Source organism: Phaethon aethereus (genome assembly GCF_964289735.1).
Source record: "Phaethon aethereus genome assembly, chromosome: W".
In the NCBI taxonomy this organism is placed as follows: domain Eukaryota; kingdom Metazoa; phylum Chordata; class Aves; order Phaethontiformes; family Phaethontidae; genus Phaethon; species Phaethon aethereus.
Genome location: NC_138581.1, coordinates 39,085,469 through 39,373,826, shown reverse-complemented (window position 1 = coordinate 39,373,826; position 288,358 = coordinate 39,085,469). Strand labels below are relative to the sequence as shown.

At 45.5% G+C, this 288,358-nt stretch overlaps 1 protein-coding gene across 2 annotated transcripts; it reads right to left on the bottom strand.

The window, feature by feature from the left end:
- Nucleotides 1–64,524: 64,524 nt before the first annotated feature.
- Nucleotides 64,525–189,969, bottom strand: LOC309415197 (transcription factor RFX3-like; the record flags this gene model as incomplete). 2 transcript variants are annotated; one of them, XM_082012646.1, is made up of 16 exons in its annotated part: nt 64,525–64,850; nt 65,595–65,637; nt 75,755–75,908; nt 76,928–77,136; nt 80,081–80,230; nt 80,552–80,649; nt 89,376–89,530; nt 90,029–90,144; nt 90,966–91,078; nt 92,372–92,493; nt 102,517–102,636; nt 103,408–103,589; nt 128,097–128,171; nt 171,779–172,034; nt 186,284–186,381; nt 189,853–189,969. In XM_082012646.1, 16 exons carry the CDS (start codon nt 189,967–189,969, stop codon nt 64,576–64,578), a joined length of 2,283 nt encoding a protein of 760 aa, XP_081868772.1. In that variant the 3' UTR covers nt 64,525–64,575. The 2 variants fall into 2 exon arrangements, with proteins under 2 accessions (XP_081868772.1, XP_081868773.1); XM_082012647.1 differs by having other exon boundaries at nt 64,525–64,817.
- Nucleotides 189,970–288,358: the final 98,389 nt, after the last annotated feature.

Here is a 288,358-nt window from a genome sequence, read left to right as displayed (position 1 = left end):
CAGGGATGGCAGCCATTGAGAGTGAGTGAGCTGTCCCCAGCAGACTCCCCAATTTATAGTGAGCGTGACATTTGTGGTACGGAATACTTCTGTTGGCCAGCCTGGGTCAGCTGTCTTGGCCTCCGTTCCTCCTGGCTTTAGCGCCTGGCTATCTCAAGACTGCTAGAGGCCTAGATCACTATGGAAACACGCATACCATGGCTGGCCATGAACTAAAACAAAGTGTCTTATAAACTTTGCTCTCACATAGCAAAAAAAGAGATTTCTTATGTTTAAATGGAAGTTCTTGTATTTTAGCTTGTGGGCATTGTCTCTCATCCTTTCACTGGGCACCACTGAGAAGAGTTTGGCCTCATCTTTACTCCCCTCCCTCTACTGGGTATTTATATACATGGCGGGGAACAATGTCACCAAGGACGAGGACAAGGCTGAGGTACTTAATGCCGCCTTTGCCTCAGCCTTTAATAGCCAGACCAGGTATCCACAGGGTATTCAGCCCCATGAGCTGGAAGACGGGGATGGAGAGCACAATAAACCCCTCATAATCCAGCAGGAAGCAGTTAAGGACCTGCTACGTCACCTGGAAACCCACAAGCCTATGGGGCCTGATGGGATCCACCCAAGAGTACTGAGGGAGCTGGCGGAGGAGCTTGCCAAGCCACTCTCCATCATTTATCAGCAGTCCTGGTTAACAGGGGAGGTCCCAGACGACTGGAGGCTTGCCAATGTGACGCCCATCTACAAGAAGGGCCGGAAGGAGGATCCCGGGAACTACAGGCCTGTCAGCCTGACCTCTGTACTGGGGAAGATTATTGAGCGGTTCATCTTGAGGGTGCTCACAGGGCATGTGCAGGACACCAGGGGATCAGGCCCAGCCAGCACGGGTTCATGAAAGGCGGGTCCTGCTTGACCAACCTGTTCTCCTTCTATGACCAGGTGACCCGCCTAGTGGATGAGGGAAAGGCTGTGGATGTTGTCTACCTGGACTTCAGTAAAGCCTTTGACAGCGTCTCCCACAGCATTCTCCTGGAGAAACTGGTGGCTCGTGGCTTAGACGGGTGTCCTCTTCGCTGGGTAAAGAACTGGCTGGATGGCCGAGCCCAGAGAGTTGTGGTGAACGGCGTTAAATCCAGCTGGCAGCCAGTCACAAGCGGCTTTTTTCGATGATCTGCATGAGGGGATCGAGTGCTCCCTCAGTAAGTTTGCAGATGACACCAAGTTGGACGGGAGTGTTGGTCTGCTGGAGGGTAGGAGGGCTCTGCAGAGGGATCTGGACAGGCTGGATCGATGGGCTGAGGTCAGCTGTATGAGGTTTAATAAGGCCAAGTGCCGGGTCCTGCGCTTGGGTCACAACAACCCCATGCAATGCTACAGGCTTGGGGAAGAGTGGCTGGAGAGCTGCCTGGCAGAAAAGGACCTGGGGGTGCTGGTTGACAGCCAGCTGAATACGAGCCGGCAGTGTGCCCAGGTGGCCAAGAAGGCCAACAGCGTCCTGGCCTGCATCAGAAATAGTGTGGCCAGCAGGAGCAGGGAAGTGATCGTGCCCCTGTACTCGGCACTGGTGAGGCCGCACCTCGAATCCTGTGTTCACTTTTGGGCCCCTCACTACAAGAAGGATGCTGAGGTGCTAGAGCGCGTCCAAAGAAGGGCAACGAAACTGGTGAGGGGTCTGGAGAACAAGTCTTCTGATGAGCGGCTGAGGGAACTGGGCTTGTTCAGTCTGGAGAAGAGGAGGCTGAGGGGAGACCTTATCGCGCTCTACAACTACCTGAAAGGGGGTTGTGGCGACGAGGGTGTTGGTTTCTTCTCCCAAGTAACTAGTGATAGGACGAGAGGAAATGGCCTCAAGTTGCGCCAGGGGAGGTTTAGATTGGATATTAGGAACGATTTCTTCACTGAGAGAGTGGTCAAGCGTTGGAACAGTCTGCCCAGGGAGGTGGTGGAGTCACCATCTCTGGAAGTGTTCAAAAAACGTGTGGATGTGGCGCTTCGGGACATGGTTTAGGGGGCATGGTGGTGTTGGGTTGACGGTTGGACTTGATGATCTTGAAGGTCCTTTCCAACCTTAATGATCCTGTGATTCTGTGAGTGATAAGTTCCCCCCTGAGCCTTCCATTCTCCAGGCTAAACAATCCCAGCTCTCCCAGCATCTCCTCTTATGTCAAATGCTCCAGATCATCATAGTGGTCCTTCACGGGACTCACTCCTGTATGTCCATGTCTCTTGTACTGGGGATCTCAGAACTGGACACAGTACTCCACGTGTGGTCTCCGAATAGAGACTACAGGGGAACAATCACGTCCCTCAACCTCCTGTCAACATTGTTCCTAATGCAGCTCAGTATACCATTGGCCTCCTTTGCTACAAGGGCACATTACTGTCTCACGTTCAGCTTGTCCACCAGGACCCCCATATCCTTCTCTGCAAAGCTGCTTTCCAGCCGGTCAGCCCCTAGCCTGTACTGGTGCATCATGTTATTCCTCCCCAGGGGCAGGACTTGGTATTTCCCTTTGTTGGACTGCATGAGGTTCCTGTCTGCCCATTTCTCCAGCCTGTCAAGGTCCCTCTGAATGGCACAACAGCCATCTGGTCTATCAACCGCTCCTCCCAATTCTGTATCATCTGCAAACTTGCTGAGGGTGCGCTCTGTCACATTGTCCAGGTCATTAATGAAGTTGTTAAACAGTATTGACCCGAGGATCAACCCCGGGGGACACCACTAGAGGCTGGCCTCCAGATATACTTTATGCTTCTGATCATAATTGTCTGGGCCTGGCAGTTCAGCCAGTTTTCAGTCCACCTCACTGTCCACTTATCTAACCTGTACTTTGTCAGCTTGTCTATGATGATGCTATGGGAGACAGTGTCGAAAGCCTTGCTAAAGTCAAGATAAACAGCATCCGCTGCTCTCCCCTCGTCCACCAAGATAGTTGACTCATTTTTAGAAGGCTTATGATATTGATCAACCATGATTTCCCATTCCTAAATCCATGCTGATTCCTACCAAGCACCTTCTTTGGAAATGGCTTCCAGGATTATTTTCTCCATCATCTTCCCAGGAATAGAGGTGAGGCTGACCAGCCTGTAGTTTCCCAGATCCTCCTTCTTGCCCTTCTTGAAGACTGGAGTGTCATTTTCTTTCTTACGGTTCTCAGGAACCTCCCCTGATCACCGTGACCGTTCAAAGATAATTGAGAGTGGCCTCACAATGACATCAGCCAGCTCCCTCAGCACTCATGGGTGCATCCCATCAGGTCCCATGGACTTGTGCATCTCCAGTTTGTTTAAATGTTTCTCTAACTGTGTCTTCCTCTATTGAGGAGAATTCTTCCTTGCTGCAGACTTTCCCTCTGGTCTGAGAGGCCTGGGATTCCTGAAGGCAATCCTTACTAGTGAAGACTCAGGTGAAGGCGGCTTTCAGTACCTCAGTCTTCCATCAGGTCCCCCACCTGATTCAGCAGCAGGCTCATATTTTCCTTAGTATTTCTTTGAATGCTGATGTATCTGTAGAAGCCCTTCTTGTTGCCCTTCACATCCCTTGCCAGTTTCAACTCCAGGTGGGCTTTGGCTTTCATCCCCCCATCCCTGCATGCTCAGACACTCTCTACATGTTCCATCTGAATGATCTCCCCCTGCATCCATCTCTTGTATGCTTCCTTTTCATGTCTGAGTTTAGTCAGGAGCTTCTTGTTCATCCACGCAGGCCTCCTGCCACCTTTGCTTGATTTCCTGCTCATTGGGATGGACCATTCTTGAGGTTGGAGGAGGTGGCCCTTGAATATCAACCAGCTTTCCTGAACCCCTTTGCTCTTCAGGCCTGTGTTGGGATCACCCTGCATGGCTCGACCTTAAGGAGAAGGAGCTGTGGCATTGATCTGCACGGCTCGACCTTAAGGAGAAGGAGCTATGGCACTGAGAAGCTGGTAAACAGCTGGATATCTGCACGGCTCGGCCTTGAGGAGAAGGAGCTGTGATAAACAACTAAGAAGAAGCGAGGAAAACAGGAACACCTGCAAGCAGCGAATCCTGACTGTGTGAGACAGCGTGGACAGCGCGTGATATTTTGTGCACAGCCAATTGCAATAGTGTGTGTAACAAGCTGTAACCAATCATGAGTGTGTGCGCAGTGACTAAGCGAAAATTATGATATATATTGGAGTCAGACAAGACAATAAACGGCTTCGGAATATAACTCTCATAGAGTTGTGAAGTCCATCCTTCTCCCGCAACTGGTGACCCCGACGTGATACGATCTCTGGGATCTCATCGTTGAACACCGGTCGAGCGCAGAGGACGCTGCGGGAGAAGCCCGGTTGGAAGAATTGCAGTCAGCGGGACTGATGCAAGGAAAAAGAAAAAGGAATACGTTGCAACGGAGAAGCACCCAGCGAGGTGAGGTGAGCAGCCGGGGCGGCATGGGGCAGAACACATCGCATGAAGAAGGGGCGATAGTCAGACTCCTGCTGCACATGCTCTCTAAGAGAGGACTGAAATATGATGAATATACACTTAGAAGGCTTCTAATTTGGAGCCGAAAGAAAGGGTACCCCCCCGATCCGTCTGTGGCCTTTAAGGCAGAGACGTGGGAGGAGATAGGAAAAATGTTATGGGAGCATATTGAGAAAACCGCCGCAGAGTTAGTGACGGCGTGGAAGTTGATATTAACCACATTAAAAGCCTTAAAGGCAGAGAGAAAAGCTGCAGCTGATGTGGAGGAGGCTGTTAAACTGCTTTCAACCAATCCCTTCTTAACTGAGTCAGAGGGTCCAGGACCTTCATCGACTCCGAATGCACCGCCTGAGGTGCCAGATGCACCGGGTGAACTGGCCACATTAGATAAGTCAGAGAAACAGATCTACGATGATATATGTGAGGGCAAGACGGGACAAAGCTGCCCAGAACAATGTACTCAATGTTCCTCTGTGTGCCCATGTGAAAGATTGATGGGGCGGGCTTCACCACCCCCGAAACCACCCAGACTTAACCGATCGAAAGCCGTAGTTTTGAAGCCCTCAGCTGAGCCCCTGCCACCTTTACAGCCCCCGTTGCCTGATAGCAGCGACGAAGAAGAAGAGCCTGTTGTAGAGACTATAGGGAGGCAAGAGCCTAGAATGAAAGGCGACCCTAGAGAGCAGTGGAAAGACATTTTTTTAGGATCGATGAAAGGCGAGGAAACAGAGTTACCGATGGCATTTCCCGTTAGTGTACAGCCTCACGGGCCCAATCGCTGGGACCCATTTCACTGGGACTTGATTAAGAAAGTGCGGAAGGCAGTACAAAATTATGGCTTGCAATCACCTTTCACGCAAGCTCTATTAGATAACATATTCACGGGAATGATTCTTACACCATGGGATTGTCGGCAGATGATAGATATGTTGTTGACACCAACCCAAAGGTTATTGTGGGCAGACAGATGGTATAAAGTCTGTATGCAAGAAGCCCTGAGAAACCTGGAGCGTCAAGACGGCGATCCACTCCAGAACATTACTATGGAACAAATGACAGGCCAGGGACTGTTTGTGGATGTTAGATTGCAAGCTCGGCTGCCCTTAGAAGCCTTGCAATTAGTTGGGCGACTAGCATTGAGTGCGTTGCGAACAGTCCCTGAGGAGGGAAAGAGGCAACCATCTTACACTCAAATTAGACAAGGGAGAGATGAACCATATATGTCTTTTGTTGATCGTCTGAGAGACACTTTGAATAAAGTGTATACCAATGAAGAGGCAAAACTAGCAGTGTTGTTGAATTTAGCGGTAGAAAATGCCAATGTAGATTGTGAAAGAATTTTGTTAACTTTGCCAAAAGAAGCAACGTTAGTACAAATGGTCGAAGCCTGCAACAGAGTAGGCTCTGCCACACATCAGGCAGAGACACTCGCAAGTGCCTTTGCAGCAGCAATTAAGCCATTTATAAATGGAAAAGGGGAGAAAAAATGTTTTAATTGTGGAAAAACAGGCCATTTTAGAGCTCAGTGCAAGGCCACAAGGAAAGGACGTAGGCAGATTGAGACAGGTCATAAATCCTTCCGACAAGGACCCTTTCAGCAAGGAATAGGCCCAGCGGGAGCACCATGTGGTCGATGTCAAAAATTTGGTCATCAAGCCTCAGAATGTTGTTCAAAGTATCATCGGGATGGTATGAAATTGGGAAACGGGCGACCGAGCGTGAAAGCACCCCGCACGACGACACAAATGGGGAAGCACCACCAGGCTGCTTGGCAAGCCTCAGCGCCCAAACCAGAGGGAGCACCGGAATGGAGGTGGAAACAACAGTAGAAGTTACCTTATGGGACATGTCGGTTTATGATGTCCCGACTAACGCAAATGGACCATTAGGATATGGATTGAGTGCTTTGTTATTAGGACGATCTTCAGCAACAAAGTAGGGACTTTTTGTTCTCCCTGGAGTCATTGACGAAAAAGGCCATATTGTGCCAACCACTAGTCCTTGGAACACACCTGTTTTTGTGATTCCAAAGAAAAGTGGAAAATGGAGACTATTACATGACTTGGGAGAAGTCAATAAGGTATAGTGGACATGGGAGCCTTGCAACCAGGGCTACCATCTCCCTGTATGATACTGAAGTATTGGAAGCTTTTGATTATAGATCTCAAAGATTGCTTTTTTACAATCCCTCTGCATGAAGATGATGCCAAACATTTTGCATTCGCAGTCCCAAGTACAAACAAGGCGCAACCCATGCAAAGATATCATTGGACAGTATTGCCACAAGGCATGAAAAATTTGCCCACGATGTGTCAAAGTTATGTAAATTTGTCAAATTTATGTAAATTTTGGGCCTGTAGCCCATGGAATTCTTTCAAGGACATCCCTGAAAAGGTCAATGTCTGCTCTCTTCAAGTGTGGGGTAGTCATCCTGCCATTTGCCTTGTTCCCTCCTCTCAGAATCCTCCTCTTCACCATCTCAGCCAAAGTTGCCCCAACCTTCACATCCCCAACCAGTCCTTCCTTGTTTGTAAGAATAAGGTCCAGCAGACTCCCCTCATCAGCTCTTCAGTCACCTGTGTCAGGCAGTTGTCATCAATGCACTCCAGAAAACTCCTGGATTGCTTGTGTCCTGCTTTGTTGCCTTTCCAGCACATATTGAGGTGGTTCAAGTCATCCATGAGGACCAGGGTCTGTGAACATGAGCTTCTTCCTGCAGTCTGTAGGAGATACCCACCGCAGTGTCACCCATACTGGTCTGCCCTCTAATCCTTACCCATAAGCTCTCAGCTGGCACATCATCCATCCCAAAGTAGGGCTCCATGCATTCCAGCTGCCCTTTCACATAAAGGACAACTGCCCCTCCTCACCTTCCCAGCCTGTCATTCCTAGAGCCTGTGTCCATCCATATCAGCACTTCAGGCATGTGAGCTATCCCACCATATCTCTGTAATCCCAATAAGGTGGTATCCTTGCAACTGCAACCAGATCTCTAATTCCTCTTGTTTGTTCCCCATACTAGATGCCTTAGTGTACAGGTACTTCAGAGGGGCCACAGTTATGCTGATTTCCCAGAAAAGGTATGAGAGCTTCCCCTATAGTGCTATCCTATCAGCTCTTAATCTCTTCATTATTGTGTGCATATATTTGGTGTGGGGCCCCCTTCTGTCCTGTCCTTTTGGGTTTTTTTTAAACAACAGTGTATTCCGTTTGCATGGCAAGGTTGTGATAGCGGGGGGGCTGCAGGGGTGGCTTCTGTGAGAAGCTGCTAGACGCTTCCCCTATGTCCGATAGAGCCCATGCCAGCTGCCTCTAAGACGGACCCACTGCTGTCCAAGTCCGAGCCAATCAGCAACAGTGGTAGCACCTCCGTGATAACATATTTAAGAAGGGGGAAAAAACCTGCAACGGAACACCAGTAGCAGTCAGAAGGGAGGAGTGAGAATATGTGAGAGAAGCAACTCTGCAGACACCGAGGTCAATGAAGAAGGAAGGGGAGGATGTGCTCCAGGTGCCGGAGCAGAGATTCCCCTGCAGCCTGTGGTGAAGACCATGGTGAGGCAGGCTGTCCCCCTGCAGACCATGGAGGTTAACAGTGGAGCAGATATCCACCTGCAGCCTGTGGAGGACACCACACCGGAGCAGGTGGATGTGCCCAAAGGAGGCTGTGGACCTGTGGAGAGCCCGCGCTGGAACAGGCTCCTGGCAGGACCTGTGGCCCCGTGGAGAGAGAAGCCCATGCTGGAGCAGGTTTGCTGGCAGGACTTGTGACCCTGTGGGGCACCCACATTGGAGCAGTCTGTTCCTGAAGGACTGCACCCCATGGAAGGGACGCAGGCTGGAGCAGTTCTTGAAGAACTGCAGCCTGTGGGAAGGACTCATGTTGGAAAAGTTCATGGAGGACTGTCTCCCATGGGAGGGACCACACGCTGGAGCAGGGGAAGAGTGTGAGGAGTTCTCCCCCTGAGGAGGAAGGAGCAGCAGAAAACAACATGTGATGAAGTGACTGCAACCCCCATTCCCCGTCCCCCTGTGCCGCTTGGGGGGGGAGGTGGTAGAGAAATCGGGAGCAAAATTGAGCCCGGGAAGAAGGGAGGGGTGGGGGGAAGGTGTTTTAAGATTTGGTCTTATTTCTCATTATCCTACTCTTATTTTGATTGGCAATAGATTAAACTAATTTCCCCAATTTGAGTCTGTTTTGCCCGTGACGGTAATTGCTGAATGATCTCTCCTTCTCCTTATCTCGACCCATAAGCTTCTCATTATATTTTCCTCTCCCCTGTCCAGCTGAGGAGGGGGAGTGACAGAGCAGCTTTGGTGGGCACCTGGCATCCTGCCAGGGTCAACTGACCACAAACAAAAAAAATCCTTTTCTTGTCTGCACTCTTTGCTTCCCAACCCAGTCCATCACTTCCTCACTTGATCATTCCTCTCTGTCCTGGTTTCAGCCAGGATAGAGCTGGTTTTCTTCACAGAAGCTAGTGTGAGGCTGTGTTTTGGATTTGGGATGAGAAACTGTTGATAACGTGCTGATGTTTGGAGTTGTTGCTAAGTAGTCAAGGACAGTCCAGCTCCTCGTGCTGGCCTGCTAGCAAGAAGGCTGGGGGTGCACAGGAAGCTGGGAGGGGACACAGCCAGGACAGCTGACCCAGGCTGGCCAAAGAGATATTCCCTACCATACGACGTCATCCCCAGTACATAAACTGGAGTTAGCTGGGGGGCGGGAATCGCTGCTCGGGGACGGGCTATCGATCGCCGGGTGGTGAGCAATTGCTGTACTGGGCATCACTTGTTCTTGTACATTCCTTTGTGGGTATTATTACTGTTGTTATCGTTGTTTCTTTCTCTCTTGCTGTCCTATTAAACTGGTTTTATCTCAACCCCTGTCCCACTGGGGGAGGGGGGAGTGAACGAGCGGCTGCGTGGTGCTTAGTTGCCGGCTGGGGCTAAACCTCGACAGTCTCTCATCATTCCTTGTTTAAAGCTCTCCTCACCAGGTTGGCCAGCCTACTGACAAAGATGTTTTTTTGCCCTACTTCATTAGATAAATAACATCTCTTCCAAGAAATCCTTGATCCTCAAGGCAGGTCCCCATGGTCATAAAATCCAGACTCCTGTTGCCAACAGCAGCTGCATAAACAGATTTTGACCAATCTAGTCCTCTTCAAACCCTTTCCTTTCACTGGCAGAATTGAGGACACCACCACCTGGGTCCCCATGCCCCTGACCATTTCCCCCAGAGCCATGTAGTCACACTTGATATGCTCTAGATCTCCCCTGGAAGTTGGTGCCCACATGGATAAGCAGTAGGGGATCGTAGTTGGAGGGCCAGACAAACCTCAGCAGTCTCTCCACAGTGTCCTGGATCTGAGTCCATGGCAAGCAGCAAATTTCCCTAGACAGCAGGTAAAGTTGGCAGATGGGGGCTTCTGTCCCCTGCAGCAGGGAGTCAATCACTACTATCGCTTACCGCTCCTTCTCCTGATGCTCTTGAGTAGTTCAAGCTCAACTGCTTCACTGGACAGAGCTTCCAGACCCTCATCTGTGTCCTGGTTTCAGCTGACATAGAGTTAATTTTCTTCATAGAAGCTAGTGTGAGGCTATGTTTTAGATTTGGGATGAGAAAATGTTGATAACGTGCTGATGTTTTGGGTTGTTGCTAAGCGGTCAAGGACTGTCCGGCTTTTCATGCTGGCCTGCTAGTGGGAAGGCTGGGGGTGCACGGGAAGCTGGGAGGGGACACAGCCAGGACAGATGACCCAGGCCGGCCAAAGGGATACTCCATACTATATGACGTCATGCTCGGTATATAAAATTGGGACGAAGAAGAAGGAAGGGGAGAGGGGATGTTTGGAGTTATGGCGTTTGTTTTCCCAAGGAACCATTACGCGTGATGGAGCCCTGCTTCCCTGGAGATGGCTGAACACCTGCCTGCCGATGGGAAGTGGTGAATGAATTCCTTGTCTTGCTCTGCTTGCATGCATGGCTTTTGCTTTACCTATTAAACTGTCTTTATCTCAAACCATGAGTTTTCTTACTTTTACTCTTCCGATTCTCTCCCCCGTCCCACTGTGGGGGAGTGAGCGAGTGGCTGCGTGGTGCTTAGTTGCTGGCTGGGGTTAAACCATGGCATCTGCTACCAAAGCACTAAACCCATTCTACAGATGCAGATCTGCAGTTGGAGGAAGACCCTTCCTCCTGCTGGCAGAAGTCACAAACTGCGGGAGAAGGATGGACTTCACAACTCTATGAGAGTTATATTCCGAAGCCGTTTATTGTCTTGTCTGACTCCGATATATATCATAATTTTTGCTTAGTCACTGCGCACACACTCATGATTGGTTACAGCTTGTTACACACATTAATGCAATTGGCTATGTACAAAATATCACGCGCTGTCCACGCGCCTCTCACACAGTGAGGATTCGCTGCCTGCAGGTGTTCCTGCACTCCTTTGCTTCCTCTTGTTCCTCTCATGATACCGCTAATTTCAGTGTGATTTACCCATACATTTTCTTTTGGCTGAGGGGGCATCCAAATTGCGATGACACCTGATAGTGTCAAGATGTGTCCGACAATGACGATGGTGACTGTTTCGCCCATGGTTTTACCCATTTTGCGGGTACCCAACGAGTTCCAGAATCTGTAATGACACAAGCATAACCTCGTCCCCAGGTTAGCAGTTGAAAAGGTCCTTCCCACATATTCTTTTCCAAATTTTTAACTTTTACTTGCACATTTTGTGTTAACTCAGACAGACTTCCTGTCATTCCTTTTACATGTTTTATTATGGGAGGTACTGTTTCTCCTTCTGCTAGACGCAAATAATTTAACACATATAAGGCTTTATTCAAACGTTCTTGGGGTGGTGTGGTAGCCTCTCCCCCTTTTTGTTTTTGCAATAAACCCTTCAGGGAATGATTCATTCGTTCAACAATAGCTTGTCCAGTTGGGGAATGCGGTATTCCAGTAACATGCGTCACTCCCCATTGAGCAAAAAAGCGTTGGGTTGACTGGGCTACATAACAAGGACCATTATCGGTTTTAATTTGTAGGGGTATACCATGGGCTGCGAATGCAGCTCGCAAATGCTTTTGTACATGCCTACTAGTTTCTCCTGTTTGTGCAGTGGCCCAGACTACTGCAGAATAGCAATCAATTGAAACATGAACATATTTAAATCTTCCAAAGTCAGCGACATGTGTCACATCCATCTGCCATAGTTGTAGCGAATGCAATCCTCGGGGACTTACTGTAATCGCGATTCCTGGGCCTATTTGTTGACAATCAGCACAAGTCTGTATAATAGCTCTAGCGTCACCTGCACTTAGATTAAATTGTCTCGCTAAAACTTTGGCAGATTGATGGAAAAAGGCATGAGAGGCTTGTGCTTGACCTAAACGGTCTGGAGCACGTCCAGCCCATACTGCGGCAGTCAGCCGATCGGCTCTTGCATTTCCTTCCACCAATTCCCCTGGAAGGTTGGTATGGCTGCGTATATGCATAACGTAATAAGGATGTCGTCTTTTCTGCAATAAAAACCAAAGCGTTCTAAATTGTTGATATAGCTGTTCCTGCTGTACTTGTCTGAGGATTGAACCTTCCAATCTTTGGAGTACTCCAACTACATATAAAGAATCAGTAATTAGATTCACAGGTTCTTCAGACCATAATTTAAAGGCTTCAATTACTGCCTGTAGTTCTACCTTTTGAACTGATCCTGGCACGACAAGTACCCGTCCTTTCCATTCTCCGTGCTCTCGCCATACTATTGCTGCCTTGCCTGTTTTCCCACCACCATCCGTAAATACTTAGCACCTTGAACTGGATATTGACTACACTTTGATTTTTCTTCTACTTCATGTTTTGTTTTGTTTTTTTCAAAAAGGTAAACATTTTGTGTGATGGATAATGAATCTGAATGTCACCTTCAAATCCTGCTAATGCAGTTTGCAAGGGAACAGAGTGCTGCAAAGCCCAAGTCAAATATTCTTGTTGTAATGGTATTAAAATCGTTTTCGGGTCCTTTGCTGATATATCAATAATTCTGTTGCACCCTTTCATAATCAAATTTGCAAAACACTCTGCTTTCGTGGTGATGGTTTTTCTCTGCTGCTGAGGCAAAAAGACCCACTCTAAAATTCTCAATGGGTCCGCTTTTGATTCTAGCTTTGTTATCCACTGTATTATAAGCGCATAGGGATGTCGCTCGTGATTGATTACTGCCAAAGTGTTCCCTATCGAGGGGTATATCCTAGAACTAAATGCTTGAGTCACCTTTTCAGAAATGTTTGCTACTGCTTCCCGGGCTTCCTTGGTCAATTGCCGAGGAGAGTTTAACCTGCTATCCCCTCGCAAGAGCTGAACCAAGGGCTCCATATCTTGATTTGTGATCCCACAAATAGATCGAATCCAATTATCATTTCCTACCAATTTTTTTACATCATTTAATGTTTTAATCTGAATTCTTAATTCAACCTTCTGGGGGGTCACCGATGTTTCAGTGATGTTTCAGTGATCATCCTCCAAGGCGCTTCAGCTTGTATCTTTTCTGGCGCCACTTGCAGCCCACCTTGTCTTAAAAGCTCAACGAGCTCCCCGATCATTTCTTCCGGATTTAATTGATCACCGGCCAACAATATGTCATCCATATAATGATAGATGAGATATTGAGGCCACCTTTTTCTGATTGGCTGTAAAGCCCAATTTACATAAATTTGACACATCGTGGGTGAATTTTTCATGCCTTGTGGCAATACTGTCCAATGATATCTTTGCATGGGTTGCGCCTTGTTTGTACTTAGGACTGAGAATGCAAAATGTTTGGCATCATCTTCATGCAGAGGGATTGTAAAAAAGCAATCTTTGAGATCTATAATCAAAAGCTTCCAATACTTCGGTATCATACAGGGAGACGGTAGCCCTGGTTGCAAGGCTCCCATGTCCACTATACCTTATTGACTTCTCGCAAGTCATGTAATAGTCTCCATTTTCCACTTTTCTTTGGAATCACAAAAACAAGTGTGTTCCAAGGACTAGTGGTTGGCACAATATGGCCTTTTTCTAGCTGTTCTTTTGCCAAATCTTCCAGGTGGGCGATCTTTTCTGCGGTCAGCGGCCATTGATTCACCCACACTGGATCATCGGTTTTCCATTTCAGTTTGAGCACAGGTCACGTTTCAATGGCCTTTACCGAAAACCCTGCGGATTGCTAGAGTGATATATTCATTTGACTCAGTACATCCCGCCCAAGCAGACTTAATGGTAAGACGGCTTCATAGGGTCGTACTGAACACACTAGCCCGTCTGGATTTTCACAGGTTAGAGTTGTTACGCTCTGTTGTGTTGCAGAAAACCCACCAACCCCTACAAGTCCGTGAGCTGGAGACTGAGCCAGCCAGCCTGGCGGCCACTCGCTGACTGATTATGGTCACATCAGCTCCTGTATCCACTAACATATCGACGGTCCATTGTCGCGATCGCACGGTGGGGTCAGGATGCCTAAACTTCATTTTCAAAGTCGGTTTTCTTCTGCTGATATCTAATGCTAGAAAGATTTGTGGTCTTCCTGTTGAGCCAAACCCTCCATTCCCCCTCACTGATTGCGCTGCCTGAGGTACAGAAGCAGTAAAAGGCACCAATTGTGCAATACGTGTGCCTGCAGGAACCGCAACAGGAGGAGATGGAGTCCACAACATTACTTTGATGGTTCCCGTATAATGAGCGTCAATGACTCCAGGGAGAACAAAAAGTCCCTGCTTTGTTGCTGAAGATCGTCCTAATAACAAAGCACTCAATCCATATGCTAATGGTCCGTTCACGTTAGTCGGGACATCATAAACTGACACGTCCCATAAGGTAACTTCTACTGTTGTTTCCACGTCCATTCCGGCGCTCCCTCTGGTTCGGGCCCTGAGGCTTGCCAAGCAGCCTGGTGGTACTTCCTCATTTGTGTCTTCGCGCGGGGTGCCTTCGCGCTCGGTCGCCCGTTTCCCAATTTCATACCATCCCGATGATACTTTGAACAACATTCTGAGGCTTCATGACCAAATTTTTGACATCGACCACATGGTGCTCCTGCTGGGCCTGTTCCTTGCTGAAAGGGTCCTTGTTGGAAGGATTTATGACCTGTCTCAATCTGCCTACATCCTTTCCTTGTGGCCTTGCACTGAGCTCTAAAATGGCCTGGTTTTCCACAATTAAAACATTTTTTCTCCCCTTTTCCATTTATAAATGGCTTAATTGCTGCTGCAAAGGCACTTGCGAGTGTCTCTGCCTGATGTGTGGCAGAGCCTACTCTGTTGCAGGCTTCTACCACTTGTACTAACGTTGCTTCTTTTGGCAAAGCTAAGAAAATTCTTTCACAATCTACATTGGCATTTTCTACCGCTAAATTCAACAACACTGCTAGTTTTGCCTCTTCATTGGTATACACTTTATTCAAAGTGTCTCTCAGACGATCAACAAAAGACATATATGGTTCATCTCTCCCTTGTCTAATTTGAGTGTAAGATGGTTGCCCCTTTCCCTCCTCAGGGACTGTTCGCAACGCATTCAACGCTAGTCACCCAAAGAATTGCAAGGCTTCTAAGGGCAGCCGAGCTTGCAATCTAACATCCACAAACGGTCCCTGGCCTGTCATTTGTTCCATAGTAATGTTCTGGAGTGGATCGACGTCTTGACGCTCCAGGTTTCTCAGGGCTTCTTGCATACAGAGTTTATACCATCTGTCTGCCCACAATAACCTTTGAGTTGGTGTCAACAACATATCTATCATCTGCCGACAATCCCATGGTGTAAGAACCATTCCCGTGAATATGTTACCTGATAGAGCTTGCGTGAAAGGTGATTGAAAGGCATAATTTTGTACTGCCTTCCGCACTTCCTTAATCAAGTCACAATGAAATGGGTCCCAGCGATTGGGCCCGTGAGGCTGTACACTAACGGGAAATGCCATCGGCAACTCCGTTTCCTCGTCTTTCATCGCTCCTAAAAAAACGTCTTTCCACTGCTCTCTAGGGTCACCTTTCATTCTAGGCTCTTGCCTCCCTATAGTCTCTACAACAGGCTCTTCTCCTTCGTCGGTGCTATCAGGCAACGGGGACCGTAAAGGTGGCAGGGGCTCGGCTGAGGGCTTTAAAACTACGACTTTCGATCGGTTAAGTCTGGGTGGTTTCGGGGGCGGTGAAGCCCGCCCCATCGATCTTTCACACAAGCACACAGGGGAACATTGAGTACATTGTTCTGGGCAGCTTTGTCCCGTCTTGCCCTCACATACATCATTGTAGATCTGTTTCCCTGACTTATCTAATGCGGCCGGTTCACCCGGTGCATCTGGCACCTCAGGAGGTGCAGTTGGAGTCGCTGAAGGTCCTGGACCCTCTGACTCGGTTAAAAAGGGATTGGTTGAAGATGGTTTAACAACCTCCTCCAGATCAGCTGCAGCTTTTCTCTCTGCCTTTAAGGCTTTTAATGTGGTTAATATCAACTTCCACGCCGTCACTAACTCTGCAGTGGTTTTATCACCATTCCCAATATGTTCCCATAACATTTTTCCTATCTCCTCCCACGTCTCTGCCTTAAACGCCACAGACGGATCGGGGGGGTACTCTTTCTTTCGGCACCAAATTAGGAGCCTTCTAAGAGTATATTCATCATATTTCAGTCCTCTCTTAGAGAGCATATGCAGCAGGAGTCTGACTATCGCCCCTTCTTCATGCGATGCGTTCTGCCCCATGCCGCCCCGGTTGCTCACCTCACCTCGCTGGGTGCTTCTCCGTTGCAACGTATTCCTTTTTCTTTTCCCTTGCGTCAGTCCCGCTGACTGCAATTCTTCCAACCGGGCTTCTCCCGCGGCGTCCTCTGCGCTTGACCGGTGTTCAACGATGAGATCCCAGAGATCGTATCTGTCCTGGTTTCAGCTAGGGTAGAGTTAATTTTCTTCATAGAAGCTAGCATGAGGCTATGTTTTGGATTTGGGATGAGAAAATGTTGATAAGGTGCTGATGTTTTGAGTTGTTGCTAAGTAGTCAAGGACAGTCCAGCTTCTCATGCTGGCCTGCAGCGAGCAGGCTGGGGGTGCACGGGAAGCTGGGAGGGGACACAGCTGGGACAGCTGACCCAGGCTGGCCAAAGAGATATTCCATACCATATAGCGTCATGCTCAGTATATAAAGCTGGGACAAAGAAGGAGGAAGGGGTGGAGGGACGTTCGGAGTTATGGCGTCTGTCTTCCCAAGAAACCATTACGCGTGACGGAGCCCTGCTTCCCTGGAGATGGCTGAACACCTGCCTGCCCATGGGGAGTGGTGAACAAATTCCTTGGTTTGCTTTGCTTGCGTGCACGGCTTTTGCTTTACTTATTAAACTGTCTTTATCTCAAACCATGAGTTTCCTCACTTTTACTCTTCCGATTCTCTCCCCCGTGCCACCGTGGGGGAGTGAGCGAGCGGCTGCGTGGTGCGTAGTTGCTGGCTGGGGCTAAACCACGACAGTATCACGTCGGGGTCACCAGTTGCGGGAGAAGGATGGACTTCACAACTCTATGAGAGTTATATTCCGAAGCCGTTTATTGTCTTGTCTGACTCCAATATATATCATAATTTTTGCTTAGCCACTGCACACACACACTCATGATTGGGTACAGCTTGTTACACACATTATTGCAATTGGCTATGTACAAAATATCACGCGCTGTCCACGCGCCTCTCACACAGTGAGGATTCGCTGCCTGCAGGTGTTCCTGCGCTCCTTTGCTTCCTCTTAGTTGTTTACCACAGCTCCTTCTCCTCAAGGCCGAGCCGTGCAGATATCCAGCTGTTTACCAGCTTCTCAATGCCACAGCTCCTTCTCCTTAAGGTCGAGCCATGCAGCGTGATCCCAACAGCACCCCATTCCAGTGCAGTCTGGATCAATCCACGGCAAATGGTAGGGCTGTGTTTCCACCCCTGGGGCAGTCGATTCCAGGTGTACTGGACACCCCTCCACCACATGAAAGCAAACTGTGGCCTGCACTCCGCCGCCAAAGGGATCGAGAAAAACACATTGGCAATATCAGTTGAGGCATACCACTTGGCCACCTTTGACTCCAGTTCATATTGGAGTTCTAGCACGTCCGGTACGGCAGCACTCAACGGCAGCGTGACTTTGTTCAGGCCACTGTAGTCCACTGTCAGCCTCCACCCTCCGTACGACTTTCGCACTGGCCACATGGGACTATTAAAGGGTGAGCGAGTCTTGCTGATCACTCCTTGGTTCTCCAGTCAATGGCAAAAAAACTCATGAATGGGAACCAGGGAGTCTTGGTTACTGCGATATTGCTGCCAGTGCGCCGTCATGGTAGCAATCGACGCCTGCTGTTCTTTGACCCACAGCAAGCCCACAATGGAGGGATCCTCCAGGAGGCCGGGCAAGGTAGACACTTGTTTAATCTTCTCTGTACCCACGGCAGCTACACCAAAGGCCCACTGGTACCCTTTTGGGTCTTTGAAGTACCCCCTCCTGAGGTAGTCTATGCCAAGGATGCACGCAGACTCCAGGCTGGTCACAATAGGATGCTTCTTCCACTTGTCCCCTGTTAGGCTCACTTTGGCCTCCAATACAGACAACTGTTGGGATCCCCCTGTCACTCCAGAAATCCAGATGGGTTCTGCCCCCTTGTACCCTGATGGCATTAGGGTACGCTGTGCACCAGCATCCACCAGAGCCTTATACTCCCGCGGGTCCGATGTGCCAGGCCATCGAATCCATACGGGCCAATAAACCCGATTGTCCCTTTCCTCCACCTGGCCAGAGGCAGGGCCCTTCTATTCCTGGTTGGAGTATTCATTACCTGACTCCTGTAACTGCAAAACAGAAGTCCCTTCATTAGGATCAGAAGGAGGATCAACCCTTCTACTCTGCCTGGAGAATTGCTCAACAGCAACCGGAGCAGTAATCTTCCTGGATGGACCCTTTTTGGCTGCTCTTTTTCCTCGCAAGCCACTTACCCGATCTTCTAGGTTCGAGGTCGGTGCACTGTCCCACTTCCTCATGTCCTCCCTGTGGTCGCGCAGATAGAACCACAGAATGGCATGAGGTGTGCACCCACAGTATCATTTCCCTTGAGAAGAGAAAGGCAGGCCAGTCTAGCCACAGTTGGTGCCTCGATGTCTATCTAATCCATTATCACCAGGGTATTGGCATATGACGTTGGTGCACTCCGTACAAACTTCTGCCAAATGGACCACGTGCACTGGACTTCATCCAGGTCTTTGGATCCCTGGTTGTTGTCCAGGTTGCTGTAGATCACCTCCATCACTGCTTATTCCTTCAGATACCGGATACTTCCCTCAGCGGTGGTCCACTTGTCTCGGTAGTTTACAAGATCTTCCTTGAGGGGATACCTTGCCTTCATGCTCGACAGGAGCTGCCTCCAGCAGCTGTGGATTGTTGCCCCTCTTCCAATCCCTTTGTCGATACCCTGGTCCCTAGCGAAGGATCCCAGCTGCTGGGCTTCCCTTGCCCTCTAATTCCTGACTGTTGGTCCCAGTATCCCATCATCAGAGCAACCAGGTGATAATTTGCTCGCCTGGATGACGGATGAAATCTTTCTGCATATCTTGCACTTCACTCAGGGATAGGGACCGGGTGGTTTCTGACTTGTTTATGATTTCTGTCTCTTCCACCTCCTGTTTTTGTGACTGCTCTGCTGCAGAACAGGCTGCTTCTGATTCTTCCTCTCCTGCTCCCTCTTAGGAGAAGCTTCTTCCCCCCTTACTAACCGAGTTGACTTCCCTTTCCATTGTTTCTTCTTGACTATAGGAGCGACAGTTGAAGGTTGGGTCTCTAGTTTAGCCACAGTATCCGTTTGTATGTCTTCAGATCCAGAGACACTCTCGCCCCCTTGAGGGTGCTCAACAGTGGCGTGGTAGGCATAGGCCAGGCCCCAGCACAGTGCGAGAAGTTGTGCCTCTTTGGCATAGCTGGGGCATCCTTTTTTCAAGTGTTCTGTTACTTCATCAGGATTCCGCACTTGTTTGGGAGTGAAGTCCCAGGCCGCTGGAGCTGAAAACCACTCTAGCTACCTGCCCATATTCTCCCATGCACCTTGCCACCCATGATCAGACTGTGTCAGGGCACATCCCTGTGTGATATTCCTAAATAGTTGGTTAACTTTGCTTTTTCCGGAAAAGCCAGAAACACATTCTTGACTGTACTGATTTTGGATGGGATAGAGTTAATTTTCTACATAGTACCTTGTATGGGGCTATGTTTTGGATTTGTGCTGGAAACAGTGCTGATAATACAGGGATGTTTTAGTTACCACTGAGCAGTGCTTACACAGCACCAAGGCCTTTTCTGCTTCTTACACCGCCCCACCAGTGAGTAGGCTGGGGGTGGGCAAGAAGTTGGGAGGGGACACAGCCAGGACAGCTGACCCAGGCTGGCCAAAGGGATATTCCATACCATACGACGTCATGCTGAGCATATAAAGCTGGGGGAAGGAGAAGGAAGGGGGGGACGTTCAGAGTTATGGCATTTGCCTTCCCAAGTTACTGTTACACGTGATGGAGCCCTGCTTTCCTGGAGATGGCTGAACACCTGCCTGCCCATGGGAAGTAGTGAATGAATATCTTGCTTTGCTTTGCTTGCGTGCACGGCTTTTGCTTTACCTATTAAACTGTCTTTATCTCAACCCACGAGTTTTCTTACTTTTACCCTTCTGATTCTCTCCCCCATCCCACGGGAGGGGGAGCGAGCAAGTGGCTGTGTGGTGCTTAGTTGCTGGACGGGGTTAAACCATCACATTGACACGCACAAATATGAGCATTCTGATTATCCAAGGATGTTCAAGAAACTGAAGAGCCATTGTAAGAAGGCAGAAAACATCTACCCCACAGGAGAAGAAGGGGAAGGTGCCATTTTTTTGTTTCCTCCACAAATTGGCTCTCGGAGAAGAGGAAAAAGGTGTAATTGTTAATTCTCTCCACCAGATGGTTCCCGAAGTACTGGGACAGCAGCAATGCAGGGCTGATACCTGATTAGGCTCAAGGCCAGTGCTTTTATCATAACTCTGCCAGGCAAAACACAACAAAGTGATAAACAGCACAGCAAACTGCAGAAGCCAAAACCAGCCTTTAACAAGCCCTCAAATTTGATGTACAGCAAGAGAGGAAGTATGCCATGGAGCAGGTAGGGGAACAAATAAACGAGTGTCAAGAACAATTAAGTCAACATCGTGACCAGCAACAGCAAGTAACAACTTGTTAAGCAACAGCTAAACAGGTATAACAACTGTAAATTCTATCTAGCATGCTACGGTCAAATCTTTTGTTATCTCAAACCCCTCAAGCCCCATGTTGGGTGCCAAAAAGGACTGTGGTGGGTTGACCCTGGCTGGCAGGTGAGTCCCCACCCAGTTGCTTGCTCACTTCCCCCCCGCCCCCAAGAGATGGAGGAGATCATTGGAAGGGTCAAAGTGAGAAAAACTGTGGGTTGAGATAAAAATAGTTTAATAAGAGGCGGGGGGGAAAAAGTAAAAAAATAAAGTGATGCAAACGCAATCACTCGCCACCAGCAGCCCGATGCCCAGCCAGTTGCCAAGCAACGGCTAGTTTGTAAAGACTCCCTCCCCCTCCACCCCCCCACCCCCTGCTTTTTATAGTGTCATATGGTATGGAATAACTCTTTGGCCAGTTTGGGTCAGCTGTCCCGGCTGTGTCCCCTCCCAGACTCTTGCCCACCCCCAGCCTACTCCCTGGGGGGGGCCGAGTGAGAAACAGAGAAGGCCTTGACACTGTGTAAGCACTGTTCAGCAATAGCTAAAACATCGGTGTGTCATCAACACTCTTTTGGTCACAAATGTAAAGCACAGCACCATAGGGGCTGCTATGAAGAAAATTAACTCCATCCCAGCCAGACCCAGTACACGCATCAACATGTCACACTGGCACATGAAGTTTTTCCAAATCCTGTGCGATGTTTTCCCTCAAGTTAGCCATCCAAATAGGTTTTCCTTGTCTCTGCCACTTCCTCTGTTTCCTCTGTGTGAACCAGCCCCAGAGGACTTTGGCCACCATCCAGGAGTCAGTATACAGGTATAACCTAGGCTGTTTCCTCTGTAATGCTACATCGATGGCCATTCTTATGGCTTGGACTTCAGCAAACTGACTTCACCTTCATCCGTTTTTGTTACCCATTGGACAGGATTCCAAATGGCAGGTTTCTATCTTCTCTGATTGCCAATAATTTGTCAAGAGCTGTCAGTGAACAGGGCTTATTGGCACTCTTCCAGATAGCTTGTCATATCCTGAGGCTTCTTGAGCATGTGGTAACACCCTGGGTGAGACCCCAAAATCACGATTTTTCAGGCCATTCCATCAGCCCTTCTATCAGGCCCGGACGTGTCCGAGCCCACTGGGTAATCAGGACTGTCCATTTACTCCAGGTAGCACTTGCCACATGATGAGTCAAGGGCATTTCTCCTTTCAGCATCCAGTGAAATACTGGTAGCCGAGGTGCCAGCAGCAGTTGTGATTCTGTCCCCACCACTTCAGATGTTGCCCACATTCCCTCATAGGCGGCTAATATTTCTTTTTCCATCGGGATATAGTTTTTGTCAGCAGCTTGGTAGCCTCGGCTCCAGAATCCAAGGGGTCTGTCCTCTGGTCTCTCCTAGTGCTTTCTGCCATAAACTCCACTGGCTTGTTTTGTCCCCTGCTGATGTGTATAGTACGTTTTGGACATTTGGACTGGTTCTGATGGGCCTCAGGGCAACCGCATGTGCTGCTTCGTGTTTTACCTGGTCAAAGACTTGTTGCTGCTTGGTTCCCCACTCAAATGAGTTCTGTTTTCTGGTGACTTGGTACAGTAGGTTCACAAGCTGACTGTATCTGCAGATGTGCATTTGCCAAAATACTCCCAATCCAAGAAACATTTGTGTTTCCTTTTTATTGGTTGGTGGTGCCATTGCCACAATCTTGTCAATCATGTCAATAGGAATGAGATGGCACCCATCTTGCCATTTGACACCCAGAAAATGTATTTCTTGATGCAGGTCCTTATTCCTCTTGATCGCAAATCCTGCATTTAGTAAAATTTCAGTGATCTGTTTGCCTTCGCTATACGCTTCTTGGGTGGTGTTTCCCCATGCTATGACGTCATCAATGTACTGTAAGTGATCCGGGGCGTTGCCCTCTTTCAAAACTTTTGTATAAGTCCATGACAGATGGTGGGGTGTACTGGGTTTACATGGCAAGGTTTTGGTAGCAGGGGGGCTGCAGGGGTGGTCTCTGTGAGAGGAGGCAAGGGGCTGCCCTGTGCCGGACACAGCCAGTTCCAGCCAGCTTGGCAACAGACCCACTGCAGGCCAAAGCTGAGCCAGTCAGCAAAGCTGGTGGCACCTCTGTGAAAACACGTAAGAAAGGGTAAAACACCACATGGCAGTGTAAGAGTAGTGAGGAAAATAAAGTGTGAGAAACAACACTGCAAATACCAAGGTCAGTGAAGAAAAGGGGGGAGGAGGTGCTCTGGGCACCAGAGCAGCCCGTGGAAGAGACCACAGTGGAGCAGATATATCCCTCCAGCACATGGAGAAGACCACACCAGAGCAGGTGGATATTTCCCAAGGGAACTGTGGCCCATGGAGAGCCCGTGCTGGAACAGGTTTTCCTCACAGGAACTGCAGCACATGGAGGAGCCCATACAGGATCGGGTTCTCCTGGCAGGAACTGTGGCCCATGGAGAATCCATGTTGGAGCAGACTTTTTCCATGAAGGTCGGCAACCCATGGAGAGGACACATGCTAGAGCAGGGGAAAAGTGCAAGGAGGAAGGAGTGGCAGAGAGAATCACAGAATCATAGAATCATTAAGGTTAGATCACCAAGTCCATCCGTCAACCCAACACTACCATGCCCACTAAGCCATGTCCCGAAGTGCCACGTCTACATGTTTTCTGAACACCTCCAGTGATGGTGACCCCACCACCTCCCTGGGCAGCCTGTTCCAATGCTTGACCACCCTCTCAGTGAAGAAATTCTTCCTAATATCCAATCTAAACCTCCCCTGGTGCAACTTGAGGCCATTTCCTCTCGCCCTATCGCTGGTTACTTGGGAGAAGAGACCAGCGCCCTCGTCGCCACAACCCCCTTTCAGGTAGTTGTAGAGCGCGATAAGGTCTCCCCTCAGCCTCCTCTTCTCCAGACTGAACAAGCCCAGTTCCCTCAGCCGCTCCTCATAAGACTTGTGCTCCAGACCCCTCACCAGCTTCGTTGCCCTTTGTTGCATTGAGAGGCAGATGCCCAAAATCAGCGTTAGTAGTCCAGTCATGCCCAACCCCTTTCGTTGGACTCTCACGGGTCCGGATGCACTACTAACATCACACTACCTGCTCAGCCAGACACCTCCTGAACTCACACAGCCGCACTCAGAGGTACGGTCGCATTCAGGGACAACACACACACGGCTGAGTCAATCAATAGTGCGATTTATTGAAGCAACAGATGCACAAGTTCTTTGGATTGCCGGTGATAAATTCACTGTCTGCAAGCAAGTGCGCTAAATTGATTATGGTTGGGTTACACACGCGTGGGGTGATGAAACAACTCTAGAGATTCCTAAAATTCCCGCGGATCCACTCGGGATAGCCGAGTGTTCGAATCTTACCCAAAGGCGTCCCAATGGGGGGGAAGAGAGGGTCAGCCCATCGGTGGATCCTAAAAGTCAGGAGTGATGGTGTCTTCCCTGACATCCAGCTCTTTTCACACTATTTTATAGTGTTTTACTTTGCAGGTGGAGCTTGAGTGACTCTAGTCATACATACCTTTATCAGGATTGGTTCAAAATTCTCTCGCTTCGCTTTTAAAGGTACAGACTAGGAAAAATTCAGTGCGCACGCTCATTGAGGGGTGGTCACACCTTGGGAGGTGGGTAACTTTTGAGAGGGGTGTGCGTTTTAGTATTATAATGATATTATAATAAGCAAAGTTCACTCCAAGTACAGCATTTCATCAAAGTTGACAGGTCACTGACCCAGGGCATCGCATGTGCAGCTTATTAATGTACACACTGTGTACCTTTAGATTCCCTTGTTCACAGAGCGTGACCGCGACGTCTCCACTCCGCTCCACCCTCCATGCAATTTCTCCCAGAGTCAGCACACCAAGTTCCCCTGATGTTGCCAACATCTAGGGTTGCCTAGGGAATTGCCATGGTACAGACTCATTGTACACTAGCTACGTTCCACCCTGTTTCAATGCTGTTCTTAGAGTGTAAATTTCCAAATTGCCCCTCAGCGATTACTCTACACCCTTCTCTGGACACACCCCAGCAACTCAGTGTCCTTCTTGTAGTGAGGGGCCCAAAACTGAACACAGGATTCGAGGTGCGGCCTCACCAGTGCCGAGTACAGGGGCATGATCACTTCCCGTACTCCTGCTGGCCACACTATTTCTGATACAGGCCAGGATGCTGTTAGTCTTCTTGGCCACCTGGGCACACTGCTGGCTCATGTTCAGCTGGCTGTCAGTTCCTGAGTCCCAGCAAAAGTTCCCTGTTCAGGCAGGCTGTTTGCCTTCCCCGCCAGCTTGTCTTATGGCACATGGGGACTGCCTGCTCCTGCACCTTTAAGACTTGCTTCTTGAAGAATGTCCAGCCTTCCTGAACCCCTTTGCCCTTCGGGACTGACTCCCAAGGGACTCTCTCAACCAGTGTCCTGAACAGGCCGAAGTCTGCCCTCCGGAAGTCCACGGTAGTGGTTTTGCTGACCCCCCTTCCTTCCTTCCTTCCTTCCAATTGCTGCGTGCATTGGTATAGATGTACTTGAACTGGGCTGTTGATTTCACCCCCAACACTGGCATGCCACCCCGAGGCTCATCTCTACTGAGCCTGGTTTTATCCCCTTCCCCCTTCAAACCTTGTTTAAAGCCCTCTCGATGAGCCCTGCCAACTCATGAGCGAGAATCCTTTCCCCCCCTTGGAGATAGTTGAACTCCATCTGCTGCCAGCAGGCTCGGTGCCGTGTAAACCACCCGATGGTCAAAAAACCAAAAATTCCACCAAAGGCACCAGCCTCTGAGACAGGTGTTAACCAGGTTTGTTTTCCTGTTCCTTTCAGTGTTCCTCCCTGCCACTGAAGGGATCGAGGAAAACACTACCCGTGCTCCTGATCCATCAACCAGTCGCCTCAGTGCTCTGAAGCCCCTTTTGACCACTTTTGGACTTCTCTCCACAACCTCATCGCTGCCAACCTGCATAATCAATAGTGGGTAGTAATCCGTGGGCCGTACCAGGCCAGGGAGCTTCCTAGTAACATCGCTCACCCTGGCCCCAGGGAGGCAGCAGACTTCCCTGTGGGTTGGGTCTGGTCGGCATATTGTGCCCTCTGTTCCCCTCAGAAGGGAATGGCCTACGGCAGTTACTCTCTTCTTTTTTTTTTTGTAACAGAGGCAGTCGTAATGTGTGGGGCTGACTGACTCACCCTAGGCAACCCCCTGCATGGACCTTCATCTACATCCTCATTTGCCTGGCCCTCAAGTTCCAGAGCCCCATATCTGTTGTGTAAAGGGAAGCTGGGAAGGTGAGGGAGGCCGGGAGGGGATTCGCCTGGCGCCCCGAGCAGGGACCTGTTTCCATTCCCCCTCGTCTCTTAGGTCCTCTCCTTCTGCCTGGCGGCAAGAGGATAGGGGATCCCCTGCTGCTTGTGGAGCCTCCACCTGCTGCCTCTGCCTCAGGGATGGCTGGGTGTGGCTCCACCGATCTCCCTCTCACACTCCCTGATGCTCCTCAGCTTCTCCACTTGCTCTTTCAGCTCTGCCCCCAGGCTGAGCAGATCCCTCACCTGGTCACACCGCACACAGGTGTTGTCTCTGCTGCCCTCCAGCACAAGTGACAGGCTCAGGCACTCCTTGCAGCCAGAGACCTGGACAGCAGTATGCTTGTGTGGGAACTCCGTCTGGGTCACCACATTCCTTCTGGAGATGACTTTCGGTGGGAGTGGAGACCATAGCTGGAGCCTCTTCTGGCATGTTAATTAGCATTAACAAAGACAATAACCAGAAACAAACCTGGTCACTCACACTATCTTGGTGGGCTATCAAGGAACTGCAGGCAAACCCAGGACTTTGCAACTGATAAGGATGCAAACCTGTGGTCCAGGAAGGGGTCGGTGGGACTATTCCAGCTGATGAGACAATTTCCTTTGAGCCCAGAGTGCCAGTGTACTGGGTCTGGCTGGGATGGAGTTAATTTTCTTCATAGCACCCCATATGGCGCTGTGCTTTGCATTTGTGGCTAAAACAGTGTTGATGACACACTAATGTTTTGGCTATCGCTGAACAATGCTTGCACAGCATCGAGGCTGTCTCGCCAAACCACACACCCCCCCTCAAAGGCCAGTAGGCTGGAGGATGGGCAAGAGGTTGGGAGGGGACACAGCCGGGACAGCTGACCCCAACTGACCAATACCATATGACGTCATGCTCAGCAATAAAAGCTCAGGGAAAGGGGGAGGATGGGGGGTACAGTAAATCCTGTTATCCTCTGTAACATCTCCATCATCCCCTTTCCCAACCTGGCTGGGGGCAGAGCTTCCCTGTGGGAGGTTTGTCGGAGCCAGTTCTTCCAGGAGAAAGGTGTAGGAGGAGTCTTCCGCTGATGGGGCTGATGGCATGAGGCCATGCTCAGCCTGCTGTGGCTTGATGGATGTCCTTTGTTGCTGTTGGAGTTCATGTACTTGGGTGGCCAACTCCCTGGTGCTTCTGCCATGCCACCGGGCCATGTCCTTCCCTTGCTCTTACAGCCATGCCCACAAAGCTCTGTGGGTCACTCTGGGGCATCTGCTCCTTCAGTCCATCAGCAGGTGGCACCAGGCCCTGATACATTTATGTACTTTCTGGAAGGTTATTGATTACATGATTAGTTTAACTTTTAAAGATTTCTTTAGCCTAATAACTGTGTGATTATGTTTAACGGCCTACCCTCATAGTCCTTAGGCTATACTTGCCTCAAGGCTGACATTTCAGCTATGTGTAAATAGTTAATCACGAGGAAAGCATGCGTGTAGAACCAAGAGGCCTCATAAAATTAAAACAAAGAAGAGTTAAGAGCAAGGACGGAGAGATTAATGAGTACAGAGAAGATATATCAACCTTGAGAATAGAAGCATCCTAGCAGGAGTTTATCATCAAACAAGGATGATAAGAAAGAATCGCTTGGCTGTACAACAGAAGGGGCAAACATCCAAGGAGAAGAAACTATCCTCAGGAGACCCGTGACCATAAAAGGGAAAAAGGAGTAGGGGGCTAACTCCCCAAACGACCACCGACGACCACCCGAGACCCCCGCGCATGCGTAGTGTAGTTTTGCAACGCCAGCATTATGTAAATGCAGTAGATAGGCAGGGAGGCGGAGATTTCTCAGAAAATGTAATGAATATGTATAGCTTGTGTTACCAAAAAAGTCATCAAGAAACCCCTCTAACACTTAGTTTGAAGTTTTAGAAGGCAGGCATTCTTTATTGTGACGCTGGATGCACAGGGGATGGCTCCACCTAGCGTGCATACCCTGAAACAAAAGTTCATCCTTTATATATCTTAAAGACATGAATATTCACACATTTTCACACATTCACACATTCACACAGGGGGAGAAAATAAGATGAAAAACTGGTTAGCTGAGATAAAGGCGGTTTAATGAAAGAAAGCAATGGCCGCGCCCAGAAGCAAAGAATAAAAATTAAAAAAAAAAAGATTTATTCTCTACTTCCCATCAGCAGGCCATGTCCAGCCACTTCCTGGGAAGTAGGGCCTCAGTATGCTTCAGAAGAGAAGCGCCTTAATAACGAATGCCCCCCCTCCCTTTCTCTTAGCTTCTGTTGCTGAGCATGATGTCATATGGTATGGAATATCCCTTTGGTCAGTTTGGGTCAGCTGTCCCGGCTATGTCCCCTCCCAACCTCTTGCCCACCCTCCAGACTACTGGCCTTTGGGGGGTGGGGGGGGGGCGGGGTTTGGAGAGACAGCCTGGATGCTGTGCGAGCACTGCTCAGCAGTAGCCAAAACACTGGTGTGTTATCAACACCGTTCTAGCTACCAGTACAAAGCACAGCACTATGAGGGCTGCTATAGGGAAAGTTAACTCCATCCCAGCCAGACCCAATACAGTCTCAGAAATCAGCACTATGCAAAGATAATATGGTTTCACTTTCTTCCTCTTCTTCCAATGTACCCCTAGAGGTGGATGGGCCACCATCATCCCTGACACTGTCATTCCCCACCCCTGTTTGCATCAATCATTCTGTTCCCTTCCTTTTCCATTGCCTACTTTGGACTAAGGGGGCAACTTCAGCTAAGTAAGCCATTACTATGCTCTAGAGCAGCTGCTCGGCTCTCTGCTTCTCACACGTGCAGCTGGCCTTTACAGCTCCATTCTAAAAGAGGCCAGCATGCAAAGGCAAACCTCCACATCAGCGTGGTGCATTTTTCATCATTTCCTTGTACTCATGTGGTGGGTTGACCCGAGCCAGCAGCAAAGCACCCACCAGCCGCTCACTGGGTTGGGACTCAGGAAAAAAAGGTGAGTTTATCAACTTTGGAAGAAGGGGCAGGCAAGTCAAGAAGAGTACAGATATCCCGTTAGGTCATGCAGAGAGAAAATTAGAAAGGCAAAAGCCCAGCTAGAACTCAATCTGGCCACGGTCATAAGGGATAACAGAAAATGTTTTTACAACTATATTAACAACAAAAAGAGAGCCAAGGAGAATCTCCATCCTTTATTGGATGCGGGGGGCAACATTGTCACCAAGGATGAGGAAAAGGCTGAGGTACGTAATGCCTTCTTTGCCTCAGTCTTTAATAGTCAGACCAGTTATCCTCAGGGTATTCAGCCCCCTGAGCTGGGAGACAGGGACTGGAGGCTTGCCAATGTGACGCCCATCTAGAAGAAGGGCCGGAAGGAGGATCCCGGGAACTACAGGCCTGTCAGCCTGACCTCGGTACTGGGGAAGATTATGGAGCCGTTCATCTTGGGGGTGCTCACAAGGCATGTGCAGGACAGCCAGGGGGTCAGGCCCAGCCAGCACGGGTTCACGAAAAGCAGGTCCTGCTTGACCAGCCTGATCTCCTTCTATGACCAGGTGACCCACCTAGTGGATGAGGGAAAGGCTGTGGATGTTGCCTACCTGGACTTTAGTAAAAGCCTTTGAAAGCGTCTCCCACAGCATTCTCCTGGAGAAACTGGCGGCTCGTGGCTTAGACGGGTGTACTCTTCGCTGGGTAAAGAACTGGCTAGACGGCCGAGCCCAGAGAGTTGTGGTGAACGGAGTTAAAGCCAGTTGGCGGACGGCCACAAGTGATGTTTCCCAGGGCTCACTTTTGGGGCCGGTCTTGTTCAATACCTTTATCGATGATCTGGAAGAGGGGATCGAGTGCTCCCTCAGTAAGTTTGCAGATGACACCAAGTTGGGTGGGAGTGTTGATCTGCTGGAGGGTAGGAGGGCTCTGCAGAGGGATCTGGACAGGCTGGATCGATGGGAGGAGGTCAGCTGTATGAGGTTTAATAAGGCCAAGTGCCGGGTCCTGCGCTTGGGTCACAACAACCCCATGCAACGCTACAGGCTTGGGGAAGAGTGGCTGGAAAGCTGCCCGGCAGAAAAGGACCTGGGGGTGCTGGTTGACAGCCGGCTGAATATGAGCCAGCAGTGTGCCCAGGAGGTCAAGGCGGCCAACAGCGTCCTGGTCTGTATCAGAAATAGCGTGGCCAGCAGGAGTAGGGAAGTGATCGTGCCCCTGCACTCGGCGCTGGTGAGGCCGCACCTCGAACACTGCGTTCAGTTTTGGGCCCCTCACTACAAGAAGGACACTGAGTTGCTGGAGCGTGTCCGGAGAAGGGCAACGAAGCTGGTAAGGGGTCTGGAGCACAAGTCTTCTGAGGAGCGTCTGAGGGAACTGGGGTTGTTCAGTCTGGAGAAGAGGAGGCTGAGGGGAGACCTTATCGCTCTCTACAACTAGCTGAAAGGGGGTTGTGGCGAGGTGGGTGTTGGTCTCTTCTCTCAAGTAACTAGCGGTAGAATGAGAGGAAATGGCCTCAAGTTGCTCTAGGGGAGGTTTAGGCTGGATATTATGAAAAATTTCTTTACCGAAAGAGTGTTCAAGCATTGGAAGAGGCTGCCCAGGGAGGTGGTGGAGTCACCATCTCTGGAAGTATTCAAAAAACGTGTAGACGTGGCACTTCAGGACATGGTTTAGTGGGCATGGTGGTGTTGGGTTCATGGTTTGACTTGATGATCTTAGAGGTCTTTTCCAACCTTAATGGTTCTATGATTCCTCCATCCCCTCCCCACCCCCCTTGTTTTTATTGCTGAGCATTACATTATATGGCATGGAATTTCCTTTGATCAGTTTGGGTCATGTCTCTCTGCTGTGTCTCTTCCCAACCTCTTGTGCACTCCCAGCCTACTCTCGGGGTGGGGGAGGGGGCAGTGTGAGAAACAGAGAAGGCCTTGATGCTGTGCAACCGCTGTTAAGCAATAGCTAAAACATTGGTATGTTATCAACACTGTATTAGTCACACATGGACAGCACAGCACCATAAGGGCTGCTATGAAGAAAATTAACTCCAGCCCAGCCAGACCCAGTACAAGGCATTAAAGCCTTTTCCCAGTTGGGTTGCCAATTCTTTCAGGCTCTTGGTGTGCTCGGATTTCAGTTCCCAAACCACTAGAGGATGTATCCAAACCAGGCACTGAGCCAAAGGCACCCATTCCTCATCCCATCCAGGTACTGGAGGTTCAGGAGTGACTTCCCAGGTTCCCTTGCTCTTACGTTAGAACAAGTTTCAAAATGTTTGTGCTATCCTACCTCAAGTAGGAGTACTAAATGTACTTCCTGCCAGACTCTTATCCCCGAGCGCCCACCCTCAAGATCTGCAAGATTACACTCGGGCAGACGAATTTGGCAGCTGTAGGTGGTCTCTGCATTGTGGACATTTGTTGGATGCTCTACAGCTGTACAATCCTCTTTTCACCGTCCAAAGCTTCCTTCGGATCCCACTTCTATTGCTAAGCATGACTTCATATGGTATGGAATACCTCTTTGTTCAGCTTGGGTCAGCTGTCCTGGCTCTGTCCTCTCTCAAGATCTTGCCTACCCCCAGCCTACTGGTGAGGGGGGATTGTTGGAGAGACAGCCTTGATGCCATGCGAGCACTGCTCAGCAGTAGCCAAAACACTGGTGTGTTATCAACACATTTCTAGATACAAATATAATGCACAACACTATGAAGGCTGCTATGGGGAAAAATAACTCCATCCCAGCCAGACCAAATACATTAATGAGCATATATGTATACTGCTTTAAGCACAGTTTCTGGAACCTTTCTGTGTTAAATTCTGCACAAACTACTGTCTTCATTGTATTCTACGCCCAGCACTTATATATGTCCTCACTAGCACCATGCTGAAAGTGTGTTTGACCCTCCCTAATCAGGAGTCATTTAGAAACAAAAAGCACAAGGTACCCTTTGATCAAGAACAGCTGACAAAGCTTTTTAGCAGCTGCTAGAGCTTGCTTGAAGTCAGTCTCCTGTTTCACAGGACCCAGGCCCAATAACTGCCAACAAAAGTGTGGCTAAACATTTTCTTCCTTTCTTGAATTTTGTTGATAGCTCAGATTCCATCTCTTCCTCAGCTCCCTTTCTCGGTCTGTCTTCCTTTCTCCACAGCCATCTTTTAAGGCACTGATGTGACTTGATTCCCTGAAATGTATGTAAGAAGACTTCTCACATTGCACTTCTGAAATGAACATCACAGAAACCACAGAATGAGGAAAAGGGCTAAAGTACTTTTGTACTGGGTCTAGTTGGGATGGCATTAACTTTCTTCATAGCAGCCCATACAGTGCTGTGCTTTGCATTTGTGGCTAACCAATGTTTTGGCTGTTGCTGAATGCTGCTTGCACAGTGTCAGTGCTTTTTCTCTTCCCCCCTGCCTCCCCACATCGAGTAGGCTGGGGGTGGGCAAGAGGTTGGGAAGGGACATAGCAAAGACAGCTGACCCAAAATGACCAAAAGGATATCCCATACTATACCATGCTCAGTAATAAAAGCTCAGGGAAAGCAGGAGGAAGGGGGGACATTCATGGTAATGGCATTTGTCTTCCTAAGCAACCGTTATGCATGCTGAGGCCCTGCTTTCCAGGAAGTGGCTGGGCATCTGCCTGCCAATGAGAAGTAGTGAATGAATTAGTCTTTTTGCTTTGCTTGCACACACAGCTCTTGTTTTCCATATTAAACTGTCATTATCTTGATCCATGAGTCATCTTGCCTTCCTTCTGTTTTCTCCTCATCCGTCAGGAGAGGGGAGTGGGTGGAGGGTAGGGCATATCCTCTTTGAATTGCCGGAACTCCCGGGACAGTTTCTCTACAGCAGAGACACAGGCCCGTAGGGAGGAAGAGAGACTTTCTTCGTATTGCTGGAGTTGGCCAGACAATTCATCCACCGTTGGTCTCTCTCCGTCTTTCCAGGCCATTACTGCTAATGAGTTGGCATATGACGAGGGTGCACTCCGTACAAACTTCCACCACATAGGTCGCGTGCAATTGACTCCATCTGGATCTTTGGATGATTGTCCATTGCCCAAGTCACCATAAATCACCTCCAGCAGAGCTAGGTCCCTCAGGTACTGGATACCTTTCTCCATGGTGGTCCACTTGCCTGGGTGACATAGAACATCTTCCTTGAAGGGATACATTTCCTTCACACCCGACAGGAGTCGCCTCCAGAGGCTGAGGACTCGTGCACCTTTTCCAATTGCTTTGTCAATGCCCCCTTCCCTAGAAAGGGATCCCAGCTGCTTGGCTTCCCTACCCTCTAATTCCAGGCTACTGGCCCCATTATCCCAGCATCGGAGCAGCCAGGTGACAATGTGCTCACCTGGACGACGGCTGAAATCCTTTCGCATATCTCGCAATTCACTCAGGGATAGAGATCGGGTAGTTACCGTCTCTTTTATGAGTTCTTCCTCTTCCTCCTCTTCAAGCGATGACTCACTCTCTTCCCTCTTCTGTCCTTGTGATGGCCCTGCTTCAGAGCACTCTGCCTCCTCACTCTCTTCCTATGGCTCCTTCTTAGCAGAATCTTCCTCATCCCTTACTAAACGAGCTGTCTTCCGCTTCCAAGATTTCTTCTTTTGTGCAGGGGCAACTGATACCGGGATGGGCTGGTTCTCTGGTTCAGCTGCAACAGTCTGAGTAGCTACAGTGCCCGCCGTGGGGGTTGGAGTAGTCACAGTGCCTGCCACATTGCCATCAGATCCAGAGAGCCTCTCTCCCCTTTGCATAGTGTTAAATAGAGCTTGGTAGGCATGGGCCAGGCCCCAGCACATTGCAATGATTTGTGTCTCCTTGGAGCTGCCAGGCTGACAGCATACTTCTTCCAAATATTCTGCTAGTTTTTCAGGATTCTGCACTTGTTTGGGAGTGAAGTTCCAAAACACTGGAGGTGCCCACCACCCCAGGCATTTTCCCATGCTGCTCCACACACCCTACCATTCATAACTGTCCAGCCTTGGGGTAGATCTCCGGGTGATATTCTTAAATTGCTTGCCAACCTTAGACAAAACCGAAACAATGTTCCCCAGAAGTAGCAACAGAGGTATTTTAACTACCCAAGGGTGTTCAAAATACTGAAAAATTATTGTGATGAAGGAGGAAATGTTATGATAGAGGGTAGCAAAGGTACCATTCTGCATTTCCTCCATAAAAAACCTTTCAGAGGCAGAAGTATAATTGCTAATCGTCTCCACAAGACAGTAGCCAAACTACAGTAACGGCTTTAGTACAGAACTCAGATGATACCACATTAAGCTCAAGGTCAGTGCTCTAAAAACAAAACTCACAGGCGAGACATTACTAATAATTGCAGAGTACAGCAGCCCGCAGAAACCAACACCGATCCTTAACATGTACAGCAAAGACGAGAGCATGATGCAAATCAAATAAACTGATATTGTGACCTGCAACCGTTATTATCTCAAGCCTCGGGCCCCACGTTGGGCGCCAAAAAGGACTGTCGTGGTTTAGCCCCAGCCGGCAACTAAGCACCACGCAGCCGCTCGCTCACTCCCCCTCCCACAGTAGGGTGGGGGAGAGAATTAGGAAAAAAACCTTGTGGGTTGAGATAAACACAGTTTAATAGGACAGAAAGAAAGAAGGAAACAACAATGATAATACCAACAAAGGAATGTACAAGAACAAGTGATGCCCAATACAGCAATTGCTCACCACCCGGCGATCGACAGCCCGTCCCCGAGCAGCGATTTCCGCCCCCCGGCCAACTCCAGTTTATGTACTGGGCATGACGTCGTATGGTAGGGAATATCTCTTTGGCCAGTCTGGGTCAGCTGTCCCGGCTGTGTCCCCTCCCAGCTCCCCATGCACCCCCAGCCTGCTCGCTGGCAGGCCAGCACAAGAAGCTGGACTGTCCTTGACTGCTCAGCAGCAACCCAAAACATCAGCACATTATCAACAATTTCTCATCCCAAATCCAAAACACAGCCTCACACTGGCTTCTGTGAAGAAAACCAGCTCTATCCTGGCTGAAACCAGGACAGTATCCACCCCTTATTCCATACCATTTACGTCATGCCCAGGTCCTGTACTTTCAATACATTCCAATTATTCAGTATTACTCTTCCTGTCTTTTAATATATACACACAGATATCACTTTCTTAGTCCATGGGCCATCACTTTAAAATGTCTGTGTAGTTCATTCAGTTCATGACTCTGGGCTTCATCCATCATAGCAGTCTCTCAGGGCAGGGGAGATGGTATGTGGTGTTGGATTGTCATCTGGCACGGTCCATGTCCATGATCTGCAGGTCGAAGATGTCAGTCTCGAGGGAATTGTTGGGCGCAAGCTGCTGAAGCCAGTTCTGGTTCCATCACTGCTGCATGTTGCTTAGTTTCGGTGAAGCTCATTCTTCATCAGTCTGGGTGATTCTTACTGTAATACCATCGATATGGTAGATAGCAACCATAGTAGTAATGACATACTGTATTGTGTAACAATTAACATAATACAATTCAAATCATTGACTATTTTCACCCAAAATCAAGTCTCCTTGAGGTACACATCGGACTTCCCCATCCTTCCGCATTACCCACCAAGTGCACCCAGGTCCCTGGGCAAAGGCAATCCCACGAACGGGTTTGCCTTTGCCTGAGGCAGGAGTAACCCAGACTGTCTTCCCCAGCATATTTCTCACATGCACCACAGGGACTTTATCCCCTTCTACAGTACGTAAAAGTTTTGATTGGGCAGGGCCGGCTCTATTAGTAGATCCCCTAGTGTTGACTAACCAGGTGGCTTTGGCTAAATGTTTATCCCAATGTTTGAATGTCCCATCACCCATTGCTCTCAGGGTAGTCTTTAACAGTCCGTTGTATCGTTCAATTTTTCCGGAAGCTGGTGCATGATAGGGGATGTGATACACCCACTCAATGCCGTGCTCTTTGGCCCAGGTGTCTATGAGGTTGTTTCGGAAATGAGTCCCGTTGTCCGACTCAATTCTTTCGGGGGTGCCATGTCGCCATAAGACTTGCTTTTCAAGGCCCAGGATAGTGTTCCGGGCGGTGGCATGGGGCACAGGGTATGTTTCCAGCCATCCGGTGGTTGCTTCCACCATGGTAAGCACATAGCGCTTGCCTTGGCGAGTTTGTGGAAGTGTGATATAGTCAATCTGCCAGGCCTCCCCATATTTATATTTCAACCATCGTCCTTCATACCAGAGGGGCTTTAACCGCTTGGCTTGTTTGATCGCAGCACACGTTTCACATTCATGGATAACCTGTGCAATAGCGTCCATGGTCAGGTCCACCCCTCGATCCCGAGCCCATCTATATGTTGCATCTCTTCCCTGATGGCCTGAGGTGTCATGGGCCCACCGAGCTATAAATAGTTCACCCTTATGTTGCCAGTCCAGATCCACCTGAGCCACTTGAATCTTAGCAGCCTGATCCACCTGATGGTTGTTTTGATGTTCTTCGGTGGCCCGACTCTTGGGTACGTGAGCATCTACATGGCGTACTTTTATGACCAGATTCTCTAGTCGGGCAGCAATATCTTGCCACAATTCAGCAGCCCAGATGGGCTTGCCTCTGCGTTGCCAGTTGCTCTGCTACCATTGCTGTAGCCACCCCCATAGAGCATTTGCCACCATCCATGAGTCAGTATAAAGATAGAGTATTGGCCATTTTTCTCGTTCGGCAATATCTAAAGCCAGCTGGATGGCTTTCACCTCTGCAAACTGACTTGATTCACCTTGTCCTTCAGCGGCTTCTGCGACTCGTCGTATAGGGCTCCATACAGCAGCTTTCCACCTTCGATGTTTGCCTACAATACGACAGGACCCATCAGTAAACAGGGCATATTGCCTTTCATTCTCTGGCAGTTCATTATATGGTGGAGCCTCTTCAGCATGCGCCACCTCCTCTTCTGGTGATATTCCAAAATCTTTGCCTTCTGGCCATTCCATGATCACTTCCAAGATTCCCGGGCGATTAAGGTTTCCTATTCGAGCCCGCTGTGTAATAAGCGCAACCCACTTACTCCACGTAGCATCAGTCGCATGATGTGTAGAGGGGACCCTCCCTTTGAACATCCAGCCCAGCACCAGCAGTCGGGGTGCCAGGAGGAGCTGTGCTTCAGTACCAACCACTTCTGAGGCAGCTCGAACTCCTTCGTATGCTGCCAGTATCTCCTTTTCAGTTGGAGTATAGCGGGACTCAGATCCCCTATACCCTTGACTCCAAAACCCTAGAGGTCGACCTCGAGTCTCTCCTGGTGCCTTCTGCCAGAGACTCCAGGTAGGGCCATTCTCCCCGGCTGCCGTGTAGAGCACATTTTTAACATCTTGTCCTGCTCGGACTGGCCCGAGGGCTACAGCATGAACTATCTCCTGCTTAATTTGCTCGAAGGCTTGTCGTTGCTCAGGGCCCCATTTAAAATCGTTCTTCTTCCGGGTCACTTGATAAAGAGGGCTTACAATCAGACTGTAATTTGGAATATGCATTCTCCAGAAACCCACAACGCCCAGAAATGCTTGTGTTTCTTTTTTGCTAGTTGGTGGAGACATAGCTGTTATTTTGTTGATCACATCCGTTGGGATCTGTCGACGTCCATCTTGCCATTTTATTCCTAAAAACTGGATCTCTTGTGCAGGTCCTTTGACCTTACTTTGTTTTATAGCAAAACCAGCTTTCAGAAGGACTTGAATTATTTTCTTCCCTTTCTCAAAAACTTCTTCTGCTGTGTTGCCCCATACGATGATGTCGTCAATGTATTGCAGATGCTCTGGAGCTTCACCCTGTTCCAGTGCAGTTTGTATCAGCCCATGTCAAATGGTAGGGCTGTGTTTCCACCCCTGGGGAAGTCGATTCCAGGTGTATTGGACACCCCTCCAGGTGAAAGCAAACTGTGGCCTGCACTCTGCCGCCAAAGGGATCGAGAAAAACGCGTTAGCAATATCAATGGTGGCGTACCACTTGGCTGCCTTTGACTCCAGTTCATATTGAAGTTCTAGCATGTCTGGCACGGCAGCGCTCAGTGGCGGCGTGACTTCATTCAGGCCACGATAGTCTACTGTCAGTCTCCACTCTCCATTAGACTTTCGCACTGGCCATATGGGGATGTTAAAGGGTGAGCGAGTCTTGCTGATCACTCCTTGGCTCTCCAGCCGACGAATCAGCTCATGGATGGGGATCAGGGAGTCTCTGTTGGTGCGATATTGCCGCCGGTGCACTGTTGTGGTAGCGATCGGCACCTGTTGTTCTTTGACCCTGAGCAACCCCACCACAGAAGGGTCCTCTGAGAGACCAGGCAAGGTGGACAGCTGTTTAATTTCTTCCGTCTCCAAGGCAGCTATACCAAAAGCCCACCGGTACCCTTTTGGGTCCTTGAAATACCCTTGCTGAGGTAGTCTATGCCCAGGATGCATGGAGCCTCCGGGCCAGTCACAATGGGGTGCTTCTGCCACTCATTCCCAGTTAGGCTCACTTCGGCCTCCAGCACAGTCAGCTTTTGGGATCCCCCTGTCACTCCAGAAATACAGATGGGTTCTGCCCCTATATGGCTTGATGGCATTAAGGTACATTGTGCACCAGTATCCACTAAAGCCTTATATTCCTGTGGGTCTGATGTGCCAGGCCATCTAATCCACACAGTCCAATAAACCCGGTTGTCCCTCTCCTCCGCCTGGCTGGAGGCAGGGCCCCTCTAGTCCTGCTCATAGTACTCGTTACCCACTTCTTGTAAATAGGAATCAGAAGTCCCTTCAAGAGGATCAGAGGTGAGATCAGCTCTTCTATTCTTTCTGGGGAACTGCCCACTGGAAAGTGGAGCGACGATTTTTCTGGAGGAACATGAACGCCCTTTTGTAATTGTTTTCCCTTGCAGCTCACGTACTCGTACCTCTAGGGTCGAGGTAGGTTTTCCATCCCACCTCCTCATGTCCTCTCCGTAGTCACGCAATTGAAACCACAGGGTGGCTCGCGGTGTGTATCCTCTATATCCTCTCTCTTGAACAGAAGAGCGCTTTCTCCTAATGGCTGAGACACTGGTCCGTACGGGTGGAGGGTAGGGCATATCCTCTTTGAATTGCCGGAACTCCTGGGACAGTTTCTCTACAGCAGAGACGCAGGCCCGTAGGGAGGAAGAGAGACTTTCTTCGTATTGCCGGAGTTGGCCAGCCAATTCATCCACCGTTGGTCTCTCTCCATCCTTCCAGGCCATTACTGCTAATGAGTTGGCATATGATGATGGTGCACTCCGTACAAACTTCCGCCACATAGGTCGCGTGCAATTGACTTCATCTGGATCTTTGGATGATTGTCCATTGTCCAAGTCACCATAAATCACTTCCAGCACCGCTAGCTCCCTCAGGTACTGGATACCTTTCTCCATGGTGGTCCACTTGCCTGGGTGACATAGAACATCTTCCTTGAAGGGATACCTTTCCTTCACACCCGACAGGAGTCGTCTCCAGAGGCTGAGGACTCGTGCACCTTTTCCAATTGCTTTGTCAATGCCCCCTTCCCTAGAAAGGGATCCCAGCTGCTTGGCTTCCCTACCCTCTAATTCCAGGCTACTGGCCCCATTATCCCAGCATCGGAGCAGCCAGGTGACAATGTGCTCACCTGGACGATGGCTGAAATCCTTTCGCATATCTCGCAATTCACTCAGGGATAGAGATCGGGTAGTTACCGTCTCTTTTATAAGTTCTTCCTCTTCCTCCTCTTCAAGTGATGACTCGCTCTCTTCCCTCTTCCGTCCTTGTGATGGCCCTGCTTCAGAGCACTCTGCCTCCTCACTCTCTTCCTCTGGCTCCTTCTTAGCAGAATCTTCCTCCTCCCTTACTAAACGAGCTGACTTCCGCTTCCAAGATTTCTTCTTTTGTGCAGGGGCAACTGATACTGGGATGGGCTGGTTCTCTGGTTCAGCTGCAACAGTCTGAGTAGCTACAGTGCCTGTTGCAGGGGTTGGAGTAGTCACAGTGGCCGCCGCAGGGGTTTGAGTAGCTACAGTGCCTGTTGCAGGGGTTGGAGTAGTCACAGTGCCTGCCACATTGCCATCAGACCCAGAGAGCCCCTCTCCCCTTTGCACAGTGTTAAATAGAGCTCGGTAGGCATGGGCCAGGCCCCAGCACATGGCAATGATTTGTGTCTCCTTGGAGCGGCCAGGCTGACAGCATACTTCTTCCAGATATTCTGCTAGTTTATCAGGATTCTGCACTTGTTCGGGAGAGAAGTTCCAAAACACCGGAGGTGCCCACCGCCCCAGGCATTTGCCCATGCTGTTCCACACGCCCTGCCATTCATAACTATCCAGCCTTGGGGCAGATCTCCGGGTGATATTCTTAAATCGCTTGCCAACCTTAGACAAAACCGAAACAATGTTCCCCAGAAGTAGCAATAGAGGTATTATAACTACCCAAGGGTGTTCAAAATACTGAAAAATTACTGTCATGAAGGAGGAAACGTTATGATATAGGGTAGCAAAGGTATCATTCTGCATTTCCTCCATAGAAAGCCTTTCAGAGGCATAAGTATAATTGCTAATCGTCTCCACAAGACTGTAGCCAAAATACAGTAATGGCTTTAGTACAGAGTTCAGATGATACCACATTAAGCTCAAGGTCAGTGCTCTAAAAACAAAACTCGCAGGCGAGTACAGCAGCCCGCAGAGACCAACACCGATCCTTAACATGTACAACAAAGACGAGAGCATCATGCAAATCAAATAAACTGATATTGTGACCTGCAACCGTTATTATCTCAAGCCTCGTGCCCCACGTTGGGCGCCAAAAAGGACTGTCGTGGTTTAGCCCCAGCCGGCAACTAAGCACCACGCAGCCGCTCGCTCACTCCCCCTCCCACAGTAGGGTGGGGGAGAGAATTAGGAAAAAACCTTGTGGGTTGAGATAAACACAGTTTAATAGGACAGAAAGAAAGAAGGAAACAACAATGATAATACCAACAAAGGAATGTACAAGAACAAGTGATGCCCAATACAGCAATTGCTCACCACCCGGTGATCGATAGCCCATCCCCGAGCAGCAATTTCCGCCCCCCAGTCAACTCCAGTTTATGTACTGGGCATGACGTCGGATGGTAGGGAATATCTCTTTGGCCAGTCTGGGTCAGCTGTCCCGGCTGTGTCCCCTCCCAGCTTCCCGTGCACCCCCAGCCTGCTCGCTGGCAGGCCAGCACAAGAAGCTGGACTGTCCTTGACTGCTCAGCAACAACCCAAAACACCAGCACATTATCAACAATTTCTCATCCCAAATCCAAAACACAGTCTCACACTAGCTTCTGTGAAGAAAACCAGCTCTATCCTGGCTGAAACCAGGACAAAGGTTTATCCAGGTGTTAAATCATGGCCTGAAGCCTCCTGCTGAATCTTGGACCCTCAAATGTTTTCCCCCATTGTTACAACATCATAAAAACCCTTTAAATGTCATTACTTTTTTCAAAACCAGATTTGTATGTCTAAAACAAGATGATAATGTCCCTTTAAGATTAATTAATTTTGCATTATCGGGTCAGTGTTAATTTTATATGAGGAAGAGGTTATGATGACTACATCTAAGAAGAAAGTAGCTTTAAAGAAAGAATTCACGTACAACAGAGGAGGTCAGACAATATCACTAACTGAATGATCTTATACCTTTTTACGTTTGCTGTATTGTGTGAATGGAACACATTTATCATTGATGAAAGACAGACAAGAAAAATCACACTGGTTTTAACCACTTGCTGTATATTTATGCTTTATTTTTATCTTTGTAGTGTACTTTATCAAAATTCCTGGATGGGCTTTTGAAGCCTTTTCAAAATCCTGCTGTCTTTGTCACAGGCAAATTAAAATAGCAATTACAGATATTTCTTTCATCTTTTCTTTCAAATAATATTAGACAAAGCAGTTGTTCAAAATATATTTAAGATTTTCCTCTTAAGACACTTAAGGGCACTATCTTTTCTAGAAACAGTAAGGTATATAGAAAAGGGTTCTTACACACAAAAGAAAAATTATTTTCTGAGTAACAAACCTGAACAATAAATGCAAAGGGTTTTCTGAGGCCTGGAATTTGCTGTTTAGAAAGGTGTTGGCTGTCACCTACTTGTGCAAGATGGTACATTTTTAATGGTGTATTAAGAATGACTACAGAGCTCTGAGCATGAGGGTGAAGTTATAGTTATATTGAACATTGTTATACCAAAATTATATTATCATAGTTTAAAGATGTTGTGAAATATCACAGTAATTAAGTGGGTGTTTTATTTTTCTGCATGTTATAGTTCAGTATTTTGCTTCCCATCAAGTTATTTCTCTTGAGATAATAGTTCAGTGCAGTCTCTTATAGACTCCCATGTCATAAGAACCTTCATCCTGATCAGCCAGAGAGGGAAACAGGATGAATCCATTGGTGCTTGTTTGTCTTTGCATGACTGATGAGTGGTTTTGTCTGTGTTGATCTGTGTAACTGGCCATATATATATGTATATATATGTTGTATACGTGTGTTTGTGTGTGTGCCTAATGGGACTACATGCTCAGCCTTGCTACTGGTTGGACCTAGGGGCATGCAGCTGCAGCAGCCTTGCCTTCATTGGGCTACCAGATTTGGCAACCCCTAACACAAGTGACATCTTTCCCACTTGCTATGAACCTGAAACTAATTTGGTGTCATGCTGGGAACACTAGGTAAAAGTTCCTTTTCTGTGATTCTGAAACTGGTAATAAGATCCATGACTGAGATACTGGAGAGCAGGCCATGCCATTCTAGCCCTGAACACTTTTCACTGATGAAATATGGGCATCCAGTCTAGGGCTCAAACCGATTTATTCTCTCTTAGCTGGTTGTTCAATGCACCTCTTAGTTTTGGCTGTTTGATTCTCTTGGCTGAAACCTGGGGAGGAAGGGAAGTCAATACCATAAAGAAAAAAACAAATTTATTCTAAACTTCAGAAACTATGCTGAAAGTCAGATGAATTAGCTGGGCAAAGTGGTTTCTAACAATCTGAACAGATGTGGTGAAATTATATATTTTGTCATTCACATGGGTCACATAAATTCACTGCCTGTCTTGCAGCCAATAACAAAATCCACAATGTATCCCCTTCTTTGTGTCTGTCATTTGAACCAATGGGGTGTTATAGCAGCTGCTTGTGCAGACTTTCAACATCCATGAAAGGCAATACAACCTCAAATTGCATTTTCTGCAAAGAACCCCTTTTCTAAAGTGCATATGATATTCAGGTGTTCCCATTCACAATTGTTCTACTGGTAGCCCTCTCTAACTCTGCTCTAACAACTCAAGAGTTATAAAAATGCTTCTGCCACCAGTACTTCATGAAAGAAGGTAAGGAGCACATCACTCCTCTGCTTTCACTAAAGATAATTTATTTTTGATAAATAGGTGCTTGGAAATGTTAGGTACAACCCATTAGCAGATCTAGATTCTGCCTAGAGAACACATAAGCCCAAATGCTTATACAGTATTTGCGCAATCTATTTGTAAGCAGATGAGGCAGATATGAACAGAAAAAGCAGGGCTGGGATTCCCAGGAGAAACATAGAGGCACTGCCCAAGTGCACAGTGATGGAGTTAGGAAAACCACAGCTCAGCTGGAGCTGGAACTAGCAAGGGATATGATGGCCAAAAAGAAGAGCTTCTATAGGTATGATGGCAGCAAAAGGAAGGTGGGCCTGTTAGTGGGGCAGAAGACCTAGTGACCAATGGCATAGAAAAGGTTGAGGTATTCAGTGCCTCTTTTTTACCTCAATTTTCACCAGTAAGTACTGCTCTAAGACCTCTCAGTCCCCTGAGCCTCCTAGCAGTCTGTGGGAGTGAAGCATTACCCACAGCAGAGAACACTGCAGTTAGAGAACGCTTAAGCCAGTTGGACATATACAAGTCTATGGTACCAGACAGGATGCAAAAGGGGCTGAAGGAGCTGGCCGATGCTATTGTAAGGCCATGCTCTATCAGCGTTAAAAGGTCATGGTGGTCAAAGAAGTTTCGTGATGACTGGAAAAATGCAAATGTTACGCTCATCTTCAAGAAGGGCAAGGGGGAAGATCCAGGGACCTACAGGCTGGTCAGTCTCATCTCAGTCCCTGGGAATGTTATGAAACAAACCCTCCTGGAAGCCATGTCCAAGCACAGAAAGGACAAGAAGGTGTCTGGGAACAGCCAGCATGGATTTACCAAAGGCAAATTGTGCCTGACCAACCCGATTGCCTTCTATGATGAGATTGCTGACTCTGAGCACTAGGGGAGAGCATTGGATGTTGTTCACCTCGACTTCAACAAGGCCTTTGACATGGTCTTTCATAGTATCCTTATAGCCAAATCTGTGAAATATGGACTGGATAAGTGGACAATAAGGTGGGTGGAAATTTGGCTGGACCATCATGCTCACTGTTGTGATCAGTGGTACAAAGTCCAACCATTGACTGATTACCAGTGGCCTCTCAAGGACTGATACTGGGGTTGATACTGTTTAATATCTTTATTAATTACTTGGATGATGGGATGGAGTGCACACTTTGAAAGTTTCTGGACGATACCAAATTGGGGAGGAGCAATGGAGGGAAGGGTTGTTACTCAGAGGGACCTCGACAGGCTGGGGAAATGGGCTGACAGGAACCTCATTGAGTTCAACAAAGGGAAATTTCCCAGATCTGGGATGGAATGACTCCATATATCAGTACAGGCTGGGGGCTGACTGGCTAGAGAACAGCTTTGCAGAAAAGGATCTGGGGTCCTGGTGGACAACTAGTATATGAGCCAGCAGTGTGCCTTTGTGGTCAAGGCCAACTGCATCCTGGGCTGTATTAGCAGTAATGTAGCCAGAAGGTTAGGAGAAGTGATTTTTTCCCCCATCTATTCAATACTGATGAGACTACAACTGGAGCCCTGGGTCCACTTTTGGGCTCCCCAGTACGAGACAGACATTGACATACTGGAGTGAGCCCAGCAGAGGGCCACCAAGATGGTCAGGAGGCTGGAACATATGACATTGTTGTGGTTTAACCCAGCAGGTAGCCAAAACAACCACACAGCTGTTCACTCACCCTCCCCCCCGCAGCGGGATGGGGGAGAGAATCAGAAAAGAAAAAGGGTAAAACTCATGGGTTGAGATAAAGACAGTTTAACAGGACAGGAAGAAAAAAAGAATAATAATAATGATAATAATGATAAAAGAATATACAAAACAAGTGATGCACAGCACAACTGCTCACTACCCGCTGACTGATGCCCAGTTAGTTCCTAAGTGTGGAGTAATCGCTGAGGGGTACTTTGGAAATTTACCCTCTAAGAACAGCCTTGAAACCAGGTGGAACGTAGCACTCATGTACAACGGGTCTGTGACATGGAGACTCCCTGAACAGCCTTGGATGTTAGCCACATCAGGGGCGCCTGGTGTGCTGACTCTGGGAGAGATTACATGGAGGGTGGAGCGAAGTGGAGACCTCGCGGCCACGCTCTGTGAACAGGGGAGTTTAGGGATGCACAGGATGTACATTGATAAGCTGTGCTTACAATGTCCTGGGCCAAAGACCTGCCAACTTTGATGAAGTGCTGTACTTAGAGTGAACTTTGCTAATTATAATATCATTATAATACTAAAACGCACACCCGTCTCAAAAGTTACCACCCCCCCAAGGTGCGATCCCTCCTCAATGAGTGTGCGCACTGAATTTTTCCTAGTCTGTACCTTTAAACGCGAAGCGAGAGAATTCTGCACCAATCCTGATAAAGGTATGTATGACTAGAGTCACTCAAGCTCCACCTGCAAAGTAAAACACTATAAAATAATGTTTTAAGAGCTGGATGTTAGGGAAGATACCATCGTCGTGTACCACTCTAACTTCTGGGATCAGTCGACGGGCTGAGCCTCTCTTCCCCCGCATCGGGACGCCGTTGGGTAAGATTCGAACCCTTGGTCATACCAAGTGCCTCCCCGGGAAACTTAGAAATCTCTATATAGAGTCACTTTACATCTTTTAACGCGTTTATAGCCAAGTAGTGTCCCTCGTAGTTTTAGCATTTGCACGTGCTTTATAGGTAGTGAATTTATCACCGGCAATCCAAAGAACCTGTATATCTGTTGCTTCAATAAATCGCACTATTGATTGACTCAGCCGTGTGTGGTCCCTGAATGCGACCGTACCTCTGAGTGCGGCCGTGTTAGTTCAGGAGGTGTCCGGCTGAGCAGGTAGTGTGATGTTAGTAGTGCATCCGGACCCGTGATAGTCCAACAAAGGTGTTGGGCGCGGCCGGACTACTAACGCTGACTTTGGGCATCACTCAGAACCTAAGCTCAGCCGCCCCCAGTCCCTCTGATATCTGAGGATCGACTGGAAAGCAAGGGGGTTTAGTTTCTGCCAAATTGCTCTGCCTCTTAACGCAACAGAAAAAAATTGGCGTCACGGACAGGATTGCCATGGATAAATTGCTGCAAAACCACAAATGTGCCCCTTCCCAGGCTGGGAAGGAGTGGGCTCAAAAGTTTTGGAAAGATGAAAAGAAAGTGGTAGAACGTATTGAGCAGTGTCAGGCTGCGCAAAAGACTGGAGCAAAAAAGGGTAAAGATGTGATTTGTGCAGTGTTGGGAGCCTGTTTGTCTTGTGCTCAGCAAGAAGCTAAAGAAACTCCTGCTCCCAAACTAGTTTCCGATGCAGAATATACTGCCTTAAAATTGGAAAATGAGGTGTTAAAGTCATCATTAGCCTTTGAGAGGGAGACAGGAAAAAAACTGGGAATCAGAGTTGATAAACTTGTAAGTGAGAACGATCATCTAAAACAAATGCTAGAAATTAAAGAACAATTGCTGGAAAGGGTTAATCATCTGGTAGATAAAATGCAGCCTTCTGCTCCAGTTAGGCAGGTTCGTAGATTAATGCGTAGTACAAACCCTGAAAATTGGGATGGCAATATTAGGTTTGATAGTGATGATGACGAGGAGGAAGAGACCTCTGATTCTGAATCTCAATTGATTTCTTTGAGACCTTTGGTTAAAACTGAGACTGTTGTTGATGACAACGACGAAGTCCGCACTACTGTGCGAACGATCCCGTGGTCACCAGCAGAGCTGATAAAAATACAAGAGAAATTCTCGAGGCGGTCAGGAGAATCAGAAGTCGAGTATGTGTGGCGAGTTTCTCTTGAAGGAGGAGACCGAATTATGTTAAGTGAGGAAGAAGCAGGAGGCTTTTGGGGACCAGGAGTATTTTTAACTGTTAGGCCAGGAGACCATAGTTATTCCTTAACTGCACGAGCTGCATACTGGGCAGGTGGCATAGATCCCCAGGAGAGAGGAGAACCACTGGAAATTAAAACCACCAGCTATTCCGATCTGGCCACAGCAGTACAGAAAGCAGCCTGCATTCAGGCAATATATGAGAGAGATGAATTAAGGAAATCCCCAATGCTAGCCCCTATTGATCCAGCCCGATTAACCTCTCTTATTCGTGGCCTCCCTGATTGTCTCAAGATGTTTGTAGCAAATACCCAGGATCGCATACAAGCTGCTAGTATAAAGGCTAATCGCGGTCGTGGACGAAATCGGCACACCCCCATACCCACCTGGAGTGAATTTGTACAAGACATAGACAGGTACGGACGCCGAATGGGCTGGGTCGGTTCGTCCAGTACAAAGTCCTCAGATCATGCCCGGCGAGTTCGCCAAGTCCACATTCAAAACCCCAAATACCCTAAATTCAATGAGAGATTTAAATCTAGTAAAGAACGGGGTGAATTGTGGCGTAAAGCCATAGATTTGGGTGTACCCCGACAAATCTTGCGGGGCGCCTCTATAGAGGATCTCCGTACATTAGTCCAATCCCTGGGTAAGAGGAATAACCCAACAGGGGAGAAATGCCTCGCTGGGAAACCCCCAAACCATAAAGAAAGCGTACCTTCTGCACCAGTATGTAATCTAACTGACAGGGCAGAAGTCCAGCAAAAAAACTTCTATCCCCGGGGAGGGCAGTGAGCCACCCTGCTCGGCGGGTCTTAGCAATTCAATGGCTCTCTAATGAACACTCTGACCCTATAATTGCCATTCCTGTTGGACCCCGGAAGATATTGGTAAACTTCCTCATTGACACCGGGGCCCAAATGTCAGTAATCACCCATGAAACAGCACAAACCCTGGGCATAAAACCTGGACGACGCAGGGTTAAATTCACCGGAATCGATGGTGTGGAAAAGGAGGGCCCCACTGCGAGAATTTCACTCTGGCTGCCAGAGGAACGTAAATTAACTCGGGCAGAAGTACTAGTTGGTGCTGCATACACTAATATTTTAGGATTTGACATATTGCGTGGGCGGATGTGGAAACTCCCAGATGGGACTGTGTGGAGTTTTGCGAGAAATAAAAAGGATCCCGGCACTGTGAAACTGAGCCTGTTACAGACATCTATACCCTTACCCCCCTCTAAAATCACTAATGTTCGGCAATATCCTTTGCCAGCAGCAGCACTTATGGGAATTGACGGGGTGGTAACAGAATTAGAAGAAAGAGGCATTATTAAACGAACTCATTCGCCATACAATTCACCGGTGTGGCCAGTAAAGAAACCGACCGGGCAGTGGCGTTTTACGGTAGATTACCGCCAGTTAAATGCTAATACGGCACCTTTGACTGCTGCAGTTCCAAACATGGCAGAAATAGTGACATTGATACAAGGCGCTGCCCATCCTTGGATGGCTGCCTTGGATGTCAAAGATATGTTTTTCATGATCCCTCTCCTTGAACAGGACAAAGCACAGTTTTCTTTCACATGGAAAGGGATCCAATACACTTTTAACAGGCTTCCACAAGGATATAAACATTCCCCCACAATTGCCCACAATGCTTTGGCTAAAATTTTAGCAGAAATTCCTGTTTCATCTGATAGCACAGTATATCAGTACATCGATGACATTCTGATAGGGGGAAAAAGCCAAGAGAGTGTAAGAGACACCATGGAAATCATTCGGAAAACACTGCTTGATTTAGGATTAGAAATTCCAGACGCAAAGTGTCAGGGACCTGCACAGGAAGTTAAATTCCTGGGAGTCTGGTGGGTTAATGGAGCTGCTTCTATTCCTCAGGATACCCTGGAAAAAATAGAGCATGGACAAAGGCCATCTAGCGTAAAGGAATCACAACAAGTTTTGGGAACCCTAAGTTATTGGCGCAAACACATTCCAGGTTTTGCTATTATTGCGCGTCCTTTATATAGTTTGCTCAAAAAAGGAAAATCATGGGAATGGACTGAACAACATACGAGTGCATTAGAGTTGCTAATTAAGGAGCTGAGGTTATTCCAACAACTTGGTCCCATACATCCAACTGACCCTATTTATGTGGAATGGGGGTTCAGTGAACATGGCTCTCATTGTAACCTATGGCAGAAGGGGCCAGAAGGACCGGAAAGGCCACTAGAATTTACATCTCACTCTTTCAGCGATACTGAAAGGAGATATTCAGATCTTGAGAAGGGTTTACTGTTGCTAGTGCGAGCAGTGAAACAAACAGAACAAATAAGGAGAGAACAAAGTGTGATTATTCGAGGACCCTTCCGCCACCTGGACATAGTACGTAAAGGGGCAATACCACCTGCTGGTATTGCTCAGAAACCCACAGTTCGTAAATGGTATGCATACCTAGAGGGCATTAATGAAATTATGCCAATTACTGAAGGTAATATTAAAATATCTAAACTACAAAAAGACATAGATAGTACCCTGTTGTTCCAGGCTCCGCCAAACAAACCATCCCCAATTCAGGAAGCACCTCCTCTAAAGGAAGACAGTGATCTAACAGGAGTATGGTTTACTGATGCATCATCCCATAGGGAGAACAACAAGTGGAAGTACACGGCTGTAGCACTGGAAGTGGTAACAGGAGAAAAATTGATTGAAACCGGTGAAGGCAGTGCTCAAGTAGGGGAACTTAGAGCAGTTCTATTAGCTGCGCAACACGGTGCTAGCCATATCTACACTGATTCATATGCTGTTTTTAAAGGAGCCACTGAATGGGTTGGCCACTGGGCAGTCAATGATTGGCAAGTGAACAGGGTTCCAGTCTGGCAAACGGATAGTTGGAAACAACTGTTAGAAATAGGAAAACAGCGGACACTATATGTGGGCTGGGTAAAAGGACATGATCAATCAAACTCTATTACTGCTCAATTCAACCAACAGGTAGACAGCCTTACGCGGTTGCGACAAATTGATGTTGCAGATAATAACCAAGAGTGGGAACGTTTACTTGAATGGTTGCATGTTAAGCGTGGCCACACCGGACGAGCTGATTTATACCGGGAAGGTATAGCCCGAGGATGGCCCATATCAGTTAAACTATGTGAACAAGTAGTGACTGCCTGTTCACAATGTCGTTTACGGCTTAATAAAGACCATCCGAGTAAGGCGCCCCCCCTACACATTCGCGACAGGAAGACATTATGGCACTCCTGGCAGATTGATTACATCGGCCCATTGCGACCGTCATGTGGGAAAAGATACGTTCTGGTGGGAGTAGAGGTTATATCTGGTCTCACCATGGCTGCTGACTTCACGTCAGCCACCGGAGAAAACACGGTGAAGGGCCTTAAGGGATGGTTCAGCACACTTCCCCTACCAGAAGAAATTCAAAGTGATAACGGCTCACACTTTACAGCTGCCGTGGTACAAAGTTGGGCCAAAGAGGAAGGGATTCGGTGGGTATTCCACACTCCCTACTATCCTCAGGCTAACGGCATTGTCGAGCGCACCAATGCATTGGTCAAGCGTTTCGCAAAAACTCATGAATCCGGATGGCATTTACGATTGTATGATGCCATCTACCAACTGAATAATCGATGGAGCGGAGATGGCTGCCCCAAAATGAAAGCCTTCTGTGTATCTGCCGATACAATCACCCCAAAGGTTCATACTAAACCAGGAGACTATCCCACAGGATTTTACACCGGACAACCTGTGCTAGTGAAAATGCCCCAGATTGGAACAGTAGCAATGGTACTGACTACCCCCAAAAATCCCTACGCATGGGAAGCCAAAGATTGCTCAGGAAAAGTACACCGGATTAGTACCCGGTGGATCTCACCCTCTTTCTAACCTTGCCGGTTGAATACAACCGAGCACGTTTATTTATTTTTGTGTTCACAGGAATCCAGGAAAAGAAGGCTCTGAATTGAGGCAGATGTCTGCGGTTGCAAAGTGAACCACTTTGGTGAAAAATGTGGTGCTTAGTTCTGACTTTAATACAACTCCCTTTGATGTATAGCTGGAAAGATCCAGGATGGCCGTGGTCCCAAGCCTATATCGGACACACTGGAGTCATAGGAACACGTGCCGTCAACGAAAAATTAAACTTAGCTACTGTGGTTATGCATGGGGCCGAGGTGTTTTCAAGACATGAGTGGAGCTGGGATAACGGATGGCTTCCAATCCTGAAGGGAAAAGCAGGAGAAGGAATCCAGATAGGGTGTAGGATGATTAACGGATCAACCCATGAGAAAGCCACATTAATGGCAATATATGGAAACCCAGTAGCCTCAAAGTTTTGTGTCGCTGACAAATGGGATTGTTGGTATAACTTTACCCTGGTGGAACCCACTATTGTGACTTGTAAGTGGCAACAACACTGTACAGGTTTAGGGCCGTCACAACCACATTGTACGGGGTTGTTGTTTCGGCTCAAAATAGACATAATTGAACCTAACCCAGATACACCACCAGGCCTAACTCCATCCACCCTATTTGACACACTGAAATATGGAGCTAGGAACATACCCATTGTCACTATGACATCTCGTAATGACCCTTGGGACCATGCATTGTCACGATATAGTGGAAGTGTTGGAACACTACAAAACAAAAGGAACTTAAATCTCTCTACTCTAGTTATACATGGAGATGAAGTGTTTTTGAAGGATGAATGGAGTTGGAATGACTCTCTTCAGATGGCTGAACTTCAAGCCATTTCAGGACAGGCAATACAAATCAGCTGCCGAGTAACTAACGGACCTAATTACCATAGGCCAACCGAAATCAAAGCATATCATACCGACTCTACCAGACCAAAGAACTACAACACTGAGTGTTACAAAATAACCGAACCAAATTTGGATTGTTGGTACAATTTTACTCTAACCAAACCCATAATTGTATACTGCCTTTGGGGTTCCAAAGGCACGGAATTAATATTTGAATTTATGATTGATACAGAAACATCAAAGGATAAGAAACCTTTACCCCCGCAAACATCTAAAAATGTACCAACTCGGCCTCCCGTTGGTCTAACTCCCTTCATCTTCAACACAGGCCCTTACATAATCAAATATACAGGTCGGCAACAAGTGCTGTTTAATCCGTCATACTCCCTCAAACAAGTGGAGATGTTGATGCAAATTAACTTCTCTACAATTAAACCAACCTGTTCACCATTCCTAAATATATCCCATGCAGGATGGTTAGCCTGGTTACATGGGCGAACCCTCGTCTCTTCAAGACAGACAAGGAGAGACGCAACCGGTATTATAGGGACAGGATTGGGAGTCTTAAACAGTATAGATGCTGAGGTATTCATAAATAAACTGAGCACAACAACAAGTGATTTAAGCAAATTAGGACACCCATTGCGGTCTTCTCTAGTAGCACTGGGAACTAACCAATGGCTTGTGTCAGATTTGTTACCTCAGTGGGGAGAAACAAACGAAAAGGATCACCAATTGATTGTGGATGCACTTGGTGCAGCCCAAAATAATATTTCTCTAGCTCTCAGTTGCATCCAAGCTCAACTATGGATGCAATCTGTGGTGGCAGCAATTATAAGAGAAGGTGAAGAGGGCATCTTACCCTCTGAAATTCGAAAGGTAGTTTGGGATAATGCAACTACATTTGAGAGAAAATTCCAATCATGGTGGTATTTGGTCAATTTTACCTACAACCCTACTGATGGCAAAGACACTGCTTTTGTCTTAACAATACGCAATGCTTCGGTATATACCATATACCCAATCATTGCGTTAGGATTAAATCACAACGGAACCATACTCTATCCTATAGAGCATAGAGTATGGGCCCAACGAAATGAAAACAGATGGCAAACTATTGACGTTGCTGCATGTGTGGTACGGGAACAACAGGGATTCATTTGTGAAAGTAACATCATCAAAGGCCAAGACATTTGTCTTGACACTGAACGAAACATTTGTCATTTTGAAATACATCCCAATGAAACCCTTGAAACTGTGCTTGTATATATTGGAAAAGGGTGCGCTTGTATGAGAACCCCTTGTGATTTTGTGTTTGTAGATAATGTTACTGTGGATACTAACAATCGCTCAAATATTTGTGTTTGTAACTTTACTAAAATTGTAGGATGTGATTTTATCTATTCAGCTCCTGTTACATCTTACCAACTAGTACAATCAAATTATATTCTATTTTGAGATCTGCTACCTGTCCCTGTAGGAATGAATCTTACCCTGGTGAGAAAACTATTACAACATGAAGACGTGAAGCAGTTGTTGAAACAAGTTCGGGAAAATGGACAAAAGACTCTGATTACTGTCCATCACGATGTAGAGAGAATACATCAAGTGTTGGAAAGAGTAAGAAGGGATGGAGGACACCACTGGTGGGACACTTTGTTTGGATGGTCACCTACCACAACAGGAATCTTCAACGAGATGCTTTACCCTGTTGTTGTCTTATTAATGCTCACCGCATCATGTTTTATTTTAACAATTGCTTTGCATTTTAGACTTTGGATTATGTTGAAACGTTTGTCCATATCCCCAGAAAATATCTGTGCGCTCGATGATCCTCATAGCAAGAGTGTATGTGACACTTCCCATCTATTCTAAAAGAAAAGAATCGTGAAGCTTGAGTGACTATAGTCACGGGGTGGATAATGTGGAGTAATCGCTGAGGGGTACTTTGGAAATTTACCCTCTAAGAACAGCCTTGAAACCAGGTGGAACGTAGCACTCATGTACAACAGGTCTGTGACATGGAGACTCCCTGAACAGCCTTGGATGTTAGCCACATCAGGGGTGCCTGGTGTGCTGACTCTAGGAGAGATTACATGGAGGGTGGAGCGAAGTGGAGACCTCGCGGCCACGCTCTGTGAACAGGGGAGTTTAGGGATGCACAGGATGTACATTGATAAGCTGTGCTTACAATGTCCTGGGCCAAAGACCTGTCAACTTTGATGAAGTGCTGTACTTAGAGTGAACTTTGCTAATTATAATATCATTATAATACTAAAACGCACACCCGTCTCAAAAGTTACCACCCCCCCAAGGTGCGACCCCTCCTCAATGAGCGTGCGCACTGAATTTTTCCTAGTCTGTACCTTTAAACGCGAAGCGAGAGAATTCTGCACCAATCCTGATAAAGGTATGTATGACTAGAGTCACTCAAGCTCCACCTGCAAAGTAAAACACTATAAAATAATGTTTTAAGAGCTGGATGTTAGGGAAGATACCATCGTCGTGTACCACTCTAACTTCTGGGATCAGTCGACAGGCTGAGCCTCTCTTCCCCCGCATCGGGACGCCGTTGGGTAAGATTCGAACCCTTGGTCATACCAAGTGCCTCCCCGGGAAACTTAGAAATCTCTATATAGAGTCACTTTACATCTTTTAACGCGTTTATAGCCAAGTAGTGTCCCTCGTAGTTTTAGCATTTGCACGTGCTTTATAGGTAGTGAATTTATCACCGGCAATCCAAAGAACCTGTATATCTGTTGCTTCAATAAATCGCACTATTGATTGACTCAGCCGTGTGTTCAATAAATCGCACTATTGATTGACTCAGCCATGTGTGGTCCCTGGACGCGACCGTACCTCTGAGTGTGGCCGTGTTAGTTCAGGAGGTGTCCGGCTGAGCAGGTAGTGTGATGTTAGTAGTGCATCTGGACCCGTGATAGTCCAAGAAAGGTGTTGGGCGCGGCCGGACTACTAACGCTGACTTTGGGCATCACTCAGAACCTAAGCTCAGCCGCCCCCAGTCCCTCTGATATCTGAGGATCAACTGGAAAGCAAGGGGGTTTAGTTTCTGCCAAATTGCTCTGCCTCTTAACGCAACACTAAGCCGCGGCCCCTCCCCGGCCAACTCCCCCAGTTTATATACTGAGCATGATGTCGTACGGTATGGCCCTTTGTCCAGTTTGGGTCAGCTGTCCTGGCTGTGTCCCCTCCCAGCTTCTCACTAGCAGACCAGAGCACGGAAAGCTGAACAGTCCTTGACTGCTTAGCAACAACCAAAAGCATCAGTATGTTATCAACATTTTTTTCATCCCATTTCCAAAACATAGTTTCATACTAGCTTCTATGAAGAAAATTAACTCTATCCCAGCTGAAACCAGGACAGTCATAAAAGGAGAGGCTGAGAGCTGGGTTTGTTTAGCCTTCAAAAGAGAAGGAACGACATGAGGCAATGGACACAAGCTGAAACATGGGAAATTCCACTTAGATATTCGGAAGTTTTTTCCCCATGAGGATGTCAAACAGAAATAGGGGCCATATTTGGGGAGTGGGGCAGGTTGGACAAGGGACCTCCAGATGTCCCTTCCAACCTATATAATTCTATAATTCAATAAATGCCCATCATCATCCACTTGTTTTCTTGTCCCTCTAAGCTACTACAACAGCTTAGGAAGCTTTAAGGACTTCCTAAGCTATGGAACAAAGATATTAGTGCAAACTACTTTCAGCTAGTTTGAGCAAAGGTGGTTGGTTTTGTCTCAGAAATATCATAGAATCACAGAATCATTAAGGTTGGAAAAGACCTTTAAGATCATCAAGTCCAATCATCAACCCAACACCCCCATGCCCACTAAACCATGTCCTGAAGTGCCATGTCCACACATTTTTTGAACACTTCCAGTGATGGTGACTCCACCACCTCCCTGGGCAGCCTGTTCCAATACTTGACCACTCTCTCCGTAAAGAAATTTTCCCTAATATCTAATCTAAACCTCTAGTTTTACTCAGACCGTCTGCATTCACATCCCACCCACTGTGGGGAACAGCAACTTCCAGCTGGAAAGAGAGAACAGCTTGGGACAACATCTTTTTAAACACACTCCAGCTATATCTGTGAAAGTATGTCTGACTATCCCCAAAACTTTAGTAGTGAAGACAGCTCCAGATTTTGGGTGCATAGTATTTCCTTGGGAAAACAGTTCTGTTCATAAAATGTTCAGAATAAACTGTCAACAGCACCACATTGTAGTCAAGATTTTTCTTTTTTGTTTTCTTTATTTATACTGTTAGGTTAATCTAGTTATTGGGGAAGGATCCATACAATGGTATTTAGTGAAATCTGGAATAAGATCAGGAATAACAGCAACAAGTCAACACAGCAACTCTATTTGGCATACTATTAACAGTGCCAGAAATGGATAAAGGTTTGACTGCCTTGGTTCCTTTGTGGAATAATAATTGGCTTTATATTTGTGATGGCTTCTGGCACAGTTTAGATTGTTGTGGGCTATATGACTTTTTACACATTAGAAGTGATTGCCTGAGGTGAGGCAAATTAAATACATTTAAAATAACTTGATATAGAATGTAACTTACTTGATAATATCAACACTGTGCAGAAAAATCACCTTGCAGAAGTAATAAAAATGGTAGTTTGATGTGCAACCCATCTTATTCTGCTGTCATCTTACAATACATTTCCCTGAATTTCCACCATTTCTGCCATATTGTGTGCTATGGGATCTATTTTACAGCACTGTGGGGAGGTTGAACTAAACTTCCATTTATTATTTAAATTATTAAGCTATTTTAATTAATATTAACAATAACAGAGGCTAAATCCTGAACATTCTTTCTGGTAACACCGTCGCTGAAAAAGAATCTAATAATATGACCAAATACTGTCAGTCGGGATGAAAGAAGATGTTTTTTACAGCTCTTTCTCTACCAGATGTGTGCTGGAATTAAACCCACTTAGTCTCAACCAAAGCACCAGCTTTGAGCAGGAAGTCTCAGTCTCCAAGCCAATTAGGAGGATTTTGTAAACATAAATCTGGCTTGTCATCAGTGTATAAAAATTTATAGTCTTGTCTGGTAGGATTCATTGCAGGAGCCAGTATTGTATTTGTAATAAGCTTTTGGACCTTAGTTGAAATAAACTATATGAGATAGGGAACTGTGGATTATAATGGTCATAAACTGAACTTCCCAAACAAAATAAATTCAAACTCTAGTAGGCAGCTTTCCTATCTTTTTTCTAAGCTTTATATGAAACACCTGTTTTGATCCTGGTATTCCAAGCACACTTTAATGTTCTAGCATTCTGTTACTTGGTGGGTCTTCCCCAATTAAAATAGCATTATACATTTTTAGATGCAAAACACACTGTCTGGAACACACTTTAGAGATCCATGAGAAACATAGCTTGATATGATAGAGACTTTATTCTTTGTTTTCAGACTAAGTACACAGAAATAAGTTAATGCTGCAAATATTTTCACAAATTTACTAAAGCAAAACTTGCAGTAGTAGGCTTTGGTGGTCATATATTAACAGCAATGAAGTCCAGATGCCAAAGTCTTCTTGCTCCTAACAACCCTATTTTAACTAGCTAAATTTAGAATGGAAAATTATTATTGCTTTTTAAATTAGCATATTATATTCTGCAGTTATTGGAAGCATGAACAGCTATTTAATCAAGTTGACACCTCAAATAATAATCTCTTTTGCAGTCTGAGAATCACTTAGTGTTAGTTTTTTACTCCAAATACTGCTATATAAATATTAACTGCCTTATTTAAAAGGCAGAAGTTGAAATAATTTTTCTTTTAAAATCAATAGTACTACAATCTAAAATATTTAATTATATAAACCCCAAAACAATTCAAATGCCAAATGTTTGTAACAGGAAAACAAATTTATTTATTTCAGAAGACAATACACAATTTTGTTTTGAAAAACACAAGAAAACTAGCCTGAGTTCATGTCTGAAATATTCAGAAAAATCCTACTGTCTTTAGTATGTTCCAGTCATTATTTTTAAACAACACACTAAAAATTAATATATATTTTCATAATTATAAAAGTTTCCTAGTTATTGTACAGTACACAATACAAATTGCCCACAAACTATTATTTAGCTCCTTCCAATTTTGAGAGGACATGAGATACTAAAAGATTTATTATTTCTCACCAAAAAAAAATCACATCAGGAAATACGTATTTACAAAATCAAACACATTATACAAAAAACCTATCAAATTATTCTGTAAAGATGCTTTCCTTATATAATTAAAAAGTGTGTTCAACTAATTCAAAAACTGCAAAACAATATTACATTATGTCACATGTACAGTCTACAAAAAAGTTGCTTTCTTAATTTACATAATGTATGAAGTAAATAGGAAAACAAAAGTTCAATTTCTCCTAGTGTTATTACATTTCTGTGCCTGTGGGACTGAATAATGTAATCTGCCACTTACTAAGTGAAATTTAAATGATGTCATTTTAAAAAAATACAGTAGAAAAAAATGGAACCAAGTAAGTTTCCTAGAAGGTAAGAAAGCCCTGAGTGACGACAGAATTATTGAGTGGCAAGCTCTAGTATTAACCTAATTACAGTTTATCATCTTAGGCAAAATTTTCCAAGTGTTTGAAAGGCACTCAAAGTTTATTCAATAGCCTCATTGGTTATTACTGTAAATCCAAATTTCCAGTGAAGCTGAGAAACTTGCTTTGGTACAAAATGATATTTCTCTGACATTTTAAATTGCTTTATTGGGTTACTTTAATATGATATTTAATGTTTAAATACAAAACAATCACTTTAACAATGTATTTGGGAACCCTTTAGTATTCTTTGTGTAAAAAAAAAACCAAAACAAAACAAAAGAAAAAAAAACCTCTTATTGATATCAGTGAGTCAAGAGATACTGGATTAGGTCCCTGGTAAACACCAGTCAAGGTGAGGTTGTCCCTCCACAGTCTTAATTCTTTTAAAATCTTTATTATTTTAGAGTAAAGTTCACCCACTGCTGAAAATTCCTGTAGGACATTTGCACCACAGTCAAGGAAGCACTTAAGAGCATTTCCCTGATTCGGATTTAAGTGAGGGTCATTTTGATGCTCATAGTCTTGTTATGGACTTTCTTCTGTACAGTGAATTTCAGCCTTAATGATCAATTTACAATAACAATTTTCACCAAATGTTTAATTACTCAGGGCTTCCAATCCCAACATTTTAATTGCTGGGTTTCTTTTTTTAAAAGGAAAAAAATCAGAATGAACCAAGGATGTTTAAATGTTTAAATAAACTAAGGCATAATTTCCTCAAACAAAAACTAGGCAGTCACTTTGTAAGTGGCTTTTACTATTTCTTAAGTAAAATGGGTAAATAAACTCAGGTCTGCTGGCATATAAAATTGCTGGCAGCAACGTTCAAGGCATGCAAACTGGGAAGCATTTACAATAAATTATGAATAAAATATTGTTAAATTAAAACCCTTTGAGTATTGCATTTTAATTATGCATGAATTTGCATTAACTGACTAAAAATCTTTACAACTTACTTGCACTATACTATTGGTGTAATTCCACTAAAAAATATAATGAGACTTTTTTTCACTCAGCTAGATTTGAATAAATACATCTGCACCTAGTGTTGCTGATTGCTACTGCAAGGAACCGAGTAGAAAAGCTCAGTAAGGTGGTATTTCTATTTATAATTTTCAACAAGTCTTTACTCACTTCTGAACTTGTTCCATTGTTCTGGTGAGTACTACTTGTAAGAACAAAGGACTTTTTCAACACAGTAGAAGGCAGGTGCAATTTCTAGGTGTGGGGTTTTTTTCTTTCTAAATTCTGACATTAAATAAGAGTCATCCAAACTGCATCCCTGCTGATGGAAGGAAGCTGAATCTAGTACCTCTGTCTTTCCATTAGTTCATATCACAGTGACTAAATGTTAAAAGTAATATGAATACAACAGTGTCCTTTTTGTCTATTTATCAGATAGACCGCAGAAAATTTGATTGCAAACATATCAAGGGTTCTGTAAAATTCATTCTCTTGATAGCTAAGCAGTTTTGGTTTTATTTTAAAAGATTTTAATTTACGGTATTAGAGTATTTTAATATTACCCTAAAGGGATTTTCAAAATAGTAAAAATATTTTTTTTTCTAAACCTCCATCTTGTAAAAGCATCTTAAAGTAAACAACTTATGTCTGTAGAGTCAAATATTTGATTTCTCCAGATATTTATGCAATTATGAAAACAAAATAGCAGTAGTGTTTTGCACCAGACAGCATAGGTTGATGGCAGTGAATAATTTTGCCTAAATCTATTGAGCCTTCTGTAACAATATAATTTCTGCAAGTATTTAATTTAGAAATCAAAAAAAAAGACAATTTCTACAAGACAATCAGTTACTTAAATGTATAGAATATTTTCAGTGATCTAATTAAATTACCTAAAAAGTGTATCCTTACAATGCTCAAAGGGTTAATGCAAGGCATTACATTAAATTAATTTTCTAAGGCTAAAACTAAGCACTTTGTATTTATGCTTCTATTCCTGTTTTTTTTTCTTTTCTTTTTATCACCAAAGTAGCAAAGATACTAGAATACCATTCATTAACCTGTTTTTAAACCACAGACATGATAGTTTTCTTGTTCTACAGAGACAAGGATGCAATTTTCAGAAGTTTATACTGATCTCTCAAATTCATGTTTTAAACTCTGAAATCACTGTCACATGAAGTACCAAAAATACTTACATTATTAGAAAAGTTAATTTTTCACCAATTTTTTTCACGACTATAAATGGTTATTTTATTTTGTAAAACCACTCTATAAATTAAGTTAGATTGCAATGTAGCTCTAACCGATATAAATGTTTTTCTAAACAATGCTGATACCATTTGGTGAGAACCACAAATATATCAGGTCAGGTCTTCCCCTGTGGAAAATATTTTTGAACAGAAGCAGTGTTTCAGACATTTAAAAATGCTTCAGTTTAAATTAAAATGTTTTATAGACCTATACATTCCTCCGTGACAGTACACCAGCACATTATTTTACACATTTGTGAACTAAAGGCAAAAATGCTGTACATCATCATCATTTTGTAAGTAAACAATTTAAAGAATATTCTCCAATTTTTTTTAATGGAACATTAAAAAAAAGGTGCGCAAAGCATGCTACAGTACAATAATAAAACACAGAAATAGATAACTGAAAAGAGGGGGTTTATAAACTGATTTACAATGAGAAATATGAAAATGTACCAACAACTTCTCATAAATATAAAACTTGTGAAAATTGGGCCCCATGTTTTGAAAAAGTAATTCAACAATACCCATTCCACCAGTGTTCATTAAGTTATTTGTGCTAATAAGGGAAGTGTCTCTAAAATAATTATTTTGAATTTCACATCAAGATCAGGTAAAATCCACAGATCATATGAGCCCTTATCTTATAATGTCTAGCCAGTGAATGCTTGCTACATCTCTTTAGAGCTCTAAAAGAGTTAAGCAGGATTCAGAGTGGCAATTCAGCCACATGCTGCACACTACATAATTTGGACCGAGGTATCCATATTTCTGTTCTTAAATCATTAACAATACCCATCTATTAACAAATATCAAAAGTGTGTAAATTGTTTCATATGTGTACATTTGATCAAAATTGCAGTAAATTTAAAAGCAAAGCACAAAAATCTCAAACCTGTAAGTATACACAGCAGCATACAGCAACTTAATTCTTTTAAATATTTGTTAAAGTGGGGAAAATATTACTTAAAAATTTGAGAGGATAATCAGTTGATAAGCATAGAAATACAAACTCCATTCAGTTATCTGAATCAGGGATAGTTCCAATTTGTTTTGATAACTGCTATTAGAATCCATTATATATATTCTGTCTTTGTATGCATATACTTTGTTTTCTTTTTGCACTACATGAACAGTGATCAACTGTTCAAAATATCAAAAGATATTCAGGTCCCACCTCTTCTTAGCAATCTAGATTTACATGTTACAACCATACTTTTCTCTCAGCAACAACAAATCCAACATTCTACCAATAAAGGACAATGATAAGAAAACATTTAAGGTTTGTCAACACAAAATCTGAAAGCAGGCAATACAGACCATCAGTACAGCATAGAACACCCTATGTTAAAAATGAAAAATGCTGAATATTTCATTTTATTTTACTTGTTAAAATCTTATAATGCAAAATTAAAGGGTGTAAATATTTATCATAGGTTAGTTTTCAGGATTTTTGGTGAAGGGTGCTGATTTCAAAGGGAAAAAAACAGGATGCAGTGGTATTTTGGAGAACAAAATCTATGAGGATTCAGTGCACAGGTGAACAGATAAATGAACATAAACCTCATTTGCACTTTTTGCCAAGATAAAAAACATCTACTGACATCAGTAAGAATTGTGCCTACGTAGAATGGAGCAGGATGGGTTGGCCTCCAAATTCTGTTAAGCAATTTACAAATAATTTTGTACCCCAAAAAATGTTAGGACATCTTAGTTGATCTGTAACAGTTCTTGGAGCATATGAAAGCTCTAGCAACAAATTTCTTTGCTAAAAGTATGCTGTTCATTTCACATGCTGTTCACCCATTTAGTGTATATGACTTTAAAAAAAATCAATCCACAGTCACACTAGATAAAACAAGAGACTCCCTAAATTTTTTATACTGTCCTTTCTATAAAATTGATTTTTTTATTCTCTCCTTCACTTTTTTGCTTTTATTTGTTTATTCTCATTATTTTAGCTTAGCAAATCTGTGTGTCTGCTTTAAAAATAATGAAAATGCTTAAAATAATAAGAAAAAATCAGAGATGTTTAATGTCAATTAATATGAACTGTATAAATGATCATTATAAGATGTAGTCATTAAAGCATAGCATCAAGCTGACAACCTACCACATATACAAATTGAAAATATGCACTGCATTATGTACCTGCTCATTTATTTAGTATGACTTTTTAAAATTAAAATCTGACAAGGGTTTAAAAATATATAACCATGCTTATGACTAGGGTCCATTTACTTTGTTAACTGCCTTTGAAGTTGGTATTAAAGCTAGTTTTGCTTTTCAAGTTCCCAAGGAAATTTTATTTGTAATAAAGTGAAATTCATCTAGAAACAAGAAAAAATAGTTTTATTATCAATTTTAAGAGGGATATTAAAATCACTTAATAATAAACCCCCCTTTTATTTCCTTGAAGACTATGTAACCTGCCCTTAATACTTAGGAAATTTGAAAGTGACAGGCACACCTTGTTGAATAAATTTTAAGAATTATTAAGAATAACAAAAAATACTAAATCTTAGCTTCAGTTCTGTTTAAGGCACCATGTAATAGCCGAGGTACAATGATCCCTGATGTACATTCTTAAATGGCAATGGTCCATCTAGCCACCTATTCAAATTCAATGCAATTGGGAATAAGTACAAGTGAGGTGTGCCAGTTACACTACCTTATTAAATTTTTGTAAAAATGTAAATTCACTTTAATAATCAGGAAATATATTTTGAAAAGAAAATGGTACAGGTTGCTACATTCCTTACATTCTATAAATTATCATTTATGAAAGCAGCAGATTGTACTAGTAGTAGGAAAAGACCTGGAATAGAAGAAAGTCATACAAAAAGAATGTTTTCCTATATGTCCAGTTCAGCATAAGTAGCATGTACACTTAAAAAAAAAATCAAGTCACTTCTTTTCTGGTTCAGTTTCTGTCAACTACAGTACCACTCAACAACCAAAAGCATCTGTGCAGTGGTCTCAAATATAGAATCAGTAGTCTCCAAAACCAGAGGAACTGTCATGCAAATAAAATCTGGAGCTGTTGATTTTAAAGGAAGCTTGTATTGTTTACATGGTGATCAGATAGATAATTAGGTATGCCTACAGTGTACACATTACCACATTGTTACAATTCTGTCACTCATTCTGCATTTGTAAATGCAGCGAAAACACTTCTTTCTTACAGAAAGAAAATAGTAGATCTTCCCAACCCTCCAACATTATGATAAAAATACCCCTGAATGATCACAATTTCATCAAAATAGTGTCTTCTAGTTCTGTTCAATGAAAAGCACCTTTTATAACAAATTTGATACATCTGCTGTCAAATGAGTATGCCTCCAGTAGAAGTCAAAGAAAGTATTTCTTTTAATATTTCACAGTAGTACATCTAATTAAAAACCTATGTATATGAAATAATTATGACAAATAATTAACATTAAAATATTTTTAAACTATGGAAAAAATAAGTTATTTTAATTTTAAGAGGACAAAAGCATTAACATTAAAAGCTTGGCAAAAGTCTTCCTTGACACTTGAAACTAGGAAAACTCATAATATTGAGTAGTCAATGTAAAATGTTTTTGCTTACAAATTTTTTTTAAACATATGGCAAAATGCATACACCAATTTCATTTCACAATTCCAATAAAAGGTAATGTTCAGCACAGATAAAATTTGATAAGTCAACTTTCAGATCTATTCTCTCCCCACTGCCACGTTAAGTCCAGCATCAACAGGGCTAATGTAGTTGGGGAGGGCGCTTCAATATTAGACTGCAGTATATGTATTTCCAGTAGCACTGCATTGTCTGATAGTCTGAGTATTTGTAACAATGTGCTCATTATGAAGTGGGTTCAGGAGGCTCTGCTCTACTCCACTCTCAAGCACTGGCTGCTGCATGCAGCCCACCTGAAACGCCTGGTTTAGTTCTGTTTTCTCTCTCTTGGCTTGTGGCTCTCCATTTTCATCCAGCTCTTCTTCTATTTCACTTTCAACTTCACTGCCCTCATCTGCACAAAAAAACAACCAAGAAAAAAATAGCACAAATGGAAAAAAATATAAATACAAGGGCCTTTACTTTGCAAATACCATGAAATATGAAAACACAAGGAAGTGTAGCAACCTGATAAAGTAGAAACTGAAAGCTCAACATTTTATTGGGAAAAGTCAATAAATATTACAGATAAATAGGGTAATGAACTCTCTCTAATGTTATCTCATTTTACTGATAAGGAAACTCAACTGAAGAGAGGTTGACTTGCTCCAAATCATACAACCAGTGTAAGAATGGAGAACAAACTAAGCCTTCAATCTACAAAGAGGACATAAACTAATTTCTTATTATATCCTTCAGTAACAATTAGCAAGTTCTTTGGCAAGTGCTTGGACCCAATTTCACCATCTTCACTTATCAAACCCATCATTCACTACAAATGTAGATATATGTACATGCTCATCATATCTTCCTTTTTCTATCCCCTTCAACTCTCTCACCAGGATATACAGCTAAATTCCGTGTGAAATTTTGAAAATGTCTTGTGTAAATAATAAACATTCAAAAAATATTTTCCTATTAAGAACCTAGAGTATTCTAGTCATTATTATTGTATACTATATATCATGTATAGCATATTGTACTCATATAATAGTAATATACACATAATTTAAATTATGATACAGCTTTAGATTCCGCTTTACTATATTTTAAAAAAATAAGGACTTGCTTTGCTCCAAGAGACACATTAGTTCTATATAAAATTATGCATTTGAGAGATTTGACTGCTTACCTTTATCCATATTTCCAGGGGATATAGCATTTAAATCACCAAACTGCAAAATAAACAATAAAAAGTGTGGACACAGTCCTACACAAACATGACTTTAGATTATCTATGAAGCCAGTATTATGCTCCAGTGGCTTGTGGCTAATATGAAAGTGCATGCATGTGACTGCAGTCACATCCATAGTATACCAGTCCATTTTCCATTCCATCATATTTGTGTTCATATTAAGGAAATTAACATTAAATTAAAAAATCTTCAGGAATTAAAACAATGGAATATAAACTTAAGCATATGTTTTTGCTTTTTTTAGTGTGACATGTCAAGGCCTTTGTTGTTTTGAGTGAGATATTTCTGATGTAGAATGCTGGAAAATATGTCTGGTGTCCATTTTTAAACTGCAATATTTTAACCAAAAGCTCTTTTAAAAGTTCCCCTGAGAAGGCATGTCACTAAAGACAGTTATAGTGTAGCAAAACTATTATGTAAGGTAAATAAATGGCACCACTGAAAAGAGGGTTTATGGTTATTACAGCATATTCTGCTAAGTAGTTTACTTATACAAAAAACAAAGTGAAAAATTGCTCACAAGCAAAAAATGCAACCTTCCTTCCTCCCTTTCCCTGAGTCATCTACCCTTCTCTTAAATGAGAAGCAGCAGAGAAAAATTTGATGAGTAAATCTCAAATGAAAGGAGTACAATATTTAGATAAATATATTTCTAACCATACCTGATTCAGTCCTTTTCAGAAATGCAGAAATATAAAACTTCAGTGAACACTAAACCAGCGTAAGCAGCAGCAGCCCTATCCTTCCAGGTTCCCTCACACATACTCCCTCCTCACCTCCCCACACCCATCATTTCACCTTAAATCTTCATGTGGCCATGCAAAGAACCACATGACAGAATTGACCCAAGAAAAAAACCCACAATTTTAATGGGGTGATTTTGCACAGGATGAATTCTCTGATCCAGTTAACCACAAGACTGCCTGAGTACTTGTGCCAGCACCAACGTCCAAAGCTAAGGGGATGGGAGAGAAGGAGACAGAGTGTTTTTCTCAGCTGCAAAGCCAGTTTATACTGGCTTCAAGTGTTTGTCAAACTAGCCTTAGTCTTTCCCATTTTATTTCAAGCACAGTCAGTAAATGCAGAGAAACACAAGAAGTCATGCATTTAATGAATATTTACATCATCTTCCCTGTTCCCCTCTTGCCTCTAAAAGCTTTAGATTACATATTTTCTATCTAAGATCATATCCATCTTAAATTTACCAAAACATTATAGGAAGTCCCACAGTATACCAAAAACATTACATTTAAGATATACCATGTCTGTCAAGGAAACAAGAACATAGCAATACTACACTCTTGCAATACTTTGCTATAAATGCAATGGCAGAGTTTAATCAAATATCTAACCAGAAACAGTAATTTAATTTTTCTAAAACATGTCATATCAATCAAACTACAAATTAAGCCAAGACTCCCTATCTCTATGTAAAAGTACATATTTTTATAATATTTAATGGTACTATTTAATATATCCTGAGGAAAGAATGATATATCAAGTCATGCAAGGTGACTTACAACTTATCGGTAAGATAAAACATGATATAATGATTGTCAAGTATAAAAACATTAAGCTTCGATCTGGTGAATCATCTATTGTATGTCCACAGCTATCCATTTTCTAGCACTTTAAAAGTACAGTTCCTTGATGATAACTCATAAGATAATGTGAATTCTTAAGCACCTCACACAAAATTAATGGTTAGGTGAGCTACTGAAAAAAAGAGGTGTCCTGGTTTCAGCCAGGATAGAGCTGGTTTTCTTCACAGAAGCTAGTGTGAGACTGTGTTTTGGATTTGGGATGAGGAACTGTTGATAATGTGCTGATGTTTTGGGTTGTTGCTGAGCCGTCAAGGACAGTCCAGCTTCTTGTGCTGGCCTGCCAGCAAGCAGGCTGGGGGTGCACGGGGAGCTGGGAGGGGACACAGCCGGGACAGCTGACCCAGACTGGCCAAAGAGATATTCCCTACCATCCGACGTCATGCCCAGTACATAAACTGGAGTTGGCCGGGGGGCGGAAATCGCTGCTCGGGGACGGGCTGTCGATCACGGGGTGGTGAGCAATTTCTGTATTGGGCCTCACTTGTTCTTGTACATTCCTTTGTTGGTATTATCATTATTGTTCCCTTCTTTCTTTCTGTCCTATTAAACCATGTTTATCTCAACCCACGAGGTTTTTCCTAATTCTCTCCCCCGTCCCACTGTGGGAGGGAGAGTGAGCGAGCGGCTGTGTGGTGCTTAGTTGCCGGCTGGGGCTAAACCACGACAGTCCTTTTTGGCGCCCAACGTGGGGCCCGAGGCTTGAGATAATAACGGTTGCAGGTCACAATATCAGTTTATTTGATTTGCATCATGCTCTCGTCTTTGCTGTACATGTTAAGGATCGCTGTTGGTTTCTGCGGGCTGCTGTACTCTGCAATGATTAGTAATGTCTCGCCTGTGAATTTTGTTTTTAGAGCACTGACCTTGAGCTTAATGTGGTATCATCTGAGCTCTGTACTAAAGCCGTTACTGTAGTTTGGCTACTGTCTTGTGGAGACGATTAGCAATTATACTTCTGCCTCTGAAAGGTTTTTTATGGAGGAAATGCAGAATGGTACCTTTGCTACCCTCTATCATAACATTTCCTCCTTCATCACAATAATTTTTCAGTATTTTGAACACCCTTGGGTAGTTAAAATACCTCTATTGCTACTTCTGGGGAACATTGTTTCGGTTTTGTCTAAGGTTGGCAAGCAATTTAAGAATATCACCTGGAGATCTACCCCAAGGCTGGATAGTTATGAATGGCAGGGTGTGTGGAGCAGCATGGGCAAATGCCTAGGGCGGTGGGCACCTCTGGTGTTTTGGAACTTCACTCCCAAACAAGTGCAGAATCCTGAAAAACTAGCAGAATATTTGGAAGAAGTATGCTGTCAGCCTGGCAGCTCCAAGGAGACACAAATCATTGCAATGTGCTGGGGCCTGGCCCATGCCTACCGAGCTCTATTTAACACTATGCAAAGGGGAGAGAGGCTCTCTGGGTCTGATGGCAATGTGGCAGGCACTGTGACTACTCCAACCCCTGTGGCAGGCACTGTAGCTACTCAAACCACTGTGGCGGGCACTGTCACTACTCCAACCCCCACGGCGGGCACTGTAGCTACTCAGACTGTTGCAGCTGAACCAGAGAACCAGCCCATCCCGGTATCAGTTGCCCCTGTACAAAAGAAGAAATCTTGGAAGCGGAAGTCAGCTCGTTTCGTAAGGGAGGAGGAAGATTCTGCTAAGAAGGAGGCAGAGGAAGAGAGTGAGGAGGCAGAGTGCTCTGAAGCAGGGCCATCACAAGGACGGAAGAGGGAAGAGAGCGAGTCATCACTTGAAGAGGAGGAAGAGGAAGAACTCATAAAAGAGACGGTAACTACCCGATCTCTATCCCTGAGTGAATTGCGAGATATGCGAAAGGATTTCAGCCATCGTCCAGGTGAGCACATTGTCACCTGGCTGCTCCGATGCTGGGATAATGGGGCCAGTAGCCTGGAATTAGAGGGTAGGGAAGCCAAGCAGCTGGGATCCCTTTCTAGGGAAGGGGGCATTGACAAAGCAATTGGAAAAGGTGCACAAGTCCTCAGCCTCTGGAGACGACTCCTGTCGGGTGTGAAGGAAAGGTATCCCTTCAAGGAAGATGTTCTATGTCACCCAGGCAAGTGGACCACCATGGAGAAAGGTATCCAGTACCTGAGGGAGCTAGCGGTGCTGGAAGTGATTTATGGTGACTTGGACAATGGACAATCATCCAAAGATCCAGATGAAGTCAATTGCACGCAACCTATGTTGCGGGAGTTTGTACGGAGTGCACCATCATCATATGCCAACTCATTAGCAGTAATGGCCTGGAAGGACGGAGAGAGACCAACGGTGGATGAATTGGCTGGCCAACTCCGGCAATACGAAGAAAGTCTCTCTTCCTCCCTACGGGCCTGCGTCTCTGCTGTAGAGAAACTGTCCCGGGAGTTCCCGCAATTCAAAGAGGATATGCCCTACCCTCCACCCATACGGACCAGTGTCTCAGCCATTAGGAGTAAGCGCTCTTCTGTTCAAGAGAGAAGATACAGAGGATACACACCACGAGCCACCCTGTGGTTTCACTTGCGTGACTACGGAGAGGACATGAGGAGGTGGGATGGAAAACCTACCTCGACCCTAGAGGCACGAGTACGCGAGCTGCAAGGAAAAACAATTACAAAAGGGGGTTCAGGTTCCTCGAGGAAAATCGGCGCTCCACTTTCCAGTGGGCAGCTTCCCAGAAAGAATAGAAGAGCTGGTCTCACCTCTGATCCTCTTGAAGGGACTTCTGATTCCTATTTACAAGAAGTGGGTAACGAGTACTATGAGCAGGATTAGAGGGGCCCTGCCTCCAGCCAGGCGGAGGAGAGGGACAACCGAGTTTATTGGACTGTGTGGATTAGATGGCCTGGCACATCAGACCCACAGGAATATAAGGCTTTAGTGGACACCGATGCACAATGTACCCTGATGCCATCAAGCCATATAGGGGCAGAACCCATCTGTATTTCCGGAGTGACAGGGGGATCCCAACAGCTGACTGTGCTGGAGGCCGAAGTGAGCCTAACTGGGAATGAGTGGCAGAAGCACCCCATTGTGACTGGCCCAGAGGCTCCATGCATCCTGGGCATAGACTACCTCAGCAGAGGGTATTTCAAGGACCCAAAAGGGTACCGGTGGGCTTTTGGTATAGCTGCCTTGGAGACGGAAGAAATTAAACAGCTGTCCACCTTGTCTGGTCTCTCAGAGGACCCTTCTGTGGTGGGGTTGCTCAGGGTCAAAGAACAACAGGTGCCGATCGCTACCACAACAGTGCACCGGCGGCAATATCGCACCAACAGAGACTCCCTGATCCCCATCCATGAGCTGATTCGTCGGCTGGAGAGCCAAGGAGTGATCAGCAAGACTCGCTCACCCTTTAACAGCCCCATATGGCCAGTGCGAAAGTCTAATGGAGAGTGGAGACTGACAGTAGACTATCGTGGCCTGAATGAAGTCACGCCGCCATTGAGCGCTGCCGTGCCGGACATGCTAGAACTTCAATATGAACTGGAGTCAAAGGCAGCCAAGTGGTACGCCACCATTGATATTGCTAACGCATTTTTCTCGATCCCTTTGGCGGCAGAGTGCAGGCCACAGTTTGCTTTCACTTGGAGGGGTGTCCAATACACCTGGAATCGACTTCCCCAGGGGTGGAAACACAGCCCTACCATTTGCCATGGGCTGATACAAACTGCACTGGAACAGGGTGAAGCTCCAGAGCATCTGCAATACATTGATGACATCATCGTATGGGGCAACACAGCAGAAGAAGTTTTCGAGAAAGGGAAGAAAATAATTCAAGTCCTTCTGAAAGCTGGTTTTGCTATAAAACAAAGTAAGGTCAAAGGACCTGCACAAGAGATCCAGTTTTTAGGAATAAAATGGCAAGATGGACGTCGACAGATCCCAACGGATGTGATCAACAAAATAACAGCTATGTCTCCACCAACTAGCAAAAAAGAAACACAAGCATTTCTGGGTGTTGTGGGTTTCTGGAGAATGCATATTCCAAATTACAGTCTGATTGTAAGCCCTCTTTATCAAGTGACCCGGAAGAAGAACGATTTTAAATGGGGCCCTGAGCAACGACAAGCCTTCGAACAAATCAAACAGGAGATAGTTCATGCCGTAGCCCTTGGGCCAGTCCAGACAGGACAAGATGTTAAAAATGTGCTCTACACGGCAGCCGGGGAGAATGGCCCTACCTGGAGTCTCTGGCAGAAGGCACCAGGAGAGACTCGAGGTCGACCTCTAGGGTTTTGGAGTCGAGGATATAGGGGATCTGAGTCCCGCTATACTCCAACTGAGAAGGAGATATTGGCGGCATATGAAGGAGTTCGAGCTGCCTCAGAAGTGGTTGGTACTGAAGCACAGCTCCTCCTGGCACCCCGACTGCTGGTGCTGGGCTGGATGTTCAAAGGGAGGGTCCCCTCTACGCATCATGCGACTGATGCTACGTGGAGTAAGTGGGTCGTGCTTATTACACAGCGGACTCGAATAGGAAACCTTAATCGCCCGGGAATCTTGGAAGTGATCATGGACTGGCCAGAAGGCAAAGATTTTGGAATATCACCGGAAGAGGAGGTGGCGCGTGCTGAAGAGGCTCCACCATATAATGAACTGCCAGAGAACGAAAGGCAATATGCCCTGTTTACTGATGGGTCCTGTCGTATTGTAGGCAAACATCGAAGGTGGAAAGCTGCTGTATGGAGCCCTATACGACGAGTCGCAGAAGCCGCTGAAGGACAAGGTGAATCAAGTCAGTTTGCAGAGGTGAAAGCCATCCAGCTGGCTTTAGATATTGCTGAACGAGAAAAATGGCCAATACTCTATCTTTATACTGACTCATGGATGGTGGCAAATGCTCTATGGGGGTGGCTGCAGCAATGGAAGCAGAGCAACTGGCAACGCAGAGGCAAGCCCATCTGGGCTGCTGAATTGTGGCAAGATATTGCTGCCCAATTAGAGAATCTCGTCATAAAAGTACGTCACGTAGATGCTCACGTACCCAAGAGTCGGGCCGCCGAAGAACATCAAAACAACCATCAGGTGGATCAGGCTGCTAAGATTGAAGTGGCTCAGGTGGATCTGGACTGGCAACATAAGGGTGAATTATTTATAGCTCAGTGGGCCCATGACACCTCAGGCCATCAGGGAAGAGATGCAACATATAGATGGGCTCGGGATCGAGGGGTGGACCAGACCATGGATGCTATTGCACAGGTTATCCATGAATGTGAGACGTGTGCTGCGATCAAACAAGCCAAGCGGTTAAAGCCCCTCTGGTATGAAGGACGATGGTTGAAATATAAATATGGGGAGGCCTGGCAGATTGACTATATCACACTTCCACAAACTCGCCAAGGCAAGCACTATGTGCTTACCATGGTGGAAGCAACCACCGGATGGCTGGAAACATACCCTGTGCCCCATGCCACCGCCCGGAACACTATCCTGGGCCTTGAAAAGCAAGTCTTATGGCGACATGGCACCCCTGAAAGAATTGAGTCAGACAATGGGACTCATTTCCGAAACAACCTCATAGACGCCTGGGCCAAAGAGCACGGCATTGAGTGGGTGTATCATATCCCCTATCATGCACCAGCTTCCGGAAAAATTGAACGATACAACGGACTGTTAAAGACTACACTGAGAGCAATGGGTGACGGGACATTCAAACATTGGGATAAACATTTAGCCAAAGCCACCTGGTTAGTCAACACTAGGGGATCTACTAATAGAGCCGGCCCTGCCCAATCAAAACTTCTATGTACTGTAGAAGGGGATAAAGTCCCTGTGGTGCATGTGAGAAACATGCTGGGGAAGACAGTCTGGGTTACTCCTGCCTTAGGCAAAGGCAAACCCGTTCGTGGGATTGCCTTTGCCCAGGGACCTGGGTGCACTTGGTGGGTAATGCGGAAGGATGGGGAAGTCCGATGTGTACCTCAAGGAGACTTGATTTTGGGTGAAAATAGTCAATGATTTGAATTGTATTATGTTAATTGTTCAGAATGACATTACTACTATGGCTGCTATCTACCATATCAATGGTATTATAGTAAGAATCACCCAGACTGATGAAGAATGAGCTTCACTGAAACCAAGCAACGTGCAGCAGTGATGAAACCAGAACTGGCTTCAGCAGCTTGCGCCCAACAAATCCCTCGAGATTGACATCTTCGACCTGCAGATCATGGACATGGACCGTGCCAGATGACAATCCAACACCACATACCATCTCCCCTGCCCTGAGAGACTGCTATGATGGATGAAGCCCAGAGTCATGGACTGACTGAACTCTATAGACATTTTAAGTGATGGCCTATGGACTAAGAAAGTGATATCTGTGTGTATATATTAAAAGACAGGAAGAGTAATAATGAATAATTGGAATGTATTGAAAAGTATAGGACCTGGGCATGACGTAAATGGTATGGAATAAGGGGTGGATACTGTCCTGGTTTCAGCCAGGATAGAGCTGGTTTTCTTCACAGAAGCTAGTGTGAGACTGTGTTTTGGATTTGGGATGAGGAACTGTTGATAATGTGCTGATGTTTTGGGTTGTTGCTGAGCCGTCAAGGACAGTCCAGCTTCTTGTGCTGGCCTGCCAGCAAGCAGGCTGGGGGTGCACGGGGAGCTGGGAGGGGACACAGCCGGGACAGCTGACCCAGACTGGCCAAAGAGATATTCCCTACCATACGACGTCATGCCCAGTACATAAACTGGAGTTGGCCGGGGGGCGGAAATCGCTGCTCGGGGACGGGCTGTCGATCACTGGGTGGTGAGCAATTTCTGTATTGGGCCTCACTTGTTCTTGTACATTCCTTTGTTGGTATTATCATTATTGTTCCCTTCTTTCTTTCTGTCCTATTAAACCGTGTTTATCTCAACCCATGAGGTTTTTCCTAATTCTCTCCCCCGTCCCACTGTGGGAGGGAGAGTGAGCGAGCGGCTGTGTGGTGCTTAGTTGCCGGCTGGGGCTAAACCACGACAAGAGGTCTGAGGTAAGCTTCAGTTTGCAAATACCATGGACACATATAAGACACTGGTTCTGAATTGAGACTTTTGCTCTGTTTTTTTTAAACAAAATACATTGAAATATAGGCATGAAAATATGCCATGTCCCAATCTTGCAAGTACTTCTGTGCTACTTTCATTTCATGCATGCTGTTGTCCTGAAACCAACATGGTTAACCAGGTTGGCCCTGGTTAACAGACAAGCTGTTCACTTACTTCCCCACCTTCAGAGGGATAGGGGGGGAGAAAATAGGAAGAACTGGAGTGAGAAAGCTCATGGATGAAGATAAAGATGGGGAGATCACTTACCAATTACTGTCATGGACAAAACAAACTCGACTTGGGGAATTTAATTTATTGCCAATTAAAATAAATATTTAATTACTGATTCGAGTAGTGGGAAGCAATAGCAAAAAAGAACAAGACATTTAAACACTTAAGGAAAACATCTCTCTCCCCCTTTTTCCAGGCTCAACTTCACTCCAAGCACCTCTCTTCCCCCTGTGTTATTGTCGTAAGTTACACTCAGTCTCTTCAGTGAGGCTATGGGTGGTGCAGGGGGGCTTGTGGTCAGTACAGAGTGGTTTTTCTCTGCTGCTCCTTCCTTCTCACACTTTTCCTCTGGTCCGGTGTGTGTTCTCCATAGGCTGCAGTTCCTTTGGGAATATCTCTCTGCTCTGGAGGTTCTCCACAGGCTGCAGGGAATATCTGTTCCACCATGGAACATCTCCTACAGCTCTGACCTTGGTGTTCCCTCTGCTGTTTCTCACTCTCTTATTCCCTCCTCCTGTGCCTGTATGGTGTTTTCTGCCCTTTCTTAAATATTTTTTCACAGAGGCACCCAAAACTTTGCTGATTGGCTCAGCTTTGGCCTATGGTGGATCTGTTGCCAAGCCGGCTAGAACTGGCTGTGTCCAGTACAGGGCAGTCCCTTACCTCTTCTCACAGAGGCCACCCCTGCAGCCCCCCCCAAGCCTTACCACGTACAACCAATACATGTGAGCAGTACCATTGAAGCAAAACTAACTTCTGCACATGAGCCACCCTTCTGAAGTCAATGGGACTACTCATTTGTGTAAATATTTGTACTGGAATTTTAAGTATGTGTAAACATGTGTAAACAGATCCCTGAAAGCAAGTTTCCTATTATTATGTTCCTTTATTATTTTCATATAAACCATTAGTTTTCCAGAACTCAAAATAGTAGGTTTCTACCTAGTAGGTTAATCTGCTTTTTTTTTTTTTTGAGCAAGCTTGTTTGCAGAGAATCAGTTAGAAGTCACTGTGGTTTTAGTACTCTGAAAAACAATCATCCAAGGAAACATGGATTAAGGCATATAACCCAAATTTGAAGATGCTAATGTATTTGCAACTCAATCTGCAACAGTTATATTACAAAATATCCCATAGCTCCATGTAAATGTTAAAAAAAATTGTAGATGCATATCCAAATTGATCACCAAATTCACCAATCTTGCATATTATCTTACCTCTCCCATAACTGCGATAGGTGTCTCTCCTGTTGCCTGAGCAACACGATGTTCTACTAAGTAAAACATGTACTCATCATAAAGCAAGCGGATCAGATGAAAAGAGCCAAAGCTAGCAGCACTGCGTAAGGTTAAATCTCGAATCACCATTGAGCTATTTAAAAATGGGGGGAAAAAAATTGATGAAATAAATATCACAATTCTTTAATAATTTACTCATATGGAATATGAACTTCAAGAATAATATTTTTTTAAGTAATGCTATCCACAAACAGCTGATTTATGGTGTCTTCAGAAAGAAATGTCTGGGAAAGACAATTATTTGCCTCTCTCCTTTTTCTGAAAGCATGGTTGAAGACTACATTACACAACTAGAAGCTAAATTTTCAAAGACAGGAAGGGTTTTGTTTCGGTATATGCACAATTACCAATACATGAACGCATATAAAAACTGACCTTGGTGGAAGGAAATTCTTTGTTAAAATTTTAAATAATAAAATTGTATTAAGATTATTTAATTATAAACAAAGTAGTCCTTCAAAATATTGTGTCTGTTGTGCTCACATTCCTAGTTCAAAGTTTTTAATTGGTATGATTTTTAAACCTGTACAATTTAAATAAGTTTGTGTATACTTTATAATAGAAAAATGCAGATTGTGGATTAAAACATCCATATGATACCTTCAGAAAGTAGATGCTACAATGTACCGTTTTGAAAAAAAACTAGCTTTACTATGATAACTGATACAGTAGCAGATGACATGGAATATTTGTCTTGATGTTCTTTTTAGACCTTAAAAAATATTTTGTTTTCTCTATATAATAAAAATAGAAACCATGGTATTTTACTAAACAGTATTAAGAACATTGGCTTTAAAATCGTATAGCTATTCAATCCAAAATGTTTCATAGCATGTTTCCAAATCAGGATAAAATTCTAACCTCATTACACTTGCACAAGGCCTATAAAATAATATACAAGGATCATTTAATCCACTGCTGAGTTGCATATAGCCCTGCGTTTAATGTTAACAACACTAATCTTTCGGGGGGGAGAGGCTCTTCATTTCTTGGGAACTATTGTCTGATATTAATTTTGTCAACATTATTACAGCATAAAGTTCAGCAAATAATAAAATAACTGAAATAATTTAGAAGACTATTAAGAACTACCTGTAGAAAGACCATTTTAAAAGAAATTGCCGTGCTGCTTTAGGAAAGCTGGGTCTTCCTTCATATGGTTTCAATGCTTGCATCATTACATTATCAAGCCAGGCAGCCCACTGCTCCAGAGTGCTCTGCTGCTGAAGAGTCATCTTGAAATCTGTTTCTAGTCTTTGAACCATATTGTCATCACACTGACAAACCCAGGAAGCCTGTTCCTGTTACAACACATGGCAAACAAGAAAACAAACACAAAATGTATATTACTCTTAAAGATTGAACAATTAAGGGAAAAGGATGAAATACACTTATTAGGCAAACTAATGAGTATTTTTATTTTCATGTCTCTTTCGATTTTGTTGGAAGAAAATGAGAATAAGGAACCCAGAGTATAAAAATGGGTATCAAATAAAGCACACACAAAAACACAATGGGTAAAACACAAACACATTGCAGTGTTCCATATTAATTTTCATGAAAAAATAATTTTCATAATTTTCTAGTAAATATTTCAGGAATTGTCAGGCTTGGGACTACAGGAACAAGGAGTGGAAAGGGCAGTCAAATGGAAGTTGAGAGAATAAGAAATAAAGAGGAACCAAGAAACCAAAGTACCATGGTTCCTATTGCTTTGAAGGAGTTAAGACCAAATACAATTTCTGTTACAGTTTTTAATCACCTCACTTAAAAAGAGCTTTGTTTTATAGGCAAAAAAGGATTTTTGTGTTTATCCATAGTCTGCAATATATTACACATTGCTTAATGAGTAATATAAATAGCACACAATTGGGCAAACATAGTCCATGTACAGTAATGAGCAATTAATTCACAGTATTGTCATGGAATGTGATTATATTACATTTTTAAGTTTAAATAAGACCAAAAGGACACTTCTGTTAAATGGAACTTAGAGAAAACCAATATCAATTTAATATCATAGAATCATAGAATCATAGAATAGTTTGGGTTGGGAGGGACCTTTAAAGGTCATCTCGTCCAACCCCCCTGCAATGAGCAGGGACATCTTCAACTAGATCAGGTTGCTCAGAGCCCCGTCCAACCTGATCTTGAATATTTCCAGGGATGGAGCGTCTACTACCTCACTGGGCAACCTGTTTCAGTGTTTTACCACCTTCATTGTGAAAAATTTCTTCCTTATATCTATTCTAAATCTACCCTCTTTTAGTTTAAGACCATTACCCCTTATCCTATTGCAACAGGCCCTGCTAAAATGTCTGTCCCCACCTTTCTTAGAAGACCCCTTTCAGTACTGAAAGGTCGCAAGAAGGTCTCCCCGGAGCCTTCTCTTCTCCAGGCTGAACAACCCCAACTCTCTCAGCCTGTCCTCATAGGAGAGGTTCTCCATCCCTCTGATCATTTTGGTGGCCCTCCTCTGGACCCTCTCCAACAGGTCCATGTCTTTCCTGTGATGAGGGCTCCAGAGCTGGATGCAGGACTCCAGGTGGGGTCTTGCCAGAGTGGAGTAGAGGGGCAGAATCGCCTCCCTGGACCTGCTGGCCATGCTTCTTTTGATGCAGCCCAGGATATGGTTGGCCTTCTGGGCTGTGAGTGCACATTGCCAGCTCATGTCCAGCTTTTCATCCACCAATACCCTCCAAGTCCTTCTCAGCAGGGCTGCTCTCAATCCCTTCATCCTCCCGCCTGTATTGATACCGGGGGTTGCCCTGACCCAGGTTCAGGACCCTGCACTTGGCCTTGTTGAACCTCATGAGGTTCACATGGGCCCATTCCTCCATCTTGTCCAGGTCCCTCTGGATGGCATCCTGTCCCTCAGGCATGTCAAGTCCACCGCTCAGCTTGGTGTCGTCTGCAAACGTGCTGAGGGTGCACTTGATCCCACTGTCTATGTCACTAATGAAGATATTAAATAGTACTGGTCCCAACATGGACCCCTGAGGGACACTGCTCATCACCGATCTCCATCTGGACATTGAGCTGTTGACCGCTACCCTCTGGGTGAGACCATCCAACCAATTCCTCATCCACCCAACAGTCCACCCATCAAATCCATCTCTCTCCAATTTAGAGAGAAGGGTGTTGTGTGGGACTGTGTCAAAGGCCTTACAGAAGTCCGGATGGATGACATCCGTAGCTCTTCCCTTGTCCACTGATGTGGTCACTCTATCATAGAAGGCCACTAGGTTGGTCAGGCAGGGCTTGCCTTAATATAGGCCATATTCTTAAACTCTAGCTATCACATGCCAAGTTAACATCTCAACATTCATCCTACATCTTACCATATCTACATCTTACCTACCCTGTATCTTACCACAGAACAATATCTAATATACCATATATTTGGCCACATGCTAAATCTTAGGTAGTTTACACACAATTTTGCAATATAACTATATCTGTATTAAATTTTATTTATTCAAAGGTCTTTGCAACAAGCAAAAAGAACTTAACTGTTGCTAGTGAACTTCGGAACTTCTGTTAAGATAAAATATGTTAAAATGTTTGTTCATGGAAGAAGACAAATGTATGACTACCAGGAATCTGGGTCATGTCAGTTAGTTGAGCAACAGGAGAAAAAAAGATATTGTTTCTTCGAAGAAAGAGGTAAAAGGGAAACCTTTTTCTAAACCTAATGAAAAATAATAAATTGATGTTTTACAGATAACTGGAAACTAGTTCTAACCAGTTGCTTAGGAAAGGTTGGAAATGTAAACACAAGAAATTAAAGAAAGTATACTAATGATATTGTCTTTGAAATAAAAATAAATGTAATGAAACAATCTGTACTAGAAATAGTGCTGTATGATCGATATTTTTTATGGAAGATCAGAAGCTATGCTACTATCCAAGATTTCATCTTCAGGCATTATTCATGCTGTTCATTCTAAGAACACATGTACTCTACACTTTCATCTGCATTAATTAAAAACTGGCAGAATGCATGGTCTGTAAGATAAGAAGCCTTCAGAGAAAATGGAATTAGATAATGGTTCTGAGGTTTTATTTTCCTTACGGCCAAAGTGTAAGCTGGAAAGTTTCAACTGAATCACTGCATATATAAAAATCAGCAAAATGTTCCCACTTTGCTTTCTTGATGGAATAATAAGAACTAACAATACAAATAAAAAAATTGGGGGGAAATAACAACTTTTTTAAAAGTCTGTTTTTTAAAGTCACAGGTACCTGTACATTGGCAAAATCAACACGGTTGAGATCACTGAGCATCTGGTTGATCTGAGAAGTGTTCTGAAGCACAGCCCGAGCTGCCTGAGCCAGGTGATTAAGAGATGTGTATCTTCTTAAAGTCTGGGCAAAGGCACTTACAGCGGCAACCTATGAAGAAATCCATTTGTCTTAACATATTGTATTAGCATCAGGTCTTCTGTTTAATCTATTTTAATTTTAAAATTGCTGTACTAATTTATGAGCCCTCAGATATGGCAAATCACATATAATGGAACAAATACAGTTTTTCCTATTAATTTTTTTTGCAAAACAAAGTCATTTCCCATCCCATGTTTCATGTTTGAAGTTCAACCTAAATATGACATTTAGCATAAAAGTTAAAATGCTGCTACTTTTAGATCTGTCTGTACACAGACATCTACTGTACAATTGCATAAAGTGAAGAAAAGGTCAGTAAACTTTGTTTACCTTGGTTTGTATCATTCTCTGTGGAATATTGTTCATGGCACTGGAAAGCCAACCTTCAAGGCTTTTTGCAAAATTGCGAATGGCTTGGGTCAAGGCACCTATTAAAGAATAAAAATAAAATAGAAAAGATGGCAAGGTGCCTCTCCTGAAAACTTTTGCATCCTCAATATTTAAATATTCCACACTGAGATCTGCTGCATTTATTGTCTCGGAAACTTATTCAGTCTAGGTTCAGATCCCTCCCAATACAAGAAGGATATTGATAAATTGGAGCAAGTTCAGTAGAGAGCCACTGACATGGCCGGGGGCTGGAGCACATACCTTATGAGGAGAGGCTGAGGGAACTAGGTTTGTTCAGCCTGGAAAAGAGAAAGTTTAGAGGGGACCTAATAGGAGATTGATGGGTTGATGGTTGGACTTGATGATCTTAGAGGTCTTTTCCAACATTAATGATTCTGTGATTCTGTGATTCTGGATGGATCCTGCAGGTCAACAATTGGGTGTGTGGCTCGTGTTGGTAGCCAGGTTTTCATTTTTTACAGAATCACAGAATGGCTGAGGTGGGAAGGGACCTCTAGGGGTCATCTTGTCCAAGCCTCTGCTCAAGCAGGGCCACCTAGAGACAGTTGCCCAGGAACATGTCCAGGTGGCTTTTGAATATCTCCAAGGAATGAGACTCCACAACCTCTCTGGGCATCCTGCTCCAGTGCTCAGTCACCCTCACAGTGAAAAAGTGTTTCCTGGTGTTCAGACGGAACCTCCTGTGTTTCAGTTTGTGCCCATTGCCTCTTGTTCTGTCACTAGGCACCACTGGAAAGAGCCTGGCTCCGTCTTCGATGCACCTTCCCTTCAGGTATTTATATACATTGATAAGATCCCCCCACCCCAAGCCTTCTCTTCTCTAGCCTAAACAATCCCAGCTCTTTCAGCCTTTCTTCATAGGAGAGATGTTCCACTCCCTTAATCATCTTCATGGCCCTTCATTGGACTCTCTCCAGTATGTCCATGTCTGTCTTGTACTGGGGAGCCCAGAACTGGACACAGGACTCCAGGTACACAGTACTCAACTGGTGCTGGATGAAGGCGAAGGATCACCTACCTGGACCTGCTGGCAATACTTTGCCTAATGCAGCCCAGGATACCATTATCCCTCTTTGCGGCAAGGGCACACTGCTGGCTCATGTTCAACTTGGAGTCCACCAGGACCTGCAGGTCTTTTTCTGCAAAGCTGCTTTCCAGCTGTCTGCCCCCCCCAGCATGTACCGGTGCCTGGGGTTGTTCCTCCCCAGGGGCAGGACTTGGCACTTCCCCTTGTTGAACTGCATGAAGTTCCTTTCAGCCCATTTCTCCATCTTGTCGAAGTCCCTTAGGATGGCAGCACAATCCTGTGATGTATCAGCCACTCTTCCCAGTTTTGTGTCATCAGCCAACTTGCTGAGGGTATGCTCTACCCCATCATCCAGATCACTAATGAAGACGCTGAACGGTATTGGACCCAATATTGACCCCCGGGGTACACCGTTATTTACTGGCCTCCAACTGGACTTTGTGCCACTATGACCATGGCATCTTCTTTGAGGATGGAGGACTGCTAGGGAGAGACAGGATCCACATGACCAAGTGGGGCACAAACAGCTTTGCCAACAGGCTGGCCAACCTGGTAAGGAGAGCTTTACACTAGGAATGATGGGGAAGGGATGACCAACAGTCAAGTGAGGAAGTCATAGACTGGATGGGCAAGCAAAGGATGTGGGGTAAACAGGAGGGACCTCATAATCAACAAAAACGGGTTGAAAGTGGACCACTTCAAGCATATGCACATAACTAAGGAAGTGTCAGGAGATCAGCATTATGGGAAAGCTTTCATGCACTTTTGGGGAAATTGGTACGACTGGGTGCCTCTCTGAAGCGCCTGCACACTTATGCAACGCAACATGGGGAAAAACAGGAGGAATTGGACATCTGTGAGCATTTGCAGGGCTATGATCTCAAGGATCACAGAGATATTGTGGGATGGCTCATACAACTGGAGTGCTGCAATGGATGGATACAGAATCTTTAGGGAAAACAAGCCAAGAAGGTGCTCTATATGAAAGAGGAGGATGATATGGAATGCATGGAGCTTTGCCTAGGGATGGATGATAAGCCAGTTGAGAGCTTAAGGGTCCGGGTTAGATGACATACCAACATGGGTGATATTGTGGGTATCTGATACGGACTGCCTGATCAGGAAGAAGTAGATGAAGTTTTGTGGTGGGTTGATCTTGGCAAGCTGCCAGGTGCCCACCAAGCCGCTCTATCACTCCCCCTTCTCAACAGAACGGGGGAGAAAAATGCGATGAAAAGCTCGTGGGTCAAGATAAGGACAGGGAGATCATTCAGCAATTACTGTCACAGGCAAAACAGACTCGGCTTGGGGAAGATTAATTTAATTCATTGCCAATCAAACAGAGTAGGATAATGAGGAATAGGAACAAATCTAAAAACACCTCCCCCCCACCCCTCTCTTCTTCCCAGGCTCAAATTCACTCCCAACTCTTCTACCTCCTCCCCCTGAGCAGTGGAGGGGGATGGAGAACCGGGGTTGCGGTCAGTTTGTAAGGCTTTGTCTCTGCCTCTCCTTCCTCCTCCTCATGCTCTTCCCCTGCTCCAGTGTGGGGTCCCACCCACAGGAGACAGCCCTTCATGACCTTATCCAATGTGGGTCCTTCCCACGGGCTGCAGTTCTTCAAGAACTGCTCCAGCATGGGTCCTTTCCACGGGGTGCAGTCCTACAAGAACGGACTGCTCCAGTGTGGATCTCCCCACTGGGTCACAGGTCCTGCCAGAAAACCTGCTCCAGTATGGGCTCCTCTCCACAGGGCCACTGTTCCTGCCAGGAACCTGCTCTAGCATGGACTCTCCATGGGCTGCAGCTTCCTTCAGGGCACACCCACCTGCTCTCATATGGGGTCCTCCATGGGCTGCAGGGGGACAGCCTGCCTCACCATGGTCTTCACCACAGGCTGCAGGGGAATCTCTGCTCCAGCACCTGGAGCACCTCCTCCCCTTCCTTCTTCACTGATCTTGGTGTCTGCAGAGTTGTTTCTCTCACATTATTCTCTCTTGTCTTCCCCAGCTGCTGTTGTGCAGCAGTTTTTCCCCTTTCTTAAATATGTTATCACAGAGGTGCTACCAATGTCTCTGGCTCAGGCTTTGGCCAGCGGTATGTCCATCTTGGAGCCAGCTGAAACTGTCTCTTTCTGACATGGGGACAGCTTCTGATGTCTTCTCATAGAAGCCATCCCTGCACCCCCCCACCTCTACCGAAACCTTGCCACGTAGGTTTGCAGATGACACCAAGTTGGGTGGGAATGTTGGTTTAGGGAACATGGTGGTGCTGGATTAATGGTTGGACTTGATGATCTTGAAGGTCCCTTCCAACCTAGTGATTCTGTGATTCTGTGATTCTGTGATTCTGTAAAGCCCATACAGGTCTTCCTTAGGCAACTGGCATAAGCCTCATGTTCACAGGCTCTGGTTCTCATGAGAGACTTGAACCACTCCAATATCTGCTAGAGGGACAACAAAGCAGGGCACAAGCAACCCAGGAGGACAGTTAAGCAGTGCAACTGGTTGCCCAGAGAGGTTTGTGTAGTTTCTGTCCTTAGATGTTTTCAAGGCCCGACTGGGTAAAGCCCTGAGCAAACTGGTCTGAATTCAGCATTGACCATGCTTTGAGCAGGAGGTTGGACTAGAGACCTCCTGGGGTCCCTTTCAGCCTGAATTAATCTTTGATTCTATATTATGTAACAACTATTTAGTTTCCGATTTAACAAACAGAACTGACCACTTCACCTAAGGCCCTTTCAAGAAACTTACGATCAGCAGTGAAAATTCTTTTTGGCATTCCTACAGGTACATCAGTAATTGCAACAATTGTTTCCTATCTCCTGAAAACTTCTGTCATGAATTTTCCACCTTCAATTTTTGCCTGAGTGTTTTTGCTTTTAAAGAGCAAAACCCTGCAGGAAATGGCAATTATTGCAATACTGCAGTTTCCTCAAGAAGGAAACCACTGGTAAGAACCATTGCCAACATGCTGTTTATTTTAGTTCTGAAGAACAAAATGCAATGTGCAGTGTTCAAAGACAGTATCAATAAACAATATATAAGAATGTGTTTAACTAACAGAAGGTAGGATTGCTCTTACTGCTGTGAAATCTTGGTGGTGGAGAACGAATGCTGCTACAGTAATGAAGAAGAAAAAACTAGAAAAGAGAAATCGTATTATGTTTAAGTGATATTTTTTTTTTACTACATCTAAGAAGAAACAGTCCAAGTAAAGACTGGATTTTGTTTATGAGGCAAACCACCAAGTTTGGTAGAGTAAGAATTAATGGAAGTCACTGTCGTGGTTTAACCCCAGCCAGCAACTAAGCACCACGCAGCCACTCGCTCACTCCCCCACAGTGGGACAGGGGAGAGAATCGGAAGAGTAAAAGTGAGGAAAGTCATGGTTTGAGATAAAGACGGTTTAATAGGTAAAGCAAAAGCCGCGCACGCAAGCAGAGCAAAACAAGGAATTCATTCACTAGTCCCCATGGGCAGGCAGGTGTTCAGCCATCTCCAGGGAAGCAGGGCTCCATCACGCGTAATGGTTTCTTGGGAAGACAGACGCCATCACTCCAAACGTCCCCTCTCCCTCCTCCTTCTTCGCCCCAGCTTTATATACTGAGCATGATGTCGTATGGTATGGAATATCTCTTTGGCCAGCCTGGGTCATCTGTCCTGGCTGTGTCCCCTCCCAGCTTCCCGTGCACCCCCAGCCTTCTTGCTAGCAGGCCAACATAAGCCGGACAGTCCTTGACCGCTTAGCAACAACCCAAAGCATCAGCACATTATCAACATTTTCTCATCCCAAATCCAAAACATAGCCTCGCACTAGCTTCTGTGAAGAAAATTAACTCTGTCCCAGATGAAACCAGGACAGTCACCTAATATGAGAAATGCCCTTTTTCAACTTGAGTAATTGATGAATCCTTTAATTAAAAGAACTTCCGCTAGCAAAGTTAGGCAATTTGCTTAAAAAGAAAGAAATGTTTTATTTTTCACAGCATCCTTTTCTTCAAATTTCTAGTGATAACTAATTTATGTAACTGTCCCCAAATGTGGATGCTCATCTGAACTTTAATTTGGGTTTATAAAACTTCTGTATTAGCTCTATGGAACAGACTTTTTTGTCTCTTTTTTTTTTTCCCTTGAGGTTTCCAGGCAAAGAACAAATGCTCTTTTGCACTGTCAGTCATCTAACCCACTTATGCTTCTACATAAGCATTTTTTGTATGCACTTAATAATTAACTAAGCAGTCACTCATGTTAATTTATTACCCGCAGAATAAGAAAAAGTCAAAGTATAAGTCAAAGTATAAATATTGTGTCAACCATATTCAGTTCTTTAAGGAAAATATTATTTGTTTTTCTGGACAAATGCTATGTAAAATACCTAACGTAAGATCTTTTTCACCCCACTGTATTACAGGATGATCTGTTTTAAAAAATAGGTGTGGAAAGAAGCCGCTCAGTGTCATTGTGATTTAAAAAAAAAGTAAGTCTTTAGCTATGAAAAAAGAGAAATTCTAAATTGTAAAGAAATAATATTCCCTCTTTCTAGCTAAACACTATATTATTAGAGGACAGTGATGTATAGAGTGATCACAAATTTCTAATGAGCTCTGAAAATGATACATTAAATTAAAGAAAATTGTTGTCCTCTGTCCTGTAAATAGTGGTTAATATACCCAGCCATTACCAAAAGCCTAAGCACCTACATGCTCCAAACATTCTTCAAGTTGATCTGGCTATCATCAAAATTGCCAAAAACCTCTTCCAGAGAATCTTAAGAACAATCTGGTGCAAAATAAATGGCCTAAGTTATTTTTCATAGTTTGTAAAGTGTTACTAAACACACATTAAATGATGTAGCAAAAAAAGTTACGAGGAGAACATTTAGTTTTGGATAAGCATTCAAAAAGCTTGGGTTCTCATCTAAAATCTCTCCCCTACACAAATCTCACAAATCACAAGATTTTGCAGTCTTTCCAGTACTTGTAATTGCTGAAATTGAGAAATACAATGTGAAAAAATGTGAAAAAACATTGCTGGCTCATGTCCATGCCCTGACCCAGGTGCAGGACCCTGCACTTGGCCTTGTTGAACCTCATGAGGTTCACATGGGCCCATTCCTCAAGCCTGTCCAGGTCTCTCTGGATGGCATCCCGTCCCTCAGGCGTGTCAACCGCACCACTCAGCTTGGTGTCGTCAGCAAACTTGCTGAGGGTGCACTCGATCCCACTGTCTATGTCACTGATGAAGATATTAAACAGTACTCGTCCCAGTACAGACCCCCGAGGGACACCACTCATCACCCATCTCCATCTGGGCATTGAGCCGTTGAGCACTACCCTCTGGGTGAGACCATCCACCCAATTCCTCATCCACTGAATAGTCCACCCATCAAATCCATCTCTCTCCAATTTAGAGAGAAGGGTGTTGTGGGGGATCATGTCAAAGGCCTTACAGAAGTCCAGGTAGACGACATCTGTAGCTCTTCCCTTGTCCACTGATGTGGTCACCCCATCATAGAAGGCCACTAGGTTGGTCAGGCAGGACTTGCCCTTGGTGAAGCCATGCTGGCTGTCTCTAATCACCTCCCTGTCATCCATGTGCCTCAACATATCTTCTAGGAGGATCTGCTCCATGATCTTCCTGGTCATGGAGGTGAGGCTGACTGGCTGGTAGTTTCCAGGGTCGTCCTTGCTACCCTTTTTAAAAATGAGTGCAACGTTTCCCTTTTTCCATTCACCAAGGACTTCTCCTGCCTGCAATGACTTGTCAAATATCATGGAGAATGGCTTTGCAACTACATCAGTCAATTCCCTCAGGACCCTGGCATGCATCTCATTGTGTCACATGGATTTGTACTGGTCCCAGTTCCTCTGGTGGTCTTGAACCTGATCTTCTCCTATGATAAGAGGAACTTCATTCCCCCAGTCCCTGCCTTGAGGGTCAGGGTCTTGAGAGATCTGGGAAGAGAGATTGCCAGTGTCAGTGTGATTCAAGTCCCCAGGAGGATGAGAGCTTGCGAGCGTGATGCTTCCTGTAGTTGAAGTAAGAGTGCTTCATTGACATCTTGATCAGGTGGCCTGTAGTAAACACCAACCACAAGGTTTCCTTTGTTGGCTTTTCCCTTACTTTTACCCATAAGGTCTCAACCTGTTCATAGCTGTTTTTCAGACAACTCTGTGCAGTCAATCCATTTTTTTACAGACATGCTTTCTGCACAGTTTATAGCCATCGATTGCAGCACTCCAGTCATGTGATTCGCCCCACCGAGTTTCAGTTGTATTGATTAAATCATAGCTTTCCAGGTGCACAATGTCTTCCATCTTTTCCGTTTGTTACCCATGCTGCATGCATTGCTATAGAAGCACTTTAGTGGGCCTATCAACCTTGCCACCTTTCTAGAGGAACACAGCTGAATTCCTTTGAGGCATTTCACAGAGGTTTCCCTGTTGGTTCCTAATGTTTGTTTTTTAATTTATTTTAATATTATATATAGTTTATATATATATGTAATTATAATTTCTTTTTAATATTTAACACAACATACAAAACATGCAATAAATGTTTTCGGAAGGAATTTATCCTTCCTGGAAACCAGTTTAAAATATTTTACTATCAAAAGCAGACATAAAAAAAATACCATGCTTGAGCAATGATGGATACAGTAAAATAAACTTTGAAAAGAAATCTCTGTTCCTGATAATGGTCAGTTGGCCATAATACTAGAATCAGTTGATGAGTCCTTCATACTGGAAACAGAACAGAAGGTATAGTAGACTGGAATAATAAACAAGACTTAAATTGTTTGACAGTGTTATGTTGGTTTAGTAGGTATCAAAACTGATACGGTTTTAGCAGCCACTGATAATACATAAATGTTTAATTATCCAAAAATGAAATGACAAAGCTGTCCTTTTTCCAGATGGGCTACAGTTAATTTTCTTCACAGAAGCTAGCGTGAGGCTATGTTTTGGATTTGGGATGAGAAAATGTTGATAACGTGCTGATGTTTTGAGTTGTTGCTAAGTAGTCAAGGACAGTCCAGCTTCTCGTGCTGGCCTGCCAGCAAGAAGTCTAGGGGTGCATGGGAAGCTGGGAGGGGACACAGCCGGGACAGCTAACCCAAATTGACCAAAGGGATATTCCATACTATATAACGTCATGCTCTTCCGATTCTCTCCCCCGTCCCACCGTGGGGGAGTTGAGCGAGCGGCTGCACGGTGCTTAGTTGCCGGCTGGGTTTAAACCACGACAAAAGCATATGCATTTTGCTTTTTTAAACTAAAGCCTACTGAAGTCAGAGGAAAAACTGTCTGACATTAATGGACTCGGGCTCAGGGCCATAGTGCATTCACAGCTGTCAGGTAGACTAGAGCTGGTATATAAAGGAAACCATTTTTATCTTAAAATTAATAAAAACTTAGAATTTGTAGTGCCAAAAGCATGTTCCATAGGGAAATATATTCTTAAAACTTCTAGAGACTTTCCTAGATGCAATGAAACATCCACTCTCTTTAAATACAATGCTTACATCAACTCCAGTACGCCTTCCTACTCAACAGAATTAAGGAAAGATGACACACACTATGTTTACATCCTTCCAAATGATTCCCCAAAGTTTCATGTGAGGCACAAAAAAACCCACTACATAAAACAAAACAAAACAAATCAAAACGAAGCAAAATGGAGTCTTGCAAGATGTTACCTGTGTTTAACTTACTAGGAATAGGTCTAAGGACATCAGGAATGAGAATCTCCACCAAAGACTGGTACATCACATGGTCACAATTACCCATCCATTTCAGAATAGACTCATTTTTGCACAGGGTAATCAGTTTTCCTTTTGGAAGTCGACTTTCTATTTCACTCAGATTGCTGGTGTGAATAAATGTAGCAAATGAAAATGCATTTACATACAGATAAGAAAAGTACAATGGGCTTTGTAATTGATTATTTAAGAAACACTTTATAAATGTCTCTGTTACATCCAGTTGAAACTCTGTAACTTCTTCATATGAAACTGGGGAAAAATGGCCTCCAAAGTTCTGCTCCCGCCCTTAAATTATGCAGAGGTATATTAAAAATGGTCCTTGCAATTTAAACAAACCGGACAGTATATTGTGAAAAGATACTTTGACTTTAGTCATCCAAACAAAGGAAAAAATAGAAGATGTATACAGTAATTTCAAGGCTGCAGTTTGACATATGCCAACAGCCTATATGTCAAATAGCAGACAACACAAATTTAACCTGAAAAACTACTGATATCAGAAAAGGTTCTTAGCCTATATGTAAAACTAAGACTTTCTTTGATTTGACTCCTGCTGTTATATTATGATGGTGAACAGTAAACAAAAAGAGACATTTACTGACCTCAGTTCAATAATAGCTGTGTCGTCAGCTGGAGCAGAGGGAGAATAGCGCCAGAAAGTTTGCCACAATTTTTCTATCAGACTAAACTGAAGATTCACAACAACATCCACTATTGCCTAAAAAATATAAAAGTGCAGATAGTCTTCTACCTCACACTCCCTCCTGCCCCAACTCCTCCCAGGGGTATAGCTCCCCCCTGGTCATTTTGCAGAAAAAATAGTAAAATGTATGTTTATAAACAAACATGTAATATCCTTTTTAATAACTTCTTAGCAACAAATTTTCAAACTGTCCATACTGGTGTGGACAGAGATTCAGATCAGGCCAAGTGTAAATACAAGGAAGCCTCCAGAAAAGAGCCTAAGCACATATATCAGGTGAATTCACCTAAACAGAACTTTTAACACTATTACAAATGCAAAGGAAACCTGCTTTTTAATGAATTTTGTTACTTCGTTATATGTTTTAAAGCACCTTCAACAATAATTTTAAAACTTTATTCAATATGAAATGTGACCTTAAGTTCTTAAAGAACCTGCTGCTTTAAAACTTGAAGAAAAAAGTGAGTTTGTTTTTAACATAAAAATTAGAAATAATAATTTAATCTGATTTCAACTCCTATAAACAAAAGCAAAACTCTGTAAATATATTATCTAAAGTTCAATTTATCTAAAATTCTCAAAATCTACACATGATTACATTCCAGTATCACTGTTCTATTACATGTTATTTTCTTTCCCTGTAAAGAGAGAAATTCCAGAGAAGTCTTTTTGCAAATGTCCTTTCTGAAGGAATAAGCAAAATATTTGAGGAGCACATCAGATACAAGTAAGCTGGCTGTAATGTGTTTTGTGCCAGTCATCCTATTGTACTGATTCTCACTAGAAGACATGAATTTTCAAAGAATGATTTGTGTGAAATGCCTCTTTTCTCTTACCTCACAGTGCTCTCGGTAAAGACTTTGCAGTGATTTTATGTCCTCAAGGGTAGTACCATCTGTCAGAGAAGATATTTCAACTTCTCCAAACTCTGGAAGTACTCGAGATGCATCTGTTTCCATGACAACATAACAGAAGAAAGCTATTGTGAATGGTGCCAACTACAGTTCAATTAGAAAACATTTAAGGATGATGTACAGAAATAAAGTCTAGAAGGTCATAATGCCCAAAGAGGAATGTCTTTCATATTTAACATATTATAAAGTTGCAATAAAATTGTGAACAAACCAGCTAGCTATTTTTTTAAGCAAAAGGTGATGTTAAATTATTCTTGACAGATAGCAGAAAAAAATAATTTCACATACATATTGTACCTGTATATAAAAAAAGCTAAGACATTTTCAGAATATGACAGGATGAAGCAGAATACTCATGTCAGTACATAAGAGATTAATATAATATAATAGTTTTTGTTTTGATCAACTGCATTGTCATGCATGTTAGGGTTTAGGAGACTCAGCAGCATATATTTATTTGAAATTTACAGGACTTTCAACTGTAGTCAACATGTGCTTTTACTATTTCTCATAAATGTTTCCAAGAGATACACTGGTATGGGGGGGAAAATGCACTGTCAACTGGGGGGACAGTGGAAGGGAAAATTCAAAAACATGCGAACTATAGCTCAAGGTTCCCAATGATTTCAGTAACAGTAAGGTTAGGCCAAAGGATGTGGTGCTTCAAAATCCCAATATATGAACTCAAAACTAAGTGTACAATTATTGCAATAACACATTTAATAAGCTTTTTTATATTAGCAAATTACTGAATTACCATTTGCTTCCACAACTGAGAAATCGATATGCTTAGCTACATCAATGAATGCACAAAATGCACATTTTAAAACATAAACTTTGGCTTTCTGGTTTTAACTGTTTGGCTCTTTCCATTTATGATGTTTCAACACAAAATCAATACACCTTCTTGTCAATGGTCAACACAACTGCAGTGCAAAAATATAATCCAAATTTATGTGTGTATTCAAAAAATTTGGAAGCCAGGAAGCCAGTGGAAATTAATGAGCTTTTAGGGCATTAGAGCTTTTCAGTATGCATTTTTGTATAAAATGCTTCATTGCAATTGCATTGCAATATATTTTAAATCTACCATGCAAGAAGATTTTCCACATTTTTCCTTTTATATCTGCATGATGCATATTAAATATTGCAGAAATATTACAGTATAGAACATATAGCTTCTATGAGTGTCTTTTTGTTCTGTTATCACTGAGAGTTTTAAACAGAACAACATAACTAAAATAATTATTGTATTTGTATGACTCGATGTTCATGGTGGTAATGGGGTTTATTTTATTTATACAACAGTATAACACATCTTTTCATACCTAAAAACTGTTGATGATGTTGACTTTGGGCAATTATAGTTTGTTCAGCAGATGCGCCTGTCTGTTGACCACTTCCTGTGAAACCATCTGCAACTCCATCCACTTTCTGCACAGGCTTGTACCTACAAAATTATCAAATACAAAATTATTTATGTTCACTTTTTTGTAAGTGCGTGCAATAATCACACTCTGTTCTGCCTGATTTCTCAGTCTCAATATACAGTTTTGCTAGTTCATACACAAGAAAAAAGTAACATCAGAATAATTGTAGTAAGGAAAGGTAGAACATTGGCAATGCATTATAAAATTCATAAAGCTGATATCACAGCACAACTACCAATTTCTTGTGGAATTTAGTTTAAAAACTACCACTAAGACCTAAAGCTCATTTACACTAAACAGAAACACATCTTTCCTTTTCCAAAGGACTTGCCTTCCTGGAAACAAGTAGCTCAAAAATAAGGTTTAATCACCTTAAGAAGGGCCATGCATCTGTTTGGAGACAAAGGAATTTAAATAATCTTAAAATGTAACAAGCTTCTCATGAGCTCAGAAGGTCTGAGAAGGCTACTTAGACTTAAACTAAGTAGCTGAACCAGGGGAGGTTCAGACTTGATATTAAGAAGCATTTCTTTACTGAGAGGGTGGTCAAACACTGGAACAGGCTTCCTAGAGAGGTGGCCGATGCCCCATGCCTGTCAATGTTTAAGAGGCGTTTGGACAATGCCCTTAATAATACGCTTTAACTTTTGGTCAGCCCTGAAGTGGTCAGACATTTGGACTAGATGATCGTTGTAGGTCCCTTCCAACTGAACTATTCTATTCTACTCCTATTCTATTCTATTCTAAACTCATCAGTCAAGTCACAAAAGCTTTTTATAAAGGATAAAAAGGACAAAAATACAAATAGGAATCCTGGTTTGGATGGTCAGATGTTAAGACCATCACACTGACAGGCTGAAGATTCTGCCTGCCATCTCCAACACAAGTGAAAATTAATTCTGCCCCAGCTCTTAGTGATAAGAACTTGGAAGCTTTGTCCTTCTGAAATAGCCTTGTAGCCAGAAGAAAACTAGAGAAACCTTGGTGCAGAATGCAATGCATGTGAACTGTCACTCAAGTCTGAAATTGCACTGTGCAGATTGTAAAGCTTTGTATTAACTTTAGAAATGTCAACAAATTCCACTCTGAAAATGTTCCTCTTAAGAAGCAGTTGAGTCAGCTGTGAGCATTTTCTCTTTTTGATCTTATTAAATAGATAATAGGAATGCCCTATGTAACTACTTGGATTTTAGTTTATGAGAAAGCTCCCGTAAGAAGCAAGCATCCAAGATTCTGGTCATTCCAGACATATATTTAACTATACAGTAACGTAGGACATGGGATATACAAGAAGTATACTTTTCCAGAGAAGGCCTCTTGTCCCAATTAACATAAAGTATTATAACTTTAGGAATGTTAATATTTGGAAACAAAAACTACTGTCATCATGTTAATCTCTAGGACTTTTATATGAAGTTTGGTTATTATAAAGGTCTGGGATAAAATCCCAGGCCTGCTGAAATCATCAGCACAACTGTAATCAACTTTAAGAAGACTAAAGTTTAATCTCTAGTATCACGGTAGCATTGAACTTATGGATAAACTTCTCATCACTTGATAGATCTATTTGCAATCCAAAACCCTCATTTTGTAAGAATTTTTAACTTCATTCTCATTATACTTTACCATTAAAAATACCTGGCAGAAGATCAATTTCTATAAATATTTGCAAATCAAAATCAGTATGTTCACATAGTTCCACTAGTTTCTACAAAATGTATTCTTTCACAAACTTTTCAGCTCTTGGAGTAGAATCCAAAGTGCTTTGAATGCATAAAAGTAAGTCCTTTGAGTTTCTAGGGTTTAGGAAGAACTTTAACTTTTAAGACAACGTAATCCACTGGTGCTAGAAGTCAGGATTATCCTACCACGTGCCCCAATGTGCTTTATGTAAAAAATGTTGAGTTACAATCTTAATTTTGGCATTATTACGGGTGACATTATAGGAGTCAAACAGTTTCAAGAGCATTAGAAAATTGCAAAATGCAACCGAGGAACAAAGAAAAGAAAAGATTCTTTTTCAGGTGTTTCAAATGAAACTTAGGCAGAGCTGTTAACAATTTTAGATTTCCTGTCTTTTATGGACAGTAGAGGGTGACATTTTTGCAGTTCAGGCAATGAGAGACTTCCAGAATTCCTGGCAAAATCCTCTGTTTATACCGAGGTTACTCTTTGCGTTTTTAATTAGAGACAGGAGAAAATGTTACTACAGCTGATTTACAAAACTACCGAATGGAAGAATTTAGCTTTTCTAAAATTATCTGACCGTTTTTCCTATTTCAACTCTGATTTTTCCAATTATTTTTTTAATTAACTGATAAGAGAAGAGGCACTGAAAAAAAACCCAACAAACTTTTATAAATATAACAGCTTTCAAAAGATGCTTAGCTTTACTAAAGAAGAATAGAACTTTAATTTTATATAGCAAAATGTAAGCACAATAAAAGTTTGGAGAGTCTTTATCTAACAACAAACATTCTAAAGTTTTGAAAAGCTATGGAAATCCAACAGAACTAGTCCACTGAAATAGGAACATGAAATTATTTAATTCAAAAACAGTGCAAAATGATGTGTTTTTCTCATTATAAAGATAATTTACAGTAGAACTTCATTGATTCCCATAATCTAATGTTACACACTGTAATTAAACGGAAACTTCGCACACACTCCTTAGAAAAGCTTAAGAAATTTTGACTAAAATTTGTAAACAGCAAACATTCAGCAGTCATTAGTAAGATAAAGCAGAAATATGAAGGAGTCCATGACAAATTTCCTGTTTGGTATTAAATGGACACAAAAGTAAGCAAATCAGCAAGAAAAAAGTAGAAACTATTAAAAAAGAAGTCAAGTCTAAGTCACAAGACAAAGAAAAAAACTAAGTTTTTCTGCAAATTTTCTTGCTTCCTTGTAGTTGCCATGCTAACAATACTCAAATATTTGCTGAGTCTCAATATTTTGTATTATCTCAAAAATCCAATACATGCACTTACATAATTTATTGGTAGTCACTGTTTTCATCAAAAAGAAAGACTTCTACTGTTCCGGCCTGCTGAAAAAAAACCTCTAAGGGCTTTAGAAACAAAAACCAAACGAAGCTCTAAAAATGTATCAGGGTTTATTCTTTCATTTTTATTCACCACAATATTTGGTTTCAATATTACCTTATTTTACTGCTAATAATCTTTTTTTGTGAGATCCATTTACTATTAAACATCACACCTGTGTTTGACCCAGAACTGATAGATAATTTCAGGGAACTACAGGCTGGTCAGCCTCACCTTAGTCCTGAGAAGTCAATGGAGCAGCTAATCCTGGGAAGTGTTTCCAAAAACACGAAGGAAAAGAAGGTGATTGGGAGTATTCAAAGAATCACAGAATCACAGAATCATTAAGGTTGGAAATGACCTTTAAGATCATCAAGTCCAACTGTTAACTCAACACCACCATGACCACTAAACCATGTCCCGAAGTGCCACGTCTACATGTTTTTTGAACACTTCCAGTGATGGTGACTCCACCACCTCCCTGGGCAGCCTGTTCCAATCTTTGACCACTCAGTAAAGAAATTCTTCCTAATATTCAGTCAAAACCTCCCCTGGTGCAACTTGAGGCCATTTCCTCTTGTCCTATCACTAGTTACTTGGGAGAAGAGGCCAACACCCACCCCACTACAGCCTCCTTTCAGGTAGCTGTAGAGAGCGATAAGGTCTCCCCTCAGCCTCCTCTTCTCCAGACTGAACAACCCCAGTTCCCTCAGACGCTCCTCATAAGACTTGTTCTCCAGACCCCAAGCTCACCAGCGCCAAGTACAGGGGCATGATCACTTCCCTGCTCCTGCTGGCCACACTATTTCTGATACAGGCCAGGAAGCTGTTGGCCTTCTTGGCCACCTGGGCACACTGCTGGCTCATGTTCAGCCAGCTGTCAACCAGCACCCCCAGGTCCTTTTCCGCCGGGCAGCTTTCCAGCCACTCCTCCCCAAGCCTGCAGTGTTGCATGGGGTTGTTGTGACCCAAGTGCAGGACCCGACACTTGGCCTTATTAAATCTCATACAGTTGACCTCTGCCCATCGATCCAGCCTGTCCAGATCCCTCTGCAAAGCCTTTCTACCCTCCAGCAGATCAACACTCCCACCCAACTTGGTGTCATCTGCAAACTTACTGAGGGAGCACTCGATCCCCTCATCCAGGTCATCGATAAAGATATTGAACAAGACCGGCCCCAAGACTGAGCCCTGGGGAACACCGCTTGTAACTGGCCACCAACCAGATTTATCTCCGTTCACCACAACTCCCTGGGCTCACCCATCCAGCCAGTTCTTTACCCAGTGAAGAGGACACCTGCTTAAGCCACGAGCCGCCAGTTTCTCCAGGAGAATGCTGTGGGAGACGCTGTCAAAGGCTTTACTAAAGTCCAGGTAGGCAACATCCACAGCCTTTCCCTCATCCACTAGGCGGGTCACCTGGTCATAGAAGGAAATCAGGTTGGTCAAGCACGACCTGCCTTTCATGAACCTGTGCTGGCTGGGCCTGATCCCTTGACTGTCCTGCACATGCCCTGTGAGTGCCCTCAGGATGGACCACTCCATAATCTTCCCTGGTACTGAGGTCAGGCTGACAGGCCTGTAGTTCCCAGGATCCTCCTTCCGGCCTTTCTTGTAGATGGGCGTCACACTGGCAAGCCTCCAGTCGTCTGGGACCTCCCCTGTTAACCAGGACGGCTGATAAATCATGGACAGTGGCTTGGCAAGCTCCTCCACCAGGTCCCTTGGTACTCTTGGGTAGATCCCATCAGGCCTCATAGACTTGTGGGTGTCCAGGTGGCATAGCAAGCAGGTCACTAACTTCTTCCTCTTGGATTATAGGGGGTTTCTTCTGCTCTCCATCCCTGTCTTCCAACTCAGCGGGCTGAATACCTTGAGGATACTTAGTCTGGCTATTAAAGACTGAGGCAAAGAAGGCATTAAGTACCTCAGCCTTTACCTCATCCTTGGTGACCATGTTCCCCCCCCATCCAATAAGGGATGGAGATTCTCCTTGGCTTTCTTTTTGCTGTTAATATATTTCTAAAAACAGTTTTTGTTATCCCTTATGACCGTGGCCAGATTGAGTTTAAGCTGGGCTTTTGACTTTCTAATTTTCTCTGTGCATGACCTAACGAGATCCTTGTACTCTTTGTGAGTTGCCTGCCCCTTCCTCCAAAGGTGATAAACTCTCTTTATTTCTTGAGTCCCAGCAAAATCTCCCTGTTCAGCCAGGCCGGTCGCCTTCCCCACCAGCTCGTCTTAAGGCACATGGGGACTGCCTGCTCCTGTGCCTTTAAGACTTCCTTCTTGAAGACTGTCCAGCCTTCCTGGACCCTTTTGCCCTTCAGGACTGTCTCCCAAGGGACTCTCTCAACCAGTGGCCTGAACAGGCTGAAGTCTGCCCTCCGGAAGTCCGTGGTAGCAGTTCTGCTGACACCCTTCCTTCCTTCACTAAGTATTGACAATGCTATCATTTCGTGGTTGCTAAGCCCAAGATGGCCTCTGTCCACCTCATCTCCCACCAGTCCTTCTCTGTTTGTAAACAGCAGGTCAAGTGGGGCACCTCCCCTGGTAGACCCACTTACCAACTGTGTCAGGAAGTTACCTTCCACATACTCCAGGAACCTCCTAGACTGTTTCCTCTCTGCTGTGTTCTATTTCTAGCACATGTCCAGTAAATTGAAGTCCCCCCTGAGAACAAGGGCTAGTGATTGCGAGACTTCTGCCAGACACTTGTAGAATGCTTCGTCTGCCTCTTCATCCTGGTTGGGTGGTCTGTAACAGACTCCCAGTAGGTGATCTGCCTTGTTTGCTTCTCCCCTCATCCTTACCCATAAGCACTCGACTTGGTCATCACAATCGTTGAGTTCTATACAATCAAAACACTCCCTAACATACAGAGCCACCCCACCGCCTCTCCTTCCATGCCTATCCCTTCTGAAGAGCTTATAGCACTTCAGCATGGATTCACCATCTTGATACATTTCTACAATGAAATGACTAGCCTCCTAGATGAGAGGAGAAGCTGATGAAATATCTGGATTAATGATCTGGATGACGGCGCAGAGTATACCGTCAGCAACTTTGCAGACAGCACCAAAACTGGGAGGAGTGGCTGATACTCCAGAGGGTTGTGCTGCTTCCAGAAAAGGACCTGGGGGTTCTCACGGACAGCAAGTTGAACATGAGCCAGCAGTGTGCCCTTGCTGCAAAGAAGGCAAATGGTATCCTTGACTGCATTAGCAAATCCTTGGCAACAGGTGGTGAGACATGATCCTTCCCATCTACTTAGCACTGTTGAGGCCACACCTGGTGTACTGTGTCCAGTTCTGGGCTGCCCAGTACAAGAGAGACATGGACATACTGAAGACAGTCCAGCAAAGGGCAATGAAGATGATTAGGGGACTGGAGCATCTCTTTTATGAGGAAAAAACTACTTTATATAGATACTATTCCAAGAGATCCTCCGAAGGCACATGGAGTACAGGGAGGGGATTTGAGACAGCCAGCATGGCTTCACCAAGGGCAGGTCCTGCCTGACCAAGCTAGTGGCCTTCTGTGATGGAGTGACCACATCAGTGGACAAGGCAAGAACTACGGATGTTGTCTATTTGCAATTCTGTAAGGCCTTTGACATGGTCCCCCACAACATCCTTCTGTCTAAATTAGAGAGATATGGATTTGATGGGTGGACTCTTGGGTGGATGAGGAATTGGTTTGTTGGTTGCACCCAGAGGGTACTGCTCAATGGCTCAATGTCCAGATGGAGATGGGTGATGAGTGGTGTCCCTCGGGGGTCCGTATTGGGACGAGTACTGTTTAATATCTTCAACAGTGACATAGACAGGGGGATCGAGTGCACCCTCAGCAAGTTCGCAGACAACACCAAGCTGAGTGGTACAGTTGACATGCCTGAGGGACGGGATGCCATCCAGAGAGACCTGGATAGGCTTGAGGAATGGGCACGTGTGAACCTCATGAGGTTCAACAAGACCAATGCAGGGTCCTGCACCTGGGTCAGGGCAACCCCCAGTATCAATATGGCGGGGGGATGAAGGAACCGAGAGCAGCCCTGCTGAGAAGGACTTAGGGGTATTGGTGGATGAAAAGCTGGACATGAGCCAGCAATGCGCGCTTGCAGCTCAGAAGGCCAACCATATCCTGGGCTGCATCCAAAGAAGCGTGGCCAGCAGGTCAAGGGAGGTGGTTCTGCCCCTCTACTCCACTCTGGTGAGACCCACCCCTGCAGTGCTGTGTCCAGCTCTGGAGCCCTCAGCACAGGAAAGACATGGACCTGCTGGAGAGGGTACAGAGGAGGGCCACCAAAATGATCAGAGGGATGGAGAACCTCTGATATGAGGACAGGCTGAGAGAGTTGGAGTTGTTCAGCCTGGAGAAGAGAAGGCTCCAGGGAGACCTTCTTGCAGCCTTCCAGTACTTCAAGGGGCTTATAAGAAAGGTGGGAACAGACATTTTAGCAGGGCCTGTAGCGATAGGACAAGGGGTAATGGTCTTAAACTAAAAGAGGGCAGATTTAGACTAGATATAAGGAAGAAATTTTTCACAGTGAGGATGGTGAAACACTGGCACAGGTTTTCCAGAGAGGCGGTAGCTGCCTCATCCCTTGAAACATTCAAGGTCAGGTTGGACGGTGCTCTGAGCAACCTGATCTAGTTGAAGATGTCCATGCTCATTGCAGGGGGACTGGACTAGATGACCTCAAAAGGTCCCTTCCAACCCAAAGATTCCATGCTTTTACGATTCTGTGATCATGGCATATATACCATTGAAAGAGATTTTGTCGTGGTTTAGCCCCAGCCAGCAACTAAGCACCACGCAGCCGCTCGCTCACTCCCCCACGGTGGGACAGGGGAGAGAATCGGAAGAGTAACAGTGAAGAAAGTTGTGGTTTGAGATAAAGTCAGTTTAATAGGTAAAGCAAAAGCCGCGCACGCAAGCAAAGCAAAACAAGAAATTAATTTGCTACTCCCCATGGGCAGGCAGGTGTTCAGCCATCTCCAGGGAAGCAGGGCTCCATCACGTGTAACGGTTTCTTGGGAAGACAGACGCCATCACTCCAAACGTCCCTCCACTCCTTCCTTCTTCTTTGTCCCAGCTTTATGTACTGAGCATGACGTCATATGGTATGGAATATCTCTTTGGCCAGCCTGGGTCAACTGTCCCAGCTGTGTCCCCTCCCAACTTGACTACTTACCAACAACTCAAAACATTTTATGATTCTATGATTCTATGGCTGTTTTGATGGAATAAGTAAAGCAGATCCACACTATTTTCATTAGTATCCAGAGAAAGGACAAAAGGCAATGGGCACAAATTGGAATACAGGAAATCCCGCTTAAACATAAGAAAATGCTGCTTTTTTTATTTTGCTCTAGATGTGGTTCATCACTGAAACAGTTTGCCTAGGAAGGTTGTGGAGTCTCCATCTTTAGAGATATTCAAAACCCAATTGTACACGGTCTTGGACAACCTGCTCCAGCTGATACTGATTTGAGCTGAGGTGGTTGGACTAGACAATCTCCCAGAGGAGCCTTCCAACCAAATGACATTTCCTGGTTTTCAATTTGTGCCCATTTCCCATTGTCCTGTCGCTGGGCACTGCTGAGAAGAGTCTGGCTCAGTCTTTTATTCCCTCCCATCAGGTATTTATACACATTGATAATATCCCTATGTTGTAGGATGCTGCCTGTGGCTGGTATGGATGTACCCCAACCCATGAATTGGCTTTCTGGCTTTACCTTGGACCTGCCTTGGCACTAGGGACCTGCCCAATGATCAGCGCACTGTGTCTGACCCTGGTTATCCTCACCAGACCTGACTCTGATTTGTGGACTGACTTCCTGGCTTGACCTTGGACCTGCCTCATCACCGCAAATTTGTCCGATGATCTGGACTCTTGGTTGAATATGACTACCATCTCCAGGTCTGCATTGCTCGTCTCACTTGGATACTGCGGGACTGGGCCCAGGCTGGTGAGGCCCCTGCTGTGCGTATCATGGCACTCGACTCCCAACTCCCCATCCCTTAGGGAGAAGCCAGCCCCTGCTGCTCCCTGACAGGAAGACAGTGTGGAAAGCCTTGCTAAAGTCAATATAAACAATATGCATTGCTCTCCCCTCATCCACTGAGCCAGTCACCTCATTGTAGAAGGCTATTGGGTTGGTCAAGCATGATTTCCCCTTCATAAATCCATGCTGACAACTCCCAATCATCTTCTTGTCCTTCATAGGTGGGCTTTGGCTTTCCTAACATCATCCCTGCACACTCAGACAGTCTCTCTATATTCCTCCTGGGTTCCCTGACCCTGCTTCCACCTCTTATATACTTTCTTTTTATGTTTGAGCTTTGTCAGGAGTTCCTTGTACATCCATGCAGGCCTCGTGCCACCTTTGCTTGACTTCCTGCATGTTGGGATGGACCATTCTTTAGCTTCGATGAGGAGATCCTTGAAAAATCGACCAGCTCTCCTGGACCACTTTGCCCTGTAGGACTGTATCCCATGGGATTATTCCAAGCAGAGCTCAGAAGGGCCCCAAGTCTTCTCTCCTCCAGTCCAGGGTTTTGATACATCAGTTCTTGCCAGGAGGAGGAAATCAACATAAAGATGCACCTAATCACAAGCTCTTCTATCATTTTACATGCGTGCTGCTTAAAGTAATGAAAATGAACAACAGAATTTGAAATTCAAAGCTCCTATTACTTTTTTTTCAGCTTGTGGGAAAATAACCCAAGACCACCAAGAAGTATCTGTTCAGAATTGCATCATATTTTATTTTTATTATCACTTTTTTAAAATTTATGAGTGTTTAGGTATGTGCTGTCTCATGTCTACTGATATCAGACTCCAGTGATATCAACTGCAGATCTGACAAACCTTTATTTTTCACAAGAGAAGTTAAACAATTTCCACTAGAGGTTCAACTTTGCCACATAAATGAGGACAAGTAAGTCTCCAAGAACTAGAAATATGAAAAAGTAGTTTCATTAACACCATACCTCTGTTTCTGCTGCATGGGTTGCTGTCTCATAGCCATATATTGCATGTCCTCTTGTAGCCGATTAAGGGGAGAATCTGGTTTGACACGAATTCCATAATAATGGTATTTGGAGTTCCCCCTTTATGAAAGAACAAAAATAGCATTAGTTTTATGCATCTACATCACACTCACTTCACAATTTGCCTTGACTGGAAAACAGTACATAAAAGTTAGGCTTGACTTTCCTGTCACACTAGTATAAAACTGGTATAACTCCACCAGCTACTGGAAATCAGTTCACTTACTTAAACTATATTTTCCAGCACTTTACTGTTGGACTTCATTTAAATAGAATAAGGAAAGTAAAAACCAAATAAATGACTTATGCAGTCATGGTGAATAAAACGATTCTATAAATGGGATATGTTTGTGAGTGTCTGTGTATGTTTCACTAGTCAACTTCAGTCCTGATCAGCTGGAGAGGAAGAACAGAACTGGGCTATCTGTGTTCATGTTTATGTGAGTGCTATTGGTGCCTATGTGGGTGCTGGTAAAGGCATTGCTCTGTGTTAGCTTGTGTGGTTAGCTGTGTTAGTGTCATATGTGTTATCTGCATCTTTGGAACACGTGTTCAATCTCACTACTAGCTGGACCTGCAAATGGGAACAGCAGTAGCTGCATCCATTGGACTGAGATGGACGATATCTGGGTCTTAAGAGTACACAGAATCTGACTATAGCAGACCAGGAGTCCCCTGGGTCCTTAAGTCCACTAGATTTGGCAACTCCCTTAACAGTAAGGTTTTCAATATTTTTTATTTGTTTGCTTGCTTGTTTTTAACATACAAGCTTCATGTTCACAATTATTGTTGATACTTTCTATTATACTTTAAGATTTCATTAACACAAACCTGGTTCCCAGTCTTCTGGTCCGTAATCCCATGAAGATTGACCGTATGAGTTTTCCAAAGGAGGCAGCATTGACTGGATCTAACTTGTGCTCCTGACAATGACGTAAGTAATGGTTGTAAAGGGTACTTCTGGGGAGACTCACACCTTCTGCGGTTTCATAGTTGTCTAAAAGCCATTGGAGCTATATCAAAAATGAAAGAGTGAACATATGTAAATTCAGTATTACTCTACTAAAAAAACCCTTAATTGTACAACACAGACCACTGATATTGTTTAGACCACATTTAAGGCCTGTTTAATACAGAGACTTTGTTCTTCAATCAAATATAATCTCTTTAAATCTGTCCTGCTTTCAGCCAGGATAGGGGCAATATAGAGTTAATTTTCTTCACAGAAGCTAGCATGAGACTATGTTTTGGATTTGAGATAAGAAAATGTTGATAACGTGCTGATGTTTTGAGTTGTTGGTAAGCAGTAAAGGACAGTCCAGCTTCTCGTGCTGGCCTGCCAGTGAGAAGGCTGGGGGTGCACGGGAAGTTGGGAGGGGACACAGCTGGGACAGCTGACCCAGGCTGGCCAAAGAGATATTCCATACCATATGACGTCATGCTCAGTACATAAAGCTGGGACAAAGAAGAAGGAAGGAGTGGAGGGACGTTTGGAGTGATGGCGTCTGTCTTCCCAAGAAACCATTACACGTGATGGAGCCCTCCTTCCCTGGAGATGGCTGAACACCTGCCTGCCCATGGGGAGTAGCAAATTAATTTCTTGTTTTGCTTTGCTTGCGTGCGCGGCTTTTGCTTTACCTATTAAACTGACTTTATCTCAAACCACAACTTTCTTCACTGTTACTCTTCCGATTCTCTCCCCTGTCCCACCGTGGGGGAGTGAGCGAGCGGCTGCGTGGTGCTTAGTTGCTGGCTGGGGCTAAACCACGACAAAATCTCTTTCAATGGTATATATGCCATGATCATAGAATCGTAAAAGCATGGAATCTTTGGGTTGGAAGGGACCTTTTGAGGTCATCTAGTCCAGTCCCCCTGCAATGAGCATGGACATCTTCAACTAGATCAGGTTGCTCAGAGCACCGTCCAACCTGACCTTGAATGTTTCAAGGGATGAGGCAGCTACCGCCTCTCTGGAAAACCTGTGCCAGTGTTTCACCATCCTCACTGTGAAAAATTTCTTCCTTATATCTAGTCTAAATCTGCCCTCTTTTAGTTTAAGACCATTACCCCTTGTCCTATCGCTACAGGCCCTGCTAAAATGTCTGTCCCCACCTTTCTTATAAGCCCCTTGAAGTACTGGAAGGCTGCAAGAAGGTCTCCCTGGAGCCTTCTCTTCTCCAGGCTGAACAACTCCAACTCTCTCAGCCTGTCCTCATAGCAGAGGTGTTCCAGCCCTCTGATCATTTTTGTGGCCTCCTCTGGATCCTTTCCAAAAGGTCCATGTCTTTCCTGTGCTGAGGGCTCCAGAGCTGGACACAGCACTGCAGGGGTGGGTCTCACCAGAGTGGAGTAGAGGGGCAGAATCACCTCCCTCGACCTGCTGGACATGCTTTTTCTGATGCAGATCATGATGATCTGTATTTGATAGATATTCTTTCAACCACAGCTTGGCATTAGCCAACAACAGGAAAGCAAAACCCAGGATAAGTATAAAATAAGGATTTTTGCTCTAGGGTAAAGATGTTTCAGTAATAAAAACTTGATGTGATTACTTGATTGGTTACAGCCTGGAAAGAAGATTGCCAATAGCGAAATACTGTGTCAAACGGTAAATAATCTGCAGACATGATAAAATTATTGCAAACAACCTTAAACATATTTTTGTATTTGCAGAAATCTAATTCTAAAATTGAAATGTCTAGACTTGGTTTTATGACTTGCTGATTTATATTAACAACATTGGAATTGTATGAAATGGTTTATACAGAATGTGTAAATTGACTCCAATTTCAATTAAACTTCAGTATTTAGAAAACATTAGATTATAAATTAGTTAAATCAATTGCATGCAGAAAGAAAGCAGGAAAGGAAATAAAATAGAGGAAAATGAAAAAGCATTAAATGAACAGCTACTAACTTAGGCAAAAAAATGGTAGCTTAAGGAAGAAGATAGGACTAAAACGTAGGGATAACATCCAGTAAGTTTGCTCTGGGTTCCATTAATTTCTTCCAAAATGACTGAGGCTAGGAAAGAACAATTATTACAGCAAGATGCATGGAGGTCTTTTTATTCCACGGATCAACAATAGATCCCTCTATTTGTCTTTCAGTGGTTTTGAAAATACATCAAAACAGTTAAGAAACATCAGGATAAGACTACCAAAACAGACAGATGCAAATCTCATTTTTAGGAAGATATTTTCATAGAATCATAGAATGGTTTGGGTTGGAAGGGACCTTTAAAGGTCATCTAGTCCAACCCCCCTGCAATGAGCAGGGACATCTTCAACTAGATCAGTTCATTCAAAGCCCCATCCAACCTGACCTTGAACACTTCCAGGAATGGTGCATCCACAACTTCTATGGGCAACCTGTTCTGGTGTCTCACCAACCTCATCGGAAAGAACTTTCTTCCTTATGTCCAATCTAAATCTACCCTCTTCCAGTTTTAAACCATTGCCCCTTGTCCTGTCACTATAGGTACCAGTAAAAAGTCTCTCTCCATCTTTCTTGAAAGTACTGAAAGGCTGCAATAAGGTCTCCCCAGATCCTTCTCCAGGCTGAACAACCTCAACTCTCTTGGCCTTTCTTCATAGGAGAGGTGTTCCAACTCTCTGATCATTTTTGTGGCCCTCCTCTGGACCCGCTCTATCCCACTATGTCATTGATGAAGATATTAAACAGTATTTGTCCTAGTATGGACCCTTGAGGGACACCACTCATTACTGATCTCCACTTGGACACTGAGCCATTGACTGTAACTCTTTGGATGTGGCCATCCAGTCAGTTCCTTATCCATCTAGCAGTCCATCCATCAAACCCATATCTCTCCAATTTAGAGGCCAGAATGTTGTTGGGGACTGTATCAAAGGCCTTACAGAAGTCTAGGTAGATGACGTGTAGCTCCTCCCTTGTCCACCAGTGCAGTCACTCCATTGTAGAAGGCCACTAGATTAGCTGGACATGATTTGCCCTTGGTGAAACCATGTTGGCTGTCTCTAATCAGTTCCCTGTCTTCCTTTTGTGGTTTCTGCTGGGATGGAGTTGGTTTTTCTTCCCGATAGCTGGCATAGTGCTGTGCTTTGGAGTTGGTATGAGAATGATGTTGATAACACACTGAAGTTTTAGTTGTGCCTAAGTAGTTATAGTGCTTACACTAAGTCAAGGACTTTTCAGCTTCCCATGCTCTGCCAGTGAGGAGGTGCACAGGAAGCTGGGAGGGGGCACGGCCGGGACAGCTGACCCAGGCTGGCCAAAGGGATATTCCCTACCACATAACGTCATGCCCAGTACATAAACTGGAGTTAGCCAGGGGGCAGGAATCGCTGCTCGGGGACAGGCTATGGATCACCAGGTGGTGAGCAATTGCTGTATTGGGCATCACTTGTTCTTGTACATTCCTTTGCCAGTATTATTATTATTATTATTATCATCATCATTATTATTATCCTTGTTGTTTCCTCCTCACTTGCTGTCCTATTAAACTGCTTCTATCTCAGCTCACAAGTTTTTCCCAATTGTTTCCCCCATACCACTGGGGGGGGGTGTGGATGTGGCGCTTCGGGACATGGTTTAGGGGGCATGGTGGTGTTGGGTTAACAATTGGACTTGATGATCTTTAAGGTCCTTTCCAACCTTAGTGATTCTGTGATTCTGTGAGCGAGTGGCTGCGTGGTGCTTAATTGCTGACTGGGGCTAAATCACGACAGTCCTTTCTGGCGCCCAACATGGGGCATGAAGGGCTTGAGATAATAACGGTTGCAGGTTGTGAAATATGTTCATCTGATTCGTGTGATGAAGTGTAACCTTCTGTCCTACATACCCTTGTATGACCGCAAGCCTACGTCTAGCAGAGTGGTTAATGTATATAGTTCCTGCCTCTTGCGAAAGCCACCTAGCGAACATTCTGGTATATCAGCTCAAACCAGTTTGACCACTGAAAGTTTGGGGTCATCCTGGGGGCACGCTGAGGAAGATTCGAGAAGACCCTAGAAGGAGAAGAGGGCATGCGCCGAAGAAGACACGCCTATTCATGAATATGTATTAGTATAAGGGATATAAACCGAAAACAGGAACTGTATGGTGTGCGTCTTGGTGGAGCAGAGACTCCCGGCGCACCCAGCGCTGTTTGCTTGCCTCTATTCATTTAATAAATTGTAAACTTAAATTGGAATCCTGTTTGGGACTCAGTCATTTATCTCAATTGGGGGCTCGTCCGGGATGGTCTTGGTTCCTGAATTCTGACTTGATCTAGGAGGGGCGCCCCACCTTTTGGTGGCTCCTGATCGGGTCGGGTCGGGACTAACACCATCCTGAACCTGAATAGGGGCAAGCAAAGAATTTGATTTTTTTTATGAGCTCCCTTGCCAGCTGCAGCAGTTTATTTTGCCCGTAATTCTGCGCGCGAAGATCCAAACGAAGACGACGGAGTCGTAAGTATTTAAGGTGTATACCGTTCGGTTGGGTGGGATTCGATTGCTTACGTGTGTAAGAGTGTGACTGAGACGGAACCTAGTTCCGAAGCGATTGTGGAGGTTTTCTAACCGCGGTTCCAATCTCCCGCAAGGGACTCGGCCATTGAAGGACCGAAGCGATTCCTATAGGATTCGTGGGTGGGTGATAGGTCCTAAACCTCCTGCAAGACACTCTTACTGGTAGCCAAGGGCTGTAGGAATTGCCACAGTAAAAATTCCTAGATGGGTCAGACGAAATCGAGAACCCAGGACCAGAAGAAAGGGAGCAAATTACCAGAAATACCTCCGGAGAGTCCACTAGGAATAATGATTAAAAATTGGAATGATAGGGGCCCCAGAAAAGGAAAAAGTAAATTAAAATTAGTTGAATATTGTATGGTAGAATGGCCAAAAGAACCTTTGAGACCACATGTCTTTTGGCCTGTTTTTGGATCTTTTGAAGACTGGGTCTGCCAGGCCTTAAATATATATGTTAATTTGAAGGAACCTTTTAGTCAGGAGGAAAGTGATTATGCCTCACTATTTACATTAAAAACAGATAAAAAGTTTGAGGAAGAGGAGAAAAGTGAAAAGGAAAAAGAAAAAGATGATAAATGGGAACCACTGGATAACCTACTGCCTCCATATTCTAATAATCCATCTCCGGCGGCGGCTCCCCCTCCGGTGGCCGTAGTACCTCTATCTGTACCACCGTTGCCCCTATCTCCACCACCAACAGCACCGGAATTAGATCGACCTCCGGCTGCATGTACGAGAAGTAGGACTGCTGTATCTGAGGGAGCTTCTCTATATCCTTTACGAGAAGTACCCCTCGGAGGCAATCAGGGAGGCATCGGGTTTGTGGCAGTCCCATTAAATACCACAGATGTAAGAAATTTCAAGAAAGAAATGGGGACCCTATTAGATGATCCCCTCGGAGTAGCTGAAAAATTGGACCAATTCCTAGGCCCCAATACTTATACCTGGGAAGAAATACAGTCCATTTTAGGGATCCTATTCACTGTTGAGGAAAGGGGAATGATTTGGGAAAGACAGAATCAGGCAGGACCCCCGGGAGATCAGAAATGGCCAAATGTGGATCCCCACTGGGATCATCAACAACCCCGAGGAAGACAAAATATGAGGGATTTGAGAACGTTAATCATACAGGGAATAAGGGAAGCGGTTCCCCGAGGGCAAAGCATTAATAAAGCATTTAATGAACAACAAGGGAAAGACGAATCTCCAACAGAATGGTTGGAGAGGTTGAGGAAAAACCTACAAATGTATTCTGGAATTGATCCGAATACAGTGGCTGGGACCGCACTCCTTAGAACACAATTTGTAGCTAAATCCTGGGGGGATATAAGTAGAAAAATTGGAAGATTGGCAAGAAAGAGGATTAGAGGAGTTACTTAGAGAAGCCCAGAAAGTCTATGTTAGGAGGGACGAAGAAAAACAAAAAGCAAAAGCAAAAATTTTTGTAGCAGCAGTAAGAGAAAGTCAGAAAAATAAGACTCCGTCTGGAGAGAAAAGGGAAAAAAGAATAGAGCAGACACCCCAGGGACAGCCTTATCGAGAAAGATTTACAATTCCCGTCTGCTACTACTGTAACAAGAGGGGACATGTTCAGAAGAACTGCCGTAAGCGGGAACAAGATGAGAAGATGTTCAAAGAAGACTAGGGGTGTCAGGGGCTCTATCTTCTGGGGACTTCAACATCAACAGAGCCCTTGATAAAATTATTAATTGGTCCCCATAAAGAGGAAGTTTTATTTTTAGTGGATACAGGGGCCGAAAAATCAACCATTCAGAAACTTCCAAAAGGAATAGAAAAAGGGAAGAGCTATATGTCAGCAGTAGGGGCAAAAGGAGAGCTTTTTAAAGTAAATATTTTGAAGGATGTAGATGTAGAAACAGAAAAGAAAATTTGTCTTAACGATTTACTTTTGCTCCCTGAAGCGGAATATAATTTATTAGGAAGGGATTTGATTTTGAAGTTAAACTTGAGCATTCAGAGTCAAGGGGACAAATTGCAGATTAAATTATACACTTTAACACAAGAAGATGAAGAAGCTATTAACCCCTCAGTGTGGTATAAAGAAGGGGAAACTGGAAAGATAGAAATGGATCCCATAAACGTTCAGATAATAGATCCAAATCGTCCAATCAGAGTTAAACAGTACCCTATACCAATGGAGGGTCGAAAAGGATTAAAACCTGTAGTTGACAGACCTCATAATACACCCATCCTCCCCGTAAAGAAATTGGATGGGTCATACAGGATGGTACAGGATTTAAGAGCTGTAAATCAGCGAACAATCACTAAATTCCCTGTGGTGGCAAACCCTTATACTTTATCTCCTAAACATACTTGGTATAGTGTAATAAATTTGAAGGATGCTTTCTGGGCCTGCCCTCTGGATGAGGGATCCAGAGATTATTTTGCTTTTGAATGGGAGGACCCCGAAATGGGAAGAAAGCAACAATTAAGATGGACTGTGCTACCATAGGGGTTTACAGAGTCACCAAATCTATTTGGACAAACTTTAGAGAAAATCTTACAAGATTTAAAATTATTGCAATATGTGGACGATTTATTAGTAGCAGGAGAAACTGAAGAGGGCACCCGAAGAGCCACCATTAAATTGTTAAATTTTCTAGGGGAGAAGGGATTAAAGGTGTCCCGATCAAAGCTACAGTTCATAGAACAGGACCCCCACAAACTAAAAAGGAAATTAGGCAAATATTGGGAAAATTATAGTGACTGAGTTGGAAAATGGAGAAGCGCTGTTTATAGATAGCGGTGGTACATGTGAGGGGACACCAAAAGGGATTAGATTACCGAACCAGAGGAAATAATTTATCAGATAAAGAGGCCCAGGAAGCAGCCTTGAGGACTAAAGTTGCTAAAATAAATGTCGTACAAACAAAGGAGGACACCAGCAAAGAAGGATGAGAGGAAAGAGAGAAGAAGTTTACCCCAGAAGAACAAACAAAATTGGAGAAAATAACTAGAATTCGTCCTTTGTGTAGAAGGTGTTGTTTATTTGTAAGAGCGAAATGTTCTAAATTGCTGTGGGAATTTTATTGTGGCTACTCCTGTAGAATTGGTGAACAGGGAGACTACCCATTAGGGAAAAACAAGGCAAAGAATAATGTTTTTTTTTAAAACTCGAAAAAGGAGCTGGAATCAAATAGTTTTCCTATAAATTGAGAGAAAAGAACAAGCTCTCAATTAATTTGGGTGCTAAGAAAACACCCCTTCAAATTAAAGAAGAGGGCAAGACCGGAGAGGGAACTGGTGTTGCGGCTTGAAAAGGTCTGCCAAGGGCTGCAACCCCTTCGGGCTGTGACCGCTGAGCACTATGGCCCTGACTGGACCTCTTCTAGTCCTACTTGGGGTGAGTTTCTTGACCCTGACTACAGCGAACAACTGTAGTCAACGTGTAGTAACTACTAGAAGGGGACGGGTAAGTTCCCAGACTTTGGTATCTATGACTGTAAAGGTCAAAAATTGAGAAAGGGGTGGCCCTCCCTAATTGCACAGCCCATTCTTGTACTAACTTAGGAGAATGGAAACAACAAAATGTGAAAATTGGACTTATGATATATGGACCTGGAGAAGACCCAGGTGTAGTTATTAGTAGTGAAATAAAAGAAAAGGTAAAAGAATCAGTGCAACGTAGGCTGTTATTTAACTCATTTTATCATGAAATAGAGACAGGAGTGAAATATGAAATTCCCACAGTTGCTAAGAATCTATTTGTAAATCTTGCTGAAAACATTGCTAAGTCATTGAATATAACCAACTGTTATGTTTGTGGTGGAACAAATCAAGGTGAACGATGGCCATGGGAAGCTATGGAGAGCAACATAAGTGATCCTCAAACATGGAAAACAATGGGAAAGGGTAATAGGAAACAACAATGGGTACTAACTATAAGACCTAGTTTTTTCCTGTTACCCATAAATCGGGGAGAGCGACTAGGAGTCCAGGTGTATAACGAATGGCCTCCTGAGAGAATCATTGCCTATTATGATCCAGCTACATGGGCAGAAGACGGATCCTGGGGTTACAGGACCCCAATATATATGCTTAATAGAATAATTAGGTTACAAGCTGTGGTAGAAATAGTTGTAAATAAAACCGGAGATGCACTCGGATTAATTGCAAAACAAAATACCAAGATGAGAACTGCTTTATATCAAAATCGCTTAGCTTTGGATTATTTGCTAGCACAAGAAGGAGTCGTCTGTGGAAAATTTAATCTTAGTAACTGTTGCTTAGAAATTGATGCTGTAAATGAGCTTGTAAAAGAAATGAAGAAAATAGCACATGTCCCAGTTCAAACTTGGAATGGAGTCAATCTAGGAGGATTTTGGGGAGATTTTATGGGTGGTGATTGGCTTACTCGGAATAGTTGTACTGGGGATATGTGGGGGATTGTTACTAGATTAATCCACTCGGTTATACAAGGAATGCAGATATCTGCAGTATCTATTGATCCTGAACCAGGAAAAGAGAAAACTCATTCCCTTATGATAATAAAAACAAAAGATGACCAATTCGGCAAGTGTTGACTCGATGGGAAATGAAAACACGAATCAATACTATAAAGAAGAAGATGGGGGATTGTGAAATATGTTCATCTGATTCGTGTGATGAAGTGTAACCTTCTGTCCTACATACCCTTGTATGACCGCAAGCCTACGTCTAGCAGAGTGGTTAATGTATATAGTTCCTGCCTCTTGCGAAAGCCACCTAGCGAACATTCTGGTATATCAGCTCAAACCAGTTTGACCACTGACCGCATAGTAAAGTTTGGGGTCATCCTGGGGGCACGCTGAGGAAGATTCGAGAAGGCCCTAGAAGGAGAAGAGGGCATGCGCCGAAGAAGACACGCCTATTCATGAATATGTATTAGTATAAGGGATATAAACCGAAAACAGGAACTGTACAGTGTGCGTCTTGGTGGAGCGGAGACTCCCGGCGCACCCAGCGCTGTTTGCTTGCCTCTATTCATTTAATAAATTGTAAACTTAAATTGGAATCCTGTTTGGGACTCAGTCATTTATCTCACAGGTCATGATATCAGTTTATTTGATTTGCATCATGCTCTCGTCTTTGCCGTACGTGTTAAAGATCGGTGTTGGTTTCTGTAGGCTGCTCTACTCTGCAATGATTAGCAATGTCTTGCCTGCGAGATTTGTTTTTAGGACACTGACCTTGAGCTTAATGTGGTATCTGAGCTCTGTACTAAAGCCGTTACTGTATTTCAGGTACTATCTTGTGGAGACAATTAGCAGTTATACTTCTGCCTCCAAAAGGCTTTTTATGGAGGAAATGCAGAATGGTACCTTTGCTACCCTCTATCATAATGTTTCCTCCTTCATCACATTAACTTTTCAGTATTTTGAACACCCTTGGGTAGTTAAAATACGTCTATTGGGACTTCTGGGGAACATTGTTTCGGTTTTGTCTAAGGTTGGCAAGCAATTTAAGAATATCACCCGGAGATCTGCCCCAAGGCTGGATAGTTATGAATGGCAGGGTGTGTGGAACAGCATGGGCAAATGCCTAGGGCGGTGGGCACCTCCGGTGTTTTGGAACTTTACTCCCGAACAAGTGCAGAATCCTGATAAACAAGCAGAATATTTGGAAGATGTATGCTGTCGGCCTGGCAGCTCCAAGGAGACACAAATCATTGCAATGTGCTGGGGCCTGGCCCATGCCTACCGAGCTCTATTTAACACTATGCAAAGGGGAGAGAGGCTCTCTGGATCTGACGACAATGCAACAGGCACTGTGGCTACTCCAACCCCCGCAATGGGCACTGTAGCTACTCAGACTCTTGCAACAAGCACTGTCCTACTCTGACCCCAGCGACAGGCGCTGCAGCTGAACCAGAGAACCAGCTTGTGCCGGTATCAGTCACCCCTGTACAAAGAAGAAATCTTGGAAGTGGAAGTCAGATCGTTTAGTAAGGGACGAAGAAGCTTTTCCTAAGAAGGAGCCAGAGGAAGAGAGTGAGGAGGCAAAGTGCTCCGAAGCAGGGCCATCACAAGGACAGAAGAGGGAAGAGAGCGGGTCATCACTTGAAGAGGAGGAAGAAGAAGAACTCATAAAAGAGGCAGTAACTACCGGATCTCTATCCCTGAGTGAATTGCGAGATATGCAAAAGGATTTCAGCCGTCATCCAGGTAAGCACATTGTCACCTGGCTGCTCCGATGTTGGGATAACGGGGCCAGTAGCCTGGAATTAGAGGGTAGGGAAGCCAAGCAGCTGGGATCCCTTTCTAGGGAAGGGGGCATTGACAAAGCAATTGGAAAAGGTGCACGAGTCCTCAGCCTCTGGAGACGACTCCTGTCGGGTGTGAAGGAAAGGTATCCCTTCAAGGAAGATGTTCTACGTCACCCAGGCAAGTGGACCACCATGGAGAAAGGTATCCAGTACCTGAGGGAGCTAGCTGTGCTGGAAGTGATTTATGGTGACTTGGGCAATGGACAATCATCCAAAGATCCAGATGAAGTCAATTGCACGCGACCTATGTGGCGGAAGTTTGTACGGAGGGCACCATCATCATATGCCAACTCATTAGCAGTAATGGCCTGGAAAGACGGAGAGGGACCAACGGTGGATGAATTGGCTGGCCAACTCCGGCAATACGAAGAAAGTCTCTCTTCCTCCCTACGGGCCTGCGTCTCTGCTGTAGAGAAACTGTCCCGGGAGTTCCGGCAATTCAAAGAGGATATGCCCTACCCTCCACCTGTACGGACCAGTATCTCAGCCATTAGGAGAAAGCGCTCTTCTGCCCAAGAGAGAGGATATAGGGGGTACACACCTCAGGCCACCCTGTGGTTTCACTTGCGTGACTACGGAGAGGACATGAGGAGGTGGGATGGAAAACCTACCTCGACCCTAGAGGCACGAGTACACGAGCTGCAAGGAAAAACAATTACAAAAGGTGAGTCACAGAATCACAGAATCACTAGGTTGGAAAGGACCTTTAAGATCATCAAGTCCAACCATTAATGCAGCGCCACCATGTCCCCTAAACCATGTCCTGAAGTGCCACATCCACACGTTTTTTGAACACTTCCAGAGATGGCGACTCCACCACCTCCCTGGGCAGCCTGTTCCAATGTCTGACCACTCTCTCAGTGAAGAAATTTTTCCTAATATCCAATGTAAACCTCCCCTGGCGCAACTTGAGGCCATTTCCTCTTGTCCTATCGCTAGTTACTTGGGAGAAGAGACCAACACCCTCGTCTCCACAACCCCCTTTCAGGTAGTTGTAGAGAGCGATAAGGTCTCCTCTCAGACTCCTCTTCTCCAGACTAAACAACCCTAGTTCCCTCAGCCGCTCCTCATAAGACTTGTGCTCCAGACCCCTCACCATCTTCGTTGCCCTTCTCTGGACACGCTCGAGCACCTCAACATCCTTCTTGTAGTGAGGGGCCCAACACTGAACACAGTATTCAAGCTGCGGCCTCACCAGTGCCAAGTACAGGGGCACGATCACTTCCCTACTCCTGCTGGCCACACTATTCCTGATACAGGCCAGGACGCTGTTGGCCTTCTTGGCCACCTGGGCACACTGCTGGCTCATGTTCAGCCGGCTGTCAACCAGCACCCGCAGGTCCCTTTCTGCCGGGCTGCTCTCTAGCCACTCCTCCCCAAGCCTGTAGAGTCAGGTTCCTCCAGAAAAATTGTCGCTCCACTTTCCAGTGGGCAGTTCCCCAGAAAGAATAGAAGGGCTGATCTTGCCTCTGGTCCTCTTGAAGGGACTTCTGATTAATATTTACAAGAAGTGGGTAACGAGTACTATGACCAGGACTAGAGGGACCCTGCCTCCAGCCAGGCGGAGGAGAGGGACAACCGAGTTTATTGGACTGCGTGGATTAGATGGCCTGGCACATCAGACCCACAGGAATATAAGTGGACACCGGTGCACAATGTACCCTAATGCCATCAAGCCATATAGGGGCAGAACCCATCTGTTTTTCCGGAGTGACAGGGGGATCCCAAAAGCTGACTGTACTGGAGGCCGAAGTGAGGGCCGAAGTGAGCCTAACTGGGAATGAGTGGCAGAAGCACCCCATTGTGAACTGGCCCAGAGGCTCCGTGCATCCTGGGCATAGACTACCTCAGGAGAGGGTATTTCAAGGACCCAAAAGGGTACCGGTGGGCTTTTGGTATAGCTGCCTTGGAGACGGAAGAAATTAAACAGCTGTCCACCTTGCCTGGTCTCTCAGAGGACCCTTCTGTGGTGGGGTTGCTCAGGGTCAAAGAACAACAGGTGCCGATCGCTACCACAACAGTGCACCGGCGGCAATATCGCACCAACAGAGACTCCCTGATCCCCATCCATGAGCTGATTCGTCGGCTGGAGAGCCAAGGAGTGATCAGCAAGACTCGCTCACCCTTTAACAGCCCCATATGGCCAGTGTGAAAGCCTAATGGAGAGTGGAGACTGACAGTAGACTATTGTGGCCTGAATGAAGTCACGCCGCCACTGAGCGCTGCCGTGCCAGACATGCTGGAACTTCAATATGAACTGGAGTCAAAGGCAGCCAAGTGGTACGCCACCATTGATATTGCTAACGCGTTTTTCTTTATTCCTTTAGCAGCAGAGTGCAGGCCACAGTTTGCTTTCATGTGTTGGAGGGTGTTGGGATCACCCTGCAAGGGCTCGACCTTAAGGAGAAGGAGCTGTGGCATTGATCTGCACGGCTCGACCTTAAGGAGAAGGAGCTGTGGCATTGAGAAGCTGGTAAACAGCTGGATATCTGCACAGCTCGGCCTTGAGGAGAAGGAGCTGTGGTAAACAACTAAGAGGAAGTAAAGGAGCGCATGGACACCTGCAGGCAGCGAATCCTGACTGTGGAGAAGTGTGTGGACTGTGTGTGGTAACCAACCAGGACGTATTTTGTGGCGCGTGAAAGAGCTGTAACTGCATAAAAAGCGGACACTTGTAGCAATAAAGGTCTTTGGCCTGAAACCCCGCCAGAGTCCGTGCCCTGTTACTCCACAAATGGCACCCGAACAGGGACATGAACCATAGGAAGAGACGACCGGTGGAGTAGCCCACCTGAGGGAAAAATAGCAGCGGACCAGAGCTGCAAAGAAAATAGCAGCAGACCAGAGCTGCAGGGAAAAATAGCAATGGACCAGAGCTGCAGTCCGGACGAATAATCACCAAAGAGGTGAGCAGCTGGGGACGATAAGTAATGGGGTCGCAAATATCTTCAGAAGAAAAAGCAATCCTTTGTATTATAGTAAAAATTTTGAAGAAAAGGGGGATTACTTATGATGAACAAACTTTGCGATTATTGTTAGCATTTTTGAAGAGCCAGGGGCTAGCAGCAGACTCTGCAACATTTTTTGAGCTAGATACTTGGGACAAAGCAGGAAAACTGGTGTTTGAGGCAGCCCCTAAAGGGGATCATACAGCTGCGAAAGTGTTAACAACCTGGCGATTAGTCAGAGACTCTATAAAGGCAATAAAATCAGAGTGGAGGGCGGCGGTGGCAGCAGCTGCCGCTGCCACAGCCTTGGGAGAGAAGGGAGGCCGAGCTGGGGATGATGAGAACGAGCGACCCCTGCCCATGCCCCCCACCCACACACCCATCCCACCGCTAACGCAACCAACAGAGGTGGCGAGTCCTCCTTGGCCCCCGCCGCTGGTCGCCCGTGCTGCAACAGGAGGGGGCTGCCTGGGGCGATCCTTCCCCCAAGTCGAGATACGACCCTGCCCAACATTGGCGAGGCATGAGACAAGAGGCCTTGGCAGAGGGGGAGGGGACGGAGCGAAGTGGGTACCGGCCAGGTCGGTACGGCTGGCAGTAACACCTGAAGATCCTGTCACATGTCCCACGGATGCAGTCAACTCCGATGTACCGCCAGCTGATGTTTTCGCTCTTTTGTATGGGGAATGACGGCTCATTGACTGTTTCAGCAGCACTCCCTGGACGTTCAAGAACAAGAACTTCAATATGCCATATTTGTAAAACGGTGTTGTGGGTTTGTTCTATGTCGTTGTAATTATTGTCACAAATGTATCATTTCTTTTGCAGGGAGTCAAAGAGTATATTTCAATAAGACACTCCCCCCACAGTGTATATGGTGTAACAGAGTTGGGGGGATAGAGAATTTTGGGTAACTTGCAATCTGCCAGAAGTTTTTTGGGTGCTCGAAATAGGGCAACGACAACCTACCTCAAAAATGACTTTTTGCAACAACCAAGCAGACCCAAAAGAATGGAGTTGTCATATGCTAATAGATATGGGAGCGGATGTAACCCTTATTTCCAGCAGGGACTGGCCTGCAACCTGGCCAACACATAATCCAGCCCGTGGGTTGATTGGGGTCGGAGGCATCTCTAATACCATGCAAAGCTCAATACTCTTGCAATGTAAGAACCCAGATATGTATACAGTAACAGTAAAACCATATGTAGCTCTAATCCCAATCAATTTGCTAGGGAGAGACGTTTTGGGACAAATGAATTGTGTTCTAAGTAGCACTCCTGAACATTTTGTGGAGCAGCCATTGAGGAGCGACTAATACTCAAATTGACATGGAAAACTGATACACCGGTTTGGGTGGATCAATGGCCGCTATCTCAAGAAAAGGTCGCTAAGCTACAGGAATTGGTAAAAGAACAATTAGAAAAGAAACATATTAAACCCACTACAAGTCCATGGAATACACTTGTATTTGTAATTCCTAAAAAAAAAAAAAAAAAAAATTCACAGAATGTGATGTTAAGAACCAAAATCAAAACATTGAACGATGTTCAAAAATTAGTGGGAGATTTGAATTGGATTCATAATATTTGTGGAATAACAAATGTAGAAATGACACCATTGTTGAATCTGTTATCAAGACTTTGGAAGATTTAAATATGTTCATGTTTCAATTGATTTCTATTCTGCAGTAGTTTGGGCCACTGCACAAACAGGAGAAACTAGTAGACAGTAACGAAAGCATTTGCGAGCTGCATTCGCAGCACATAGTATACCCCTACAAATTAAAACCGATAATGGTCCTTGTTATGTAGCCCAGTCAACGCAACGCTTTTTTGTTCTATGGGGAGTGACGCATCTTACTGGAATACCGCATTCCCCAACTGGACAAGCTATTGTTGAACGAATGAATCATTCCCTGAAGGGTTTATTGCAAAAACAAAAAGGGGGAGAGGCTACCACACCACCCCAAGAACGGTTGAATAAAGCCTTATATGTGTTAAATTATTTGCGTCTAGCAGAAGGAGAAACAGTACCTCCCATAATAAAACATGTAAAAGGAATGACAGGAAGTCTGTTTGAGTTAACACAAAATGTGCAAGTAAAAGTTAAAAATTTGGAAAAGAATATGTGGGAAGGACCTTTTCAACTGCTAACCTGGGGACGAGGTTATGCTTGTGTCATTACAGATTCTGGAACTCGTTGGGTACCTGCAAAATGGGTAAAACCATGGGCGAAACAGTCACCATTGTCATTGTCGGACACATCTTGACACTATCAGGTGTCATCGCAATCTGGATGCCACCTCAGCCAAAAGAAAATGTATGGGTAAATCACACTGAAATTCGCGGTATCATGAGAGAAACATGGAAAGCTTTTAGGGCAAAGTGCTCTATAACTACAAATCCTTTAGTAAGATACAATATTGGTTTTCATAGCTTTGTGCAGGCGCTTTTTCCATCTCTAGGAGTAGTTTCCATCACTAGGAGTAGTACAGCTAGAATTGTTTGCCTTGTAACATTCTGCTATTGGATTAAGCATAGTTGATATGTGACTGCTGGATTATGGTAAGATGCCGTGTGAACAAAGTCTACAAACCAATAGACGGGATGGCTGTGGCGCATGCAGCACGTCTGGCCAGCGGGCGCATACGCCATAGGCTCCCTGTGTTAAAAGGTGACAACTGAGGTGAGTTCCGACACTTGCTGGCCATGTGTGTCGAAACTCGTTCCTCTGCAAATGTGTAAATACCGGGATTTCCCGAAGGGCAGTGGGCTGGTGTACGGCAAGGCCACCGTTGCCTCCGTGGGGACGCCCACGTAAAGCTGGCACCTACCGACTGCTGGGCTGAGTTCACGGCACAGGACAATACAAGAATGTACAGATGGTCCATCTTCCTCACAGTCCTCGGGTTGTGAATGATCCGTCAGGTTTTGTTTATAGATAAACAAAAAGGGGGAGATGTTTGGATCATCCTGCAAGGGCTCGACCTTAAGGAGAAGGAGCTGTGGCATTGATCTGCACGGCTCGGCCTTGAGGAGAAGGAGCTGTGGCATTGAGAAGCTGGTAAACAGCTGGACACCTGCAGGGCTCAGCCTTGAGGAGAAGGAGCTGTAGTAAACAACTAAGAGGAAGTAAAGGAGCGCGTGGACACCTGCAGGCAGTGAATCCTGACTGTGGAGAAGTGCGTGGACTGTGTGTGGTAACCAACCAGGACGTATTTTGTGGTGCGTGAAAGAGCTGTAACTGCATAAAAAACGGACACTTGTAGCAATAAAGGTCTTTGGCCTGAAACCCCGCCAGAGTCCGTGCCCTGTTACTCCACAGGAGGGGTGTCCAATACACCTGGAATCGACTGCCCCAGGGGTGGAAACACAGCCCTACCATTTGCCATGGGCTGATACAGACTGCACTGGAACAGGGTGAAGCTCCAGAGCATCTGCAATACATTGATGACATCATCGTATGGGGCAACACATCAGAAGAAGTTTTAGAGCAAGGGAAGAAAATAATTCAAATCCTTCTGAAAGCTGGTTTTGCCATAAAACAAAGTAAGGTCAAAGGACCTGCACAAGAGATCCAGTTTTTAGGAATAAAATGGCAAGACGGACGTCGACAGATCCCAATAGATGTCATCAACAAAGTAACAGCTATGTCTCCACCAACTAGCAAAAAAAACCCCAAGCATTTTTGGGCGTTGTTAGTTTCTGGAGAATGCATATTCCAAATTACAGTCTGATTGTAAGCCCTCTTTATCAAGTGACCCGGAAGAAGAATGATTTTAAATGGGGCCCTGAGCAATGACAAGCCTTCGAACAAATTAAACAGGAGATAGTTCATGCCGTAGCCCTTGGGCCAGTCCAGACAGGACAAGATGTTAAAAATGTGCTCTACACGGCAGCCGGGGAGAATGGCCCTACCTGGAGTCTCTGGCAGAAGGCACCAGGAGAGACTCGAGGTCGACCTCTAGGGTTTTGGAGTCGAGGATATAGGGGATCTGAGTCCCGCTATACTCCAACTGAAAAGGAGATACTGGCAGCATATGAAGGAGTCCGAGCTGCCTCAGAAGTGATTGGTACTGAAGCACAGCTCCTCCTGGCACCCCGACTGCCGGTGCTGGGCTGGATGTTCAAAGGGAGGGTTCCCTCTACACATCATGCGACTGATGCTACGTGGAGTAAGTGGGTCGCACTGATCACACAGTGGGCTCGAATAGGAAACCCCAATCACCCAGGAGTCTTGAAAGTGATCATGGATTGGCCAGAAGGCAAAGATTTTGGAATATCACCAGAAGAGGAGGTGGCGCATGCTGAAAAGGCTCCACCATATAATCAAAGAATCACAGAATCACAGAATGGTAGGGGTTGGAAGGGACATCTGAAGATCATGTGGTCCAACCCCTCTGCCAAGGCAGGATCACCTAGGGCAGGTTGCACAGGAACACATCCAGTCTGGTTTTGAAGGTCTCCCGAGAAGGAGACTCCACAACCTCTCTGGGCAGCCTGTTCCAGCGCTCCATCACCCTCACAGTAAAGAAGTTTTTCCTCATGTTGAGGTGGAACTTCCTGTGGTGCAGTTTGTGCCCATTGCCCCTCGTCCTGTCACTGGGCACTACTGAAAAGACACTGGCTCCATCCTCCTGATAGCCACCCTTCAGATATTCAGACACATTGATAAGGTCCCCTCTCAGCCTTCTCTTCTCCAGACTAAACAGCCCCAGGTCTCTCAGCCTTTCCTCATACGAGAGATGTTCCAGCCCCTTAATCATCTTCGTAGTCCTCTGTTGGACTCTCTCCAAAAGTTCCCTGTCTCTCTTGAACTGGGGAGCCCAGAACTGGACATAATATTCCAGATGAGGCCTCACCAGTGCAGAGTAGAGGGGGAGGATAACCTCTCTCGACCTGCTGGTCACACTCTTCTTAATGCACCCCAGGATACCATTGGCCCTCTTGGCCACCAGGGCACATTGCTGTCCCATGGATAACTTATTCTCTACCAGGACTCCAAGGTCCTTCTCCATGGAGCTGCTTTCCAGCAGGTCAACCCCTAACCTGTACTGGTGCATGGGGTTGTTCCTCCCCAGGTGCAGAACGCTACACTTGTCCTTGTTAAATTTCATGAAGTTCCCCTCCGCTCAACTCTCCAGTCTGTCCAGATCCTGTTGAATGGCAGCACAGACTCCCGGTGTATCAGCCACTCCTCCCAGTTTTGTATCATCAGCAAACTTGCTGAGGGTACATTCCAACCCTTCATCTAGGTCACTGATGAAGATGTTGAACAAAACCGGACCCAGTACTGATCCCTGGGGAACACCACTAGCTACAGGCCTCCAACTGGACTCTGCGCCGCTGACCACAGCCCTTTGAGCTCTGTTGCTTAGCCAATAAACTGCCAGAAAACGAAAGGCAGTATGCCCTGTTTACTGGTAGGTCCTGTCGTATTATAGGTGAACATCAAAGGTGGAAAGTTGCTGTATGGAGCCCTATACGGCGAGTCGCAGAAGCTGCTGAAGGACAAGGTGAATCAAGTCAGTTTGCAGAGGTGAAAGCCATCCAGCTGGCTTTAGATATCGCTGAACAAGAAAAATGGCCAATACTCTATCTCTATACTGACTCATGGATGGTGGCAAATGCTTTATGGGGGTGGCTACGGCAATGGAAGCAGAGCAACTGGCAGCACAGAGGCAAGCCCATCTGGGCTGCTGAATTGTGGCAAGATATTGCTGCCCAATTAGAGAATCTGGTCATAAAAGTACGTCACATAGATGCTCACGTACCCAAGAGTCGGGCCACTGAAGAACATCAAAACAACTATCAGGTCGATCAGGCTGCTAAGATTGAAGTGGCTCAGGTGGATCTGGACTGGCAACATAAGGGTGAATTATTTATAGCTCAATGGGCCCATGACATCAGGGAAGAGAAGCAACATACAGATGGGCTCATGATTGAGGTGTGGACTTGACCATGGATGCTATTGCACAGGTTATCCATGAATGTGAAACATGCGCTGCAATCAAACAAGCCAAGTGGTTAAAGCCCCTCTGGTATGAAGGATGATGGCTGAAATATAAATATGGGGAGGCCTGGCAGATTGACTATATCACACTCCCACAAACTCACCAAGGCAAGCGCCATGTGCTTACCATGGTGGAAGCAACCACCGGATGGCTGGAAACATATCCTGTGCCCCATGCCACCGCCCGGAACACTATCCTGGGCCTTGAAAAGCAAGTCTTATGGCGACATGGCACCCCCGAAAGAATTGAGTCAGACAATGGGACTCATTTCCGAAACAACCTCATAGACACCTGGGCCAAAGAGCACGGCATTGAGTGGGTATATCACATCCCTTATCATGCACCAGCTTCTGAAAAAATCATATGATACAACGGACTGTTAAAGACTATCCTGAGAGCAATGGGCGATGGGACATTCAAACATTGGGATAAATATTTATCAAAAGCCACCTGGTTAGTCAATACTAGGGGATCTGTCAGTCGAGCTGGCCCTGCCCAGTCAAAAGTTCTACATGCTATAGAAGGGGATAAAGTCCCTGTGGTGCGCATAAAAAATACACTGGGGAAGACAGTTTGGGTTACTCCTGCCTCAGGCAAATGCAGACCCATTCGTGGGATTGCCTTTGCCCAGGGACCTGGGTGAGTGATGTGGGAGGCTGGGGAAGTTTGAGGTGTATCTCAAGGAGATTTGGTTTTGGCTGAAAATAGTCAATGATTTGAATTGTATTATGCTAATTGCTACACAATACAGTATGTCATCACTACTATGGTTGTTATCTACCATATCAATGGTATTACAGTAAGAATCACCCAGACTGATGAGGAATGAGCTTTAATGAAACCGAGCAATGTGCAGCGGTGATGGAACCAGAACTGGCTTCAGCAGCTTGCGCCCAGCAACTTCCTCGAGACAGACATCTTCGACCTGCAGATCATGGACACGGACCGTGCCAGATAACAATCCAACACCATGCACCATCTCGCCTGCCCTGAAAGACTGCTATGATGGATGAAGCCCAGAGTCATGGACCAAATGAACTCCACAGACATTTTAAAGCGATGGCCCATGGACTAAGAGAATGGTATCTGTGTGTATATATTAAAAGACAAGAACAGTGATGATGAATAATTGGAATCTATTGAAAAATGTAGGACCCGGGCATGACGTAAATGGTATGGAATAAGGGGTGGATACTATCCTGGTATCGGCTGAGATGGAGTTGTGTTTTCTTCCCGAGAGCTGGTATCATGCTGTGCTTTGGAGCTGGTATGAGAATGATGTTGATAACACACTGAAGTTTTAGTTGTGGCTAAGTAGTTGTAGTGCTTATACTAAGTCAAGGACTTTTCAGATTCTCATTCTCTGCCAGTGAGGAGGTGCACAAGAAGCTGGGAGGGGAAAGGCCAGGACAGGTGACCCAGACTGGCCAAAGAGATATTCCCTACCATACAACGTCATGCCCAGTACATAAACTGGAGTTAGCTGGGGGGCATGAATTGCTGCTCGGGGACAGGCTATCGATCACCGGGTGGTGAGCAATTGCTGTATTGGGCATCACTTGTTCTTGTACATTCCTTTGTCAGTATTATTATTATTATTATTATTGTTATAATTGTTGTTTCCTCCTCTCTTGTTGTCCTATTAAACTGTTTTTATCTCAGCCCATGAGTTTTTCCCGATTCTCTCCCCTGTCCCACTGGGGGAGGCGGGGAGTGAGCGAGCGGCTGCATAGTGCTTAATTGCTGGCTGGCGCTAAACCATGATGCTTCCTTAAATTTTGACATATCTTCCAGGAGGATCTGTTCTATGATCTTTTAACTAGTGCATGACACAAGAAATAGGGGAATACAGTTTTCTGATGTAGAAAAGCTTGTCCTTTAACTCTTATTGTTTTCAGTTTGAAGATTCTGGAATTCTTTGTCAGATTCAAGGAAGACATCAATTCTTTGTATATCGAATTTTTAAGACATATTTTTGGCATTTTGCAAAAAAAAGAAGGCTCACAGAATCATAGAATCATTAAGGTTGGAAAAGACCTTTAAGATCAAGTCCAACTGTCAACCCAACACCACCATGCCCATCAAACCACGTCTACATATTCTTTAAACACTTCCAGTGATGGTGACTCCACCACCTCCCTGGGCAGACTGTTACAATGCTTAATCACTCTCTCAGTAAAGAAATTCTTCCTAATATCCAGTCTAAACCTCCCCTGGCGCAACTTGAGGCCATTTCCTCTTGTCCTATCACTAGTTACTTGGGAGAAGAGACCAACACCTACGTCGCCACAACCCCCTTTCAGGTAGTTGTAGAGAGCGATAAGGTCTCCCCTCAGACTCCTCTTCTCCAGACTAAACAACCCCAGTTCCCTCAGCCGCTCCTCATAAGTCTTCTTCTCCAGACCCCTCACCAGCTTTGTTGCCCTTCTCTGGACATGCTCCAGCAACTCAATGTCCTTCTTGCATTGAGGGGCCCAAAACTGAACGCAGTGTTCCAGGTGCGTCCTCACCAGTGCCGAGTACAGGGGCACAATCACTTCCCTGCTCCTGCTGGCCACACTATTTCTGATACAGGCCAGGATGTTGTTGGCCTTCCTGGCCACCTGGGCACCCTGCTGGCTCATGTTCAGCCGGCTGTCAACCAGCACCCCCAGGTCCTTTTCCGCCGGGCAGCTTTCCAGCCACTCCTCCCCAAGCCTGCAGTGTTGCATGGGGTTGTTGTGACCCAAGTGTAGGACCCGGCACTTGGCCTTATTAAACCTCATACAGTTGGCCTCTGCCCATCGATCCAGCCTGTCCAGATCCCTCTGCAGAGCCCTCCTACCCTCCAGCAGATCAACACTCCCACCCAACTTGGTGTCATCTGCAAACTTACTGAGGGAGCACTCGATCCCCTCATCCAGATCATCAATAAAGATATTGAACAAGACCGGCCCCAGACCCAAGCCCTGGGGAACACCGCTTGTGACCGGCCGCCAACTGGATTTAATGCCATTCACCACAACTCCCTGGGCTCACCCATCCAGCCAGTTCCTCACCCAGCGAAGAGTAAACCTGTCTAAGCCACGAGCCACCAGTTTCTCCAGGAGAATGCTGTGGGAGATGCTATCAAAGGCTTTACTGAAGTCCAGGTAGACAACATCCACAGCCTTTCCCTCATCCACTAGGCAGGTCACCTGCTCTGTGCTGCTTCTTCCAGCTCCCTGTCTTCCAGCTCAGAGGGCTGAATACCCTAAGGATAACTGGTCTGACTATTAAAGAGTGAGGCAAAGGCGGCATTAAGTACCTCACCTTTTTCATCATCCTTGGTGACAATGAACCCCCCTGCATCCAATAAAGGATGGAGATTCTCCTTGGTTCTCTTTTTGTTGTTAATATAGTTGTAAAAACATTTTTTGTTATCCCTTACGACCGTGGCCAGATTGAGTTCTAGCTGGGCTTTTGCCTTTCTAATTTTCTCTCTGCATGACCTAACGAGATCCTTGTACTCCTCCTGAGTTGCCTGCCCCTTCTTCCAAAGATGATAAACTCTCCTTTTTTTCCTGAGTCCCAGCAAAAGCTCCATTTCATTATGATAATAAAATAATTTGGGCATATCTCTAGGTTGTCTTAACATCAAAAGAATTAGTTTAAAAACATCCAAAATGATCTAAAATTCCCTCTTCACATTTTACAGGATTCATTTTCCCTCACCCAATTTTAGCATTTTCTGAGAAAAGTAAATTCTCTTCCAAGAAATTATACTGGCTCCTGCTGTCTTTTTCTACCGTGATGATAAACTTTGACAAAACAGTTTTGGTTTTCACCTCCATATTACCACAGTCTTGTCGGGGGTGTCAACAAATCAAAATAAGTGTATAGCCTCTATCCAATATACACATACATTCATATCACAGTCAATACTTAGATTTCTGTTGTAAAGGAATACAAGAATCTGAAAAAATATGTAAGTTTATGTTGGTTAGGAAGGCTGAGAAGCAAAAAGGATGCAGTATGTATAGAAATTTAGCAGCATGAAAAAATACAAAAGTGTTTATACCAGCTGAAGAAAAAAAACATGTTATAACATGTTTATATAACATTTCAAGAAAGACTAGTACTGTTTAAAAACAAACTGAAGATTAAACTTTGAGCCTTTTTCCTGTACCTAAAAGGTATATTTAATGGCTTTACCAGTATATTTGCATCCTTTTATATAAACATCTTCAGCTTTCTCTTATGGAAAATTCCTAACTATAGGATTTGCAAAAACAGAGCAAAGCAAGAGCAGAAGGATAAAACATATTAGAGACTAACAGATAGTTTTAATTTTTTTATCTCATCAAATGGATCGTCAGAATTCTTATCTTTTAATAAACTTATTCAGAATAATAGAAATATTGAAAAAGAATTCTAAAGAATCTTTTTTACTGAAAGTGTGTGCTGCTTCTTTCCCCATTCACCTGCTCCTAAATTATTATATCGGGTACACAAATTGTAGAAAATTATTTTAAAATGTCAAACCCACACTGCTTAACAACTATTTGATTATTATTTTACATTTACATTAGGACCTGCAGAACAGGCAAATATGTTAAGTTGTGTTAACACAATACAGAACCTAGAAAAGAAATGCATTCTACAATATGTCATGGCACTTAACCTGACAAAATATAGTGACAGAAGATGTAAATTACAAGCAACTAAAATGGAAAGATTAAAAGCAAAATGTAGCAATAAATTAAAACAAACATTTAGAGGCAGGCTAAGCATGCAGAACAAGCAAGAGATTAGCTTTCATGAAAGAAGAGACAACTTACATGGCTGTTGAGAAGGGAGCTTCTGTGAGTAGAAAGACCATCAGACTTTTGCAGTGTCTCAATCGCCATTTCAATCTGATAATAGATGTCATTAAAAAATGACTCAAGACAAGACAGTAAAAAAGGCTGATTGGAAAATTTTTGATAGATTGCCTTAATTTCAAGAGAAATCATAGAACCATAGAACAGTTTGGGTTGGGAGGGACCTTTTAAGGTCATCTCATCCAACCCCCCTGCAGTGAACAGGGACATCTTCAACTAGAGCAGGTTGCTCAGAGCCCCGTCCAACCTGACCTTGAATGTTTCAAGGGATGGGGCATCCACCACCTCTCTGGGCAACCTGTGCCAGTGTTTTACCACCCTCATTGTGAAAAATTTCTTCCTTATATCTAGTCTAGATCTGCCCTCTTTTAGTTTAAAACCATCACCCCTTGTCCTATGGCAACAGGCCCTGCTAAAACGTCTGTCCCCATCTTTCTTATAAGCCCCCTTTAAGTACTGGCAGGCAGCAATAAGGTCTCCCCAGAGCCTTCTCTTCTCCAGGCTGAACAACCCCAACTCTCTCAGCCTGTCTAGGCTATCAAAACTCGATATTTTGAAATATCTACTTCAGTCACAGCTAAGGGATATTTTCTACTTAAAGGCCTCATCCTGAAGTCCCCATGAAGGCAAACCTCCCCAGTGAAGTCAGGGAGGCATTTTGCTTGCATATTTACTGCAGGATCCCACTTTCAAAGTCCAGTTTACCTTCCTCCCTGCTCATGAAATAAGAGAAGTGGATTTACCAGTAAGCTACATTGCAAACAGTAAAAAATACTGAACAATCAATATTTTCAATAAAAGAAAATGAATCACAGAACAAAATCCTAAGAAAGGCCTCAACGTTTCTTCCTCCAAGTATTTGAGAAAGACCTGTACACACTCTGAATGTGAATTAGAAACAAAATTTCTGCTCTCTGCAACCATGGAGTAAAATCTCAATCATTCAGTAAGTTTTCTGCCGTTAGTTCCATTGGACAGGATATCACCCCTACAGCCTGTCAGAACATTCTTTGAATATCCGGAGTTCTCAAAGTAAATGAAAATTGGAGGTTTACACAGACAGTGAGATCCATTCTTAAAAAAGGAAAAAAAATCAGGTGGGTTCAGAATAATACTTTTAAAAGAAAAAGTATTATATACCACTAATTATACAGTAGTATTACTCCTAATACATATGTGTAAAGACAACCGTACCTGTTGCCATTCTTCCCCCCATGTTAATACATCTTTTGATTAATTCTATAATGACAGCATTAAAAATTACAGTCTAACTGTAGTTAGCTGCAGAGCTAGAATAGCAAAAACATTGAAAGTGATAGAGACAATGGGATGTACAGTAAAAGAAGGCACATAATTAGCCACTTCCATTTAATAATGGATAAAACACAAAAGCAATGGAAAACAATCTGTACATTTCAAACCAATTATTCACCCTGTAGACAGATTTAAAATAAGTCTCCCCTATCCTTCTTTAATTATTACAGTATTATACAAAGAGCTTATGCTGGTAAATTACACTATATACAGCACAAAACTGGAAAATATTTCAGATTATATTTCAATTAGTGCATAAATACAATTTGCTTTCCCCTTTTTCTAAGCTAATCAAATAGTATTTTTACTGTAGTAATTCTCAATGAAAAAGGAAGTCTTTCTTACAACTGTCTAATATTAGAAATATAAGCCTTTTTATAAAAGCATACAAGTATATGATTAGTATGCAAGAAAATATACTTCAATATTACAAAAATAATGTTTAAATCCAGATTTTTTTCTTGCTTCAGTGGAAAATACTATCAGGTCAAACTATTCAATCAGACAGAAAAGGTCAAATTTAAAAGGATACAGTATGCTAAAAATTAAAAGGTTAAGATTTCATCATACTAAGATCAAATTACTATATACTGCAACTGTAGGCTCTCCCATCTTAACATGATATTATAACATGACACATAATTTGATTCATAATTCTGAATCTTACTCCACTGTTTGACCATAACTTGCCTACAGCAGTACTACAGGACTGAAGTCCTGCCACCTGCTGCTCATTCCAGCTACTACACTAGCCGCTCCACTGAGAAGCTTTTGTGGCCTGTTCAAAGAAACAATCCTTTAAAATTGTAAATTAAGACGTTATATGTGTGTGTGTGTGTATATAAAGAAATACTTCCCCGCTTTGGCAACAGCATAGCACTACAAACAGCTGAGGTAACAAGGCACTGGGGAATATATGTGAATATATTGTTGGGGCAGCCCCCGGTATCAATACAGGCGGGAGGATGAAGGGATTGAGAGCAGCCCTGCTGAGAAGGACTTGGGGGTATTGGTGGATGAAAAGCTGGACATGAGCCAGAAATGCGCGATCGCAGCTCAGAAGGCCAACCATATCCTGGGCTGCATCCAAAGAAGCGTGGCCAGCAGGTCAAGGGAGGCGATTCTGCCCCTCTACTCCACTCTGGTGAGATCCCACCTGCAGTGCTGCATCCAGATCTGGAGCCCTCAGCACAGGAAAGACATGGACCTGTTGGAGAGGGTCCAGAGGAGGCCACAAAAATGATCAGAGGGCTGGAACACCTCTGCTATGAGGACAGGCTGAGAGAGTTGGAGTTGTTCAGCCTGGAGAAGAGAAGGCTCCAGGGAGACCTTATTGCAGCCTGCCAGTACTTAAAGGGGGCTTATAAGAAAGATGGGGACAGACGTTTTAGCAGGGCCTGTTGCCATAGGACAAGGGGTAATGGTTTTAAACTAAATGAGGGTAGATTTAGACTAGATATAAGGAAGAAATTTTTCACAATGAGGGTGGTAAAACACTGGCACAGGTTGCCCAGAGAGGTGGTGGATATGCCCCATCCCTTGAAACATTCAAGGTCAGGTTGGACGGGGCTCTGAGCAACCTGCTCTAGTTGAAGATGTCCCTGTTCACTGCAGGGGGGTTGGACTAAATGACCTTTAAAGGTCCTTTCCAAGTCAAACTATTCTATGATTCTATACTCTTGGGCCTCCTTATTTGTAGCTGTTATTCTTTTTCTCCCACTCCATTATTAGATGTTTTATTTTAGGAAGGTACCATGCTTTCTTTTACATCAGGAGAATACTCAGCACTCTGTACTTATTACCAGAAGTATTAATTAATTAATTCGTAAGTCCTCTGACAGCAATTGTCAGTAACCCACCCAGACTCATCCTTCAGGTAGGATACAACTTGTATTGGGTTTGCATGGCAAGGTTTTCATAGCTGGGGGGGCTGCACGGGTGGCTTCTGTGAGAAGCTGCTGGAAGCTTCCCCTGTGCCAAACAGAGCCAATGCCAGCTGGCTCCAAGAAGGACCCACTGCTGGCCAAGGCCAAGCCAGTCAGTGGCGGTGGTAGCACCTCCGTGATAACATATTTAAGAAGGGGGAAAAAAACCTGGGCACAGCAACAGCAGCTGGAGAGAGGAGTGAGAATATGTGAAAGAAACAACTCTGCAGACACCAAGGTCAGTGAAGAAGGAGGGGGAGGAGGTGCTCCAGGCACGGGAGCAGAGATTCCCCTGCAGCCTGTGGTGAAGACCATGGTGAGGCAGGCTGTCCCCCTGCAGCCCATGGAGGTCCACAGTAGAGCAGATATCCACCTGCATCCCGTGGAGGACCCCACGCCGGAGCAGGTGGATGCCCGAAGGAGGCTGTGACCCCGTGGGAGGCCCGTGCTGGAGCAGGCTCCTGGCAGGACCTGTGGAGAGAGGAGCCCACACTGGAGCACGTTTGCTGGCAGGACTTGTGACCCCGTGGGGGACCCAGGCTGGAGCAGTCTGTTCCTGAAGGACTGCACCCCATGGAAGGGACCCAGGCTGGAGCAGTTTGTGAAGAACTACAGCCTGTGGGAAGGACTCATGTTGCAGAAGTTCATGGAGGACTGTCTCCCATGGGAGGGACACAATGCTGGAGCAGGGGAAGAATGTAAGTGTTCCTCTCCCTGAGGAGGAAGGGGTGGCAGAAACAATGTGTGATGAACTGACCGCGATCCCCATTCCCTGTCTCCCTGTGCCACTTGGGGGGAGGAGGTAGAGGAAATCGGGAATGAAGTTGAGCCCGGGAAGAAGGGAGGGGTGGGGGGAAGGTGTTTTAAGATTTGGTTTTAGTTCTCATTATATCCACTCTGATTTGATTGGCAATAAATTAATCGAGGTCGAATCTGTTTTTCCTCTGACAGTAATTGCTGATTGATCTCTCCCTGTCCTTATCTTGACCCACAAGCTTTTCGTTATTTTTTTTCTCCCCTGTCCAGCTGAGGAGGGGAGTGATAGAGCGGCTTTGGTGGGTACCTGGCATCCAGCCAGGGTCAACCCACCACAATCTAATATAATTTCAAATTGCTAACCAATTAGGGCAAATCACTCCTCCTACAATCTATAAGTAGAATTTTCAGGAAGAGCTAAAATCTTATCAATGTTATGACTAATTTGCTAGTTACAAATATTTAATTATTTTATTAGTTTGGTTGAATAAAACAAAATTAAGTTCTTTGTTGTAAACAGTGAAACAGAACTAAATCTTGATATGGCAAAAGTGTCAGAGGTTATAATAAGCCCATGCCTGGTTTGTCTCTGTGTGAAAATTATCCAAAATCAGTTCAAAAGGTTTGAATATTTTTGCTGAATATTACATTAGGAAGCAGGCCTGACTACATTTTTTTGTGATCTCTTAAATTCTCTATACAAGTATGAAAAATATTATGATGGTAAAGGTAGGATGAGGATTAAAAGTGAAATGAGCTGTAGCTGTATCAGGTACAAAGCAAAGAAAAATTGAACTGCTGTGTTGCTCTATTTTGCCTGGTTTATTTATACCTTCTAGTAAATTTAAAACTGAGTATGTGTTTGACGTCACAGTTTAAGCTGAACTGTTTAGGTTTCAATTAACTCTTGCTTGTATGAGTTGAACCCTATATATCAAGAGCCTAAAATTAATTAGAGATGTCAGGATCTAATTAGAGATCTCAAGACTAGTGGCAGCCTGGGCTGCAGTGATCATGCCCTGGTGAAATTCACAGTCTTGAGGGATATGGACCAGGTGAAAAGTAGAGTCAGGAGGTTGAATCTTAGGAGAGCAAATGTTCAGTTGTTTAAGGAATTAGTGGATGTGACCTGGGTAACTGCCCTCAGCGATAAAGGAGCTGAATAGAGCTGGCAGCTCTTCAAGGACATTTTCACAGAATCACAGAATCACAGAATCACTAGGTTGGAAAGGACCTTCAAGATCATCAAGTCCAACCATTAATCCAGCGCCACCATGTTCCCTAAACCATGTCTTGAAGCGCCACATCCACACGTTTTTTGAACACTTCCAGAGATGGCGACTCCACCACCTCCCTGGGCAGCCTGTTCCAATGCCTGACCACCCTCTCGGTGAAGAAATTTTTCCTAATATCCAATCTAAACCTCCCCTGACGCAACTTGAGGCCATTTCCTTAGAGTGCAAGAGCTCTTGATTCCCACATGTAAGAAATCAGGCAAGGAAGGTCAGAGACCAGCATGGCCCAGTAAGGACCTCCTAGTCAAAATAAAGTGCAAGAAGAAAATGCACAGGCAGTGGAAGCAGGGTCATGTATCCTGGGAAGACTATAGGGATGCTTCCCAGAGGTGTACAGATAGGATCAGGAACGCTAAGGTACAGCTGATACTGAATTTGGCAAGAGATGAGAAGAATAATAAGAAGGCACGTTAGCCAGAAAAGGAAGATTAAAGAAAATGCACCTACCCCTCTGCCCCAGTAAATATGTCTCTTCCCACATCTCACAGGCCCCTGAACCTCAAGGCAGGGACTGGGGGAACAAGTCCCTCCCATCGTAGGAGAAGATCAGGTTCAGGACCACCTGAGGAACCTGAGCATACACAAGTCCATGGGACCTGACGAGATGCATCCCAGAGTCCTGAGGGAACTGGCTGATGTAGTTGCCAAGCCACTCTCCATGATATTTGAAAAGTCCTGGCAGTCAGATGAAGTCCCTGGTGACTGGAAAAAGGGAAACATTGCACCCATTTTTTAAAAGGGTAGCAAGGAGGACCCTGGGAACTACTGGCCAGTCAGCCTCACCTCCGTGCCTTGGAAGATCATGGAAGAGATCCTCCTGGAAGATATGTCAAAACATGTGGAAGACTAGGAGGTGATTAGAGACAGCCAGCATGGCTTCACCAAGGGCAAATCATGCCCAACTAATCTAGTGGCCTTCTACAATGGAGTGACTGCACTGGTGGACAAGGGAGGAGCTACACGTCATCTACCTAGACTTCTGTAAGGCCTTTGATACAGTCCCCAACAACATTCTGGCCTCTAAATTGGAGAGATATGGGTTTGATGGGTGGACTGTTAGAAGGATAAGGAACTGGCTGGATGGCCACGTCCAAAGAGTAACAGCCAATGGCTCAGTGTCCAAGTGGAAACCAGTGATGAGTGGTGTCCCTGAGGGGTCCGTATTGGGACCGGTACTGTTTATTATCTTCATCAACGACACAGACAGTGGGATCGAGTGCACCCTCAGCAAGTATGCAGACAACACCAAGCTGAATGATGCAGCTGATTTGCTAGAGGGAAGGGATGTCATCCAGAGGGAACTTGAGAGGCTTGAGGAGTGGGCCCGTGTGAACCTGTATATATCAATACAGAATGGGGATGAATGGACTGAAAGCAGCCCTGCTGAGAAGGACTTGGGGGTATTGGTGGATGAAAAGCTGGACATGAGCCAGCAATGCACGCTCGCAGCCCAGTAAGCCAACCATATCCTGGGCTGCATCAAAAGAAGCGTGGCCAGCAGGTCGAGGGAGGTGATTCTGCCCCTCTACTCCACTCTGGTGAGACCCCACCTGGAGTCCTGCATCCAGATCTGGAGCCCTCAGCACAGGAAAGACATGGACCTGTTGGAGAGGGTCCAGAGGAGGGCCACCAAAATGATCAGAGGGATGGAGAACCTCTGCTATGAGAACAGGCTGAGAGAGTTTGGGTTGTTCAGCCTGGAGAAGAGAAGGCTCCGGGGAGACCTTATTGCAGCCTGCCAGTACTTAAAGGGGGCTTCTAAGAAAGATGGAGAGTGACTTTTTACCAAGGCCTGTAGTGACAGGACAAGGGGCAATGGCTGAAAACTGAAAGAGGGTAGGTTTCTATTGGACATAAGGAAGAAATTCTTTACAATGAGGGTGGTGGGACACTGGCACAGGTTGCCCAAAGTTGTGGATGCCCCACCCCTGGAAACATCCCAGGTCAGGTTGGATAGGGCTCTGAGCAACCTGATCTAGTTGAAGATGTCCCTGCCCATGGCAGGAGGGTTGGACTAGATGATCATACAAGGTCCGTTCCGACCCAAACCATTGTATGATTCTATAAAATAATAATAATGAAAGTAATTTTGTAGTTTCCTGCTTAATAATTTTTTAATAAAAAATGCACTTTAATGTATGCTAATGCCTCATTTATGTAACTATACGCTATGTATATGTCCTGGTTTCAGCCAGGATAGAGCTGGTTTTCCTCACAGAAGCTAGTGTGAGACTGTGTTTTGGATTTGGGATGAGGAACTGTTGATAATGTGCTGATGTTTTGGGTTGTTGCTGAGCCGTCAAGGACAGTCCAGCTTCTTGTGCTGGCCTGCCAGCGAGCAGGCTGGGGGTGCACGGGGAGCTGGGAGGGGACACAGCCGGGACAGCTGACCCAGACTGGCCAAAGAGATATTCCCTACCATACGACGTCATGCCCAGTACATAAACTGGAGTTGGCCGGGGGGGCGGAAATCGCTGCTCGGGGACGGGCTGTCGATCACGGGGTGGTGAGCAATTTCTGTATTGGGCATCACTTGTTCTTATACATTCCTTTGTTGGTATTATCATTATTGTTCCCTTCTTTCTTTCTGTCCTATTAAACCGTGTTTATCTCAACCCACGAGGTTTTTCCTAATTCTCTCCCCCGTCCCGCTGTGGGAGGGAGAGTGAGCGAGCGGCTGCGTGGTGCTTAGCTGCCGGCTGGGGCTAAACCACGACAGTCCTTTTTGGCGCCCAACGTGGGGCCCGAGGCTTGAGATAATAACGGTTGCAGGTCACAATATCAGTTTGATTTGCATCATGCTCTCGTCTTTGCTGTACATGTTAAGGATCGGTGTTGGTTTCTGCGGGCTGCTGTACTCTGCAATGATTAGTAATGTCTCGCCTGTGAATTTTGTTTTTAGAGCACTGACCTTGAGCTTAATGTGGTATCATCTGAGCTCTGTACTGAAGCCGTTACTGTATTTTGGCTACAGTCTTGTGGAGACGATTAGCAATTATACTTCTGCCTCTGAAAGGTTTTTTATGGAGGAAATGCAGAATGGTACCTTTGATACCCTCTATCATGGCATTTCCTCCTTCATCACAATAATTTTTCAGTATTTTGAACACCCTTGGCTGGTTAAAATACCTCTATTGCTACTTCTGGGGAACATGGTTTCAGTTTTGTCTAAGGTTAGCAAGCAATTTAAGAATATCACCCGGAGATCTGCCCCAAGGCTGGATAGTTATGAATGGCAGGGCGTGTGGAACAGCATGGGAAAATGCCTGGGGCGGTGGGCACCTCCGGTGTTTTGGAGCTTCACTCCCGAACAAGTGCAGAATCCTGATAAACTAGCAGAATATCTGGAAGAAGTATGCTGTCAGCCTGGCAGCTCCAAGGAGACACAAATCATTGCAATGTGCTGGGGCCTGGCCCATGCCTACCGAGCTCTATTTAACACTGTGCAAAGGGGAGAGAGGCTCTCTGGGTCTGATGGCAATGTGGCAGGCACTGTGACTACTCCAACGTCTGTAGCAGGCACTGTCACTACTCCAACCCCCACGGCGGGCACTGCCACTACTCCAACCCCCACGGCGGGCACTGTAGCTACTCAGACTGTTGCAGCTGAACCAGAGAACCAGCCCATCCCGGTATCAGTTGCCCCTGTACAAAAGAAGAAATCTTGGAAGCGGAAGTCAGCTCGTTTAGTAAGGGAGGAGGAAGATCCTGCTAAGAAGGAGCCAGAGGAAGAGAGTGAGGAGGCAGAGTGCTCTGAAGCAGGGCCATCACAAGCACGGAAGAGGGAAGAGAGCGAGTCATCGCTTGAAGAGGAGGAAGAGGAAGAACTTATAAAAGAGACGGTAACTACCCGATCTCTATCCCTGAGTGAATTGCGAGATATGCGAAAGGATTTCAGCCGTCGTCCAGGTGAGCACATTGTCACCTGGCTGCTCCGATGCTGGGATAATGGGGCCAGTAGCCCGGAATTAGAGGGTAGGGAAGCCAAGCAGCTGGGATCCCTTTCTAGGGAAGGGGGCATTGACAAAGCAATTGGAAAAGGTGCACAAGTCCTCAGCCTCTGGAGACGACTCCTGTCGGGTGTGAAGGAAAGGTATCCCTTCAAGGAAGATGTTCTATGTCACCCAGGCAAGTGGACCACCATGGAGAAAGGTATCCAGTACCTGAGGGAGCTAGCGGTGCTGGAAGTGATTTATGGTGACTTGGACAATGGACAATCATCCAAAGATCCAGATGAAGTCAATTGCACGCAACCTATGTGGCGGAAGTTTGTACGGAGTGCACCATCATCATATGCCAACTCATTAGCAGTAATGGCCTGGAAGGACGGAGAGAGACCAACGGTGGATGAATTGGCTGGCCAACTCCGGCAATACGAAGAAAGTCTCTCTTCCTCCCTACGGGCCTGCGTCTCTGCTATAGAGAAACTGTCCCGAGAGTTCCGGCAATTCAAAGAGGATATGCCCTACCCTCCACCCATACGGACCAGTGTCTCAGCCATTAGGAGTAAGCGCTCTTGTGTTCAAGAGAGAAGATATAGAGGATACACACCACGAGCCACCCTGTGGTTTCAATTGCGTGACTACGGAGAGGACATGAGGAGGTGGGATGGAAAACCTACCTCGACCCTAGAGGCACGAGTACGCGAGCTGCAAGGAAAAACAATTACAAAAGGGGGTTCAGGTTCCTCGAGGAAAATCGTCGCTCCACTTTCCAGTGGGCAGCTTCCCAGAAAGAATAGAAGAGCTGGTCTCACCTCTGATCCTCTTGAAGGGACTTCTGATTCCTATTTACAAGAAGTGGGTAACGAGTACTATGAGCAGGATTAGAGGGGCCCTGCCTCCAGCCAGGCGGAGGAGAGGGACAACCGAGTTTATTGGACTGTGTGGATTAGATGGCCTGGCACATCAGACCCACAGGAATATAAGGCTTTAGTGGACACCGGTGCACAATGTACCCTGATGCCGTCAAGCCATATAGGGGCAGAACCCATCTGTATTTCTGGAGTGACAGGGGGATCCCAACAGCTGACTGTGCTGGAGGCCGAAGTGAGCCTAACTGGGAATGAGTGGCAGAAGCACCCCATTGTGACTGGCCCAGAGGCTCCGTGCATCCTGGGCATAGACTACCTCAGCAGAGGGTATTTCAAGGACCCAAAAGGGTACCGGTGGGCTTTTGGTATAGCTGCCTTGGAGACGGAAGAAATTAAACAGCTGTCCACCTTGCCTGGTCTCTCAGAGGACCCTTCTGTGGTGGGGTTGCTCAGGGTCAAAGAACAACAGGTGCCGATCGCTACCACAACAGTGCACCGGCGGCAATATCGCACCAACAGAGACTCCCTGATCCCCATCCATGAGCTGATTCGTCGGCTGGAGAGCCAAGGAGTGATCAGCAAGACTCACTCACCCTTCAACAGCCCCATATGGCCAGTGCGAAAGTCTAATGGAGAGTGGAGACTGACAGTAGACTATCGTGGCCTGAATGAAGTCACGCCGCCACTGAGCGCTGCTGTGCCGGACATGCTAGAACTTCAATATGAACTGGAGTCAAAGGCAGCCAAGTGGTACGCCACCATTGATATTGCTAACGCGTTTTTCTTGATCCCTTTGGCGGCAGAGTGCAGGCCACAGTTTGCTTTCACTTGGAGAGGTGTCCAATACACCTGGAATCGACTTCCCCAGGGGTGGAAACACAGCCCTACCATTTGCCATGGGCTGATACAAACTGCACTGGAACAGGGTGAAGCTCCAGAGCATCTGCAATACATTGATGACATCATCGTATGGGGCAACACAGCAGAAGAAGTTTTCGAGAAAGGGAAGAAAATAATTCAAGTCCTTCTGAAAGCTGGTTTTGATATAAAGCAAAGTAAAGTCAAGGGACCTGCACAAGAGATCCAGTTTTTAGGAATAAAATGGCAAGATGGACGTCGACAGATCCCAACGGATGTGATCAACAAAATAACAGCTATGTCTCCACCAACTAGCAAAAAAGAAACACAAGCATTTCTGGGTGTTGTGGGTTTCTGGAGAATGCATATTCCAAATTACAGTCTGATTGTAAGCCCTCTTTATCAAGTGACCCGGAAGAAGAACGATTTTAAATGGGGCCCTGAGCAACGACAAGCCTTCGAACAAATCAAACAGGAGATAGTTCATGCCGTAGCCCTCGGGCCAGTCCGGGCAGGACAAGATGTTAAAAATGTGCTCTACACGGCAGCCGGGGAGAATGGCCCTACCTGGAGTCTCTGGCAGAAGGCACCAGGAGAGACTCGAGGTCGACCTCTAGGGTTTTGGAGTCGAGGATATAGGGGATCTGAGTCCCGCTACACTCCAACTGAAAAGGAGATATTGGCGGCATATGAAGGAGTTCGAGCTGCCTCAGAAGTGGTTGGTACTGAAGCACAGCTCCTCCTGGCACCCCGACTGCCGGTGCTGGGCTGGATGTTCAAAGGGAGGGTCCCCTCTACGCATCATGCGACTGATGCTACGTGGAGCAAGTGGGTCGCGCTTATTACACAGCGGGCTCGAATAGGAAATCTTAATCGCCCGGGAATCTTGGAAGTGATCATGGACTGGCCAGAAGGCAAAGATTTTGGAATATCACCGGAAGAGGAGGTGGCGCGTGCTGAAGAGGCTCCACCATATAATGAACTGCCAGAGAACGAAAGGCAATATGCCCTGTTTACTGATGGGTCCTGTCATATTGTAGGCAAACATCGAAGGTGGAAAGCTGCTGTATGGAGCCCTATACGACGAGTTGCAGAAGTGGCTGAAGGACAAGGTGAATCAAGTCAGTTTGCGGAGGTGAAAGCCATCCAGCTGGCTTTAGATATTGCTGAACGAGAAAAATGGCCAGTACTCTATCTTTATACTGACTCATGGATGGTAGCAAATGCTCTATGGGGGTGGCTGCAGCAATGGAAGCAGAGCAACTGGCAACGCAGAGGCAAGCCCATCTGGGCTGCTGAATTGTGGCAAGATATTGCTGCCCGACTAGAGAATCTCGTCATAAAAGTACGTCACGTAGATGCTCACGTACCCAAGAGTCGGGCCACGGAAGAACATCAAAACAAGCCAAGCGGTTAAAGCCTCTCTGGTATGAAGGACGATGGTTGAAATATAAATATGGGGAGGCCTGGCAGATTGACTATATCACACTTCCACAAACTCGCCAAGGCAAGCGCTATGTGCTTACCATGGTGGAAGCAACCACCGGATGGCTGGAAACATACCCTGTGCCCCATGCCACCGCCCGGAACACTATCCTGGGCCTTGAAAAGCAAGTCTTATGGCGACATGGCACCCCCGAAAGAATTGAGTCAGACAATGGGACTCATTTCCGAAACAACCTCATAGACACCTGGGCCAAAGAGCACGGCACTGAGTGGGTGTATCATATCCCCTATCATGCACCAGCTTCCGGAAAAATTGAACGATACAACGGACTGTTAAAGACTACACTGAGAGCAATGGGTGATGGGACATTCAAAAATTGGGATAAACATTTAGCCAAAGCCACCTGGTTAGTCAACACTAGGGGATCTACTAATAGAGCCGGCCCTGCCCAATCAAAACTTCTACGTACTGTAGAAGGGGATAAAGTCCCTGTGGTGCATGTGAGAAACATGCTGGGGAAGACAGTCTGGGTTACTCCTGCATTAGGAAAAGGCAAACCCATTCGTGGGATTGCCTTTGCCCAGGGACCTGGGTGCACTTGGTGGGTAATGCGGAAGGATGGGGAAGTCCGATGTGTACCTCAAGGAGACTTGATTTTGGGTGAAAACAGTCAATGATTTGAATTGTATTATGTTAATTGTTCAGAATGACATTACTACTATGGCTGCTATCTACCATATCAATGGTATTATAGTAAGAATCACCCAGACTGATGAAGAATGAGCTTCACTGAAACCAAGCAACGTGCAGCAGTGATGAAACCAGAACTGGCTTCAGCAGCTTGCGCCCAACAAATCCCTCGAGATCGACATCTTCGACCTGGAGATCATGGACATGGACCGTGCCAGATGACAATCCAACACCACATACCATCTCCCCTGCCCTGAGAGACTGCTACGATGGATGAAGCCCAGAGTCATGGACTGACTGAACTCCATAGACATTTTAAGTGATGGCCCATGGACTAAGAGAGTGATATCTGTGTGTATATATTAAAGGACAGGAAGAGTAATAATGAATAATTGGAATGTATTGAAAAGTATAGGACCTGGGCATGACGTAAATGGTATGGAATAAGGGGTGGATACTGTCCTGGTTTCAGCCAGGATAGAGCTGGTTTTCCTCACAGAAGCTAGTGTGAGACTGTGTTTTGGATTTGGGATGAGGAACTGTTGATAATGTGCTGATGTTTTGGGTTGTTGCTGAGCCGTCAAGGACAGTCCAGCTTCTTGTGCTGGCCTGCCAGCGAGCAGGCTGGGGGTGCACGGGGAGCTGGGAGGGGACACAGCCGGGACAGCTGACCCAGACTGGCCAAAGAGATATTCCCTACCATACGACGTCATGCCCAGTACATAAACTGGAGTTGGCCGGGGGGGCGGAAATCGCTGCTCGGGGACGGGCTGTCGATCACGGGGTGGTGAGCAATTTCTGTATTGGGCATCACTTGTTCTTATACATTCCTTTGTTGGTATTATCATTATTGTTCCCTTCTTTCTTTCTGTCCTATTAAACCGTGTTTATCTCAACCCACGAGGTTTTTCCTAATTCTCTCCCCCGTCCCGCTGTGGGAGGGAGAGTGAGCGAGCGGCTGTGTGGTGCTTAGTTGCCGGCTGGGGCTAAACCACGACAGTATAATACCTTAAAAATAGGAGGAAAAGTATTTAATGCTAGTATTTATTTTTTCAATTTCAAATTATTTTTTATCTATATTCCTTAAAATCTAGATATAGCAAAAAAAAAAATCAGAACATCCGAATTAACAGTTTTTCTTTAACACATGATGCAAGTGCAGGATAGTGAAAGGTATGTACCTTAAATTTTGTTTGTATAAGACATTATTTTTACAATGAGCACAAAACAAACTTTACTTATTATCCTGGTTTCAGCTGGGATAGAGTTCATTTTCTTCCTAGCAGCTGGTATAGTGCTGTGTTTTGGATTTAGTATGAGAATAATGTTGATAACACACTGATGCTTTAGTTGTTGCTAAGCAGTCAAGGACAGTCCAGCTTCTCATACTGCCCTACCAGAAAGGAGGCTGGGTGGACACAAGAAGCTGGGAGGGAGCACAGCCAGGGCAGCTGACCCAAACTGGCCAAAAGGATATCCCATACCATATGATGTCATGCTCAGTATATAAACTAGGGGGAAAGCTGGCCAGGGGCCTCTGCTCAGTAACTAGCTGGGCATCGGTCAGCAGGTGGTGACCAATTGCATTGTGGATCACTTATTTTATATATTCTATGATTATGATTATGATTTCCCCTTCCTTTTCTGTCCTATTAAACTGTTTTTATCTCAACCCATTAATTTTTTTCCCCAGTTCTCTCCCCGTCTGGGGGCGGATGACTGAGCGAATGGCTGTGTGGTGTTTAGCTACCTGCCGGCTTAAACCACAACACTTATATGTGAGTATGAGGTGAAAGTTAGTAATTACTTTGTTGAATTTCAGAGTATATATTAGGATACAATTCCTTGTAAACACAAAAATATTTAATTTTGGAAAATTAAATTCTAGCTTCTAATATAGGACAAAAAAATTAATTATCTTTTCATTTGCAAAAATTTATATGGAATTTTGATACCATTCAAATGATTCTAGGATATTGTGAAATATGTTTATCTGATTCGTGTGATGAAGTGTAATCTTCTGTACTTTTATGGATTTCTCCTGCACCATAAAAAGGGGTATTTTACAGGAGAAAGTTAAACTACTTTGCTGGTATATCAGCTCAAACCAGTTTGACCACTGACCGCATAGTACTGTGTAAAGAAAGTGCATGCATAAGGTTTGGGGTCATCCTGGGGGCACGCCGAGGAAGATTCGAGAAGACTCTAGCAGGAGAAGAGGGCATGCGCTGAAGAAGACACGCCTGTTCATTAATATGTATTAGAAGACACGCCTATTCATGAATATGTATTAGCGAACAGGATCACGCTGAGGAAGATTCGAGAAGATTCTAGAAGGAGAAGAGGGCATGCGCCGAAGAAGACACGCCTATTCATGAATATGTATTAACGGACAGGATATAAACCAGGAACAGGAACTGTACCGCGTGCGTCTTGGTGGAGCAGAGACTCCCGGCGCACCCAGCGCTGTTTGCTTGCCTCTATTCGCTTAATAAATTGTAAATTTGAATTGGAATCCTGTTTGGGACTCAATCATTTATAACAATATCAAACTTCAAAGTCTACTACTCTTCCTGGATTGCTTGACATTTGCTTGTGCTTACTGACTACATGTCATTTACACTTTGTTCAGACACTAAATTGATTGTTTCCACTTATTGAATTCTATTATCAGTTTATAATACTAAACCTATGACACGATATTTTGCCTGACAACAAAAGGTTGTCATCTGCAGATGACATGTTCTGATTCAACTGAGAAGAAAGGTTATAATATGTAAAGTTTTTTTTAATTCAAATATAAAACAATTCATAACTAACATGATACAGAAATATTTTTGCTATTTAAATATTTTAAAGAAACATTACTTTTCAAAGTTTATGTTACTGTAGAAGATTCATTGCTTTTGCTTAGATAAAGCCACTCTCATTCTGCCTGCACTTTGTAATGCCATGAAATACTTTTCAAATGAGTGAAAACATTTTTTACCTGATTATGCGAAGTCAAGAAATAACGCAAATAAGTGTTGCTGTTGCTATTTGATATTTTTGTAACGAGTTTTTACTCATTACACTGGTTTCCAAAAGTAAAATTCTTAAATTTTGTAGCCTTTTTGACCAAAAAAACCTACTAAACAAAACTATTAAAAAATAAATGCTATTTAATTGTCCTATACCTCAGTATCAATCCCTTCATGACAATTTTCAACTCTTGTTACTGCAAGCATCATAAGTTCTCTTGCACATTATTTCCAAATCTTTACAACCAGGTCAGAATGTCATCAAAGGTTTGGTAAGTGTTCATAAGATGACATAACTCTGTGTACTTTATATTGCTTTAGTATTGATATTAGTTTTATTGTTTTATTAAATCTGTTTCTATTTCAATCCATTTGAACCCACGAGTTTCCTTTTTCCCCAGTTTCCCTTTCTCACCTGAGAGGGGGTTTTCGGGGGATAGAGCAAGTGCTTGCGTTTGGTCCAGAGGTGGGCTAAACCAAGACAATTTTAATTAGTGCCCAACGTGCATAATTTACCCGGGAACAGATTATTTGGCACTTAGTGTAAAATAGTTCACCTGGGAGAACAGCAGGCTTTTATCCTGAGTGTCTTGAACGGTTGAAGTTTTAACAGATTTGACCAGATTTATTACGAGCATTAATCATGTGGGTGTGGGCAGAACCGTCGCTGGGTGGAATTTTCTGTTATTTGTTTTTGGAGTTGCTTTTGGAACTGTGGACAGCCTTACTGGTGCTGGTTATTGGTTGTGTGCAGTTTATGGCTTCTGGGCATGGGGTTAAAGGTGTTACTTTGCTATGTTTTTTGGTGCTAGCCTATAGTATCGTAAATTCTTTTGTAAGTGCACAGATTTTAACCGAAAGAGCAGCAGAGCCTTCATCTGCATACTTTGGGAGCCATGTAGTGGACTTTGTTTCTAATTACACCTTTCATTTCATTTCATATGTTCAGGAAATAGTTTTTGAGAATTTTGTATACCCTTGGGATGTTTCCATTCCCATGCACATCGTGTTGGGCCTTTTGCATATTGTTATGTTTTTGGTCTGGTTTAGAGGAAGAGATTGGTATAGATATCGGTTCTATGCAGCTGCTCCAGCCCCCATGGTAGACACCACAGCCACCCCAGTGGCTACTCAAACTTCTGCAGCAAGTACTGTGACTGCTCAAGTCCAGACGACACCCCCTGCTACTACTCAGACCTCGGCGACAAGCATTGCAGCCAACCCTGACAATCAATCCATGCCAGTATCAGTTGACCCTGTACAAAAGAAGAAATACACAAATAGAGCAGGTTGTGACAGCTCATCGGGGCCATCACAGGAGGGAGAACCAGAGGTAACCACTCCATCTCTATCCCTAAGTGAGCCGTGGGATATACGTAAAGATTATGGCCATCATGAAGGCAAGCAACTTGTTATTTGGTTACTCTGATGCCGATGGTTTGGACTTGGAGGGTAGAGAAGCTAAGCAGTTGGGATCGATGGCTAGAGAAGTGGGTATTGACAGGGGTCTTGGAAAAGATGCACATTCCCTCACTCTCTGGAGGCAACTCCTGTTAAGCGTGAAGAACAGGTATCCCTTTAGGGATGATATTGTATATCACCCAGGCAAGTGGACAACCATTGGAAGAGGTGTTAAGAATCTGAGGGAAATAGCTGTGCATGAGCTGATTTTTGCTGTTCTGGACAACCCACAGACACCGCTAGATCCAGATGCACTCAGAATTACCGGACCCATGTGGTGCAAGTGGTTACTGAGCGTGCCACCGTCATATGCCAACACATTAGCATTATTTAGCTGGAAAGATGATGACGCACCAATGGTGGGTGGCATAGATAACTGAATGCGGCAATATGCAGACAGTCTCTCTTGCTCTCCACGGGCTGGGGTCTCAGAGGTAGAAACACCGTCTGACACTCCACGAAACTACTTGGTAAGGTTTGCAAAAATTGTTCCAGACTGAGGATAAGTACCACTCCCCACTTGTATGTACAAGTGTCTCAGCCATCAGGAGAAAGCGTTCCCCTGCGAGACCTGCTCAGCAGGGACGGTACACATCATGAGGTACCCTGTGGTCTTACCACATGAGGAACTGGGATGGGAAACCTACCTGTTTTACAGGCACGTGTACGTGCATTGCAACATAGAACAATCACAAAAGTGGATTCTTCCAGGAAAATTGCTGCTTCATTTTCCAGTGGGCAGCTCCCCAGACAGCGTGGACGGGCTTCCGATCCCTATTTACAGGACGTGAGCAAGGGGGATGGGGGTCAAATCCACGCAATGCACTCAAACCCATATATTGATAAAGGTTGCCATTCTCAAGATTAGAGGGGCCCTGCCTCCAGCCAGGTGGAGGAGAGGGACAACTGGGTTTATTGGACTGCGTGGATTAGATGGCCTGGCACATCAGACCCACAGGAATATAAGGCTTTAGCGGACACCGGTGCACAGTGTACCCTAATGCCATCAAGCCATATAGGGGCAGAACCCATCTGTTTTTCCGGAGTGACAGGGGGATCCCAAAAGCTGACTGTACTGGAGGCCGAAGTGAGCCTAACTGGGAATGAGTGGCAGAAGCACCCCATTGTGACTGGCCCGGAGGCTCCATGCATCCTGGGCATAGACTACCTCAGGAGAGGGTATTTCAAGGACCCAAAAGGGTACCGGTGGGCTTTTGGTATAGCTGCCTTGGAGACGGAAGAAATTAAACAGCTGTCCACCTTGCCTGGTCTCTCAGAGGACCCTTCTGTGGTGGGGTTGCTCAGGGTCAAAGAACAACAGGTGCCGATTGCTACCACAACAGTGCACCGGCGGCAATATCGCACCAACAGAGACTTCCTGATCCCCATCCATGAGCTGATTCATCGGCTGGAGAGCCAAGGAGTGATCAGCAAGACTCGCTCACCCTTTAACAGCCCCATATGGCCAGTGCGAAAGCCTAATGGAGAGTGGAGACTGACAGTAGACTATCGTGGCCTGAATGAAGTCATGCCACCACTGAGTGCTGCCGTGCCAGACATGCTGGAACTTCAATATGAACTGGAGTCAAAGGCAGCCAAGTGGTACGCCACCATTGATATTGCTAACGCGTTTTTCTTTATTCCTTTAGCAGCAGAGTGCAGGCCACAGTTTGCTTTCACCTGGAGGGGTGTCCAATACACCTGGAATCGACTTCCCCAGGGGTGGAAACACAGCCCTACCGTGTGCCATGGGCTGATCCAGGCTGCATTGGAACAGGGTGAAGCTCCAGAGCACCTGCAATACATTGATGACATCATCGTGTGGGGCAACACAGAAGAAGTTGTTTTTGAGAAAGGGAAGGAAATAATTGAAATCCTTCTGACAGCCAGTTTTACCCTCAAACAAGGTAAGGTCAAAGGACCCGCATGGTAGATCCAGTTTTTAGGAATAAAATGGCAAGATGAACGCCATCAGATCCCAATGGATGTGATTAATAAAATAACAGCTATGTCTCCACCAACTAGCAAAAAAGAAACACAGGCTTTCTTGGGCATTGTGGGGTTTTGGAGAACGCACATTCCAGATTACAGGCAGATTGTGAGCCCTCTCTGTGAAGTGACTCAAAAGAGGAATGATTTTAAATGGGGCCCTGAGCAACGACAAGCCTTCGAACAAATTAAACAGGAGATAGTTCATGCCGTAGCCCTTGGGCCAGTCCAGACAGGACAAGATGTTAAAAATATGCTCTACACTGCGGCCGAGGAGAATGGTCCTACCTGGAGTCTCTGGCAGAAGGCACCAGGAGAGACCCGAGGTCGACCCCTAGGGTTTTGGAGTCGAGGATATAGAGGATCTGAGTCCTGCTATACTCCAACTGAAAAGGAGATATTGGCAGCATATGAAGGAGTTCGAGCTGCTTCGGAAGTGATTGGTACTGAAACATAGCTCCTCCTGGCACCCCGATTGCCGGTATTGAACTGGATTTTTAAAGGGAAGACCCCGTCCACACATCATGCGACTGATGCTATGTTGAGTAAGTGAGTTGCACTGATCACTCAGCAGGCTCAAATAGGAAACCCCAATCACCCAGGAATTTTGGAGGTGATCATGGACTGGCTGGAAGGCAAAGATTTTGGAGTGTCACCAGAGGAGGAGGTGATGCATGCTGAAGAGGCCCCACCATATAACAAATTATCAGAAAATGAGAAGTGACATGCTTTGTTCACTGATGGATCCTGTCATATTGTAGGAAAGCAGCGAAGATGGAAGGCTGCTGTGTGGAGTCCTACACGACAAGTTGCAGAAGCTAATGAAGGACAAGGTGAATCGAGTCAGTTTGCAGAGGTAAAAGCCATCCAGATGGATTTAGATATTGCTGAATGGGAAAAATGGCCAGTACTTTATCTCTATACTGACTCATGGATGGTGGCAAATTCCCTGTGGGGTTGGTTAAAGCAATGGAAGCAAAACAATTGGCAGCGTAGGAGCAAACCCATTTGGGCTGCCCCATTGTGGCAAGATGTTGCTTCCTGATTGGAGAAGCTGGTTGTAAAGTATGTCATGTAGATGCCCATGTACCTAAGAGTTGGGCCACTGAAGAACATCAAAACGACCATCAGGTGGATCAGGCTGCTAAGATTAAAGTGTCCCAAGTAGACCTGGACTGGCAACATAATGATGAATTATTTTTAACTTGGTGTGCCCATGACACCTCAGGCCATCAAGGAAGAGATGAAACATATAGATGGGCTCGTGATCGAGGGGTGGATTTGACCATGGACACTACTGCACAGGTCATCCATGAATGTGAAACGTGCTGCAATTAAACAAGCCAAATGGATGAAACCTCTGTGGTATGGAGGATGATGTCTGAAATATAAATATGGGGAGGCCTGCCAAATTCCATGAACCCACCAAGGCAAACACTATGTCCTCACAATGGTGGAAGCAACCACCGGATGGCTGGAAACATATCCTGTGCCCCATGCCACTGCCCAAAACACTATCCTGGGCCTTGAAAAGCAAGTCTTGTGGTGACATGGCACCCCTGAAAGAATTGAGTCGGACAATGGGACTCATATCTGAAAAAACCTTATAGACGAATGAAACAAGGATCTAAAACAATTATAAGGTTTTAGCATGTGTCACTAATCAACTGTAAGTTTTCCAAATTTCTTAATATATGGAAGATTATTGATTACATGATTAGTTTAACTTTATTATAGAATTCTTTAGCTTAATAACTGTGTGATTATGTTTAACGGCCTACTCTAATAGTCCTCAGGCTGTATTTGCCTCAATGCTAACATTGTACCTATGTGTAAACGGTTAATCACGAGGAAAGCAGGCCTCATGAAAATTAAAACAAAGAAGAGTTAAGAGCAAGGACTGAGAGATTAAAGAGAACAGAGAAGATATCTTAACCTTGAGCGTAGAGACAGACTGGCAGGAATGCTCTAACAAGGATGATAAGAAGGAACTGCTTGGCTGGACAACAGAAGGGGCAAACATCCAAGGAGAAGAAACTATCCTCCAGAGACCCGTGACCATAAAAGGGAAAAAGGAGTAGGGGACTAACTCCCCAAACGACCACTGACGACCACCCGAGACCCCTGCACATGCGTAGTGTAGTTTTGCAACGCCAGCATTATGTAAACGTAGTAGATAAGCAAGGAGGCGGAGATTTCTTGGAAAATGTGTGAATATTCATGTCTTTAAGGTATATAAAGGATGAACTTCTGTTTCAGCACACGCATGTTAGGGGGAGATATCCCCCATGTGTCCAGCGCTGCAATAAAGATGTCTGCTTAATAACACTTTGATGTTATTGAGTTTAAATTTCTTAAGTTTGAATTTCTTTGAATCATTTGGGGACCCAGATGGGACATCCTCTGTTTGGCTGCAGGACCCGATGAGTCTGGGAATCTCTTGGGTACCCCTGGAGATCTTTTCCGGAGAGACTCCCGTTCTCAGTCGGATCACCGCGGGAACAGACAAAGACCCTCTGGTAAGAAGACATCTTAAACTTTTGAGTACAAGGATCTCGTTAGGTCAAGCAGGGACAAAATTAGAAAGGCAAAAGCCCAGCTAGAGCTCAGTCTGGCCACAGTTGTAAAGGATAATAAAAAATGCTTCTACAACTATATTAACAACAAAAAGAGAGGCAAGGAGAATATCCATCCCTTACTGGATATGGCGGGGAACACTGTCTCCACGGATGAGGACAAGGTTGAGGTGTAACCAAGGTGATAGGGGAATCAAACAACAATTAGAAAATAGGTTAGTGATAAGTTGTAAAAATGTAACTATAGGAACAGGTTATGCACCAGCAATGCTGCTCGAGAATCCACTTAACCCTTTCCATCTTGATTTAATTATCAAGGAATCAACTGATGTGTAATATTGTGATTATAGTACTATGTTTTGTTTTAATAATGAGTAACTAGGAAGAAGGAACAACTTGGTCAGTTTTATCTAGACAATGGTTTAATGAAATGTAATTTTGTTGTCTTGAAACAAAAAACTGTCGAATGAATAATTACTTATTGGACTGACAGCCCGTGAAGGCCTATTTAGTGTTGCCAAGTTTAAATGAACTTTGTAGGAAAGGTAATTCGGGCGAGGGGAGATCGCGACCACCGATTCAGGGACCACCCACTCAAGAAACCCTCTGACTCAAAAGATCAAGGAAGTAAATTTTTAGAAAGTTATACTGAGCATGCATAGTCATTTACATGTTAGGCGAAGAATTTTTAACCAATCATTGTATAGGGGATAAGGAATATGTATTTGTGTACCTATAAAAGAATGTTTCTTACACTGATTGAAGGAACACGATTTTGGGAGGAGCTATCCCCCGTGTTCCCAGCGCTGTGAATAAAGGATCACAGAATCACAGAATCACAGAATCACTAGGTTGGAAAGGACCTTCAAGATCATCAAGTCCAACCATTAATCCAGCGCAACCATGTCCCCTAAACCATGTCCTGAAGCGCCACATCCACACGTTTTTTGAACACTTCCAGAGATGGCGACTCCACCACCTCCCTGGGCAGCCTGTTCCAATGCTTGACCACCCTCTCGGTGAAGAAATTTTTCCTAATATCCAATCTAAACCTCCCCTGGCGCAACTTGAGGCCATTTCCTCTCGTCCTGTCACTAGTTACTTGGGAGAAGAGGCCAACACCCTCGTCTCCACAACCCCCTTTCAGGTAGTTGTAGAGAGCGATAAGGTCTCCCCTCAGCCTCCTCTTCTCCAGACTGAACAACCCCAGTTCCCTCAACCGCTCCTCATAAGACTTGTACTCCAGACCCCTCACCAGCTTCGTTGCCCTTCTCTGGATACACTCAAGCACCTCAGCATCCTTCTTGTAGTGAGGGGCCCAAAAGTGAACACAGGATTCAAGCTGCGGCCTCACCAGTGCCGAGTACAGGGGCACAATCACTTCCCTACTCCTGCTGGCCACACTATTTCTGATACAGGCCAGGACGCTGTTGGCCTTCTTGGCCACCTGGGCACACTGCCGGCTCATGTTCAGACGGCTGTCAACCAGCACCCCCAGGTCCCTTTCCACCGGGCAGCTCTCCAGCCACTCCTCCCCAAGCCTGTAGCGTTGCATGGGGTTGTTGTGACCCAAGCGCAGGACCCTGCACTTGGCCTTATTAAACCTCATACAGTTGACCTCTGCCCATCGATCCAGCCTGTCCAGATCCCTCTGCAGAGCCCTCCTACCCTCCAGCAGATCAACACTCCCACCCAACTTGGTGTCATCTGCAAACTTACTGAGGGAGCACTTGATTCCCTCATCTAGATCATCTATAAAGATATTGAACAAGACCAGCCCCAGAACCGAGCCCTGGGGAACACCGCTTGTGACCGGCCGCCAGCCGGATTTAATGCCATTCACCACAACTCTCTGGGCTCGGCCATCCAGCCAGTTCCTCACCCAGCGAAGAGTACACCTGTCTCAGCCACGAGCCACCAGTTTCTCCAGGAGAATGCTGTGGGAGACGCTGTCAAAGGCTTTACTAAAGTCCAGGTAGGCAACATCCACAGCCTTTCCCTCATCCACTAGGCGGGTCACCTGGTCATAGAAGGAGATCAGGTTGGTCAAGCAGGACCCGCCTTTCATGAACCCATGCTGGCTGGGCCTGATCCCTTGGGTGTCCTGCACATGCCCTGTGAGCACTCTCAAGACCAACCGCTCCATAATCTTCCCCGGTACAGAGGTCAGGCTGACAGGCCTGTAGTTCCCAGGATCCTCCTTCCGGCCTTTCTTGTAGACGGGCGTCACATTGTCAAGCCTCCAGTCTTCTGGGACCTCCCCTGTTAACCACGACTGCTGGTAAATGATGGAGAGTGGCTTGGCAAGCTCCTTCACCAGCTACCTCAGTACTCTCGGGTGGATCCCATCAGGCCCCATAGACTTGTGGGTGTCCAGGTGGTTTAGCATGTCCTTAACTGCTTCCTCCTGGATTATGAGGAGTATATTCTGCTCTCCATCCCCATCTTCCAGCTCAGGGGGCTGAATACCCTGTGGATACCTGGACTGGCTATTAAAGACTGAGGCAAAGAAGGCATTAAGTACCTCAGCCTTGTCCTCGTCCTTGGAGACAATGTTCCCCGCCATATCCAGTAGGGGATGGAGATTCTCCTTGCCTCTCTTTTTGTTGTTAATATATTTGTAAAAACATTTTTTATTATCCTTTACGACTGCAGCCAGACTGAGCTCTAGCTGGGCTTTTGCCTTTCTAATTTTGTCCCTGCTTGACCTAACGAGATCCTTGTACTCTTCGTGAGTTGCCTGCCCCTTCTTCCAAAGGTGATTAACTCCCCTTTTTTTCCTGAGTCCCAGCAAAATCTCCCTGTTCAGTCAGGCCGGTCATCTTCCCCTCCAGGTCGTCTTAAGGCCCATGGGGACTGCCTGCTCCTGCGCCTTTAAGATTTCCTTCTTGAAGGCTGTCCAGCCTTCCTGTACCCTTTTGCCCTTCCGGTCTGTCTCCCAAGGGACTCTCTCAACCAGTGACCTGAACAGGCCAAAGTCTGCCCTCCAGAAGTCCATGGTAGCAGTTTTGCTGACCACTCTCCTTACTTCGCTCACAACTGAGAATTCTATCATGTCGTGGTCGCTAAGCCCAAGACGGCCTCCGACCACCACATGTCTCACCAGTCCTTCTCTGTTTGTAAACAGCAGGTCCAGCAAGGCACCTCCCCTAGTGGGCTTACTCACCAGCTGTGTCAGGAAGTTATCCTCCACACACTCCAGGAACCTCCTAGACTGTTTCCTCTCTGCCGTGTTATACTTCCAGCAGACGTCCGGTAGGTTGAAGTCCCCCACAAGAACAAGGGCCAGCAAATGCGAGACTTCTGCCGGTCGCTTATCGAATGACTCATCTCTCTTCGTCCTGTTTGGGTGGTCTGTAACAGACTCCCAGCAAGATATCTGCCTCATTGGCCTTCCCCCTCATCCTTACCCATAAGCACTCGACTTGGTCTTCACAATCATTGATTTCTATTCAATGAAAACACTCCCTAACATACAGAGCCACCCCACCGCCTCTCCTTCCTTGCCTATCCCTTCGGCAGAGCTTATAGCCATCCATTGCAGCACTCCGGTCATGACAGTCATCCCACCATGTTTCTGTGATGGCAACTACATCATAGCTGTCCCGCTGCACAATGGCTTCCAGCTCCTCCTCTTTGGTGCCCATGCTGCGTGCATTGGTGTAGATGCACCTGAGCTGGGCTATCGATTTCAACTCTGGCACGCTACCCCTAGGTTCAACTCTAGTGAGCCTAGTTTTATCCCCTCCCCCCTCCAAATCTAGTTTAAAGCCCTCTCAATGAGGCCTGCCAGCTCATGAGCAAGAATCCTTTTGCCCTTTGGAGTCAGCTGCACTCCATCAGCTGCGAGGAGGCCCAGTGCCGTGTGAACCGCCCCGTGGTCAAAAAATCCAAAATTCTGACGACGACACCAGCCCCTGAGCCACGTGTTGATCAGGTGTGCTTTCCTGTTCCTTTCAGCGTTCTTCCCTGTTACTGAAGGGATTGATGAAAACATTATCTGTGCTCCCGCTCCATCGACCAGTCGCCCCAGCGCTCTCAAGTCCTTTTTGACTGCCTTTGGGCTTCTTAGTGCAACCTCATTGTTGCCAACCTGCATGACCAACAGTGGGTAGTAATCAGTGGGCCGAACCAGACCAGGGAGTTTCCTGGTGACGTCTCTCACCCAGGCCCCGGGGAGGCAGCAGCCTTCCCTGTGAGTTGGGTCTGGTTGACATATTGGGCCCTCTGTACCCCTCAGAAGGGAGTCGCCTACGACAATTACCCTCCTTTTTTTCTTAACACAGGACGTCTTTGCGTGGGGCAGGTTGACTCACCCTAGGCACCCCCTTGGACGGACCTTCGTCAGGGTCCTCATGTTCCTGTCCCTCACGTTCCAGAGCCCCATACCTGTTGCGTAAGGGCAGCTGGGACGGTGAGGGAGGCCGGGAGGGGATTCGCCGACCTCTCCAAGGAGGGACCTGCTTCCATTTCCCCTCATCTCTTAGGTCCTCTCTTTCGGCCCAGCAGCAAAAGGACAGGGGATCCCCTGCTGCTTGTGGAGCCTCCACCAGCTGCCCCTGCTTCAGGGATGGCCGGGCGCGTCTCCACCTACCTCTCTCTCTCTCACACTCCCTAATGCTCCTCAGCCTCTCCACTTCCTCTTTCAGCTCTGCCCCCAGGCTGAGCAGGTCGCTCACCTGGTCACACCGCATGCAGGTGGTGTCCCCGTTGGTCTCTGGAACAACCGACAGGCTCAGGTACTCTTTGCAGCCAGATACTTGGACAGCCGCGTGCCTGAGCGGGAGCTCTGTGTCGCCACATTCTTTCTGGCCACGTTTTTCAGCCGAGTGGTGACCATGGCTGAGCCTCCTCTGGGAGGACGATGGCCACTTGTACTGTACCCCGCCCGCATGCCTTCCCTGCACGTCCTGTCCACCCTAACTGCCGCGCAAACTGACGTGCTACACCTTTCTGACGCGCCACGTCCTGTTCGCCGCGCTCCAGGTCGCTCGCGCTCCCGGGGGGCTGCTCTTGTAGGCGAGGGGCTTTGGCTGCCGCCGCCCTTGGCCCTGCCCATGCTGAGTCAGAGCTGCCGCTCGTCAGGAGCCCGCTCCGCCGGCTGGGGGTGGGGGGGAAGCTGGGGCACTCTCTCCCTGTGCTGCCGCCTTCGCGGTTTGGCCGCTTCGGGAAGGGTCCCCCGGCGCGATCCTTCGCTCCGTAGCCCTTCGCCTTGGTGCCTGCCTTTTAACACTACATTGGTGTTACGAGGTTTATTCCTGATTTTCGTAACAGTTTTGGTGACCCAGGTGGGACACCGCTTGTGAATCTCGACGGATCCGTGGGATCACGGGACCTCCAACCGGCACCGAGGGATTCTCGGGGAGAACCTCTGATCCCCAGACTGAAGAATTCTGAGCAAGTCCCCTGGAAAGGTAATAAGGCATTCTTTAAGGGATTGAAGTAACGTGGGTTCGAGTCCCACTAGCCTGCTCGTAAGGCGCAGCGAAAGCTACGCAGAGTAGGGCTGAAAGGTACCTCTGGAAAGGGTGAGGGTACGAGACCCTCACGAGTAATGCCTGCCTATAAGTCACGGTGAAAGCCTCGCAAGGCTGGGCTAGGGGCCCAGGAAAGGAGGTTGGGATTTCTGGCAGGGGGCTGGAATCCTAGAGGGAGCTTCAACAGGGGTTGGGGTCCCTCTGACTAGTGCCTGTGATAGTGCACAATCACAACCCCTGGTCTTGGGAAGATGGGTATACTTCTGAGTAAGAAACCCATCCCACAGAAAACACCTTTGGGATGTATTTTAAGACACTGGAAAGATCTGGGAGGTGATCCTCTGACTCGGAAGCAATTAATTGAATATTGCAATATTTGGTGGCCAATGTATAAGTTGGACAGTGGGGAGAAATGGCCAGAAAATGGAACATTACAATATAATACCATCTTGCAATTAATGTTGTTATTTCGGGAAGAACATGGGGAAGGGGGGGGGGGAAGTAAGACCAACTTCCCTCCAAGCCCCTCTTCGAGAAGCGGTAGGGAATGATGGTCCAGTAGTGGCGAAAGTTCCTTTTTCAGTTACTGATTTAAGATCATGGAAAGAGACTGCAGGTACTTATTGGGAGGATCCCGAAAGGGTGGCTAGGGTAATTGAAACCATAATTAGAACACAAGGTCCTGATTGGAATGATTTACAAGTAATATTGGATACTTTACTCGATGAAACTGATAAGAGGATGGTATTGAATACTTCTAGAAAACAGGTAGAGGGAGCACATGCTAATGGCGATTTACAGGGGACAGTAGACCAGAATTTTCCATCCGTGAATCCTGAGTGGGATCCTAATCAGCTGGGACCCAGGGGAATATTGAATAGATATCAGAGATGGATTTTGTATGGTGTTAAGAATGCAATGCCAAAAGCTATAAATTGGTCAAAAATTTATGAAGTAAGACAAGAACCGAATGAGTCTCCTTCAGCCTTCATGGAGAGACTAAAGATGACTGCTAGAAAATATACAAATTTGGATCCAGAAAAACCAGAAGCAGCAATACAATTGGCCTCTATATTTATGGGACAATCGGCCCCAGACATTAGAAAGAAACTTCAAAAATTGGAAGGGCCTGAGTCTAGAGATTTGGAAAAAATGCTTGAAATTGCCTGGGCTGTATATAATAATAGAAAAAAAGAAAAAGAGGTGAGGCAAGCCCGAAGGGATGGACAATTATTAGCGATTTTAACAGAAAATCATAGAAGAGGTAGAGGAAGAGGATGGGGAATAAACATTGGAGAAAGGAGGAAAGTAAAGCCCCAATTAGCAGAAGATCAATGTGCTGCTTGCAAGGAGCGTGGGCACTGGAAAAGAGAATGTCCGAAGGCAGGAGAATTAGATCTGTCTCTCCGGGCAATTAAATTAATGACTCTGGATGAAGAACTATGAAGGGGACTGGGGGAATCAACCCTAGCTGAGCCTCTGGTTACATTGAAGCTAGGGAATGAAGAAATAGAATTTCTGGTAGATACAGGAGCTACTTATTCAGTATTGAATACATGTAAAGGGAAATTTAGTCACAAATCAGTAGATGTTGTTGGTGTGACAGGGCAGAAGGAAAATTGGCCATTTTTAGAACCATTAAAATTTAAATTGGGAAAACAATGGGTAACTCACCAGTTTCTGTATATGCCTGAATGTCCACTGCCTTTGTTGGGACGAGATTTACTGAGTAAATTGGATGCACAAATAACTTTTAAAGACGGAGAGATTAAATTGTTAATACCAGAATCAAAAGCCATAGAGGCAAGAGTGTTTATGTTACAGGATTCCTACAGGGAAGAACAGATTCCAGAAGAAGTGGAAAATGCAGTTATTCCTTTGGTCTGGGCGAGTGGAATTCCGGGACGATCTAAATTGGCAGAGCCGGTAAAGGTGATTTTAAAACCTGGAGCCAAACCGGTAAGACAAAAGCAATATCCTATTAAGTGGGAAGCTCGAAAAGGATTAGAAGGGTTGATTACAAAGTTTTTAGAACATGGACTATTAGTGGAATGTGAATCAGAATATAACACTCCCATATTGCCAGTAAGGAAATCCGGAGGCAAGGAATACCGATTGGTTCAGGATTTAAGAGTTATAAATCAGATAGTCCAAGATATACACCCAGTAGTGGCTAACCCATACACTCTACTGACTTCCTTAAAAGAAGAGCATAAGTGGTTTACTGTACTAGATTTAAAGGATGCCTTCTTTTGCATACCTCTGGATATAGGAAGCCAAAGCATATTTGCTTTTGAATGGGAGAGTCCCGCCACAGGACGAAAGACACAATTAACATGGACTGTACTTCCACAAGGATTCAAAAATAGCCCTACGATATTTGGGAACCAATTGGCAAAGGAATTAGAGATATGGAAGAAACAGAACCAAGGGGGAGGCACATTGTTGCAGTACGTGGATGATATTCTGATAGCGGCAGAAAGTAAAGAAAAATGTTTTGAAATTACCATCAGTCTACTAAATTTTTAGGCCAAGGAGGATATAGAGTCTCCAGAGACAAAGCTCAGATAGGAAAAGAAACAGTGATTTATTTGGGATTTGAAATATCTCAAGGACAAAGACAATTAGGAAGTGAAAGAAAAGAAGCTATTTGTCAAATTCCAGAATCTAGTAGCCCGAAGGAATTGCGAGCTTTTCTGGGAATGATTGGGTGGTGCCGACTTTGGATTTTGAACTATGGACTGTATGTAAAACCACTATATGAGGCTTTAAAGGAATCTAAGGATCGGTATCTGACTTGGACACCTGAATGTCAGAAATCATTCAAAGAACTGAAAAGGGCATTAATGATGGCTCCTGCTCTGGGATTACCTGATGTGACCAAACCTTTTGAATTGTTTGCACATGAAAGGCAACATCTGGCTCTTGGAGTGTTGACACAACGGCTGGGATCCTGGAAACGACCAGTGGGGTACTTCTTTAAACAACTTGACAACATGAGTAAAGGATGGCCAGGATGTTTACGTGCTGTGGCAGCAATGGTATTGTTGATCCAAGAGGCGCGAAAATTGATCTTGGGTCAAAAAAATGGTGGTGTACGTACCACATATGGTAGTAGCTGTTCTAGAGCAAAAGGGGGGTCATTGGTTATCTCCCAGCAGAATGCTCAAGTATCAGGTTGTCCTATTGGAACAAGATGATGTAGAATTGAAAACCACACCGATTGTTAATCCAGCAATATTCTTGTCAACAGAGAATCCAACAGGAAATTTAGAACATGATTGCCTGTTAACTATTGAACAAGTCTATTCCAGTAGACCAGACCTGAAAGACGAACCTTTGGAAAATCCTGATCTGGAATTATTTACAGATGGGAGCAGTTTTGTGCAAGAAGGAAAACGAAAGGCCGGATATGCTGTCGTCACCACCACCGAGGTACTGGAATCAGGGACACTACCTACAAACACCTCAGCACAAAAAGCAGAATTGGTGGCATTAAGGCAGGCTCTGCAAATAGCAGAAGGAAAAAGGGTAAATATTTGGACTGATTCTAAATATGCATTTGGTGTGATCCATGCTCATGGAGCCATCTGGAAAGAAAGAGGACTGCTGTCAGCCCAAGGAACATCAATAAAGTATAAAGAAGAAATTCTCCAACTCCTGGAAGATGTGCAGAGACCAGAGGAGGTGGCAGTAATGCATTGTAAAGCTCATCAATTTGGTCAGATGGCTGCAAATATAGGCAATTGATTGGAGGACAAAGCCGCAAAAGAGGCAGCAGAACGGGGTATCCTTGCACTAGTACCAGTAAAACAAACAAAATTTTTAAATTCAAAACCAAAATACAATAAATTGGATGAGCAGTTAGCAGAACAATTAAAAGCATCACAAAATGTAGAAGGATGGTGGGTAACGCCAGAGAAACAAAGTTATGATACAACTTGCAAAGGAAAAACATGAGCAAACACATTGGGGAGTAGATGCTATGGTTTCGAGTTTAAAAACATCTGTAGTATGTGTAGGAATTACAGGAATAGTTAAATCAATAATAGCAAGTGTCCAATCTGTCTTAAAAATAATCCTATGAATCAAAGGAAACCCCCTTTAGGAGTGACAAAACAAGGAAATTATCCCGGAGATTATTGGCAAATTGATTTCTCTGAGTTACCCAGACAGAATGGATTATAGTTAGTATAATATTAGTTATTATTAATATAATTATTATAGTATTTGTTAGTATAAATTGATACATTTTCTGGATGGCCAGAAGCTTTTCCTTGCCACACCAATAAAGCTAGGGAAGTAGTCAAAATACTATTGAAGGAAATAATACCAAGATTTGGAGTGCCATTGGGAATGTCCTCTGATAGGGGACCATTTCAGGTATTGTTAACAACTTATACTGCAATCAAGGTAGGAGGAGTGGAACCGTGGATGCACTATACCCGAGTGAAGAAAGCCCCGTCATGGAAGGTCATTAATAGGGATTCAGACTGCAAAGTTGACTTTAAAACATGTTTAAGAAATTATCATTGGAAAATATGGAAAAATGGGTTTTGATTTGGAAACTGATGACGTTGGGCGCATTGTTTGGGGTAACAATAGACCAGCTAGAAGGGAAAATCGAAGACAAAGTAGGACAACTAATACACATCCCAAAAAGAACCCCAGAGGAGAACTTAATGATAGGATTGATAAAAGAATTTGCAAATTTACAAAATGTAACCCAAATAACCGCATGTCTTCCAATTCCAAGAGCAGTAGGTGAATCAATTCCATGGGGAATCTTAACAACAAATTTGAGTAATGAGAGATCCAACAATGATAGTACCTACTGTGAGCAAGTTCCCACCATTGGATGGCAGGAACAAATGTATCATGTCCAAAAGCAATGGAAAACCCCTGGGAGTAGAGTGGACTGTGAGAAGTTGTTAAATTCTATCTATAGCCCAATAGGAAGGTTTAAAAATGTAGGTTGGTGCTCATATGATGAGCAAATTAAAAAGAATGTTAGCCAAATGATCATGGAATGGAAATGTAGAGAAACCAATCAGACTAAACAGGAATTAGAGGTCACATGGGATTCAGTGTGGTCTATGGCTATCTTATCTCAATTTCAGTACATGGCTAATGCCTCATGGTGTTTCACTTGGGACAGAACAGTCTTCGCAGTTTTCCCATCAGTTAATGACAGAGAAACTACTTCCAGAGAAAAGGATGGATGGGAAAGTAAACCAAATTACTTTAGGAATGCCAACATTATGTCCAATCTGGAAGAAAGCTCCTTTTAAAGGAGATTCTGAAAATTTAAAGTTAATGCCGTCTGAATATGAGCCGGCAGTGTGCCCAGGTGGCCAAGAAGGCCAACAGCATCCTGGCCTGTATCAGAAATAGTGTGGCCAGCAGGAGTAGGGAAGTGATTGTGCCCCTGTACTCGGCACTGGTGAGGCCGCACCTTGAATCCTGTGTTCACTTTTGGGCCCCTCACTACAGGAAGGATGCTGAGGTGCTGGAGCGTGTCCAGAGAAGGGCAACAAAGCTGGTGAGGGGTCTGGAGCACAAGTCTTATGAGGAGCGGCTGAGGGAACTGGGGTTGTTTAGTCTGGAGAAGAGGAGGCTGAGGGGAGACCTTATCGCTCTCTACAACTACCTGAAAGGGGGTTGTGGTGAGATGGGTGTTGGTCTCTTCTCCCAAGTAACCAGTGATAGGACGAGAGGAAATGGCCTCAAGTTGCGCCAGGGGAGGTTTAGATTGGATATTAGGAAAAATTTCTTCACTGAGAGGGTGGTCAAGCATTGGAAGAGGCTGCCCAGGGAGGTGGTGGAGTCATCATCTCTGGAAGTATTCAAAAAACATGTGGATGTGGCGCTTCAGGACATGGTTTAGGGGACATGGTGGCGCTGGATTAATGGTTGGACTTGATGATCTTGAAGGTCCTTTCCAACCTAGTGATTCTGTGATTCTGTGAAATCCTAAATTTGGTAACGATCGATCGATTTGGGACCGTCTATAAGATGTGCAGATGTGCACGCTGGTTGGCGTATACCGGGTTGCTAGCACCTTATAGGTATACATTTGGGGGACTTATGTCCCATTTGGTAGGGGATTACATCCCCATTTGGAGTGGCTGCGTCCCCATTTGGAAATAGGATTGGTAAACTGTTATCTGACTTTTGGCTAATGCATTTCAGGTATTGATTATTGGTTTGTCATTTATCGTATTTTAGTTATTAATGGTAAAATTTGCATCAGATATGGGAGAGTCACAGAGTGGCAGAATTCCAAAGAAAAGTCCATTAGGATGTGTTTTACAGTATTGGAAAGATCTGGGGGGCAGTGCCGGAAGGAAGTGTCGATAGAAAAACCTTAATTAAGTATTGTAGTCAGTGGTGGCCTCTCTATAAGTTAGATGATGGAGAAAAATGGCCCTTTAATGGGACATTAAAATATAATACATTATTACATTTAATGTTGTTCCTTTAGAGAGAAGGCAAATGGGATGAAGTGGTTTATGCAGATATGTTTTTTCACTCTGTGAAACCACCCTGAATGGCAGAAAGAGTGTGGAATCAATTTAGCACCCCAGGACCCTATGGTCCTGGCGATAGAAAAAGACAAAAATAAGCATGTTAGGAAGCAAAAAAGATGCTGCTCGGCTTGTAGCATTGGACAAAGATGTTTAAAGTTTCACAGAATGGGAGATTAGAGGATTGTTTGACCCTGATTGTGAGGATGTACATGCAATGTTGGATGCAGTGTTTAGTGAGACAGAAAAGCAGATGGTTGTGAGAGTGGCCAGACCCCAAGTCCAGGCTCCGGTTTTGGCTGGAACTCTGCCGGGAACAGCAGATAACCATGTTCCCATTACCAATCCCAGTTGGGACCCTAACCAGCCAGGAGCCCAGGACTTATTAATGCTGTACAGGGAATGGATTGCTTATGGAATAAGAAATGCTGTCCCAAAATCAGTAAATTGGTCCAAATTGTATGAAATTCAGAAATATACTCCTTTAGACCCTACCTCTCAGGAGGGAAAGGGTCAGTTGATATTCCTGGTTTTGGGACAGTCGACAGATGATATCAGGAGAAAGTTACAGAAAGTGCAAGGAACAGATGTGAGAGATTTAGAGAAACTGCTGGAGACTGCTTGGCAAGTGTATCGAAAGAGAGATAGTCAGAAAGAGAGAGTAATGGGCAAAACAATTGCCAATGCTACAGCAGCTGCTTTGCGCACCACAGGGGGCCAGGTAACCTCTCGGAACCCACCAGGAAACAACACTAATGGGAGGAGAGGAGCCAGGAGAAGTAGCGTTAAGTGCCCCATCTAGGGGAAATCAACCCCTCCCAAAAGATCAGTGTGCCTATTGTAAGCAAAGGGAGCATTGGAAAAAGGAGTGCCCGAGATTGGGCAAATCGGTGACGATTACTGACCTGGATAATTGACAGGGACCAGGGGAATCTCCTCTAATGGAACCCTTGGTAAAAGTTCAGCTAGGGAAAGAAGAGAAACTTGTAGAATTTTTAATAGATACAGGTGCCACATTTTCAATATTAAATCAGACCTTATTACCTGTGAGTACGCAAACTGTTAATATTGTGGGAGCAACTGGACAGGCTGAGAAGGTGTTCTTTTTGAAACCACTAAAATTCAAAATTGGGAAAAGTATAGGGATTCATAAATTCCTCTTACCTGCCTGAGGCTCCTAAACCACTTTTGGGATGGGACTTATTAAAACAATTGAATGCTGAAATAGGATTTAGAGATGGAGAAATTGAATTTAAAATACCAGAAGAGAACTATGATGAAATTTGAAGTTTGGCTTTTACTGAACCCCAAATTAGGGAAGAAGAAATTATACAAGAAATAAAAGGCCAGGTATACCCAGGAGTATGGGCTTCAGGAATACTTGGAAAGGCTAAAAATGCAGAATTGGTTGTTGTTAAACTCAAAAAAGAAGCACGACCTGTTAGGGTAAAGCAATATCCCCTGAAATTGGAAGACAGGCGAAGAGTGAAAAGCATTATAGAAGAATTTATAAAATTTGGATTATTAATTGAATGCTCTTGAGAGTGTAACACTCCTATTCTGCCTGTCAAAAAAAAAAAAAAAAAAAAACCAAAAAAAACCTGATGGCAAAGCCTACAGATTGGTACAAGACCCGCGGGCAATAAATAAGATAGTTGAAGATTTACACCTGGTAGTGGCAAACCCATACACCTTAATGACTAATTTAAAAGAAACCTGTGAATGGTTCACAGTATTAGATCTGAAAGATGCATTCTTTTGCCTCACCTTGGTCCCTCAAAGCTGCAATTTTTTCGCCTTTGAATAGGAAAACCCTGATTCAGGATGAAAACCCCAGCTAACCTGGACAGTGCTACCCCAAGGATTTAAAAACAGCCCCCACGACCTTTGGAAATCAATTAGCTAAAGAATTAGAGGCCTGGGAAAGACCTCTGGGAAATGGGATTCTTTTGCAGTATGTAGATGATATTTTGATAGCCACAGAAAAGGATGAAGAATGTAAAGAATGGACTGTGAGTTTGTTGGATTTTCTTGGACTAAGTGGCTACCGAGTCTCATTACAGAGATGCCCAGATCTTGAAGAAAGGAGTAATATACCTGGGATTTGTGATTTCTAAGGGACAGAGACAGCTCAGGAATGACCGCAAAGAAGCTATTTGCAGGATTCCAGAACCGACCATGGTAAAAGAGCTTCGAACCTTTTTGGGAATGACAGGTTGGTGCTGGTTACGGATCTATAATTATGGACTTCTGGTTAAACATCTGTATGAACTACTGAAAAATAGCCAGACACAATTAATATGGGCTGATGAAGCCAAGAGGGCGTTCAAAGAACTGAAATTGGAGCTAATGAGGGCTCCAACTCTGGGCCTGCCTGCTAGCCCAGAGGCTGGGTCCTCATAATCGAGCAGTAGCTACTTTACCAAACAATTGGATGAAGTCAGAAAAGGATGGCCAGGACGCCTTCAGGCAGTGGCCGCCGTTGTTTTGATTATTCAAGAAGCCTGAAAATTCACTTTGGGGCAAAAGATGATTGTGCACACTTCCCATGCTGTAACTTCCATTTTGGAACAAAAAGGAAGACATTAGCTCTCGCCATCAAGGTTCCTGAAATATCAAGCAGCCCTGATGGAACAGGATGATGATGAAATTGTCACATCTACTGTTATCAACCCTGCTTCTTTTCTACAGTGATAAGCAGGAAACGGAGACTGTTGTGCATGACTGCATAGAAACCATCGAGACCGTGTATGTAAGCAGGCCTGACTTGAAGGAGGAGCCACTGGAGGAAGCTGAACACACTTGGTACACCGACAGAAGTAGTTTTGTAAAGGATGGAGCTCGAATGGCGGGGTATGCCGTGACCACCACAGACCAAGTGGTGGAAGCAAAGACACTCCCTAAGGGTACATCTGCACAAAGAGCAAAACATGCTTTTGGTGCAGTTCATGCCCATGGGGCTATCTGGAAGGAACTGTGACTTTTGACGGCCCAAGGAAAACATAATAAGCATGCTGACATGATCCTAAGGCTTTTGGATGCGGTGCAATCACCTTCGGTGGTTGCAGTTATGCACTGCAAGGGGCACCAAAAGGGTAACACCACTCAGGAAGGGGGGAATAAATCGGCAGATTATGAGGCAAAAAGAGCTGCGGAACAAGGTGAGGTATTAAGTTTGATTCCTGAAAAAGCTTTGCCACTACCAGACTTGGTTGATTATATGAGAAGGATCTTAGATTAATTAAAGATTTGGAAGCAGAAGTTGAATCATCAGGTTAGGCAAAATTAAAAGGTAACAGAATAATAGTTCCCTTTAGAATATTATGGAAACTGGTAAAAGCAGAACACAACGAGACTCATTGGGGAACTGAAGCCTTGTATAATTCCCTTATGAAGCAAATAGTAGCCAGGAATTTGTTTTAAACTGTAAAAACCATGGTTAATAAATGTGAAATATGCTTAAAGAATAATCCAAAGGTAGAAAATCGTGTAAAATGTGGAAGTATTGATAAAGGGAAAGTTCCAGGTCAAAATTGGCAAATAGACTTTTCTGAACTCCCAAGAAAAGGGGGGGTTCGGTATTTGTTAGTATTAACAGATACCTTTTCGGGCTGGCCAGAAGCTTTTCCTTGTAGGACTAATAAGGCTAGGGAAGTGACACGAGTACTTTTAAATGAAATTATTCCCAGATTTGGAGTACCAGCAGTAATATCTTCTGATAGGGGTACTCATTTTTGTGCGCAAATAGTGCAACAAGTTAGTAAAATTTTAGGAACAAACTGACAACTACCCACCCCATATTGGCCACAGGCAAGTGGACAAGTTGAGAAAATGAATCACTTTAGTTAAACAACAGCTAGCTAAAATCAGTCAAGAAGCGAATCTACATTGGTACCAAGTGCTCCCACTAGCCCTATTACGAATCAGGGTAAAACCAAGAACTAAAGAGAATTTAAGTCCATTTGAAATTTTGTTTGGGAGGCTGTACCAATACCAATACCAAGGGGAAGATCTCACCCAGTTAGGTGAAAATAATCTACAGAAATATATAATAATATTAAGAAATTCTAAATAATAGTGATTGCAAATGCCTAGAGATTCTAGCCAAACATTATCTCTAATAGGAGTTCCAGTTCCGGTTAACATCTCTCTACGTAATAACCCCCAATACGGAGTAGATCATGATAACAATAACTTTAGATGACACTTCTTGGGGATTTGAAGAAGTTTGGAACAAATTAACAAATTAACCAAATTACTTATTTGTTTTATGTACTTGTATGATTCAGTGTTCAAGAATGTGGATGATTATGTTACGTGGAAAAAGAATAAGATCAAACATGAAGTCGCAACAGGGAGGTATTTTAATCAATGGACAAATGATAATGGTATGTTATGAGGGATTGCGAAAGAATTCCTAAGGATAATAGAAAAGGGAGGGAATGAAACAAGGATCTAAAACAATTATAAGGTTTTAGCATGTGTCACTAATCAACTGTAAGTTTTCCAAATTTCTTAATATATGGAAGGTTATTGATTATATGATTAGTTTAACTTTATTATAGAATTCTTTAGCCTAATAACCGTGTGATTATGTTTAACGGCCTACTCTAATAGTCCTCAGGCTGTATTTGCCTCAATGCTAACATTGTACCTATGTGTAAACGGTTAATCACAAGGAAAGCAGGCCTCATGAAAATTAAAACAAAGAAGAGTTAAGAGCAAGGACTGAGAGATTAAAGAGAACAGAGAAGATATCTTAACCTTGAGCGTAGAGACAGACTGGCAGGAATGCTCTAACAAGGATGATAAGAAGGAACTGCTTGGCTGGCCAACAGAAGGGGCAAACATCCAAGGAGAAGAAATTATCCTCCAGAGACCTGTGACCATAAAAGGGAAAAAGGAGTAGGGGACTAACTCCCCAAACGACCACTGACGACCACTCGAGACCCCTGCACATGCGTAGTGTAGTTTTGCAACGCCAGCATTATGTAAACGTAGTAGATAAGCAAGGAGGCGGAGATTTCTTGGAAAATGTGTGAATATTCATGTCTTTAAGGTATATAAAGGATGAACTTCTGTTTCAGCACACGCATGTTAGGGGGAGATATCCCCCATGTGTCCAGCGCTGCAATAAAGATGTCTGCTTAATAACACTTTGATGTTATTGAGTTTAAATTTCTTAAGTTTGAATTTCTTTGAATCATTTGGGGGCCAAAGAGCATGGCATTGAGTGGGTATATCACATTCCCTATCATGCACCAGCTGCTGGGAAAGTCGAATGATGCAATGGACTATTAAAGGCTACACTGAAAGCAATGGGTGCTGGGACATTCAAACATTGGGATGAACATTTAGCCAAAGCCACCTGGTTGGTTAACACCAGGGGATCTGTCAATCGAGCTGGCCCTGCTCAATAAGAACTTTTATGTACTGTAGAAGGGGGTAAAGTCCCCTTAGTACACATAAGAAATATGTTAGGGAAAACAATCTGGGTTCTTCCCACCTTGGGCAAGGGCAAACCCATTTGTGGGACTGTTTTTGCTCAAGGACCTGGGTGCACCTGGTGGGTGATGCAGGAGGATGGGGAAGTTCGATGTGTACCTCAAGGAGATTTGATTTTAGTTGAGAACACCCCATAATTTGAACTGTATGGTGCCAGTTGTTGTATGATACTGCTTATCATCCTTTCTTTAGTACTTCTTACAGTAATTTCCCTGAGATCAATACCTTTGCCATAGACCGTGAACATGGACTGCATGAGATAGATACACCAGCTGCAAGCCCCAGATGCACAACACATCATCCTGCTGCGTCCAACTTCACCCATCCGTCGCACCGCGCTGAGATTTGGTCCTGATCTGCCAACTAAGTGAATGCCACATCATCTTTCCTGCCCTGAGGGACTATTCTGACAGATGGAATCCACGATTTTGGACTAAATGAACTCTTTAGAGAGGTGGTCCATAGACTAAGGGAATTATATTTGTGTATGTACATATATATAGAGAGAGAGATGGGAAAAGTAGCAGTGACTTGAGTGTGACGTAAATGGTATAGAATAAGGGGTGGAATATTGTCCTCGTTTTGCTGGGATAGAATCATAAAATCAGTTTTCTGTTCAGGAAAGCTGCATTTCTGAGAAGACTGCAGCACCTGTTACTGTGAGAACAAAGTTGATAAGACACTTTGTTTTAGTTCATGGCCAGCCATGGTATGCGTGTTTCCATAGTGATCTAGGCCTCTAGCAGTCTTGAGATAGCCAGGTGCTAAAGCTGGGAGGAACGGAAGCCAAGACAGCTGACCCAGGCTGGCCAACAGAAGTATTCCATACCATAAACATCACACATCATAAATTGGGGAATCTGCTGGGAACGTCACGCTCTCTCTCTCTCCCTCAATGGCTGCCATCCCTGGAGGGTCTCGCCCATCGCTCTGTTCCTGAGGCCTGCTCTTCCTTCGCTGGAGCTGTGCTGCTCGCTGTGTTCGCCAACCAGCGTTGGCTGCTGGGAGCGCACAGCTTGCGACCACTATCTGGGCTGAGTATAACTCTGTGTACTTTATATTGCTTTAGTATTAATATTAGTTTTATAGTTTTATTAAATCTGCTTCTATTTCAACCCATTTGAACCCACAAATTTCCTTTTTCCCAAATTTCCCTTTCTCTATCAGGGGATAGAGCAAGTGCTTGCGTTTGGTCCAGAGGTGGGCTAAATCAAGACATAAGGCTATCCAGCAAAGCTAAAATAAGCATAAAACCATTTACATCCCTGGAATTCCTTAAGGGAAAGGAACATGTTTGTCTTCATGATTAGGTTTTTATGGTATTAACTATCATGGTTGTAACAGAAGACATTTTTCCATCCCTTAACACATTTCCACAATGAGCTGATCTTGAAACGGAAACTGAGAACTACCATAAATAAGTAATGGCAATGAACTAAGATAATATATTCTTAGTATTCTGAACAAGTAACAAATATCTTGAAATAAGCTACAAACCGAACAATAATATGGAGTCAAAACAGAAATTGTCAAACATCTCTATGATTATCTATTTAATGTAACGTTTATATTGTATATAAAACGCCTTAGTAATATTTTTTCTTTTTCAGAAAGAAAGATGAAGTGTCTAAAGAAGCTATTTCAGGCCCCAATCCTACAATTTTTAAGTCTCATCCACATTCTTATGCATGCAAGCATCCCCAGCGCACTATGCTGGTTTTGGCTGCAATAGAGTTAATTTTCTTCCCCACGAATTTTCTCACTTTTACTCTGGATTGTCTCCCCCAGCTCTGTGGTGCTTAGTTGCCAGCTGGAGTTAAACCACAACAGTCCTTTTTGGCACCCAACGTGGGGCACAAAGGGTTCACGATAGCGACAGGTTTGATTGGAATGTGCTAGATCGACTTTATAGCTGTTATTGCTGTTTAGCTATTAATTGGCAGGCTCCCGTGCTTGCCATGGGGCTTGCTTGCCTCACTGTATATTAGAGTCCAGTGCTCGTTAGTGGCTGCTTTTTTCTTTCGCTGCTGCCATGCTGCTGTACTGCTGATTGTCTGGCTCTGCTGGGCCTGGGAAGATTTTGATAACAGCGATGGCAATGTGTTTGAGCTGGCAGATGGCCAGGGCATTGCTGCTTTTTCTGTGCTGTTGTACCGGACAGGCTGGAACTCCAGTGTGAACTCAAGTCAAAGGGACTCTGACCTGTGGATGATTCCACACGGAAGCAGGACACCCTGAAGCATCTGTGGCCATGGTTATGTCTGTGCCACAGCAGGCATACCTCTGAAGGGACTGTGGCCCAAGGATAAGTCCATGCTGGAGAAGATACACCTCGAAGCATCTGTGGCTGTGGATAAGTCCATGCCACAGCAGGTACACCTTGAAGCATTAGTGGCTGCGCATGAGGTCATGCTGGAGCACCTCAAAGCATGTAGCCATGGATATGCCCATGACAGAGCAGGTACACCCCTGGAGGGACTTCAGCCATGGGTAAGTCCATGTTGGAACAGGTTTACTTCTGAAGGGACTGTGGCTGTGGGTAAGGCCACACTGGAGCAGGTATATCTCTGAAGGCATTGTGGCCCATGGATAAGGCCATGTTGGAACAAGTGCACCTCAAAGCAACTGTGGCTGTGGATAAGTCTATCCCACAGCAGGTATACCCCTGGAGAGACTGTGGCTCATAGATAAGGTTCCATGTGGAGCAGGTACACGCCTAAGGGACTGCAGTCTGTGGATAAGTCCAAGCCAGAGCAGGGGCAAGGGGAGGAGTTCATTGCAATGTTAAACCCTATGGTCCAGTCCAAAAGGGCCCAGGGGTGGAGATTGTAATGGAAATACCTTTAAACTGTTGTAACCCATGATTTGAGTTGCATGTTATAGGAACTACTATAGCAGGAACCACCTGAACCAATGGAGGACAAGCCTTACAAGAAGCAGTGCAAGTGAAGCAGTGACCTGACCTGAGCTGGCTTTGGTGCCCAGTAACTCCATGCAAGACACCACCTCTCCCGTCCTGAGTGACCACCCTAAGAGATGGAGCCCAAATTAATGGACTAAATGAAATCAATGGACATTGTATTGATATTTATGGACATTTCACAAACATTTTATGGGGGAAGAAGTGGTTAATGAGGATTTATTGGATAGTGTGGGACCTGAGCATGATGTAAATGGTATGGAATAAGGGGTGGAGAATGTGCTGGTTTTGGCTGGGATAGAGTTAATTTTCTTCATAGTAGCTAGTATGAGGCTATGTTTTGGATTTGTGCTGAAAACAGTGTTGATGATACAGGGATGTTTTAGTTATTGTTGAGCAGTGCTTACACAGAATCAAGGCTTTTTCTGCTTCTCACACCACCTTGCCAGTGAGTAGGCTGGGGGTGCACAAAATGTTGGGAGGGGACACAGTTGTGATAGCTGACCCCAAATGACTAAAGGGATATTCCATACCATATGATATAAGGCTCAGCAATAAAAATAGGGGGAAGGCTGGTGGGGACTGCTGCTCGGGGTCTGCCTGTGTGTCGGTCAGTTGGTGGTTAGCAATTGTTTTCATTTGCATCACTTGTCTTTCTTGGATTTTATTTTTCTCTCTCTCTGTTATTTTTTCTTTTCATCATTAGTATTATTATTATCATTATTATATTTCTTTTAAAAATTATTAAACTGTTTTTATCTCAACCCATGGGTTTTCTCACTTTTACTCTTCCAGTTGTCTGCCCCATCGCACTGGCGGTGGTGGGAATGAGCGAGGGGCTGCATGGTGCTTAGTTGCTGGCTGGGGTTAAACCACAACCGCACTCACTTAATACTATTTACATGCACAAAGTTAAACTAAATGTAAATATTTGCAAGACAAAGCCATGTATTACAGATTCTGCCACCATAATATGCTTTTTGCTACAGAAACATGTCAGCACACAGGAACATCATAGTGAGTAAGAAACTATCCCCAAAGATTTAACATAGTTCTGAAGTACTTACTGTAGCTGGGGAGGCCCGCGTTGTGTGAGTCACTGAATGACCAGAATTTTCCATTGAATTGCCAATCAGATAGGTCCCTCCTGAGCTGCTAATGAGCTGTCCTCCTGCAACACCCATCTGAATCCCTCCGGTGCCCACCATACTATGAGAGGAGACCGCTGTTGTTGCCTGTGCAGAACTTCCTTGAGTATCGAAGTAATTTCCCCCAGTGTTTTGGCTATACATCTGGGTTTCCGTGTAAGGATAAGTTGTTCGACTTCAGGAAAAAAAAACAAAAGAAGTAGCAGTTATTTATTTGAATTAAGTGAGGGAAACATCACTGTAGAAAAGAGTGTGCAGTTGCTATAAACAAACTTAATAGGACTGGTAAACAACCCTTGCCTCCACACAAAATAACATTTCATTATGTTAAGGTACTGAGTAATTAACTTGGACTCACTGTTAAAATAAGTATTCATTAAACTTCACAGAAAATGTTTTCAGTCCCATCTGAAGAGGGGTGAAAAAAAGTATTACAAGAATTGAAGAGATGAGAGGAAGATCTCATTCAAGTATTAATACATTATACAGTAATTTATAAAACTGTTGTAACTTTTTTAAATCCTACAGTCAAAGCTGGATTTTTATTTAGATGCCATTTATTTTGTATACTGTGTATGTTACAAAACTGTAAACATGACAAAAAAAATGTCAGCCAAGATGGTCCTATATACAAGTCTCCTATAAATGCTTTGTATTTATTTTAAATTCACTGAAACTCTCTGGCTGAAGCTTGAAATTCTGAGCTCATTTGTATTTTAAGACATGCAGTTAGTTCATCAGAGTGAAAGTTTAAATTGGACAACAGTATGTACAGTGTTATAAAAAGTAATAAAACTAAAACAGAATTACAATTTGTGAAGGGACTTGTGAAGGAATTAAAAAAGTCAGAACAGGAGTAATTTAACTCAGTTCTTTCCAACTATGAAACATTTGGGCCTCATTAACCAGTTAATCTCAAACTTTTCACTTAACTCATGAACCTTATGCCATTCTTCATGTTCATAATGACTTAGATCATTACCCTTTAATGGGTTATAATACTTTATTATCTATTGAACATAGTGGATATTTGTGCCTGTGTACTGACTTGGAATTTCACATTGATATAGCTCAAAACAGACAAGTAAATAATACTCATTATCTTTTCTAAAATGAAGAATCTGGATTTTGCAGTAATTAAAACATTTTAGCCAACATTTCAGCCAACATTTCAAGACCAACAAGCTTTATACCACGGCATGTGTTACAACAAAACAGTCAAATGGTAAAAATTAGTTTATTTACTCAGATGATAATTTTGACATTTAATCATAAAATCCTATAATGCTTCCTAAAATCAACTGGCACCAACATCTTGAACCCATAACAACAAAGAAGTCAGAACCTCTATGGTATTAACTATGGCCATCATGGATTCTCCCCTGTTCTTCAGAGACAGCTGTGGTGGGTTGTCCCTGGCTGGATGCCAGGTGCCCACTAAACCTGCTCTATCACTCCCCTCCTCAGCTGGACAGAGGAGAGAAAATATAATGAAAAGCTTGTGGGTCAAGATAAGGACAGGGAGAGATCAGTCAGCAATTACTTTCACAGGCAAAGCAGACTCGACTTGGGGAAATTAATTTAATTTATTGCCAATCAAATCAGAGTAAATATAATGAGAACTAGAACCAAATCTTAAAACACCTTCCCCCCACCCCTCCCTTCGTGCCCGGCTCAACTTCATTCACAGATTTCCTCTACCTCCTCCCCCCAAGCAGCACAGGGAGACAGGGAATGGGGATCGCGGTCAGTTCATCACACGTTTCTGCTGCTCCTTCCTCCTCAGGGAGACGCTCTTCACACTCTTCCCCTGCTCCAGCATTGGGTCCCTCCCATGGGAGACAGTCCTCCACAAACTTCTCCAATGTGGGTCCTTCCCACAGGCTGCAGTTCTTCATGAACTAAGGAAATGCATGCCAGGGTCCTGAGGGAACTGACTGATGTAGTTGCAAAGCCACTCTCCATTAAATTTGAGAAGTCATGGCAGGCAGGAGAAGTCCTTGGTGAATGGAAAAAGGGAAACGTTGCACCCATTTTTAAAAAGGGTAGCAAAGACGACCCTGGAAACTACCAGCCAGTCAGCCTCACCTCCATGACCAGGAAGATCATGGAGCAGATCCTCCTAGAAGATATGTTGAGGCACATGGATGACAGGGAGGTGATTAGAGACAGCCAGCATGGCTTCACCAAGGGCAAGTCCTGCCTGACCAACCTAGTGGCCTTCTATGATGGGGTGACCACATCAGTGGACAAGGGAAGAGCTACAGATGTCGTCTACCTGGACTTCTGTAAGGCCTTTGACATGATCCCCCACAACACCCTTCTCTCTAAATTGGAGAGAGATGGATTTGATGGGTGGACTATTCAGTGGATGAGGAATTGGGTGGATGGTCTCACCCAGAGGGTAGTGCTCAACGGCTCAATGCCCAGATGGAGATGGGTGATGAGTGGTGTCCCTCGGGGGTCTGTACTGGGACGAGTACTGTTTAATATCTTCATCAGTGACATAGACAGTGGGATCGAGTGCACCCTCAGCAAGTTTGCTGACGACACCAAGCTGAGTGGTGCGGTTGACACGCCTGAGGGACGGGATGCCATCCAGAGAGACCTGGACAGGCTTGAGGAATGGGCCCATGTGAACCTCATGAGGTTCAACAAGGCCAAGTGCAGGGTCCTGCACCTGGGTCAGGGCATGGACATGAGCCAGCAATGTTTTTTCACATTTTTTCACATTGTATTTCTCAATTTCAGCAATTACAAGTACTGGAAAGACTGCAAAATCTTGTGATTTGTGAGATTTGTGTAGGGGAGAGATTTTAGATGAGAACCCAAGCTTTTTGAATGCTTATCCAAAACTAAATGTTCTCCTCGTAACTTTTTTTGCTACATCATTTAATGTGTGTTTAGTAACACTTTACAAACTATGAAAAATAACTTAGGCCATTTATTTTGCACCAGATTGTTCTTAAGATTCTCTGGAAGAGGTTTTTGGCAATTTTGATGATAGCCAGATCAACTTGAAGAATGTTTGGAGCATGTAGGTGCTTAGGCTTTTGGTAATGGCTGGGTATATTAACCACTATTTACAGGACAGAGGACAACAATTTTCTTTAATTTAATGTATCATTTTCAGAGCTCATTAGAAATTTGTGATCACTCTATACATCACTGTCCTCTAATAATATAGTGTTTAGCTAGAAAGAGGGAATATTATTTCTTTACAATTTAGAATTTCTCTTTTTTCATAGCTAAAGACTTACTTTTTTTTTAAATCACAATGACACTGAGCGGCTTCTTTCCACACCTATTTTTTAAAACAGATCATCCTGTAATACAGTGGGGTGAAAAAGATCTTACGTTAGGTATTTTACATAGCATTTGTCCAGAAAAACAAATAATATTTTCCTTAAAGAACTGAATATGGTTGACACAATATTTATACTTTGACTTATACTTTGACTTTTTCTTATTCTGCGGGTAATAAATTAACATGAGTGACTGCTTAGTTAATTATTAAGTGCATACAAAAAATGCTTATGTAGAAGCATAAGTGGGTTAGATGACTGACAGTGCAAAAGAGCATTTGTTCTTTGCCTGGAAACCTCAAGGGAAAAAAAAAAAGAGACAAAAAAGTCTGTTCCATAGAGCTAATACAGAAGTTTTATAAACCCAAATTAAAGTTCAGATGAGCATCCACATTTGGGGACAGTTACATAAATTAGTTATCACTAGAAATTTGAAGAAAAGGATGCTGTGAAAAATAAAACATTTCTTTCTTTTTAAGCAAATTGCCTAACTTTGCTAGCGGAAGTTCTTTTAATTAAAGGATTCATCAATTACTCAAGTTGAAAAAGGGCATTTCTCATATTAGGTGACTGTCCTGGTTTCATCTGGGACAGAGTTAATTTTCTTCACAGAAGCTAGTGCGAGGCTATGTTTTGGATTTGGGATGAGAAAATGTTGATAATGTGCTGATGCTTTGGGTTGTTGCTAAGCGGTCAAGGACTGTCCGGCTTATGTTGGCCTGCTAGCAAGAAGGCTGGGGGTGCACGGGAAGCTGGGAGGGGACACAGCCAGGACAGATGACCCAGGCTGGCCAAAGAGATATTCCATACCATACGACATCATGCTCAGTATATAAAGCTGGGGCGAAGAAGGAGGAGGGAGAGGGGACGTTTGGAGTGATGGCGTCTGTCTTCCCAAGAAACCATTACGCGTGATGGAGCCCTGCTTCCCTGGAGATGGCTGAACACCTGCCTGCCCATGGGGACTAGTGAATGAATTCCTTGTTTTGCTCTGCTTGCGTGCGCGGCTTTTGCTTTACCTATTAAACCGTCTTTATCTCAAACCATGACTTTCCTCACTTTTACTCTTCCGATTCTCTCCCCTGTCCCACTGTGGGGGAGTGAGCGAGTGGCTGCGTGGTGCTTAGTTGCTGGCTGGGGTTAAACCACGACAGTGACTTCCATTAATTCTTACTCTACCAAACTTGGTGGTTTGCCTCATAAACAAAATCCAGTCTTTACTTGGACTGTTTCTTCTTAGATGTAGTAAAAAAAAAATATCACTTAAACATAATACGATTTCTCTTTTCTAGTTTTTTCTTCTTCATTACTGTAGCAGCATTCGTTCTCCACCACCAAGATTTCACAGCAGTAAGAGCAATCCTACCTTCTGTTAGTTAAACACATTCTTATATATTGTTTATTGATACTGTCTTTGAACACTGCACATTGCATTTTGTTCTTCAGAACTAAAATAAACAGCATGTTGGCAATGGTTCTTACCAGTGGTTTCCTTCTTGAGGAAACTGCAGTATTGCAATAATTGCCATTTCCTGCAGGGTTTTGCTCTTTAAAAGCAAAAACACTCAGGCAAAAATTGAAGGTGGAAAATTCATGACAGAAGTTTTCAGGAGATAGGAAACAATTGTTGCAATTACTGATGTACCTGTAGGAATGCCAAAAAGAATTTTCACTGCTGATCGTAAGTTTCTTGAAAGGGCCTTAGGTGAAGTGGTCAGTTCTGTTTGTTAAATCGGAAACTAAATAGTTGTTACATAATATAGAATCAAAGATTAATTCAGGCTGAAAGGGACCCCAGGAGGTCTCTAGTCCAACCTCCTGCTCAAAGCATGGTCAATGCTGAATTCAGACCAGTTTGCTCAGGGCTTTACCCAGTCGGGCCTTGAAAACATCTAAGGACAGAAACTACACAAACCTCTCTGGGCAACCAGTTGCACTGCTTAACTGTCCTCCTGGGTTGCTTGTGCCCTGCTTTGTTGTCCCTCTAGCAGATATTGGAGTGGTTCAAGTCTCTCATGAGAACCAGAGCCTGTGAACATGAGGCTTATGCCAGTTGCCTAAGGAAGACCTGTATGGGCTTTACAGAATCACAGAATCACAGAATCACTAGGTTGGAAGGGACCTTCAAGATCATCAAGTCCAACCATTAATCCAGCACCACCATGTTCCCTAAACCAACATTCCCACCCAACTTGGTGTCATCTGCAAACCTACGTGGCAAGGTTTCGGTAGAGGTGGGGGGGTGCAGGGATGGCTTCTATGAGAAGACATCAGAAGCTGTCCCCATGTCAGAAAGAGACAGTTTCAGCTGGCTCCAAGATGGACATACCGCTGGCCAAAGCCTGAGCCAGAGACATTGGTAGCACCTCTGTGATAACATATTTAAGAAAGGGGAAAAACTGCTGCACAACAGCAGCTGGGGAAGACAAGAGAGAATAATGTGAGAGAAACAACTCTGCAGACACCAAGATCAGTGAAGAAGGAAGGGGAGGAGGTGCTCCAGGTGCTGGAGCAGAGATTCCCCTGCAGCCTGTGGTGAAGACCATGGTGAGGCAGGCTGTCCCCCTGCAGCCCATGGAGGACCCCATATGAGAGCAGGTGGGTGTGCCCTGAAGGAAGCTGCAGCCCATGGAGAGTCCATGCTAGAGCAGGTTCCTGGCAGGAACAGTGGCCCTGTGGAGAGGAGCCCATACTGGAGCAGGTTTTCTGGCAGGACCTGTGACCCAGTGGGGAGATCCACACTGGAGCAGTCCGTTCTTGTAGGACTGCACCCCGTGGAAAGGACCCATGCTGGAGCAGTTCTTGAAGAACTGCAGCCCGTGGGAAGGACCCACATTGGATAAGGTCATGAAGGGCTGTCTCCTGTGGGTGGGACCCCACACTGGAGCAGGGGAAGAGCATGAGGAGGAGGAAGGAGAGGCAGAGACAAAGCCTTACAAACTGACCGCAACCCCGGTTCTCCATCCCCCTCCACTGCTCAGGGGGAGGAGGTAGAAGAGTTGGGAGTGAATTTGAGCCTGGGAAGAAGAGAGGGGTGGGGGGGAGGTGTTTTTAGATTTGTTCCTATTCCTCATTATCCTACTCTGTTTGATTGGCAATGAATTAAATTAATCTTCCCCAAGCCGAGTCTGTTTTGCCTGTGACAGTAATTGCTGAATGATCTCCCTGTCCTTATCTTGACCCACGAGCTTTTCATCGCATTTTTCTCCCCCGTTCTGTTGAGAAGGGGGAGTGATAGAGCGGCTTGGTGGGCACCTGGCAGCTTGCCAAGATCAACCCACCACAAAACTTCATCTACTTCTTCCTGATCAGGCAGTCCGTATCAGATACCCACAATATCACCCATGTTGGTATGTCATCTAACCCGGACCCTTAAGCTCTCAACTGGCTTATCATCCATCCCTAGGCAAAGCTCCATGCATTCCATATCATCCTCCTCTTTCATATAGAGCACCTTCTTGGCTTGTTTTCCCTAAAGATTCTGTATCCATCCATTGCAGCACTCCAGTTGTATGAGCCATCCCACAATATCTCTGTGATCCTTGAGATCATAGCCCTGCAAATGCTCACAGATGTCCAATTCCTCCTGTTTTTCCCCATGTTGCGTTGCATAAGTGTGCAGGCGCTTCAGAGAGGCACCCAGTCGTACCAATTTCCCCAAAAGTGCATGAAAGCTTTCCCATAATGCTGATCTCCTGACACTTCCTTAGTTATGTGCATATGCTTGAAGTGGTCCACTTTCAACCCGTTTTTGTTGATTATGAGGTCCCTCCTGTTTACCCCACATCCTTTGCTTGCCCATCCAGTCTATGACTTCCTCACTTGACTGTTGGTCATCCCTTCCCCATCATTCCTAGTGTAAAGCTCTCCTTACCAGGTTGGCCAGCCTGTTGGCAAAGCTGTTTGTGCCCCACTTGGTCATGTGGATCCTGTCTCTCCCTAGCAGTCCTCCATCCTCAAAGAAGATGCCATGGTCATAGTGGCACAAAGTCCAGTTGGAGGCCAGTAAATAACGGTGTACCCCGGGGGTCAATATTGGGTCCAATACCGTTCAGCGTCTTCATTAGTGATCTGGATGATGGGGTAGAGCATACCCTCAGCAAGTTGGCTGATGACACAAAACTGGGAAGAGTGGCTGATACATCACAGGATTGTGCTGCCATCCTAAGGGACTTCGACAAGATGGAGAAATGGGCTGAAAGGAACTTCATGCAGTTCAACAAGGGGAAGTGCCAAGTCCTGCCCCTGGGGAGGAACAACCCCAGGCACCGGTACATGCTGGGGGGGGCAGACAGCTGGAAAGCAGCTTTGCAGAAAAAGACCTGCAGGTCCTGGTGGACTCCAAGTTGAACATGAGCCAGCAGTGTGCCCTTGCCGCAAAGAGGGATAATGGTATCCTGGGCTGCATTAGGCAAAGTATTGCCAGCAGGTCCAGGTAGGTGATCCTTCGCCTTCATCCAGCACCAGTTGAGTACTGTGTACCTGGAGTCCTGTGTCCAGTTCTGGGCTCCCCAGTACAAGACAGACATGGACATACTGGAGAGAGTCCAATGAAGGGCCATGAAGATGATTAAGGGAGTGGAACATCTCTCCTATGAAGAAAGGCTGAAAGAGCTGGGATTGTTTAGGCTAGAGAAGAGAAGGCTTGGGGTGGGGGGATCTTATCAATGTATATAAATACCTGAAGGGAAGGTGCATCGAAGACGGAGCCAGGCTCTTTCCAGTGGTGCCTAGTGACAGAACAAGAGGCAATGGGCACAAACTGAAACACAGGAGGTTCCGTCTGAACACCAGGAAACACTTTTTCACTGTGAGGGTGACTGAGCACTGGAGCAGGATGCCCAGAGAGGTTGTGGAGTCTCATTCCTTGGAGATATTCAAAAGCCACCTGGACATGTTCCTGGGCAACTGTCTCTAGGTGGCCCTGCTTGAGCAGAGGCTTGGACAAGATGACCCCTAGAGGTCCCTTCCCACCTCAGCCATTCTGTGATTCTGTAAAAAATGAAAACCTGGCTACCAACACGAGCCACACACCCAATTGTTGACCTGCAGGATCCATCCAGAACCACAGAATCATTAATGTTGGAAAAGACATCTAAGATCAAGTCCAAAAGTAAACACCACCATGCCCACTAAACCATGTCCCGAAGTGCCACGTCTACACATTTTTTGAACACCTCCAATGATGGTGACTCCATCATCTCCCTGGGCAGCCTGTTCCAATCTTTGACCACTCAGTAAAGAAATTCTTCCTAATATCCAGTCAAAACCTCCCCTGGTGCAACCTGAGGCCATTTCCTCTCATCCTATCGCTAGTTACTTGGAAGAAGAGACCAACACCCACCTCGCCACAACCCCTTTCAGGTAGTTATAGAGAGTGATAAGGTCTCCCCTCAGCCTCCTCTTCTCCAGACTGAACAACCCCAGTTCGCTCAGCCACTCCTCAGAAGACTTGTGCTCCAGACCCCTCACCAGCTTCGTTGTCCTTCTCCAGACACGCTCCAGCAACTTAATGTTCTTCTTGTAGTGAGGGGCCCAAAAGTGAACGCAGTATTCGAGGTGCGGCCTCACCAGCGCCAAGTACAGGGGCACGATCACTTCCCTGCTCCTGCTGGCCACACTATTTCTGATACAGGCCAGGACACTGTTGGCCTTCTTGGCCACCTGGGCACACTGCTGGCTCATGTTCAGCCAGCTGTCAACCAGCACCCCCAGGTCCTTTTCCGCCGGGCAGCTGTCCAGCCACTCCTCCCCAAGCCTGCAGCGTTGCATGGGGTTGTTGTGACCCAAGTGCAGAACCTGGCACTTGGCCTTATTAAGCCTCATACAGTTGACCTTGGCCCATCGATCCAGCCTGTCCAGATCCCTCTGCAGAGCCCTCCTACCCTCCAGCAGATCAACACTCCCACCCAACTTGGTGTCATCTGCAAACTTACTGAGGGTGCACTTGATCCCCACATCCAGATCATCGATAAAGATATTAAACAAGAGTGGCCCCAAAACTGAGCCCTGGGGAACACCACTTGTGACCGGCCGCCAGCCGGATTTAACTCCGTTCACCACAGCTCTCTGGGGCTCGGCTGTCCAGCCAGCTCTTTACCCAGCGAAGAGGACACCTGTCTAAGCCACGAGCCGCCAGTTTCTCCAGGAGAATGCTGTGGGAGACGCTGTCAAAGGCTTTACTAAAGTCCAGGTAGACAACATACACAAACTTTCCCTCATCCACTAGGCGGGTCACCTGGTCATAGAAGGAGATCAGGTTGGTCAAGCAGGACCTGCCTTTCATGAACCCATGCTGGCTGGGCCTGATCCCTTGGTTGTCCTGCACATGCCCTGTGAGCACCCTCAGGATGAACCTCTCCATAATCTTCTCCAGTACCGAGGTCAGGCTGACAGGCCTGTAGTTCCCAGGATCCTCCTTCCGGCCCTTCTTGCACATGGGCTTCACATTGGCAAGCCTCCAGTCATCTGGGACCTCCCCTGTTAACCAGGACTGCTGATAAATCATGGAGAGTGGCTTGGCAAGCTCCTCCACCAGCTCCCTCAGTACTCTTGGGTGGATCCCATCAGGCCTCATAGACTTGTGAGTGTCCAGGTTGCATAGCAGGTTGCTATCTGCTTCATCCTGGATTATGGGGGGTTTATTCTGCTCTCCATCCCTGTCTTCCAACTCAGCGGGCTGAATACCCTAAGGATAACTGGTCTGACTATTAAAGAGTGAGGCAAAGAAGGCATTAAGTACCTCAGCCTTTTCCTCATCCTTGGTGACCATGTTCCACCCCCCATCTGATAAGGGATGGACATTCTCCTTGGCTCTCTTTTTCTTGTTCATAGATTTGTAAAAACATTTTCTGTTATCCCTTATGACCGTGGCCAGATTGAGTTCTAGCTGGGCTTTTGCCTTTCTAATTTTCTCTCTGCATGACCTAACGGGATATCTGTACTCTTCTTGACTTGCCTGCCCCTTCTTCCAAAGGTGATTAACTCCCCTTTTTTTCCTGAGCCCCAGCAAAATCTCTCTGTTCAGTCAGGCCGGTCATCTTCCCCTCCAGGTCGTCTTAAGGCCCATGGGGACTGCCTGCTCCTGCACCTTTAAGACTTCCTTCTTGAAGACTGTCCAGCCTTCCTGGACCCCTTTGTCGTTCAGGACTGTCTCCCAAGGGACTCTCTCGACCAGTGACCTGAACAGGCCAAAGTCTGCCCTCCGGAAGTCCATGGTAGCAGTTCTGCTGACCCCCCTCCTTCCTTCGACAAGAATTGAGAATTCTATCATTTTATGGTCACTAAGCCCAAGACGGCCTCTGACCACCACATCTCCCACCAGTCCTTCTCTATTTGTAAACAGCAGGTCAAGCGAGACACCTCCCCTGGTAGGCTCACTTACCAGTTGTGTCAGGAAGTTATCTTCCACACACTCCAGGAACCCCCTAGACTGTTTCCTCTCTGCTGTGTTCTATTTCCAGCAGACGTCCGGTAAGTTGAAGTCCCCCACAAGAACAAGGGCTTGTGATTGTGAGTTTTCTGCCAGTCGCTTGTAGAATGCTTCGTCTGCCTCTTCATCCTGGTTGTGTGGTCTATAACAGACTCCCAGCAGGATACCTGCCTTGTTGGCCTTCCCCCTCATCCTTACCCATAAGCACTCGACCTTGTCATCACAATCCTTGAGCTCTAGACAGTCAAAACACTCCCCAACATACAGAGCCACCCCACCGCCTCTCCTTCCTTGCCTATCCCTTCTGAAGAACTTATAGCCATCCATTGCAGCACTCCAGTCATGAGAGTCATCCCACCATGTTTCTGTGATGGCGACTAAGTCATAGCTGTCCCGCTGCACAATGGCTTCCAGCTCCTCCTGTTTGCTGCCCATGCTGCGTGCATTGGTGTAGATGCACTTGAGCTGGGCTATTGATTTCACCCCCAACACCAGCATGCCACCCCTAGGCTCCTCTCTACTGAGCCTGGTTTTATCCCCTTCCCCCTTCGAACCTAGTTTAAAGCCCTCTCGATGAGCCCCGCCAACTCATGAGCAAGAATCCTCTTCCCCCTTGGACATAGCTGAATTCCATCTGCTGTGAGCAGGCCCAGTGCCGTGTAAACCTTTTGGTCACTTTTGGCAACCTCATCACTGCCAACCTGCATAACCAATAGCAGGGAATAATCAGTGGGCCATACCAGACCAGGGAGTTTCCTAGTAACATCTCTAACCTGGGGCCCCAGGGAGGCAGCAGACTTCCCTGTGGGTTCGGTCTGGTCGGCATATTGTGCCGTCTGTTCCCCTCAGAAGGGAATGGCCTACGACAATTACTGTCTTTTTTTTTTTGTAACAGAGACAGTCGTAACGTGTGAGGCTGACTGACTCACCCTAGGCAACCCCCTGCATGGACCTTCATCTACATCCTCATTTGCCCCGCCCTCAAGTTCCAGAGCCCCATATCTCTGTAAGGGCAGAGATGTGTAAGGGCAGCTGGGAAGTTGAGGGAGGCTGGGAGGGGATTCGCCTGCCACCCCGAGCAGGGACCTGTTTCCATTCCCCCTTGTCTCTTTAGGTCCCTTCCTTCTGCCTGGCGGCAAGAGGGTAGGGGATCCCCTGCTGCTTGAGGAACCTCCACCTGCTGCCCCTGCCTCAGGGATGGCAGGGTGTGGCTCCATCGATCTCCCTCTCACACTCCCTGATGCTCCTTAACCTCTCCACTTTCTCTTTCAGCTCTGCCCCCAGGCTGAGCAGATGGCTCACCTGGTCACACCGTGTGAGAGACTGAACTGTAAAACATTTGTCTCAAAGATTGTTTATCCAAGATAAGGATGGCCACATGTCCACAGAGATCTCCGGTTGATGAAAAACACCCTGCCAAGATAACGGCTACAAGACATGCAATAGTCATGTGAGGAGCGGGGCTGGAGCCACCCACCGTGAAGCGTATGTGCGTATGCAGGAATGCAAAGATATGCTAAATTGCAGGCCTTGAATGAGAGTAAAAGGGACTGCCAAGACAAGCCCTTGTGCGTGCCAGCCGCCCCCGAGCGTGATCGCCCACCACCGAAAACATCGAGAGACTTGGACCCCGGGATGCCACGGATCCATGGTGGTGACTATCCTTGCAACTCTATCCTGAATGCTTGCTTGATTTCTGTCTTTTTATTCCATTCCGTCCTATCGCTACTAACTCTTTACTTTTGATAATAAAAGCTGTCTTGGGTATACGGCATTTGACCTCGTTTGTGTCTTAATCTCGCTCTCGGGATCATATCGAAACTTCCCCCGACATTGGATTGGGACACACTGCAGGCAGGTGTTGTCTCTGCTGCCCTCCAGCACAAGTGACAGGCTCAGGCACTCCCTGCAGCCGAACACCTGGACAGCCGTATCTTTGTGTGGGAGCTCTGTTTGGGTCGCCACATTCCTTCTGGCGATGGCATTTGGCCGAGTGGAGACCATAGCTGGGTCTTCTTCATGGAGGGCTATGACCACTAGTTCAGAGAGACTCTAGAGCCAAGAGGGGGGGACTGCGCTCTGCCCGCACGCCCTGCCCGCACACCCTACCTGCACAAAGTGACGCGCCCCATTCTGTTTGCCCGCCCTGGTCGCCGAGCTCCGGGTCGCTCGCGCTCCCTGGGGCTGCTCTTGTACGTGAGGGGCTTTGGCCGCCGCCGCTCCTGTCCCCGCCCATGCTGAGTCAGCGCTGCCGCTCGTCAGGAGCCCGCGCTGCCGGCCTGGCGGGGGGGGCAGGACGCTGGGTCACCCTCTCCCTGCACTTTTGCCTTCGCGGTTTTGCCGCTTTAGGAAGGGTCCCTCGGCGCGATCCTCCACTCCGGAGCCCTTCGCCTCGGTGGCTTCACTTCAACTTACACAAGCGTGGATGAAGAAATATGTTTTCTTTTGTCTCAACAGTTCAGTGTCTTTGGCCGACATTTTTCAAAAACAAGTTATCCTGATAAGGCATTCTTCATAGAAATTTTCAATCTTTGATTACAGTTTAACAATGTTATGAGTGACTTTCAGTTTTTACAGTATCTTAAACAAGGATGCATTGTTATTAATAATAAACACATCTTAACATACCCATTTAGGACAAAATATTGATTAAATATTATGAGAGCAAAGAAAATCAGGCAACAAGAGAGTGTGTGGGAAAAGGTTAACTGAAGAATGAATTTGGCAAAATACGCCAGTGGAGAGGATGCTGCAAATGTTAACATCAGTCTCTGAACTCAATAGTGTTGTTGACTTTTTTGTGTCAATGCCAGATTATCATCAATAAATACATATTTGCTGGCACCAAACGAGTTTTCTACATGCCTTTTGCTTCTTCCTTAACCTCATAACACATCAAAAGTGTCAAGGGGATATATTTAGAGGTAACTGGAAAAAGAGAGGGAAGGTCCTCCCTGAGCAACTTCAAAGTTAGCTCTACTGTGAGTGTGTATGGGAGTTGTACCATATAACCTCCAGAGGTCTCTTTTGACCTAAATTATTCTATGATTTTAAGTTTGCACATGGAGAAAGGAACTTGATAGCAGAAAAGCATGTTCATTGAAGCGAGAAAAGGACAGGAAATAGAATAGTCTAAGAGAGAAGCAAAAGGGCATATTCTTGTTCCTCTCCCTTCCTTCAGAAAAAAATTAAATATGTATCTCATTGAACTAAACACAGTAAAGAACTTACATAATTGTTTTCTGTAAGTAATGACTGCAGCTGCCTCAGCAATTTAGGAAATTGTCAGTAGAATTTCAACTAGAAGAATAGGAGGCACACGCGAAGACCTCTTTATTACATATATGATCATATTATGACAAGTTTAGATAATCCTTCATATCAGCGTAACTTAAAAGTTGTCCATAAACTTACGCTTTTCACCCAAACAACAAAATGATGCATATATAGCTTCACACTATGTCCAACTGTAACAATTACCTGAATTCATTTTAGATTAATTCAAGTGATATGAATTCAACTTGTTTTCACTCAAATAATGATTTTAAATGACAAAAAATAAATTTTTTGTTCAAACATTTTTCTTTTTTACTTAAAATACAGTAGTCCATACGACATCATTAAAAGAATGTGCATTTAACTTCATATTTTAGTAAACATTCTAATTTTGATCAATAACCAACTTACATAGTTCCATTTGTGTAGACTGTGTCACTTCCCTCCACATACTGAACCTGGGCTGGGTAGACATGCTGTACCTGTTGCACAGTCTGTACTTGCTGTACCTGTAAACAAGAACACCAGAAATATAGGATAGTTTACCTTATAAAAAGAATGACTAGTGCTTCAGTGCATCTAATGGTTTCTAAACAATACTCTCAGTCATGGGACATCCCTATTCTCACATTTACTAAATAAAACAGAATGTAATATTGTGCTGCAAGTCTGTAATATGCTAAGTGGAATACTAACACTGGAGATGCATGCCCTTGAGAGTATGGGTATTTTCAGTGCCAAAGACAGAACCATCTGGAAGCACAAGAACTATATACTTCACACCAAGCTTAGGAACTATATTTAGTAAGGACGAAAACTTCATTTGGTCATCTATATGCTCCTTTTCTGTTTGTTTTTTTTAACTCCAATTTAACTCTATAATATAAGCCTCCAAATCACAACTTACATGTGCTGTTAACAGGCAACCTTTGACCTGTCAGAGTAGGTCCTAAAAAAATTCAGTGTAATCCTAGAAGAGTCTGTTTCTCATGCATGTGATGCATCATCTACAAGAGCTCTTTAACAACATTTTAGTTAGAACACTTTCATCATCCGCGCTGCATTCTATAAAATTCCTATTCCTCCTTTTCCACCATTAACTCATATACTATGAAATGACGTTCTAAACTTCATTGTTAACTGAATGTGCTGGTTTTGGCTGGGATAGGGTTAAATACCTTCATAGTAGCTAGTATGGGGCTAGGTTTTGGATTTGTGCTGAAAACAGTGTTGATAATACAGGGATGTTTCAGTTCTTGCTGAGCAGTGCTTACACAGTGTCAAGCCTTTTTCTGCTTCTCACACCACCCCCAGTGAGTAGGCTGAGGGTGCACAAGAAGTTGGGAGGGGACACAGCTGGGACAGCTGACCCCAACTGACCAAAGGGATATTCCCTACCATATGATGTCATGCTCAGCAATAAAACCAGTGGGAAGGTTGGCAGGGGTGCCACTGCTTGGGGACTGGCTAGGCATCGGTCAGTTGGTGGTAAGCAATTGTTTTCATTGGCACCACTTTTCTTTCTTGGGTTTTATTTTTCTCTCTCTTTGTTATTTTTTTGTCCTCTTTTTCTTACAAATTATTATTACTACTACTACTACTACTTTTTAATTATTAAACTATTTTTTTCTCAACCCATGAGTTTTCTCACTTTTACACTTCTGATTCTCTCCCCCATCCCATCGGGTGGGGGAGTGAGTGAGTGGCTGTGTGGTGCTCAGTTGCCAGCTGGGGTTAAACTATGACACCTAAGGAAAATTTGATATGAAAATTCTGAAAAAAACCCACATTACTTTGAATAAGACTGTTCAAGTGTGACAGAAAAAACAGATGTTTTTGTCAGCAGTAATTACATGTTGGTGTGGTTTAACCCAGCAGGTACCTAAAACAACCACAAAGCTGTTCGCTCACCCTCCTGCCCCCCCAGCGGGATGGGGGAGAGAATCAGGAAAAAAAAAGGTAGAACTCATGGGTTGAGATAAAGACAGTTTAATAGGACAGGAAAAAAAGATGATAATGATGATGATGACGACGACGACAACAACAACAACAACAATAATAGTAATAATAGAAGAATATACAAAACAAGTGATGCACAGCACAATTGCTTCACCACCCACTGACCGATGCCGAGTTAGTTCCCGAACCATGGCCCCTCCCCAGCCAACTCCCCCAGCCAGGCTCTTTTCAGTGGTGCCTAGTGACAGAACAAGAGGCAATGGGCACAAACTGAAACACAGGAGGTTCCGTCTGAACACCAGGAAACACTTTTTCACTGTGAGGGTGACTGAGCACTGGAGCAGGATGCCCAGAGAGGTTGTGGAGTCTCATTCCTTGGAGATATTCAAAAGCCACCTGGACATGTTCCTGGGCAACTGTCTCTAGGTGGCCCTGCTTGAGCAGAAGTTTGGACAAGATGACCCCTAGAGGTCCCTTCCCACCTCAGCCATTCTGTGATTTTGTGATTCTGTGGTTTCAGCCAATTATTCACTTAGTAGGGATGAACTTTGCGCAAGTACACAAAGATAAGCATTTAAATTCATGTTAAGTGCCCAATGCTTAAATGTTTTGCTGGAACGTTGGGGGTTTTGTTTTTGTTTATTTGGGGAGGGTCTAAAAAAAAAAAAGCTGATGTATTCCGAGGTACATTACAATATAAGTAGAAGTGATATTAATGCAATTATGAGACATTATGAATTGAGTCTGTATACCAGGAAAAATTATTAGTGAAATGTATGAGGCAGTTAAACAGCATGGCAAAGAATATGCAGAAAAATTCATCACCTTAAATTTTAAAACTAAACAAAATGCTAGAAATTTTCAATTGGACAACAGTGATTCACTAGCACAGAAACAGACTTACATAATTTAACAAGTTATTCTCAGTTTTAATATTGCTGATTTTGAAACTGTAAAGCCAACTTACGTTGAAAAAGAACATCAGATTTCACCCAAAGAACCTAAAACACTGACAGCTGAATGGAGGGGAAATGGAGAGGGAGGTGCTGATCTCTTCTCCCTGGTATCCTGTGACAGGACGTGTGGGAATAGTAAAGCTGAGTCAGGGAAGGTTCAGACTAGATATTAGGAAACATTTCTTTACTGAGAGGGTGGTCAAACACTGGAACAGACTTCCTAGAGAGACGGCCGATGCCCCATGCCTGTCAGTGTTTAAGAGGTATTTGGACAATGCCCTTAGTAATATGTTTTTGGTCATCCCTGAAATCGTTAGGCAGTTGGACTAGATGGTCATTTTAGGTCCCTTCCAAGTGGAACAAATAATTTTTTTTTTTAAAAGCTAAATTACACATACTTGGACAAAAGTCATGGCTTTTCACATTCAGTTCCTGTTTACCAACTCCGCTTCTCTCCTCAGTCTCCTCATGCACCACTCCCTCTAATGCTTGTGGGGCTGCATAGGTGATTAATCATGTCACAGAAGTGTGTGCTGAGCTGGCTGCTTCAGAAGCCCCTTTAATTCTCTGGCAAATCCAAATTATGCATTACATATGGTTTTACGTCAAATACCTTTCTGCAGTTGTGCAAGAACCTGCAGGGAGTCCAGCTTAGAAGTACAAAATGACATTGCTTTTGTATTTTACATCTATATTGTATTTAATTTTAATTCAAAAATTCCATATGCCTTATCAACCTTTCAAAGGAATAAATGTGAATATTCAGTAACTTAAATGAATGTAATTTTTTATGAGATATTGCACACATTTCATAGTAATATACTTTTAGAATCACACATATGTATTTCTGGTGGTTGCCAGATATTCTAGTTCAAGAAATAAACCCTGAAACTGCATGTCTGCTTATGTAGCTATTTTAGTTCCAGCAAAATAAAATGGAATAGAACAGTGAAAAAGAGTTGCTTTTGCAGCCTTATACAAAATCAGTTCTTCACTACAGCTGTTGAAATGCATCACTCTGTCTTGCCAGGGTTTTTTGTTTTCCCAAAATTAACAGACACCTACCTGTTGCTGAACCGGTACCTGTTGTACTACCTGTGTGGGAACTGCTGCCTGGCCAGCCACAGATGCCTGTAAAGTCACAGTCGAACCTGTGTCCGACCCAGTCTCTGATGTCTGCATCGTGGTCTCTGAATAAAATTAAAATGTAAAATTAAAAGTTCAGCACAAACTTCTTAGCTTTTTCTCACTTAACCTTATTCAGATCTTAAAAGAAGAATATTCACCCAAAACCCAATCTGGGAATTAGCTAAAGATTGTTTCACGTACTATTACATGAGTACATGGAGATACTTCATTTATTTTGCCTTTTTTTAAATGCTGCTTTGGCCTAAAATATTAGAAAATTCATATTATATATTATTGCTTTGTCTAATCTAAGTTCTGCTCAGAGCTTGCAGTGCATCAAGAAGAGAATACTATAAGCTTTGGACTTCATGAATTTTCTTCTAACAGTTTACAGTCTGCTTTGTAACAGCAAATACATTTATCAAGTTAGAAGCAAGGTGCACATGAACCTACCTACTGCCTTGAGGTAAAGAACTTTTAGAAAAAAAACCATTCGCAGATCTGATTCTTCTCTAACTACGCTTGTATACATTAGCTGCAACGGTTGTCAAATTTTGAGAGGAGACTCAAAACCTTATACCATATTAAGACAACACACTTTAAGCTACCTATATGCACAAACATAATTCTAGAAGCTGCACATATAAAGGTTTACTTCTTAATTAAGCATGCCTTCACAAAAAGACTTGCAATAATCACACAGAATCACTAAGGTTGGAAAGGACCTTAAAGATCAACAAGTCCAACCATTAATCCAGCGCAACCATGTCCCCTAAACCATGTCCTGAAGCGCCACATCCACACGTTTTTTGAACACTTCCAGAGATGGCGACTCCACCACCTCCCTGGGCAGCCTCTTCCAATGCTTGACCACCCTCTCAGTGAAGAAATTTTTCCTAATATCCAATCTAAACCTCCCCTGGCGCAACTTGAGGCCATTTCCTCTCATCCTATCACTGGTTACTTGGGAGAAGAGACCAACACCCTCATCGCCACAACCCCCTTTCAGGTAGTTGTAGAGAGCGATAAGGTCTCCCCTCAGCCTCCTCTTCTCCAGACTAAACAACCCCAGTTCCCTCAGCCGCTCCTCATAAGACTTGTGCTCCAGACCCCTCACCAGCTTCATTGCCCTTCTTTGGACACGCTCCAGCACCTCAATGTCCTTCTTGTAGTGAGGGGCCCAACACTGAACACAGGATTCAAGGTGCGTCCTCACCAGTGCCGAGTACAGGGGCACAATCACTTCCCTACTCCTGCTGGCCACACTATTTCTGATACAGGCCAGGACACTGTTGGCCACCTTGGCCACCTGGGCACACTGCCGGCTCATGTTCAGCCGGCTGTCAACCAGCACCCCCAGGTCCTTTTCTGCCGGGCAGCTCTTCAGACACTCTTCCCCAAGCCTGTAGCGTTGCATGGGGTTGTTGTGACCCAAGTGCAGGACCTGGCACTTGGCCTTATTAAACCTCATACAGTTGACCTCTGCCCATCGATCCAGCCTGTCCAGATCCCTCTGCAGAGCCCTCCTACCCTCCAGCAGACCAACACTCCCACCCAACTTCGTGTCATCTGCAAACTTACTGAGGGAGCACTCGATCCCCACATCCAGATCATCAATAAAGTTATTGAACAAGACCGGCCCCAGAACTGAGCCCTGGGGAACACCGCTTGTGACCGGCCGCCAGCCGGATTTAATGCTGTTCACCACAACTCTCTGGGCTCGGCCATCCAGCCAGTTCCTCACCCAGCGAAGAGTAAACCCGTCCAAGCCACAAGCCGCCAGTTTCTCCAGGAGAATGCTGTGGGAGACGCTGTCAAAGGCTTTACTAAAGTCCAGGTAGACAACGTCCACAGCCTTTCCCTCATCCACTAGGCGGGTCACCTGGTCATAGAAGGAGATCAGGTTGGTCAAGCAGGACCTGCCTTTCATGAACCCATGCTGGCTGGGCCTGAACCCTTGGTTGTCAATCAATGCAATTAAACTGAACACTGGAAATGTTTCATACCAACTCATCACAATTCTAAAGGACTAAAAGAGGAATTTCTATAGTAATCACAATACAAGTAAATTACAGTACCTCCGATATTGTCAGCTTTTAGAAAGAACTAACATACACTGGATAAAGTGTAATGTAAGAACACAATGGGTAAAATATGCAATACAAGAAAGAAATTTCGCTCTTCATTTTCTTCCCTGAAATGGTTCAAATCCTTATGTACTGAAATATTCAAAGTTTTCTCTTACCTTACTTGCACTCAAAATATCTTATTTAATAATGTAAATGAACAGAAAATTTTCTCACTTATTTATGTGACTTCAGGAACAACTCATAAAAACCAGAAATAAGTCAAAGTCCTCCCATCAGCTTGTAAATGACTACCCATTCTTCAAAGCTGTCTTTCTTCTGGTTTACTGAGTTGCATTATAAATTCTTCATATTCAAATGCCGAGTTAAAGCTCAAGCAGGTGATAGAATGAGGGGCTGCAACCTGAAAAGATGACCCTGAAAAGCATTTTAAAGGTCATAGTGAAAAAGTGACTCAAGTAAGCTTGCTTTAGCAGAAAGTGTTAATGTAATCACTGGAGTTATAAACAGGGATTTTATCCCTATTAAAATAGTGAAGCACACACTAGAAAAGTACATGAGGTTGTGGTACTGACATTTCTAAGAGGAATATTAAAATCTGGATAGAGCACAGAAACGGTCCAACAACGAAGGAAAATGCCTTACAAAGAAAACCTATTTAGAATATCAGAAAGAAGACTGAGGATGACTTATACATACTAGGAATTAGAAAAACCCTCAATTTTGCACAGAATTGTTGAGGTTGGAAGGGACCTCTTGAGATCATCTAGTCCAACCCCTCTGATCAAAACAAGGTCACCTAGAGCAAGTTGCTCAGGGCCATTGTCCAGTTGGGTTCTTAATATCTCCAAGGATAGCGACTCTACAACATCTTTAGACAACCTGGTACAGTCCTTGACTAACCTCACAGTAAAAAAGTGTCTTTGAGCATTCAGATGGAATTTCCTGATTTTTTCCATTTGTGCCCATTGCCTCTTGTCCTGTCAATGAGCACCACTGAGAAGAGTCTTGCTCCCTCATCTTCACTCCCTCCCATCAAGTATTTATACACAATGATAAGATCCTCCCTGAGCCTTCTCTTCTCCAGGATGAATAGTCCCAGCTCTTAGCCTCTCCTCATATGGCAGATGCTTCACTCCCTTAGTTATCTTTCTGGCCCTTTGCTGGACTTGCTCCATTAAGTCCATACCTTTCTTGTACTGGGGAGCCCAGAACTGAACACAGTACTCCAGATGCAGCCTTACTAGCACTGAGTAGAGAGTAAGGATGTACCTCGATCTCCTAGCAATGCTCTTCCTAATGCAGCCTGAGATACTGTTGGCCTTTTTTGCCAGGAGGGTGCATTGTTGGCTCACGTTCAGCTTGTCCACCAGGACACCCATTTCCTTCTCTGAAAGGTACTTTCTAGCTGGTCAGCCTGCAGCCTGTACTGGTGCCTGGGGTAAGTCCTCCACGATGCAGGACTTCGCATTCCCACTTGTTGAACTTCATGAGATTCTTCTCTGCCCAGTTCTCCAGCCTGTCGAGGTCCCTCTGAATGGCACAACAGCCATCTAGTCTATAAACCACTACTCCCAGTTCTATATCATCTGAAAACTCGCTGAGGGTACGTTCTGTCCTATTTTCCAGGTCACTAATGAAGATATCAAAAAGTATTGGCCCCAGTATAGACACCTGGGGAACACCACTACTGACTTGCTTCCATGTTGTAGTTTAACCCGGCAGGTAGCTAAAACAACCAACCACACAGCCATTCACTCACCCTCCCCCGCCACCCCGCAATGGGATGTGGAACAGAATAAGGGAAAAAACAAAAAAAAGGCAGAACTCGTGGGTTGAGATAAAGACAGTTTAATAGGACAAGGGAAAAAAAGTAATAATGATAAAAGAATATACAAAACAAATGATGCAAAGAACAATTGCTCACCACCTGCTGACATACCCAGTTAGTTCCCAAACCATGGCCCCTCCCTGGCCATCTCCCCCAGTTTATATACTGAGCATGTTGTCATATTATATGGAATATCTCTTTGGCCAGTCTGGGTCAGCTGTCCTGGCTGTGTCCCCTCCCAGCTTCCTGTGCACCCCCCGCCTTCTCGCTGGCAGGCCAGAGCACAGAAAGCTGAAAAGTCCTTGACTGCTTAGCAACAACTAAAAACATCGGTATGTTATCAACATTTTTTTCATCCCAAATCCAAAGCATAGTCTCATACTAGCTTCTATGAAGAAAATTAACTCTATCCCAATTGAAACCAGGACAGTATCCACTCCTTATTACATACCATCTATGTCATGCCCAGGTGCTACACTTTCCAATACATTCCAATTAATCACTACCACTTTTCCTGTATTTTGATATATACACACAGATATCATTCCCTCAGTTTATGGGCCATCCCTCTAAAACATCCCTTGAGTTCATTTCCTCCATGACATTGGGTTCCATCTGTCATAATAGTCTTTCAGGGCAGGAGAGATGGTGTGTGGTGCTGGATTGTTGCATGCTGAAGCCAGTCCTGGTTCTATCACCACTGGTCTTTGTTCATTTTCATTAATATGGATGGTTCTTACTATAATGTTAATATGGTATATAGCAACCATAGTAGTGATGACATACAGCATTGTGTAGCAATTAACATCATATAGTTCAAATCATTGGCTATTCTCCCCCAAAATCAACTACCCTTGAGGTACACATGGGACTTCCACATCCTCCCGCATTATCCACCAAGTGCACCCAGGTCCTTAAGCAAAAGTATTCCCACGACTGCATTTGCCCTTGCCCAAGGCAGGAGTAACCCAGACTGTCTTCCCCAGCATATTTTTTACATGCACCACAGGGACTTTATTCCCTTCTATAGTATGTAGAAGTTTTGACTGGGCAGATGTTGTGGTTTAGCCCCAGCCGGCAACTAAGCACCACGCAGCTGCTCGCTCACTCCCCCACGGTGGGATGGGGGAGAGAATCAGAAGAGTAAAAGGGAGAAAACGCATGGGTTGAGATAAAGACAGTTTAATAGGTAAAGCAAAAGCCGCGCACGCAAGCAAAGCAAAACAGGGAATTCATTCACCATTCCCCATGGGCAGGCAGGTGTTCAGCCATCTCCAGGGAAGCAGGGCTCCATCACGTGTAATGGTTTCTTGGGAAGACAGACGCCATCACTCCGAACGTGCCTCCACCCCTTCCTTCTTCTTCACTCCAGCTTTATATACTGAGCATGACGTCATATGGTATGGAATATCTCTTTGGCCAGCCTGGGTCAGCTGTCCTGGCTGTGTCCCCTCCCAGCTTCCCATGCACCCCCAGCCTTCTTGCTGGCAGGCCAGCACGAGAAGCTGGACTGTCCTTGACTACTTAGCAACAACTCAAAACATCAGCACGTTATCAACATTTTCTCATCCTAAATCCAAAACACAGCCTCACGCTAGCTTCTGTGAAGAAAATTAACTCTACCCTGGCTGAAACCAGGACAGCAGGGCCTCCTCGACTGACAGATCCCCTAGTATTGACTAACCAGGTGGCTTTTGTCAAATGTATATCCCAATGTCTGAATGTCCCATCACCCATTGCTCTCAGGGTAGTCTTTAACAGTCCATTGTATCGTTCAATTTTTCCGGAAGCTGGTGCATGATAGGGGATGTGATATACCCACTCAATGCCGTGCTCTTTGGCCCAGGTGTCTATGAGGTTCTTTCAGAAATGAGTCCCATTGTCCGACTCAATTCTTTCGGGGGTGCCATGTCGCCATAAGACTTGCTTTTCAAGGCCCAGGATAGTGTTCCGGGCGGTGGCATGGGGCACAGGGTATGTTTCCAGCCATCCAGTGGTTGCTTCCACCATGGTAAGCACATAGCGCTTGCCTTGGGGAGTTTGTGGGAGTGTGATATAGTCAATCTGCCAGGCCTCTCCATATTTATATTTCAACCATCATCCTTCATACCAAAGAGGCTTTAACCGCTTGGCTTGTTTGATCACAGCACAAGTTTCACATTCATGGATAACCTGTGCAATAGTGTCCATGGTCAGGTCCACCCCTCGATCCCGAGCCCATCTGTATGTTGCATCTCTTCCCTGATGGCCTGAGGTGTCATGGGCCCACCGAGCTATAAATAATTCACCCTTATGTTGCCAGTCCAGATCCACCTGAGCCACTTCAATCTTAGCAGCCTGATCCACCTGATGGTTGTTTTGATGTTCTTCAGTGGCCCAACTCTTGGGTACATGAGCATCTACGTGACATACTTTTACAAGCAGGTTCTCTACCTGGGCAGCAATATCTTGCCACAATTCAGCAGCCCAGATGGGCTTGCCTCTGCGCTGCCAGTTGCTCTGCTTCCATTGCGGTAACCACCCCCACAGGCCGATTGCCACCATCCATGAGTCTGTACAGAGATAGAGTATTGACCATTTTTCTCGTTCAGCGATATCTAAAGCAAGCTGGATGGCTTTCACCTCTGCAAAATGACTCAATTCACCTTGTCCTTGCTTCTGTGATTCGTATAGGGCTCCACACAGCAGCTTCCCACCACCTATGCTTTTCCAAAATGCGACAGGACCTATCAGTAAACAGGGCATATTGCCTTCTCTGGGTAAAAAACTGGCTGGACAGCCGAACCCAGAGAGTTGTGGTGAACAGAGTTAAATCCAGTTGGTGGCCAGTCTACAAGAAGTGTTCCCCAGGGCTCAGTTTTGGGGCCGGTCTTGTTCAATATCTTTATCGATGATCTGGATGAGGGGATCGAGTGCTCCCTCAGTAAGTTTGCAGATGACACCAAGCTGAGTGGGAGTGTTGATCTGCTGGAGGGTAGGAGGGCTCTGCAGAGGGATCTGGACAGGCTGGATCAATGGGCTAAGGTCAACTGTATGAGGGTGAGGGGTGGATACTGTCCTGGTTTCAGCCAGGATAGAGTTGGTTTTCTTCACAGAAGCTAGTGTGAGACTGTGTTTTGGATTTGGGATGAGAAAATGTTGATAATGTGCTGATGTTTTGAGTTGTTGCTAAGTAGTCAAGGACAGTCCAGCTTCTTGTGCTGGCCTGCTAGCAAGAAGGCTGGGGGTGCACGGGAAGCTGGGAGGGGACACGGCCAGGACAGCTGACCCAGACTGCCCAAAGAGATATTCCCTATCATACAACTTCATGCTCAGTATATAAACCGGAGTTAGTCAGGGGGCAGAAATCGCTGCTCGGGGACGGGCTATCGATCACTGGGTGGTGAGCAATTGCTGTATTGGGCATCACTTGTTCTTGTACATTCCTTTGTCGGTATTATTATTGTTGTTATCATTGTTGTTTCTTTCTCTCTTTCTGTCCTATTAAACTGTTTTTATCTCAACCCATGAGTTTTTTTTCCAATTCTCTCCCCCATCCCACTGGGAGAGGGGGAGTGAGCGAGCAGCTGCGTGGTGCTTAGTTGCCGGCTGGGGCTAAACCATGACAGTGGGTTAACAAGGCCAAGTGCCAGGTTCTGCACTTGGGTCACAACAACCCCATGCAACGCTACAGGCTTGGGGAAGAGTGTCTGAAGAGCTGCCCGGCAGAAAAGGACCTGGGTGTGCTGGTTGACAGCCGGCTGAATATGAGCCGGCAGTGTGCCCAGGTGGCCAAGAAGGCCAACAGCTTCCTGGCCTGTATCAGAAATAGTGTGGCCAGCAGGAGTAGGAAAGTGATCGTGCCCCTGTACTCCGCACTAGTGAGGCCGCACCTTGAATACTGTGTTCAGTTTTGGGCCCCTCACTACAAGAAGGACACTGAGTTGCTGGAGCGTGTCCAGAGAAGGGCAATGAAGCTGGTGAGGGGGCTGGAGAGCAAGTCTTCTGAGGAGCGGCTGAGGGAACTGGGCTTCTTTAGTCTGGAGAAGAGGAGGCTGAGGGGAGACCTTATCGCTCTCTACAGCTACCTGAAAGGGGGTTGTGGTGAGGTGGGTGTTGGTCTCTTCTCTCAAATAACTAGGATGAGAGGAAATGGCCTCAAGTTGTGCCAGGTGAGGTTTAGACTAGATATTAGAAAAAATTTCTTTACTGAGAGATTGGTCAAACATTGGAGCAGTCTGCCCAGGGAGGTGGTGGAGTCACCATCACTGGAAGTGTTCAAAAAACGTGTAGACATGGCGCTTCGGGACATGGTTTAGTGTGCATGGTGGTGTCGGGTTGATGATTGGACTTGATGATCTTAAAGGTCTTTTCCAACCTTAAGGTTTCTGTGATTCTGTGATTCTGTGATTTTCTGGCAGTTTATTATATGGTGGAGCTTCTTCAGCACGCGCCACCTCCTCTTCTGGCGATATTCTGAAATCTTTGCCTTCTGGCCAGTCCATGATCACTTCCAAGACTCCTGGGCAACTGGGGTTTCCTATTCGAGCCTGCTGTGTGACAAGTGCGACCCACTTAGTCCACGTAGCATCATTCGCATGATGTGTATAGAGGGGACACTGCCTTTGAACATCCAGCCCAGCACCAGCAGTCAGAGTGCCAGGAGGAGCTGTGCTTCAGTACCAATCACTTCTGAGGCAGCTCAAACTCCTTCATATGCTGCCAATATCTCCTTTTCATTTGGTTCTGTTTTTCACAGCGGGTCACCTGGTCATAGAAGGAGATCAGGTTGGTCAAGCAGGACCTGCCTTTCATGAACCCATGCTGGCTGGGCCTGATCCCTTGGGTGTCCTGCACGTGCCCTGTGAGCACTCTCAAGACCAACCGGTCCATGATCTTCCCCAGTACGGAGGTCAGGCTGACAGGCCTGTAGTTCCCAGGATCCTCCTTCCGGCCTTTCTTGTAGACGGGCGTCACATTGGCAAGCCTCCAGTCTTCTGGGACCTCCCCTGTTAACCACGACTGCTGATGAATGATGGAGAGTGGCTTGGCAAGCTCCTCCGCCAGCTCTCTCAGTACTCTCGGGTGGGTCCCATCAGGCCCCATAGACTTGTGGGTGTCCAGGTGGTTTAACAGGTCCTTGACTGCTTCCTCCTGGATTATGGGCGGGTTATTGTGCTCTCCATCCCTGTCTTCCAGTTCAGGGGGCTGAATACCCTGCGGATGCCTGGACTGGCTATTAAGACTGAGGCAAAGAAGGCATTAAGTACCTCAGCCTTGTCCTCGTCCTTGGAGAAAATGTTCCCCGCCATATCCAGTAAGGGATGGAGATTCTCCTTGGCTCTCTTTTTGTTGTTAATATAGTTGTAAAAGCATTTTTTATTATCCTTTACAACTGTGGCCAGACTGAGCTCTAGCTGGGCTTTTGCCTTACTAATTTTGTCCCTGCTTGACCTAACGAGATCCTTGTACTCTTCGTGAGTTGCCTGCCCCTTCTTCCAGAGGTGAGAAACTCTCCTCTTTTCCCTGAGTCCCAGCAAAAGCTCCCTGTTCAGCCAGGCCGGTCGCCCTCCCCACCAGCTCTTCTTACGGCACATGGGGACCGCCTGCTCCTGCGCCTTTAAGATTTCCTTCTTGAAGAATGTCCAGCCTTCCTGGACCCCTTTGTCCTTCAGGACTGTCTCCCAAGGGACTCTCTCAACCAGTGACCTGAACAGGCCGAAGTCTGCCCTCCGGAAGTCCATGATAGCAGTTTTGCTGACCCCTCTCCTTACTTCGCTCACAACTGAGAATTCTGTCATTTCATGGTCACTAAGCCCAAGACGGCCTCCGACCACTACAGAAATACAGATGGGTTCTGCCCCTGTATGGCTTGATGGTATTAGGGTACACTGTGCACTGGTGTCCACTAGAGCCTTATATTCCTGTGGGTCTGACGTGCCAGGCCATCGAATCCACACATTCCAATAAACTCTGCTATCCCTCTCCTCCGCCTGGCTGGAGGCAGGGCCCCTCTAATTCTTGTCCCTGACTCACTTCTTGTGAATACAAATCTCAGAAATTCCTTTATTAAGATCAGTAGTCAGACCAGCTCTTCTACTCTGACTGGGAAACTGCTCACTGGAAACTGGACCAGCAATTTTCCTGGAAGACCTACCTTTTGTGATCATTTCTCCTTGCAACTCATGTACCTATGCCGCTAGGGTCAAGGTCGATTTTCCATCCCACTTCCTCATGTCTTCTCCGTGGTCATGCAGATAAAACCACAAGGTGGCTCAAGGTGTGTACCCCCTATATCCTCTCTCCTGGGCAGAGGAACACTTACTCCTAACAGCTGAGATACTGGCCCGTACAGGTGGGGAGTGGGACATGTCCTCTTTGAGGGCAGAGCTGGCCAGCCAATTCATCCATTTTTGGTCCCTCTTCATCTTTCCAGGTCATTACTGCCAATGAACTGGCATACAACGATGGTGCACTATATACAAACTTCCGCCACATGAATTGTGTGCACTGGACTTCATCTGGATCTGTGTTGTCTGGGTTATTATAACTCACCTCCACCATGGCTGATTCTCTCAGATACTGGATACCTCTCTCCATGGTGGTCCACTTGCCTGGATGACTGTCCTGGTTTCGTCTAGGATATTGTTAATTTTCTTCCTAGTAGCTGGTTATAGTGCTGTGTTTTGGATTTGGGGTGAAAATAATGTTGATAACATGCTGATGTTTGTAGTTGTTGCTAAGCAGTCAAGCACTGTTCAGCTTCTCATGCTGGCCTGCCAGCGAGTAGGTGGGGGGTGCACAGGAAGCTGGGAGGGGACACAGACAGGACAGCTGACTCCAACTGGCCAAAGGGATATTCCCTACCATACGATGTCATGCTCAGTATATAAACTGAGGGAGTTGGCTGGGGAGGGGCCATGGTTCGGGAACTAACTGGGCATCGGTCAGCAGGTGGTGAGCTGTGCATCATTTGTTTTGTATATTCTTTTATCATTGTTATTATCATTATTATCATTAATTTTTTTCCTGTCCTATTAAACTGTCAATACCGTCTCAACTGTCTCAACCCACAAGTTCTACCTTTTCTTTCTGATTCTCTTCCCCATCCTGCTTGAGGGGTGGGGTGTGAGCGAACGGCTGTGTGTTTGTTTTAGCTAGGAGGGAATGGGGGGCAAGAGAGGGAGGGTGAAAGAAAGGAGGGGATGGGAGATGGCAGGGAGGCAAGAGAGGGACCCAAGGCTTGGAGAGACGGGGGCAGGGCGAGAGAGATGTGGATGGGGAGGAGGCAGCTAGAGAGGGATGAGATAGGTTCAAGAGAGAGGGAGGAGGGGAGAGGAGAGAGGGGATGAAACCAGAGGGCGACTGAACAGAGGGAGGGAGGGGAAGAGGAAAAGGAGGTGGAGGGGAGAGGGATGGATGGGGGGACGAGAGGAAGGATGGGAGCTAGAGGGGAGAGGGGTGACAGAGAGAGGTAGGAGAGAGCATCCAGGGTCGAGATCGAGCTGAGAGAGGAGCGATGGCTGAGAGGCACAATGCCCAAGAGATGGCTGGGAGAGAGACAAAAGAGGGGCAAGTGAGGAGAGAGCTGGGAGAGGCGCAAGGACAAAGAGAGAGCCAGGAGAGAGCTGGGATAGGTGCAAGTGTCTAGAGATCTGAGAGAGAGAGGGTGGAGAGAGCCAGGAGGGGGGCAAGGGAGGAGACAGCCAAGAGAGGGCCAAGAGATAAAAATTAGGGCCATGAGGAAATGGGGGCTGAGAGAAAAAGGAAGGGCGAGAGAGGAGTGAGGACTGAGAGCGAGCGGGGGGAGGGGGGCAGCAAGTGAGGAGAGAATCTTGAGAGGGCTGAGAGAAAAGTAAGTGCCAAGAAGAAAAGAAGGGCCGAGAGAGGCAAGAGAGGAATGAGGCCCAAGGGAAAAAGGGCTGAGATGGGGGGGGGGGGGGGGGGCGGGGCAAGACACCTTAGAGTGAGACAAGCACAAACCTACATACAAAGCATGAAGAGGAGCTGGGAAGAGCTAAGAGTGGAGCGACGGCTGAGAAAGATGCGAGGGATGAGAGAAAACAGAGACAGAACTGAAAGAGGAGCAGGGGCTGTGAACAACGGCCAAGTGAGGACTGAGAGAGAGATGAGAGGGGGGGCGAGAGAAAGCTGAGAGTAAGCTGAGCGAGGAGCGAGGGGTGAGGGAGAGCCGAGGGAGACTGCCGAGACATGAGCAGAGAACCAAGAGATGAGCAAGGACCAAGAAAGAAACAAGGGACGAGAGAGTGAGATAAAGGCAGGAGAGACCTGGAAGTGAGCAGAGAGAAAGCTGAGAAAGACCAGAGAGTAGTGAGGAAGAGCCGAGGGAGAGCTTAGATGCAAGGGCCAAGATGAAAGAGGGCCAAGAGAGCACCAAGAGAACAGTGAGGGCCTACAGAGATGTGAGAGAGCCAGGAGAGGGGCAAGGGAGGAGACAGCCGAGAGAGAGCTGAGGGTCAAGACAGAGCAGGGACAGGGGAGAGGGCTGAGAAAATGCCAAGAGAGGAGCAAGGGATGAGAGATGGGTGAGAGCCTAGAGAACCAAGAGAGAGCTGGGAGAGCTGGGAGACAGGTGAGGGAGGGGAGAACTGAGAGAAGTCAGGGAGGGAAATGAGGGCCAAGAGAGAGTTAGGAGAGACTCACTCAAGAGAGTGGCAAGAGCCTAAAGCGAGAGGAGCCAGGACCAAGAGAGAGCTGACAGAGAAGAGAAGAGAAGAGAAGAGAAGAGAAGAGAAGAGAAGAGAAGAGAAGAGAAGAGAAGAGAAGAGAAGAGAAGAGAAGAGAAGAGAAGAGAAGAGAAGAGAAGAGAAGAGAAGAGAAGAGAAGAGAAGAGAAGAGAAGAGAAGAGAAGAGAAGAGAAGAGAAAAGAGAAGAGAAGAGAAGAGAAGAGAGAGGGGAAGGGAAGGGAATAGTTCAGTTGGAAGGGACCTACAATGATCATCTAGTCCAAATGCCTGACCAGTTCAGGGCTGACCAAAAGTTAAAGCATATTATTAAGGACATTGTCCAAATGCCTCTTAAACACTGACAGGCTTGGGGCATCAACTACTTCTCTAGGAAGTCTGTTACAATGTTTGACCACTCTCTTGGTAAAGAAATGTTTCTAATGTCAAGTTTGAACCTCCTCTGATGCAGCTTTGAGCCATTCCCATGCATCCTGTCACTGGATACCAGGGAGAAGAGATCAGCACCTCCCTCTCCACTTCCCCTCCTCAGGAAGCTGCAGAAAGCAATGAAGTTGCCCCTCAGCCTCCTTTTCTCCAAACTAGACAAACTCAGCCACTCCTCATTGGACATGCCTTCCAGCCTTGCCCTTTCACCAGCTTTGCTGTCCTCCTCTGGATGCATTCAAGGACCTTCACATCCTTCTTCAATTGCGGGGTCCAGAACTGCACACAATACTCAAGGTGAGGCTGCACCAATGCTAAATACAAAGGGATAATCACCTCTTTTGACCGGCTGTTTATACTGTGTTTGATGCACCCCAGGATGCGGTTTGCCCTCATGGCTGCCAGGGCACACTGCTGGCTCACACTGAGCCTGCTGTCAATCAGCACCCCCAGATCTCTTTCTGTAGGGCTGCTCTCCAGTTGCTCCTCTCCCAATTTATACTTGTGCCCGGCATTACTCCGTCCCAGGTGCAGAATCTGCCATTTGGTCTTGTTAAATTTCATGCCATTAATGATTGCCCAATGCTCCAAAGCATTGAATGCCTCTGCTTTTTCTTCATTCCTATTAGTCAGGTGATCATCTTCAACAAGTATTGGTCCAATGTTTTCTTTAGACCTCCTCTTGCTATTAATGTACTTAAAAAAGAACACCTTCTTGTCTGGCACAACACTGGCCAGTTTCAACTCTTAATTGGGCTTTGGCCTTTTGTGTCTTCTCCCTGCATATACGAAGGAACAAGAGCCTAGAGAGGAGTGAGGGCCAAGAGAGAACTGAGAGAGGGACAAGGGCTCAGAGAGACATCAGGGGCTAGAACATGCATCAAAAAGGCAAGAGAGACCCGAGAGCGAGCAGAGATTAAGCCAAGAAATCCCAAATAGGAGTGAGGCAGAGCTGAGGGAGAGCCAATAGCTGAGTGAGGGCAAAGAGGAGTGAGGACCAAGAGAGCTGAAAGAGGAGCCAGGGCCAAAAGAGAGCAAGGCAAGAGCTGGGAGAGGGGTGAGGACTGAGAGAGATCACTGAGAGAGGGGTGGGGGCTGAGAGAGCTGAAACACGAGAGAGGGTCAAGAGACAACCAGGAGAGGAGTGAAGGCCAAAAGAGCTGAGAGGGTCAAGGTCTCTGAGAGAGGGGTGAGAGAGCTGAGAGGGGTGAGAGTGCTGAAAGAAGTAAGGGCCAAGAGAGAGCAGGGGCAGGTGGTGGGGGGTGCCTAGAAAGCCAAGAGGGAGCCCAGAGAAGGGAGAGGGAGGAGAGAGCCAGGGGAGGGGTGAGAAAGAGCCAGGAAAGGGGTGAGGGCTGAAAGAAAGCCAAGAGAGGGGAGAGGGCTGAGAAAGGGACATGAGAGGTGCCAGGGAGGGGAGAGGGAGGAGAAAGCTGAGACAGAGCCAGGAGAGGGACAAGGGCCAAGAGAAAGCCAAGAGAAGAGCAAGGGCCTAGAGAGAGACAAGAGAGGAACAAGGGCTGAGAGAGGAGCAAGGGGCAAGAGAGAGTCGGGAGAGAGCTGTGAGAAAGGCAAGGGCATAGAGAGCTGAGAGTACACCCAGGGAGAGGAGACAGAAGAGAGTCGAGAGAGACCACTGGGTACATGGCAAGGACCGAGAGCAAGCTGATAAGGGGCAAGGGCTGTGAGAAAGCCAAGAGGGGTGAGTGCCAAGAGAGGAGCAAGGGCCAAGAGAGAGCCAGGAGAGGGTCAAGGGCTGAGAGGAAGTGGATGGAGAAGCATGGGGCAAGAGAGAGCCAAGAGAGAGATGGGACAGTGGTGAGGGCCTAAAGAGCTGAGAGAGAGCTGAGAGAGGAGCAAGGGCCACAAGAGTGCCAAGAGAGGAGTGAGGACTGAGAAGAGCAAAGGCCAGGAGAGAGCTGTGAGAGGGGCAAGGGCCTAGAGAGCTGAGAGCCTGGAGAGGGGAGAGGGAGGAGAGAGCTGAGTAAGAGCCAGGATAGAGGTGAGGGCCAAGAGAAAACCGAGGGAGGAGAGGGAGACAAGAGAGAACTGATAGGGATGCGAGGGCTGAGAGAGCTGATAGAGGGGCAAGGGCTGAAAACCAGGAGAGAGCTGGGAGAGGAACAAGTGCCGAGAGAGTATCAGAGGGGAGTGAGGGCCAACACAGCCAGGAGAGGGTCAAGGACCAAGAGAATGTTGAGACAGAGGTGAGAAGGACTAGAGAGAGAGTCAACAGAGAAGAGAGGACTAAGAGAGGAGCACAGGCCGAGAGAGAATTGGGAGAAAGTTGTGAGAGGGGTGAGGGCCTAGAGAGCTGAGAGTCTGGAGAGGGGAGAGGGAGGAGAGAGCCAGGACAGGGACGAGGGGCGAGACAAAGCTGAGAGGAGCAAGGGCCCTGAGAGAAGTGAGGGCAGAGAGGAGCTAAGGCCAAGAGAGAGACAGAAGCATGGCAAGTGCCTACAGAGCTGAGACAGAGCCAGAAGAGGGGCAAGCTAAGAGATGGGAGAGGTGAGAGGTTTGAGAGCAAAGAGGGGGGAGGGCCGAGAGAGGAGTGAGTGTCAAGAGCAGAGGGGGGGCTGAGAGAGAAAAGGGGAGGGCAAGAGAGGATGGAGAGTGGAACACATCTCAAGAGCAGAGTGAGGGGCAAGAGCAAGAGCTGAGAGAAAGGAGCAAGGAGCAAAGCGCAAGGAGCCAACAGGAGCAAGATAGAGGAGTGAGGCATGAGAGAGAGGATTGAAGAGAGTGAGCAAGGAATGAGAGGAGCAAGGAGCAAAGTGAAGGGAGCAAGGAGTGAGAGATCGCCAAGGGTGAGGGGAGCAGAGAGAGAGACAAAAGCAACAGGAACAAGGGGCAGGAGCAGAGAGAGGAGGGCAAGAGGGGAGCAAGGGATGAGAGAAGGGGTTGCAGTGGGCAAGAGAGGGGTGAGGCCCAAGAGATAGCCGTGAAAGAGATGGGAGGGGGACAAAGACTGAGAGCTGAGAGAGGAGCAAGGGATGAGAGAGGCATGAGGAATGAGAGACAGGATAGATCTGGGAGAAGGGTGAGGGTCTAGAGAGCCAAAAGAGCAAGAAGAGGGGTGAGGGAGGACAGAGCCAAACAAAAGCCAAGAGAGGGGCCACAGAGGAGCAAAGGTTGAGAGAAAAGTGAGGGCTGAGAGAAAAAGGAGAGCCAAGCAAAGGCTTAGAGAAAACCAAGAAAGGAGAGAAGGCCAAGAGGAGAGAGGGCCAAGATAGAGGGGAGGCCAAAGAGAGCCAGGAGAGAGACAAGGGAGTGCTGGGAAAGGGGGGAAGGGCCAGGGAGGGGAGTGAGAAGAAAGAGATGACAGCTGAGAGAGAGGGGAGCGAGTCATGAGAGCTAAGAGACAGGGGAGCGAGAGGGAGGAGTGAGAGTCAAAAGGGGGGAACAGGAGGGGAGAACCAAGACAAAGGGGAGCAAGGGGCAAGAGCCAGGAAAGAGGGGAGCAAGGAGCGAAGGGCAAGAGCAAGGGTAGCGAGGAGAGAATTGAGTGATGGGAGAAAGGAGTAGGAATGAGGAGCAAGGAGAAGGTGGCAAAAGCCATGAGAAAGAGGAGCAAGAGCAGTGAGATCCAAGAGCAAGGGGAGCAATAGGAGCAAGAGCTGACAGAGGGAGGTGAGAGCCTACAGCTGTGTACTGTCTTTGGCTGGAATACAGTAAATTTCCTTCATAGCAGCCCTGATACTGCTGTGCTTTGGATTTGTAACCAAAACAGTGTTGATAACGCACCGATGCTTTAGCTATTGCTGAACAGTGCTTACACAGCGTCAAGGGCTTCTCTGTTTCTCATGCTGCCCCCACAGCAAGTAGGCTGAGGGTGTGTAAGAAGCTGTGAGGGGACATAGCTGGGACAGCTGACCCCAACTGACCAAAGGAATATTCCATACCATACGACGTTGTGATCAGCAATGAAAACTCAGGGAAAGGAAGAGGAAGGGGGGATGTTTGGAGTTACAGCGTTTGTCTTCCCAAGGAACCATTACGTGTGATGAAGCCCTGCTTTCCTTTAAATGGCTCAACATCTGCATGCTGATAACAGAATCATAGAATCATAGAATAGTTTGACTTGGAAGGGAACTTTAAAGGTCATCTAGTCCAACCCCCCTGCCATGAGCAGGGACATCTTCAACTAGATCAGGTTGCACAGAGTCCCATCCAACCTGACCTTGAATGCTTCCAGGCATTCTGGGCATCTACCACCTCTCTGGGCAACCTGTGCCAGTGTTTCAGCACCCTCACTGTGAAAAATTTCTTCCTTATATCTAGTCTAAATCTACCCTCTTTTAGTTTAAAACCATTACCCCTTGTCCTAATGCAACAGGCCGTGCTAAAATGTCTGTCCCCATCTTTCTTAGAAGACCCCTTTCAGTACTGGAAGGCTGCAAGAAGGTCTCCCTGGAGCCTGCTCTTCTCCAGGCTGAACAACCAAAACTCTCTCAGCCTGACCTCATAGGAGAGGTTCTCCATCTCTCTGATCATTTTTGTGACCCTCCTCTGGACCTGCTCCAACAGGTCAGTGTCTTTCCTGCGCTGAGGGCTCCAGAGCTGGATGCAGTACTCCAGGTCGGGTTTCACCAGAGCAGACTAGACGGGCAGAATCACCTCCCTCGACCTGCTGCCCACGCTTCTTTGGATGCAGCCCAGGATACGGTTGGCCTTCTGGGCTATGAGTGCACACTGCCAGCTCATGTCCAGCTTCTCAATCCACCAGTACCCCCAAGTCCTTCTCAGTAGGGCTGCTCTCAATCCCTTCATTCCCCAGCCTGTACTGATACCTGGGGTATCCGTGACCCAGGTGCAGGACCCTGCACTTGGCCTCGTTGAACCTCATGAGGTTCACACACGCCCATTCCTCCAGCTTGTCCAGGTCCCTCTAGATGGCATCCTGTCCCTCAGGCGTGTCAACCCCACCACTCAGCTTGGTGTCATCTGCAAACATGCTGAGGGTGCACTTGATCCCACTATGTCATTGATGAAGATATTAAAGAGTACTAGTCCCAATACGGACCCCTGAGGGACACCACTCATCACTGATCTCCATCTGGACATTGAGCCCATTGGCCACTACCCTCTGGATGCGACCATCCCACCAATTCCTCATCCACCCAACAGTCCACCCATCAAATCCATATCTCTCCAATTTAGAGAGTAGGATGTTGTGGGGGACCATGTCAAAGGCCTTACAGAAGTCCAGACAGACAACATGCATAGCTCTTCCCTTGTCCACTGATGTAGTCACTCCATCATAAAGGTCCACTAGGTTGGTCAGGCAGGACTTGCCCTTGGTGAAGCCATGCTGGTTGTCTCCAGTCACCTCCCTGTCCTCCATGTGCCTTAGCATAGCTTCTAGGAGGATCTGCTCCATGATCTTCCCAGGCACAGAGGTGAAGCTGAAAGGTTGGGAGTTCCCAGGGCCCTCCTTTCCACACTTTTTTAAAAATGGGTGCAATGTTACCCTTTTTCCAGTCTCCAGGGACTTCACCTGACTGCCATGACTTTTCAAATATCATGGAGAGTGGCTTGGCAACTACATCAGCCAGTTCCCTCAGGACTCTGGGATGCATCTCATCAGGCCCCATAGACTTGTGCATGTTCAGGTTCCTCAGGTGGTCTTGAACCTGGTCTTCTCTTACAGTGGGAGGGACGTTGCTCCTCCAGTCCCCGTCTTACAGTCCATCCCCTCGAGAGGCGTGGGAAGAGAGATTGCCAGTGAAGACAGGCACAAACACCACTGAGTACCTCAGCCTTCTCCTCATCCATTGTTACCAGTCTGCCAGCCTTGCTCATCAAGGGAGATACGCTTTCTCTGACCTTCCTTTTCTGGCTGACATACCTGTAGAAGTCCTTCTTATTATTCTTTGCATCCCTTGCCAAGATCAGCTCTAGACACACCTTGGCCTTCCTGACCCCATCCCTACACAACCGGGCAGCGTCCCTGTACTGATCCCAGGATACCTGTCCCTGCTTCCACTGCCTGTGCATTTCCTTCATGCCCTTTAGTTTGCCCAGCAGGTCTCCACTCAGCCATGCCAGTCTCTTGCCTTCCTTTCCTGATTTCTTACACCTGAGGATCAAGAGCTCTTGCACTCTATGGAAAGTATCCTTAAAGATCTGCCAGCTCTGTTCTGCTCCCTTGTCCCTGAGGGCAGTTTCCCAGGGGTCCTACTGACTAACTCCATGAAGAGCTGGAAGTTTGCTTTCCTAAAATTCAGGGTCCTGACTTTACTCTTTGCCTGCCCCATATCCCTCAGGATTGCAAACTCCACCAGAGCATGATCACTGCAGCCCAGGCTGCCTCCAATCTTGACGTCACCAATTAGCTCACATGCGTTGGTGACCAACAGGTCCAGTACGGCATCCCCTCTGGTAGGGCTGTCTATTACCTGGCATAGGAAGTTTTCCTCCATGCACTCCAGGAGTCTCCTGGATTGCCTACAGCTTGCCAAGCTACTTTTCCAGCAGATGTCAGGGTGGTTAAGGTCCCCCAGCAGTATGAGAGCCTGCTAGGATGAGGCATCCTGTAGCTGGAGTAAGAAGGCTTCATCCATAGGCTCTCCTTGATCGGGCGGCCTGTAGTAGACACCAACCACAAGGTTCCCTTTGTTATCTCAGTCCCTGATTTCTTACCCATAAGCTTTCAAGCTGCTTGTGGGTATTCTTCCGAGACAGCTCTTCACACTCTATCCATTTCACAAAATCACAGAATCAAGGAATCATTAAGGTTGGAAAAGACCTTTAAGATCATCAAGTCCAACCATCAACCCAACACCAACACTCCCACTAAACCATGTCCTGAAGAGCCAGGTCCACACGTTTTTTGAATATTTCCAGTGATGGTGACTCTACCACCTCCCTGGGCAGCCTGTTCCAATGCATGACCACTCTCTCAGTAAAGAAATTCTTCCTAATATCTAGTCTAAACCTCCCCTAGCACAACTTGAGGCCATTTCCTCTCGTTCGATTGATAGTTACTTGGGAGAAGAGACCAACACCCTCGTCGCCACAACCCCTTTTCAGGTAGTCGTAGAGAGCAATAAGGTCTCCCCTCAGCCTCCTCTTCTCCAGACTAAACAACCCCAGTTCCCTCAGCCGCTCCTCATAAGACTTGTGCTCCAGACCCCTCACCAGCTTCGTTGCCCTTCTTTGGACATGCTCCAGCAACTCAACGTCCTTCTTGTAGTGCGGGGCCCAAAAGTGAACGGTGCGGCCTCATCAGTGCCAAGTACAGGGGCACGATCACTTCCCTACTCCTGCTGGCCACACTATTTCTGATACAGGCCAGGAAGCTGTTGGCCTTCTTGGCCACCTGGGCACACTGCCAGCTCATGTTCAGCTGGCTGTCAACCAGCACTCCCAGGTCCTTTTCTGCCACGCAGCTCTCCAGCCACTCCTCCCCAAGCCTGCAGCGTTGCATGGGGTTGTTGTGGCCGAAGTGCAGGACCCAGCACTTGGCCTTGTGAAACCTCATACAGTTGACCTCCTCCCATCGATCCAGCCTGTCCAGACCTCTCTGCAGAGCCTTCCTACCCTCGAGCAGGTCCACACTCTTGCCCAACTTGGTGTCATCTGCAAACTTACTGAGGGAGCACTCGATCCCCACATCCAGATCATCAATAAAGATATTAAACAAGACCAGCCCCAAAACTGAGTCCTGGGGAACACCGCTTGTGACTGGTTGCCAGCCCGATTTAACACCATTCACCACAATTCTCTGGGCTCAGCTGTCCAGCCAGTTCTTTACCCAGTGAAGAGGACACCTGTCTAAGCCACAAGCCACCAGTTTCTCCAGGAGAATGCTGTGGGAGACGCTGTCAAAGGCTTTACTAAAGTCCAGGTAGACAACGTCCACAGCCTTTCCCTCATCCACTAGGCGGGTCACCTGGTCATAGAAGGAGATCAGGTTGGTCAAGCAGGACCTGCCTTTCATGAACCCATGCTGGCTGGGCCTGATCCCTTGGTTGTCCTGCACATGCCCTGTGAGCACCCTCAGGATGAACCTCTCCATAATCTTCTCCAGTACCGAGGTCAGGCTGACAGGCCTGTAGTTCCCAGGATCCTCCTTCCGGCCTTTCTTCTAGATGGGTGTCACACTGGCAAGCCTCCAGTCATCTGGGACCTCCCCTGTTAACCAGGACTGCCGATAAAACATGGAGAGTGGCTTGGCAAGCTCCTCCACCAGCTCTCTCAGTACTCTTGGGTGGATCCCATCAGGCCCCATAGACTTGTGGGTGTCCAGGTGGCATAGCACATCATTAACTGCTTCCTCCGGGATTATGGGGGGTTTATTCTGCTCTCCATCTCAGTCGTCCAGCTCAGGGGGCTGAATACCCTGAGGATACTTAGTCTGGCTATTAAAGACTGAGGCAAAGAAGGCATTAAGTACCTCAGCCTTTTCCTCATCCTTGGTGACAATGTTCCCCCCCCGCATCCAATAAGGGATGGAGATTCTCCTTGGCTCTCTTTTTGTTGTTAATATAGTTGTAAAAGCATTTTTTGTTATCCCTTATGACTGTGGCCAGATTGAGTTCTAGCTGGGCTTTTGCCTTACTAATTTTGTCCCTGCTTGACCTAACGAGATCCTTGTACTCTTCTTAAATTGCCTTCCCCTCCTTCCAAAGGCGATAAACTCTCCTTTTTTTCCTGAGTCCCAGCAAAAGCTCCCTGTGCAGCCAGGACGGTCATCTTACCCGCCAGCTCTTCTTAAGGCACATGGGGACCGCCTGCTCCTGCGTCTTTAAGATTTCCTTCTTAAAGAATGTTCAGCCTTCCTGGACCCTTTTGCCCTTCAGGACTGTCTCCCAAGGGACTCTCTCAACCAGTGACCTGAACAGGCCGAAGTCTGCCCTCCGGAAGTCCATGGTAGCAGTTTTGCTGACCCCTCTCCTTACTTCGCTCACAACTGAGAATTCTGTCATTTCATGGTCACTAAGCCCAAGACGGCCTCTGACCACCACAGATTTGACCCAATCTGTAGAGGGTCCAGGTGATTAGGAACCGTAAGAAAACCTGTGCTATAAAATTCTGTGCTATGCTACTTATAAAATTTTGCTACAATGATTCTACTTTTAAAACTCCTGTGCTACTCTGATCATAAAATTCTATGCTATGCTGATCATAAAATTCTGTTAAAAAAAATAAAGCTTTAATTGTAACTACAACTTAGTGCCATCATCATTCTGCCAAGGATCCCCAAAAGAACCTGTCTGTCCCCACAGCACTGGGTGACAAGCCTACAGAGGGGAGCAAGAAGCAAGAGCCAACAGAGGGGAGTGAGAGCCTACAGCTGAGAGGAAGGAGAGCAAGAGGACTGAGAGACAAGATAAAGGGAGGCACGAGGAGCAAGGTGTGAGAGCCAAGAGAGAGTGGAGTGAGGAGCATGGGGTGACAGCTGAGAGGGGGGAGAGCAAAAGGCAGGAGTGAAGGGAGAGAAGGCCAAGAGCAAGAGCAAGGGTCAAGAACGAGGGGAGCGAGATCTGAGAGCAAGATGAGCAAGAGCCCAGAGTAGAGGGGTGAGAAAGGAGCAAGGGGAGCAAGATCCGCAAGTGAAGGGTGCAGAAGCTGACAGAGCGAGGAGCAAGAGAGGTGGGAGGGTTGTGAGAGGGGAGCAAGAGGCAAGGGGGAAGAGCGGTGGAGGGCAAAGAAGGAGGGACAAGGAAGAAGTGCGAGGAGCAAGAGTCAAGAGAGGAAAGAAAGGAGCAAGGGGGTGGGGAGAGAGAGAAGGGAGTGAGGGGTGAGAGCATGGGGTGAGAGTGAGGGCAGTGAGGGGTGAGAGCTGGGAGGGGGGGGCAGAAGCCAGGAGTGAGGGGTATGAGAGAGGGGAAAGATGGGAAGAGCTGGGATCATGAGGAATGAGGGCAGCAAGCCAACAGCAAGGGACAAGGGAGGGGAACAACGGAGAGGAAGGAGAGGCGCAAGCAAGGGGCATAAGAGCCAAGAGCAAGATGAGTGAGAGCCTGGAGCGAGGGGTGTAAGATGAGCACGAGCCGAGAGCAAGGGGAGCAAGAGCTGTGAACAAAGAGAGCAAGAACAAGAGCCAAAAGAGGGGAGTGAGGAGAGCTGACAGAGGGGAGCAAGAACCTATGGCTGATAGGAAGAGGAGCAAGAGACGAGATAGAAGGGAGTGGGGTGCAAGGGCCAAGACAGAGGAGAGCAAGGTGCATGGGGCAACAGCTGAGAGAGAAGGGAGCAAGGGGTGAGTGCGGGGGGAGCAAGGGGTGAGAACCCAGAGCAAGATTAAGGGGTGTGAGGGGAGTGAGAGCCATGGGAGGGTGTGGAGCAAGAGCTGAGACAGGGGAGAAAGTAGAAACAACTGACAGAGGGGAGCAAGAGTCTATGGCTAAGAGGAAGGGGAGCAAGAGAAGCAAGAGATGAGATAGAGGGGAGCAAGGTGCAAGGGAGGAGAGGGGAGCTGGGGGAATGAGGGATGAGAGACAGGAGCGAGGGGAAGAGCCGGGGGGGGGGGGGCAAGAGGAGCAAGGGACAAGAGAGGCGAGCATGAGTTGCGAGGGCTGAGAGGGAGGAGAGAGCAGCAAGTAGTGAGAGGGGAGAAAGAGAAGAGCAAAAGGAGTGGGGGGCAAGGGAGAGGAGAGCGAGTTGAGGAAGGGCTGAGAGAGAGGAAAGCATGAGGACCAAGGGACAAGAGAAAGGGGGAGCAAGAAGCAAGGGCCAAGAGAGGAGAGCCTGGGGATTGAGGGCTGAGACAGAGGAGATTGTGATGAGTGAGGAGCAAGGGAGAAAGAAGCAAGAGGTATGAGGGCCAAGGGAGAGGGGAACAAGAGGCGCAAGGACCAAGAAAGAAAGGAGCAAGAGGTTATTGAGATGGGATCAAGGACCAAGAGAGAGAAGAGCGGGAGGAGAGCCAAATGACCAAGGGCTGAGAGAGGGGGGAACATGAGGAGAGCCAGAGGCACAAGGGAGAATAGAGGGGAGGAGCAAGAGAGGAGAGGGGAGAGTGAGATAGGCTGTGAGATAGGAGAGCAAGAGGAGCAAGGGCTGAGATGGAGTGGAGGAAAGGGGAAATGGAGTGAGGCATGAGAGGGAGGAGAAAGGGGAGGGCGGCGAGGGCCAAGAGAGAGGGAAGCAAGAGGAGCGAGGGCCAAGAAGGGAGAGAGCAAGAGGGGTGAGGGCCAAGGAAGGGGGAGAGCAAGATGGGAGTGCAACATGTGAGGGCCAAGAAAGAGAGTGAGAGAGGAGCAAGAGGAGCAAGGGTTGAGATAGACAGGAGCGAGACGAGGGGGGCATGAGGGCCAAGGGGGGGGGAGCAAGGGCTGAGGGGGGGGGAGCGGGGCTGAGTGAGGAAGAAGCGAGAGGGCCTAGGGCCAAGAGAGAAAGGAGCAAGAGGTGCACTTGATGGGACCACAGGCCAAGAGAGAGGAGAGCGAGAGGGGAGCATTGTGAGAAGAAATGAAAGCAGGGAGAACAAGAGGACCAAGGACTGAGGGAGAGAGGAGAGCTAGAGGGGCAAGGGCCAAGAGGAGTGCATGTGGAGTGAGGAGCAAGAGGGCAAGACAGAGAAGAACAAGTGGTGAGGGCTGAGAGAGAGGAGAGCAAGAGGAGCAAAGAACGCTATCTGAGAGGGGAAGGAGAAGAGTGAGGCACAAGGGCCAAGAGAGGGGGGGAGTGAGAGGGGAGCAAGAGGAGCGAGGGCCAAGAGCGAGGAGCAGAGAGCTGCGAGGAATGAGAGAGGGACAAGATCACGGGCCAAGAGAGAAGAGCAAGGAGCAAGAGCCAAGTGGAGGGGAGAAGGGGATGAGGAGAGAGGCCTAAGAGAAGAGAGGCACGAGAGCCAAGATGAGCCAGAGGAACAAGGGCCAAGAGCTGAGAGAGGGGAGCAAAAGGAGAGAGAAGCAAGTGCTGAGAGGAACACTGTCTGAGAGTGAGGAGCAAGAGCCAGGAATGATGAGCAAGAGCAAGGAGTAGGGGGAGAGAGCAGCAAGGAGCAAGAGCCAGGAATGATGAGCAAGAGCAAGGAGTAGGGGGAGAGAGCAGCAAGGAGCAAGAGCCAAGAATGAGCAGGCAAGAGTGATGAGCAAGGAACAGAGAGCTGCGGGCAAGGAGCAAGGGACGAGATGAGAAAGGAGCAAGGGAGGGCCGAGGGAGAGGGGAGCGAGTAGCAAGGACAAGAGCTGATAGAGTGGAGAGAGGAAAATGAGGATGGGGGAGGGGCAGGGAGTGCCAAGAGCAAGAAGCATGACTGAGCACCAAGGAGTGAGAGCCGAGCGAGAGGATAAAGGAGTGAGCAGCCGAGAGCAAGGAGCACAGAACCAAGAGAGAGGAGCTATGGCCAAGAGGAGAGAGGGCAGAGCTAGGACTGAGATCGAGGGCCACAAGCAAGGAGCGAGGGCTGAGAGAGGGGAATGAGAGGAGCAAGGACCGAGAGGAGCGAAGAGCAAGGAGAGAGAAGAGCCCAAAGCAAGGAACCAGAAGTGAGAGCCAAGGAGCAGGGAGCAAGAACCAAGAGAGCGCAACAAGAAACAAGAAGCCAAGAGAGATTAGCATACAGCTGAGAGGAGTGAGAGGACCCAGAGAGGGGAGCAAGGGGGCCAAGAGAGGGGAGAACGAGAGGGGAGAAAAGAGAGCGAGAGGGACAAGGGGGTTGGGAGGAGTGAGGGCTGAGAGGGGGAAGGGGAGGGGGAGCGACAGCCGAGAGAAGGGAGTGATAGGTGAACAAAAGGGGTGTGAGGAGAGCAAGATGAGAGTGGGAAGAGGGCAAGAGGCTCAAGGGCCAATAGAGGGGGGGAGCGAGAGGAGGGCGAGGGCAGATAAAGCAGGGGGGGAGAGGAGCGAGGGGCAAGCGAGAGGAGGGCAAGGGCCAAGTGAGAGGAGAGTGAAAGGGGAGCAGGACCCAAGAGAGGGGAGAATGAGGGGGGAATGAGAGGAGTGAGGGCCGAGAGAGGAGAGCAACAGATGTGCAAGAGGAGAGAGGGCCAGGGAACTTGAGGAGTGAGGGCCAAGAGAGAGGAAAGCAAGAAGGGAGCAAGGGCTGAGAAAAAAGGGCTGAGAGCAGGGTGAGTAAGACAATCGGGCAGCAAGGAAGAGACCTAGAGCAGAGAGGGCCGAGTGAGAATCCTTCTAGTGCCTAGAAGGGGCTGAGAGAGGATCCTGCGAGGGCCGAGACTGGAGAGAGGGCTGGAGGGGCCAAGAGCAAGAGCCAAGATTGGGAGGCAAGAGGGGACAGAGAGGAGGACTGAGGGAGGGGAGCCAAGAGAGGAGTGTGAACAGAAAGTCAGGAGTGGAGAGAGAGTGCCCAGAGTGCCAAGCAAGTTCCCAGAGAGATCCAAACATCAAGATAGTAAAAAAGCAGAGCAAGAGTCAAGAACAGGAGCACCAAGACTCAAGAGTGCGGATACTTGAGAGCAAGCTGAGAGAGTGCCCAGAGCAGACAGAGCACTGAGCGAGCATCCAGAGCAGACAGAGCACCAAGAGAGAGCCATGAGAGAGCAGAGAAAGAGCCAATAGCCGAGTGAGAGCCCCAAGACAATGTGCTAAGAGCCAGGAGTGCCAAGAGAGCCAGTGTCAAGAGAGGGAGCACTGAGAGTTAAGAGACTGTGTGATTCGACAGATGGAGCACCAAGTAAGTCGAAAGACACGAGAGTCTCAAGAGTTGACAGTCGAGAGATAGTTGAGAGGGAGTGCTGAGAATCAAGAGCAGAGCACTGAGCAGGCCGAGACCTAAGAGCAGTGAAAGTAAAGAGCATGCTGATAAGAGAAAGGGAGTGCTGAGAGGAGAGAGGGTGTATTGGGTTTGTGTGGCAAGGTTTTGGTAGCACTGGGGTTTGCAGGGGTGGCTTCTGCGAGAAGTTGCTAGAAGCTTCCCCTGTGTCCAATAGAGCCAGTGTCAGCTAGCTCCAAGATGGACCAGATAGACCACGCTGGCCAAGGTGAAGCCAATCAGTGACAGTGGCAGCATCTCTGTGATAACATATTTAAGAAAGGGGAAAAAAATGGCAGGCAGCATTTGCAGCCGGAGAGAGGACTGAGAACATGTGAAAACAACTCTGCAGACACCAAGGTCAGTGAAGAAGGAGGAGGAGGAGGTGCTCCAGCCATCAGAGCAGAGATTCCCCTGCAGCCTGTGGTGAAGACCATGGTGAGGCAGGCTGTCCCCCTGCAGCCCATGGAGGTTCACGGTGGAGCAGATATCCACCTGCAGCCTGTGGAGGACCCCACGCCGGAGCAGGGGGATGCCCGAAGGAGGCTGTGACCCCATGGGAGGCCTGTGCTGGAGCAGGCTCCTGGCAGGACCTGTGGAGAGAGGAGCCCACACTGGAGCACGTTTGCTGGCAGGACTTGTGACCCCGTGGGGGACCCACGCTGGAGCAGTCTGTTCCTGAAGGACTGCACCCGTGGGGGGTCCCAGGCTGGAGCAGTTTGTGAAGAACTGCAGCCTGTGGGAAGGACCCACATTGGAGAAGTTCATGGAGGACTGTCTCCCATGGAAGGGACACAATGCTGGAGCAGGGGAAGAATGTAAGGATTCCTCTCCCTGAGGAGGAAGGGGTGGCAGAAACAATGTGTGATGAACTGACCGCGATCCCCATTCCCTGTCTCCCTGTGCCACTTGGGGGGAGGAGGTAGAGGGAATCGGGAATGAAGTTGAGCCCGGGAAGAAGGGAGGGGTGGGAGGAAGGTGTTTTAAGATTTGTTTTTATTTCTCATTATTCTGCTCTGATTTTGATTGGCAATAAATTAAACTAATTTCCCCAAGTTGAGTCTGTTTTGCACGTGACGATAACTGCTGAATGATCTCTCCCTGTCCTTATCTCGACCCATAAGCTTCTCATTATATTTTCCTCTCCCCTGTCCAGCTGAGGAGGGGGAGTGATAGAGCGGCTTTGGTGGGCACCTGGCATCCAGCCAAGGTCAACCCACCACAGAGGGAGAAGAGCAGATGCGCTGAGCGAGCCAAAAGCATTGACATGGAGCTGGGCAGGCAGGTCCAGTGAGAGTGTCGATAGGATCGAGCTAGAAAGCCGAGCAAGTGTGTCAATTGAGCGCATTGAGAGTGCACACTGAGAGAGGGAGCAAGTGAGCTGAGAGAGAGGCGAGTGAGCTGAGAGACAGAGTGCCCAGAGAGTGAAGGGTGCCATGATGGCAAGTGTCAGAGTCAAAGATAGACTAAGAGAACTCAAAGAGTAGGCAATAACAATAATCACAATCATTCACCTCCATGCTGTTGGTCCAAATCTGTTCAAATTGGAAAGACAAAGTATATCATCTGTTCAATGTCTTGTGTTCTAGACCAATGGTCTCCAAAGGGGGGAGCATGTACCCCAGGGGGGTGCACAAGATGATACATTGGAGTGGGGAAGAAAATACTAGAATTTATATTTATTTAAAATAAATATGAAAGATTAAGCTTTATTAATGCATGGATTGACACTGGTGCCCTCAGTCCGTATGTCAGGTGGTCATGTGTCACATACACTACACAAGGTATCCTTGATGGGAGCAGCCATAAAGACGACCTGGTTATAAGGGGAAAAATACTGAACAGAAGATGTCTGCTGAAATACTGACAGAGAAAATGCCTGCCAGCCTGGGAAATGCTAGCCTGGGAATTAGGCTTGTGAACCAGAAGCATCCTTGAAAAGCACAACTGGCATCTTTGAAGTGCAGCTGGGTACCTAGAAACCAGAGACATCCTGAGATACCATCAATAAGCACAAAACCAAGAAACTGTAACAACAACTTATTGTCTGGAAAGGTGAAAAACAGTCTGGAAAAGAGGGAAAACATCCTGAAAAAGAAGGAATCTGTAACTGCCATTGGCTATTCTAACTGCAAGAAGAGGAAAACAGTCCGGAAAAATAAAAATTGGTCTGAGAGATTAGGAAAACATCATTACTTATTGACTGTCACAGGTGAAAAACAGACATTAGCAACATGTATTGGCTGCTCCAGGTGGTGGTGTCCTACACTCCCTTAATGTCTCTGTGATTTTGATAGGTTGACCTTGGCTAGCTGACAGGTGCTCACCAAGCTGCTCTATCACTCCCCCTCCTCAACTGGACAGGGGGAGGAAAAAATATAATGAAAAGCTCATGGGTTAAGATAAGGACAGGGAGATAACTCACCAATTACTGACCAATCACGCCTGACTTTTCTACCTCCTCCCCCAAGCGGCACAGGGGGACAGGGAATGGGGGTTGTGGTCAGTTCATCACATTGTTTCTGCTGCTCCTTCCTCCTCAGGGGGAGGACTCCTCACACTCTTCCCCTGCTCCAGCGTGGGGTCCCTCCCATGGGAGACAGTCCTCCATGAACTTCTCCAATGTGGGTCCTTCCCACAGGCTGCAGTTCTTCACAAACTGCTCCAGCCTGGGTCCCTCCACGGGGTGCAGTCCTTCAGGGACAGACTGCTCCAGTGTGGGTCCCCCACAGGGTCACAAGTCCTGCCAGCAAACCTGCTCCAGTGTGGGCTCCTCTCTCCACGGGTCCACAGGTCCTGCCAGGAGCCTGCTGCAGCATGGGCTCCTCTCCACAGGGTCACAGCCTCCTTTGGGCATCCACCTGCTCTGGCGTGGGGTCCTCCACGGGATGCAGGTGGATATCTGCTCTACCGTGGACCTCCATGGGCTACATGGGGACAGCCTGCCTCACCATGGTCTTCACCACAGGCTGCAGGGAAATCTCTGCTCCGGTGCCTGGAGCATGCCCTCCTCCTCCTTCTTCACTGACCTTGATGTCTGTAGAGTTGTTTCTCTCACATATTCTCACTCCTCTCCGTCTGCAATTGCTGTGCTGTTTTTTCCCCCCATTCTTAAATATGTTATCCCAGAGGTGCTACCACAATCGCTGATTGGCTCAGCCTTGGCCAGCGGTGGGTCCTTCTTGGAGCCAGCTGGCATTGGCTCTATCAGACACAGGGGAAGCTTCTAGCATCTTCTCACAGAAGCCACCCCTACAGCCCCCCCGCTATCAAAACCTTGCCACACAAACCCAATACACTCCTGTTCAGTTTAACTAAGTACCAGTAAAGGAAGTGGAAGAAATAAGTGTGGCCAGCAGGACTAGGGGAGTGATTGTCCCCTTGTACTCGGCACTGGTGAGGCTGCACCTCAAATATCGTGTTCAGTTTTGGGCCTCTCATTACAAGTGTCTGTCGTGGTTTAGCCCCAGCTGGCAACTAAGCACCACGCAGCCACTTGCTCACTCCCCCACGGTGGGATGGGGGAAAGAATCGGAAGAGTAAAAGTGAGGAAACTCATGGTTTGAGATAAAGACAGTTTAATAAGTAAAGCAAAAGCCGTGCACGCAAGCAAAGCAAAACAAGGAATCCATTCACCACTCCCCATGGGCAGGCAGGCGTTCAGCCATCTCCAGGGAATCAGGGCTCCATCACGCGTAATGGTTTCTTGGGAAGACAGACGCCATCACTCCAAACGTCCCTCCACCACCTCCTCCTTCCTTGTCCCAGCTTTATATACTGAGCATGAAGTTGTATGGTAGGGAATATCTCTTTGGTCAGCCTGGGCCAGCTGTCCTGGCTGTGTCCCCTCACAGCTTCCCATGCACCCCCAGCCTTCTTGCTAGCAGGCCAGCATGAGAAGCTGGACTGTCCTTGACTACTTAGCAACAACTCAAAACATCAGCACGTTATCAACATTTTCTCATCCCAAATCCAAAACATAGCCTCACACTAGCTTCTATGAAGAAAATTAACTCTACCCTGGCTGAAACCAGGACAAGACGACAGACATTGAGGTGCTGGACCATGTCCAAAGAAGAGCAATGAAGCTGGTGAAGGGTCTAGAGCACAAGTCATAGAATCATAGAATCATAGAATAGTTTGGGTTAGAAAGAACCTTTAAAGGTCATCTAGTCCACCCCCCCTGCAATGAGCAAGGACATCTTCAACTAGATCAGGTTGCTCAGAGCTCCATCCAACCTGGCCTTGAATGTTTCCAGGCATTCTGGGCATCTACCACTTCTCTGGGCAACCTGTGCCAGTGTTTTAGCACCCTCATTGTGAAAAATTTCTTCCTTATATCTAGTCTAAATCTGCCCTCTTTTAGTTTAAAACCATTACCACTTGTCCTATCACAAGTCCTGTGAGGAGCAGCTGAGGGAACTGGGGTTGTTTAGCCTGGGGAAAAGGAGGCTCAGGGGAGACCTTATTGCTCTCTACAACTATCTGAAAGGAGGTGGGTGTCGGTCTCTTCTCCCAAGTAGCAAGCAATAGGACAACAGGAAATGGCCTCAAATTGCGCCAGGGGAGGTTTAGATTGCATATTAGGAAAAATTTCTTCACTGAAAGGGTTGTCAAGCACTGGAACAGGCTGCCCAGGGAAGTGGTGGAGTTACCGTCCCTGGAGGTATTTAGAAGATGTGTAGATGTGGTGCTTAGGGACATGGTTTAGTGGAGGACTTGGTAGTGCTAGGTTAATGGTTGGACTCAATGATCTTTTCCAACCTAAATGATTCTATGATTAATTTTTTAGTACAGGACAATGAACCAATTTGCCAGTTAGTCTTTTGAAAATTTAAAATACTAATTTTTATTTTGGCACTGCTTGCTACAGAGTTAGCCAAAGAGAGCTCACAATGCTTGAAACCTTTGAAATTTCAGCCTTTTGAAATCATTAATACTATTTCAGATGTAGGTATACAATGCACAGTGGAAAAAAATAGAGTGAAAGTCAAATTCTCCATCTTTAAAATTATCCCTTCTGGCACCCACTATGTCTTAACTCAGTCAAAGATTTTTGACTAAATGTCTTTTATAGAAGCATAGCTACTAACATTCTCATCAAATACTTCTCTACTTTTCTTCAGCAACCTCATTATCAACACAGTCCAAAAACCTCACAGTGGGATCACAGTGTATTGTCTTTCTATTGCTATGCACATTCTGACATCAAATTCAAAGCTGTTTTCCATGACAAATATACAAAAAGTTCTAAAACCTTTTTAAAGCTAATACACAGAAAAACCAGAAAGGTAATTAAAATCTTGAGGCATCCACAGAGAAAATATGATCAAGTAGTCCTAAAACTAACAACTGTGTGACTATTAAACATACATTATATTAGTTTATATTGATAGATTTAATTTCAAGTTAACTTGCAACAAATGAAGATGAAGTACAGAAGTTGGAGTCCAACTGAATTATATATTGAAATGGAACTTCAATGCTTTTACAGGACATTATACTGATTCCAGAATAGGTAGCTGGAGATACATGCTCATGCTTTTTCTCCTCCTAAATGGATAAATTCCTGCTAGAAAGTAATTAAACTAGATTTTGTTATTTTTATATGTATATCACAAGAATAGCAATTCAGGACTGTATCTTTTCCTCTTGCTGAGTTGCATACAATTCAGGCAGAGAGATAAGAGATGAGGTCAACAAATGCCTACAAAAACTTAATCAATCAACTTTCCATTAAAGATATCACAAAATTTAAACACTAGGAACAGTTTCATTACATTTCAGATCTGAAAATAGAAGGGAGTAGAAAACCACTGCAGAACATGCTAAATAAGAAGAATGAAACAAGAAGAAAAAAAAAAAGTCTTTTTCAGGAAACATAGGAAGAACCCACTCTAGAATTAAAATAAGTCAGTCCACAAGGTGGCAGAAAAGAAACAGAAAAAAAGCCAACAAATTTTCTTTAGTTATATTAAGACAAATGTCTAGCTTTAATATCACTTCACCTAGCAACATGACAAAAGACTGTCAGAAATAAAACTTGAAAGAAGATACTAATTCATCCAATATAGCTCATTTTATATGCTTACAATCTTGTATAAGGATGTATACATATATTTAAAATAGTAATCATGCAGTTTAAAATATTTCCTTTACTTTCTACATAGTATCTCAGTATTTTGTAAATAATTAAATTCATAAATTTTTTATGAACAATTATATAATAGTATAACTTAGTAGTATTTTACTAATACCTAAAATCACAATCACTGGGGTCTGTTTCAAGCAAAATTAAATAAGAAATGGTTTATATATATAAAAAAATCTATCATCATAGTACCTAAGTGCTACAACTATAGTCGAAGCACACAGAAAGAAAAGCAGACATTTAAATAAGTAACTCCTAAATCATTTATGATGTAAAAGCTCAAAAATAAGTCTTTAAACTCTCTGAAACCCACCTTAATATCTATATATTGAGCATAGAAAACAGACATAATGGGTTAACAGATTTTACTCAAGAAAAGGCTGCTATATCAAGCTTCCTGTCTCTTTGGTTTTAACCTCATAATCCAGGAGGAAGCAGTCAAGGACATGCTAAACCACCTGGACACCCACAAGTCTATGGGGCCTGATGGGATCCACCCGAGAGTACTGAGAGCTGGCGGAGGAGCTTGCCAAGCCACTCTCCATCATTTATCAGCAGTCCTGGTTAACAGGGGAGGTCCCAGAAGACTGGAGGCTTGCCAATGTGACGCCCGTCTACAAGAAAGGCCGGAAGGAGGATCCTGGGAACTACAGGCCTGTCAGCCTGACCTCTGTACTGGGGAAGATTATGGAGCGGTTGGTCTTGAGAGTGCTCACAGGGCACCTGCAGGACACCCAAGGGATCAGGCCCAGCCAGCATGGGTTCATGAAAGGCAGGTCCTGCTTGACCAACCTGATCTCCTTCTATGACCAGGTGACCCACCTAGTGGATGAGGGAAAGGCTGTGGATGTTGTCTACCTGGACTTTAGTAAAGCCTTTGACAGCGTCTCCCACAGCATTCTCCTGGAGAAACTGGCGGCTCGTGGCTTAGACAGGTTTACTCTTCGCTGGGTGAGGAACTGGCTGGATGGCCGAGCCCAGAGAGTTGTGGTGAACAGCATTAAATCCGGCTGGCGGCCGGTCACAAGTGGTGTTCCCCAGGGCTCAGTTCTGGGGCCGGTCTTGTTCAATATCTTTATTGATGATCTGGATGAGGGAATCGAGTGCTCCCTCAGTAAGTTTGCAGATGACACCAAGTTGGGTGGGAGTGTTGATCTGCTGGAGGGTAGGAGGGCAGAGGTCAACTGTATGAGGTTTAATAAGGCCAAGTGCAGGGTCCTGCACTTCGGCCACAACAACCCCATGCAATGCTACAGGCTTGGGGAGGAGTGGCTGGAGAGCAGCCCGGCGGAAAGGGACCTGGGGGTGCTGGTTGACAGCCGGCTGAACATGAGCCGGCAGTGTGCCCAGGTGGCCAAGAAGGCCAACAGCATCCTGGCCTGTATGAGAAATAGTGTGGCCAGCAGGACTAGGGAAGTGATTGTGCCCCTGTACTCGGCACTGGTGAGGCCGCAGCTTGAATACTGTGTTCACTTTTGGGCCCCTCACTACAAGAAGGATGTTGAGGTGCTGGAGCGTGTCCAGAGAAGGGCAACGAAGCTGGTGAGGGGTCTGGAGCACAAGTCTTATGAGGAGCGGCTGAGGGAACTGGGGTTGTTCAGTCTGGAGAAGAGGAGGCTGAGGGGAGGCCTTATCGCTCTCTACAACTACCTGAAAGGGGGTTGTGGCGAAGAGGGTGTTGGTCTCTTCTCCCAAGTAACTAGTGATAGGACAAGAGGAAATGGCCTCAAGTTGCGCCAGGGGAGGTTTAGATTGGATATTAGGAAAAATTTCTTCACTGAGAGAGTGGTCAGGCATTGGAACAGGCTGCCCAGGGAAGTGGTGGAGTCGCCATCTCTGGAAGTGTTCAAAAAACATGTGGATGTGGCGCTTCAGGACATGGTTTAGGGGACATGGTGGCGCTGGATTAATGGTTGGACTTGATGATCTTGAAGGTCCTTTCCAACCTAGTGATTCTGTGATTCTGTGATTACTACCTGTTAACCACCTGTTATAATTTCCTGTAGGAAATCTGTTGAACATCTCATTCCTAATTACTGGCAGAGAATGAACAATACCTATACAATACAATATCCATGCAAAACTTGAAGTCATATGACAAATGCTTATTTAATTTGGATCACATCTTTCATTTTATTGTGGCAGTAAGCAGTGTTGGGAAATGTAGTGAAAAGATCAGAAATTACTAAGAAAATAATAAAACAGCTGAGATATTAGCCAAATATATTTCAGAATGAATTTGATCTTTTACTTATAAATAAATAGACTACACTGACAACTGCATGGCTACCGAATTTAGAAGATCTCACTCAAACTAGATCAAAATTATTCAATCAGTTATCTGTCCAAAAAGAAAGACTTTATGTCTCCTTATAGTGGCTGTTAGATCATGTAAAATTTGTTTCTTATAGTTCTTGTACTGTGTCTGGCTGGGATAGAGTTAATTTTCTTCATAGGAGCCCATATGGGTTTTAAAACATATGAATTGGATCTAAATACACCAAGAATGCAGATAAACTGTAGGTTTAAGTGTGCCATGCAAGTCCTAGTTCCTTAAAAGTATATGCTGGCTGCTTACTGACTTCATGTTAAGACAACTTCTGGCTGTTTACCTGCTTCAATAGATTTGCTGGTCCAGATGCTGAGGATCATTAATGTAGGGGTGTGCTGTGGATATTTAGTTTTTTGATGTTCCAACTGACTTATAAAGATTCAGATTATTTTAACCAGTTTATTCAGAATGCAACTAATAGAATTAACAGTTTTCTCATCACTTTATAGAACATCACTATATAGAACATCTCTCAAATAGGGGGTCAAATACTCAACTTGAAATAGAAAGGACTCTATTCTTTTTTAGTGCTAATCTCCAATGTATACACAATAACTACTGATATTCCTTTCCATATTTTTTAACTGCTAATGTTATTAATTTCACCTTTTTTAAAGGAATTACAAATTTATGTAGTAGATAAAACATTTTATTCCTTAATTCTGAGATTCCTTGTGCTAGACAGACCAAAATCTTACTTTTGACAGGAATGCTGGTCTATGCAATGAAGAAACTTGTCTAAGAATCTGGAGATTTAAATTCAGCACCCTGATTTCCCAGTCTTCCTTTCATGACCTTGATTAAGTCACTTTGCTTGCCCAAGTTTCCCGTCTATAAAATCAAGACAATTGTAATTCTCAGCCTTGTAGGCATAAGAGGAATTATACTGAAGTCTCTGATCTGCTGAGATACAATAGTAAAAGGATAATAGTACACAGTACATTAAATAGATTAGTACTCTGATTTCTGTGCCTGAAAGCACTGATTGGAACAAAAAAAAAGTCATAACTCATTACCTATCCACATATGCTCTGGTTAATAGTTAGGAGTGATAAATCAAACCTCATGTGTCTTGTCACTTAACCCCAAACAGTCTTACGTTGGATACAAAACACTAATAGCATTATCTAAACTTATACTTAGGCATCCGTTTTTAGAATAACTCAGCACAAGAAGATCATTATTGAACTGTAGATCATTTAGTAAGATAAACTATAAAAGGTAGTATTGATGCCAAAGACTGACTTCCCTCAGGGCTGAATAACAACCTTGACCCTCCTGGTGCCAAGGGACTCGGTATTGATGAAGACTACATCATGATGAAGACTACATCAGAATGAATCTTGGAAGGAGTACCACAGTCTTGCTAGTAGTAGATGTTTGTTCACCACACTGTTATGATGTTTGTACCTTGAGGAAACTTTATCAATAGTTCCCTAAGAAGAAAGGATTCTTTTCTTTTCCACTTGCTAAGAGACATGGATTTACTTTTGTTGCTTTTAATAAAGAGCTAAGAAGTTCAATTTCTGTTATAGGATCCAAAATCAGTATTATTACCAAAAAAATGAGGATCTGTAGAGCTCAGTGCACTTTTAGCAGAAGGAAATAGAGGAAATGGAGAACATTTTAAAGACAAGTGACTTCATGTATACCATAACAACTTTCTGCAGAAAAGGAATTAAAATTCTCCAAAATCTTCAGTGTAAAAATAGAAAGGAGCTTATTTATCCTAATTTTACAACAAACTAACAGCAGTAATCAACTACAGCAAAGATCTATTTATAGACAACAGTTATTCAGTTTCAGATACATGTTGCTCTATCTCTGCCTAGTATGAAATCAGAAAAACTAAGAGGCTAAGACTGACTGACTGTCCAAGTAACACCTCTTTCTCTCCCCTCCCCAAGTGACTGAAAGGGGAAACATGAAAAAGTCTACTGCACAGAGAACAGGCCAAGACAACACCACAATCTTCAGCTCTGAAGATGCATAACTATCAAGAGAGAGATAGATACAGAGACAGCTCTTCAAAAAGAATTAAAAGATACATCATGGGGGCAAATACAGGAGCTACCAGTAGAATTTGGTCTCATCATGCCCTTAAAGAGACAGAAAGCAGTGTCACCTCTCTTCAAAGCGGAAATTATACTCACAGAACTCATCTTTGATTACTGTATGCCCATTTAATTTTCTCTTCTCTTCATGCTTTTCAGTGAGTATTTAAGCAGTCCCTTAACAGCTCATGAAGAGACTGTTTATGCTCACTTATTCCTTATAACTATATGCTGCTCCCCCTTGTGACCAAATTTACTGTTGGATAAGATTATGACATCACAAACATTTCTCACACAGTTGATGGCTGTCCCTCAGTGTACTGGAATTCTACTAAAACAGTTACTGTAAATTACATTTCTCAAATCAATGACACTAAATTATATATCTGAAGTGAGCAACAATTTGAACGATACTTTGTTAAGCTCAAAATCAGTTGACTTAATCCATGACACATGCACCTTACATACTGAAGGAGAAACAGAGAATGAAACTGACATGTCTAAGAAAAAACTGCAATGTGAAGTCAAAATGAATTAACAGAAGAACGTAACAGTCAACATGAAATGTCTTAGAACATTATTACCTGATGCATGATATTTTTCCAACAATGCAAGTTTTCTCAAAGTTACTAAAAACAGCAGTCAGACCAAAAGTTCAAAATATGACTTATTTTGAAAGAACAAGTTAAAACATACTGTCGTGGTTTAACCCTGGTAGGCAGCTAAGCACCACACAGCTGCTTGCTCACTCCCCTCCCAATGGGATGGGGGAGAGAACTGGAAAACTTGTGGGCTGAGATAAAGACAGTTTAACAGGTAAAGCAAAACCTGCACACGCAAGCAAAGAAAAACAAGAAAATCATTCACTACTTCGCATGGGCAGGCAGGTGTTCAGCCATCACCAGGAAAGCAGGACTTCATAACACGTAAGGGTTACTTGGGAAGACAAACCCCATAACTCCAAACGTCCCCTCCTTCCTCCTTCTCCCCCCAGCTTTTATTGCTGAGCGTGATGTCATATGGTATGGAATATCCCTTTGGACAGTTGGGGTCAGCTGTCCCAGCTGTGTCCCCTCCCAAATTCTTGTGCACCCCCAGCCTCCTCGCTGGCAGGGCAGCGTGAGAAACAGATTAGGCTTTGACCCTGTGGAAGCCCTGTTCAGCAATAACTAAACCATGGAGTGTTATTGTCCTGGTTTCAGCTGGGATAGAGTTAATTTTCTTCATAGAAGCTAGTGTGAGGCTGTGTTTTGGATCTGGGATGAGAAAATGTTGATAACCTGCTGATGTTTTGAGTTGTTGCTAAGCAGTCAAGGACAGTCCAGCTTCTCGTGCTGGCCTGCTAACAAGAAGGCTGGGGGTGCACGTGAAGCTGTGAGGGGACACAGCCAGGACAGCTGACCCAGGTTGGCCAAAGAGATATTCCATACCATATGACGTCATGCTCGGTATATAAAGCTGGGATGAAGAAGAAGGAAGGGGTGGAGGGATGTTTGGAGTGATGGCGTCTGTCTTCCCAAGAAACCACTACGCGTGATGGAGCCCTGCTTCCCTGGAGATGGCTGAACACCTGCCTGCCCATGGGGAGTGGTGAATGAATTCCCTGTTTTGCTTTGCTTGCGTGCGCAGCTTTTGCTTTACCTATTAAACTGACTTTATCTCAAACCATAATTTTTCTCACTTTTACTCTTCTACTATTCTTTGGATTTGGTCACAAATCCAAAACATAGCACTATACAAGCCACTATGAAGAAAAATAACTCTATCCCAGTCAAAACCAGCACAATCTCCACTCCTTATTCCATACCACTTACGTCATGCTCAGGTCCCACACTATCCAATAAACCCTCATTAACTACCACCTCCCTTCCCATCCTTTGATATGGTCCAAAAACAGTACACATACCCTGACATATTAATACATTTTCATACAATACCTTGACCAAAGAATGCCAAGGAAGAAGAGGCTTGTTTAAAAGGACTGATACAGCCCTGAACCTACATCAGTTTATTTTATGCAACTTTCTGTGTTAATACCCATTTTGAAATAAAACATCATCAATGTTGAAAATATTTGCTGTGTTTTTTGTTTTATTTTTTTAATAAAAGCACTGTCATGCCAATTTACTATTCAAAGGAACTACACTGATTTTAATGTCAATCCTTTATTATTTGAATGCAAGCTTCAAGTCCAGAAGATAGTTTATGTCCTCTACAGAAAGGGAAAAGGTAGCTTTAGCCAGTTTCATTTAAATTACAATATTGTTCCACCTAATGATTTTTTTAACTTGTTGGTTTTTAATTGCATAAATGACCATAAATTATTGTTGCTATTCATCATAAAAGCATAAGAATCGTGCTGTGTATTTCCCTCAGATGAGTGAGTTGCTCTGTGTTATCAACAGTGGACTTTGGCTTGTAGTTATATCCATGATCAATTGAGAGAAAATTTAAAAACTCTGTCCTGCAGATGAGCACCTTCAATCAAGAAGCAAGGGTCCCATCTTAAAGCCATGCTTTGTCCTATACCTCCCACCATAAATCACATTTTGTATGGAGTTAGTCATCAGGACTGAACTGGCAGAACACACGTATGTTTGTAACAAAGACCAGTCAGATGAGCACCAGCAGCAAAACAGATCTGCACAGTGACTGATTGGAACAATAGCAACACAAAGCTCCCAGACACAAAACTAATACAGAAACAAAACGGGAAGCACATCAGTGCTTGTGCTGGCAGAAATATTAATTTTTCAAAATTAGTCAATGCAAAGACAAAAAAAATTTTTTGCTCTTCTTTATTTTTTACAAGTTTAGTTTATATTTCATCATAATGTAAATGTTGCACAAACTTCACTTCTAAACTTTGCAATAAATTCTTATTGGTAGGCACCAAGAAATACAGAAATATATGAATCACAGAATGGTATATAGAGTCACAGAAGGGACCTCTGAAGATCATCTGGTCCAACCCCCCTGCCAAGGCAGGATCACCTAGGGCAGGCTGCACAGGAATGCGTCCAGTTGGGTTTTGAAGGTCTCCCGAGAAGGAGACTCCACAACCTCTCTGGGCAGCCTGTTCCAGCGCTCCGTCTTCCTCACAGTAAAGAAGTTTTTCCTCATGTTGAGGTGGAACTTCCTGTGCTGCAGTTTATGCCCATTGCCCCTCGTCCTATCACTGGGCACTACTGAAAAGAGACTGGCTCCATCCTCCTGACAGCCACCCCTCAGATATTCAGACACATTGATAAGGTCCCCTCTCAGCCTTCTCTTCTCCAGACTAAACAGCCCCAGGTCTCTCAGCCTTTCCTCATACGAGAAATGTTCCCTTAATCATCCTCGTAGCCCTCCGTTGGACTCTCTCCAAAAGTTTCCTGTCTCTCTTGAACTGGGGAGCCCAGAACTGGACACAATACTCCAGATGAGGCCTCACCAGCGCAGAGTAGAGGGGGAGGATAACCTCTCTCGACCTGCTGGTCACACTCTTCTTAATGCACCCCAGGATACCATTGGCCCTCTGGGCCACCAGGGCACATTGCTGTCCCATGGATAACACTGTCTACCATATTGTATTATTGTCTTATTGTCTAACCATATGCTGATCTTGAAGTATCGTGTAACCACCTGAAAACTGTCCTAAACTGCATTCATCCTTTTTTTGTGTTGTGATAAAATGGCATTAATATGTATCCGTTTTCTACTCAAAATTGAATTTTACAAGTAGGTTTCCTGAGTGTCATGTTAAGTAGAATCAGAAAACATGTATATCTAGAATGTGTGTCAGGAAGTAATTTTAACTAAAAATAAGACTGAAATGTTATTTAGCCTATTACTAAGAATTTCAGATCCTGCTTATGCCGGATTCATTTTCAGTAATAATTGTTAAATATAAAGTTGAGATTCCTATATAACACTTAGAATAAAATCCTAACCAGTTTCAATAAATACTACTAAAACCAGAATACATGAGCACAATAAACAACTTGCCTTTCTAAATAAAAAAATTAAAAAAACATTAAAAAACCCCATGTGGCTGGTACAGATTTCTTTGGGGTTTTTTTGAGACAGGTGATAGGGAGACTGAAAACACACCATCTAATGCCTCCTGATACACATCCTTTTCCCCCTTTCTACACAACCTTTCTAATATCAAGTCAGAACTTCCCGTGTTCCAACTTGTGTCCATTGCCTCTTGTCCTTTCACTGTGCACCTCCCATAAGAGTCTGGCTCCATCTTCTCTACACCCTCCCATTAGGTAGTTGAAAGGCAGCAATAAGGTCTCTCCATGCCTTCTCTTTCTTAGGCCCAACCAACCCAGTTCTCTCAGCCTCTCCTCATGTTATATGCTCCATTCCCAGACTTGCTCCAATCTCTCTTTCTGTCTGTTGTGTACTGGGAGCCCAAAACTGGACACAGGACTCCAGATGCAATTTCATCAGCATGGAAGAGAGGGGAAGGATCACTTCCCTGGGCCTACTGGTTACACTCTTTCTAATGCAGCCAAGGATGCTGTTGGCTGCCTTTGTCTCAAGGGTGTGTTTTTCTGGCTTGCGTACAACTTGTTGCCCACCAGCACCCCCAGAACCTTCCTTTTCTGCAAGGCTGCTTTCTATCCAGTTGGCTCCCAGCCTGTACTGGTGCATGGGGTTATTCCAGCCCAGATGCAGGACATTCTTGTGCAACCCCAGCCTACTCGCTGGCAGGCCAGAGCACGGAAAGATGAAAAGTCCTTGACTGCTTAGCAACAACTAAAAACATCAGTATGTTATCAACATTTTTTTCATCCCAATTCCAAAACATAGTCTCATACTAGCTTCTATGAAGAAAATTAACTCTATCCCGGCTGAAACCAGGACAGTATCCACCCCTTATTCCATACCATTTATGTCATGCTCAGGTACCACACTATCCAATACAATCTCATTATCCACCATCCCCCTTCCCATCCTTTGATACAATACACAGATATCATTCCCTTAGTCTATGGACCACCCCTGTAAAATGTCTGTAAAATGTCCACAAATGTCTGTGAAATGTCCACTGAGTTCATTTAGTCCATGACGTTGGGCTCCATCTGACATAACAGTCTTTTAGGGAAGGTGAAATGGTGTGTGGTGTTGGACTGTTGTATGCAGAGGCTAGCCTTGGTTCTATCACCGCTGCTCTTTGTTTAGCTTCATTAATCTGGGTGATTCTTACCATAATAATGTCATTATGGCACACAGTGACCACAGTAGTGATGACATACAGTATTATATAACAATTAACATAGTATAATTCAGACCATTGGCTACTCTCCCCGAAAATCAAATCTCCTTGAGGTACACATGCAGGCCCAAGGGCTCCTGCATGAACTATTTCCTGTTTAATTTCTTCAAAGGCTTGTCATTGCTCAGGGCCCCATTTATAATCATTCTTCTTCCAGGTCACCTGATAGAGAGGGCTTTACAATCAGACTGTCATTTGGAATATGCATTTCCAAAAACCCACAACGCCGAAGAAAGCTTACGTTTCTCTTTTGCTAGTTGGTAGAGACATAGCTGTTATTTTCTTGGTCACATCCATTGGGATCTGATGACGTCCACCTTGTCATTTTACAACTAAAAACTGGATCTCCTGTGCAGGTCCTTTGACCTTATTTTGGTTTATGGCAAAACCAGCTTTCAGAAGGATTTGGATTATTCCATTTCTCAAAAACAACTCCTGCTGTGTTGCCCCATACGATGATGTCATCAGTGTATTGCAGGTGCTCTGGAGCTTCACCCTGTTCCAGTGCAGCCTGTATCAGCCCATGGCAAATGGTAGGGCTGTGTTTCCACCCCTGGGGAAGTCGATTCCAGGTGTATTGGACACCCCTCCAAGTGAAAGCAAACTGTGGCCTGCACTCTGCCGCCAAAGGGACTGAGAAAAACGCGTTAGCTATATCAATGGTGGCGTACCACTTGGCTGCCTTTGACTCCAGTTCATATTGAAGTTCTAGCATGTCCGGCACGGCAGCGCTCAGTGGCGGCGTGACTTCATTCAGGCCACGATAGTCTACTGTCAGTCTCCACTCTCCATTAGACTTTCGCACTGGCCATATGGGGCTGTTAAAGGGTGAGCGAGTCTTGCTGATCACTCCTTGGCTCTCCAGCCGACGAATCAGCTCATGGATGGGGATCAGGGAGTCTCTGTTGGTGCGACATTGCCGCCGGTGCACTGTTGTGGTAGCGATCGGCACCTGTTGTTCTTCAACCCTCAGCAACCCCACAACAGAAGGGTCCTCTGAGAGACCAGGCAAGGGGGACAGCTGTTTAATTTCTTCCGTCTCCAAGGCAGCTATACCAAAAGCCCACCGGTACCCCTTTGGGTCCTTGAAATACCCTCTCCTGAGGTAGTCTATGCCCAGGATGCACGGAGCCTCTGGGCCAGTCACAATGGGGTGCTTCTGCCACTCATTCCCAGTTAGGCTCACTTCGGCCCTCACTTCGGCCTCTAGCACAGTCAGCTGTTGGGATTCCCCTGTCACTCCAGAAATACAGATGGGTTCTGCCCCTATATGGCTTGATGGCATTAGGGTACATTGTGCACCGGTGTCCACTAGAGCCTTATATTCCTGTGGGTCTGACGTGCCAGGCCATCGAATCCACACAGTCCAATAAACTCTGTTATCCCTCTCCTCCGCCTGGCTCGAGGCAGGGCCCCTCTAATTCTTGTCCCTGACTCACTTCTTGCGAATACAAATCTCAGAAGTTCCTTTATTAAGATCGGTAGTCAGACCAGCCCTTCTACTCTGACTGGGAAACTGCTCACTGGAAACTGGACCAGCAATTTTCCTGGAAGACCTACCTTTTGTGATCATTTCTCCTTGCAGCTCATGTACTTATGCCGTTAGGGTCAAGGTCGATTTTTCGTCCCACTTTCTCATGTCCTCTCCATGGTCACGCAGACAAAACCACAGGGTGGCCCGAGGTGTGTACCCCCTATATCCTCTCTCCTGAGCAGAGGAACACTTACTCCTAACAGCTGAGATACTGGTCCATACAGGTGGAGAGTAGGACTTGCCCTCTTTGAGTTGCTGGAACTCCCAGGATAGTTTCTCAGCCATCATGTCTGGCAGTTTCTCCACAGCCAAGACAAAGGCTCATAGGGAGGAGGAGAGATTTTCTTCATATTGCCAGAGTTGACCAGCCAATTCATCCACCATTGGTCTGTCTCCATCTGTCCAGGTCATTACTGCTAATGATTTGGCATATAATGATTGTGCGTTCCATACAAACGTCCACCACATGGATCGTGTGCATTGGATTTCATCTGTATCTCTGTTGTCTGGGTCATTATAAATCACCTCCACCACAGCTAATACCCTCAAGTACTGGGTACCTCTCTCCATGGTGGTCCATTTGCTTGGGTGACATACATCATCTTCCTTGAAGGGATACCTTTCCTTCACACCAGACAGGAGTCGCCTCCAGAGACCGAGGGCTTAAGTCTTTTTCCCAGTTGCCTTGTCAATGCCCCCTTCCCTAGACAGGGATCGCAGCTGCTTGGCCTCCCTTACCCTCTAATACCTGGCTACTGGCCCCGTTATCCCAGCATCGGAGCAGTCAGGTGATGATGTGCTTGCCTGGACGACAGCTGAAGTCTTTTCACATATCTCGCACCTCATTCAGGAACAGGGATCAAGTGCTTATCTCTGGTTCTGCCTCTTCCTTCTCCAGGCCTCATGATGGCCCTTCTTCATCATCCTTCACTAAACGAGCTGACTTTCGTGTCCATTTCTTCTTATGTATAGGGGCAATTCATACCGGCACAGGTTGGTTCTCTGGTTCATCTGCAGCGTCTCTTGCCAGGGTTTGAGTAGCCACAGTGCCCGTCTCCGGGGTTGGAATAGCTACAGTGCCCGCCACAGGGGTTGGAGTAGCCACAGTGCCTGTTGCAGGGGTGGTATTTTAAAATAATTGTTTAACTTTAAACAAGACCTGAAACACATTCAGGAGACCTAGCAATAGGAGCATGCTGGTTTGAAGATCCCAAGGATATGTGAAATTCTCAAGAGCTGTTGTAACTAGTGTGGAGGAGAAGGGGAAGGTGAAGGAAGGTGTCTCCCCCATAGATTGGGTCTCCAAGGAGAAAAGGTTAAAAGTATAATTAAGTTTCTAAGAGATGGCTCCTGAAGTACAGAGATTATGGCAATGCTTAGTACAGTTACCAGATTACTGTCATGACTAGCCATTTTATCATATAATAAGCCACTGTTACAAAGTACAGCACAATGATAAGCTTGACCCAGTTCCCAGAGATGATAAACAGCACAACAGGAAACATATACAGCAAGTAAGGTGTCACAGAACACACATCTGAGAATAAGCACAAGAACTTTCAGAGCAAATGAATAAACATTGTCACCAGCGACTATCAAACTAATATAATGAATGCTTATAACAAATTTGTTCTAACACCCTCTAGTCAGTTTTGTTGTTATCTCAACCCATTGAGCCCCACGTTGGGTGCCAGAAAGGACTGTTGTGGTTTAACCCAGCAGGTAGCCAAAACAACCACACAGCCATTCACTCACCCATGCCCCTCCGTAACAGGATGGGGGAGAGAATCAGAAAAGAAAAAGGGTAAAATTTGTGGGTTGAGATAAAGACAGTTTAATAGGACAGGGAAAATAAAAAGAATAATAATAATGATGATAATAATAATGACAAAAGAATATACAAAACAAGTGATGCACAGCACAATTGCTCACCACCTGCTGACTGATGCCCAGTTAGTTCCCGAGCTGCAGCCCCTCCCCGGCCAGCTCTCCCCAGTTTATATACTGAGCATGACATCATATGGTATGGAATATCCCTTTGGCCAGTTTGGGTCAGCTGTCCTGGCTGTGTCCCTTCCCAGCTTCCTGTGCACACCCAGTCTTCTCACTGGCAGGCCAGAGCACGGAAAGCTGAACAGTCTTTGATTGCTTGGCAACAACAAACAACATCAGTACGTTACCAACATTATTCTCATCCCAAATCCAAAACACAGCACTGTACCCCAACTATCAGGAAGAAAATTAACTCTATCCCAGCTGAAAAGAGGACACATGCTTAACACCTCCCTCTGTGAGCACACTTTCCCACATCAGGTAGAGAATAACGTAAAATAACAACAAATAGATGCATTCAGCACAACTAGATATTGCTCTATCCAGTGATGTCAGAAGAATGGAAGGCTTATTGAAATAATTATGTATTTTTATTACAAAATCCAACAAGTAATTAAACACAAGTCACACCTCTGACCAGAAAACGTAGTCCTGGACATGAACCTACTTATGACCCAGCTTCATCCACATTACACAAAACATATTTTCCACAAGCTCATGCTTCCCTAATTCTCAAGGTCAAGACAGACGTACATGACAAGGGAAAATTGTGTGTGTTTGTTTTTTTTAATTTAAAAAATAAAATCATTTTGGAATGATTCTTAGTCAAATATCCAACACCATTCTGGAAGTTCCACCTTTTTTTTTTTTTTTAAATATACCTCAGATTCACAACTGACTGACTCATTTTGACATGCATCTCTTTCTTCTATCATTATCTGTCACTTTTGAACCAACAGACATAAATTTATGTATTTGAAAACTCCATGTCTCTTAAAAGAGCCGTCAACAAAGACTATTTTCCTGGTTTTGTTCACTCCAAGTAAAAACAGTACTGATTCACAGAAATATTGCATTGTAGTCTCTTGCATCTACCTTTCCCGCATAAGCCATTTTAGCTTTAAAATCCCCAGTGACATGTAATGAAAAGAGATGCAACATATTCAAATATTGCTTTGTCATGGGCAAAACAGTCTCGATTTGGGTAGTTTTTACTTAATGTACTGCCAAGTAAAACAAACATCTTCGCACTGATGGGAGGGGGAATAAAAGGGAAAACATAAACAGGCACAGAAATAAATACCTTTCCTTCCTGTTTCCCAGACTTCACTTCAGCCAAACACCTATCCTCCCCCTTCCTAGTCTCAACTTCCCTTAGGTTCATTACAGGTTGTAAGGGATGTCCAACTGTAAGGGATCACCCGGCTAGACCGGTTTCAGAGCACAAAGGCGAGATGCAGGGAGTTGTCACACAGGTTACACTCAGTCCATCCCAATTCCTTCGGTGTGGTGATAAGCAGCACAGGAGATCAGGGTCATTGTGCAACAGGTTTTGTCTGTCACTCTGTGCTTCTTTACTCATTCTCCTCTGCTGCACTTCACTTCTTACTCTTTTTCCTCTGCTCCAGCATAGGATGTCCACAGGCCGCAGTCTCTCGCAGGTGACCCTGCTCTGGCATGGGTCCTCTGTGGGCCATAGTTCCCTCTGAAGTGTACCCCTTTGGCATGGAGCACCTCCTTCCAAGAACATATCTTTAGCCATGTTTCCAACAGCAAATATTCAGCAGCACATCTCCAGCAGTGTCCTCAGCAGTGTGTCTCCTGCCCCTAGTGGCTCCAGCTTTCTTAAATATGTTTGATAGGACAAGAGGAAACAGCCTCAAGTTGCGCCAGGGGAAGTTTAGATTGGATATTACGAAAAATTTATTCACTGAAAGGGTTGTCAAACATTGGAACAGGCTGGCCAGGGAAGTGGTTGAGTCACCATCCCTGGAGGTATTTAAAAGACATGTAGATGTAGTGCTTAGGGACATGGCTTAGTGGTGGACTAGGGAGTGCTAGGTTAATGGTTGGACTTGATCTTAAAGGTCCTTTCCAACCTAAATGATTCTATGATTTGAGCAGGAGCACCACATTCTCCTCTGTTTGGCTGAACTTTTGGCACAGGACGGGTTGTTTCCATCAGTTTCAGAGCTGTCTGGAATTGGTCGTGATTGGCACAGGGCAGTTCATGGCTTCCTCCCACACAGGTCACAGAATCACCAGGTTGGAAAGGACCTTCAAGATCATCAAGTCCAACCATTAATCCAGCGCCACCATGTCCCCTAAACCATGTCCTGAAGCGCCACATCCACACGTTTTTTGAACACTTCCAGAGATGGCGACTCCACCATCTCCCTGGGCAGACTGTTCCAATGTCTGACCACCCTCTCGGTGAAGAAATTTTTCCTAATATCCAATCTAAACCTCCCCTGGCGCAACTTGAGGCCATTGCCTCTTGTCCTATCGCTAGTTACTTGGGAGAAGAGACCAACACCCTCGTCGCCACAACCCCCTTTCAGGTAGTTGTAGAGAGCGATAAGGTCTCTTCTTAGCCTCCTCTTCTCCAGACTAAACAACCCCAGTTCCCTCAGCCGCTCCTCATAAGACTTGTGCTCCAGACCCCTCACCAGCTTCGTTGCCCTTCTCTGGACACGCTCCAGCACCTCAACATCCTTCTTGTAGTGAGGGGCCCAAAAGTGAACACAGTATTCAAGCTGCGGCCTCACCAGTGCCAAGTACAGGGGCACGATCACTTCCCTGCTCCTGCTGGCCACACTGTTTCTGATACAGGCCAGGATGCTGTTGGCCTTCTTGGCCACCTGGGCACACTGCCGGCTCATGTTCAGCCGGCTGTCAACCAGCACCCCCAGGTCCCTTTCCGCCGGGCAGCTCTCCAGCCACTCCTCCCCAAGCCTGTAGCATTGCATGGGGTTGTTGTGGCCGAAGTGCAGGACCCTGCACTTGGCCTTATTAAACCTCATACAGTTGACCTCTGCCCATCGATCCAGCCTGTCCAGATCCCTCTGCAGAGCCTTCCTACCCTCCAGCAGATCAACACTCCCACCCAACTTGGTGTCATCTGCAAACTTACTGAGGGAGCACTCAATTCCCTCATCCAGATCATTGATAAAGATATTGAACAAGACCGGCCCCAGAACCGAGCCCTGGGGAACACCGCTTGTGACCGGCCGCCAGCCGGATTTAACGCCATTCACCACAACTCTCTGGGCTCGGCCATCCAGCCAGTTCCTCACCCAGCGAAGAGTAAACCCGTCTAAGCCACGAGCCGCCAGTTTCTCCAGGAGAATGCTGTGGGAGACGCTGTCAAAGGCTTTACTGAAGTCCAGGTAGACAACGTCCACTGCCTTTCCCTCATCCACTAGGCGGGTCACCTGGTCATAGAAGGAGATCAGGTTGGTCAAGCAGGACCTGCCTTTCATGAACCCATGCTGGCTGGGCCTGATCCCTTGGGTGTCCTGCAGGTGCCCTGTGAGCACTCTCAAGACCAACCGCTCCATAATCTTCCCCGGTACAGAGGTCAGGCTGACAGGCCTGTAGTTCCCAGGATCCTCCTTCCGGCCTTTCTTGTAGACGGGCGTCACATTGGCAAGCCTCCAGTCTTCTGGGACCTCCCCTGTTAACCAGGACTGCTGATAAATGATGGAGAGGGGCTTGGCAAGCTCCTCCGCCAGCTCCCTCAGTACTCTCGGGTGGATCCCATCAGGCCCCATAGACTTGTGGGTGTCCAGGTGGTTTAGCATGTCTTTGACTGCTTCCTTCTGGATTATGAGGAGTACATTGTGCTCTCCATCCCCATCTTCCAGCTCAGGGGGCTGAATACCCTGTGGATACCTGGACTGGCTATTAAAGACTGAGGCGAAGAAGGCATTAAGTACCTCAACCTTGTCCTCATCCTTGGAGACAATGTTCCCCGCCATATCCAGTAAGGGATGGAGATTCTCCTTGCCCCTCTTTTTGTTGTTAATATATTTGTAAAAACATTTTTTATTATCCTTTACGACTGTGGCCAGACTGAGCTCTAGCTGGGCTTTTGCCTTTCTAATTTTGTCTCTGCTTGACCTAACGAGATCCTTGTACTCTTCGTGAGTTGCCTGCCCCTTCTTCCAGAGGTGAGAAACTCTCCTCTTTTCCCTGAGTCCCAGCAAAATCTCCCTGTTCAGCCAGGCCAGTCGCCTTCCCCGCCAGCTCTTCTTACGGCACATGGGGACCACCTGCTCCTGCGCCTTTAAGATTTCCTTCTTAAAGGCTGTCCAGCCTTCCTGGACCCCTTTGTCCTTCAGGACTGTCTCCCAAGGGACTCTCTCAACCAGTGACCTGAACAGGCCAAAGTCTGCCCTCCGGAAGTCCATGATAGCAGTTTTGCTGACCCCTCTCCTTACTTCCCTCACAACTGAGAATTCTATCATGTCGTGGTCACCACTACAGCCCCCCTGCTCCTGAAACTCTGCAATTTATGCCCAAGTTTCAATTCACAACCATATAAAAGTACAGAATGCTATTGAAGTACTATGGATTTATGCAATACAGGTCCATAAAATTTGTCCCTCAGTATTTAATTAACATAAAACCAGATCATTCATTTTCTTTGCTCTGTTAAGCAGATAATTGTGCCATAAACACAGTATATGATCCCAGAGTGAATACTGTGTATGGGTGAATTCATTCAAGGAGGCTATCATACATGCTGCAGTAGTATAGAAATAGCAGATGAGCCCCAGAAAATTGTCTTGTATTCATTCACAGAACTACATTAGTGCCAATGTAGATTTTTACTGATAAGCCTTTAGTGTTTAAAATTTCCTTCACACACAAAATATAGTATATTTTTAAACATTCTGTAATATTATTTAGCCTTACACTAACACCAGTTAAATGGATTTTATTAGTTTTGTCATGGGACACTGTATTGGGTTTGCGTGGCAAGGTTTTAGTAGCATGATGGGCTTCATGGTTTTGGCCTCTGTGAGAAGAGGTAAAGGGCTGCCCTGTGCCAGACAGAGCCAGTTCCAGCTGGTTTGGCAATGGACCAACCACTGGCCAAAGCTGTACCAATCAGCAAAGCTAGTGACACCTCTGTGATAATATATTTAAGAAAGGGCAAAAGGACACGTAGGCAGTAGAAGGAGTGAGGAAAAAAGGCGTGAGAAACAACACTGTGAATGTCAAGGTCAGAGAAGGAGGGGGAGGAGGTACTCCAGGGGTCAGAGCAGATATTCCCCTGCAGCCCATGGGAGAGACCATGGTGGAACAGGTATCCACACTAGAGCCCATGGAGGACCCCAAGCCTGAGCAAGTGGATATGCCCTGAAGGAAGCTGCAGCCTGTGGAAAGCCCACGCTGGAGTAGATTCTCCTGACAAGAACAGCAGCCCATGGAGAGGACCCATGCTGGAGCAGGGGAGAAGTGTGAGGAAGAAGGGGTGGCAGGGAGGAACTGTTATTACTTACCATACCCCCCCACCATTCCCACCTTGTGCTGCTGGGGGGATGGATGGGAGGATGGGATACAACAGAGGAGTTGGGAATAAAGGAGTGAAGTTGAGCCTGGGGAAAAGGGGGTGGGGGAAAGGTGTTGTTTTGTCTTTGTTTCTCTCTATCCAAATCAATTTTAATTAGCAATAAATGAACTTAAATTTCCCCAAGTCTATCTCCCTGTCTTTACCTCAACACACAAGTTTTTTCATCTTATTTTCTCCCCCATCCTGTTGAAAGAGGGGGAGTGAGAGAATGGCTGGATGGGGATCTGAGCCAGACAAGGTTAGTCCACTACAGACACAACACCAAAAATAAAAAAAAGCAAGCATGACATATAGTTGGTTCTTCTGATCTGTTTTTAGACATCATCTTAAATTTCCACCTTTCATTTTGCTTTTATGTCATAAAAATAAAGCTTTATGACATGCAAGGCATTCTTTTAGATGAATTTCTATCACTAGCCCTCTATTGAGGACATATGAAGTAATGAAATATCCTCATCACATTTAACAAAGCACAGTTTAAAACAGAAGTACTGGATTTACATGGCAAAGTTTTGGTAGTTGAGGGGGTGACACCCTGCTTGCTGACATGCTGCCCCTTGACCAATATCAGCAGCATAGGCAGGATGCCGCCCACATTACTCATGTAAAGTATGATTCTCTCAAATCACACTACCATTGGTGGAGCCAAGGGGAGGCACAACTCTTATCCACACTCAAAAGGCATTTGCACGATTGGCAGTTGCTGCCAGATGACCCAGCCATCAAGTGTACCCAGCAGTCTGCCAGAGCCATGGCATCACTTATATGATCTTGTGTTTGCTAACAGTGATTGGGTGAGTCACCGTATGTGCACATCATTGCTCATCTTTCTTACTGCCTCAATAAAGCTTTGTTTTATAACATGTTGTCAGACTCCATTAGTGTTTGGACCACAGGGGGTTGCACGGGTGGCCTTTGTAAAGAAAGATCAGAGGCTGCCCCTGTGCCTAACAGAGGTGGTTCTGGCAAGATCCATAACGAACCCACCAGTGGCCAACACTGAGGCAATCGACAAAGCTGGTAGCACCTCTGTGATAACATATTTAAGAAAGAGTAAAAACGCTGCACAGAAGAGTGAGAGAGAGAAAAGGTGGGGGGAAGTGTGAGAAAACTCTGCAGACACCAAGGTCAGTGGAGGAGGGGGGAGAGGTCTGCCAGAGCAGAGACTGCCCTGCAGCCTGTGGTGAAGACCACACCAGAACAGGTGGATATGCCCTGAAGAAAGATGGAGCCCATGGAAAGCCTATGCTGGAGCAGGCTCTTGCCAGGAACTGCAGCCCATGGAGAGGAGCCCAGGCAGAAGCAGGTTTTTGGGCAGGAACTGTGGCCCGTGGGGGGGACACACATTGTACTGGTTTTGGCTGGGATAGAGGATTTTTTCATAGCAACTTGTATAGTGCTGTGCTTTGGATTTGTGACCAAAACAGTGTTGATAACACACTGGTGTTTTAGCTGTCACTGAGCAGTGCTTACACAGTGTCAAGGCCTTCTCTACTTCTCACAGTGCCTCACCAACAAGTAGGCTGGGGGTGCACAAGAAGTTGGGAGGGGACACAGCTAGGACAGCTGACCCCAGCTGACCAAAGGGATATTCCATAACATATGACATCATGCTCAGCATATAAAGCTGGGGGAAAGGAGGAGGAATTGGGGGGGGCATTCAGAGTTATGGCATTTATCTTCGCAAGTAACCATTACACATGTTGAGGCTCTGCTTTCCTGAAAGTGGCTAAACATCTACCTGCCAATGGGAAGTAGTAAATGAATACTTTATTTTGCTTTGCGCATGTGTGTAGCTTTGCTTTACCCATTAAGCTATCTTTATCTTAACCCACAAGTTTTCTGAATTTTCCTCTTCTAATTTTCTCCCTCATCCAACCGTGAGGGTAGTGAGTTAGCAACTGTGTGGTACTTAGCTGCCTACTGGGGTTAACCCACAACAGCAGTCCTTTCCCGAAGGATTGTAAACAATGGGAAGGACACATGCTGGAACACAGGAAAAGTGCGAGGAGAAAAGAGCAGCAGAGAGGAACTGTTACGAACTGACTGCAACCACCCGTTCCCCATCCCCCCCTGGACCACTAGGGCAGGGGGGACAAGGTAGAGGAGTTGGGAATGAAGCAGTGAATTTGAGCCTGGGAAAAGGGTGGAGGGGAGGAGATGGGGTTTTTTTGTCTTCATTTCTCACCATCTGTATTGGGTTTGTGTGGCAAGGTTTTGGTAGCAGGGGGCTGCAGGGGTGGCTTCTGTGAGAAGCTGCTAAATGCTTCTCCTATATCCAACAGAGACAATGCCAGCTGGCTCCAAGACAGACCCACTGCTGGCCAAGGCCAAGCCAATCAGCGATGGTGGTAGCACCTCTGGGATAACATATTTAAGAATGGGGGGGAAAAAAATGGCAACAGCAATTGCAGCCGGAGAGAGGAGTGAGAATATGCGAGAGAAACAACTCTGCAGACACCAAGGACAGTGAAGGAGGTGGGGGAGGAGGTGCTCCAGGCACGGGAGCAGAGATTCCCCTGCAGCCTGTGGTGAGGACCACGGTGAGGCAGGCTATCCCCCTGCACTCCATGGAGGACCCCACACTGGAGCAGGTGGATGCCTGAAGGAGGCTGTGACCCCATGGGAAACCCACGCTGGAGCAAGCTCCTGGCAGGACCTGTGGATCTGTGGAGAGAAGAGCCCACGCTGGAGCAGATTTTCTGGCAGGACTTGTGACCCCACGGGGGACCCATGCTGGAGCAGTCTGTTCCTGAAGGACTGCACCCCGTGGAAGGGACCCAGGCCAGAGCAGTTCATGAAGAACTGTGGGAGGGGCTCATGTTGGAAAAATTCATGGAGTACTGTCTCCCGTGGGAGGGACCCCACGCTGGAGCACGGGAAGAGTGTGAGGAGTCCTCCCCTTGAGGAGGAAAGAGCAGCAGAAACAATGTGTGATGAACTGACCACAACCCCTATTCCCCATCCCCCTGGGCCGCTTGGGGGGAGGAGGTAGAGAAAATATCAGGAGGAAAGTTGAGCCTGAGAAGAAGGGAGGGATGGGGGAGAAGGTGTTTTAGGATTTGGTTTTAGTTCTCATTATCCTACTCTGATTTGTTTGGCAATAAATTAAATTAACTTCCCCAAGTCAAGTCTGTTTTGCCCGTGATGGTAAATGCTGACTGATCTCTCCCTGTCCTTATCTCAACCCACAAGTTTTTCATTATACTTTCTCTCCCCTGTCCAGCTGAGGAGGGGAGTGATAGAGCAGCTTTGGTGGGCACCTGGCATGCAGCCAGGGTCAACTCACCACACCATCCAAATCTATTTTTTAACTGACAGTATATTAAATTAATATTCCCCAAGTCGAGTCTGTTTTGCCCGAAATGGCAACTGGTAAGTGATCTCCCTGTCTTTATCTTGAAACACAAGCTTTTTCATCTTATTTTCTCCCCCTGTCCTGTTGAGGAGGGGGAGTGAGAGAGCAGCTGGGTAGGCATCTGGCCAAGGTCAACTCACCACAACATAATTTAGTTAAACATTCATAGAGCAGTCATCATCATAAGTTAGTTCTGGATGCAGTGGAAACCTGCAAATGCAGTTACTCAGGTTTGTCTATCAGAGTTCTATTAGAGAATGGCTATTCTAGAAGAAGACAGTCTATAAGAAGATAAGTATATATACACAATATATGATAAATCAGCTACTTGGGAGAAAGTGGAGGGGGGAGTTGTATGAAGATAATGGAGACTGTTCTGGAAAATAAATGTAATCCTTACAGAAACTCAAAGTAATCTACATGATTTGAGAATACATACTTACCATCAGTTTTTATAAGGAAAGACATATGAAAATTCCCAAATCTCCTCTGAAAAGGTCACTACTACAAGTAAAAGCTGTTTGTTGCTTATACAGTAAAAACACCTTCAAAAAGTTATGGGCTATGAATGTGAACAGCTACATTATAAAAGGTATTTTCTATAGTTTTTCTTTTTTAATTTTCTGCTTTCTACTTACTTTTGTCCTGGTTTCAGCTGGGATAGAGTTAATTTTCTTCCTGATAGTTGGGGTACAGTGTTGTGTTTTGGATTTGGGATGAAAATAATATTGATAACGTACTGATGTTTTCAGTTGTTGCTAAGCAGTCAAGGACTTTTCAGCTTCTCATGCTCTGGCCTGCCAGCAGGAAGGCAGGGGGTACACAGAAAGCTGGGAAGGGACACAGCCAGGACAGCTGACCCAGGCTGGCCAAAGGGATATTCCATACCGTACGACGTCATGCTCGGTATATAAACTGGGGGAGTTGGCTGGGGAGGGACCACGGCTTGGGAACTAACTGGGCATCGGTCAGCAGGTGGTGAGCAATTGTGCTGTGCATCACTTGTTTTGTATATTCTTTTGTCATTAATATTATTCTTTTTATTTTCCCTGTCCTATTAAACTGTTTTTATCTCAACCCACGAGTTCTACCCTTTTCCGATTCTCTCCCCCATCCCATTACGAGGGAGGGCGGTGAGCAAATAGCTGTTTGGTTGTTTTAGCTACCTGCTGGGTTAAACCATAATACTTTCCATTACTTTAAAAAAAAAAAATCTGATTTTAACCTCCAAATTGCAACCTTCAATTTCTGAGTCTCAGATCTTCTCTCTTCTGTCTTTGCTTCATTATCTTTCCTCTAAACATTCCAGTTTTAGTGGTAGTTGCTAGTTTACTACACTAATACCTCCTTATTGCAAAAATAACTGAATTGATAGTCTAATGACATTATACTAATTCAGAAGGTTGTTCATACAAGTGCTTAACTCCCACTTAAATTAACTGAATTCACATGCTTAAAACTAAGTGCTTGCTTAACAACTTCCCTAAAGATAGACACCTAAATACCTGCTTCAAATATGCTTTTTAAATGCTTTTTAATTCCCCAGTTTAGAAAAATATGCCACATAAATATTATTATTCAAATATAAATATAAACATTTGTTTTACTGAATATATCACCTTCACCTACTAATATGCTTTGCAGTGAGAATTCTAATGTTAGTGATATCACAGAACACCACATTCTGAAATGGACTATTTGAGCTGGAAGGTACTAGTCACATAGTCTGACTCAAGAGACCCATTTAACAAAGACTTTTTCAAAATGCAACACTAAAACATCCCAAGTCAAATGAGTAACATTAAAGCAGTTTATATTTCCATACAATGTTCTTGTTCTACTCTATGAAGGTAGAAATATCGCTTTTATTAATTGAAACTGTATGTTTTAAGCCGTTAGGACAGCTCTCATTCAGAAAAAATGGTGCTATTTTAATGAAATTTAACATGACACAAAAAACTAAATTGGGCTTTTTCTAATAGTTTTTGGCCTTCAGCAGAATTACAGTTTAACTGTTCTTAAAGCAGTCACAAGAAATGAACAACGATATTAATCTAATTTAGACTTAGATTTTACTAGCTTTTTAAAAAAAAACAACAAAAAACAATGTTCTAGTTCTTAAGTCAGTCAGCCAGGTGAGAAATTTTAAACTTGAATGTAGTTGTACAAAGTAATGCACTTTACTATTTGTGAGAGAACTTCTGTGTCTCATTCCATTTCCATACCACCTACCTGCCCACATATTTTCTACCTTTTTCACACCTTTAACACAAAGGATTTGAAAAGGTAAAACACTGACAGACTGGTATGAAAGAGTAAATTTGTTCGTCAGTCAGTTTTATACAAATCTTCACAAAAATTTCACAAACCTTTTTGAAAAAGGTTGGAGTTTGATTTAAAATACGCAATTTTCTTACGTTTAGGAAATAAAATTTAAAAAAAAAAAATCAATATAGGATTTTATAACAACATTCGTCTCTAAAATAGTTAGAAAAATTGCCTCAGAATATTTGTTAGCTGAACCAAGAGAAGACAACAGAAAAAATAAAAATAAACACTGGCCATGTGTATTTTGGAACATAAAAATTGTCTAAATGAGATTAGCTGATACTGCAAGCTTCACATAGACACAAGAACCCATACAGTAGGCAGTTATAGAATAACCTCTTCAGAGGAGGTCTCTTTCTAACTCCATTAGTTTGATTTATACCCCAAAGTAAAAGAATTTTGATTCCTTAAAAAAAACATTTGTTTGTTTACTTCTTTAGCTGGTGACTTTTAGGAAGTCTTACCATGGATTAATTTACAAGAGAAGCTGAAATTTACAAATCACCTTAAGCAGACATTAAATGTCTTAAAGCTCCATTTAACAATTATTTATTTTCTGTTTTGTCTCATAGTACTAATAGTACTATGCTAAAAAAAAAAAAACAACAACACACACAACAAAATTAGCAAAAAAAACCCAAAACCACACACACCCCCAAACATGACAGCTACTCTCATTCTAAACAGCTTTATTAGTTTTGGTACCAGAAGCATTGTGAAGTACCTTTGTTTTACAAGGGGCTTCCTATTTTTGAGGGACAAAAGTTCCTTAAATTCAAACTAGTTTATTATGAAAAGAAAACCATGACAACTCTTTGCATTCTTGCTTTATTATTACATCCGACATGGTCGCTCTTAGAAATTCAATCTACTACTGTTGCTAGGATTCAGTTGCTGTGCAACCTAAAAGGTATGTGGTGCTTTCAGGTTAAGAAGCATTAATAAATCTGTAGGCCCTGTTATACATTTATGACCAATTTCCTTAAAGAGCTTAAAACTCTGATCAAATAGTGACCACAAAACACCAGATATCTTTTTTAAAAGGGTTATACTAACAGATTAACAATTGCACTGTTTTTTTAGCTGGGATAGAATTGATTTTCTTCATAGCAGCTTGTAAGGTTCTGTGTTTTGGATTTGTGACTAAAACAGCGTTGATAACACACTGATGCTTTAGCTACTGCTGGAGTGCTTATGCAGCGTTGCATTGGGTTTGCATGGCAAGGTTTTGGTAGCGGTGGAGGTTGCAGGGGCGGCTTCTGCAAGAATTTGCTAGAAGCTTCCTGTGTCCGACAGAGCCAGTGCCAGCCAGCTCCAAGACAGACCCACTGCTGGCCAAGGCCAAGCCAATCAGCGACAGTGACAGTGTCTCTGTGATAACATACTTAAGAAGGGGGAAAAAAAAAAAAACCAGCACGCAGCATTTGCAGCCAGAGAGAGGAGTGAGACTATGCGAGAGAAACAACTCTGCAGACACCAAGGACAGTGAAGGAGGAGGGGGAGGACATGCTCCAGGCACTGGAGCAGAGATTCCCCTGCAGCCCCTGGTGAAGACCATGGTGAGGCAGGCTGTCCCCCTGCAGCCCATGGAGGTTCACGGTAGAGCAGATATCCACCTGCATCCCGTGGAGGACCCCACACCGTAGCAGGTGGATGCCTGAAGGAGGCTGTGACCCTGTGGGAGGCCCGCGCTGGAGCAAGCTCCTGGCAGGACCTGTGGACCCGTGGAGAGAGAAGAGCCCATGATGGAGCAGGTTTGCTGGCACAACTTGTGACCCCGTGGGGGATCCACGCTGGAGCAGTCTGTTCCTGAAGGACTGCACCCCGTGGAAGGGACGCAGGCTGGAGCAGTTCATGAAGAACTGCAGCCTGTGGGAAGGACTCACATTGGAGAAGTTCGTGGAGAACTGTCTCCCGTGGGAGAGACCCCACGCTGGAACAGGGGAAGAATGTAAGGATTCCTCCCCCTGAGGAGGAAGGAGCGGCAGAAAACAATGTGTGATGAACTGACCACAACCCCCATTCTCCATCCTCCTGTGCCACTCGGGGGGGGGAGGTGGTAGAGAAATCGGGAGCAAAGTTGAGCCTGAGAAGGAGGGAAGGGTGGGGGGGAAGGTGTTTTAAGGTTCGGTCTTATTTCTCATTATCCTGCTCTGATTTTGATTGGTAATAAATTAAACTAATTTCCCCAAGTTGAGTCTGTTTTGCCCATGACAATAACTGTTGAGTGATCTTTCCCTGTCCTTATCTCAACCCAGAAGCTTCTCGTTATATTTTCCTCTCCCCGGTGCAGCTGAGGAGGAAGAGTGATAGAGCAGCTTTGGTGGGCACCTGGTGTCCAGCCAAGGTCAACCCACCACAAGCGTCAAGGCCTTTTCTATTTCTCACACCACCCTGCCAGCAAGTAGACTGGGGGTGCTCAAGAAGTTGGGAGGGGACACAGCTGACCCCAACTGACCAAAGGGATATTCCATACCATATGATGTCACACTGAGCAATAAAAGCTGTGGGGAAGAAGGAGGAAGGGGGGGAATACTCAGAGTTATGGCGCTTGTCTTCCCAAGGAACCATCACGCATGATGAGGCCCCTTTTCCTGGGAATCGCTAAGCATCTGCCTGCAGACAGGAGATAGCAAATGAATTCCTTATTTTACTTTGCTTGTACACTCAAGCAAATATTTAATAAATACTGAAGCAGAAAAACTAAAGCAATACATATTATCTTCACTGCATTCTAACTGAAAGCAAACAACAAAGTTTCCCTCCAATTTGTCATTTAGGAGGACAATTAAAAATCTTAAACACCAAGAAACCTCAAAGTTAATGGTTCAACAGCTAAAACAGCTGTACAACATGCTCTGTAAAGATACTTTATTTTACGCTCCCAAAGAACAAGATATCAAGCTCTATATTTTGGACCATAGTTAATTTACCTAAAAAAACACCTTAAAATGGCAGCATGATGCTTGGCATTTACTTTTTATATCTACACGTTCCCAATGGATCTTCAAGCTGACTCTAAGATGGTTCTGTCAAACTGTGTTCTTCTGTTTTTGCTCATTATTTTCAGTCATAAAGATTCTGCAGCCAAATTAGATATCTACAAATACCTCTACAGGATCATTGTTTTCAATAATATTTTAGCAAATCCACTGGAGAAGGGCTAAGAAATGGCACATAGAAAAAGTGAACAATATGGCTTTTCTCCTATGAGTTGTTCTGTAGTAGCACAATTAATGACATCTATAGGAAATAGGAAATCTGACTTGTGGCTTTTGCTCTTTAAATGTATCCATATTACAATAGATTGAGTATAGGGTGTAGATGTGTGCTGATTGGCCAGATGTCTAGTGCCAAATGGAATATATAACACCTCAGCACTGACTACCTTTCTTCAATAGTAGCATAAATTTAGTCTTACCTTTCCCTAGATAATTAGTCTGATGAAATTAGTGTTTTTGAAACCTCTACCCCTCTTTCAAATAAGATGGAGGACAGTATCACAGAAACTATTTCCTTAGGAACACAAGAACAAAAAGATGTCTTGAAAGTTATCAGAAAGGCTAAGATAACTAGTCTATACAATACCCAGTTTGTGCACCTCAAAACATTTCATACTACTCGGTCAAGGTTTTCTACAGGGACCTCAAAAAAGAATAACAGACTGCTTTCAGACTGCTCTGAAAGCAAAAAGTCGGGGGGGGGGGGGAGAAAATGCTCTAAAGCAAAACCAAACCTTTTTTTTTGCCTACATTAGGATAATGGATTTATAAGACAAACCATAAAGAGAAGTTGCCTCATCTCCTGCACTTTTAGGATTTAACCTTGTAAAGAACACAGCAACTCAAAGCCCAGAATCAAGCACCCATTTCCATCAACACAGGCAAAAAGATAAATATAGAGACTTAATAAGTACAGTAATTGCTACTTTTAATTACTTTCAAGGACAGATCACTGCAACATTAAAAGCTACTTTATTGACTGTGATCTCAAAAGTGATGGAAGACAGCTTGGAAAACAGTCTAAAATTATTATATCTACACAGCTACAATTAAAGACATCTAAATATATTATACTGTAAAACTAGCTAATAATTATCTGAACTACATTTTACAGTCTTGATTTTTGTTAGATCTAGTTTCTACTGAGAGCAAGTGTTTTCCTCTGTGTTGCTCAAGGATATACTAGAGACAGGAGGGACTTTAGCAAAGAGCAGTTGCAATGCTGTCCAACTTCAATTGTTCCATAAGTAACCCTTTATTAGTACCATAAGATAGTCCCTTGAATGTAACTAAAGTAAATTAAACTCCTGCAGGCATATAGGTTTGAGGCTCTATCCTGTTTTATATAAACAATCTGATAAGTTTGGCAAGACAGCTTGGTTGAATAAGTATTCCTCACATGAAGAAAGTCAACCAGAACCAGGCCCTACTGAGATTAAACCAGCACCCCCCCCTCCACTATTATGGAGTATCTCACTCATCTGTCAGACTAGCATGCTTGTACAGTACAAACTGTCCAAGTTCAATGCTCCCTTTAGTCTTTTCTACTCAAATTCCTTCTCCCTCCCTCACTCCTCCTCAGCATCAAACTTTCAAGTACTTGATGCAAGTATGTAGAACAGGCTTTGACACATATGCAGATGCTCATTCTCTCTAAACAGCTGTTTCACATGTACACGATAAAGATCTACCCAAAGTGAAATGCCATCTACACCTAAGATTTTTGAACATTTTCCAGCATAAATATATTTTCATTTTGGTATATCTTTACTAATTTATTCTTCTTCCGGCTGGACATAGCGTCAATAACTCAGAACATTCAGGAAAATTAACTTCTCTGCAATACCAAGAATAGGACAAGTTAAAAAAAACAAAAAACCAACCACCAAAAAACCCCTCAATCACCTGTATTTAAAAGTATACATAAATAAAATATTATATATATTTTTTTTAAACATAGATACTAAAAAAAAACAAACCCGAAAACAGCTACTCCAATACTAAGTTTTAGTAAATCCACAATTTTTTTAATGGTAAATTTAATGTGGTAAAGAGTTATCACAGCAACAGAGATGTGAAGCCAGGCACAGAAGCACTACTATATCACAAAGAGGTCAGGCTTTAATATGTTCTGCAAAAATCTAAACAGATGTCAACTGAGCACATTTACAGATCATTTCTAAATTATCAAAAAAAAAAAAATCTAAAAACTTCCTCAGATTCTCCTACTTGACAAAATGGCAAATTCCTCAACACGATTATTTTCACAATATGTTTGAAGATGTTTTAACCAATCTTCAGGTTGCTGGTGTGAAAAATAGATCCTGAACTGCTGAATAAGCCTTCTTTCCAGTCATTTGCAATTGGCTGAAGGAGTCATCTTCAAAATAAATCTTAAATGTCAATTTTGTGTATATTGAGATGAAGCAAGTAACATCTACACCCCAAAAGAAAACAGATTAACAAAAGAGTAACTGTAGGCTATCCCTGCAGCTCAGCTGGATATACTTAAGAGGTATCTGATATACAATGCTTCCCAGCCTTGCCATATCTCACTACCTCAAGTAAACTGTGAAACATTAAACCATGTGGAAGTGAAGCATCTAACAAGGAAAAGGAAAGAACAGTGGATAGGAAACAATTCAGCACAGAAGGAACCATATTGAGGAGATTAATAAAGACTGAAACTGAGTGCCAGCAAATACAGAAAACAATTATAAAATGTACATGAACAGAAAAAACTATCAGCAATAATAAAAAAGCAAAGTAGGACTAAAATATAAACTGCAAAAGCAAAGAAAATGTTCACACAAAAAAAGATTTAAAGACTGACATTTAGTTTAACTTCTTATCTAGAAACAAAATGAGCAAGATGTTCCAAGGATGTTCTTTAGCTCCTCCCATTATCTGAATTCCAAATATCCCTTTAAAAATCTAGCATTTTGTCTTCTATTTCACAGGCTTGTATCTGCATGTTAGTAAACTAATTCTAAAAAAATGAATCAGTATTTTGCTAATACAATATTACTTTACAGTTAGCTCAAAATTAGGTTTAATTCAAAAGGACTGATAATGTGATAAAACAAAACAAAAAGGAATCACTGAAGATAAAAATATACCTGTTTTGTGCCATGTAAGTATGGGTGTAAGGGGCATCTAAACATTTCATCATGGTACTAAATGTTAGAGAAAGAGAGAAAGAAACTAGAGTAAATCCAAGTAAAGCAATTATAAAGGAAATACACATGGGATTTAGGTTAAGAATCAGTGAAAAAAATACTGGCTAAAGGGTTGTGAAGAACTAGATGGGTATCAGTGTTTTTCTTTTAAATTAATTTTAAAATAGGTTAAAACCCACAGTAGATACATTCTGTCATTCTTTTTCTACATAGCCCTTTTATTAGGTAGCAGGAAGACACTATCTTCATAAGAAATATAGAATATACATTTTTTGTAAGAAGAGGTGCACTTCCTAACACAGTATAAGCTAGGGTTAACAGCCTATGAAACTATTTTAGAACATCTACTGAGATAATACAACTTGATGCAGAAACTGAATGACAACAGGAAACCATATGGATCAACAACATGGCATGGTTGGACCACCTTAATTAAGAAAGCATACCCAGGTAGATGGTTCTTATTCCTATGGAACTATACATTAAAGACTTTTTTAGTAAGACTTCTTTTTAGTTAAGAAAGTAAGACAAACACGCAGCGTTGTGTGCTATAAATATGCACAACTCCTTTGAGTTTACTGAAAAATTAGTGGTTTCTATACTAGCACGTTAAATTCTACAAGTAGTAGGAGCTGGAGAATTCAAAAAGGCTCTGAATCAGTGCATGAAAAATAATACAATCAAATATTCCATGTAGAACAAATATGTTTTTAAAATAAAATGAAAATGTTAGTTGATGAGAACAGAAAGTTGGGAATTGAGAAGTACAGCCATAAAATTAAATTACACTTGCAACCAGATAGCTTGGTTTATGGAAATGACAGCTAATTGCACTGAAGGATTTTATATAGTACCAATTAGCCCTTCAACCTCTACTATTAACTACTAATCACACCTTCAAGACAGTTTTAAAGGAACTCTAATCCCTCTGCTATGTTACCCACTGGCCTTCCCTATTGATATACAAGATACTTTGGAACATTACAAGTACTGCAACGCCAGATAACTTCCAATAAAAAACAAAAAAGATAAATATCCTTCATAATAAACAACCGGGGCAATTTACATCATTTTCCCCCCTTTGGAAATTATGTCTCTTCCCGTATTATAAAATGAGAGGGAAGAAAGGCTGAGGAAAAAAAAAAGCGCTCGAGGCTCCCCCCTCCCCCCTCCCCCTCAATCAATAGTGAAGCCCAATGGAGCAGTCTCAGTCTGGATGCTGCAAGTAGGGAGGAAGTAAAGGTTGGTATGGAGAGGAAGAAGAAAGGGATAGAAAGGCGGGATTGCAAGCCTGTACAGAACAGTTACATTCACCTGAACTGTGGAAAGCTGTGTTGTTGTTCTTGCTGGTGGTGGCTGTTGTAGGTGACGATAAGGAAGAAGACAGAAAGCAGCGGAAGAGCGGTTGTTGTTGATGAGTAACAGTCACCAGGACTACGGTGACTATGGCGCTCGATTCACAAGGCAACAGTTGCTATAACTCACAAAAGAGAGAGAGCAAGCGAGAGAGGAGGCAGTGGCCGAGCCGAAAAGACCCGGAAGAGGCAGGGCCTTCCGTATGACGGACAGCTTCCAAAGCCGGAGGGGAGGGGGATTCGTTTCCTCAAGGGGGAAAGAAAAGAAGGTTGGGAGGGACGTATTAACTCCTCCACCTCACTAAGGACGTGTGCAGGGCGCATTCTATCCCAAACAAGCAAAGTGGCAATAATATGACAATGGACTATCCATGGATGTAAGGTCACACTACAATCAGAGCGGTCAAGGAGGGAACCTGTAGTGGTGGCTGATTGTTCAAATGGATAGCAACCGCCAGGCCAAAACCCGAGTGGGAGTGAGGAGAGAAAAGGGGGTGTGGTCAAATCTGTCTCTCGCGTGGATCATGCTCACCGACATCCTGACGTCACATCCGATTAGCGACTAAGATAAAGGGGGGGGGTGTGCATGGATCTCCGTTCAGTGGTTTGCTTTGCTTTTCTACCCAGTTTGCTTCCTGCTGTTTGGAAGCGGTTTAGAGTGAACAGGAAGTTCTGCTTGTTACCTTTTCCGCTCCTTTTTCCATCAGAAAATGGCAGCGAAGAGACACTGATGGATGGGGTATTTGTTACCTGCTGTCATTTAAAATAGGTGAGACTGTGGCAGCAGCTGTACTGCCCTCATTGGCAAAGCTGAACATTTTCTGTAACTGCTGTATACACTTGGCCTGCTGCACTCGGCACATGCACAACCAGCATGTGCATTACCAGCTGCCTTGTGCTAGCCTTTCCCTCCAGCAATGTTCCTCATAGACTCCTACCCTTCCCTGCATATGCCTTTCCTTAGAATGCAACCTGCTTCACTTCTATTCCTTCCCTGAATATGCCTTTCCTTAGAATGCAACCTGCTTCGCTTCTATTCCTTCCCTGAACACACTTCATCCTGCATGCTGCCACCAGGGCAACGCTCTTTAATTTTCTTTCCTCATCCTGTTTCTCCTTAATCTCCCATATCACCAGTGATTCTCTGCTCCTCTAGGGTCATGGGGCTACAAGGTGTTGAGGATGACTGCTTGTTTTAGGGATATAAGGGATGTTGTGTATTGGAGGCAATACACAATATGACAATTTACACAACATCATACCTATTTTTCTGCAGTGCATCCATATCTAATGACCACTATGATCCCATATATCCCTGTAACCCCAATATATGCAAACCTGCAGCTCTTTTACGCCTTTTGTAACCTATAAAATCACTGTATAGTTGTATGCAGCCCATTCTACCATCTACATAACCAGTAATATTTGGCTGTAATACATATATTGGTCATAGCCAGCATGGGCTCACAAGGGGAAAGTCCTGCTTAACTAACTTACTTTCCTTTTATGACAAGGTCACCCATCTAGTTGACCAAGGGAAGACAGTAGACATGTTGGTTTTTTTTAATTTTAGCAAAGCTTTTAATACTGTCTCTCACAGTATCCATCTGGACAAAATGTCCAGCACACAGCTAGACAAGTCCATAATACGTTGGGTGAGCAATTGGCTGATGGGTCAGGTTCAAAGAGTTATAATAAATGGGGTTACATCAGGCTGGCAGCCAGTCACCGGTGGGGTTCCCCAGGCCTCAATTTTAGGGCCAGTTCTCTTCAATGTTTTTATAAATGATCTGGATGCAGGAATCAAATATACATTAAGTAGATTTGCCAATGATACTAAACTAGGAGGAGCTGTGGACTCCCCTGAGGGTAGAGAGGCCTTACAGAGAGATCTGGATAGACTAGAGAGCTGGGCAATCACCAACTGTATGAAATTTAACAAGAGCAAGTGCCGGATTCTGCACCTGGGACAGGGTAATCCTGGTTATACATACAAATTGAGGGACGAGAGGCTGGAGAGCAGCCCCGCAGAAAGAGATCTGGGGGTTTGGGTTGATGGCAAGTTGAATATGAGTCAACAGTGTGCCCTGGCAGCCAAAAGGGCCAACTGCATCCTGGGGTGCATCAAACACAGCATAGCTAGTCAGTCAAGGGAGGTAATTGTCCCACTCTACACTGCACTGGTGCGGCCTCACCTTGAGTACTGTGTGCAGTTTTGGGCACTTTGATATAAGAAGGACATCAAACTATTAGAGTGTGTCCAGAGGAGGGCAACCAAGATGGTGAAAGGAGGGCAAGTCTTATGAGGAGGGGCTGAGGTCAGTTGGTTTGTTCAGCTTGGAGAAGAGAAGGCTGAGGGGTGACCTCATTGCAGTCTGCAACTTCCTCAAGAGGGGCAGCAGAGGAGGAGGTGCTGATTGTGGAAATGGTATGAAGTTCAGATTGGACATTAGGAAAAGGTTCTTCACTGAGAGGGTTCTTGGTCATTAGAATACGCTCCTCAGGGAAGTGGTCACAGCACCAAGCTTGTCAGAGTTCAAGGAGCATCTGGACAACGCTCTTAGTCATATGACTTAGTTTTACGTAGTCCTGCAAGGAGCAGGGAGTTGGACTCAATGATCCTTATGTCAACCAGCAGGGAATGGTCTTCCATACGGCTGCTGACTGAATGAGCTCCATGTATTCTCTCACATAGCAGCCATTCTCAAAATCAGTCTGCAGTGGTTTCACTGGCATTTGTTCACCATCCACATAGAGGGCCACAAAATTTATATCATAATGTTTAAATTTGAAAGGGTTCTTAGCATATTTACTGCTAAAAGCAAGAAAGAATAATCTTAAATTAATAAAATTATGCTATTTTTCATGGAATCATAGACTCATAGAATAGTTTGAGTAGAAGGGACCTTTAAAGGCCATCTAGTCCAAGCCCCCCTGCCATGAGCAGGGATATCTTCAACTAGATCAGGTTGCTCAGAGCCCTGTCCAACCTGACCTTGAATGTTGCCAGGGATGGGGCAGCTACCACCTCTCTGGGCAACCTGTGCCAGTGTTTCACCACCCTCATTGTGAAAAATTTCTTCCTTATATCTAGTCTAAATCTACCCTCTTTTAGTTTAAAACCATTACCCCTTGTCCTATCGCTACAGGCCCTGCTAAAAAATCTGTCCCCATCTTTCTTATGAACCCCCTTTAAGTACTGGCAGGCTGCAAGAAGGGCTCCCTGGAGCCTGCTCTTCTCCAGGCGGAACAACAACCCCAACTCTCTCAGCCTGTCCTCATAGGAGAGGTGTTCCATCCCTCTGATCATTTTTGTGGCCCTCCTCTGGACCCTTTCCAACAGGTCCATGTCTTTCCTGTGCTGAGGGCTCCAGAGCTGGATGCAGTACTCCAGGTGGGGTCTCACCAGAGCAGAGTAGAGGGGCAGAATCACCTCCCTCGACCTGCTGGCCACGCTTCTTTGGATGCAACCCAGGATACGGTTGGCCTTCTGGGCTGCAAGGGCACGTTGCCGGCTCATGTCCAGTTTTTCATCCACCAGTACCCCCAAGTCCTTCTCGGCAGGGATGCTCTCAATCCCTTCATCCCCCAGCCTGTATTGATACTGGGGGTTACCCTGCTCCAGGTGCAGGACCCTGCACTTGGCCTTGGTGAACCTCATGAGGTTCACATGGGCCCATTCCTCCATCTTGTCCAGGTCCCTCTGGATGGCATCCTGTCCCTCAGGCATGTCAACCGCACAACTCAGCTGCAGGTGTCATCTGCAAACATGCTGAGGGTGCACTCGATCCCACTGTCTCTGTCATTGATTAAGTTACTAAACAGGACTGGTCCCATTATGGATCCCTGAGGGACACCACTTGTCACCGATCTCCATCTGGACATTGAGCCCTTGACCGCTACCCTCTGTATGCGATCATCCAACCAATTCCTCATCCACCCAACAGTCCACCCATCAAATCCATATCTCTCCAATTTAGAGAGTAGGATGTTGTGGGGGACCATGTCAAAGGCCTTACAGAAGTCCAGACAGACATCCGTAGCTCTTCCCTTGTCCACTGATGTAGTCACTCCATCATAGAGGTCCACTAGGTTGGTCAGGCAGGACTTGCCCTTGGTGAAGCCATGCTGGCTGTCTCCAATCACCTCCCTGTCCTCCATGTGCCTTAGCATAGCTTCTAGGAGGATCTGTTCCATGGTCTTCCCAGGCACAGAGGTGAGGCTGATGGGTTGGTAGTTCCCAGGGTCCTCCTTGCTACTCTTTTAAAAAATGGGTGCAATGTTTCCCTTTTTCCAGTCTCCAGGGACTTTGCCTGACTAAAGGTGAAGATATATCTTCATATACAAGCTGTATCTTCACCTTTTTGAGGTGAAGATATAGCTTATATCTTTCTGTTATAGAATCTAATCCTGAGATGCCGAAAAAATAACTTCTCCACTAGGTTCTTGTGGTGGGTTGACCTTGGCTGGATGCCAGGTACCGCCAAGCCACTCTATCACTCCCCTCCTCAGCAGGACAGGGGGGTGAAATTAAGATGGGAAAAAAAACTTGTGGGTCAAGATAAAGGCAGTTTAAAAAAGCAAAAGCAAAGGCCATGAATGCAAGCAAAGGAAAATAAAAGATTTATTCTCTACTTCCCATCAGCAGGCGATGTCCAGCCACTTCCCCAGAAGTAGGGCTTCAATAAGCTCCGGAAGACAAACATCGTAATATTGAATGCCCCCCTCCCCGCCCTTTCTCTTAGCTTTTATTGCTAAGCATGACATCATATGGTATGGAATATCCCTTTGGCCAGTTTGGGTCAGCTGTCCTGGCTATGTCCCTTCCCAAGATCTTGCCCACCCCCAGCCTACTGGGTGAGGCGTGGGGGGAATGTTGGAGAGACAGCCTTGATGCTGCATGAGCATTGCTCAGCAGTAGCCAAAACACTGGTGTGTTATCAACACCTTTCTAGCTACCAATACAAAGCACAGCACTATGAGGGCTGCTACAGGGAAAATTAACTCCATCTCAGCCAGACCAAATACAGTTCTTATACCTAAATGAACCTCTGGGTGATTGAAGAGCTCACATTTACTCATCTACATACTATTATGATGACAGACAAACATAAACTGCAACTTGCTAACAATGGATAATTCTTTAATAAGTCAATTTATTTTGAAATTAAAAATTATTTTGATAAACATATTTTTTCTTTCTATCCAGTAAATAAAGGTAGTTTAATTTAGCTAATAATACACTGAAAGTGTTGGGGAGTTTTATTTTCTTTGAATTTTAAATTCCTTTTTAATGATATAAGGGACAGAAAAGGTATTTCTAAATGTTGAACACCAAATAATTTTTATCTCATAAAAACTATTGCCAGAACACTATGACTGTGATTCCACAGTAATGCTTTAGAATTCTTCATCTTACCCATGATGGTTAAGAAAGTGTTGATATCAGGAAGCACTTTATTACTATGAGGGTGATTGAGCACTGGAACAGGTTGCCCAGAGAGCTGGTGGTGGTTGCCTTGGAGATATTCAAAAGCCATCTGGACATGGTCCTGGGCAACCAGCTCTAGGTGGCCCTGCTTGAGCAGGGGAGTTGGACTAGATGATCTCAAAAGGTCCCTTCCAACTTCAACCATTCTCTTATTCTCTTATTCTGTGATTCTGTGACCTGAAGGCTGTTTCTTCTTGATACTGTACTGTCTTATTTGTTCTGTCAAGCATCATTTACATGCTTACTTGCTTGGAAAGATGAACAGGATAAGCTGTGGTAAGAGCCTTAAAATTGGCTCTTTATCTCAATCGACTGGGCTGTCAATTTGTGTTCTCAAAGCAAGGAACTTTATGTGCCTATCTCTGAAGGAAGAAAACAAACCTCTTTCAGGCCTTGGCAGAAATAAAATGAAATGGCTGAAGTTCTTTCCCTGATTCGACATATTTGTAGAACGTTTTAGAAACATCTTCAGCTTATGAATATATAATCAGCTGTTATATAGGTAGGAGGGTTGTAGCTACCAGTGTTACAAGGAAATTATCAAATCAGTTTAAAGTCGTAATCCTTTCTTCTATGTAGTTAATTTGCAAAGATATCCACTTAGATCCATCAGGGCGTAATAGGCCTAATAGAAATTAGAATAGGAATAGGAAATTCTACTTCAAATAATTCCAAATATATAGATTTTTATCTCAAAGTAAACTTTCAAAATTTAAATCATTCTCAAAGAAAGTATGTCACTTCTTAATTTTTTAAGAGATCATCCTTTTTTCTGAATTTTACAACAATTACTCATTGCTATTGTGGAAGTAGAAATGCTAAGGCCTGAGTGGGCCTCTCAACTCAATTCTCATCCTGTCTCATGGGCCTTTTGATCGAACTCTCACCCTGTCTCCTGAAACAATAATCACTGTGTAACCTTCATGATAAATCAGTCCCTGTGCTAAAGAAAGCAGATTCCAGACCAGCCTTGAGCAGTTCCATGGCCTTATGTATGTACCAGATATGAATAACTCACATCCTGTTATCTGTCTTTTGCATAGTGTCTCTAAGTGTATAAAACTTGTATCCACTTTACAGACACGGAGTTCACATCAGCAGAGACTGTTTCTCTGCTGCCCTGTGCTCTCTCAAATAGCTTCTGTTCTGACCTGATGTAAATTGTATTCCATTTTTTCCATGACAAATTTGGAGCCGTGAGTCAGATTCACACATCCTGCTTCACCTGGGAGGACTGCAGACTGCTCCCTGCCAAAACCCTTTGATGCCACTCAGAAAGGTACAGAACCTTTTGAAATCCCTACTGAGACTTTGGGCAATGGTCATCTGTAGGCTCCTGTGGCATGCTGAGACTGCCGAATCCAAACTTTTGATAAAGGTCAGTTCAGACCCAAATTGCTGGCTAAAAGAGAGAAGAAATCTGTAATTCTGGTTCTGGTAAAATTTAGGAGAGGTAAGTCAGGAAAAGTCTGGGTTGTTTTCTGGTATTAATATGGTATGAATGAATGAACCTGTGTGAATGATGATTCTTGAAAGCTGGGCATTGATTTCTGCCACCACTTAGAGGCAGACTCTTGGGGTATCCATTAGCCACCCCGGCTACCTTCTTCGAAGGGGCCATTAGCCCTAGCGATTAGCCCTAAAGATGAATGGTGTGAGCTCTTGGTGTGAGTGACCCCACTAACCTTTTTCTGTCTCTAGTTCTAGTCTGAGCCTCCTTTGGTTTCATTGTTGATGACCCTAACCTCAACCAGTATGGTGGTGTCCTGGTTTCGGCTGGGATAGAGTTAATTTTCTTCCTGATAGCTGGTATAGTGCTGTGTTTTGGATTTGGGATGAGAATAATGTTGGTAACATACTGATGTTGTTTGTTGTTGCCAAGCAGTCAAGGACTGTTTAGCTTCTCATGCTGCCCTGCCATTGAGAAGGCGGGGGGTGCATGGGAAGCTGGGAGGGGACACAGCCAGGACAGCTGACCCAGGCTGGCCAAAGGGATATTCCATACCATACATCATCATGCTCAGTATATAAAATGGGGGAGTTGGCTGGGGAGGGCTGCTGCTTGGGAACTGGCTGGGCACCAGTTGACGGGTGGTGACCAATTGCATTGTGCATCACTTATTTTGTATATCCTTCTATGATTTTTTTTTCCCTTCCTTTTCTGTCCTATTAAACTGTCTTTATCTCAACCAACAAATTTTACTTTTTTTTTTTCCGATTCTCTCCCCCATCCCACAGTGTTTAGCTGCCTGATGGGTTAAACCACAACAGGTGGGCTCAGGCTAGACACTGTGACCAGGAGCGCCCATCGTGTGACTTTTATCTTTCCCTTCAGTCTCTGGTTCTGGTTAGTCACCATGGGGGAGAAAACCATGGTTGATCGCTTTGAGGGGATTAAGTCAAAGCTCTGTCTTCTCCGGGATGCTCAAACCTCTTCTCTTATCCCTCTTTGCCATGGATAGGCCTAGATTTGTACTCCTTCACTGAGGATCCAAGCGACATAAGTCCCTCTGACTTTCCTTTGTTTCCTCTGAATAAGTGAAAATGGGAACCAGACAATCAAAGGAAGTTCCACTGCCCTCAAAGGGAACTCCAGAGTATTATACATATATGCAGTACACTCCTAAAGCCTGCAGGTACTTAGATAATTGGAATTTGGGGTAAAAAAAAAATCCCTTAAAACAATTCACTCTAGAAGGTACCTTAACTTAGATAAAACAGTTCACTTAAGGTAGTATGTATTTTTTAATTGGTGTGAGGAGGCCTCCAGAAGGAGAAACAGAGTCCCAGGCCAGAGAGTTGGGAGACTCTCAGGAAAAAAAATATTGAACAGATAAAAACAAAGAAACAAACAAAACAACAACCCTGGCAGTGACCAAAACAGAATGTGGCTTTTGCCTGAAAAGGTGAAATCTTACAAATGCCTACTGAAGTGGAATATGACTCAAATGTGGAATGCCTGTGGGACGAGTGTGTGCGTTTGGTGCATTGATCTGGACCAGCCGGTGAATAAAAGACCCATGAAGCAGGTAAGAGGGTCTGGAATCCAGGCAGGGGTACCGAAAGGACAGAAGGGTCTGTGCCGGTACTCAGGGGATCCACTAATGTGCATGTGCTTGTGAATCTAGAGTGTCATGTGCGTGCCTTCACTAGTGACCTTCAATTTCTACCAGCCAAAGAGGAGGAAGGGGACTTGGCTGTCTATGTTTGTTTTATGCGAGTCCTATATATAACAGTCCTGCTGTTGAAGGCAGTGCCTTATCTGTGGCAGGCTATGTGACCGGCTGTGTTAGTGTCCTGTGTATGTCCTCTGTGTGTCCTGTATGTGGGTGGGGGATCTCTGGGATATGAGCTCAGCTTTGTTACTGGTTGAACCTGCAAATGGGAAAGCGGCAGCCGTGTCCCTCAGCTTGAGCAGAGACCCTGGGGTCCCCAGGATGCACAGAGCTGGGCTCTAGTGGCTGGTCAGGAGGAGTTCTGGGCAGCAGCTACTGGAAGAGGCGGCCACTCCTAACATCCTTTAATAGTTTCATTGTTGGAAGAATCCATTCGAGTGGTGAGTATTCCCGAGATTACGTGTATATAATCCTTATGTGATGAAGGAGTGAGCCTTTGTTAATGTGCCTACAGCAATAAATTTGTAACCAATCTTCTAGAGCGTTATGCAGGCACCCAAACAGGACCTGTGCTAGTAAATTCTTTGGTTAATTGGAACAATTGGATTGGGAAAAAAAAGATGTTTACAGAACATCAGAAGGTGTAAATGGCTCAAACTGCAGGGCCTAGTGACCCGAATTTGTAGTTTGGGGGTTGAAAAGAGATGCTTACCAGAGTATGTACAAGACCTCCTGTAAATAACAAATCACTTCCACCTATCAAATCGATAATGATATTGGCTATAAAGCAGGAGGAAATCTGAGAGAATCAGGCTAAGGCTGAGCTCTCTACGATTTGAACTTTCAAATTTGTGAAGAATAAGGTAGAAAAGTGGAATGCACACTTCCAAAGGAATAGCCTCAACTTACAGAAATTTAAACCTGATGGAGCCAAGTAGTAGAACTGAGTATTGCAGAAGTTGTTGGTGAACTATAAGGGAACAAACATCATTTAATGTACCTAGTGGAAATGTAAATCTCTCATTGCTCCTGTCATTAGACAAATGCATATCATCCTGCTTGTAAACAAGAGGTGTCTGGACAGGACAACCCGGGATCAGCCAGTATGATTGACAGTGGCACAAGAGATCCTTGTGTCCAAGAATGCTCAGATAAGTCCCTGATCCAAGGAGATATACGATTTTTTACTTTTTCCTCCCCGAAGGAGCTGGAACCCTTCTAGGGATCCTTAAAACATCCTGCCCTTAACAATGACAACAACTCGGGCACAGGGGATGGATCAGGTTACAGTTTCAGTGCCGTCCTACGTGATTTCCTCCCTCCGCCCCCCTAGAACTCTGGCGTTAAAGGCAGCAGCGGCAGCAACACTCAGTGGTGAGGGGGGCGGTCACCCGGGGAAAGGAGATAACATTCAGACTCTACACCGGAGGGCCAGATATCAAGCTTATTCATCGAAAAAGCAGGAACTTTGCTTTAAATATTTTCGTTCGTAGTGAACACGCTCTAAATTAACTACTCAACCATCACTGACTGAGGTTAGATATTTAAGAATGAAAGAGGTGGGGTCAACCAGCAGAAACTGAGATACCCCCCAAACCCCATACAGCTGCTGGGGAGATGGGGTTGCTCAAGTCCTACAACGTGCCCAGGCATTTCTCCCTAGGAGATGTTCCTGAGAAGATAGTAAAGGAAGGGTAGGGAGACTCTCCTACTGATCGAAAAACTCTCCCAGCTCTGTTTCAAGCTATAGTTCATTTGATCACTTCACACTAATTGTACTACAGCTACCCAGGAGGCAGGAAGCACCCTGCAGTGAACCTGGCCAGAGTAGTTTACTCATCTCCCTAGAAACTGCAGGCAAAATGGCTTTCAGAGTACAGCAAGAAGAATAAGAGATATACCTGCTCTTGCTCGTGTAGCCGATTCAGTGGCCCACACCGGTAAAGGGGGTGTTGAAGGTATGCAAGGAATGAAGCTGGGGGTATTGTTTAGTCTCTGTGAGTAGTTAACGAGGTGCAACCCTGAGGGAAGGAAATAGAAAATCACAAAAGTAACACAGCTACTGAACCTTGAGTGAACTATCCTAATTAACATATAATTGCCATAATAGAAACCCGCCCCTGGGCAGGGAAAGCCCCCTACTCACAAAAGGCCCTTCCTCACTGAGCATGCGCAATAAAAAAGAAGGACGCTGTGACTTTAAGTGGAGACAAGCCTTGCAAGAACCAATGGAAACAAGGGTGACTGAGCCAAATTGCAAAAATACTGATAGCTGTTCCTCGAAGTGTATAAATATTTTCTGTCTGTTAACTGAGGCGTGCTAGCTTTGTGGGCCTACCACCTAGCACCCAGCTCTGCGCAGACTTGGAATAAAAGCAAATATCTCGGCTCTGTGTGTTTTTTGGCTTTCTGCACACCAGGTGGAAGAACCCATATTTGGGACAACAGTTTTGGCGACCCGGTGGCGAAGGGCTACGGAGCGAAGGATCGCGCCGGGGGAGCCTTCCCGAGGCGGCCAAACCGCGAAGGCGGCAGCACAGGGAGCGAGAGAGTGCCCCAGCTTCCCCCCCCCGACCCCCGGCCGGCGGAGCGGGCTCCTAACGAGCGGCAGCTCTGACTCAGCGTGGGCGGGGCCCAGGGCGGCGGCGGCCAAAACCCTTCGCCTACAAGAGCAGCCCTCGGGAGCGCGAGCGACCCAGAGCGCGGCGAACAGGGCGTGGCACGTCACGAGGGCGTAGCGCGTCAGTTTGCGCGGCAGTTTGCGCGGGCAGGGCGTGCAGGGAAGGCGTGCGGGCGGGGTACAGTACAAGTGGCCATCGTCCTCCCAGAGGAGGCGCAGCCATGGTCGCCACTCGGCTGAAAACCGGGGCCAGAAAGACTGTGGCGACACAGACGGAGCTCCAGCTCAGGCACGCGGCTGTCCAAGTATCTGGCTGCAGAGAGTGCCTGAGCCTGTCGGTTGTCCCAGAGACCGATGGGGACGCTACCTGCGTGCGGTGCGACCAGGTCAGCGACCTGCTCAGCCTGGTGGCAGAGCTGAAAGAGGAAGTGGAGAGGCTGAGGAGCATTAGGGAGTGTGAGAGGGAGATAGATTGGTGGAGCCACTCCCTGGCGGCCCTGAGGCAGGGGCAGCTGGTGGAGGCTCCACAAGCAGCAGGGGATCCCCTGTCCTCTTGCTGCTGGGCCGAAGGAGAGGACCTAAGAGATGAAGGGAAATGGAAGCAGGTCCCTCCTCAGAGAGGTCGGCGAATTCCCTCCCGGCCTCCCTCACCGTCCCAGCTGCCCTTACACAACAGGTATGGGGCTCTGGAACGTGAGGGACAGGTACATGAGGACCCTGACGAAGGTCCGTCCGAGGGGGTGCCTAGGGTGAGTCAACGAGCCCCACGCATCAAGACGTCCTTAGTTAAGAAAAAGAGGAGGGTGATTGTTGTAGGTGACTCCCTCCTAAGGGGTACAGAGGGCCCAATATGTCGACCAGACCCAACTCACAGGGAAGTCGGCTGCCTCCCTGGGGCCTGGGTGAGAGATGTCACCAGAAAACTCCCTGGTCTGGTTCGGCCCACTGATTACTACCCGCTGTTGGTCATGCAGGTTGGCAACGATGAGGTTGCGCTAAGAAGCCCGAAGGCAGTCAAAAAGGACTTGAGAGCACTGGGGCGACTGGTCAATGGAGCGGGAGCACGGGTAGTGTTTTCGTCAATCCCTTCAGTAACAGGGAAGAACGCTGAAAGGAACAGGGAAGCACACCTGATCAACACGTGGCTTAGGGGCTGGTGCCGTCGTCAGAATTTTGGGTTTTTTGACCACGGGGCGGTTTACACGGCACCAGGTCTCCTCGCAAATGATGGAGTGCAACTGACGCCGAGGGGAAAAAGGATTCTTGCTCATGAGCTGGCAGGCCTCATTGAGAGGGCTTTAAACTAGAATTGGAGGGGGGAGGGGCTAAAACCGGGCTCACTAGAGTTGAACCTAGGGGTAGGTTCAACGTGCCAGAGTTGAAATCTATAGCCCGGCTCAGGTGCATCTACACCAATGCACGCAGCATGGGCACCAAACAGGAGGAGCTGGAAGCCATTGTGCAGCGCGACAGCTATGACGTAGTTGCCATCACAGAAACATGGTGGGATGCTTCTCATGACTGGAGTGCTGCAATGGATGGCTATAAGCTCTTCCAAAGGGATAGAATGGGAAGGAGAGGCGGTGGGGTGGCTCTGTATGTTAGGGAGTGTTTTGATTGCATAGAAATCGAAGATTGTGAAGACCAAGTAGAGTGCTTGTGGGTAAGGATGAGGGGGAAGGCCAATGAGGCAGACATCCTGCTGGGAGTCTGTTACAGGCCACCCAACCAGGATGAAGAGACGGATGAGACATTCTATAAGCGACTGGCGGAGGTCTCGCATTCGCTGGCCCTTGTTCTTGTGGGGGACTTCAACCTACCGGACATCTGCTGGAAGTATAACACGGCAGAGAGGAAACAGTCTAGGAGGTTCCTGGAGTGTGTGGAGGATAACTTCCTGATGCAGCTGGTGAGTGAGCCCACCAGGGGAGGTGCCTTGCTGGACCTGCTGTTTACAAACAGAGAAGGACTGGTGAGAGATGTGGTGGTCGGAGGCCGTCTTGGGCTTAGCGACCATGACATGATAGAATTCTCAGTTGTGAGTGAAGTAAGGAGAGGACTCAGCAAAACTGCTATCATGGACTTCCGGAGGGCAGACTTTGGCCTGTTCAGGTCACTGGTTGAGAGAGTCCCTTGGGAGACAGTCCTGAAGGACAAAGGGGTCCAGGAAGGCTGGACAATCTTCAAGAAGGAAATCTTAAAGGCACAGGAGCAGGCGGTCCCCATGTGCCGTAAGAAGAGCTGGCGGGGAAGGCGACCGGCCTGGCTGAACAGGGAGATTTTGCTGGGACTCAGGGAAAAGAGGAGAGTTTCTCCCCTCTGGAAGAAGGGCCAGGCAACTCATGAAGAGTACAAGGATCTCGTTAGGTCAAGCAGGGACAAAATTAGAAAGGCAAAAGCCCAGCTAGAGCTCAGTCTGGCCACAGTCGTAAAGGATAATAAAAAATGTTTTTACAAATATATTAACAACAAAAAGAGAGGCAAGGAGAATCTCCATCCCCTACTGGATATGGCGGGGAACATTGTCTCCAAGGACGAGGACAAGGCTGAGGTACTTAATGCCTTCTTCGCCTCAGTCTTTAATAGCCAGTCCAGGTATCCACAGGATATTCAGCCCCCTGAGCTGGAAGATGGGGATGGAGAGCACAATGTACTCCTCATAATCCAGGAGGAAGCAGTCAAGGACATGCTAAGCCACCTGGACACCCACAAGTCTATGGGGCCTGATGGGATCCACCCAAGAGTACTGAGGGAGCTGGCGGAGGAGCTTGCCAAGCCCCTCTCCATCGTTTATCAGCAGTCCTGGTTAACAGGGGAGGTCCCAGAAGACTGGAGGCTTGCCAATGTGACGCCCGTCTACAAGAAAGGCCGGAAGGAGGATCCTGGGAACTACAGGCCTGTCAGCCTGACCTCTGTTCCAGGGAAGATTATGGAGCGGTTGGTTTTGAGAGTGCTCACAGGGCATCTGCAGAACAGCCAAAGGATCAGGCCCAGCCAGCATGGGTTCATGAAAGGCAGGTCCTGCTTGACCAACCTGATCTCCTTCTATGACCAGGTGACCCGCCTAGTGGATGAGGGAAAGGCAGTGGATGTTGTCTACCTGGACTTCAGTAAAGCCTTTGACAGCGTCTCCCACAGCATTCTCCTGGAGAAACTGGCGGCTCGTGGCTTAGACGGGTTTACTCTTCGCTGGGTGAGGAACTGGCTGGATGGCCGAGCCCAGAGAGTTGTGGTGAATGGCGTTAAATCCGGCTGGCGGCCGGTCACGAGTGGTGTTCCCCAGGGCTCGGTTCTGGGACCAGTCTTGTTCAATATCTTTATAGATGATCTGGATGAGGGAATCGAGTGCTCCCTCAGTAAGTTTGCAGATGACACCAAGCTGAGTGGGAGTGTTGATCTGCTGGAGGGTAGGAGGGCTCTGCAGAGGGATCTGGACAGGCTGGATCGATGGGCCGAGGTCAGCTGTATGAGGTTTAATAAGGCCAAGTGTCGAGTCCTGCACTTGGGTCACAAGAACCCCATTGCAACGCTACAGGCTTGGGGAAGAGTGGCTGGAGAGCTGCCCGGCGGAAAGGGACCTGGGGGTGCTGGTTGACAGCCGGCTGAATATGAGCCGGCAGTGTGCCCAGGTGGCCAAGAAGGCCAACAGCGTCCTGGCTTGTATCAGGAATAGTGTGGCCAGCAGGAGTAGGGAAGTGATTGTGCCCCTGTACTCGGCACTGGTGAGGCCGCACCTTGAATACTGTGTTCGGTTTTGGGCCCCTCACTACAAGAAGGATGTTGAGGTGCTGGAGCGTGTCCAGAGAAGGGCAACGAAGCTGGTGAGGGGTCTGGAGCACAAGTCTTATGAGGAGCGGCTGAGGGAACTGGGGTTGTTTAGTCTGGAGAAGAGGAGGCTGAGGGGAGACCTTATCGCTCTCTACAACTACCTGAAAGGGGGTTGTGGCGATGAGGGTGTTGGTCTCTTCTCCCAAGTAACTAGTGATAGGACAAGAGGAAATGGCCTCAAGTTGCGCCAGGGGTGGTTTAGATTGGATATTAGGAAAAATTTCTTCACTGAGAGGGTGGTCAGGCATTGGAACAGGCTGCCCAGGGAGGTGGTGGAGTCGCCATCCCTGGAAGTGTTCAAAAAACGTGTGGATGTGGCGCTTCAGGACATGGTTTAGGGGACATGGTTCTGGATTAATGGTTGGACTTGATGATCTTAAAGGTCCTTTCCAACCTAGTGATTCTGTGATTCTGTGTGACTGCCATAAGGCCTTGCCATAAGACGATCTTACCGATAGCGGAGAATGGGACCAGACATGACTCCAGCGTGCACTGACCTGTTGATCGGACTCTCCTCCCTGCTGGGACTCAGGGAAAAGAGGAGAGTTTATCACCGCTGGAAGAAGGGGAAGGCAACTCAAGAAGAGTACAAGAATCTTGTTAGGTCAAGCAGGGACAAAATTAGAAATGCAAAAGCCCAGCTAGAGCTCAATCTGGCCACAGTCGTAAAGGATAACAAAAAATGCTTCTACAAATATATTAACAACAACAACAAAGGCAAGGAGAATCTCCATCCCTTACTGGTTATGGCGGGGAACATTGTCTCCAAGGATAAGGACAAGGTTGAGGTACTTAATGCCTTCTTTGCCTCAGTCTTTAATAGCCAGTCCAGGTATCTGCAGGGTATTCAGCCCCCTGAGCTGGAAGCCAGGGATGCACAATAAACTCCCCATAATCCAGGAGGAAGCAGTTAAGGACCTGTTAAGCCACCTGGACACCCACAAGTCTATGGGGCCTGATGGGATCCACCCAAGAGTACTGAGAGAGCTGGCGGAAGAGCTTGCCCAGCCACTCTCCATCATTTATCAGCAGTCCTGGTTAAGAGAATCACAGAATCACTAAGGTTGGAAAGGACCTTCAAGATCATGAAGTCCCACCATTAATCCAGTGCCACCATGTTCCCTAAACCATGTCTTGAAGCACCACATCCACACATTTTTTGAATATTTCCAGAGATGGTGACTCCACCACCTCCCTGGGGAGCCTCTTCCAATGCTTGACCACCCTCTCGGTGAAGAAATTTTTCCTAATATCCAATCTAAACCTCCCCTGGCGCAACTTGAGGCCATTGCCTCTCGTCCTATCGCTGGTTACTTGGGAGAAGAGACCAACACCCTCGTCTCCACAACCCCCTTTCAGGTAGTTGTAGAGAGCGATAAGGTCTCCCCTCAGCCTCCTCTTCTCCAGACTGAACAACCCTAGTTCCCTCAGCCGCTCCTCATAAGACTTGTGCTCCAGACCCCTCACCAGCTTCATTGCCCTTCTCTGGACACGCTCCAGCACCTCAACATCCTTCTTGTAGTGAGGGGCCCAAAAGTGAACACAGTATTCAAGGTGCAGCCTCACCCGTGCCGAGTACAGGGGCACAATCACTTCCCTACTCCTGCTGGCCACACTATTTCTGATACAGGCCAGGATGCTGTTGGCCTTCTTGGCCACCTGGACACACTGCCGGCTCATGTTCAGCCGGCTGTCAACCAGCACCCCCAGGTCCTTTTCTGCCGGGCAGCTCTCAGGGAGAGGTCCCAGACGACTGGAGGCTTGCCAATGTGACGCCCATATAGAAGAAAGTCTGGAAGGAGGATCCTGGGAACTACAGGCCTGTCAGCCTGACCTCCGTACCGGGGAAGATCATGGAGTGGTTCATCTTGAGAGTGCTCGTGGGGCACGTGCAGGACAACCAAGGGATCAGGCCCAGCCAGCATGGGTTCATGAAAGGCAGGTCCTGCTTGACCAACCTGATCTCCTTCTATGACCAGGTGACCCACCTAGTGGATGAGGGAAAGGCTGTGGATGTTGTCTACTTGGACTGTAGTAAAGCCTTTGACAGCATCTCCCACAGCATTCTCCTGGAGAAACTGGCGGCTCGTGGCTTAGACAGGTTTACTCTTCGCTGGGTAAAGAACTGGCTGGACAGCCAAGCCCAGAGTGTTGTGGTGAATGGCATTAAATCTGGCTGGCAGCCGGTCACAAGCGGTGTTCCCCAGGGCTCGGTTCTGGGGCCGGTCTTGTTCAATATCTTTATTGATGATCTGGATGAGGGAATCGAGTGCTCCCTCAGTAAGTTTGCAGATGACACGAAGTTGGGTGGGAGTGTTGATCTGCTGGAGGGTAGGAGGGCTCTGCAGAGGGATCTGGACAGGCTGGATCGATGGGCCGAGGTCAGCTGTATGAGGTTTAATAAGGCCAAGTGTCGAGTCCTGCACTTGGGTCACAAGAACCCCATTGCAACGCTACAGGCTTGGGGAAGAGTGGCTGGAGCGCTGCCCTGCGGAAAAGGACCTGGGGGTGCTGGTTGACAGCCGGCTGAATATGAGCCGGCAGTGTGCCCAGGTGGCCAAGAAGGCCAACAGCATCCTGGCCTTTATCAGAAATAGTGTGGCCAGCAGGAGTAGGGAAGTGATTGTGCCCCTGTACTCGGCACGGGTGAGGCTGCACCTCGAATACTGTGTTCATTTTTTGGGCCCCTCACTACAAGAAGGATGTTGAGGTGCTTGAGCATGTCCAGAGAAGGGCAACGAAGCTGGTGAGGGGTCTGGAGCACAAGTCTTATGAGGAGCGGCTGAGGGAACTGGGGTTGTTTAGTCTGGAGAAGAGGAGGCTGAGAAGAGACCTTATCGCTCTCTACAACTACCTGAAAGGGGGTTGTGGCGAGGTGGGTGTTGATCTCTTCTCCCAAGTAACTAGTGATAGGACGAGAGGAAATGGCCTCAAGTTGCGCCAGGGGAGATTTAGACTAGATATTAGGAAAAATTTCTTCACCGGGAGAGTGGTCAAGCATTGGAACAGGCTGCCCAGGGAGGTGGTGGAGTCACCATCTCTGGAAGTATTCAAAAAACGTGTGGATGTGGCGCTTCGGGGCATGGTGGTGTTGGGTTGACGGTTGGACTTGATGATCTCAAAAGTCCTTTCCAACCTTAATGATTCTGTGATTCTGTGAAAATCACATGGAGAGGTGGATTGGTACTGACTATTCATTATCTCTTTCAAAACAAGAACAAGGGACCATAAAACAAGGCCAGTAAGGATTGGGTTCATAACAAACAAAAGGACCCTTTTGTTCATATAACAGTTATGAAGAACATTTGGAGCTTCCTGACAAGGATGCTGCAAATGCAGAAAGTATACATGGTTTCATGGAGGTTTCATGGAGAAAGTTGTCAAGCTTTTGGAAGTGATATCTGTTGAGGTTTATTAACTAGATGAACCACATCAGGCTCAGGAAAACCCTGAGGTGAAAATAGTCGGAGGATGGGAAAGTATTCAAGAGAAATGTATGTGCTTGACTCTTCTTGCACTTCCTTAGACATCTACTTGTGGCCATTGGGCCAATCAGAATACCAGACTAGATGCACCTTTGGTCTGAACCAGTATGATTGTTCTTATGTACTTTGCTTTAACATTTTATACTAACTTTCTACTGTTTGATAAGATATACAAGTGTTAGTTATACTGTGTTCTGCAGAGACTAGCTGATAGAAATCTCTAACAGCAAATTCTAAATATCCCATAGTTGGCAGATTGTACAACTGAAGATCATTTGGAAATGCAAACAGTCCATAAAGTAAACTCAGAAAAAAGAATGGTATATCTTGCATAAGATGCTAGTTGGTCTAATTATGACACCAAAAAAAAGATATCTAAACTTTGTAAGAGTCAACATTGAGAAACACCACTGCTTTCCATTTGGACATTGAGCCATTGAATGCAACTCTTTGGATGCAGCCAGCCAGCCAGTTCCTTATCCATCTAACAGTCCATCCATCAAATCCATCTCTCCAACTCAGAGGTAAGAATCTTGGGGGCGGGGGCTGTATCAAAAGCCTTACAGAAGTCCAGGTAGATGACATTTGTAGCTCTTCCCTTATCCACCAACACTGCCACTCCATCATAGAAGGCCATCAGATTAGTCAGGCACGATTTGCCCTTTGTGAAGCCATGTTGGCTGTCTCTGATCACCTCCCTGTCATCCATATGTCTTGACATATCTTCTAGGACGATCTGTTCCATGATCTTACCAGGCACAGAGGTGAGGCTGACTGGTTGGTAGTTCCCAGGATCCTCCTTTTTACCCTTTTTAAAAATGGGTGTGATGTTTCCCTTTTTCCAGTCACTGGGGACTTTGCCTGACTGCCATGACTTTTCAAATATGATGGAGAGCATCATAGCAACTACACGTGCCAGCGACGTTTGTTACCAGCGGTGGCAATAGCCTGAATCCATTGAATAGCTGTATTGTTTTTCCAACTATCCACATGTAATAGTGCAAGGAGAAAATAAATTTTTTCCCACTGCACGATTAAATTTTAGGGTGTCAACAAATAACTATTACAAAAAAGAAATTACAAACAAAAAGAAATATGAGAATCCCTTGAGGGACTTCTAAGTCGCAATAGTTCTCTATTATTGTCCACAGGTTGATATAATTTGTTCCCTAAGGTCTTATCATATAGCAGTTCTTATAAGTCAGTATGTGAAAGTTGATACAGTCTGTGTTGTGTCTGAAGGTGGCAGGACTCTTTTACACTGGGAAGCGTGGATCCAGTTGAGCAGCCCTTGCACTTTTCCGCAATATTAGTAATTAACAGTACCTGCTAAAGGTCCCTTCCAGTGTGGCTGAAGTGTGTGCTTTTGCTGGTATACCTTAATGTACCCTGTCTCCTGGTTTCAAGAACTGACACACATCAGTAGCAGGTTCAGGTGAGGCTTCTTTCAGCTGTGTGTGGAAAGTCCTAACACATTTCATTAATGCCTGACAATATTTTAGAAGAGCATCATCTGTCTGCTGTAAGTTTGCCTGTACAAGAGTTCAGGGTGCTGTGTAAGGCAGTCACATGGGTCTGCCAATTAAAATCTCATGAGGTGACAGCCCATGTTTTCTATTCACAATGCTTCTTATATACATCGGTGGGAGAGGTAACGCATCCTGCCATTTCAGGCCAGTCTCTGTGCAAATCTTTGCCGATTTGGTTTTCAAATAGGATTTTTAAATTTTCTTTTCACCGCCCCACTAGACTGGGGATGATAGGCATGATGGAACTTTTGTTCTATTTATAGGGATGCACAAATTTTCTGCATTAATTGTCCGGTAAAATGGGTCCTTCTATTGCTATCTAGTGTTAGGGGAATACTAAACCCAGGAATTAGTTCTCTCAGCAACTTTTTTCAACAGTTGTTGCATCTGCTTGTTTACAAGGATAAGCCTCTTCCCATCCTGAGAACATCTCTAAAATGACAAAGACATACTCAAAATTACAGCATTTACATCTCCACCTCCCTCCATCTGGGCACCTTTTATTGCTTTCCTGCAAGTAGGATGCAGCACACCCCAGAAGGCCATCCTGGAGGGCATGTTGCAATACCTGAAGTCCAAGGTGGTATTCTTGAGGAAGAAGAGGGTGTCGAAAATGAGTGGTTTAGGCCGCTTAAAGGATCACCGCCAAAGATATTAGAAAGCAAATCATTTTAATATGAATTTGTAAAAAGCGTGACTTAACAGAATTCGACGGTAAGGTCCACTCTATTACTTATTCAACATGGAAAAAGCATACAAAGAGAAACCAAATTGCAATTAGGTTGGAATGATTTACACGTGGATCGGGAGGAATGATATACACAGAGTCAGGGAAATCGAGTCAGAATTGGGTTAGTGTGACAATTTCCTAACAAAGCTTAGCAACATAACAACACTTACTAAGGTTCTCTAATAACGCATGCACACACAGACATAGATATAGAAATAGAGACATATAAAGAGATACAAAGAAAAGAGAGCGAGAGAGAGATACACAAAGGTACCTATTAAAAATTCCCCTTGAGTCCAGTGACAAATACTCACGTCAAATTCTTTTGCATTTCTCAACGGGCAAGGGTTGAGCCTCAAGGAGTAGGGGTTTCAGCCCAGGTCCCATGCTGGTCTTTGGCAACAGTCCTCCGAACTTATCGCAAACTTAAGAGTTCACGAGCTCTGAGAGGCATCTGTCCTGGTTTCAGCCAGGGTAGAGTTAATTTTCTTCATAGAAGCTAGCATGAGGCTATGTTTTGGATTTGGGATGAGAAAATGTTGATAACGTGCTGATGTTTTGAGTTGTTGCTAAGTAGTCAAGGACAGTCCAGCTTCTCATGCTGGCCTGCAGCGAGCAGGCTGGGGGTGCACAGGAAGCTGGGAGGGGACACAGCTGGGACAGCTGACCCAGGCTGGCCAAAGAGATATTCCATACCATATAACGTCATGCTCAGTATATAAAGCTGGGACGAAGAAGAAGGAAGGGGTGGAGGGACGTTCGGAGTGATGGCGTCTGTCTTCCCAAGAAACCATTACGCGTGACGGAGCCCTGCTTCCCTGGAGATGGTTGAACACCTGCCTGCCCATGGGGAGTGGTGAACAAATTCCTTGTTTTGCTTTGCTTGCATGCGCGGCTTTTGCTTTACTTATTAAACTGTCTTTATCTCAAACCATGAGTTTCCTCACTTTTACTCTTCCAATTCTCTCCCCCGTGCCACCGTGGGGGAGTGAGCGAGCGGCTGCGTGGTGCGTAGTTGCTGGCTGGGGCTAAACCACGACAGCATCCCACTCAGAGGGAGATGCTGGTCGCAGCCCACTGCGGTCCAGGAGAACTCCAAGGGCCTCACTTGGGACCACTGTTTAGAGGGTTGGGAGATGATTGACTTTAGGCATCAGTGAATTTCCATCCTGGCCACAACCCAGACAGGTAATTCCTCAAGTCTCCAGTAGCACTGGCACCGGTCGTTCCAGGGTTGTCAGGAGATAATCAGTTAGTCCTGTTCTCATTCCTTACCCTGGTCAGGCAATTTTTTCCTGGTCAGGAAAACAGAGGGAGAAAACAGAGGAAGGCGGGGGGGGGGGGAGGGCCATGAGCCTCAGAGAGTGGTTGAGAGAGAAAGCCACAGAGAGGTGCAGAGAGACAGTGAGTGACAGCAAGAGACAGTGAGTGACAGCAAGAGGCAGTGAGTGAGCGACATCAAGCAACACGGGGCGGGGTGGAGGGTGGCAGAGAAAGCCACAGAGAGATATTCTGCAACAGAGAGAGGACAGACAGACAAAGTCAGAGAGATGCAGAGAGACACTGGGAGAGAACAGAGACAGAGAGAGAAAGAGTGATAGAGATAGGTGCAGAGCATTTCAGAGAGAGACAGAGACAGTATGGCAGGAAAAGTCAGAGCGCTGCAAAGATAGGCTTAGAGAGAGAGAAAAAAAGCCACAGAGAGCTGCAGAGAGATATTCAGAGAGAAACAGAGAAAGAGACGACAAAGAGAACAGAGAGCTAGAGAGAGAGGGAGAGGCAGAGAGAGGCACCTAGTGGCTATGTGGGTTTCAGCCCTCCAGAAAGGGGAAGGCCTTGAATCCAAGCCTCATGCTCCGAGTACTCTATCTACTACAAAAAGTGTCATCACTCTCACCACCTCCATTGAGGTGAATAAGCTCCTGGTAAAAGCAATCAGCTAAAACTTAGACAAGTACTTTTAGACAGCTAAAACTTAGACAAGTAGATGTATGATTGATTCTTCCTCCTAACTGCCAGTATATGAGAGCAAAATGCTGAAAGGGGGAAAAAATATATCTACTTCTGAAAAAAAAAAAGAGACTTGAAGGGAAAAGAAGAGAAGCTGGACTAGATGACAGCCTAAAAGCTGTAAGAACTAGCTTGTTCTGGTGTAACTAAAGACTGTGCTGGAATAAATGAGCTATAAGGGGGATTCTAAGGTTTCATATTAAATTTCAATTTTGGCATTTCTGGAATTCTGAATTGTCCTGGTTTCAGCTGGGATAGCATTAATTTTATTCATAGAAGCTAGTGTGAGGCTCTGTTTTGGATCTGGGATGAAAAAAATGTTGATAACCTGCTGATGTTTTCAGTTGTTGCTAAGCAGTCAAGGACTGTCTGGCTTTTCCTGCTGGCCTGCCAGTGAGAAGGCTGGGGGTACATGGGAAGCATGGGAGGGGACACAGCCAGGACAGCTGACCCAGGCTGGCCAAAGAGATATTCCATACCATATGACATCATGCTCAGTATATAAAGCTGAGACGAAGACGAAGGAAGGGGTGGGGGGACGTTTGGAGTGATGGTGTTTGTCTTCCCAAGAGACCATTACGCGTGATGCAGCCCTGCTTCCCTGGAGATGGCTGAACACCTGCCTGCCCATGGGGAGTAGTGAATTAATTCCTTGTTTTGCTCTGCTTGCATGTGCGGCTTTTGCTTTACCTATTAAAATGTCTTTATCTCAACCCACGAGTAAAAGCATGTAATTCTCTGTTTATATGCAGAACCAAGGAACTAGGAAAACTGTTTCTAGTTATGTTGGGATCACCCTGCAAGGGCTCGACCTTAAGGAGAAGGAGCTGTGGCATTGATCTGCACGGCTCGACCTTAAGGAGAAGGAACTGTGGCATTGAGAAGCTGGTAAACAGCTGGTCACCTGCAGGGCTCAGCCTTGAGGAGAAGGAGCTGTGGTAAACAACTAAGAGGAAGCAAAGGAGCGTGTGTATAAAAGGGATTGTGTTGTACAATAAAGGTTGGCATCGACCTGATCATATTGATCGAGTACGTCGTGTCCATGACTTCCGCATCATAGTTATATTACAGAATCACAGAATAATTAAGGTTGGAAAAGACCTTTAAGATCATCAAGTCCAACCGTCAACCTGACACCCCCATGCCCACTAAACCATGTCCTGAAGTGCCACGTCCACACGTTTTTTGAACACTTCCAGTGATGGTGACTCCACCACCTCCCTGGGCAGCCTGTTCCAATGCTTGACCACCCTCTCAGTGAAGAAATTTTTCCTAATATCCAATCTAAACCTCCCCTGGTGCAACTTGAGGCCATTTCCTCTTGTCCTATCGCTAGTTACTTGGGAGAAGAGACCAACACCCTCATCGCCACAACCCCCTTTCAGGTAGTTGTAGAGAGCGATAAGGTCTCCCCTCAGACTCCTCCAGACTAGACAACCCCAGTTCCCTCAGCCGCTCCTCATAAGACTTGTGCTCCAGACCCCTCACCAGCTTCATTGCCCTTCTCTGGACACGCTCCAGCACCTCAACATTCTTCTTGTAGTGAGGGGCCCAAAAGTGAACACAGTATTCAAGGTGCAGCCTCACCAGTGCCGAGTACAGGGGCACAATCACTTCCCTACTCCTGCTGGCCACACTGTTTCTGATACAAGCCAGGACGCTGTTGGCCTTCTTGGCCACCTGGGCACACTGCCGGCTCATGTTCAGCCGGCTGTCAACCAGCACTCCCAGATCCTTTTCCGCAGGGCAGCTCTCCAGCCACTCCTCCCCAAGCCTGTAGCACTGCAATGGGGTTGTTGTGACCCAAGTGCAGGACCTGGCACTTGGCCTTGTTAAACCTCATACAGTTGACCTCCTCCCATCGATCCAGCCTGTCCAGATCCCTCTGCAGAGCCCTCCTACCCTCCAGCAGATCAACACTCCCACCCAACTTGGTGTCATCTGCAAACTTACTGAGGGAGCCCTCATCCAGATCATCCAGATAGATTTTGTAAATCTATCTTTGTTATATCCCCGAAATCATCTTTTTTCCAGGTTGAAAAGCTTTTACTCATGCAGAAGCCATTCCATATGTTTGATCATCTTTCTTGCTCTTATCTGGTACTAGAAGTTTAAAGGATGTATTTTAGAGTCTGTAATCATACCTACAGATATTATGATCTGCGGTTAATGACCTGGTCAACGTAGTCCAATTAGAAGTGCAGGCATCATGCCAATGGTTGTGAGGCAAAACAGGAAAGGTCCATGCTATCACCACTGAGTATTGTTGCCACACTATGTCCTCCTAGCACTGCTTGGGCACTTTGGAATAGTCTTAAGGGGACACACTGGAGCTAGTGGTAGAGATGGAAGTACCTCCTGAGGAAAAAGGATGCCCTTCTTTTTTTTCCCCTCCTTCAGCTGTTCTGTTGCTGTTCAGGAGCATGGTGTTGGGGCATTGGTTGGAGATGGAAGGCCTTCTTTGGAAGCTGCTCATCCTACCACCTCTCTGGATCCTCTTGCTCCCAAGCCTCTGCCAATCAGGCATGTAGATAGGCCAAGAAACAGAGTTGGGCCTACTATGCATCCTAGAGAACCTCTTAGAAAAAGGGTATGCAGGGTGTCCCTCTTCTTCCTCAAGAATACCACCTTGGACTTCAGGTGTTGCAACATGCCCTCCAGGATGGCCTTCTGGGGTGTGCTGCATCCTACTTGCAGGAAAGCAGTAAAAGGTGCCCAGATGAAGGGAGATGGAGATGCTACTGCCTCTGTGGCCCCTCTACCTCAGAGGACTCTGTGAAGGAGAAAAAAGGCAAGTCTGCCAGTCTTTGAGTGTCTGAGGATACAATGCAGAGGTCTGTTGCCTATGGCTATCTACTACACTGTGCCTAGGTCCTCAAGGACACAGTTTTCTGCAGAGTACTGGGAATACTGGGATAGGCCCATTTCTTTCCTAACCCCTGTGAGGAATGAAGTTGATCTCTGAATAATGTTCCACAGATACACACACAGAATGTGTCCTGGTTTTGGCTGGGATGGAGTTGTTTTTTCTTCCCGATAGCTGGTATCGTGCTGTGCTTTGGAGCTGGTATGAGAATGATGTTGATAACACACTGATGTTTTCAGTTGTTGCTAAGTAGTTGTAGTGCTTATACTAAGTCAAGGACTTTTCAGCTTCCCATGCTCTGCCAATGAGGAGGTGCACAAGAAACTGGGAGGGGGCACGGCCGGGACAGCTGACCCAGACTGGCCAAGGAGAAATTCCCTACCATGTAACATCATGCCCAGTACATAAACTGGAGTTAGCCAGGGGGCGGGAATTGCTGCTTGGGGACAGGTGGTGAACAATTGCTGTATTGGGCATCACTTGTTCTTGCACATTCCTTTGTCGGTATTATTATTATTGTTGTTGTTATCATTGTTGCTCCCTCCTCTCTTGCTGTGCTATTAAACTGCTTTTATCTCAGCCCACAAGTTTTTCCCGATTCTCTCCTCTGTCCCACTGGGGGAGGCGGGGAGTGAGTGAGCGGCTGCATGGTGCTTAATTGCTGTCTGGGGCTAAACCACGACAGAGTGTTAGTTAAAGAAACTGGGATTTTTTGGGATCTTCTGCATAGGATAACACTCGGTGGAGAAGGTTACCTTTCTGCATAGGGTAACAATCTGTGGAGAATCACTTGAGCAAGATGGCCAGTTACTGTCCAGATGGTGACAGGAATCTCTGTTGCAAGTATCCTTTTAACAGTATCTTCATAGTTTGGGTCATCTGCCTGTGTTCCCTCCCAACCTCTTGCGCACCCCCAATCTATTCAACAGGTGGGCAGAGTGAGAAACAGAGAAGGCCTTGACACTGTGCACTGTTCAGCAACAGCTAAAATTTTAGTGTTGTCAGCATTGTTTTGGTCACAAATCTAAAACACAGCACCATACAAGCTGCTACAAAGAAAATTAACTCCATCCCAGCCATACCCAGTACAAAAGGTTACCCCATTTTGTTCATTCAAGGTATTATAGGATTTTCTTACATGAAAACAGCTCTATTCATCATTTCTATTGTCAAAGAGAAATGGCTTTCACATGAGAACCTGTTACTGCACTTTTAGATAAAGGCAAGGCCACTCTGGTACTGAGTGCTGATTGCAGACTCCTCTGTTACAATTAGCTGGCTAAGTTAATCCTGTGGCTAAGGAAAATGTGCAGCACAACATAGGCCTGAAGGCCAAGCTATAAGCGCAGCATAGCACAGCACAGGCCTGGGTCTACTCAGGTTAACTCTTATGTGGATGTCTAACTCCTCGATGTACAATGGTCTTCCGGTCTGGATCACTACAAGGGGTAACAAAGAGAACAAATAAATAATATCTAAAATACATAAAAGTCATACATAATAAATTTGGATATAATGTGAAGTTGCAGACCAACGAAGAAAGAGCAAAGTTGCAAGGATCCTTTTAACAGTATCTTCAGTTTCTTCATCTCTTCCCTGATGGCCTGAGGTGTCATGGGCCCACTGAGCTGTAAATAATTCACCCTTATGTTGCCAGTCCAGATCCACCTGAGCCACTTCAATCTTAGCAGCCTGATCCACCTGATGGTTGTTTTGATGTTCTTCAGTGGCCCGACTCTTGGGTACGTGAGCATCTATGTGACGTACTTTTACAAGCAGGTTCTCTACCTGGGCAGCATCTTTCCATAGTTCAGCAGCCCAAATGGGCTTGCCTCTGCGTTGCCAGTTGCTCTGCTTCCATTGCTATAGCCACCCCCATAGAGCATTTGCCACCATCCATGAGTCAGTAGAAAGATAGAGTATTGGCCATTTTTCTCATTCAGTAATATCTAAAGCCAGCTGGATGGCTTTCACCTCTGCAAACTCACTTGATTCACCTTGTCCTTCAGCAGCTTCTGCGACTCGTCATAGAGGGCTCCATACAGCAGCTTTCCACCTTCGATGTTTGCCTACAATACGACAGGACCCATCAGTAAACAGGGCATATTGCCTTTCATTCTCTGGCAGTTTATTGTATGGTGGAGCCTCTTCAGCACATGCCACCTCCTCTTCTGGTGATATTCCAAAACCTTTGCCTTCTGGCCAGTCCATGATCACTTCCAAGATTCCTGGGCGACTGGGGTTTCCTATTCGAGCCCGCTGTGTAATAAGTGCGACCCACTTACTCCACGTAGCATCAGTCGCATGATGTGTAGAGGGGACCCTCCCTTTGAACATCCAGCCCAGCACCGGCAGTCGGGGTGCCAGGAGGAGCTGTGCTTCAGTACCAACCACTTCTGAGGCAGCTCGAACTCCTCCATATGCTGCCAATATCTCCTTTTCAGTTGGAGTATAGCGGGACTCAGATCCCCTATATCCTCGACTCCAAAACCCTAGAGGTCGACCTCGAGTCTCTCCTGGTGCCTTCTGCCAGAGACTCCAGGTAGGGCCATTCTCCCTGGCTGCGTGGAGCACATTTTTAACATCTTGTCCTGCCCGGACTGGCCCGAGGGCTACGGCATGAACTATCTCCTGTTTGATTTGTTCAAAGGCTTGTCGTTGCTCAGGGCCCCATTTATAATCATTCTTCTTCCAGGTCACTTGATAAAAAGGGCTTACAATCAGACTGTAATTTTGAATATACATTCTCTAGAAACCCACAACGCCCAAAAATGCTTGTGTTTCTTTTTTGCTAGTTGGTGGAGACATAGCTATTATTTTGCTGATCACATCCATTGGGACCTGACAACGTCCGTCTTGCCATTTTATTCCTAAAAACTGGATCTCCTGTGCAGGTCCTTTGACAGTGACTGATTGGAACAATAGCAACACAAAGCTCCCAGACACAAAACTAATACAGAAACAAAATGGGACGCACATCAGTGCTTGTGCTGGCAGAAATATTAATTTTTCAAAATTAGTCAATGCAAAGACAAAAAAAATTTTTTGCTCTTCTTTATTTTTTACAAGTTTAGTTTATATTTCATCATAATGTAAATGTTGCACGAACTTCACTTCTAAACTTTGCAATAAATTCTTATTGGTAGGCACCAAGAAATACAGAAATATATGAATCACAGAATGGTATATAGAGTCACAGAAGGGACCTCTGAAGATCATCTGGTCCAACCCCCCTGCCAAGGCAGGATCACCTAGGGCAGGCTGCACAGGAATGCGTCCAGTTGGGTTTTGAAGGTCTCCCGAGAAGGAGACTCCACAACCTCTCTGGGCAGCCTGTTCCAGCGCTCCGTCTTCCTCACAGTAAAGAAGTTTTTCCTCATGTTGAGGTGGAACTTCCTGTGCTGCAGTTTATGCCCATTGCCCCTCGTCCTATCACTGGGCACTACTGAAAAGAGACTGGCTCCATCCTCCTGACAGCCACCCCTCAGATATTCAGACACATTGATAAGGTCCCCTCTCAGCCTTCTCTTCTCCAGACTAAACAGCCCCAGGTCTCTCAGCCTTTCCTCATACGAGAAATGTTCCCTTAATCATCCTCGTAGCCCTCCGTTGGACTCTCTCCAAAAGTTTCCTGTCTCTCTTGAACTGGGGAGCCCAGAACTGGACACAATACTCCAGATGAGGCCTCACCAGCGCAGAGTAGAGGGGGAGGATAACCTCTCTCGACCTGCTGGTCACACTCTTCTTAATGCACCCCAGGATACCATTGGCCCTCTGGGCCACCAGGGCACATTGCTGTCCCATGGATAACACTGTCTACCATATTGTATTATTGTCTTATTGTCTAACTATTGTCTAACCATATGCTGATCTTGAAGTATCGTGTAACCACCTGAAAACTGTCCTAAACTGCATTCATCCTTTTTTTGTGTTGTGATAAAATGGCATTAATATGTATCCGTTTTCTACTCAAAATTGAATTTTACAAGTAGGTTTCCTGAGTGTCATGTTAAGTAGAATCAGAAAACATGTATATCTAGAATGTGTGTCAGGAAGTAATTTTAACTAAAAATAAGACTGAAATGTTATTTAGCCTATTACTAAGAATTTCAGATCCTGCTTATGCCGGATTCATTTTCAGTAATAATTGTTAAATATAAAGTTGAGATTCCTATATAACACTTAGAATAAAATCCTAACCAGTTTCAATAAATACTACTAAAACCAGAATACATGAGCACAATAAACAACTTGCCTTTCTAAATAAAAAAATTAAAAAAACATTAAAAAACCCCATGTGGCTGGTACAGATTTCTTTGGGGTTTTTTTGAGACAGGTGATAGGGAGACTGAAAACACACCATCTAATGCCTCCTGATACACATCCTTTTCCCCCTTTCTACACAACCTTTCTAATATCAAGTCAGAACTTCCCGTGTTCCAACTTGTGTCCATTGCCTCTTGTCCTTTCACTGTGCACCTCCCATAAGAGTCTGGCTCCATCTTCTCTACACCCTCCCATTAGGTAGTTGAAAGGCAGCAATAAGGTCTCTCCATGCCTTCTCTTTCTTAGGCCCAACCAACCCAGTTCTCTCAGCCTCTCCTCATGTTATATGCTCCATTCCCAGACTTGCTCCAATCTCTCTTTCTGTCTGTTGTGTACTGGGAGCCCAAAACTGGACACAGGACTCCAGATGCAATTTCATCAGCATGGAAGAGAGGGGAAGGATCACTTCCCTGGGCCTACTGGTTACACTCTTTCTAATGCAGCCAAGGATGCTGTTGGCTGCCTTTGTCTCAAGGGTGTGTTTTTCTGGCTTGCGTACAACTTGTTGCCCACCAGCACCCCCAGAACCTTCCTTTTCTGCAAGGCTGCTTTCTATCCAGTTGGCTCCCAGCCTGTACTGGTGCATGGGGTTATTCCAGCCCAGATGCAGGACATTCTTGTGCAACCCCAGCCTACTCGCTGGCAGGCCAGAGCACGGAAAGATGAAAAGTCCTTGACTGCTTAGCAACAACTAAAAACATCAGTATGTTATCAACATTTTTTTCATCCCAATTCCAAAACATAGTCTCATACTAGCTTCTATGAAGAAAATTAACTCTATCCCGGCTGAAACCAGGACAGTATCCACCCCTTATTCCATACCATTTATGTCATGCTCAGGTACCACACTATCCAATACAATCTCATTATCCACCATCCCCCTTCCCATCCTTTGATACAATACACAGATATCATTCCCTTAGTCTATGGACCACCCCTGTAAAATGTCTGTAAAATGTCCACAAATGTCTGTGAAATGTCCACTGAGTTCATTTAGTCCATGACGTTGGGCTCCATCTGACATAACAGTCTTTTAGGGAAGGTGAAATGGTGTGTGGTGTTGGACTGTTGTATGCAGAGGCTAGCCTTGGTTCTATCACCGCTGCTCTTTGTTTAGCTTCATTAATCTGGGTGATTCTTACCATAATAATGTCATTATGGCACACAGTGACCACAGTAGTGATGACATACAGTATTATATAACAATTAACATAGTATAATTCAGACCATTGGCTACTCTCCCCGAAAATCAAATCTCCTTGAGGTACACATGCAGGCCCAAGGGCTCCTGCATGAACTATTTCCTGTTTAATTTCTTCAAAGGCTTGTCATTGCTCAGGGCCCCATTTATAATCATTCTTCTTCCAGGTCACCTGATAGAGAGGGCTTTACAATCAGACTGTCATTTGGAATATGCATTTCCAAAAACCCACAACGCCGAAGAAAGCTTACGTTTCTCTTTTGCTAGTTGGTAGAGACATAGCTGTTATTTTCTTGGTCACATCCATTGGGATCTGATGACGTCCACCTTGTCATTTTACAACTAAAAACTGGATCTCCTGTGCAGGTCCTTTGACCTTATTTTGGTTTATGGCAAAACCAGCTTTCAGAAGGATTTGGATTATTCCATTTCTCAAAAACAACTCCTGCTGTGTTGCCCCATACGATGATGTCATCAGTGTATTGCAGGTGCTCTGGAGCTTCACCCTGTTCCAGTGCAGCCTGTATCAGCCCATGGCAAATGGTAGGGCTGTGTTTCCACCCCTGGGGAAGTCGATTCCAGGTGTATTGGACACCCCTCCAAGTGAAAGCAAACTGTGGCCTGCACTCTGCCGCCAAAGGGACTGAGAAAAACGCGTTAGCTATATCAATGGTGGCGTACCACTTGGCTGCCTTTGACTCCAGTTCATATTGAAGTTCTAGCATGTCCGGCACGGCAGCGCTCAGTGGCGGCGTGACTTCATTCAGGCCACGATAGTCTACTGTCAGTCTCCACTCTCCATTAGGCTTTCGCACTGGCCATATGGGGCTGTTAAAGGGTGAGCGAGTCTTGCTGATCACTCCTTGGCTCTCCAGCCGACGAATCAGCTCATGGATGGGGATCAGGAAGTCTCTGTTGGTGCGACATTGCCGCCGGTGCACTGTTGTGGTAGCGATCGGCACCTGTTGTTCTTTGACCCTCAGCAACCCCACAACAGAAGGGTCCTCTGAGAGACCAGGCAAGGTGGACAGCTGTTTAATTTCTTCCGTCTCCAAGGCAGCTATACCAAAAGCCCACCGGTACCCCTTTGGGTCCTTGAAATACCCTCTCCTGAGGTAGTCTATGCCCAGGATGCACGGAGCCTCTGGGCCAGTCACAATGGGGTGCTTCTGCCACTCATTCCCTGTTAGGCTCACTTCAGCCTCCAGCACAGTCAGCTGTTGGGATCCCCCTGTCACTCCAGAAATACAGATGGGTTCTGCCCCTATATGGCTTGATGGCATTAGGGTACACTGTGCACCGGTGTCCACTAAAGCCTTATATTCCTGTGGGTCTGATGTGCCAGGCCATCTAATCCACACAGTCCAATAAACCCAGTTGTCACTCTCCTCCGCCTGGCTGGAGGCAGGGCCCCTCTAATCCTGCTCATAGTACTCGTTACCCACTTCTTGTAAATTGGAATCAGAAGTCCCTTCAAGAGGATCAGAGGTGAGATCAGCCCTTCTATTCTTTCTGGGGAACTGCCCACTGGAAAGTGGAGCAACGATTTTCCTGGAGGAACCTGAACCCCCTTTTGTAATTGTCTTTCCTTGCAGCTCGCGTACTCCTGCCTCTAGGGTCGAGGCAGGCTTTCCATCCCACCTCCTCATGTCCTCTCCGTAGTCACGCAATTGAGACCACAGGGTGGCGCGCAGTGTGTATCCTCTGTATCCTCTCTCTTGAGCAGAAGAGCGCTTACTCATAATAGCTGAGATACTGGTCCGTATGGGTGGAGGGTAGGGCATATCCTCTTTGAATTGCTGGAACTCCCGGGACAGTTTCTCTACAGCAGAGACGCAGGCCCGTAGGGAGGAAGAGAGACTTTCTTCGTATTGCCGGAGTTGGCCAGCCAATTCATCCACCGTTGGTCTCTCTCCGTCTTTCCAGGCCATTACTGCTAATGAGTTGGCATATGATGAGGGTGCACTCCGTACAAACTTCCGCCACATAGGTCGCGTGCAATTGACTCCATCTGGATCTTTGGATGATTGTCCATTGCCCAAGTCACCATAAATCACCTCCAGCAGAGCTAGCTCCCTCAGGTACTGGATACCTTTCTCCATGGTGGTCCACTTGCCTGGGTGACATAGAACATCTTCCTTGAAGGGATACCTTTCCTTCACACCCGACAGGCTGAGGACTCGTGCACCTTTTCCAATAGCTTTGTCAATGCCCCCTTCCCTAGAAAGGGATCCCAGCTGCTTGGCTTCCCGTCCCTCTAATTCCAGGCTACTGGCCCTGTTATCCCAGCATTAGAGCAGCCAGGTGACAATGTGCTCGCCTGGACGACGGCTGAAATCCTTTCGCATATCTCGCAGTTCACTCAGGGATAGAGTTTGGTTAGTTACCGTCTCTTTTATGAATTCTTCCTCTTCCTCCTCTTCAAGCAATGACCCACTCTCTTCCCTCTTCCATCCTTGTGAGGGCCCTGCTTCAGGGCACTCTGCCTCCTCACTCTCTTCCTCTGGCACCTTCTTAGGAAAAGCTTCTTCATCCCTTACTAAACGAGCTGACTTCCGCTTCCAAGATTTCTTC